The 280,505-nt window shown below is 50.1% G+C and overlaps 11 protein-coding genes, 2 long non-coding RNA genes, 1 other non-coding gene and 1 pseudogene across 21 annotated transcripts; 9 read left to right on the forward strand and 6 right to left on the reverse strand.

Moving 5' to 3' along the window:
* The first annotated feature begins 20,926 nt into the window (after window positions 1-20,926).
* ZFTA (zinc finger translocation associated) lies at window positions 20,927-29,886 on the forward strand. The gene is made up of 5 exons (XM_045854727.1): window positions 20,927-21,627; window positions 23,751-24,248; window positions 24,737-25,123; window positions 25,376-25,903; window positions 26,139-29,886. Exons 1-5 carry the CDS (start codon window positions 21,495-21,497, stop codon window positions 26,600-26,602), a joined length of 2,010 nt encoding a protein of 669 aa, XP_045710683.1. The 5' UTR covers window positions 20,927-21,494; the 3' UTR covers window positions 26,603-29,886.
* Window positions 29,887-29,892: 6 nt separating this feature from the next.
* Window positions 29,893-76,540, reverse strand: RTN3 (reticulon 3). Of its 2 annotated transcripts, XM_045854725.1 has the most exons (9): window positions 76,221-76,507; window positions 61,401-61,457; window positions 50,312-52,642; window positions 37,710-37,917; window positions 35,540-35,678; window positions 35,044-35,113; window positions 34,531-34,577; window positions 33,629-33,687; window positions 29,893-32,227 (listed from the first exon to the last, which is right to left on the reverse strand). In XM_045854725.1, the coding sequence occupies exons 1-9, from the start codon at window positions 76,360-76,362 to the stop codon at window positions 32,182-32,184; spliced, it is 3,099 nt and encodes a 1,032-aa protein (XP_045710681.1). In that variant the 5' UTR covers window positions 76,363-76,507; the 3' UTR covers window positions 29,893-32,181. The 2 variants fall into 2 exon arrangements, with proteins under 2 accessions (XP_045710681.1, XP_045710682.1); XM_045854726.1 differs by lacking the exons at window positions 50,312-52,642; window positions 61,401-61,457 and having other exon boundaries at window positions 76,221-76,540.
* Window positions 66,831-66,963, reverse strand: LOC123829627. The gene has a single exon (XR_006787630.1). It is a non-coding gene; the product is annotated as a small nucleolar RNA SNORA66 (small nucleolar RNA).
* A 3,287-nt stretch (window positions 76,541-79,827) lies between the features above and the next one.
* On the forward strand, window positions 79,828-80,138 carry LOC123829596 (annotated as a pseudogene).
* Window positions 80,139-83,246: 3,108 nt separating this feature from the next.
* ATL3 (atlastin GTPase 3) lies at window positions 83,247-116,522 on the forward strand. Its single transcript, XM_045855056.1, has 13 exons — window positions 83,247-83,532; window positions 96,729-96,943; window positions 97,083-97,226; window positions 99,558-99,662; window positions 100,153-100,203; window positions 105,354-105,410; window positions 106,096-106,188; window positions 106,893-107,031; window positions 109,489-109,616; window positions 110,225-110,281; window positions 111,337-111,408; window positions 112,037-112,468; window positions 113,241-116,522. Exons 1-13 carry the CDS (start codon window positions 83,487-83,489, stop codon window positions 113,325-113,327), a joined length of 1,626 nt encoding a protein of 541 aa, XP_045711012.1. The 5' UTR covers window positions 83,247-83,486; the 3' UTR covers window positions 113,328-116,522.
* A 3,104-nt stretch (window positions 116,523-119,626) lies between these two features.
* LOC123829566 lies at window positions 119,627-121,291 on the forward strand. The gene is made up of 3 exons (XR_006787618.1): window positions 119,627-119,798; window positions 119,930-120,072; window positions 120,518-121,291. It is a non-coding gene; the product is annotated as an uncharacterized LOC123829566 (long non-coding RNA).
* Window positions 121,292-123,088: 1,797 nt separating this feature from the next.
* LOC123829356 (phospholipase A and acyltransferase 3) lies at window positions 123,089-153,836 on the forward strand. 3 transcript variants are annotated; one of them, XM_045854969.1, is made up of 5 exons: window positions 123,089-123,239; window positions 123,683-123,760; window positions 137,230-137,332; window positions 142,433-142,701; window positions 153,576-153,836. In XM_045854969.1, the coding sequence occupies exons 2-5, from the start codon at window positions 123,746-123,748 to the stop codon at window positions 153,675-153,677; spliced, it is 489 nt and encodes a 162-aa protein (XP_045710925.1). In that variant the 5' UTR covers window positions 123,089-123,239; window positions 123,683-123,745; the 3' UTR covers window positions 153,678-153,836. The 3 variants fall into 3 exon arrangements, with proteins under 3 accessions (XP_045710925.1, XP_045710924.1, XP_045710927.1); XM_045854968.1 differs by having other exon boundaries at window positions 123,131-123,275; XM_045854971.1 differs by having other exon boundaries at window positions 123,166-123,287.
* Window positions 153,837-169,819: 15,983 nt separating this feature from the next.
* LOC123829488 (phospholipase A and acyltransferase 2-like) lies at window positions 169,820-176,828 on the forward strand. The gene is made up of 4 exons (XM_045855263.1): window positions 169,820-169,910; window positions 171,449-171,551; window positions 175,463-175,731; window positions 176,554-176,828. Exons 1-4 carry the CDS (start codon window positions 169,902-169,904, stop codon window positions 176,671-176,673), a joined length of 501 nt encoding a protein of 166 aa, XP_045711219.1. The 5' UTR covers window positions 169,820-169,901; the 3' UTR covers window positions 176,674-176,828.
* A 4,208-nt stretch (window positions 176,829-181,036) lies between these two features.
* LOC123829441 (phospholipase A and acyltransferase 4-like) lies at window positions 181,037-187,056 on the reverse strand. 3 transcript variants are annotated; one of them, XM_045855149.1, is made up of 4 exons: window positions 186,947-187,056; window positions 184,827-184,935; window positions 182,568-182,980; window positions 181,037-181,337 (listed from the first exon to the last, which is right to left on the reverse strand). In XM_045855149.1, exons 1-4 carry the CDS (start codon window positions 186,956-186,958, stop codon window positions 181,062-181,064), a joined length of 810 nt encoding a protein of 269 aa, XP_045711105.1. In that variant the 5' UTR covers window positions 186,959-187,056; the 3' UTR covers window positions 181,037-181,061. The 3 variants fall into 3 exon arrangements, with proteins under 3 accessions (XP_045711105.1, XP_045711106.1, XP_045711107.1); XM_045855150.1 differs by lacking the exon at window positions 186,947-187,056 and adding an exon at window positions 185,579-185,664; XM_045855151.1 differs by having other exon boundaries at window positions 181,149-181,315.
* Window positions 187,057-198,770: 11,714 nt separating this feature from the next.
* LOC123829578 lies at window positions 198,771-200,743 on the reverse strand. Its single transcript, XR_006787619.1, has 3 exons — window positions 200,674-200,743; window positions 200,383-200,564; window positions 198,771-199,049 (listed from the first exon to the last, which is right to left on the reverse strand). It is a non-coding gene; the product is annotated as an uncharacterized LOC123829578 (long non-coding RNA).
* A 7,506-nt stretch (window positions 200,744-208,249) lies between these two features.
* LOC123829490 (phospholipase A and acyltransferase 4-like) lies at window positions 208,250-219,977 on the forward strand. Of its 3 annotated transcripts, XM_045855265.1 has the most exons (6): window positions 208,250-208,346; window positions 211,007-211,115; window positions 212,724-212,992; window positions 215,660-215,772; window positions 216,654-216,907; window positions 218,765-219,977. In XM_045855265.1, the coding sequence occupies exons 4-6, from the start codon at window positions 215,712-215,714 to the stop codon at window positions 219,233-219,235; spliced, it is 786 nt and encodes a 261-aa protein (XP_045711221.1). In that variant the 5' UTR covers window positions 208,250-208,346; window positions 211,007-211,115; window positions 212,724-212,992; window positions 215,660-215,711; the 3' UTR covers window positions 219,236-219,977. The 3 variants fall into 3 exon arrangements, with proteins under 3 accessions (XP_045711221.1, XP_045711223.1, XP_045711222.1); XM_045855267.1 differs by lacking the exon at window positions 216,654-216,907; XM_045855266.1 differs by lacking the exon at window positions 218,765-219,977 and having other exon boundaries at window positions 216,654-217,226.
* A 1,955-nt stretch (window positions 219,978-221,932) lies between these two features.
* On the forward strand, window positions 221,933-232,520 carry LOC123829226 (phospholipase A and acyltransferase 4-like). Its single transcript, XM_045854745.1, is given in 6 exon segments — window positions 221,933-222,077; window positions 224,081-224,189; window positions 225,993-226,183; window positions 226,185-226,262; window positions 231,289-231,346; window positions 232,399-232,520. Coding segments are annotated over 6 exon segments (570 nt in total). The 5' UTR covers window positions 221,933-222,065.
* Window positions 232,521-233,134: 614 nt separating this feature from the next.
* Window positions 233,135-237,107, reverse strand: LOC123829227 (phospholipase A and acyltransferase 3-like). Its single transcript, XM_045854746.1, has 3 exons — window positions 237,086-237,107; window positions 236,684-236,952; window positions 233,135-233,245 (listed from the first exon to the last, which is right to left on the reverse strand). Exons 1-3 carry the CDS (start codon window positions 237,105-237,107, stop codon window positions 233,135-233,137), a joined length of 402 nt encoding a protein of 133 aa, XP_045710702.1.
* Window positions 237,108-251,094: 13,987 nt separating this feature from the next.
* LOC123829474 (phospholipase A and acyltransferase 4-like) lies at window positions 251,095-257,157 on the forward strand. The gene is made up of 5 exons (XM_045855230.1): window positions 251,095-251,111; window positions 251,480-251,538; window positions 254,019-254,121; window positions 255,359-255,639; window positions 256,856-257,157. The coding sequence occupies exons 2-5, from the start codon at window positions 251,530-251,532 to the stop codon at window positions 256,949-256,951; spliced, it is 489 nt and encodes a 162-aa protein (XP_045711186.1). The 5' UTR covers window positions 251,095-251,111; window positions 251,480-251,529; the 3' UTR covers window positions 256,952-257,157.
* An 11,926-nt stretch (window positions 257,158-269,083) lies between these two features.
* On the reverse strand, window positions 269,084-274,978 carry LOC123829545 (phospholipase A and acyltransferase 4-like). The gene is made up of 4 exons (XM_045855372.1): window positions 274,899-274,978; window positions 272,792-272,900; window positions 270,682-270,947; window positions 269,084-269,382 (listed from the first exon to the last, which is right to left on the reverse strand). Exons 1-4 carry the CDS (start codon window positions 274,908-274,910, stop codon window positions 269,197-269,199), a joined length of 573 nt encoding a protein of 190 aa, XP_045711328.1. The 5' UTR covers window positions 274,911-274,978; the 3' UTR covers window positions 269,084-269,196.
* Between the last annotated feature and the right edge of the window lie 5,527 nt (window positions 274,979-280,505).

Here is a 280,505-nt window from a genome sequence, read left to right on the forward strand (position 1 = left end):
TGGTTGTTTCCACCTTTTGGCTACTGTGAGTAGTGCTGCCATGAACATTTAAGTACAAGCCTTTTTGGGGCATCTGTTTTCCATTATTTTGGGCATACGCCTCAGGGTAGAATTGCTGAGTGATATTGTAATTGTAGATTTAATCGATTGAGGAACAGCCAAGCTGTTTTCCACAGCTGACGCACTGTGCATTCCCACCAGCAGTGGAAAAGGGATCCAGCTTCTCCCCATCCTTGCCAACACTTGTTATTGTCCGTCTTTTCCATTACAGCCATCCAGATACCACTGTGCACCATCCACCCAGTGGGTGCACAGTGCTATCTCATAGTGGTTTTGATTTGTATTTTCCTAACGACTAATGACATTGAACATCTTTTGATGTGCTTTTCCACCATTTGTAGGTCTTTTTAGGAAAAACATCTATTCAATCTTTACTCATTTTTATTTCTTTTTATTCTTATTTATTGATTTTACAGAGAGAGAGAGGAAGAGAGAGACACAGAGAGAGAAAGAGTGGGGGGGGACATAAATGTGTTGTTATTCAACCTATTTGTGCATTCATTGGTTGATTCTTGGAAGTGTCTCTCCAGGGATCGAACCCACAGCCTTGGTGTACTGGGACGATGTTCTAACCAGCTGAGCTATCTGGCCAGGTGCTTATAACGTAATTTTTAAATTAGCTTATTAGTCTTCATATTGTTGAATTGTAAGAGTTCATTATATATTCTAGATACTAGACTCTTATCCCATACATAATTTATAAATATTTTCTCCTATTCTGTGGGTTGTCTCTTTACTCTCTTAATGACATCATTTGCAGCACAAAAGTCATATATTTTGAAGAGTCCAAGTTGTCTATTTTTCTTTGGTCGCTTGTGCATTGGGTGGGTAGTGACTCCATTTGCCTCCCTGTTCATGGCAGACATCTGTAAGTGGCTGTGGCGTTCTTTCTCACTGAACCTGGATGCCGCCTTTGTTGAAATTTTCCTCGGCTCCATGCTTTTGGCACAGTAGCTGTTAAAAAGCCCAAGCTCTGGCGACACACTGTAGGGGTCCAAATCCCCACTAGTGCTAGCACTTCGTGGTGGTGTTTTCTTTACCTCAAGGTCACTTAGCAGATCAGCAAAATGTTGGATATAGGTGAGAGAAATCATGAACGGGGGCAGAGGAGGAAGATAATGAATGTAGCTTATTCCATGGATCATCTTGGACTTCACGGAGGGCCTGAGCAGATCTGAGAGTTCGAGCAGGAGACGGAAATCTCTCGGGCATGACTTCAAACCCTCTCAGCCAGGCCGCCTTTCAGGCCGCTGCCGCCACAGCCAGCTCTGCGCGGGCTCTGTCAACTTTGCAGACGTGCAACTGGGCGGCCCTGTACCCACACCTTGTACCTCTTGCTTCTTGCTTTGGGGCTTCTTCGACACCTCAGCATGGGACACCTGTGGGAACCTGCTCGGCATTAATGCAGGTGCCTCCTAGAAGTGGGTGGGACTGGTGTCTATGGGGCCACCGCAGGGCGATGGGGACAGGAGCTAATGAAGAAATGCTTGCGGACTTACGTCCCCCACTTTGTTTCCCTGAAGGACCCCAAAGGAAGGGCTGAAGGATGCCGAACAGGTACAAACAATGGCTGTCCACTGGATGAGGAAACACAAGGGTTAAACGTTTTTAGCTTTAGCTTATGGTTAATGGGCTTAGTGATTAACGCAGGTAGAAAGCTGTTGTTCCAGGAACTGGAATGCATGACCGGACCTACCCTGACTCCGGGAGCCTGCGAGCGACCGAGATGCTATCTGGGCCACTATGCTCCCGGGAGAAAATGTCCCGATGCAGGTAAGGAATCGGTGGTCAGCAGATGAAGGGAGGCTAGGACAATCCCTGGACAGCAGCTTTTACCTGAGTTAACCTTTCCGCCTCATTCCAAACCCTTTACCTGCTTTTCTCCTGAATTGCAAACCCCCTACCTATCCTGTTCGTCCCCTTATAGAAAAGGTCTGCTGGAGAGGAGATGTTTGAGAAGACAGTTTTTAGGGTGTATAACCTCTCGGACGGCCGGCCACCTGAATGGAGCTCCCATAAAGACTCGATCCTTGTCTCTACTCATTGGTTCTGGTAGTGACAGGCAGCACGAACGCTGAAGTTTTTGGTTTCACACTTTTTCTGCTAAATCAGGACCTATACAAGGATTCCAAGAGTCTAAGTTCCTATAAGTTACAAATCCTATAGGCTATTTCTATGCACACGTAAAAGTTTACAAAGTGCTGGACGAGGGCATTTCCAGAAGGCATTTCCATTGAAAGAGGAGCCGAGATTACCATGCTGGCTCCCCCCTCAACCACAGAGAAACACGGCGTGACTCGCACCTTCTCCCCGTCCTCGTGCCTGTTCTTCCTCTTCTGATGGTTCTCTGGTCCTCAGGTTCACCCTGCCTGTGCGCACGGACTTCCTCCTTCGTCTCTAAGTGAGACAACTTCTCTCTTAATGAAGAGTCCACCCTTCTGCACAAGAAGAGGTTTTGTTTCTGGGTTCCTTCCTGCATCCTGTTCTGTGAAGCCAGGTCCTGGGCTGCGGCCGGAAGCACACCGCCGTTCCCTTCCTGCCAGCCTGGCAGGCTCCGGGTGATGAATGGCCTCGGGGAGGAGTGTGGTGGGCCCACCGGTCTTGACTCCTGTCAGCAGAGTGAAAGCCGTGGGACCTGCTGGTCCCCTTATTAGGTTTCTTTTGAAGTGAGCACATCTTTCAGAAACCACAAAAAGTTTTCTGGAAGCAATAAGTATAATGTATGTCTGAAGAGACATTTCCCTCCCTGGTCTGTGTGGTTCTCAGTTCCTTGGGCGTCGTCCTGCAAACCAAAAGGCCGCTGGTTCGATCTGCGGTCAGGGCACATGCCTGGGTTGCCGACTCGGTCCCCAGTTGGGGTGCATACGAGAGGCAGCAGATCGGTGGTTATCTCTCTCTCTTTCTCCCTCCCTTCCCCTTTCATAAATAAATAAAATCCTTAAAAAGATAAAAAGGCATCCCCACCCCCTTGGCGTGGCTTTCCACTCATCTTTTCAGACAGTATCACTCCTTCCCGCATTGCCTGGGTCTGGGGGGCATCACAGATGCCCACCTACTTTCAACAGCCGCTTCGTTGATTACTCAGAACGCAGTACTAGTTTTTAAGATTCTTTGGATTTAGCATCTCCCTCTGACCAAGCTGACAGTGGTAGGGTTGAGGGGTTTGGTAATTCTTCTTGCCTTAAGCAGTGTAACATGTGGTGGATCCGGGGTGTAACAGGGGTAGGCTCCCAGTTTCTACAAGGGGGGCCACGTCTCACGTATCTGGGCATGTCTTTCCCTTGCTTAAAACCCCTCCGAGTCACCCAGTTATGCCAGAATGAAGTCCAAACTTGTTAGTCTCACACGGAAGCCTTTCGTGATTGGGTCCTGCTTGTTTCTTGTATTATCTGGGACTCTTCAATTGCAGACGACAGGAACCAAATGCAAAGTAAGTCAAGCAAAAAAAAAAAAAGCAATTGTTGACCTATGTGTCTGAAAAGTTCTGGCTTCAGGCACAGCTGCATCCAGGAGCACACGTGGTATTTCCAGAAATGCCATTTCTGCCCATCTGCAGGCTCTGGCTCCCACCTGGGCTTCTTTTTCAGGCACAATCCACAGAATGGTGGTGAAGATGAACACCACAGCGACCTCAGGTTTGTCATTTGATAGTTCAGCAAGTTTGACAGAGAGTGACTGCAACTCGCCCAGTGAACTCCAGAGAGCTTCAGAGGATGCTTCTTGTTAGTGAGGCCAGGTCAGGTGTCTGTCCTTGAGACATCACTGTGACTCTTGCGGTGGGGTGTGGGGGTCACCCCATTTGAACTACTATTTTTCAAAGATTTATTTATTTTATTTATTTTTTGAAGGGCAGGGAAGGAAATAGGGAGAGAAACATCAATGCGTAGTTGCCTCATGCACGCCCGCTCTTGGGACCTGACCTGACCTGCAACCCAGGCATGTGCCCTGGACCGGGAATTGAACCGGTGACCCTCTGGTTCACAGGCCCACACTCAATCCACTGAGCTACACCAGCCAGGGCTTGATTCGCTAATATTTTTGAGGAGTTTTGCATCTGTGCTTGTGGGAGCTATGGATCTGCAGTTTGCTTCACTTGCGATGCCTTCGCCTGGTTTTCTGTTGTGGTAATGCTGGCCTCACAGAACGAGTGAACTGTTCTCTCTGTTTCTTGTCATTGAAAGAGATTGTGCGGAATTGGTATTGTTTCTTCCTTAAAGGTTTTTTTTAGAATTCACCAGTGAACTCATCTGAGCCTGGTACTTTCTGTTTTGGAAGGTTATTAACTATTCAGTTTCTTTAATGGATAAGGCTTATTCAGGTTGTCTGCTTCTTCTTGGGTGAGTTTTGGCAAATTGTGTCTTTAAGGGAATTGGTTCGTTTTATCTAGGTCATCAAATGCGTACGCCTAGAAGTGGTCCTCGTGTTCCTTGATCGTCCTTCTAATGTCTGTGGGGTCTGGAGTGAGGTTTTCTTGCGCTTCTGATGGCAGTGCCCTTTTTCCTGTTAGTCAGCCTGGCAAGAGGCTTATCCATTTTATTGACCTTTACAAAGAATCAACTTTTGGTTTCGTCGATTTTCTCCATTGATTTCCTGCTTTCAGCTGCATTGATTTCTGTTTTAATTCTTGATATTTCATTTCTTCTGCTTACTTTGGATTTAATTTGATCTTCTCTTTCTAGCTTCCAAAGGCGGAAGCTTAGATTACTGACGGTAGATGTTCTCCTTTTCTAATGCGGGTATTCAAGGCTCCAGATTTCCCTGCGGGCAATCCTCTTCCCGCATCCCGCAACTTTTGATCAGTCGTGCTTTATTTCTCATTTAGTTCGAAGTATTTTTAAATTTCTCTTGAGGTTTCTTCTGTGAGGCGTGTGTTATTTAGACGTGCGTTGTTTAATCTCCCTGTACTTTGTGATTTTTTTTCAGTTACTTTCTGTTATTGATTTCCAGTTTAATTTCATTGTGGTCTGAGAGTAGATGTTGTATGATTTCTATTCTTCTAAATGTGTTGAGCCCTGGCTGGTGTGGCTCAGTGGACTGAGCACGGGCTGTGAACCAAAGGGTTGCCAGTTCGACTCCCACTCCGGGCACGTGCCAGGTCCCCAGTAGGGGGCACGTGAGAGGCAACCACACATTGATGTTTCTCTCCCTCTCTTTCTCCTTCTCTTCCCCTCTCTCTAACAATGAATAAATAAACTCTCTAAAACACTTTGTTGAGGTGTCTTTTATGAACCGGGGTGTGGTCTATCTTGGTGAATGTCTCACGGAGCGTGAGAAGAAGGTGAACTCTGCTCCTGGATGAAGTCGTTTCTATACATGTCAATTATATCCGTTTGGCTGCTGTTAACACTTCAGAAATTCATCTGAGCAAAGTTAACCCGGCTCAGGCAGTGCCGCACTGGGTGTGTTCAGTCAGTGCCCCGCTGAAGGGAGCTGGGGAAAACCTGTATGTAGAGAGAAGGCAAAACAAAGTAAGGACATGGTCACCATCCTCATCATTTGAGTTTATTTCTATTTAAAACTGCTCAAGAGTCTTTTTCTTGAAAGATTTTGTTTATTTACTTTTAGAGAGAGGGGAAAGGAGGGAGGGAAACATCAGTGTGTGAGGGATACGTGGGTTGGTTGCCTCTCCGTGCTCCCAGCTGGGGACCTGGCCTGCAGCCCAGGCATGTGCCCTGCCTGGGAGTCACACTGGCGACCTCTCAGTTCACAGGCCGGCACTCAGTCCACTGAGCCACGCCAGCCAGGGCCAACACTGCTCAAGGGTCTTGAAAATGCCCAAAGCCCCAGGGATATCTGAGTTCAGGACAGTATGACAGTCAGGTGGGGACCACTGGTTCTCCCACTGCCGAAGCTGCAGAAGGACCCGGGCAGTTCCGCACCTCGGCAACTGACGTCTGACGTCCAGTCTGTGACAGCTGACGTCTGTTTGCATCATACAGGGTCATCAGTCCAGTGAAGGAGAAAACGCAGCGCTGGTAACAATCGCTGTCTCCACCGGGAAGAAAGATGTCTGATCAGAGAGCAAGTTCACGGACACAGTGTTGCTGCAGCGCAGGCAACGCAGAAGCACGTGCAGAGTCCGCACGACCACGCTTCTCACGTGGTTCGTTAGAACCAGGTCCTCTGACTACCAGCTCGAGAAGCCGGGGTCTTGGTGAGTCTGAGCTGGTATCCAACGCAGCTCTTCACAACAGCAACCAGCAAACACCCCTCAAGATGAAAAACAGTCGACATGTTTCATTGGCTGTAGCTTAAATCCTAGTTGGCTGTGAGTGGTGGCCCTTCGGTTTCGCCTTGGTAACCTTACGGCACGGGTGGCAGACACAAGGCCCGCGGGCCAAATCCGGGCCTGCACCTCGTTTCTACCCTGCAGCAGCGCCGAGCTCTTGCTTAACTGTCAGGGAGTAGTTACATTTACACGGTCCTGAAATTACACTCAGCCCTTTGAAGGCAACGGAGAGGCTGATGTGGCCCCCGGTGACAATGAGTCTGGCACCCCTGCCTTCACGTATCTGCAGGCTTAGGTCCTGGTTTGCTCACATAGGTGCTGTGGCATTAGAACCACCTCTGTCGAATGACTTCCTTAATTAATTAATCAAACAATCCCCACCTCCCTTTGGGTGATCCTCACATACATGAGAGAGCAACTGAAAATCTGGCATGAGCGCCCCTCACAGACACCGTCGGAGTTAAACGTCTCTGGTCCCATCGGGAAATGCAGAGGTTTCAGATCTGTGGGAGACTTGCTTTCCGTGTTTATCCTGTGGTTCATCTTGTTTCCGTTTCTCCAAGTGCACCGAGACCATCTGTTGTGCTTCCGCCGGCGGCTGCGCGCGGGCGTTTAAGGCCTTCAGGAGAACGCGGCACACCAGGGAGGCTATGGTGATGACCGTTGGGAGCATCACACCGGGAGACTGACGACGCCTACTGCTTCGCCAGGGCCCCCATGAACCAGTCCAGCTGGCATCAAATAAACCAAAGGAAGTACCGCATGAGGTATCAACCTATTTTATTTTTTAAGGATTTTATTTATTGCCCTGGCTGGCGTAGCTCAGTAGATTGAGCGCGGGCTGTGAACCAAAGTGTCGCAGGTTTGATTCCCAGTCAGGGCACATGCCTGGGTTGCAGGCCACGGCCCCCAGCAAACGCACATTGATGTTTCTCTCTCTCTCTCTCTTTCTCCCTCCCTTACTGTCTTTAAAAATAAATAAATGAAATATTTTTTTAAAAATATTTTATTTATTTTTAGAGAGGGGGGAAGGTGGGAGGATAAGAGGGAGAGAAACATCTATGTGTGGTTGCCTCTCACATAGCCCCCACTGGGGACCCAGCCTGCAACCCAGGCATGTGCCCTGACTAGGAATCGAACTGGTGACACCTTGGTTCACAGCCCACATTCAATCCACGGAGCCACACCAGCCAGGACTCAACCTATTTCAGCCAGGCAGTCTGTTTGTTAAGTTCTTGTACTGGAATTTCTGCGATACCAGAGCTGTCGATCCAGGTACAGCAGGGAGTCTTTCTCTGGGGCGCAGACCCCAAGCAACCTGCAGCAATTCTGTTACCTGAGACCACCCCAAGCCTGGGGACCACTGCTGTACGGCCATGGCCTTAGCGGTCGACCCAGAGATGGTCGTCAGAGTTCAGGGTAACTTTCCAGTCGTGCATTTGTCTGTATTAACTCCAAGCCAAGGCGAGAAGGGGCTGCCCAAATGACGCCCATCCAGAAGGATTAACACGCGCTGGCCCAGTGTCGAGGTGGATTATGAAGATCTTGATCTGGGAATCTGGGAGAAGGGTCCACCTTAACATGCGACCTCCTCCTGGGGAGGAATCTCCGTGGTCAGTTTTAACTTTAGATCCCCTGCTCCAATGCAGTTCCAAGAGTCTGGAAGAGCCCTTTCCGACTGGGAGATGTGGAGCCAGGGTTCAAGTTCCTGAAGTCTGACTGCCATCTGGGGAGTGAAGAGAACCTGCTATGGTCCGTTCAAGGTCAGTCTTCCTTAGGTGTCATTTCCAGAAGACCCACACTCCAGGTTTTGAGTTGTGGGAGGTTCAATCATCAGCAGGAGGCTCACGGACAGCCTCCAGGTAAACCCGGTGGGAATACACTGAGGCACGACATATTCAACCTTTACAGCCGCGAGTCAGACCAGGGCGCATGCGTACCGGCCGGCACACGAGGCTCTATCGCCCAATGCGCTGGTCTTCCTGGTACCACTTTGTAGGGCACTCACTGACACTTCCCCGTCGGTGTTGATCTGATCGCTGTCACGACCAGTGGCACAACTCTTGGCCAGGCCCCCCGGTCCATCCCGCTCATTTAGCTAGCTTTAGTTTGAAGTTACCATTTGCCTGTTTGACGTTACCAGCTGGCTGAGGATGGTGAGGACAGTGGTAATGCCATTGTGGTCAGCAGCGCCTTATTTAAATGTCTAATTATTTGTTCCATGAAATGAGGTCCCTATCACTAGAAACTTACATCTGGGGATACCCCATAAAGGAAATTTATTTTCTTTAAAAAAAAAGTTTTATTTATTTATTTTTAGAGAGAGGGGAAGGGAAGGAGAAAGAGAGGGAAGGAAACATCCATGTGTGGTTGCCTCTCGCGCGCCCCCTACTGGGGGCACAACTTGGCCCACCACCCAGGCATGTGCCTGGACTGGGAATCCAACCAGCGACCCGTTGGTTTGCAGTCTGGTGCTCAATCCACTGAGCCACACCAGCCAGGGCAGGAAATACATTTTCTGAAAGCTTCTTAGCCACGGCTGTGGCACTGGCCTCTCTACATGGGAGGACTTCAGTCCATCCTGAGAACATACAATGACAAGAACACGCTGAAAGCCCATCGCAGGGGGCAAAGGGATGGAGTCCAACTGAACATTCCTGGGGCGCAGCAGGCAGGCGATGAGGAGGCTCCCTCTATTCCTCACGGTCTTTCCAGGGTTACGGGTTTGACAAACCAGACATTGGTGGTGAACTAATTTTGTGACCTTGGAGTTGTCACTCCCCCCACCCAATACTTTTTCATAATTTGGATCTTTTTATCCGCGCCAGGGCGAATTGCAGAATGTAGAGCTTTCAGTAGTGGCATTTGTAAGGACTCGGGAAGAACCAGGAGGCTGTAGAGACCCTCCGTGTGTCCTCATTGAATAGGAATTTGCGCCCTCGTTGGTCCCGACAGCGTTGCTCCTGCTCAGGTGCCCGATTTTGTCTCGTCTGTAAATTATCATAAATCATTGGGTTAGAATCAACCTTGCAGAATTCCTTCACATTGCATATTGGAACAATTTTAGCGCCGGCTGATGTTGCTGGGACGTCTGCCGTTTCCTTGATACTCAGGGTCTGCTTTTCTAGCATGAGCTCCAGTGTTGACGGTAGTAATTCGGTGAGGCAGTGGAACGGCAGAGAGCAGTCCACCTACTTGGGGCCCAGTGCTGACTGGGGTTCCCCTGGAAAGGAGGAACGCTCTCGGTTTCGACAACACACCAAAGTCATGGACCTTCCAAAGACATAGCCGCTATTGGCATGAAGGGTAACTCCTTTTCTTTTTTTTTTAGACAATTCTTTTTTTTTTTTTAGTTTTTTTTTTAAGTCATCTGTTAGCAGTCATTTTTTAAAAGATTTTATTTATTTATTTTTTAGAGAGGGAAGGGGGAGAGAGAGAGAGAGAGAGAGAGAGAGAGAGAGAGAGAGAGAGAGAAACATTAATATGCGGTTGCTGGGGGCCGTGGCCTGCAACTCAGGCATGTGCCCTGACTGGGAGTCGAACCTGAGATGCTTTGGTTTGCAGCCCACGCTCAATCCACTGAGCTACGGCAGCCAGGGCGGTGACTCCTTTTCCTTTGGCTGACGGATGAGCCCAGGCGAGGGCCCAGAGTGCTGCTGGCTGAGCAGACAAACTGGGGGAGGGTCCTCGCTTTGTTGTTCGCATTGCGTTGTTGTGACTGCATACCTGGTTTTGATATTTCTCTCCTGTGTTCTTAGCATCGGACCCATCGATGAAGATGAGTAAGTCTGGTTTTCTAGCGGCGAGTCCTGTACGTCAGCGATAGGGTCAACAGCCATGACACCGCAGCTACACAGTCATGTGGTCTATGCCAAGGTCAGGCGACGGCAAGGGCGGTGGGGTCGAGCAATTACAGCACTTAGGACAGAGGTTATCAGTAAGGGGAGCCCTGGCTGGTGTGGCCCAGTGGATTGAGCGTCGGGCCTGCAAATCAAAAGGTCACAAAAGGTCTCTGGTTCAATTCCTGGTCAGGGCACATGCCTGGGTTGTGGGCCAGGTCCCCAGTTGGGGGCGTGCAAGAGGCAACCAGTTGATGTTTCTTTTGCATACTGAATGTTTCTCTCCCCTTCTTTCTCCTTCCCTTCTCCTCTCTCTCAAAAATAAATATATAAATACAATCTTTAAAAAAAGAAGGGGAAAGAAGGACCTTGTAAGATGTTAGTCTGCTTGCTGAAAAATACCAATTAGTAATAGGCTCTCTGCAGCATGAGGTGGTGGCAAGCGCACGTCACACCCTAGTAACAATTCAGCGGACGCTTCCACCAGTCGGGCCGCTGCAGCCGCACCTCTCAGAGTCTGGACTTGCTCTGGCTCCTGGGTCTGCATGTGAGCTGTAGCAACGGGTCTCCGTTTTCCTCCACGCGCTTGTGTTAGAAGCCTGGTTATCACGCTCAGGGACAACGAAGATGAAAGGTTTAGTAGAATTTGGGAGCCCTAGGGCTGGAGTTTGTTGCAGGGTTAATTTTAGTTGGTGGAAGGCTGGCTCATGACCATTTTCCCAGGGTGAGTGCTCTGGAATTGAGTTCCCCGTAAGCTCGTGCGTGGGAGTTGCCATCAGAGAAAAATTTGGAATCCAAGATCTACAATGTCCTGCAAGTCCAAGGAAAGTTCTTACTTGTCGTTTAGCTGTACATCTGGAGAAGTTTTGGATGGTCTTAAAAAAATATACATATGATTTATTTTAGACAGAGGGGAAGGGAGGGAGAAAGAGAAGGAGAGAAACATCAATGTGTGGTTGCCTCTTGAGCGTCCCCTACTGGGGACCTGGCCTGCAACACAGACATGTGCCCTGACTGGGAGTCGAACTGGCGACCCTTTGGTTCATAGGCCAGCACTCCGTCCACTGAGCCAACGCCAGCCAGGGCTTGGATGGCCTTTACCCTTTCAGGTGAGAGGGAAACACCTTCCACAGTCACATCATGTGCTAGGAAGGGGCCCTTCCAGTCTGAGAGCGGACTTTTTCCTCGGAGGCCTTATGGCCCTTGCAAACTAATTGCTGTCACGGATACGAAAGTCTGTTTCTGAGTCTTCCCTTGCAGGGGAACACACCAGTAAGTCAGCTACACATTGGATGAGTGTAGCGTTCTTGGGGAACTGTGAAGTTGCCAACTCTGGATGTAAAAGCTGTGAAAAAATAGGATATGGCTTCAGTGCACCCTTGTGGCATTTCAGTCCAGGTATGTTGTTGGTTTTTCCAGGTGACAGCGAATGAATGTTGATCTCTTTGTCACCTGGGATACTAAAGAAAGCGGAGCCATGACCCACTGCGACCAAACGCGCTGAGCCTGTCGGTGCATTTGGTAACAAGGCGTTGAGATTTGAAACCACGGGGGCCTCGGCATCACACATTTATGAACGGCATACGCGTCCGGGACAAAATCGCCAACCTTGTCCACTTGGCTTTTTAATGGGTAACACTGGAATGCTATGGGGATTAGTGCTTGGGATTACAAGTCCTGGTTTAATAGCTCCTGGTCTGGTGGATACTGAGGCGCTGTAGGCAGGGGTTTGGAATAATCTGTACGGGTTTTTATGGGTTCAGTGCTCTTCATTTTGCATCTGTTGGGTGAGGAAGGAGCCCATAGGCATGCAGGCCCTTCTGGGAGGTCGGAGCTTTCATACTCTTGAGTTCAATTTCATCAGTTCCTGCGTGCAGAGAGCAGAGCAGCTCAGTTTCAGGAGGGTCTGGAAACTCTAAGACCATTTATTTCTCCTTCTGAGTTCAATTTCATACAACTTCTCAATTCAGAAAGCATCATCGGGTAGCGTCACACGGAAGGAAAGCATGGTGTCCCGAAAGTGGCCCCAGTGTCCTCTGGACTAGAAACCCCCACTGCGGAAGTATTCTCTTTACTCTCAGGGATTTGCTGTTTTACCAAAGTGGGGTTTTATGCCGAGAAAGTGACTCCGGTACCCACCAACACTGCTCGGGATTCTCCGCTAATTTTTATCTTCGTTTCCCCTTGCCCAGGGATGGGTCTCGTGGGGAGCAACTCACCGGAGGGAAGCAATTTACCTGGAGCTCTGTCGAAGCTTATTATTTATTTGGGAATCAGCTGTTTTTGTTTTTTTAAGATTTCATTTATTTATTTTTAGAGAGGGAAGGGAGAGAGAGAGAGAGAGACATCAATGTGCGGTTGCTGGGGGCCGTGGCCTGCAACCTAGGTATGTACCCTGACTGGGAATCAAACCTGCGACACTTTGGTTCGCAGCCCGCACTCAATCCACAGAGCTACGCCAGCCAGGGCTCTGGAATGAGCTGTTTTAAGACCTCCCTGGATGCAAACCCAGTCTGGATGCATGGCGGGGGGGTCTATGAGAGAGTGGGCTCGCCAGGGGGGCGATCCTTCTTCCGGTGTCCCTGTTGTTCATAGCGAAGGCCCGAACTTGGGGCACAATAGCCCTGAGGGGAGGACCCCCAGGTTCTGTTGTGGAGGAGGAGGTCCCCTTGGCCCTGGGAGGTGTTGTAACTGCGGGCTCATAAGTTCACTGGCTGATTGAACTCTATCTTGATCCAAGATTTTTCCAGAACGCTCAGCGAGGGCTGTTCATTCAGCAAGGTGGGGCGGCTTCCCTGCCCCGCTTGTATCTCTTTGCTGGGCTACTGGGCTCCGGCTGGAGTCCTAACGAATGAAAAAGTCGGGGCGGCTTCTGCGCTTGTGTTCAATCCGGAGAGCCAGAATGTTTCACAAAAAGGGTTTCCAATTTTGTCTCACAACCTGAGACTGGTTTATCTCTTCCTTTTTTTGTTTGCAAGATTGAATGATAGACCTGTTTAGTCTTTTGAGGAAATACCTTATCAATGCCTTCAGGGAGGTCTTGGGTTATTTTCCTAGTGCGTCTTGGGCCGTCCCTGGCAGAGCCATGAGGACGCGGGTCTTCAATACCCGTCTCCGACATTCCACCACCCATTTCCAGGAGTGGCCAGGCCGGCCCCAATGTCACATAAACGAGTGGGTAGAGATGAGGTGTCCTGACTCATAAATTCCAATTAGCATTAGAAATGCCTCATAAATTGTTTATAAAGATTTTGCTTATTTATTTTTAGAGAGAGGAGAAGGGAGGGAGAAAGAGGGAGAGAAACATCAATGTGTGGTTGCCTCTCACACACCCCCATCTGGGGACCTGGCCTGCAACCCAGCTGTGTGCCCTGACTGGTTCTCAGGCTGGCGCTCAGTCCACTGAGCCACACCAGTCAGGGCTAAGTTCCTCCTCAAATTTTTGAGAATCCCCTTTAGCTTTTAGGAAAATCTTTGAGGATGGCCCTAAGCTTGGCCTTTGACTAAGAAGAAAAGATGGTTACATGTGGTATTCCAGGAGGATCTCATTTTAAAAGGCATTTGTTTAGCCTCTGGTTTAATCTTCAGAGCAGAAAGGCAATCAAGGGAAGGGACTGGCAGGTCCAGAACATGTAGGGGAGGAGGGGGAAGGAGAGCGGACCCCGGAGCGGTCAGGGTCAAGTTAGTCCGCGTGCACTTCCTAGCTTCGCCCTCCGCGTGCCGCTGAAGCTTTTCATCGGTCTTTTGCAAAGAATCTTTTAAAGAATCAAAATTTTGATTCACTTAGTTTTTCAGAAGCTTCTGCATATCAGTAAAGATGCACCCCATAGTTCTGGGGGAAATTCAGGACCTTTTTTCCTCATAAATGGGTAGATTTCTCTAGGTTAAAATTTCCTCACTTTGGCCACTGCAATTTTTTTAATCCTTACCTGATGATATATTTGATGATTTTAGAGGGTGGGGGGAGACAGAGAGAAGCATCGGTGTGAGAGAGAAACATCAGTCATCGGTTGCCCTCCCCATGCGCCCTCACTGGTCATCAGACCTCTAACTAGGTCCGTGCCCTGACCCAGGAACTGAACCCGCAAACCTTCTGGTGTATGAGGACGACGCTTCAATCAACTGAGCCACCCGGCCAGGGTGCCGCTGTAATCTAAAATGATCTTCGATAAGGTTAACTCACTGGTTCAGAAAAACACAGGCTCTGGGTCCATAGTTTTTGTACATGTCGTCCCCTGGGGTCCCAGCTGGGGGAGTCCCACACTGTTCAGACTGAGAGGAGACCGTTCCTCTCTCCCCCTCCCTTATCCCCTGAGGGGTTACGCAGTCCAGTTTCTTGTACGCTAGCGGACCCCAAACCCAGTCCAGAGAGAGAAATGCTCAAGTAAATTTGGAGAGCTCTTTTTTTAATGATATATTTTTTAAAGATTTTATTGATTTATTTTTAGAGAGGAAAGGGAGGGAGAAAGAGAGAGAGAGAGAGAAACATCAATGTGCGGTTGCTGGGGGTCATGGCCTGCAACCCAGGCACATGCCCTGCCTGGGAATTGAACCTGCGACACTTTGGTTTGCAGTCCGCACTCAATCCACTGAGCTATGCCAGCCAGGGCTTGGAGAGCTCTTTTAAATGCCAGAACTGCCGAACTTAAGATTCGAGAGGGTCTCACCTGGGACTTCCAGATGCGGGGAGAAAGCAGCGAGCCGGAGGGGCTCAGCGACTCCTCTGGTCGCTCGCTGCTCCTCGGGGCTTTTTCCGGGGAGACGTGTCCTCCTCGGGGTCCCACTCCTGACAGCAGAACTGTTCAGAGGTAAGTTGGGGCATATAAACATGTCAGGAGTTTATTTGAGCAAAAGTCTATCGGTCTCTGTGCCAAACCAGAGGTGGTTAGAAGGGCTCCACCGGTGGGAGCTGGGGCAAGCTTTTTCCTTACTTATTTTAGAGAGGGGGGGAGAAAGGGAGAAAGACGGGGCGAGACACATCAATTGGTTGCCTCTCACAGGTGCCCTGACCTGGGACCGAGTCCCCAGCCCAGGAATCAGACTGACGATGCCCGACCGACGGAGCCACGCTGGTCGGGGCTGGAGAGAACTTTGTACCACGGAAAGGCAGGAATAAAGTACAGCCCCCCCCCCCGGCCCTTATCCACGGTTCCACTCGCATGGTTTCTGTTTTCTGCGGTCAACTGTGGTCCAAAAATATTACATGGAAAACTTCAGAAATAAATAAGTTCTGAGTTTTAAACTGCATGTTTTTCTGAGTCGTGTGATGAAGGCTTGCGCTGTCCAACTTCACCCAGCCTGGGATTCGCACCGTCCTTCTCACCCAGGGTGTTGGTGCTGCGAGCACAGTTCAATAAGAGAGTTTGAGAGACAGAGAGAGCCTGCACTACCGTAGCATTTATTACAACAGATTCTTATTATCGTTCTATTTTATTATTGGTTAGTGTTGTTCATCTCTTAACATGTCTAATTTATAAGTTAGACTTTATCATAGGTGCGTGTGTATAGGAAAAACATGGCATCTATTGGATGCGTTACTATCTGAGGTTTCAGGCATCCGCTTGGCGTCTCCGAAACACCTCCCCTGTGGATAAGAGGGAGGGACTACTACAAGAAAAGGATTGAGACCTGGCTGGCGTAGCTCAGTGGATTGAGCGCGGACTGTGAACCAAAGCGTCGCAGGTTCGATTCCCAGTCAGGGCACATGCCTGGGTTGCAGGCCATGGCCCCCAGCAACCACACATTGATGTTTCTCTGTCTCTCTCTTTCTTCCTCCCTTCCCTCTCTACTAAATAAATAAAAAGAAAAAAGAAAAGGATTGGTTGGGCATAGCTGACACCCTCGCTGGCTGATTGTGATGGACTGTCCTTCCGTTTCACTGCTGCAGCTTGAGGTACCCACGAGCTGGGACTTTGGTTTGCTGGGTAGGGGCAAACAGCCCGCTCAGTCCCTAGTTAATTTAACAGGCAATACCAGTTATTTAAAACGGAAACACATGAAAGTCATTGAATTATTTTTAAAAGTCATCGGTTTCTATTGTTGGTCGATTTGTGAGCCGTGCAAGCGTCAGAACTTGGTAGGATGGATGAGCACAGGCCCCAGGAGAGACTCCCTTTGAGGGGGGTGGCATGAAGGAGGAGAATGGAGCGAAAAGCCTTGCGTAGGAGCCTCCGCTGTCTCTGTGAGACTTTATTTCTTAAAAACCATTATGTAGCAAATATGTCAAAATGTTTAGATGTGTTAAAACAGAGAGATACGAGTATATACGTGTACATATATAATAGGCTTCTTTCTGTATGTTGGAGCTACTTTACAGTTTGACAGTGTTTTTAAGTGTCAAGGATTTGGAGACTGGTAGGCTGGGGGTTAAGGCTTCGTTTCCCGGATAACTAGCTGTGTTTCTGGACAAAGCACTTTTCCCACCTGCGGCTGGGCCCCTTGGGGTGCCACACCCTCTTCGCCCGCTCTGCACACTCGTTGACAGGGACCCCAGGAAACGGCTTGCCCCTTTTCCCTTTTCTAACAACAACTATGATACTGGCTGCTTGACTTTTGAATTTAAGTGGCTGGGGTTGAAATTGCTTCCCGCCCTTTCCCCCCAGACACACACCCATCTAAAGTTTGGAGTTCTGGTTTACGCCTGGAGATAACTAATCTAGGTTCGGAATTCCTTTGGAATGTTACAGTGGGGTGGTTTGATTTGTAATCTACATACTCAGTCCCTTTGAGGTTGGGGGAGGGTGGGGCAGGGTCTGTGGCTCATTGACTTCTGTTCTTTGAAAGGGTTTAGGTCCGCCCTCTGGAGAACGCCCAAAGGCTACTTTTCAGAGCCAGTTTTATAGTTCTGAGACACAGTGAAAAGTAGAATCCAGAATTTGTGGCACATTTGGGTCTGGTGAGGTTTATGTATACAATTCCCTAACAACTTCCTTCAGAAACACTATTCGCACTGCTTCCATTCTAGGCATCAGCCCTTCCTTCAGGGGGACTGAGGAGGAGCCACCCAAGTGGTGGACCACAGCTCTGATTCAGCCCCCAGAGCCTCCGGCCCCCGCAGGGAGAAACCCGCCACCCTCAGTAAGGCCCGCGGTCCTGGAGGCACCAGGGGGCTGGCTAAGAATCTGAGTCAGAGAATGGAGGGGAAGGGGCAAGTACAAAAATGGGAAGTTGTGGGTTTGAAACAGGCTCCCAAATATCCTCATTTTGTCTCCACCCCCCCTCCCCAATGTAGCTTTCTTTTTATATCCCTGGCCCTCTAATTCAGATACGTGGGGGCTAGCCTCGCCTTTCTCTGATCACCGTCTTCAATCAGGCACCACATCCTGTCGATTCTCCCCTCTTAGCATGGCTCGATCTAGGACCATGACAAGCTCCCAGGGGTCTTTGCTAGAAATTAGTAAAAAAAGGTCCCTTCTGGGCTTGAGAATTATGAAAAGATGCTTCTTCTGGGCAGAAGCAGCTTTCAGGCACATGTTTGGCTAACAAACAACTCCTTCGTGAGGTTGTCCTTTCCTCCTGGCACGCGCCAGAGTGCGGGGCTCACCTCGGGGCACAAGCGGCATTTCACCCCCCTCGGCCTCTCTAGCGCCCCTTGTGGGCAGCGAAGGCTGCACCACGCCGTGCGGTGGCTGCGCTCAAATCTTTGGCTTCCTCTCCACTGGCCCTGCCGCTGCTGGCTCGAAGTCGTTCTTGACGGTGCGGTCTGCTCCGGCCGTGTCCAGCCTTCTCTCCCTTCCTCCCTGGTGTTCTCGGGGCTGCCCCCTGAGTTCTGCGCACCGGCTCCAGGCACTCCCCACGCCTCCAGGACAGACTCTCAGCATTGCACCCGAGGTCTGGCCCCTGATCCTTTCTATTTCCTCTTCTGCCTCTCCCACCCCAGACCTCCCTTCGCCCCAGATCCCTAGCCTCCGCCTGAAAAGCGCCGGCTGCTTCCTCCTCCTGGCAACACCTCCTGGCCTTTCAAGACTTGGCTCAAGCAATACCTTTCCTAGGAAGTCTTCCCAGTTGGGTGGCCTCTCCCTTAGCACTTATCACCCTGCATTGTGATCAAGGCCAGCTAACCGCTGGGCCCCCAGGTCACAGTGCCTAGAAGCCAGGGTACTTTTAGGGGCTCCTGAAAATGTTTTAACTCCGGTTGGATAGCTCAGTTGTTTATAGTGTCAGTCCTGCTATGCTGAGGTTGCAGGTTCGATTCCTGGTCAGGGCACAAACAAGAATCAACCAATGACTGCATAAATAAGTGGAACAACAAACTGATGTTTCTCTCTCTTTAAAATAAGTAAATAAATCAACTAAAAACGTTTTAATTTATTTTCAAATAAGAAGACAAAAATGAACTTTAAGGGTCAAAGAAAATGTGTTATTTTTCTCACATTAGAAAAAATAAAGAGCACTGGCTGGCGTAGCTCAGTGGATTGCTCACTGGCCTGTGAACCACAGGATCCTCGGTTCGATTCCCAGTCAGGGCACATGTCTGGGTTGTGGGCCAGGTCCCCAGTAGGGGGCACGTGAGTGGCAACCACACATGGATGTTTCCCTCCCTCTATTTCTCCTTCCCTTCCTCTCCCTCTAAAAATAAATAAAATCAATTTTAAAAGAAAAAGAAAAAATAAATTAGTAGGGTCCTCAAAAACTTATTAAATCACATTTCTCTCTTTTTAAAAAAGATTTTATTCACTTACTTATTTTTAGACAGAGGGGAAGGGAGGAAGAAAGAGAGAGAGAAACATCACTGTGTGGTCGCCTCTCCCCCACCCCCTACTGGAGACTTGGCCTGTAACCCAGGTGTGTGCCCTGATTAGGAATTGAACCCGTGACCCTTTGGTTCGCAGCCCACGCTCAATCCACTGAGCCACACCAGCCAGAGCACATTTCTTTTTACAGAGGAAGATGCCCATGGAGGCAAAAGTACTCAGGGTCCATGAAAACCATGACGTGGCCCTGGTCGCCACTGTTTCCCCCCTTTCCCCACAGTAGACCCGGAAGATGGAGCGCTCCCATGAAGAGGGGCAGCGAGTCAGGGGTGTGTGATTTTTTTTTAAACCTTTCTATCTCCAGCCGGGTGCTCAGCACTCAGGGCTGGCTCAGTTAATGCCTTCTGAAGAAGTGGACGAGAAAAGGAACAAATGCCTTTGGCTGAGACTCTTGACTCTCTAAGTCTCCCTTTCCTTATCTGCACATCGCAGCTTCATCGTCAGAGGGTGTCTGCAAGGACAAGGGGCTGAGCGGGAAGTGCTCTGGAACGTGGAGCCTGGAGTCCGTCCCGAAGCTCTCTGCAGGATGTGGGCAAAGAGAGGAGTGCCCGAGCTTGTGAAAAATGGCTCCAGGTGGCTTTGATAGCTTTCTTTTGGTAACGAATAAAATTATCCTATGTATACACACGGAAACTGGAAGGACATGGGCCAAAGGGGTTCACCCTGGCCAGCCTTGAGGGTGTTACCTTTGTAACTAAAAAAAAAAAAAAAAAAGTAATAAATCGATAAAAATAATATGAAATAAAATACTTAGTAGCCCCTGAAAGCCAGGTCTGTGTCTCACTTTCACTTTGTGTCCCTGGGCCTGACACGAAGGGACAGGGAAGGGCATAATGAGGGAAGGAATCTCCTGTCTCAGGGCCTCCTCTGACACCCCATCAGTCCCCGGGCCTCTGCTCCCAAGTGGCCGAGAGGAAGTGCGGCTCCACCCTGAGAGAGCAAGGCCAGCAGCAGAGCATGCACAGCAGTTTACCCAAGGGGATGTCTCTTGTAAATCATCACGGGGTTGAGGAAGAGAGGGGACATTTTCAATGGTGACAGACACCTTTAGGCACTTAAGAAATTTTAAGCTCATCCTCTCTTTATAAACACTTGGGCGAGGGACTTCCTGTGTTCCTCGTCATTTAGTATTTCCCATGGCTCCCGGAAGGCTGGGATTGCTGCCTTTTTATAAGCCGTGCATGCTGTTAAATCTTAAACGATGTCAGACTGGTCCATCTTGCTCACTGCTGTATTCCCAGTGCCTAAAAGCAGGCTGACACACAGTAGGTGTTGAGTGAGCAAACCAGCCTGTCAAGGGTGAACTTAACGGATTGCTGGGACCTCCCCAGCGGGGAGAATAACCCACCTCTGGATAATAAGACCCTGCGTGGGCTCCCGCACCCTGTCATTTGGACCTCTAGGAATCGCCTTTGTTGTGGGCGACTAACCACAGGCAAACCAAGCACCTGCTCCGTCAGCCGGTCCTCGAGGAAGGACCCGAGGTAGCCGCGCCCCCGGCTGCCTCTCCAAGCCCCTTCTCTCTGTTTCCCGGGAGCTGGGGGCTCCAGGCACACCGGGGCTCGCAGCCAGAGTTCGCCCCAGTACTTCCCAACCTCGGTGGCGTGCCGTCCCCAGGTGCCCGACACACCGCCCAGGGTCAGCGTTCGTCGCCTCCTCCGGCCAGGCGAGGGGTCTAAGACTGCGTCGAGGGTCTCATCTGGCCCCCCCAGGCCTGCGGGGGCAGGAGCCCGAGTCAGGGCGGCGCACGCCCTCTTCTCCCGGCTTCCATCCTAGGGCCCCCTCCACCCCGCAGAGTAGGGCCCCGGCGCAGCCGGCCATTCCCGGGTCTCCGGCACGCCCCTGTCCCCGCCCGAGGCTCCGCGGCCGCAGCCCCGGCGGGCTCCGTAGCAGCTTCGCCCGTCAGCCCCTCCAGTGGAGAAGCCAGGACTCCCGGCGCTCCCGGGCGGCTCCCGCGGGAGGGGGCGCGGCCGCCCCCGCGGCTCCACCCTCTCTGCCCGGCCGCAGCCTTCTGGGGCCCCTGCCAGTCGCGTCCGCCCCGGGGCCCGCGCGGAGCTCGCGCCGGAGGAGGCAGTCTCACCGGGCGACCCCCTGCCGGCGCGGATGCGCTGAGATGCCCGGCGGGTGTAGCTGCTGCGAGCCGAGCTTGGGTAGAGGCGCGTCGCAGCGGACGCGGCGCCCCTCGCCAACTCGGTGACTCTTCAGGAGCTGGGACCGGAGCCCCGGAGGCGACAGTGGGGCCCGCGCGGGTGGCAAGGTTCATTCTTCTAACGTCCCGGGCGGGCACCGGCTGCGGAGCCTCGACCCGGCTCGTCGTCTCCCGCCTCTCCCCCACCCCCTCAGCCCCCAGCGAGCTGGCAGAAGGAAATAGCGCGCGGCCCCTTTAAATTTACCCAGGAGCCCTTAAAGGAGCCCCAGGGGCCCCCAGACAGGAATCCCCACCCCGGTCCAGCCCGCGCCGCCGAGCGAGCAGCCAGCCGTCCGTGCGGCCGGCTGCCTGGTGCATGCGCCCCGCGCCCCGGGACCCCGCGAACCGAGCGCCCCGCGCGGGCCGTCACCGGCTCCGCGGCCCCGTGCCCCGCCGCCCCGGGGCCCCGCTCCACAGCACAGCGCATGGAGCCCAGCGGGGACCACCGGAGCCGGAGCGGCAGGGGCGGCCCCGGGCCAGCAGCGGCCTCGGCACGGGGCCGACGGCTGCCGCCCTCCGGATCGAGCGGCAGCGCGGAGCCCGAGGAGGACGACGGTGGTAAGGACTGGGGCCGACAGGGCGGGTGGGGGCCCCGGCATGGGGGAGGGGAGGGCTGCGGCTCCGGGCTCCGGGCCCCTCTCCGCCACCGAACAAAGGGGGGGACGCGGGCAGGGCGGCCGGGGGCGCCACCTGGCGGGCACGGATCGCGGCTGCAGGGCCAGCGGGGGAGCCCCCCGCCCAGATCCCGGGGTCGGCCTGCAGGGCTCGGGCGGATCCCCTCCCCCTTAAAGGGCCCCGCGGGCCCCGCCTTGGAGGCCCAGCGGAGGGGCCCCAAAGGGCCTGGCTTGGCGCCGCTGGGCGCGCGCTCTAGGCTGTTGGACGGCGCCCCCCTCCCTCCCCTTTCTCTTTCAGACACCCAGGTGGTCTCCCTTATCGGGCTGTCTCTTAAAAGTCTGCCCAGACTGTGGATCCCTTTCGGGGGCTCCCCGCCACCCTCAGATGAGCGGAGCTGGTAACTCTGCTGTGTTAAGTCTGGCTGGCCCGATCCTCTTGCTTAGAGACTGGAACTCTTTTTCTCCACCCCCCGCCCCCCACCGCGTTCTCCCGTGGAAAGAGCGTAGCTCGCACCGACGGGGGCCTGCCCCTACCTTCCCCACTGCAGGCAGTTCTAAAGGGTTGGGCTCGCCCACAAAGGCTGACAACCCCTCCTGTCCGCGTGTTATCTCCTCCCGTATTTTCAGAAAAATTTGCCACAATTAGCCAGCTCTAGTGGGATCATCCAGTCCTCCCTATTCGCTCTCAAAGGAGGCAGTTTCTTCATTCTCCTGCTGCAGAGTAAACGCTGTAAGACCCTTGAAGGTTCTGTCAGGGCTAGGAAGACTGCCCTAACCTTGGAGCTCCCCTCCCAGAAACTCTCCCCATCCCCTTTTGTTTTTAAAGAATTTCAGCTCCTCCCCTTTTTTTCGGCTCTTAAAGGGCCAGTCCACCTTAGACTAGCACAGATCCAGCGCTGGAAGGATGCTTAGAGACCAGCTAGCTGTCCAGTGCTTTGGCAGACAAAGAGCTTAGGCCCAGAGAGCGACGAGACCTGTCAAAGGTCAAAGAGCAAGTTCCCAGTGAAGGCAGGACTCGAATCCAGATCTCTGACTCTGAAGACCGTGTTTGTTCTTTGGAGCTATTTGAACAAAAACCACAATGGTGACAGGAGCCGTCTCTATTCCTGTCTTTGTTTCCCAGACCCTGAGATTCTCGGCTTGGATAATGATCACACCTGGCTATTCAGCTGAAATAAAATTGGGTCCAAACCGTAGGGAGGGCGGGGACTGTTCAGGATCTGTCTCTTTGGCAAAAGGGAGCACTGCTGGGTTTGTGGGTTCTGCCCCGACCACTCTGGTTGCTGCCCTGTGATTGCTGGGCAGTGGCTGGCTCCCTGCCAGAGCAAAAATCAAATCCCCAGAAAGACTTAATGGTCTCCCAGGGGTGGGGGCCACTCCCTGCTGCAGAATTTTCAGTAGCCACTCTGGTGGCCCTTCTGCTGTCCCCTAGGAAAGTCAGGGTCCTAAAAAACGCCTTTCCCTGGAGGTGTTGACAGCTTTGTCATAGGGATCCCTCCTGTGGCTGCCTATAATTTGGGAAACTGACCAAGCCTAGTGCCCATAAAATGGGACTCTGAGGAGCCTGTACTGGAAAGAGGGAGAAGCTCCTTGGGTGGGGCCCTCCTGGCCAGGGCCTCGGGCGGGTGGGTCCTCTGTGCGGCCCTGGATGCAGACAGGCGCCCCCTTTGTTCTCGCCCCGCTGCCCGCTCTGCTCCAGCTGTAACCGCCCCGGCTTGCTGCTCTCCTGGCTTTACCCCTAAGGCTCTTGTCCAAAAAGGGTACCTACAGAGCTGGCTGCCTCCTGGGTCTTCACCTTATTTTTTTAAAAGTCCGAGCTAGTCCCTCACAGGGTCCTGCATCCTTTTGTTCTTGATCCTCTCTTAAAGGGCCCTCGCTGTCCGTAAAGGGCCAATGTTTTGACTCCCTGCTCTCCCATGTCCCTTTTATTGCTGTTGCCATCCCATCCCTTTCCTGCCCCTGAACGACCCCTCCCTCCCCCGTTCCTTGGGCTGCAAAAATCGAAGCCCTGGGTTCTTTCCTTGGAAATTGGAGATTGAGAAACTGTCTCCCTTTCCCCCTCTTCAGGGCAAGATCTTCATCTGGAAGGGGGTGCCTTGGGGTCCTGGGGGAGTGCCCCACCTCCTTCTTCCAGGGCCAGGGGACCAGCATCCGCAGGCAGGAAGTACTCAGACCACTGTGAGGCCTGGGCCTCGAGGCCTGGAAAGAGCCGCATCCCGGGCCGTGACCACCGGCGATACTACCATGACCACTGGCGGCTAGAGTACTTGATGGACTTCAACCCTGCCCGGCACGGCATGGTGTGCATGGTGTGCGGCAGCTCCCTGGCCACGCTCAAGCTCAGCACCATCAAGCGGCACATCCGCCAAAAGCACCCCTACTCCCTGCATTGGAGTCCCCGGGAGAAGGAAGTCATCAGCAACAGCTGGGATGCCCACTTGGGGCTGGGGTCCTGTGGAGAGGCCGACGGCCTCGGGGCCCAGGGGGCAGAGGAGGAAGAGGAGGAGGAAGAGGAAGAGGAGGAGGAGGGGGCTAACCTCCAAGCTTGCCCACCCAAGGGCCCAGGTAACGTCGCCCTTGGAGAGGCAGGGGCCTGGGTGGCAGGTGGGGCCAAGTGGGCCCAACCCTGCCTTCTCAGCCAACTAGCTGACTTCCTTTGGGTGGGGTCTGCTTATTGCCCTTGTTGTACAATAGTGCGGGAGGGACAGTGGGACAAGGGAGTCTCTAGTATCCCAGACGGCTCTGACATTCTGTTGTTTTAGAAGGATTGAGGGGAGGCCGCAGGGGCAGGGCTGGGCACAGAGGGTGCAGGAGAGATGCGGCCGGCAGTGCCGTCCAGAGAAGGGTCTGTGGGAGGAGGGGGCGGGCCTTGGGGTTTGCATACAGGAGGGTTAGGGGATGGAGGGTTTAAGACTTGAGGGGAGAGGAAGAGGACAATGGCTAGGCCAGGGGCGCACAGTGAGGGAGAGGCTTGTGGAGGACCTGGCTGTGGTGGGGGGGGCTCCCCCAGAGGGCCAGCATCTCAGTTCCTTCCCTCCCTCCAACCCTTTCAGGCAAAGCCCCAGCTGGCAGGGGTGGCAGGCGCCAGCGACGCGGGGGCCCAGTGGCACCCCGGGCTCGGCGTCAGCGCCTCTCGGCCTCCCGGAGGGCCGGGGGCAGCAGGGGGCTGGGGGCTCGGCGCTTGGAACGGAGGCTGAAGGAGTCCCTGCAGAACTGGTTCCGGGCCGAGTGTCTCATGGACTATGACCCGCGGGGGAACCGGCTGGTGTGCATGGCCTGTGGCCGGGCACTGCCCAGCCTGCACCTGGACGACATCCGTGCCCACGTGCTGGAGGTGCACCCCAGCTCCCTGGGGCTCAGCGGCCCGCAGCGCAGCGCCCTGCTACAGGCCTGGGGTGGCCAGGCTGGGACACTGTCTGAGCTCTCTCAGTCCCCACCAGGTGCGAGGCCTATCCCAGGGCCAAGACCTCCTCATAAGGTCTGAAAAGTGGGGTCTGGCTAAACCCGGGAGGGACTCACTATCCCCCATCCCCCCAACACACACACACACACACACACACACACACACACACACACATTGGCTTGGGCCTCAGGCTTGGGGCTGGGGTGAGGAACAAGGGACCTCCCTCTGCGTGGGTAAGGGCAACCCAGCCAGCAGGCTGAGCCCTTCTCCCTCACCCCTTCCCCAACAGACGATGACCTCGTCCCCCAGGACCTGACCAGAAAAAGCCGGGACTCGGCCCCCGCTGCTGGAGCCCCCTCCTCTCAGGATCTCAGCCCCCCAGACGTAAAGGAAGAGGCTGGCTGGGTCCCTAAGAGGCCCGGGCCGGCAGGCGAGGGGGTGGGGGTCCCAGGCCGGTGGCCACGAGGCCGAGACCACCGCCGCCACTACCAGGAACGCTGGCGACTGGAGTACCTCATGGAGCTGGACGGCGGCCGGCGCGGCCTGGTGTGCATGGTGTGCGGGGGCTCGCTGGCCTCGCTCAAGATGAGCACCATCAAGCGGCACATCCGCCAGCGCCACCCGGGCTCCACGCGCCTCAGCGGGCCTGTCAAAGCCCTCATCGCCCAGGAGTGGAGCGAGAAGGCCACCCACCTGCTGGCCCTGGGGCTGCCCTGCCCCGAGTCCCCCAAGGACCCTGCCGCCCCCAGCACAGCCGCAGCCTCCGAGGAGGGGGGAGGGGACGAGGAGGAGGAGCCAGAGGAGGAGGAGTGGTGGGGTGAGCTGGTGGAGAGCCAGAGCAGGTGGAGGGAGAGGGGCCGGGGCCCAGCCAGGCAGGGAGAACGGGCTGGGGAGTGCTGGGGTAGAGAAGCGGTCAGGGAATGTGGAAGGCTGGAGAGCAGACTGGGGAGGGTGGGGCGGGGGGGCAGAGGTGGGGGGTTGTGGAGCTGAGACGCAGGACCCGGGCTGCTTTCTGCCCACCTGCTCCAGTGCGGCCCTTTGTCCCTTCCTAGGCGATGCCCCGCTTTCCCCTGGGGAGACATCGGAGCGGCCTACCGAGGAAGAGGAAGACGACGAGGATGGCCAAGAGCCCGGGGGACTTGCCTTCCCGCCCCTGCCTCCTCCTCCGCCACCGCCTCCCCCTCCGCCGCCGCCCCGCAGCCGAGAGCAGCGGCGAAACTACCAGCCGCGCTGGCGGGGCGAGTACCTGATGGACTACGACGGCAGCCGGCGCGGCCTGGTGTGCATGGTGTGCGGCGGCGCGCTGGCCACACTCAAGGTCAGCACCATCAAGCGCCACATCCTGCAGGTGCACCCCTTTTCCATGGACTTCACCCCCGAGGAGCGCCAGACCATCCTGGAGGCCTATGAGGAGGCGGCGCTGCGGTGCTACGGCCACGAGGGCTTTGGGCCGCCGGCCCCGGCGCCGCGCGACGGCGGCACGGACCTCAAGGCGGGCGCTGTGTGTCGGGCGTAACCGGCGTAGCCGACTCGCGGGCCGGGCGGGGGCGGCCCTTGGCTTGGGAGAGCGCCGCCGCCGCCCCCCGCTGGCCGGGCCGGGCGGAGATTGAGGATCGGCGGGGTGCCATGGCACGAACTCCCGAGTTGGCCGGACTTCCGGCCCTGGCCCTCCACGCGCAGGGCCCCGTTTCCCGAGGAGCCACAGCGGTCTCCAGGCGTCTGCACCGAGCGCTTGCAGCCTCGGCCAGGCGACCTTGTGCGGGACCAGGATGGGGGCGCCTACAGTCAGTATTAGGACCCCAAGGGGGGCTGGCGGGAAGGCCCCTTCCCTGGCCTGGGTCCCAGCTTGGCGGTGTTGCACGCCGGCAGGCTAGGTGCCCGGGTCCGGCCGGCTGCCTTGGCCCTTGGTGTTCTCAGCCGCCCCAAGCCTGTACTGCCGACGCAGGCCTGCACCGGAGGCGGGGCCCGAGAGCCTGTCCGGGCTGGAAGGCGCGTGGGACCGCGGGGCGGGGCGGGGGCGGGGGCGGGGGCGGGGCGGAGCTGGGCCGGGGTCCGCTGGCTGCGCCCTGCTCGCTGGGCAAGCTCTGCGGGGATAGCACGCTGGCGGCCGCAGCCGCCTCCCTGCGCCCGCCTTACCGCGATCTTGTAAAGGGATTAGTACTTTCTCCTTTGCTCCTCTTCTGCTACGGAGGCCTCTGTTCACCCCTCCGCTCAGACGCTGCTGCTTCATTGAAGCGCCTCCATGGGTCCAAACCCGGGACACTGGAGGTCCCGGCAGTTGGCAGTATATTCCCGTTCCTTCCCTGTCCCCCCTTTGTACGCGGTGGGCGCGCCACCCGTTCTCAGTCCCCAGGGCCTGGGGCCGAGCCTCGGCCTTCCTTTCTCTTCCCCGCGGCAGTGCCAGGCCCTGTGGGGCCGGGAAGGGGCCCCGCGATCTCCCAGGCAGGTCCGAGAGGGATGTGTAGATTCATTCTCCTGTGGAGAACAGGTGGCCCCGAGATCAGGCCCTTTTTGCTCTTTGTATTTTATTTTGAAACTGTATTTAATGCTTTTATATGAGAGGGGAGGGGCGGGGAGAGAGCTGTCCCAGTCACCCTTATGTGCAAATGTCTTATTTATTATGCGTGTATCAGAGATAAGCTGTGAGGTGGTGGAGGAAGTACTTCAAGGAGCAAGGACAGAGGGGATGAGAGGGTCCCAAACATCCCAGGCCGTGACTCTCCGGGCCCCGGTGTCTGCTCCTCATAGAGCCAGGCCAGTTCTTTGGGCCTCAAGGCCTGAGAATGGGGAGGTCAGCCGGTGGGACTGGACAGCCGGGCCCGGAGGTGGAGGGGCCCTGGGGCCTGGGGTCGCCTCTGTGGGTGAGAAAGCAGATAGCAACGAGGAAGCCCTTTCTCATCCCAGCCCCCCACAGACCAGAGCCCAAGGTTCAAGTGCCTCAGGCCCAGCCCCCTGGACTCTTCCTGATTTGGGAATTGGATTTTATATCACAGATTTTATAGCATTTTTATATAATTCAAGATTGTCAGAGTTGGAAAGACCTTGGAGACCAAGTAGCATCTGCCCCCACCCCCTTCACGGATTGGTAAAACAAAGCCCAGAAACGGAAATGATCACGCAGCCAGCTGGGAGCAGTACAGAAACTAGAATAAAAACCAACTTCCAGTTCAGTTTCTTTGCACTACATGACACTGCCTCCCGAAGTCTGGTCAACTATAGAGAGTTCCTGCCAGGCCCGCCCTAGGGCGGCGCGGGCCGGGTGCTGCAGGCTACCACAGTGCAGTCCGTTGTGATCTGGGGATGGCAGAAAACCGCACCCTTCCCTGACCGAGTCCTCTTCCCGGCAGGTCTTGCTGCCGCCATAGGCTTCAGCTGGGGGCGTGGGCAGCGGCCTTCTGCAGCGAACCTAGGGTTTGCCGCCTGGGCCAAGGCCTCCGAGGTCCTCCCTGTAAGGCAAGGGCTCAGGAATTGTGTCCCCAGTTGCCGCCTCCAGGGAGCCTGCAGATCCTGCACGGGCCCTCAGTCGACGGGAAAGGGAATCACCAGTGTGAACCTCCAGGGCTTTTGAAACAGTATTACAAGCTTGAGACCAAGGATTATGGATGGCACCAGGCTGGGTACTGCCATTCTTTTATTTTCCTTTACACATTGTTTTCAGATCCAGAATGAGTATTCTAACACGTCTGCTACTCTGTTCAAAAACAGTAGGCATATGGGGGCAAACCTGTCGTAGTCACCCACGCCCACTGCTGAAGGTCAGGTAAGCCAGGACAGGGAGCTGGTTAGGAGTGGTATTTCTTTCCTCTGGATAGGCAGGGACAGGCCTTAGGCCCACAGGAGGGGATGGCTTTCCTGACACTCCAGTGGTTCTGAGTGGCCACCAGACCAGCAGTGTTGTATCAGAAAACTCACAGAAATGGAAATTACCGGGCCCTGCCTGACTGAGGCAGAATCTGGGGCGGGGCCCAGCCATCTCTGGGAAGCCCTTCGACCAGACCAGCCTCGCTGCAGTGCCGAGCCCCGGTGACCCAGACGTGCCCCTGGAGCAATGGCCTCACTGCTGAGGGGTCAGGGGGTCCTCCTCTCTAGGTGACCCTCCTTGTCCCCAGAGTCGGACATGAACAGGTGAAGTCTCTTCATGAATTTTTTGTTAATGGTATGCTTGCTATTATGGCCAATATGTAAATGTTACTCTGAATACATATTTATATACCATGTTAGTGACATTATTTGGACATTTGTGTGCGTATTCGTGAAGTTTGCATCAGCTATTTTTTAAATTTCAGCCTAAGTTTCCTAAGAGGTATGTTGAGTAAATTTCTAAATTCCAGCGTAAGGTCACGGCAGCCTTAGTGTTGGAGAAGGGCAAGTCCCAGGTGACCAGTTGTTTCAGCGAAGACCGACGTGTTTAGTTTCCATTCTCCATGGCGACTGACTCGCAGATTTTTAAGTGCTTTGTAGCCATGTGTGGTCAGAGGCTGCTTCCTGTGTTGCAGGCGGGGAGCCCTCCTAGGTTGGGGTGAGGCTGAACCGGGAGAGCAAGCCCCGCCGCCGCCTTCCACTCCTCATGTTCCTCCTGAGCTCACTTCTTGGTGGGGCTCTTACTTTCTTTCAGAAACCAAATGCACATCTTTGCTCTACTATGGAAATTCTGCAATTGTGGGCATCAATGCCGGTTACCAGCTGTTAGTTGCTTTTTAACGCCTCAGAAGTGGAGCGGGGATGGGGGGCCCGTGGAAGCCTTGCCTGGCTCTTCTTTTACCCAAACTGTGTATAGAGAATAAAGTTAGCAGAACGACACCGCCGTCTTTTTTTATTTTTTATTAATACCACATCAATTTGCAGTTTTACAGGAACCAAGATTCAAGCTCCTTAGGTGCTACTGTATTTTTATGTTGCACGCACATACACGTACACAGCTTCATTAGTGATTTTTCATCTATAAGTTTTTCTTAAAAAAAAAAAAAAATCCTGTGTGGCACAAAGTTCTGTCCAATCACCTAAACACGGCATAACAAAACCGAAGAGCTGGGTGCGGAGGCTTCCAGGGCAGAACACGGTCCGGCGGACGGGAGGCCCGGATGGTGATCCGCGCGTGCGGCCGCCTTCCGGGCGGGGGAGGGCGGGGACGGCGGAGGTGATTTCGGGTCTGTGACACACCACCAGTGAGCACGTTCAAAAGGAAAGCGGGCCGAGAAAATGAGAATGGAGTAAGGCAAGGGTACCTTTTACCCATCTAAATTCCTAGGTAATTCCCCCCAAAGCAGAAAGACTCCTCCTGCTGCCTTCTACAGAGTCGCGCGCTCTGGGACTGTTGAGGGTGCAGGCCTTACTTGCAAGTCCCCAGCGCGCATCCCCTCCGGGTTCTCAGCACAAGCTACTGCCCCAAGGAGGAACTCATAGATGGCTTTCGAGTTCACCGAATGTTCACACTCTGAGGGGAGGAAGACACTTCGCGATCTCACACGGGAACCTTGGATTCCCGGTCCCCTCCGTCTGCCGGCAACGTGAGCTGTTCGGCTGTCTTAGTTGTGCACAGAGCCCACCAGCAGCGCCTGACCCTGCCTGGCCGCCCTCACCTAGTGCTTCCTGGGAAACCTTCTCAAAGGGAGCGCCCCGGGCCACGGCAAAGGCGCTCTCCCACATTTCCTGTGCCCGGAAAGGAAAGGAACCTTCAAAACTAACACACAGCCCAGAAGCTGGCCTCCAAGTTAGAACTCCACGTGAACCACAAAATGTACTTCCCTACACTACGCTGTGGTCTCAACTACAGACACACATCATGTCCTCGCAAGCCAGCTCAGCGGGGGCCCTCGGGGTTAGAGGAGGAATGGAGGTTAACGAAGTAGCCCGCGGCCCCGGCTGGGTGGCTCAGTCAGTTGGGGCATCCTCCTGTACACCAGAAGGTTGCGGGTTCACTCCCTGGCTGGGGCGCGTATGGGAGGCAACTGATTGATGTCTCTCACATTGATGTTTCTCTCTCTCTCTCTAAAATCAGAAAACATCCTTGGGTGAGGATTAAAAAAAGACGTAGGCTGTGAAGGAGGAAGCTGCGGGGGAAAAGATAAAGGAGAAAACGCCCGTGTTTCCGTAGCTCACCTCCTGAGAACGCCCCCCTCACCACACACGGACTGAGACGGGATCACGGTGACTCGACGACCGAGGAGCCCACATGCAGGTTTTTCTCTGACAAGTTTACAGCAGCGTACAGCAGTTACAGACATTTATTTCATAAGAAGAAAAGTACGACCATATTTATTAAAGTTGAGGTGAGGTGGACGGGGGCGAGGGAGGAAAGCACGTTCAGGAATGCGTTCTCAAACTGAAGCTCAGAACTGCCGTCCGGAGCGGCCCCGACACCGGGCCCAGTGGTGGAGCCTTTCCTTCCCCGGCTGAGAGCGGGAGGGGCGGCGCCCCCGACCCCCCCCCCAGGCCCACGGTCTGTGCCCACGCCCGGCTACCAGGGGGCATTCTGGGAACCAGGGTATCACTGCCGCCTATACGTTATTCACAGAGTTGGAAGTCACATCGATAAGTGAAGGGGGGTCACGAGGGGTAGCCGCTCCCGTGGTGGGGCAGGAAGAAGGGGGTGAGGCTGCAAAAGACGCACACCTGTGGGAAGGACCCCGCTCTTGTCCTCAGATAATTTCTTCTGAGGTTAACCATTATTTCTTAACTTAAAAACTGGGCGGAATTATGATGGGAAGCTATGTAAGAAAATTACATAGCTTTGAAAATTAAATAGAAGAACCCAAAAGATGTGTTTTATCTTCCTTTTTTTTCTTCTACCCACCAATCTTTCCCCTTTCAAGCTCCACCACCACCATTAAGGTATTGATTTATCCATTCAACTGGTTCTGTCTTGACTCTTTTGGGTTCTAAGATATCAGTTCACTTTTTAGTCCAATAATTCTTGTGCTTGATACTGCGGGGAAAGGGAGAGGAGGAGGAAACACTAAATTGGGGAGGGGGGAGGGGAGAGCTTGGAATGCAGGCTCAAGCTGACACCGAGCACTTCCCTTCAAAGTACAAGTAACGACATTATAACTATTAAATGGTGTTTTAGTAACAGTGGCATTTCTGGTTTCCATGTACTTATTCTGCCTTCTTCTTTGCAATTCCAGGTAGTTTCGCTTGGATCCTATTGAGGAGGAAGAGAAAAGGTGAAAGCAGCCATTAGTTCTAGGTGGTTACTCCAGCAGTGATGCTGGAGGACAGGCCCGGGCACGCCGGGGGAGGGGTGGGAGCGGCAGGCTCCCATCCCCGGGGGCTCACTCTGGACGATGCGGGTCTGGCATGGGCTGCACCGAGATCCATTCCCCGTCCCTACCACTGAGCCTGCTGCCTGCCCCCTTTTGCTGCCAGAACCTCACGGGTCCTTCACTGGGGGTCCCAGAGAAGAGTAATGTCTGCTGACTGTGCTCTCCACACTGGCAGCAGAAGAGCCCAGTGCTCTGTAAATGCCAGATCACCCGCTGGTACCAAAAAAGAATCAGAAGTCAAGGGTCCCAGGAGTCAAGGTCAAGGAGACATATCTGAAAAACTATAGGAGCTGCCAATAGTTCCCAGCTCCCTGCCCTTTATTTTGTTTATGAAGGGTCATCATTACCAAGGTCATTCACACCCCTCAGCTAATGTGGAAGCTAGTCCCGCAAGTGTGACACCCCACGGCAGGGGGCCGAGGGAAGCTAATCAAGACGGCAGGTGTAAAGCTAGGCTTTGACCAACCACGTTCCACAAAATCAGGAGTGAACAGCACCTAGGTACACATTTTGTGCCAACTGCCCTTGCCTGGTTTCAGCTCCAGTGTGCACCTGAAAGAACAGGTAAAGGCCCTGGATCACGCCAGAGCTGTGTGGGCACAACCAGCCTCCTGTTATCAAAGCCGGAAAGAGCACTAAAATCTGGGGTATGAAAGGTACGGAAGCAAATGGTGGATTTCACTCTGATGTTTTGTTTCTTTGTAAAGAATATCTGAAAAAATAGAAAACTGCTCACAGTTTTGAAGTGTTCGGCTCATAGTGTTTGCTGTAAATAATGCAAAGTTAAAAACGTCTGCTAATGTTTCATTATTTGATTTAAATTAAATTGGTTTTAGAAAGGAAAACGGATCCGATCATCTCAGGAGAGGAGCAGCGTTGGCCCTGAAGGCACTTACTGCAACGCCTACTTCTAGAGAAAGCAGAGACGGGCGAGTCTGGCTCTCGGTGGACCCGGATTAAAGGGAAGGAGAGGGAGGCGGCCGCCAACACTCAGAGCCGGTTCCCAGGGCAGAGTGGTCCTGACCCCACTGATCCCCTCTGTTCTTTTGTAACTTACAACAGAAGCATTTTACTTCAAGCAACTCTCTACGTATCTACTAGCAATTTTTCCCATTGACGCTTTTTAATCTAAGATACAAAGAATGTGCTTTTAAAGAAGCAGATGAGACAATTTCTTGTAAAACCAAACTATTAACCAAGGGCCCCCCACCCCCCGAGGGCACGCACAGCACGGCAGTGACAGGGAACCCGGCAGTGACAGGGAACCCGAGCACACTTACTTCTCCACGATCGACTTGGTCTGGTCGCGGGCGATGCCCACATAGTGGTCGATCTGGGTCTGCAAGGGAGGAAAGTGACTCAGCTGTGGCCCCACACAGACCGACAGCTTCCCTGGAGGTAACGCTCTTTTGTCTGGAGTAACTTTTTAAAAAACACTATTGAATATTCTGGAAAATGAAAATAATGCCCAGCTTTTCAAAGCAATCTTTAAACTCCAGGACTTCAGACTTCAAATTAAGCCACAGAACACCCCATACTCAGCTGCAGTGAAACCACTGATTTCTTCTGCAGAGTGAAGTCTTACTTCCTTGCTGGGTGTTTCCTTTGCAGACCCTGGGCACTTTCTCAGTACTGGGTAATGTGTGTCCTGATCTACTTGCTGTGATCATAAATGTGTTCTGGCTACTGGGCAAGGCTAATCTAACACCAAAAAACCGCGAAGTCCGTGGATGGATGCCTTAACCCGTAGAGAGGAACCCACAGAACCTAGTACACACCCCGCATACGCCATTCCACAGTGCAGACATCTGTCCGTGCTGACAGACCACCCGAGCAGCCTTAACAGTCCCTTCATAGTTTCTTTTTAGACATGAGCTTTTACTTAAACTTTCTCAAGTTATTATTTTTTTTGAACAAATGGCGTGGCCACGTGATGAGAACACAGAAGGCACGCGACGGAGTGCAACAGGCGGCCTCCAGGCCCCCCTCTCCCTCCTCTCCCCCTGCCAGCGTCCTGCTCGGAGGAAACCCGCCCCCCAGTCTCGCAGGCACCTGACTGGGCAAACTCAGGCTGCGGGGAGAGTCTGGAGGGACTGCTCTGAACTCTCCGTGCCCAAAAACGGACTGAAACACCAGTCACACGTCAACAGGCACGCCCGAGGCGGAACAGGCCGGCGCTCACCTTGTACTTCTCGTAGACGATGGGAACGCTGAAGACGAGCAGCTCGGCTGGAAGACAGAACCGTGGGACACGGCAAGTGTAAACGTGGGACAGTCGCAAGGTGTCAGGACTCAAGTAACACACTTTTCTTCATGACACACAGGAGAACACAGATCTTCAATATGAAAAATTCTGGCTAGCTCCCTCAATGAAGGACAGTCAGACGCAGGCACAAAGGCTACCACAGAGAATTTCCAAATAATGAAGGTGATTTCTACAAGTGAGACCCCTATATTTAAATCAAATCTGGATGACTCTCCTTTCTGTCTAGCTGTTTTCATATTTCTTTAAAACCAGGACCATTTAATGAACCCATAGCCACAAACACAGGCTCCTTCAATATCTAGTTCAAGGTTTCTAAGCACGTTCAAGGCTGGGCCACGCGCAAGGAGGGGGGCCATGCTGGGCATTCGGTTGGCTCCGCTCTTACCCATCACTGCACAGAGCATGCAGGCGCTTCCCCTGCCACCTTACCCAGGATCAGAAGGGTGATTCCATTGAAAACGGCGCCCACATAGGTCATCAGCCACATGAAGACAGCCAGCTGTGAAGGCCAACATCACAGGGTTAAGCAGGAATAATTTTAACACAAAATTCAGGTTAATGGACGCCGTTTTCCTCCAGCTAATTAAGTCTACGTGAGTTTAGTGATGTATGCCGTAATTGCAAAATAAGGTTACCCCACTTGCGTGGTACATTTGAGGGTGCCCGAGAGGAGCCTGCAGCCCCCTTGGCCCCAAAGACAGACTGTAACTGCGTTTCTGTCAGTTACACTGTCCCCCTTCCGACGTCCGTTCTCCAGGCACGAGACACCTTCTCCGACGACTCCCATCCCCGTTTTTACAGGCTGATGGAGATGAGCACATAAATCATTTCTGTCGGATAAACCCTGTTTACTGTTTTCCCCCTGAATTACAACTGCGCCCCCGGTTTTCCTCGGCCCACCACCGAGAACTGCAGCGGCACTGACCTTCAAGGAGTCGACCAGGTCCTCCACCAGGAAGAGGCGGACGATGAGCTTCAGGGCCTTGTTGACGTGTGCCAGGGCGGCGTTCAGGTAGCTGTGGAACGCCTCGGAGGACAGCGTGATGTCCACATCCAGGTAGGCCCTGCCGGGAGAAGCAGCAACAGCCGCATGTTGGACGCGGATGGACAAGATGGCTTTTGCCAGCACGACAGTTCTTGCGAGTGTGAAAGGCCCCCACGGTTGCATTTAGAGACAGGGACATTTTTTGTCGTCATGGGTGGGTGGAGGGATCAGTGTCATTTAGTGACAGAGGCAAAGACGTCAGATGTCTGCAAAGCGTGGGACAGTCACAAGATGCCCCCTCCCCCAGTTTTAACAGATCCTGAATTTTCTAAAACTGTATTTTGTTTATGTTAAACTTTACTAAAGTTTTTTCCCACCATTCTGAAAACTCACATCTGCACTGGAAATTAGACATGTAGGTATAAGTGATATTTTTATTTTCATCATTATTATTGTTGTTATTTTTAGTGTAGTCGTTTCTAAGCAATTATATATTTACTGGAATAAAGGTTACTTTATTATACATGGCTATTTTATCATTCCTTTATATTACAATTATGACCTATTTTTAAAAAATTTTGTTTATAGATTTTATAAATTTCTTTGTAAAATGGTAAAAGGAGATATAAAGTATTTGTTTAAAAAACAAAAACAAAAACAAAAAGGAGCGGAGCTACTGAGTTTAAGCAAACCAAACCCCACAGCAGACGACGGACCTGGGTTCTGTTCCCAGAGGTGCTGCGGAACTGAGATGGAGCCTCCTACTCGTAACCCGTTCCTTGGCTCGGTGCTGACCGAGCGCCGCGGGAGCACCAGGGGGTGCGGTGCTGGGGCTCTCGGCAAAGGGGAGCTTGCTTTGCCTTAGAGAGCCTACAGTCTTGTGGGAAAAACAGAGTGAGCAGGCATGTTTGCCCCTATTGATTAAGAAAATATTTACTAGCAAACAAAAGTTATAAAAAGTAGTTGTAATTAAAAGAACTTTGCAAAACACATTTTACAAGTTCACAACAGGGTCATGCAAGAGGGAAAAAACCCTAAGACATCTGAACCTGTGGCAAAACAGTAAAATCTATTCACTCATTTATTTAACAACTATGGATTTGTTAAAGCTAATTTGCAATAACTTTCCAAATGCCACATACACTTTAAATGATTCCTTCCACTTTCACCAAGAGAAAATACAAGGCCCAGAGCCACGGCCAGACACCTATTCTGCCAGTCCTCAGAGGCCGCAGCAGGGTTTCTCTGTGAGAAAAAGGTTTTTAAAAAATCGTCACTTCACTCTGGCCGGTGTGCCTCAGTGGACCGAGCGCAGCCCGAGGACTGACTGCAAGGCTGCCAGTTCGAATCCGGGTCAGGGCGCCTGCCTGGGTTGTGGGCTGGGCCCTCAGCTGGGAGTGTGTGGGAGGCAACTGACTGACGTTTCTCTCACACACTGATGCTTCTCTCCCTCCTTTCCCTTCTCTAAAAATTAATAAATAAAATCTTAAAATATTAAAAAACAAAAACAGTCACTTGCTAATGTTAAAAAAAGTTCTTATGGCCTAAAATTTTCAACAGGAAGTGTGAGGAACATAGTTATTTTAAGTTACAGCACCGTCTGAAAAGCTAGCAACTGGATCCCAGAAATGCATGACCTACATTCATCAAGACGTGCCCCCGGTATTAAGAAAAATTAGGAAGAGATCAGAAGGAAATCAGTAATAAAACGGAGGCAGACACAGTGAGTTCTGATTACCACCCAGAGCACAGCCTCGACACCAGGATCTCGCAGTCGTTTTGAGACCGCACGACGTGGAGGCCACACCTGCGCTCGGCCCCATCTAACCAAGGGCCGCCCTAGGCGCCCTGTCCCCTAACGTGCTCAGGAATTTACCCAGTCCTCTTGGGTCTTACAGGGTGAGACTCTGGCTTGTCGAAAGTTCTTGGCTCCTGAAAGGTCCCTTCTTAAGGCGATCCCATGGTATGCAGCTGACGTTTCACGCTACCGTTCAGTCGCGTTAGGCCCTGTAATTCTTAATTTCTCGTCAGGTCTGATTTTTACACCTTCCCAGTCTCAGCAAACTCCTCCACCAAATTGCGGAGTGTCACTTGTGATCCTTCAACTCACTTGAATGGATGGCCTTCTTCTGACTTCTGTACAGCCTGGATGACAGACTTGTAGACCCTGAAGCTGATGGTGACCACGAGCAGGGCCAGGATGAGGTAAGAAACCACACTGATGACACTGAAAGCGGCCAGGGAGAGCAGCACGACCAGCGTGGTGCCGAAGACAAACCCGGTCTTCTTCACGTCCCGCCAGAAAATCAGGTCGTGCACTGCCAGGAGGAAAGGGGACACAGGTTACCGGACCCCCGGGCGCCGCAGGCTGGGACTGCCCTAGGCGGTGTCCTGCACGCCTGGGAAACACCAGCCTAGCACGCAGTTGCAGGGGCCCCTCCTTCACAGAACCTGGTGCGGGAAAACCACCTGTCAGGGATGGTGGTGCCCAGCGCAGAAGGCTCCTCTGGTTTCTGGACAGGGTTATAAAAACTTGGGAACTTACTTTTTAGAGGTGACTCCTACTTAAGCACAGTGGGGTAAAGTACCATTTGCTTTGAATGTTTCAGCAGAAAGGATGGTAGAGCAAGTGTGGTAAAATCTTGGTAACTGCTGACTAAATTAAGCAGACTACGCCTATAGGTCAGTTAGGGTAACACGCCATTAAACCAAAGCTAAACTGAAATGTATAAATTGGGCTGAGGGGCAGAGAGAGTCATGAATAAAAATAAATCAAGCTCCTAAATATGGTTGGCTTGGAAGACTGTGACTGAGGGTAAAATGAACTTGAATCTGATTCCAATCAACCCCCTGGCACCTAGTTCCTCCCCATATTCAACTCTAACACTGCTTTGAAGCCTAGCCTTGCTATCAGTGTGACGTACAATGAAACACCGGTCCCCATGTTATCTGGACGAGTACTCAGGACGGATTATGGGTAAGGGACCATATCACTGGCTAAACCATGATACTTCTGAAAGTAAGTGGGGGTGCTATGAATAATTGTTAGGAAACGGGAACTAACTGAGCCTGTCCCAGGCAAGTGGGTGTTATGGCTGCGGACATCCAAACTGGAAAAATCTAAGTTCTTCTACCTGAAGAGACCTCAAAAACCCTGGGTATCAACTGCTAGCGATTACCTCCAATCTAGCAATGACACCACGTTTGAATTTCAACCTGTGAAGGCTACGTTCGACAGTAACAGCTCTATTATTGCAAGTTTCTTCTCTGCTACTCTTTGCTTATATTAAAAAAGAGCAAGGGTTTTGGAGTTGGAGAAACATGAGTTTGAGTCCTGGTAATGTTATTACGTTAATTAACCTTTCTAAATCTTTGTTTTGTCATCTATAAAATGAAGAAAGTGACATCTATTTCCTAGATTTGTTTTAAGGAATATATAATATATAAGGCAAAAGCATGTAGAAAACTTAGCATTGTAAATGACACAGTAACCACGCAAACTTGAACTATAAGAAAAACATGGTTAGCTTGGAAGACTGTGATTGAGGGTAAAATGAACTTGAATCTGATTCCAACGGACACCCTGGCACCTAGTTCCTCCCCATAGTCAACTCTAACACTGCTCTGAAGCCTAGCCTTGCCAGAGCCAAGGACACCTAACTTGAAACTAAGAAAACACTGAAGACACACTCATTGTATAGAATGAACAAATGGTCAGAGGTTCCAGGAGTCCGGCCAGGGGATATAACTACTAGGAGAAAGCGGAGGTGTCAGGGTCACTGCAGGGAGGTCGCGAGTCCCAGACCGTGATGTTGCAAAGGAAGGAGAGACGTGGGAGGTAACTCAGGCGCACCCGGCTGGACGGAAAGCTGAAGAGGACACTGTCTGCTTTCGAGAGCAATCCCTGTACTCAGAGTCCAAGTGCGCGCATGTCACTGTTCACGTAACTACGGGAGCAGTTTCAACACAGAGTGCTTAGTATGGGACGGCTGACGCCACGTGCCTCCTGATGTGAGGCCCTGAGAAGGACACAGGATCGCTTCTGCGGTATTCTAGGGAAAACAGCCAGGATCCGATGGGAAACACCAGACAGATGCAGGCTGAGAAACAGTCTACAAAGCGACTGGCCTGTATTCTTCGAAAACGTCAGTGGTGTGATCAACAGGCAACTCGACAACACATAAACTCCAAGCGTGCCCACAGACTGGACGGCGGGGGTAAGGAGAGCCATAAAGAACACCACAGGGACAACTGAGAGGATCTGAATGTGGGCTATATAACTGATAAAGGCACTATCAGCATTGTTTCCTAAATTTGATAAAAATTTAAGTGTACTATCAAACAAAAAAAATTCTTGTTCAAAAGAAACACACTCCAAAGTATTTAGGGGTACAGGGCAGGAAGCCTGCAACCAGCTCTTAAATGGGTCAGGAGAAAGCATGTATCTATCATATATGCCCTGGCCTGCGTGGCTCAGTTGGTTGGAACATCATCCCACACACCAAAGGTCTCGGGTTCAATTCCTGGTCAGGGCACATGCCTTGGTGGTGGGTTTGGTCCCTGGTGGAGCACACACGAGAGGCAACCACTCGATGTCTCTTTCACACCGACGTTTTCCTCCCTCCTTGCCCCTCTCTAAGCATGTCCTTGGATGAGGATTTAAAACACACACACACACACACACACATCTACAGATACAGGGATGGAGTGATAAAGCAAAAGTAACTGAACTTAAGAACTGGTATGCTCGAACAAGGGTTACATGGGAATTTTTTTGTACTATGCTTGCTATTCTTTAAGTTTGAAATGTTGGAAAGGAAGAACAAGAAAGAAATGCTTAGAGGATAAGGCTGGCGCCCAGAGTGAAAGGAAACGGGATGAAGACACTAAATGCAAATCCACCTTCGTGCAAATCAGAAAAACCACCCCGTCCTCATGAACTTTTACTGCCATCTGCTGGAAACTGGTCATAAAGAATACTCAAGCCCAGGCTGGTGTGGCTCAGTGGCCTGAGAACCAAGGGGTGACCAGTTTGATTCCCAGTCAGGGCACACGCCTGGGTTGCAGGCCAGGTCCCCAGTAGGGGGTGTGCAAGAGGCAACCACACATTGATACTTCTCTCACTCTCTTTATTCTTCCCTTCACTTCTGTCTAAAAATAAATAAATAATCTTAAAAAGAATTAAAAAAAGAAAAGAAAGTAGATCTTTAGTTCTTTAGGGCTGTGGTGAGGGTGGAAAATGGGGAGGGGCTGCTGATGAGCATGTGGTTTCTTTTTGGTGGGGGGACTAAAATGTTCAAAAATTGGACAGTGGTAATGACAAAAACAAATTTAGTTGTATACTTAAATGGATGAATTGCATAGACATGTGAACTGTGTCTCAAAGTTTAAAAAAACCCAAATAGATCTACAATTATAGCCAGGGATTTCAATACGCCCCTCCCAATACTTGGTACAAAGTGCAGGCAGACAGCCCTGGCTGGTACGGCTCTGTGGACTGAGTGCCGGCCCGTGAACCGAAAGGTCGCTGGTTGATTCCTGGTCCAGGCACATGCCTGGGTTGCACGCCAGGTCCCCAGTTGGTGGCACGTGAGAAACAACTGATTGATGTAACTCCTGCACATCGATATTTCTCTCCCTCTCTAGATCTATCTCCCTCCCTTCCCTTCCCACTAAAGACAAATAGATACAGTATTTTTAAAAAAGTAGACCAACTGTCGACATCGAGATACGGACACAGAAGACTTGAACACTGTTATCCAATCTGACGTGTATGGAACACTCTGCACAACAGTAAAATATATGCTCTTTTCAGGTGCAGGTGGAACACTTATTTTCCAAGATAAACAAACCCTGGGCCATGAAGTAGTCCCAATAAACTTGAAAGGATTCAAGTTGCTTTTTATGTTTTCTGATTACATTAGGAACAGTAACAGAAAGATCTTGGGAAAATGCTCAATATTTGTAAACTAAACAACATATTTCTAAACAACCCATGAATCAAAAAAGAAAAATCAACAGAAAATCAGAGAGTATTTTGAACCGAGTGGAAATCAGAACTTGTGACTGTGGGAGGGAGGGGGGTACAAGGGGACTGAAGGGAAATAGACAAAAAATACAATAGAAACACCCGGGCGGCTCCAGCCACAACAGCACGTAGTATGAAAGTGCTTATATTAGAAAAGAAGAAAGATGACAAATCAGCACCTGAATTTCAACCTCAAAAGCTAGAAAAAGAACAACTTAAACCAAGGAAACAAAAGAAAGGAAATAATAAAAATCAGAGCAAAAATCAACAAAACAGATAACTGAAAAACAACATAGAAATGTCAATAAAACCAAAGTTGGTTGAGAAGCAATAAAATAGATAAAACTCTAGTGAGACTGATCAAGAAGTGAAACACACAAATTGCCAATCTCAAGAACGAAATAAATGACACCAGTATAGATTTTATAGGTGCTACAAAGATAAGGGAATATTATCAACACTGTTACGCCAATAAATTGGACACTTTAGATTAAGTGAACAAATTCCTCCAAAGGTACAAACTACCAAAGCTCACTCAAGAAACAGATAAACTGCCAAAGCATCGTAGGTTTGATTCCCAGTCAGGGCACATGCCTCGGTTGCAGGCCATGGCCCCCAGCAACCGCACATTGATGTTTCTCTCTCTCTTTCTCCCTCCCTTCCCTCTCTAAAAAGAAATAAATAAAATCTTAAAAAAAAGAAACAGATAAACTGGAAGCATCTGATATCTGGCTCCTTGGCATGTATCATTAGTTTGGCTCAAATAAACTCTTCATAAAAATTAGAAAAAGAAAAAAATAAAAGGAAAGCAACTGAATAGTCCTATATCTATCAGAAATAAAACTTATAGATAAAATGCTTCCCATACAGAAAACTCCAGGCCCAGACGGTCTTATTGGGGAATTCTGCCAAACATTAAACAAGAAATGATACTATTTTATATAAATTCTTACAGAAAAAGAAAGAGACGGTAGTATTTCCCAATACATTTTATAAGTCCAGTATTACCCTGATTCGAAAACTAGGCAAAAACATTACAGGAAAAGAAAACTACAGACTAATACTGCTCATGAAAAGGTACAAAAATTCTGAAGAAAAATTTAGCAAATTACCTAATAATATGTAGAAAGAATATAACATGACCAAGTTTTTTTTTTATAAAAATGCAAGATTGGTTTAACATTCATAAATCATTTGATAAAATTCATCGTATCAACAAGAAAAGAATAACCACATGATTATCTTAAAAGATACGGAAAAGGCATTTAAGAAAAACCCACTACTGCTTCAGACAAATCCTCTCAGCAAGCTAGGTTATAGAAAGAAATGTCAACTTGATAAAGGGAATCTACGAGGAACCTAGAGCTACCATATTTAATATAAAAAGACAAAGATGTCCTCTCTCAGCACTTCTGTTAAACACTATTTTATTAGATAGAGGTTCTAGTCAGCACAGTAAGTCAAGAAAAAGAAAAGGCATTCAGACTAGAAAGGAAGAAGCAAAACCGTCGTTATTCATGATGGCACGATTGCCTATGCAGAAATCCTGATGGAATCTACAGAACAGCTACTAGAACCAATAAGTTAGTTTAGCAAGTTTGCAGAATACACAAAATTAATTATATTTCCATGTATTAGTATTAACCACTCGGAAACTGAGTTTAAAACATCATGTTATATAGCATGAAAATATAAAAAGGTTTAGGCATAAATCCAGCCCAAGGTGTGTAAGACCCACACACTGAAATCTATAAAATACTGCTAAGAAACTAATGAAGTCCTAAATTAGTAGAATGCTATATTATTTTCATGAGTTAAGACTAAAAATTGATAAGATGTTAATTGTCCAACAAGTTTATCTATAATTCTATGTAATTCCAATCAGAATTTTTGTAGGTTTTTTCTTTTTTGGTAGAAATGGACAAACATTCTAAAACTCCTATTGAAATGTAAAAGACCTACTGTTGTGTAACAATACATGATTAAAGTCTTGTGCTGTACTAATTATGCCTTTTATTTCCTAGAATCCATTTCAGTACATAACACAGACTCTTTTTATAACTTTAATTACCGTATTTTTTGGACTATAATACACATTCCCCATTTGGGAGGAATAATGGTTGTTAATACTGCTGTTGAGTTCTGTTTACATTTACATTGGTGAAATATTATATTATTTATGTTATGAAATATTTTACATTTTTTGCTTCACAATTTCCCCCCCTATTTTCCTCTTCCAAAACCTAGGTGAGTCTTATGGTCCGAAAAATACGGTGTTTTGCTAATGGCAGATAAAGCATCAAAGAATGTAGTCACCAAGAGTATTTATACTGCTGGTAAAATTATAAGTGATTCCTTCCTTTTATTTTTCAAACCTTCTATAATGTGATGTTATCACTTATTTTAAAGAGTTAAAAGGATGTCTACCTCTGGCCCATAATAAAAGATGCCAGCTGCACCCCGTAGTACTCTTCTTACACCAAAAGAGGGCACTAACACCTCCAATGGTAACCTCAAGGTTAAGGAAAAAAGATACTGGCCCCTGCCATTTCAAGAGAGAGCAAGCACAGCAAACCTTGCTAACTTTCTACCCCCTGATTTTTATTACTGAATTTTGGGAAAGCTCTTAATTTGCCTCCAACTTCAGCCATTCCCAAAGGTCAACTGTTCTCCCCTCCCCCTTTTTTAAGAGAAGGAGAAGGAGGGAGAATGAGGGAGAGAAACATTTATCAGCTGCCTTCCGTACAGGCCCCAAACACAACCAAATCTGCAACCTCGGTATCAAACCAGTGACCTTTCACTTTGTGGATCAATGACCAACCAACTGAGCCACACCAGTCAGGGCCAAAGGTCAACTGTCTTGAATCTGCTCTTCCAAGTATAAACCCAATCTACTTGAGCTTGCATGTCATTAAAGTCCAATACTTACTGTTTTTCCTTTGATGTAAAATTTACATACAATGAAACACACAATACATTCACCGAGTTTGAACACATGAGTATATGAAGTTGGTCTAGAAGGTATCCAGATATGCAACATGAAAAATAGAGACATTTATTAAAGAAGGTCCAAGAAACACTGTACATCTGACAATGACACCTCAGTCCCCTTCAGAGTAGGCACCTTGGGACCACAATTCTCCCAATTGCTATCAGCTGCTCTATAGAATCTCATCAGTACTTTTGAAATCTCTGCCCTTTCAAAGGTGATTTTAGTTTTGGGAAAAAACAGAAATTGCAGGGCACCAAATCTGGGCTATAGGGAGGCTGAGTTACCTGGGTGATTTGATGTTTTGCTAAAAAACTGCCCAAGACATGATGCATGAGTTGTGATGAAGCTGACAACCACCAGTTGTCCATAGCAACTGCAGCCTTCTGAGCCATCCAGTTTTCACAGAGGACTGTTGAAGCTCAACACCAAATCTGATGCAGATTCGTTGCTCTACTGGCTCAGTCATTTTGAATGCAATGGCCACACAGTACGCATGCTCACTGAATGGCATCTACCACTCCCACTGACTAGTAGAATGAAGTCATTGTTCATGCATGCGCATCCCAGCCACTCTCCTTGACTGCCAGGTTACATCGGTGTCATGCAAACTGTTCTTGTTATATTAACAATAGCTGGATTTTTCCAGACAGACCTTGTACCTATGTAACCCTACCAAGCTAGAGAACATATAACCATTGCCACCAAAAGTTTCGTATTCCTCCCCAGTCGATACCCCAAGAAATAACCACTGCTCTGATTCCTTTCTCTGCACCAAAGTTTGCTTGTTCTAGAGTTTCACTTAAATGGAATCATGCAGTATGAATTATTTTTGTATTGTTTCGTTAACTTGGCATAGTTCCTGAGCCACCCATACTTCTGCAAGATAGCTGCTATACCACAGGTTATCTATTCCCTCATGGTAGACAACTGGCTGTTTCCAGCTTCGAGCTACTGATGAACAAAACGGCTATGAACATATGTATGTCTCTGTATGAACACGTTTTTATTTCTCAACAGAATTGCTTGGTCATGGTGTCAATTCTCCTAAAAAAAAAACACACACAACCTTTTTCCAAAGTATTTGTACTGTTTTATTTTATATTCTTACCAACAGCTAATAAATTTTAGCTGTTCCACAACCTCGCCAGCATTAGTGGTTATTAGTCTTTAGTTTTAGCCACTCAGGTGGATGTGTAGGGTCATATTGTTTTGATTTTAATTATGTGAAGATTCATGGTGGTGAACACATTTTCATTGAATTCTTGGTCATTTGTATGTCTTCTTTGGAGAAGTGTCAGAATCTTTTCTGCCCACTTTCTTTTATTGTGTTATTTGTCCTTTTACTGTTAGAATGTAGTTTTTATTATTTTCTAGATATTAATCCTTTATCAGATAATGTTTTGTAAATATTGTACTTCTTCCCAGGCAATGGCTTGCCTGTTAGTGGTATCTTTTAATGAGGAAGTTTCAATTCTGATTAAGTCTAATTTATTGATTTATTTCATCCCTAGTGCATTCTGTGACCTAAGAAATCTTTGCCTACCCTTAACATGAAAGTATTTTCCTATACTTTCTTCTAAAAGTTTTATGGTTTTATCCCGGCTGGTGTAGCTCAGTGGATTGAGTGTTAGCCTGGTTTGATCCCTGGTCAGGGTACATGCCTAGGTTGTGGGCCAGATCCCCAGTAGGGGGCGCGTGAGAGGCAACATACATTGATGTTTTTTTCTCTCTTTCTACCTCCTTTCTCTTCTAATGAATAAGTAAATAAAATCTTTAAAACACACACAAAATAAGTTTGTATTCCTGGAACAAACTCCACTTAACCATGACACAATAACCTTTTGCTATATTGTTGATTTGCTAATATTTTGTTAAGAATTTTTCATCTTAGCCCTGGCTGGCGTAGCTCAGGATTGAGCGCTGGCTGGGAACCAGAGTGTTGCAGGTTCAATTCCCAGTAAGGGCAGATGCCTGGGTTGCAGGCCACGGCCCCCCAGCAACCATACATTGATGTTTCTCTCTCTCTCTTTCTCCCTCCCTTCCCTCTCTAAAAAATAAATAAAATCTTAATAAGAAAAAAAAAGAATTTTTCATCTTATTATGTTCATGAGGGATATTAGTCTATAATTTTTGGGGGGTAATGTCTTTGTCCAGTTTTGGTGTTACTATCTACTAGTCATTAGTTAGCAAATTTTCTCTCCTTTTTCCTTAAATGCTTGGAAGATTCTCCTAGTAAAACTTCCGGGCCAGGCCATTTTTTAGTAAGATTTTTGATAACAAATTTAATAGCAATTGTGTTAGCTTTGCTAAGTTGTATTCTTTTCAAGAAATTTGTCCATTTCATCTAAATGGATAAATTTGTTGGCATAAACCTGTTCATAATTTTCTATTATCCTTTTAATATCTGTAGGATCTTAAGTGATAACCCCTTTTTTGAGCTTGGACCTTCGTAATTTCCTTCTACTTACTTTGCTCTTCTTTTTTTAGCTTTTTAAGTTGCAACCTTAGATCTTTGGATTATTTTTCTTTTCTAACCTACGTATTTAGAGCTGTAAGTTTCCCTTTCAGCACTGCGTTCCTCAAGTTTGACGTATTGTATTTTCATTGTCATTCAGTTTAAAACATTACAATTTTTTTCTTGTGATTTTGTTCAACTATAGATTATGTAAAAGTATCTTTGCATAAGTTTCAAATATTTGGAAATTTTCCTAGGCATCTTATTTTCCTTGTTTTAAAATTTAATTTCATTGTGATCTTAGAACACATTTTATATTATCTTAATCCTTTAAAATTTACTGATTTAAATTTAAATTTGTTTTATGGCCTGGCACGTTGTCTGTATTGGTGAATATATAGCTTGTACACTTGGAAAACACAAAGGAAGACCTGTCAGGTTCTTGGTCTAATTATGCTCGTCTCCCTTAATTATCATCTAAAAGTATGTATTAATCATAGAATTTGGTCAGTGACAAATATTCTAAACTTCCACAGCCCTTTCTACCTCTCTCCTAGGTTAAATAACTCAGCTGAGAATTACTAATTAGTATTTACATAGAGCTTTATTTACTACAACACTATAAAGCAGGACAAAACAATTATCACCATATTAACAAAGGAATCTGTTGAACCAGTCAGGCTAGCTGTCTGAGGTCACACTAAAGCAGGAACTTGCCAGAATTAGACACTGGAGTTCTTGTAGCCTAATTCCCATCCGCCTCATCACTCAAAAGAGCTGCTTGTAAGAACTACAGCAACTGATGATGAAACCGAAGATATACCAGAGTCAGAGAATCGTATTATTGAAATGATATTAAAGATCATCTAACTCAACATCCTCACTTTCCAGATAAGGAAATCGAATCCTCAAAAGGTGATGTGACTTAACCGTTCAATGTCACACGTCTAGACACAGTAAAGCAACAATGAGAAATTAGCACTCCTAAATCCATGCTCAATAATCTTCAATTATTAAGGAATAACAAGTATCCTTTACTACCATTTTAAATCTTTGAGTTTATATAAAAAAAAGCCTTGATGTTGCCGCTGATAATTATTAACAATTCATCCACTTAGTTAACAATTAATTAACAAATGATTACCCAGTCAGGTCCTATACTTGGTGCTAAATGAGTATTTACTAGGTCCAAGACACTGCATTACCTGCATTTTCATATTTAATTCTCACAATACTATCATAAATCTATTTTAAGAATTAAAATCTAGGAAGATCAACTTATCTGCCCATGGTCTGTAGTCAGGAAATGCCTTTATAAGTGATAAATGGTGCCCTTCTGCCACGGCAGCCACTGAAGAGGAGCAGCCACGGCTCTGTGGTGCCCTATGGCCATGGGCCTCAACAAGGGCCACAGGTGATCAAGAGTGTCAGGACGCTGAGGCACAGCTGGGGACAGAGGCGTCTCACCAAGCACGCCAAGTCGGCGCACCTCGGTGAGGGACAAGGCCTGAAAGGTGTCGCATTGGCAGCCCCGCCGGAGGAGCGCAGCAGTGCGCCGGCTGCGAGGAGGAGAGGGGGCCAGCTGCCGAGGACGAGCCCCCTCCGTGCGTAATGACACCTCACAGGAAAAGAGGTACACGGTCTAATCACACTTGTAAGTTTGTAATAACAAACATATCATTTGTGTTTTAAATATTTAACTCCCCGCGTTTCAAATAATATTTGAAAGTATTTTTCGAATAATTTCATTGGAAAAAGAGATCCATTGCCAAAAAAGTCTGGAAAGCCACAGATCCCCAGAGCACCTGCAATGACCATGATGTCAGTACAGAACCTGGCGTCAAGAACAGAGGCTGACAACCCCTTCTGGAGGGCCTCAAGCATCCCTGTTCTCTTGCCCTTTCCGAGGCCCCAGCACAGACAGCATTTGAGGGAATATAACTGAAGGCCAACTGCTAGAAAAGGAATCATTCAAATAAACAGAAGGTAAGAAAAGGGCTTCCAGTACTGCAGAATGAGTTCGGCCTGAAGAATATTAAATAAGGTCTAAAGAAGAACACACGAGGTCTCCTAAGTATTCCTCACAAAATAGTGTTGCAATACAGGTTACCTCCTTTCAGAGCATAGTATCTCTACGGTATAAGACCAAATTAATTAAAAGTTTCATTTACTGTCTACCCCAGCAGGAATTCCTTTATCTTTGATTGCCAAATAGATTTCACAAGGCCCACAGCAAAAAACCCAAGTGTGAAGTAAGTAACGTACTATTCTGGAGATTTAAAAACAAGCTTTGTAAATAAGAGCCTAATGATACTGTTAAAAGTAGCATTCATCCTAGGGTCAACCTATAAGGAAAAAACAACACAGAAAAAACTGGAGTATAAATTTTTTTTAGGAGAATATTAATTTTAACCAGTGGCCTACTGCTTTGGGAAATATCTGTGTAAGAAAACTAAACCTCTTCACACCAGTCCGAATAGCCATCATAAACAAAGCAACAAACAACAAGTGTTGGAGAGGTTGTGGGGAAAAGGGGACCCTAGTGCACTGTTGGTGGGACTGCAGACTGGTACAACCACTATGGAAAGCAGTATGGAACTTCCTCAGAAAACTAAAAATGGATCTGCCTTTTGACCCAGCAATTCCACTGCTGGGGCTCTATCCTAAGAACCCTGAAACACCAATCCAAAAGAACCTTTGCACCCCGATGTTCATAGCAGCACAATTTACAATAGCTAGGTGCTGGAAGCAACCTAGATGCCCATCAGTAAATGAACGGATCAAAAAACTATGGTACATTTACACAATGGAATTCTATGCAGCAGAAAGAAAGAAGGAGCTCCTACCCTTTGCGACAGCATGGATGGAGCTGGAAAACATTATGCTAAGCGAAACAAGCTAGGCAGTGAAAGACAAATACCATATGATCTCACCTTTAACAGGAACCTAAACAACAAAACAAAGAAACAAGCAAAATATAACCAAAGACACTGAAATAAGGGACAGACTGACAGTGAGCAGAGGGGAGAGAAGAGGGAATTTCAGGGGAGAATGGGAAGGGTTTACAGGAACAAATTTAAAGGACACATGGACAAAAACTAGGGGGAGGGTGGTAATGGGAGGGAAGTGGGGAAGGGTGGGTGGGTGGGCTGGAATGGGAGTAAAAGGGAGAAAACTGTACTTGAACAACCACTAGCAAAAATCTACCTCCCCCCAGTGGGCCGTGTGAACGGTTACCTGTGGAGTCCGCCAGAAGTCTTGCTAGCACATGCGTGTTTACCAGGTCAGTCTTGCTACAGCTGGAGGCAACATCTACGCTAGTGGTTTCTGTGATAACAGTGGGCTTTCTGACATCTGTGTGTTCTTGGACATCCTGTGACCTCTGTGGCTGAGAAGATTCTGGAGCAGATGTGGGAGTCTGCCTGAGTGTTTCCTCAGAAGGAGAGCCTACCTCACCCCGTGCGGGAGCGGACTTCTCAGCCTGCCTCGCGCTCAGTTCTTTAAGGGCTCTGATCGTGAGCTGCTCCTGCTCTAAGTCGAGAGACGCTGCTGAAGCACCTCGGGTGGGAAAAGCATCCAGAAGCTCGCTTCCACTCATTTCTTTGTTTTGTTGAGAGTATCTGCTTTTTATGTCTTTAATTTCAGAACCACCTGACTCACATTCATACAAGACTTCTACAGGAAGAGTTGTTTTGGAGTCCGCAGCCTTCTCTGATGTTGCTTCCAATGCATTTCCTTCGCTTTTATCTGCTATTCCTTTCTCTGTGGTTTCTGTAAAGGCTGTTACCAGGTCCTCTGAGGAAGGATCCTCTGTATCTTTAATACTTCTTTCATGTACTGACTCCAAATGGGCAGAGGCTGTCACGTTTGGTGAGAATTCTGTCTCAATGACCTCCGAAGGTGCTGCTGAAGGAAGTGTGGGCGCCTCAGTTGTAACGGCCTTTTCAGGAATAACGCCACCCCTTCCAGCCGACTGCTTCACATCTCCTGACGTGACATTCGCATCAGGTACCTGGGAACCTGCCGCCATACCGGCTGGGCTCCCTGCAAGAATAGCGGGCTGAATTTGTGGCTCAGAGTCACTGACCGACCCTTCCAAGTTTTCGGATGTTTTGGTTTCCCTGTTATAATTGAGAATCTCTTTGATTTCTTTTTCATCTGCTTTAACGACAGCACTCGCAGTGGAAACAGGTTTTTTAGCCTGAATTTTGTTACTTTCAAATGAAATATTGGCTGTGATGTCTTCTATTACTGTGTCATCAGACTCCCCAGAGCTATCAGCCTCTGTCACTTCTCCCAACACAGAGCTCTGCCAGTTCACTTCACCTTTCAAGTGGCCATCAGGTAAAACCACTTTTACTGGAGCCACACCAGAACCCGGAGAGACACATTTCTCAAACGGAGATCCAGGCACCTCTGAAAGTGTGTCACCTTGTTTCTGCACGTTGCCTTGCACACCTTTGACACCGCTGTCTGTTGTGGAGTCAAGACAGTCCGGTGTAGGTTTCTCAACGGCAGCATTTTCTTGTGGGAAAGATGCTTCTGCCCAGTTACCTGTCAATTTAGCAACGGGCGTGCTCCCATTGATAGGACATACCGGAATTTTCTGGTGAGTATTAGTTTTAAGATTTACAACGGGAATTTCTGAATTAAATTTGCTCATGTCAAGTCCTGCAGTTTTTGTGATGTAGTCGGCTTCATCGTCCTGCTGCTTCTTCACATGGGGAACGAAATCCCAAGTCAGTATTTCATTAGTAAAGTTGTGCATATCACTGACACACCTAGACACCTCTTCCAGTGCTGCAGTTGTGTGTGAAAACTGCCTAGTGAGCAAGGCAGAGGTTGGGAAACGCCCTGCCTCTTTATTTCTTAGTGGAAACACTTTGTCATTAGACTCGGAAAGGTCTGCAGATGATTCTCGATCAGTGTGCGTTGCCCAGCTACCAAAATCATTGGCACTCTCCTTGTAGGAATCTTTATATTCCTTGTCAAATGCTGCTCTGTCGATAATTACTTCGAATGGTGATTCGGGGGAATCCTTCTCAATGCCACCACCTCCCGACACTTTGGGTGGGGATAAGGAGTGTGTACCGATGCCTTCTGCCCTGGACTGCTCAGTGGGTAGTTTTTGGGCTGTCGGCAAAGTAAGCTTGTCATTGGCATCCAAGACTGTTTTGTCTTTCCTACTTGGCATCTCACTGGGGTTCTTGGATCCTTGGTCTTTATTGCTCTGTTCCTCCCCTTGAACAGCTTCCTCTGAGAGGAAAGCAGGGTGGCCTGGGAAGCTGGCTGGAATGGAAGGGCGGTGACAGCGACCTTCTTCCCCAACAGGAACCGCGGAGCTGGCTCCATCTTTACTGGTCCCCTGAGGCTTCTCCGTCGTTTTCACGTCTAGAAGAGCCAAGCAGTCTTCTCCTTCTTTGGCTAAAACAGGCTGGCTGCCTAACACTTGGCTTTGTTCTCCACGTAGTACTGCAAGGTCAGTTTTACGTATTTCAGAAGATGTAAGAAAGAAGGAAGTCAAAATTTCTGAAGGTGGCTCACCAGAGCAAAGAGAGCTCATTCCCTCTATGGTCAGAATTTGAAAGAAAAAAATTGTTTACCAGGTACAATTGCACATTAGCTGGTCAGGCCAAGCGGCATGCTTTTTATGTTTAAAATTACATATATACACACAGGATGTGTATATACACACACGCAAACATGGAACTGCTCAGCGCCAACAGTTATCCTACAGACATGCACAAAACCGCTGAAGGTGGACAGAAAAGCCACATCATGCTACAAATTGCAAATAATGAAAAAGTTTTTTTTTCATGGCACTTTTCAGTTGACTTTTCCATTGTAAAGGTAAAACAAAGGAGAGATGATACTGGGAAATCTGGGGAAGTGTTTCCCCTTCGTTTTGGTGCAGGTATCTAACAGAAACAACGCGATCCATACGAAACAAGGACGTCGATATTATGAAGTACTGATGAGCTCTCATCTGAAATCAGCTCTCACCAACTCAGAACACACCGCTTCTACAAATCTGCTGTTACAGTCTGAGAGCCTGAGAAGACAAACTAGTGACCAGAATTCCTTTTGATTTTCAGGAGATACAACAGATCCCCCTAAGCCTAAAAATCAGACAAGCATTATCCCATTCTAACTACCGGTAAGACTGATCCTAGGTACAGATGGCCAAGAGTTAAACTAATGGCACCAAAAAAGCTAGCCCGCTCCAAACTCCCTTGTACCAACTTGCCAATTTAACCAAACTGAACCACGCAAATTGGTTTCTTAGATTAAGAAGAGTTAACTCCAGAAATTCTTTTAAAACAGAAAATAGCCCTGGCTGGTGTAGCTGAGTGGATTGAGCGCAGGCTGAAAACCAAAGGGTCATCTGTCAGGGCACATGCTTGGGTTTCGGGCCATGTCCCCAAAGGGGGCCATGTGAGAGGCAACCACACACTGATGTTTCTGTCCCTCTCTTTCTCCCTCCTCCCCCCTCTCTAAAAATAAATAAATAAAATTAAGAAAATAAAAAAAAGCCCAGAAAATATCTTTTAAAAAAAGTATACATTAATTAAGGCTTATCAGTTATTTATACCACAGTACCCACTGATTTACACAATGTTTTCTAACTTCCCAATCGAGCAAGTTTTTACTGGGAAAAAGGTCAGAACAACTGTTCCAAGGGCAGTCGCTGTTTTGGCACTGTCCTCCTTACATACTGCTGTGTCTCTGCAGTTGGAACAAGGTCGGTCTTAATCGTTCCATATGAATGATTCAGGTCTGACGGGTGAGACCTAAGTAGATTCTGGACAACAATGCCTTGACTGGGAATGAGTAATTGGGAAGATGCAAAAGAGAAAAACTTCTGGGGTTATCCTTATTCAGTTTATGTCCTTACATGAGAAGCTAAGTGATAATTAGGCAAAAGAAAAATTATTACTTTATTCAAAGTCATTTTATAAACATGACTAGCGAGACAGAAAATGTTTGAAGCAAGCTGTAATTCATGTGTAGTTCCAATGTAGGAAACACTGTCACATCTATCATTGTATAGTATGATTATTCAGCAAGACTGGATTAAGGATACAAATGAAGCTCAGCATTGTAGGTTAGAAGTTCAAAAACCTGAAATGTAAAGAACTGTATAGGCTACGTGTAAATCAGAAATATTCCACAATCTGAGCTATGTGCTGTTATTGATTTACTAGTCACTGTTTCTACCAGGACACACTCAGTGGACTAACTCTGGATGAAAGTAACACTGTTTGGGACCCCTCCCTTCAACAGGGATGGAACTCTGAGGTGTGCAAAACCGACCCCATTTTCCAGAGCAGGATCAGCTTATGTGTTTTATAGAGACTAAGATTTCAGATGATTCAGATCTGTCATCTTACAGGCCAAAGTGGGCAAAATGAATTAGTAACAATTCAACAAATATTTATTAAGTGCCTATCATGTGCCAGACACCGTTTCAGAACCTAGGTTAAAAGCAGTTGAACAAAATAGAAAATATCCTTGCCTTTGTGGAGCTTACAATACAAAGCAGGAGACAGGCAATGAGCAAAACCAGCAAGTACGATGGGGGTGATTCGGTGGTGGGCTTGATGAAATGAAAAAAGAAAGCAACCGACACTGACTGCTAATCAGAGAATACCCACTGTGTGTGTGTGGGGGGGCGGGGGTGGGTAATGGGAAGCATGGTAGAAACAGTCTATGCTTTGTCAGTTTCCCCAGTCTTGCTTCTGTCCTGTCTTTGAACTCTCAATACTCCAAATGTTTTGAGTGAAATGTATAATAATCTGAGCTGAAGCTAGAAGATTAGGTCAGAAATCTTATTCTCACAGTACCAACAAGCCTTATACTGAATATGATGACTGCTTTGCAGACTACTAAAGGTTCTGTAATGTGATATAATTATTATATACCGTATTTTTCGGACCATAAGATGCACTTAGGTTTCAGAGGAAAATAGGAAAAAAAATTGGAAGCAAAAAACGTGGTAAAATATTCAATAACATAAGTAACATAATATTTCACCAATGTAAATGTAAACAGAACTCAACAGCAGCATTAACCATTATTTCTCCCAAATTGGGGGAGGGGGAAGAAAAGAAAAGGAGGAAAAAAAGTGTGTCTTATAGTTTGAAAGATACGTATACAAAATAACTTTATCATGTTTCCTAACAACTTTGTGACTTAATATCTGGGGTGGTAGTGTTTTCTGGGGGGCAAGCTTAGGGGTAAATAGAGCGCGTGGCTGCAATAACTTCTCAGTGATTGTGAGCTGCAGGTGCTAGCTCTCGTGACTGTCAGTCAGACTTTCCCACATGAAGCAAATTAAGTCATCTGTGCTTTAACTTTAATTATCTTGTTTAGAATTTTAGCAAATGAAAAGATGTTTCCTTGGCTAGTTAAAACTCTGTAATAAACTTGGACAGACCTGACTTGTACCAAGACAATGGAAAAATTGGGCTGGAAGCAGTTTATAAAGGGATGAAAACATTAAACAGAACAAACATCAGAATCTAGTAGATCTTTTAGAACAGTTCCCATGAGCAAGGACTCTCCCAGTCAGTCAGTATGGCACTTAGTAAGTCATTGGTGTTGTCCAAGTGGCCTGGTAAAACAGCAGAAAACTCCAAGGAGTTTGAAGATTGCTAGTGTTTAAAATACCTCACACTGGCCCTGGCTGGTGTGGCTCATTGGATTGGGCGCTGGCCTGTGAACCAAAGGTCCCCGATTTGATTCCCAGTCACGGCACATGCTTGGGTTGGGGACCAGGTTGGGTTCCCAGTAGGGGGCGCGCGAGGCAACCACACACTGATGTTTCTCTCCCTCTCTTTCTCCTTCCCCTATCTCTAAAAATAAATAGGTAAAATCTTAAAAAGAAAAAAATGTACACTGTAAAACTGGCCAATGAAATAATTATGGATTATCTTACATCTCAGAAAATGTCTACTACTCTTTTCTCTTTCCTCAGCCTTTTATACGCAATGCAAGAGACTTTCGATACTACTCAAAACAAATGTCTGTCAGAAAACTCCCCCATCATGAACATCAGCTAGTTGTTTGCTACACTGGATTTCATGTACACATTCACTCTCAAGAATCCAAATCACTTAAAAATATGGCACTCCTCTATTAACAAACAAGGGTTACACACCTACTAGAAGGGAATCAATACATGGTAAGAAGGAAAAATGTCAAAACCCTACAATGATCACAGAATGTCCCCAAATTTATCCAGTGCCAACCCTTATCTTTTTAAACTCTAAATTCTTTTAAGTCTCCATTGAAGTTTATTTTCTGAAATAAGACTGGGAAATTAAGTTGTCGGTCATATTCTAAGTTTCTAGATAATTCCCAAACGAAAATTTCTAATTAAAGGACGCAAAATCTTTCCATAACGCTTACTAATCGTGTGGCCCTGGCAAGCTGCTCAGCCTCATCTACAAAAGGGGGACACCGAAGCACCTAGCCTGAGAACTGCTGGGAGTCAGTGCATGCAAAGTGCTCAGAACAGTAGCTGGCACTTAGCAAATTCTCAGTAAATGTCCCCAAACACCACACTTGAAATGCATATGTGTATATACATTTCCGAATATAGAGACTCCAGACCGTCTGCCTTTTTATTAGGGGAGAGAAGAAAAGACATTATCAAATCATAACCACTTTCACCTGGTATATAACAGAGAAAATCTTCATTCAGAATTTTAGACGATGTCCCCCCTATCGTTCACAAATAAAAGGAAGGAGTTAAAGAGTTTTTATCTATTTCAAAATTTTGGGTGATACGACGTCTAAATCAGTACAAACCAAATGCCTATGATAACCCAAGAACTGTGCTAGGTTCTGGCGGATAAAGACATTGAAGGCAGCCCATATGAAAAAACTGTAAGCCAATGTTGGAAAGATAAAAGTTTCCTGAACAAAATGTTTCAGCAAACGATCTGGATCACCATCAAGGCCCAAGTGCATTTTAGTTCAGTGTCTGACTAGCTGAACGATTTCCGAACCTAGCACAAACACAGTCCTCAGCACCATTTTTCACAGTCCCTCTCAAACTCGAGAGCAACGCCTGGCACTTCACAGGCTTTATCTCTGACTCACTGACTCAGAATTTCCAGAGGATAAAGCTCAGGAGACTCCGCTCGGCAAGGTTCCCAGGCAATGAACCTGGTTCGGGAACCACACCTTGACTCATTTGGTCAGCTCTGGGAGAGCAGCCGAGCGAGCGGCACTGTCACACCCCTCAGGTGTCACGGCCACTGCGCCCTCACTCTTCACTAGACCCCTCTGTGCCGGGGCACACCCGGGGGTCAGCAGGGACGCGGCAGGAGCGGCCCTCTGCGCCTGCTTCAGATACATCTGTGTGCTGACTCTGAAGCACACAGTAACGTGACATTTCGATTGGAATAAGGAGAAGCTGCATTTGGCTAGATCACACGGTGTGGAATGGAAGAAGAATTTTTCCTCTTCCACGCCCTTAGTATTTTATCTCACAGAACAAGGTGGGGAGTTAAAAATGACAACGTGAAAAAACAACTTCCCAAGTGAATGCTCTGTACACATCAAGTAAATATATTCAAACTGAAGAAAAAAAAATACATGTCTATGCTTCAAAATTATCTTCTCTTTATTGCTTCTTATTCCCCAGACTGTCCTTCAGTTCTTCCTAAGAAGAGTGGAGAGCTTAGGAATCTGTTACCATTCGGTTGCTGGCTGCTCGCCCCGCCCCCACCTCTCTCAGGCATTCATTACTTTTAATTGAAAGGATATCTGCGACACGGAAAAACCATACACATCGGTGAGCGAAGACTGCCAGCCTGAAAGCAGCCACCGACTTACTTTTTTTCACGTACATGCTATGCGTCTTCATACCAGGGAGGCTTGAAATATTCAGGTATAGGTTTTCCTACACTTGAATTTTCCCATGTTCACAAAACAATAAAGACAAATTTTCGTGCAGAACAACATCAGCAACTTTCAGCCACAGCATCCAAATAGGAAGTTAGCCAGCAGACACTTTGCAGCCAAGCTAGACCTTAAACAAAAAGTCTCTTTTGTACAAAGAAAAATGTTTTGCTTTTGTTTTTTTTTTTTAAAAAGGCTGTAACTGGCAAGATTTTTTTCCTCAATTGCTTGCCCCAAAGTTCAGTGTTTAACTTCCTATTCCAGATGCCTACTGCGTGACTCAAATTTAACGCAAATGTTGATTACTGAAAACGCGCTTCCAATTCTGCATGGTTTATAGATCCTCTCCGATTTTATTTTTATCTACTTTTCTTTCCAATATTTTCAGTTTGATTTTGTGTTTGATGGAAGAAATACATCCTTCAAATGATACTAAATTGCAAAACTAATAGTGAAGATATAGTTAAAATAGTAACTTCTTCTCTTTTCAGCTCTCGTGATTTTAACATGCGATGTAAACATTAACCTCAAAATGACGTCTCTAAAAAGATCTGTAAACCCTAAAATGCAACTAATATACTTTATCATCTTTATAGTAGGTAGTGGTCATGGGCACGGGCTTTGAAGTCCCAGGTGTATCACATACAGCGTGACCTTAAGCAAGTTATTTCACCTTTGAAACCCTGGTTTCCTCAATCGCTAAAAGAGCCAGAAGCTTTCCTCCATAAAAACTGGCTACAGAGATTAGATGAGATGGTTCATATAAGGTAGTGAACACCGCATAAGCTCCATAAAGTTAGCCACATACTACATCTACACCTCTGTTAATACCTTTATTTTACAGTATAGGACCACATTACTAAAATTTATTCCATTTGGAAATGCTCAGGGATTAGGCTGAAATTTAACTCTTTAATGAGAAAAAAGGGATCAATAAGCAAAAGATCTACTCCAGAGTAAAACTGATTATTCCACTGACATTCTCATCACAAATCTGTGTATTAGCTTTCAAAAAGCTTAAATGGCTAGCTTAAGTAGCCATATACCTCAAAGTAGTACAATTTAGTATTATATAATTTATTTTTTAAGTATTTAACTGCCTTTGTTGACTCAGTCTAAATGACAGTTTTTGGTACACGCATCTCACTGAAGCTCCATGATAAGTATGTATTTCAGGATTAAAAATGTCATTCTTAAACATGAAAATGTCCCATTTAATTATGGCCACATATTGTTTAACATGGTTTAGATATATATAAAAACGAGGCACAATTCTCCAAGGTATGACGCCAAGGGATACGCAAGCCAGAGACAGGTCGGTCGGGGTGGTGCCGGTGACGGACTGACTCAGGGTGCCTGTTGGTGACGGCAGCCACTCTGAAAGGCCTGCGTGGGGCAGGCCTGGTCTCAGCTGTTCTCCCCGGAGTTCTAGTTCAGTTGACGGAGCACACCAGCAACTTCCTCGTCTCTTATTTTTATTAAGGCCGAGTAGAAGCACCAGTCTTGGCTACCTTAGAACACACCTAATCGCTTGCCAAGGTGTTAGGGCAAACAACTGAGCAGGCAGATCTTTAGAATTGCCCATGAGGCAGAGCACCAACTGGGTTACTTCTCCACTGTGTGTGTGTGTGTGTGTGTGTGTGTGTTTTACAAAAGAGGATGCCATAATAGAGGCTAGACTGAAACACCTTCAGATATATGACATCTTTAACCACCTCTTTACCATACCGTTTTAGCAGTAACACTATCCTGGTCAAAATAACTCTTCCCACATGAGCTAAAAGAAAGAATGACAAATTTATCTTCCTTTACAAACTCCCATACTCACTGTAAACTTAAGCCTATTCAAACATTAGTTTTTAATTAAAAAAATCCTTTTTATTGACTTCCATTCTGTGTGTGTGTAGGTGCAATTTTTCCTAACAAGGATTGAAACAATTTTTAAAGCTATGGTGGTTATTTTCTCGACAAGGGATGTGCTAGGCTGCGCTGTTACACTTGTTAGGGTATCAATTACCCTTTTATAATAATAAAGTGACTGAAAATTGTTAACTATGAAGGACGTATTTTAAAGTATCTAAAATATTTACAGTAGAGAAGTATAATAATTATTTGTTCTACTTACATTGTGTTTTTACTAGTTTATTTTCCAGAGTGGAATCAATGTAATACCTATTTACCTGAATTATTAAAATTTCTAATGAGGGGGAAAAACCCATTAAAAATATCATTCTGGTTGGGTGCCAGATGTCAAGAATCACTTTGTAGGTTTGAGTTACTTGCTAACATTCACAAAATAATTATCTTTTAATGCAAACACATTAATTTCAAAGGTCACCATTTGACCCACAAGATGCCAAACTCACAGTGAGGCACCTTATACAGGGCTTGGGGGCTCTCACGTTAGCAACCTGAATTAAAAGCAACAACAAATTATCTATCATGCTTCCTAAGAAGCAGATTAAAACTAGAAAAAAATTTACTAAATTAATTTTATCCCATTATGTTTTTATTCTTAAAAGGTCAAAGTCTTCCTAACAAACAGGTGTCCAGATTTTGTATCTCAAGAGTTTAGCGAGGACAATTAACTGTTTGCACAGGGTTTCTTGGGCCTGTCTAGTGAGTTTAATTACCTTTTTTACAATAAGGGTTTTCCACTGACCTGTATTTGATGTCGCCTACAACAGCACAAGCAAACAGCACTTTATCATCAGTGCAAACCTACGAAGCACAAACCACTTTCTCTTCTAGCTTCTTGGCGGTGCTACTACCTTCACGAACCTATAGGTAACAGATTCCCTCCCTCACTAGTTGACAGATCTTAAAAAAAAAACACAACAACAAACCCAAAACAACAAAGCCACAACATAATGTGTAGGCAAATAAGCCTCAATTGCCAAAACATCCATTGCCTTGTTCAATGTTCCTTGGCAATTTAGAACTAGCCTAGCTCTTGGGATAAATCTCAGAGAAGTTCACGCTAAAAAACTCTCGCTAACATAGTGATTTGGTGCAGTGGAAGCACACTTTTATAATTTTTCAAATCCAGCACCTCCCCAAAGCAGTTACATTAAGTTAAATGGATTCTGGGAGTGGGTTGTTTTCTGAGCCACAATTCTATCTGTTCCAAATTCTGTGGGAGAGTTTTTTATGTTCAAGAAATACTCAAAACCACATCTCAATTCACGCCTATGCTATGTTAAAGGGCCCACCTAGCCTCATTCTACTTTATTAACCTTTACAGGAAATCCACTGGAAACTGCTGAATAACATAAGGGACCAACTGGCTTTCGTTGGTTTTTACTGAAAGGGATTTGGGGGCAATAGAGAACTTGTGCCTCGTATCCCCAGTTACAGCCTCTTTCTCAACATTTTTCTTTTATTAATGCACACACACACAAAATGACAGACTTGCCTTGTGAGGTCGAAAAGAGAGATACAGGCTGAGAGGAAGAGGAAGAAACAAAGGAATCTGAAAGAAAATATACAGCGTGAGAATTTGACAACCTCACAAAGGAATTTTAACTTTTATTTATTTTGGCCAAGCATCATCATTTCACTGGGTTTAAGCATGTGGGGAAACCCAAGACTTTATTTCCAGTTACTGTTTTCACTCACCTGACAGCAAAACCGTATTTCATTCTGAGATGCATTTCTAAAAGTTAATCCATTTTTTGGGGGATGGAGCCAAAGAGTCTCACCTTCAAAGGAAGAAAAGAGGGACTCCTAACATTGTTCAACAATCAAGAAAGACGATGCTCTCCTGCACTCTTTGTGGGGAAGGAAAAATAGGTATCTGATTATTCATTGATATTTGCTTTTAACCATTTTAAACTGCATGTAGTGGAGTTAGTCACTAAAATATAAGCATTTAAACATATAAAGCTGACAAATAGGCAAAGTTGACCCTGAATACTTAAAAAATAACACAGTTCACAGGGAAAATAAGTTTACATGAGAATACTCATCTTTTAAACTGTACTCCTCACTTTAGAAACAGTAAAATTTTAAAGACATATACCTTCCCCACAACCCTGTGCATGTATTCTTTAACTCGGCAGTTACACTTCTGGGAATTTAACCTACAGATATATTTGCATATATGCACAAACCCACGTGTATGAGGAAATTCATAAGAGCAATAGTTGTAAGTACTAGAAATAATCTAAATGACCACCAACAGAAGACTAATTTAATACTTGCTGTTATGAAAGAGAATGAGAGTCAGGTATAGATGCTGAAATATGTATGTTGACACATTAAACTAAAAAGCAAAGGGCAAAGTGCCTACAGTGTGCCCTCATCTGTTAACTGGCAACAAAAAGGGACTAGCAAAAGGGACTTTGAGGTCTGGCATGGGAAGGAGATTTGTTTTTCACTACAAGGTTTGGCCCTTAAAAGAAGGGGAGGAGGGCAGCTCTGCATGGTGTAGCTCAGTGGATTGAGCACTGGCTGTGAACCAAAGGATTGCCGGTTTGATTCCCAGTCAGGGTACATGCCTGGGTTGTGGGCCAGGTCCCCAGTGGGGGCCATATGAGAGGCAACCACACACTGATGTTCCTCTCCCTCTCTTTCTTCCTCCGTTCTCCTCTGTCTAAAAATAAGTAAAATCTTAAAACATGTTTTCAGAGTATTAGAAATATTAATATGAGGAGATTGCTTTAAAGAAATGGGCCACAGCTCTACTGGCAAGTACTAATTTAAGAAAACTATTTAGTGAACAAATACGGAGCATATTAGCTCCAAGGCAGAATTTAGTGGACAACAGGCAGTAATTCAGTAACTCAAGACCAGAATTTAGAAAAGAAATGTTTTAAACTATCTTAAAATGTAATATTACATTTCCTCCTACAAATGAAAAACTGTTCTTTCCTTTTTTAAGCAAGCATTTCTATCTATTTCTTTAATGTCTCCAGATGGGTTTGTTCCTATATGCATTTCACCTTCAACATCATTATCTGTGAACTGCTGAGTTTAAATCAGAATAAACTCGAAAAGCCAAGTGCTGAGCCCAATGCCAAAAAAAAGATCCTATGAACATGCCTTTTCGCCTCCACCTAACACCTCCTCCTGATGGAAAATTTCAACACACACATTTTTATGCATAGCATCTGTTCTGATACAGAACACAGATAACCAGTTAATAATTTGCAATGATACTGCATGACGTCTTCTAACTTACAAAACCCCAATGTACTCATACTCCACATTTATGCTACACGGAACTAAACCCAAGGAGAGTGACCTTAATTCTCAAATGCTATTAATCAGACCAAACATCATCTTCCAGTAGCCAGGCCCAGCAACAGTCACTGGGGTAAAACACAGGAGAGACGGCAAACCCGGTGGTAAAGGGGAACAAGGACGGGGAAGGTACTCTGGAGAGAAGGAACCGCCAGCCAGATTCCAAATGGCTTTAAAAGCCATATAATGAAATCTGCATTACAGCCCATGTGAAATGAGGAATCACTGAAAGTTTTAAGGGAGCTACAACAGGACATGTATTTTAAAAAGAACTCGGGAAGCAGTGTAGAGCGCAGACCTAATTGAAAAGCTACTGCATAACCCTGGCAAGACACGAGGGCGTGAGGTAAGGCGGCGTGGATGGGGGTGAGGGGACAGATCTGATGAGACAGAACACAGAACCTGGAGTCGTCTGGATGCTGGAGACTGGGTAAGTTAAAGTCAAAGGACTGAACGGTGAAATGAAGTGCCACTGACTGGGGCACAGAACAAAGAAGGAATTCCTCCGATTAGCTTTCACTGAAAAACAAGTTGTCTAAGGCACTTCTAAGTGGAAACTGTGCCACTATGACAGGCTGGGGAGAGTGGAAAGGGCTAGAGATTAATTCCTGCGAGTTAACATTTAGCATAAATTGATACCACTGGAGTGAATGAACGTGTCCAGGGAGAACAGGAGGTTTTACAATGGAATCTTGAGATATACCGGTATTTCAAGAGGCACAAGAAAGAAGAACCGGTCAATTCAGGGGAAAATGGTATAACTTGGAGAGAGAACACTTTAGAGAATGATTAACAGAGTCAAAAGCTGCCTTGGCTGGTGTGGTTCAGTGGACTGAGTGCCAGCCTGCAAACTCAAGGGTCGCAGGATCAGTTCCCAGCCAGGACACACGCCTGGGTTCTGGGCCAGGTCCCCAGTAGGTGGGCGTGCGAGATGCAGCCCCACATTGATGTTTCTCTCCCTCTCTGTCTCTTTTCCTTCCCCTCTCTCTAAAATTAAATAAATAAAATCTTAAAAAAAAAAAAAGGTAAAAAACCAATGGTCAAGACTTTGAAATGGGTCCATGACATTAAGTCAGCCAGTGATTTAGCACCGACAACTCTGCAGTTAGGGTGGTGGAGGGGGTCGGGCCAGACACTGAAGACTGAGGTGTGAATAAAATCGATAAAAGCCCGACAGCAGGATGGGTGGCAAAGGAAGGGACTAATACAGCGCAGCGGTTAGCGGGAGAGGCAGAGTGGAAGGGAAGATTTTTAGGAATGAAAATGTCTTAAACATATCTTTAAAAAGATTTTATTTATTTATTTATTTATTTATTTATTTATTTATTTATTTTTAGAGAGAGGGGAGGAAGGGAAGAAAGAGAGGGAGAGACACATCAGTGTGTGACTGCCTTTCACGTGCCCCCCACTGGGGACCTGGCCCGCAACCCAGGCGTGTGCCCTGACTGGGAACGGAACCTGCGACCCTTTGGTTTGCACTCAATTCAGAGCCACACCAGCCAGGGCTATTACTATTTTTTTTAATTTTACTTTTTTGGCTTTAATGGAAGCAAACTCACTAGTATTTTTTTTTCCATTCTCTTTTTATTTTCACCCATTGCTCCTGGTGGCCACTTTTAAAATTTCTACTGAATTTATTGGGGTGATGTTGGTTAATAAAATTCTATAGGTTTCAGCAGGCTATATATTTTAGACAGAGATGCAAGACACTTTCAGGAACAACTCTGTAGAATGACTTGTACATCTGAGCCTAAAGCTTTTTTGTGTCTGTTAGTTTCTACAGAGTATTGAAGCATCTTCCAAGACATAAGGAAAAGTGTTTAAAACTTTACCTAAAATTAACATGAATAATTAGAAATTCAACAGCTCTTTTAGACATATTAATATTCTAATATTTAAACAAATTATTTTTACCATTTACAGTTTCCCTTTCTGCTTTATAGCTGGACCATAACAACGGGCAGTCTCTCCAGTCTTTCTCAGGATCGCAACTCTTGGGGACAACAACTCACGTCATCTCAGAAGCTGCTACACTGAGCCAGTTAGTGCCTCCTCCTCCAACAGATCTCCAGGGATAGGCAGACTGATTCCCCCCTAAACTTTATGCCATCTCTTACCTTTCTGCGCTAACTAGGACCTCCATCGAATTAGTAAACAGAAGTAGTGAAAGTAGACCTCTCTTTGCCTCTCCCAACATTTTATCTATTTCATGATTAAGGCTTTCTTTCTTTCTAAAAAACTTTTAGATTTACAGAAAAGGCCCAAAGAAAGTACAATCTTGCTTTATGTCCAGCACCCAGTTTCTCCCAGTGTTTCTTAGTATGATGGTACATTTGTCACAACTAATACGGATACATCATTAATAACTAAGCCCCATACTTCACTCAGATTTCATTGTTTTTTCCCTAGTGCCCTTGTCTGTTCCTGAGTCCCATCCAGGATACCAGTGAACTTTTTTTTTTATCCTCACCTGAGGACATTTTTTTCGTTGCTCTCAAGAGAGAGAAACATGATGTGAGAGAGAAGCATCCATTGGCCGCCTCCTGTATGCGCACGACCGTGGATCGCCTGGTGCCAGGACCGAGCCCACAACTCAGGTACTGCCCGGACTGAGGATCCCACCCACAACCCTTCCGTCACAGGACACACTCCAACCGACTGAGCCACACCGGCCAGGGCCCATATCCCATTTTGCAGTCTTGTTTCCTTAGCCTTCTTTGGGCTATGACAGATTTCTTGTGTTTTTGACGATCTTGGCAGTTTTAAGAAATACTTTTAAAGATATTTCACAGAATGTTCCTCAATTTGTGTTTGTCTTAAGGTTCTCTCATAGTTAGACCGGTGATGGTTGCGGGGGAGGAACACTACTTAGGTGAAGGGCCATTCTTGTCGTATCACATCCAAGTACATGCCATCGCCCGACCCCTGCAGCTCAGCTGGCTGGGCACTGTCCGGCGCTGTTGGATTACCCACAGGGCCCATGCCTGGGGTGCGGGTAGGTCCTGGCCAGGGCACGTATAGAAGAAAGCAGCCAACCCACGTTTCTCTCTCACATGGACGTTTCTCTCCCTCTTTTTCTCCCTCCCTTCCCTTCTGTCTTAAAAATAAATAAATACATTCATAAATAAAGTACATGCTAGTGATATGACTCATCACTGATGATGTTAACCTTGATCCCCTGGCTGAGAAATTCTGCCACGTTTCTCCATGGTGCCACTGCTTCCTGCCTTTCCATACTGTACTCATTGGAAGCAAGTCACTAAGCACTTCCCCACACTACATAAACTGGCAGGTTACTACTTATTTATTTACTTCTAACATAACTATTATAAAAAGAGACCAGTTATGGCCTTAGTTGGGTAGCTTGGTTGGTTAGAGCATTCTTCAGATACACCAAGGTTGCAGGTTCAATCCCTAGTCAGGGCCCATATATGAATCAACGAATGAATGGGTAAATAAGTGGAATAACAAGTTAATACTTCTCTGGCAAATCAATCAACCAATCAATCCATCTTAAAAACAGATCGATTGCAATAATGTTTTGGTCCTCTGGAACCAATAAACTAGATAAAATCTAGTATCTAGTTTTGTTTTTTTTTTACACTGTCCTAGGATAGAATGGACCACCTCAGTAGCTTCTGAGGCCAATACATTTCTATCACCACAATTACTTTAGCAAACCTGGTTCCCTTCACTTCTGCAACATCATGCAGAGTTAGTGATCGAGTTTGCATTAGTATCTAGTTTTTAAAAATTCAATTTATTTGGAAATAAACTTCAGCTGGAAATAAACGCCAAGCTGACCTAAGCTGACCCTAGGGTTAGGACCATCTTACACAAGGCGCAGAGTATTACGGCGGGCACACAGCACTCACAGAAGGCCCAGAGTACGGGGGCCCGAACATCACAGAGGCTTAACGGATGTCCGCTGAAACCAAACTGCGGGAGATTTTTAGTTAGCAGTTCCCTTTAGTGCAAACCAAAACAGTGCTCATTATGAAGATGCTCACTCGTCTGCTGCAGCACTAGTTGGAGAGCTGTCTTTTGTACGTTTACAGAGTAAATGTATGTGCAGTCTAAGAGGAAGAACAAGCAGAATTCTTGTTGCAAAAGAAACAAAATGAGAAAGTCTAACAGAAACAAAATGGAATGTGTACATAGGACATTGCTTATAAATATTTTAATAACCCCACTTTCAGAGAGCACTATGGTTACTTTTAGAAATGTCTTACCCATTTCCAAAAATTGTACAAAATCTCAGATTTTGTTAGGTGTAAGATGGAAATTAATGGCATTATCATTTAGTCCCCGCATACCCCGCTCCCCTCAGCAGTCACCACACTGGTGCCCATGTCCATGAGTCCTTTTCCTTTTTACTCCACCCCTCCACCCCTCACCCCTCCAGCCCTGCTGTCACCCTGCTCTCCATCTGTGAGTCTGGCCCCATTTTCCTTGTCAATTCGGTTTGTTCATTAGATTCCACATGTGAGTGAAATCATACGGTATTAGTCTTTCTCTGAGTGGCTTATTTCACTTAGCATAATGTTCTTCAGGTCCCTCCACACTGTCGCAAAGGGTAAAATTTTCTTTTTTGTGGTTGAGTAGTATTCCACTGTGTAAATGCCCCATAGCTGTTTTATCCACTCATCCTTGTGTTCCAAATTATTGATTTGATTCTCAGCTTCATCCATGACATTACTGACTCCCTGTAAAATTTCCTTTATTTCACTTAGTTTAACCTTTCTTTCTGCCTGGGTCTTTTTTATGCTGTTGAAGTGCCCAGTGAGTTCCTTGAGCATCTTAATAACCAGTGTTTTGAACTCTGATTGCTTCTCTCCATTGTGGGGTTTGTTTGTTTTTTTTTGAGTTTTGTTCTATTCTTTCATTTGAACCATTTTTTTTTGTCTCCTCATTTTGGCGGCCTCCCTGTGTTTGTTTCTACATATCAGGTAGAGCTGCTTTGGCTCTGTCTTAGCAGCATGGTCTAATGTGGAAAAGTGCACCTGTAAGTTGGACAGGGCAGAGCCTTAGGCAATAGCGCCTGGGTGCTGCAACCCCTGTGAGCCAGGTTGATGGAGCCTCAGATATGGCGCTCACGCTCTGTGGCTGTGTGTGGGGGAGAGCTCAGAGAAAGGACAATGGCCGCTGCTCGGCCACTGGAGTTTTGTCTGGGAGGAGGCTGCTCCCAGTACTTGTCCTGATGCCAGACACTTCAGTGTCTCCCCGTATGCCAATAGTGCCCTTCAAGCTGCTGCCCGGGTACTGGAGCCCAGAGGGAGTGAGCCTGCATAAATCCTGAGTCTACTGCTGACCCTTTGAGAGGAGACGCCTGAGAATCCTGCGGTTTCTTCTGCTGCTCCAACACCCACTGGTTGTTACAGCCAGAAGTTATGGGGGCTTATCTTCCTGGCACTGGAACCCTGGGTTGGGTGATCTGGTGTGGGGCTGGGATCCCTCACTTCCAATTTTTATCCACCACACGTAGGCATGGGACTCCTGTTCCAGGTCTTTGCCCCTCCTACCCATCTGAATGAGTGTGACTTCTTTAATTCCTTGGTTGCTGGAATTCCATACAGCTCAATTTTCTGACAGTTCTTGGTGACAGTTGTTTTGTAGTTCGGTTGTGATTTTTGCTGTGGTTGTGCAAGGAGGCCAGCTGTGTCTACTTCCACCTCCATCTTGACTGGAAGTACCTGGAAGTGAGTCTTTCTAATGGACCAAAATTTGGCATTCAAGTGGTTATGAAAAGGTACTTTACTGGGGTAATGCCGTTACTGGAAAATAGGTTATTTAAGAGTTCACAAGTAATGATAATAGTGAAAGAAGCCAAACTTAAACATAAGTTATACTTATTATAGACATAGTTTTAAGGACTTACATAACAACTCTCTTCTCAGCACCTAAATGGAGATACCAGTTTCCACAGGGGTAAGTTTTTGTAAAGCTTATAATACAACTGCTCTGGACCTGAGGTGTCTGAATGACAGGAGTTTATAGTAGTTCATGAACCTGTGAAAGTTTATGCAATCCCAGAAAGTTTCTGTGTCCATTCATTTATTCCATAAACATTTACTGAACACCTATTATGAAACAAGGACTAGTTTTAGTTGCAGAACAAAAATGGTAAGGTTCCTGCTCTCATTCAAAAATATCCAAGGGCCTGCTTTGTGCCAGGTTCTGTTCAGGCATTAGGGATACAACAGTGAGGAAAACAGCAATAATCTCCACTCTGATGGGACTTATATTCTGGTATAGAAGACAATAGTAAGTGAAATATAGGAAGATAGATTATGACAAGTGGTTAAGAAAAATAATGCAAGAGAGGGCTATAAGGAGTTTTTTTCCCCTTATACAACTTAAATAAGCTGGCCAGGCAAAGAGCTAAAGAAGATGCGGGAGAAGAGCCTTCTAGGCAACAGCAAGTCAGTCTCGGGGCGAGGGGTATTCTTGGTGTGAAGAACAGCAAGGAGGTCAGCGTGACTGAAGCTGGGTGACCAAGGAGGTGGCTGGGGCCAGACACCGCGGGGTTTCATTTGCCCTCTAAGCACTCTGGCACGCACTCCGTGATGGACAGCCGCTGGAGCACGTGCCCGGGAGCTACATGATCCTACTGAAATTTTTCGCAGATTTGCACCAGCTGCTGTGCAGAGAACAGACTGGAGGGAGGCAAGGGAGGAAGTGCAGAGGTGTGAGGAGGCAAGTGCAATCTTCAGAGGAGCTGCAACAGCCTGGCTGTCTAGGTGGCAGCAACGGAGGTGAGAAAATTGGTCAGACACTGGATATACTTTGAAGGTAGAATCAGTAGGATTTGCTGCTAGTTGTATGGAGGAAAGAAAGTTCAGGATGACTCCAAACTTTTTGATTTGGATGGAATGGCCTTTTATGGAGATGGAAAAGACCGTGAGAGCAAGAGATTTATAAGAAAGATCAGACACAGTAAGGTTCAGTTCAGACACAGTAAGCTTGAGATGGCTATTAAGATGTGGAGGCCTAAGATGAAGATCTAGAAGTCATCAACGGTACTTCAAACCATGAGACGGATGTCATGAGACCAATGAAAACAGACAGAGAAAAGTTCTGAGAAGTGAGTACTGGAGCACTGAGTGAAGATAAAAAATTAGCAATATAAAATCCCAATAACAGAAAATCTATAGACTCAGAAAGTAGATTAGTGTTTGTGCCCAGGGATGGAGAGTGACAGGTACAGGGCTTTTTGGGGGGTGATAACGTTTTCTGGAATTAGATAGTGATGATGGCTGCACAACCTTGCACAGATACTAAAAACCACTTTTAAATGGTGCTTTTTATGTTATCTGAATTACGACTCGATGACAAAGGTGTGTCAAAGAGGAGGGACTGATCAGTGTTACCAAAAGCCGCTGAAAGAGCATTTAAGATGAGAACTGAGAAATGACCACTGGGTTTAGCAACAAGGAGAACAACTGGGGAACCTGACAAGAGGAGTTTCTGCAGAGCAGTGGAGCAAAAAGCCGCCTGGCTTACAAACCATGGAACCGGAAATTAACTCAAAGTTAAAACTGGTAACTTAAGGGGTGCTCGAACCATTTCAATCACATTTCAAACCTTATAGAGAGACAGTGTGTCTAACTAAAAGACAACTGAGCCAGGCCCTCAACCCCTTAGGTCCATCCTACCCTCAGCATCACAGCCACAGAACTCTGGGTGGGTCGCTCAGTCTCTGCACCTGATTGCCTGTCTGTAAATGAGGTCTGTATCGCTACCTGGCTACCTCACAGATAAGGACAATGCATGACTTTCTGCTACTGAGTATTGCCTTTGGAGGGATGATATGATCTGTGTTTTATTTACCTTCCTCTCTCCCACAGCACCTAACAAAGAGATTTAATGTATGCTTGAATATTTGTTAAATTAAGTTAATGTATGGGCACAACTTAAACCATAAGCAATGCACAAATCTAAAGCTATAAAAGTTAAATATTTCTACTTTCTGTGTAAAATAAAGACAATGCTCACTGTTGAAATGCTTTCAAGTAACAGGACAAGAAAAGCTCTGTATTAGTTTACCCTTCAATATGCCCTCAAGAGCAAGCTGCCTATGAGAAACATGTCAAAAAGCTCACATGTCCTCTGTTGCTTAGGTTATGATAACGTGCTTACAGGGAGAAAAAAAGAATGAGTTAATTTTTACAGGGAGAAAACAGATTAAGAATATTTCTTTGGGTCCTGGCTGATGTGGTTCAGTAGACTGAGCACTGGCCTGTGAACTGAAAGGTCATTGGTTCAACTCCCAGCCAGGGCACATGCCTGGGTTGCAGGCCAGGTCCCCAGTTGGGGGCATCTGACAGACAACAGATTGATGTTTCTCTCCCTCTCTTTTTCCTTCTCTTCCCCTCTCTCTAAAAATAAATACATTAAAAAAAAATTTTAAGGGTATTTCTTTGAAATTTACAAAGGCCACCAGAGTGGGTTACCTGCTGACAAGCTCCCCTCCCAATAATGTAAAATACAAATGCAAATCCCACACAGTATTTAAAGGGATTCTCTCTGAAACTGCAGTAACACAGAATAACATGTCTCACATAAGTCACAGATGTGTAGTAAAAGACTCCAATGATGCAATCACAAGCAATACTGATGATGGCTAAGCTTATTTAGCATACACACTTTCTAAAACATCTATAACATACCCAATGATTAAAATAATTCTAGAATAGCTATTATCTACAAACAGAAGAACAGGTAAATCTGTTTCCTGGGCAACTTCTGAATGAGTTAATTATCTAAACGTAACATCAACTTGGCAATTTTTATTTAAAAAGTTACACTATGAAATTTATATATTGGTCACAAGTCTGTACAGTTTAGGTAATTATAAATTCATCATTAACAATAAACTGTAAGCTACGTTTGCTCACAAAATGTAAGCTAAATACACATGACGAATATGCAAAGTCAGTCAACCCTAGGACAACGGGCTGTCTGAAGAGAAGTACCTTTGTGCAGAACACACCACCCCTGGGGCTCACACGGAACTGGAAACCTCACCTTCCCTTTTCCCTTCAATGACATGCCACCAGGTCCTCCACTACCGAACTTAAATTACAAGTGCTTGAAACACACGGGATTAAACAGGAAGAATATATAATTTCCTCACCAAAAAATACAATAAAAGCAATTATATTAGTTTTCTTTTGTTCTTAGACCATCTCTAAAATAATGAAAAATAAAAACACGGATGCTCTTATCACAACTTAAACAGTCCCCTAGAGATTTCAATTTCTGGTTAATGTATGCCTGTCAAATATACATAGACCAGTTTGTCTGGTCAAAGTGGTTAAATTATGTGTGAATTCGACCCTAAGAGAAAGCAGCATTATAAGAAACCCTTTATTCCTGGGGAATAAAAATCATCCAAAGCAACAGGCATTTATAAACTACGTTGACGTAACCATTTCTGCTGTCTCCTGTGCTCTTGCCTTCAGTGATGCGAGTTGCACAACGTATCCTCACTACACTTACTATGGTCGGAATGCTGCAGATGACATTTAAGCATACAAATGTCATGCCAAGACTTTCCCTGCCCTCAACCACCACTTCTTTAACAGACCAGCTGGGTGAAAGAGGCAGCAGCTTTAAGACGTGAAAGGTCAAAAGCTGAAACAACGAACTCAAGAAAGAAAAAAGGTATTAAGATCTTCCTTTATTACAAAGATGGTTAGGATTTCTCACTTGTAATTTATTTTGTACCTATGTGCAGAAGTTTATAATCTGCAAACAGATGCACCAAATATTAGGTACTGTAATTCAATAAAGACTAGGATTTGAGGGTGCAAGGTGCATTTGGCTAGGTCCCACTGCTGAGGCTCAGAGTGCGCACTAGGTCGTACGATTAGTAAGAGTCAGAACTCGAATCTAAATGTGCCCGCAGCTCAAGCCTGTGTTTACCACCCTGTTCCAGTGCCCCTGGTGATCTGACATGGGTATGTACACATGAGGTCAGTGCGGAACAGGTGGTCAGATTCCTTCTTAGTTAAGACTAAAAATACAAATTACATACGTTTGATTTTGTTAGAACAAAGGGTGAAAGTATGCCATAAAAAGAATACAGAACAATGCCCTGGCTGGTGTGGCTCAGTTGGTTGGAGCATCACCCAGTACATCAAAAGGTTGCGGGTTTGATTCCTGGTCAGGGTACACACCTAGGAGGCAGGTTCAGTTCTGGTCCGGGCAGGAATGAGAGGCAATCAATCAATGTTTCTCTCTCACATCATGTTTCTCTCCCTCTCTTCCTCCCTCCCTTCCCCTCTGTAAAATCAATAAACATGTCCTTGGGTGAGGATTAAAAATAAAGTATACATAACAACTAAACTTCATGAGTGATGAAAGAACTATTTAAAACATAAACCTAAAAAAAATTGTCCAAGTTGCTTTTGCTTTGAGCTAATTTCCAAGAACAGATACAAGAAATGCAACTTTGTAGCAACGATACAGAAGTCTCCAGCAAGTTACACAGAGTAAACTACAACACGTTTAAAATTTAGACAACAGCCATGTATCTATACCTGAGGGTCTGATAAAGGCAACTTGCACCCCAAAAAGAACAAACACTAAACATTTCCGTCTCTTTTACCTTAACCTCAAATTTCTGCCTGGAGTCTTCAGTTTCCTTTAGAGACAGAAATCTGGGAAGCCAACCCTGGCCCCTGCCCGCCTTCTCCAAGCACGCCAGCTGCACTGCTATCTGAGGCACTGGGCCAAAGAGTACTGTCACGCATTCGCTCTACCTTTGGTAGAAATGATTTTTAAAAAAGACTTTATTTATTTATTTTTAGAGAGAGGGGAAGGCAGGGAGAAAGAAAGGGAGAGAAACATCAATGTGTGGTTGCCTCTTGAGCGCTCCCCACTGGGGACCTGGCCTGCAACCCAGGTATGAGCTGCCCCGAATATTTCTAAAATTGTTACCCGCTTGGAGAAACAGGTGAAGCTGAAGGCTGACCTCAACGCACGGAGAGATTTTTAAACAAGCCAGGGGGGTTTTCTTAGCATCCATTTGAAATGCGTTAAATTTTGGAATAACAAAGCCCATCTTATTTTCCTGGTGCAGAAGAAACCTGTGACGTTTCCTTTGAGGGACTGAGAAAACATTTTTCAAGGGATAAAAGCTTCTGCAGCGAAATGACGACTCTGCATGACAATGACTTAAGCTAAATTGAAGTAATAAACCGACAAATGAGGATCTTACATTGGGCCCACCAAAATGTACTAATAATTTTTACGCAACATTAATACATACTTTCAGTGGATAAGAGTTTAAGGCAGGGAATCTATCTAGTTTATTTTTCTGGTGGATGAGAAATTTTAAATCGAGAAAAATCCAAAGATATGCACAAAAGGGCCAACAACTGAACAGTAAGCAATGACAAGTGATTAAAGCCAAAACACCAAGGTGCCGAGCTATAAGGAAGCTGCTGTTCACCTGGACCTTTGCCCAGAGCACAAAAATTGGAAGGAGAAACACTGGTGGTTTAAAGAGAACAAGGGTTCTAAATTTGCTGCCTCATGCCTTTATCTGGACAGGTAATCTTGACCTTGCAGAAGCTTCCTCTGCTTCTGTTTCTACCGAAATGGCCATAACCACATTGGAAAATCCATCTGGGTAAGAACCAAAGTTCTTACGTGGGAATCCACCGTTCAAAAACCACGCAGAGAATATATTTAAAGCTAAGATCAGAAATTTTAAGTTCCTCATAATAATCAACCCAAGATTCTGGCAAAGGAGACAACGAAACATTTAAAAAAATCTCTCAAAATCTTTTAAGGTAACTGAACAGACAGCGACATTATCTATACTCTCCCAAGATTATGGCCCTTCCTTTGACAAAAAATCAACCCCCCCCCCGCTTTTTTTCTTCGGAGACTGAGTTCCTTTAAAAACCACCACCTGCTCAGGGTGCTTTTTTTTTTTTTTCTCTCTCCTCGAGAAGGCATCTGCACTGCAGATCTCGGCCCGGGGGAGCTTGCCAGCCAGCTCCCACCAACAGGCAGACACTTATACAATGGAAACTAAAAGCGGCCTGCAGTTTCCCTCCTCGTCTTTCACAGAGAGGGAAGAAGGGGGTTCCCCCAGCCCCTGCTTTGTCTGAATATCTCCCCCTGCCCGCTATCTGCGGTAAACACCTCCTTTTGTTATACTGCGATCAATAGCAGCCCCTCACAGAGAGCATGAAATCAAAATATGGTGATGGCTGGGCCTGACTCTTGTTTATTATCTTCTAGAATATATGCGACTGATTGCCCGTCCCCACCCCCACGCCGCGCCAGGGAAGAGCAGGCTGTGTTGCAGATGCAGCCACGGATCCATCTTGGACCATCAGCAGCTCCCCCCCCCCCCCCAAATCTTCCCTGAGCTATTCTCATCACGCCTCCTTCCACCTCGCAGCCTCAGGAAAACTGGGCATTTCGGGAGTCGAGCTACAGAGAACTAAAGGCAGATAAAAAACGGTATAGAGAACGGCTGCAATGTTTCCAGTAAACGTTTTCGTCCTCCCCACCGACAACCCCCCCAAATTTTTGGACGATTACCACGAATGTCTGATTATGTCAACACCTGTGCGCAAACCTGCAATGCAACCCTTTCGCCACCATCCCCTTAAAATCGTAACTAATCATTTCCCCTACGACCAACCTGCCCAATCCTCTCAATCTCTCTAATCCTCCTCCTAAGTCACCCCGGTTCGGTGGACGGCTCCCCCGATCTGGTGGCGTTTTTCCCCAACTGGTCCTAGCGTTAACGCCCACTCTCTAGACTATCTCCCCGCCCCTAACCTGTTTTCTTCACACCCCGTTATTTCCACACCGCCTGAACGACCTTATGCTCCCCTCCCCCTTTAGCCCGTTGCCAGACGTCCGTCCCCGGGGCCGCAGCCTCCAGGAGGGAGGGTGATCGGCCGTCCCCTCGCCCCCCACCCCTCGCCCCTACTAGAGGGCGGGCTCCCCCGGCGCGCCTCACCCGCACAGGAGGAGCCGCAGCTCTTCGCCCCCTGGGCGGGGCAGGATCCTGGGCTCCCGCCGCCGCCGGGCGCGGAGGGCTCGGCTCCGGAGGACGAAGAGGAGACGGACGGGGACTGAGTGGCCGCCGACAGCTCCGCCATGGCTGCGCAAGGGCGAAAGAGGGGTGAAGAGAGATGTGGGGCGGGAGAGAGGGAGGGGAAAGAAAGTAATAGGACAGGGGTCTCTTCGAAATCGCTTCGCTCCTCCTGTTCCGAGGACAGACTCCGACAGACTGACTGACTGACTCAGCCGAGGACAGCGAGAGGGCGGGAGCGCGAGCGCGCAGGCGCACAAAAGGCCCTGGTGGGGGGGCGGCGGGGGCGGGCGGCGGCCGCGTGCAAGCGACCGGCGACGCAGGACGCAGGCGCAGGAACGGTCCCTCAGTGTTTCCGCAGGGAAGGAGGGGCAAAACTGGCTTCCCGCCGCGCCCCTCCAGAAGCCGACGCAAGGGGCGTGACCAAACATCAAGCCCCGCCCACCACTGCAACCGAAGTGGGAGGGGGTCCTGCGAATTAGGGTTCCTTCATAATTATGAATGTTTTTAGGTTGGGTAGATTACGTGTTTTAACAATAGACGTTTCCTTTTGCTTCCAGTTAGGTGGAGAATATCGTTCCCATCAATTCCAGAGGGGCTGTCTTTGTTCGATGGGTTCCCACCTGTGACTCCAATGAAAAGTGAAAACCACAGTGTGGAGTAGGCCCACTCCACCAGGTACTTTATGAATTTTTCAGGATATGTCATAATATCTTACAACCATGAGGCAGAGATGGCACGGTCTCCCATTTGGTAGGTGGAAAAGGCTGCTGTGCAGACTGAAAAACTATTACTCATTCCAATCACATTGCATTGCAGCCGCAAAACCTGCTTCAAATTCGTATCTTGTTACTGCTCTTCCCAAAGAGGTGTCTGGTCCACTTTGGGTCTTAAGGTCGACGTTTCCTACGAATAGGTGATCAAGTAGAGAAGACCAGTTTCGAAGAATAAAAACATGAGCTACTGAAAAAAGGAGAGCCTAGAGATAGCATCCTGGCTATGCTTAAGGGTGATGGTAAATGAGGTACTAAAAATTGAGAGTAAGGCACAGAATTCATGACTGAATTTTATCATAGCCTAAAAGGGGTCCTTATCAGAAAATGTATTTGAAACCAGATATCTAGCTTTTTTTTTTTTGGCTTCTCTTCATTTGGTTTGCAACATTCAAAGCCTTCTCTCTACATTTGGTCAAAATATTTGAAATGGGCATAATTCTTTTACAAAGGGGAACACAGACTGGAAATAATAAAAATCAAGGCTGTAGGCTTTGTTATTGCCGAAGCCACAATCGATGACCCAAAGGGCAACTGCAGCATCAGCAGATCCTGTAAAGATGCTGCATCATGAAGGATGAGGTATTCAGCCAGGCAGCCACCGTAAGGAAAAACAATCTGACCAGTGGAAATCTCCTAGAACAGACAGTGGTCTACACCTGCCCTTGACAGTTTTTAAGGTCAGGTAAAGCCCACGCAGGACAAAAACTCTTGGCTATTGCAACACTCTGAAAAGAGGCACAGAAGGATATTGCCTGAAATAACTTTGTGGCAAATATCTTACTCTGGCACTTACAGCATCAGTTGGTAATGCAGCAATCTGTCCTTTAGATGGCAAGGGGAAATGCAAGCCGAATGGATGACTAAGCCCATTCTGATACATGCACAAATTTAAAAAAATTATGTCAGTAGATGCTGGATAAGGAAGTGAATGATGCTAGTCCTTAACCCTGACAGCAACTGCTGGGATCTGGAGACCCTGGCTGGAAAGGAAACCCATTTCTATGACATCTAGAAGGAGCTAAAAGTCAAGACACAGATGTGGTCTGGGTGGTCTTTTCAGGCCCTTCAGATTTTTATATGAGACCTTTGTGCTAGGTCCACATCTTGAAGCTACCTTTCCTTCCTGCTCTCTCTTGTTTTACCGGGAAACTTCCCAGTGAGCGAGACCGACTCTTGTTTGGGATGTTATTTGTAAATGTGATTTAGTCTCCAGATGTTTACTGATCACCTGCTGTGTGTGTGTGTGTGTGTGTGAGACACTCTCCTGGAAAATCTGGAGGTATTCGAAAAATGTTTATCCTGTCTTCAATGAGCTTACAAGCTAGTTGAGACTTAGGTCATATAATTCACATGATGTTAAAAAACACAAATTAAATAGCAACCAAAAACAATCCCAAACAACACAAACCTCTAGTGCTATAATTAGATGGCAAATGAATTGTATAAATTTATGAGGGTAGGGTATCACTGTGAAGTTATAGTGCCTTTAGAAGGTTTTATGAAGATGCCCAAAGATAGGAATTTGGAGTGGTAAAGAGGTCATCGAAGGCAGGGGAAGAATGGAGTGAAACAGATACACAGTAAGACCTTCTGAGCAGACCAATCGTAAAAATGCACCCCTTCCTCCCAGCCCAGACTATGGTGCACTGCAGTGCTGGTTTATCTAGCAGAAGGAGCCAGATTTGATCACTTTTTGCTCCTTCCCTCCACAGGCTGCCTTAGTGTATGAATACCTAGGCCATCTGTGGTGGCTGGAGGCTCAGAAATGTGTCTGTGTATAAGGTGTCTTGGGTGTGGTTAACCAAGGTTGGCTAGAACCAAGGGCTTCAACTGGGACAAAGGGAAGATAAAATGAGGAAGTGTGTTGGGGCCAGAGTTTGGAGAAGCAGAATTATAGGACCAAAGTATTGAGGCTTTGTCTTAAGGCTAATGAGGATTCAGTGGTAGTTTTCAGGCAGGGAAAGGCCCCTATGAGATTTGTAAAGCGCTCCCAGGAGTGTAGCCACTGCTCAGGGCTTCTACTGAGCAATTTTTTAAAAAGTATTTATTTATTTATTTTTAGAGAGAGTAAAGGAAGGAAAAAGAGAAGGAGAGAAACATCAATATGTAAGAGAAACCATGGATTGCTTCTTCTTGCGTGTCCCCAACCGGATACCTGGCCTGACCGGGAATCAAACTAGCAACCTTTTGGTTCACAGGCCAACACTCAATCTGCTGAGCCACACCCACCAAGCATATTGAGTCGTTTTTAATGCTGAGGCACTGGGCGGGGCCTGTTCTTCCTTGGTCCTGTCCTTATGGGATTGGTATTTACATAGCTAATTTCCCACCTCATTTTAGCTTTTAGGCCATCTCATTACCCCAGTGTGACTTTTACAAAATATTGTGTATTTTAATTAAACATTTTAAAATATAGCACTGGTTGGTGTGGCTCAGTGGATTGATTGTCGGCCTGTGAACCAAAAGGTCGAAGGTTCAATTCCCAGTCAGGGCACATGCCCGGGTTGTGGGCCAGGCCTCCCAGCTCGGGGCGGTTCGAGAGGCAACTGATTCATGTATCTGTCGCACATCAATGTTTCTCTCCCTCTCTTTCTCCCTCCTTTCCCCTCTCTAAATAGAAATAAGTAAAATCTAAAAAGATAAAAGAAACCTCAGCCATCCAGTGTGGGTCCAACCTCAGGCTGTTTGAACAGCCAAACCCCATCTGTCTGACATTCAGCTGGCCAATAGAGCCACAGAATTTCCATCCAGCACCCATGGCCCAGTTTGTCTGTAGCCTCACAGAGAAGGCCCCAGTGCTGGCGAATGCTGCTGTGACTGACTCAAAACCTTGATGGGCCACATTCTGGCACTGTGCCAGGCTTGAGCTGATTCCTCCGGCCCCTGCTGAGATCCCAACAGCTATTTAGAGCTTGAAAAAATAGTCAGTAGTGCTCAAACTGGTAGCTTCAAACAGCTTGCAGTTAAGAAAGCTCTGCTGAATGGTTTGGCGGCCACTGAGGTGTGGCTGTGGTTCTATGTCGGCGAGATCATAGGCAAGCGTGGCATCGTTGGCTATAATGTCTGAAGACCAATCTTGAAGTGGTCAAAATGATATTTGAATAAAAACAGATATTGCAAAATAGATATATGCATATTCACATCGTATATATGTTCATGCACACATATTTTTCAAAAGCATATACGGTGTACTATAAAGTTTCTTCTATGCTGACTCCTCTCACGCACCAGTCTCTCCCTCCATATACACATGGTAACAACTGTTTGGAGCTTTTTTGTGGTAAATGCAAGGGGCGTAAAGCAAATCTATGTCTTCATCTACCCGTTTTAATACAAACGATAGTGTGCTATACACATCATTAGTTAATCTTGCTTCTTTAAGAGTAAATTCTAGGGATCTCTCCTGGCATCTTTCTGAAATGTTAGACAGCTGTTCTGTTGGCTGAAATAACAGTAATGAAGCAGCGGAAAGGTCTTGAGCTTTTACTGTGTCACCATGTTGAGGGACTGACATTCAGCTTTGTAACACTCTGTGAGTTGGGGTTGACTATTTTCTTTTTATAAACTAGGACACCAAGTCATTACCTCATTTTTCACATGATGAAGTAAGAATTTGTATTTAGATAACATTTCGGGATGCCAGTAGTCCAGTCTGTCCCTTCTGAGTGCCCATACTATTGCTCAAACGTGGGTTTTGCAAGGGAGTGGTAGGAGAGAAGGCGGAACTGTGCTGGGACACAGTCACAGCGGGTGACTTACTTGGCTATTTACCCCACAAGACCGTGAGTGTCTGTGGGACAGGAATGTACTTTATGCATTGCTGCAGCATTACTGTCTAGCACTGTGCTTGGTACATCACAAATGCCCTATTTCTGAAAGCTTTGTAACCTGAGTCACAGCAGATATAATTGCAGAAAACAATTTTGCTATTTTTGTGCTTCATAATAATACCTGAGTATCCCAAATATGAAGAATGGCTTTGTTTGGCTTTCTCGGAATGAATGAGGATAACCAATTTTTGAGCACTAACCATGCATCAGTCGTAATTACCAAACATATCTCATTTAATTGACAACTCTGTGAGTAGTCAAAATCATTTGACAGATGATGAAATGAGTTGAAAAAAGTTAAGTATCTCACTCAAGCTTGGGCAGCTGCTGAGCATCAGGGTCAGAATTTAAAGCCACTGGCCTTAACCATCCAAACATGTCGACATGTCACCTACTTATGGAAAGCCACAAGCGAAGCTCAGCCTCTGGTCACACCATGACTCAATTCAGGGGGAGAGGGTGGAAGGCAGGCTATAATCAGTGTTACCATATTTACCATTTGGAGTGGCCACTGTTTTGATGGTCCTGGCAAGTTGAGAAGGAAACGGCAACAACAAAACATGTTCCTCGTTCAAGTCTGCCTATAATTTGTACCGTGTTATTTCAAATGCCCAAAACTTCCACAACGTATGGAAAAGGCTGATACTGGCTAACACTCTCCTTGATTAAGTTATATTGGGATGGGTGTCACATTAGTATTTGGTGGTCACTTCCGGACAGGATGGCTTTCCACGGGTATCTGATGGTGGTCCTTAAAATAGAATGGGGTATTTGTTCCAATGCAAAAGCGGATATTTAATATTTGAGGAACAAGAAAGTGCGTGAGCAGTGTTAGTTGTAACATATTCCTTCTTTATTCATCCATTTAAAAATATTTGAGCTTTTACTATCTAACTGGCACTGCTGAGGCACTGGGGGTGTAGTAGTAAACAAAAACAGACAATTCCTGTCTGTTTGGAACTTACATTCTAGGGGGAAGAGATGAACAAAAATAGAACAAGTCAGATAATCGGTCTTTTGGACAAGGCCAGGGAAAGGGAATAGAAAATGCTGGGGTGTGTCCAATTTTAAATCCTTACACTGTGTGTTACAATTCTGACTAGTCATTGGCCTTTAGTCCTTCTCTCTGAGTCTAACAAATAATGTCCTAGATTTGTGTCACGTCATGTAGGTCCTGTCTTCTGCACCTGGTGTGAAACTTGAGTAACCACTTGCCCTGATGTTCATGTCTCGTTCGTTGCTGCCCCAGCTGGTCTACATCAGGTCTAGATTCTTCAATCTAAGGCCTGAATGAGGGTATTCAAATAATCTTCAGAGTTTGGGGAGAATCAGAAGGGGCAGGGGAAAAATAACACAGGACTTCTTTAGGTAAGATTTCACTTCTGACCTAACCACTAGCTGTTAAAAATAGCTTAAGGGCTTGGCAGGGCCTGGAGGTAGGTGGAAGGAGGTTCTAGGTAGGGCATAATAGTTCAGGGAGAGGCAGAAGAAAGTGAATAATTTGTCAAATGAAGGAGGCAATGGTGATGCCAGAGGTGGTGGTGGTGGTGTATGATAGATGCTTCCCGCTCCACCAGATACTTACCCCTACCTCAATAAACCCAAAATAGCACCACTATCCAATGGTGGCAACTGACATTTTCTCAGTCACACGTGAAGTGTGAATAAAAGCAATTCCGGAAATTCTTGTATTGATCTACCATTCCGTTTAAGAATGGGCCTGCAAAAGCAGCTTCAAAAAAGCTTCTGCAAACCTGAGGCTAACCAATGATGGCTATGGCTTAGGGTGGACAAAGCCGGTGGTGGTGGTGGTGGTGGTGGGGCGGGGGGGGAGTTCGCTGGAAGTCCTTACGTTAGCTGTTAAGAGTGGTGAGAGTGCACCACCAGGTTTGGCCGGGGATGGAAATAAGGGGTGATGAAATCACAGCCTCCTCTCCTTGTGAAGTCAAACTCGCTAAGAAACCGGTGCCGCCCACCTGTGGACCTGGCCAGCGTTAAGCACCAAATCCGTCTCAAACGCGGCCGGTGGGGGTTCGACGGCTGTTCGAAGCCGATTATCCCGAGGTCTAGGTGCGGCGGCAGAGACTCGCTGTAGGGCTCCGGCCCAGTAAGGCTCCAGCCCGGTCGGCCCTCACCTCCCGGCAAGGCCTGCTGGGAATTGTAGTTCAGTTGTCGAAGAGCCGCGAGAAGCCCCATCCTTCTCTTCTGCTTCCTGCCCCCCGGGATGAGTCCGCAGAACAGGGGGAGCTGGAAGGGACCCAGAGCGCACGGGGCTCCCATTCCTAACGGACCGTCGTCCTCAGGGCGCAGTCCCAGGTAGACGGCGGCGCGCCTCGCGCTCCCGCGCACGCGCACTCACGTCGGCGGTGGCGGGATTCGGCCGCGTGCGCCTTCCCGCTCCGGCCTCGCGTCGGGCCTCGCCCAGCCGCCCTGCGCTCGCTCCCCCGCGGTTCCGCGCGCCCCTCCTCCCCAGTTTCTGCCACTGCCCAGGCCCCGCCCGTTTCTCGCCTCCAGGGCCTGGTTCGTTCCCGCCCAAGCCCTCCCCTGTCTGAGCCCCTGCTGCTTCTGCTGAAAGCTGAGGCTCCATGTTTTCTCCCCAGCGAGCGGTAGCGGCAGTCTCGGGAGGAGCAGGTGAGGCGCCTAATTCCCCCCGAGCTCGCTCTATGGCCAACCCCGCTGCCCTCCCTGCTAGAGCTTGGAGGAGGCCGCCCGTTCGCATCGCTGTCTCTCCTTGTCCCGGGGCTGGAACCGCACGCCCCACACTGGGGTCCCTCGGCCCGCGGATGCGGGGCTGGGGGCTGCTCGCAGGCCCGGGTCGATCGGCCGCGGGCGGCGCCCTGCTGGGCCCCCTGTTCGGAGCGGCCGCCTTCGGGGGTCGGGCTCTGCGCCCGGGAAAGGCCGCCAGTGCTCCTCTGGGCTGTTGCTGCGAGTCTGGCGCCCCCGCACTCTCTGGGGCGGCCCCGGGGGCCGGTGGTCACGGGGCGCCGTCCAGGGGCTCCTGCCGCGCTCGGGCAGAGCCCGGCGCTCCGGGGCTGCGGTCCTCTTTTTGCGTGGGCGCCTCGCACGCTTGGGGACCGCGACCCTTGGGCGGGTAGCTCTAGCCTGGTTAACGGGCGGAGGGAGCGGGAAGGCAGATGCTTTATCATTGTTCAGCCTTTTAGGAAGGGCTTGGAGGGCTGCGAGGCGTTTGAGAATTGGATACTTTTGTTTTTCATCCTAACGACCTTGAGACACGGACAAGAAGTGTTAAGAAAGTTGATTTCCAACGCACACTTTATCTCCGCAGAGGTGATGAAAAGAATGTGGCCTACATTATTTTTTAGGAAGTTCTTTTAGTACGTTTGGCACCGTACGCTGTTCTTTGGCCTTCCTGGAGAGAAAAAAAAACAGTAAACGTGTTGAATAAAAACCAAACACAGAGTCACCATGAATTTCACGGGTACGACTTTTGTCGTTTACCTGGTTTTATCCTCGGGTAGCGTGCGTGCTGTTGAAATTGTCATTAGTTTTACTTGCGAAATCCAAAGGCAAGAAAAGAAAGAGCGTCATTTGAAGAATCTTTTAGTAAATAAACCCCGGCCCTCAAATTTAATTACGGAGTTGGGTGTGATGTTTTGTGAAAGGGAGAAGAGTACTGACGGACCAAAAACGTGATTTCACATTTTGGCCCGTTTTTGGAGAAGTAAAACCTACATAGTTTTAATCCGCGGCAATCACTGAGCATTGCAATGTACTGAAACTCTGAAATTAGAGCTGGTTTTCAACCCTGTAGAAACTAGTTTGTACTGTGGTCTAGAAATCCCTGATGTTGCCGCTTTATCCAAAGCAAACGCTTGGATGAAAAGTTCTCTATGCAATGAAGCCATTCCACTGGGACAGCACGCTGTTTTATTAGCTATGGTTTATCTCATTGGAGTAAACGTGAAATTAAGAAAAATAACAATAAATATGACGAGGTGTACTAACATTTTTGTAGTTTTACTAAATAGGGTTTGTTTAGACTAGACTTAAAATATTGGTGCAGCACATGCATTTTTCATTTTTATGATTTCTAAACCATAGAATAAAGAATGTAGTCACACAAATTACCTAAAATTAAGTAATAGAGAATTGTAAGAAGAAATCTAAAGTGGATTCTACCTCCTCAGTTCCCCAGTGGTCGTTATGAACAGTTCGGTCACATACAATATTATGTATTTGTTTTGGGGGTCACATACTCTTATAAGATTCCTATGAAGTAACTTACGTAACCCTAGCTTGTGTGAACTTGCTTAAGAACTGGTTTAGAATTTACCTATAATGCTAGGTGTGCCTGTTGAAGTTTCTACAGCCTTGTATTTCATATTCAATTCAAATAACACAACTATGCTTTAAAGTTAGTCTCAATTTTAAAACATTTTCCTAAGTTGTCCTTGACATTTCAGGAGCATATTCTGAAAAAAAAAAAAAAATCAAGGGGAAAAGAGAGAGGATAATTTTTATTTAAAAGAAAAATCATTTAGTTCTTATAGTGTTGCAGTTCTCAGCACTGCTGTGCGTTAAAATAACTTGGGGTTTTTAAAACCTGCCAGTACTTGAGACCCACCCACAGATTCTGATTTAAATCACTGAGTAGTCAGACAACAGTTAAAAAAAATCCAAGTCTACTTTTCCTACTAATTTATAACCTAATTTCCCTATAGGTGGTTGCTTAAATTTGAATCGGTTTATTATCAGTACAGCAAGTTATAACTTGTAATATCAATATTTGTATTAAAAGTCGATGTTCTTCATTGCAAATATCTAAAAAATTGTTTTTATTGTCATGTATTTTGATTATTAGAACATGTGAGATATATTTCATCACCAAAGAATATTACAAATCGAAACAGGCTCTACTGGTCTAGTAGGCAGGTAAGCAAAGGGTTAGATTAACTCTTTTGTGTCTTGAAATAACAAGGAATCTAAGGCAAATAAATATTGCCAATTAAAAAAGCCTGGTTAAACTGGAACACATAATTAAAACCTTCAGGTAATGAGAATGATTTTGGTGGTAGTCTTATTTTTAGGGATGAGTCAAATAACATGAATATTGAACGCATTCTATGAAAAAGATATTTTTCCTCTAGTACATATAACCTGGCATCATTTTTAGCATTTTTAGCATTTCTGAATCTTTAATACTGTTTAGTCATAATTGATCTTCATAAATTATGAAGCTCTGCAAAAATCTTCATTAAAATTTTTATTGTATTTCAATATTCTTTTTGTAAAGAAGATATTATTTATTTATTTTTAGAGAGAGGAAGGGAGGGAGAAAGAGAGGGAGAGACACATTAATGTGTGGTTGCCTCTTGTGCATCCCCTACTGGGGACCTGGCCTGCAACCCAGTCATCAGTCCTAGACTGGGAATTGAACCAGCGACCCTTTGGTTTGCGGGCCGGCACCCAATCTTCTGAACCACACACCAGCTAGGGCTTTCAACATTCTTAATTGACAAAAAAAAAAAAAAAATGTGGTTTTGTTCAGCATTCTGTGCTAAAGTATGAAGATCTGCAACAGATGAATTGGGAAGAAGCTTCCTCTAAAACCCTTTAATTAAGTAGGGTGTAAATTTCCACCAGTATTCTGTTTGGTTGGGTTTAAAAGTAGTATTTCCACTGAAAGAGCCTTAAAAATCTGTGTATCTACCATCGTATGCCTACCTTAAGACAAAAGAGAGCACAGAAGAGTACTTCCTCACCATCCCCAAAGAGGAACCACACCCTGTAGTTCGAGAGTTGGCCGACGGCCAAGTGTACGTACTTTCTCATATGGTGATGTTTTCTCTGGCCGGGTCTGTGAATTAGGAACTTTAAAGACTGCCAGCAAGAACAAGGCATGAAAATGGTATGCTTCTGTTTGGGGTGTGTTGCTTTCTCCCCTTTAGATACTAATATTTCAAAAGATGAGTGGAAAAACTCGGTTCATAACTTTCCCCTGAGTCATGCAGTCTAGTTGGTGAAACGTTTCTAACAGGAGTCCATTTGCTGTTTGGAACTCTCTGGCTAGTACGGGTGAGCGCTGAGGCTCGCTCTACCCAGTTGGTTCGTATCTCGACTAATTTTGCTCCTTGGGACATTGGGCAAAGTCTGGAGACATTTGAGGGTCTCACAGTCAAGGGGGAGCACTGCTGCTATCTAGTGGGTAGAGGCCAGAAATGCTGTGAAATATCTTGCATTCAGCAGGATAGTTCCCGGCAAGGAAGAGTCACCCAGCCCACATGTCGGTAGTGCTGAGACTGAGAGACCCTGTCCTACTCTGTTGCCTTGGTCGACTAAATCCTGTGTGAATTTTCTGAAAGAGCAATTGTAACTGCTTCTAATCCACTAGTTTCATTGAATTTATCACAGTTCAGGTGGTCTTCTCAAATATTTGAGGGGTGTTTACATTTCTCGCTGTAATGTTTTTCTTTTTTTTTTGGTTCAAGTTTGAATCTCCATGCTTTTCTTTTTTAAATTACATTTTATTGATTATGCTATTATAGTTGTCCCATTTTTTCCCTTTTTGGCCCCTTCCACCCAGCACCCCCTACACCCTCAGAAATCCCCACACCTTTGTTCACGTCCATTGGTCATGTTATAAGTTCTTTGGCTACTCCATTTCCTACTGTACTTTACATCCCCATGGCTACTCTGTAACTATTTGTACTTCTTAATCCCCTCACCTCTTCACCCCTTCTCCCACACTCGCCTTCCATTGGGCAACCATCAAAATGCTCTCTGTATCCATGATTCTGTCTCTGTTCTTGTTCACTTAGCTTGTTTTTTAGATTCAGTTGTTGATATGTATTTATTGCCATTTTATTGTTCATAGTTTTGATCTTTTTCTTAAATAGATCCCTTTAACATTTCATATAATAATAGTTTGGTGATGATGAACTTGAGTGTTTTTTTTTGCCTGGAAAGTTCTTTATCTGCTCTTTGATTCTAAACGATAGCTTTGCTGGGTAGAGCAATCTTGGCTGTAGGTCCTTGTATTTCATGACTTTGAATATTTCTTGCCAATTCCTTCTAGCCTACGAAAAATTTTTTGAGCGATCAGCTGATAGTCTTATGGGAACTCCCCTGTGGGTAACTAACTGCTTTTTTCTTGCTGCTTTTAAGAGTCTCTCTTTGTCTTTAACCTTTGGCTTTTTTTTCTTTAAGATTTTATTTATTTTCAGAGAGATGGGAAGGGAGGGGGAGAAAGACAGGGAGAGAAACATTGATCAGTTGCCTATCACATGCCCCCAACTGGGGACCTGGCCTGCAACCCAGGCATGTGCTCTGACAGGGAATCAAACCAGGGACCTTCTGGTTCACAGACTGGCACTCAGTCCACTGAGCCACACCAGCCAGGGCACCTTTGGTATTTTAACTACGATGTGTCGTGGAGTGGGGCTCCTCACGTCCATCTGGTTTGGGACTCTGCTGCCTGGACTCGCATGTCTTTTCCTTTATCAAATTAGGGAGGTTTTCTTTCATTATTTTTTCAGATAGATTTCCAATTTCTCACTCTTTCTATTCTCCTTTTGGCACCCCCATGATGTGAATGTTGGACCTCTTGTAGTTGTCCCATGAGGCTGCTTACATTATCTTCATTTTTTAAAAATTCTTTTTTCTTCTTGTTCTGATTGGTTGTTTTTTGTTCCTTATGTTTCAAATCATTGATATGAATCTTGGCTTCATCTACTCTATTGTTGATTCCCTGTAAATTTTTCTTAATTTCAATGAGTGTGTCCTTCATTTCTGACTGGATCTGTTTTATGCTGTTAAGGTCCTCACTAAGTTCCTTGAGCATGCTGATAACCAGTGTTTTGAACTCTGCATCTGAGAGATTGCTTATTTCCATTTTGTTTAGCTCTTTTTCTGGAGTTTTAATCTGTTCTTTCATTTGGGCCATGCGTCTTTGTCTCCTCATTTTGGCAGCCTCCCTGTGTTTGTTCCTATGCATTAGGTAGGGCTGCTGTGACTCCCTGTCTTGGTAGCATGGCCTAATGTAGTAGATGTCCTGTAGGGCCCAGTGGCACAGCCTCTCCTATCACCCAAGCTGCATACTCAAGGTGCGCTCCTCTTGTAGTTGAACCTTGATTGCTGTTTGCAGGTCAATGGGAGGGATTCCTCCAGGCCAATCAGCTGGAAAGATTGGCTATGACCACTGACCATGTGCCCTCCATGGAGGATCAGCTGTGCAGGGGCAGGATGGTGGTGCTCTGATATGGTCTGTAGTTGTCCACTGGGTATGCAGGCCCTGGCGTTTCTTAGGTGGTGCAGGCCAAGGTCAGCCCCACCTGTCTTCCTGGCCAGGGGCCACCCTGCATGAGCTACAAAGCAGACTGCAGATGGCTGCTATTTGTGCTGGGCTTGGAGTTCCAAGGTGAAGCCAAGCTGTGAACCTAGTCTGGCTGCTGCTGGGCCTGTACCTTCTAGCAAGAGGTACTATGTGGCTGGGGGCTTTGCTGAGGCTGGCTGTTGCTTGTTTGAGAGAATTTAGGAAGTTAGGAAGCAGAAGCCAAGATGAGCCATTCGTATGGAAAAGCCACTGTGAACAGCTTGGGTGACTCCATACGTTGGGTGGGGCAGAGCCTCAGGGAAACTCCCAGGTGGGATGGTGGTAGCCAAGTTGATGGAGTCTCAGATATGGCACCTGGCAGCTCTGTGGCTCTGTTGGGGGAGGGTTTAGAAAAGGAACAGTGGCCCCTGCCTGCCTTTCTGTCTGGGAGGAAGCTGTCCCCCAGGTCTTGCCTTGATGCCAGGCACTTCTGTTCCTCCCTGTGTGCCACTGGTGTCTTTCAAGCTGCCACCCGGTGCTGGAGCTCAGAGAGAGTGAGTCTGAGTAAGTCCGTGTGCTGGTTCTTTAAGAGGAACAGCTTGGGACTCCACAAGTTTCTTTCACTGACTGAGCCCCTGCTGGGTTTTGCAGCCAGAAGTTATGGGGACTGATCTTCCTGGCACCGGAACCCTGGGCTGGGGGGCCCGGCGTGGGCGTGGAACCTTCTCATTCCTGAGACGTCCCTCCCAAATGTTTGTCCGCCACATGTGGGTGTGGGACCGGCCTGTTCTGCGTCTCTGGGTCTCCTCCCAGTGTGCATGGATGTCGTTTCTTTAATTCCATGGTTGCTGGACTTCCGTTCAACTTGATTCCTGGTGGTTCTGAGCGGTGGTTGTCCTGTGGTTTGTAGAGGTGGCTGTGCGAGGAGGTGAGCTGTGATTACCCCCACGTCCATCCTTACTGGAGGTGGCCGTGATGCTTTTCTGACAGAACCTGCTTCTTGGAATTGGTATTTTCCATGGTACTGAAAAGGCCAATTATGATTTACCTACTTTTATTTAACCCGTACGGCTACTTTTTAAAGTTCTTTAAAAATTCAGAGCTAGAGAATTCTAGGAAGAGTCGGTGCTGTAATTCGCACGTATCCCTACACATTTTTCCCTATAATAATCAATCTCACCTGTTAATCTCTCACCTTCGTTCTGCTTGGCTTGTCTTTGTCATTTAAGTGCAGAGGTAGTCCGTTGAATTTAATATCGTAGTGATTATTTGAATAGGCATATTTAAACCTACTGGTAGTCTAGATTAATGTGTGTTCTGCCAAAAGTAAGGGATAAATCAGTACTTTAAAAGTAATTAGGAATAAGGTTGTAGCTTATACGTAGATTTAGAGAGTATTTTGATTTTCCAAGTATTTTGAACATTTTCTACTTATTCGAAATGATGGGTGATATAGAATTACCCTGATTGCGCTGTATTTACAGCGATAATCAGAACTGGCAGTATGATACAGTATTTCTACTGCTCACTGAAAAAAAAAAGAAACTTAGGTTTTAAGCTCATTGACATGTATATGGATGACACATGTGACTATCATCAGGCTGTGTATATGTACAAAAGTGTCACATCTGTTATTCATGCAAGTGAATGCAGTACAGCATTGACTCTTCCTGTAGGCGAACACTAACTGTTCATCTCACTGGGCATCACCGTTGTTTCAGAGTACACGTCTTGCTTCTGGGAAATAATTGCTTCGCTATAGGGAGGAGGCACATAATGCTGCCACTTGAAGGTTTTTCTGGTACCAGCCCTGGATGTCAGATCTCCAGAGTTGAAGGTTCCGGGAAGTAGAGGTGATTTCACTGAAGTTAGGAAGAACACCCCCCTACCTCACCGCCAAGGGAAAACCCTAAACCTTAGAATCTTTTGTGTGGGTCCCAAGCAAGTTGCCTTAATGGGTTTTTTAAAAGATTTTATTTATTTATTTATTTATTTATTTTAGAGAGGGAAGGGAGGGAGATGGAGAGAGAGAGAGAAACATCAATGTGCGGTCGCTGGGGGTCATGGGCTGCAACCCAGGCATGTACCCTGACTGGGAATCGAACCTGTGACACTTTGGTTTGCAGCCCACGCTCAATCCACTGAGCTACGCCAGCCAGGGCTGCCTTAATGGTTTTAATCATAGATTTTGGTTTGTTATTTAGCCAACCCTGTACAATTTAAATTAAGCCAAGGGATGAATGGGTCACCTAGCAAGTTTGGCCAACTTAAATATCCAGGAAATTTTCAATTGTTTAAGAGTCTCTGAATTTTAAGAGCTAGAAAATAGCTTCACCTAAACTGCCTGATTTAAAAAAAAACGATTTTATTTACTTTTAGAGAGAGGGGAAGGGAGGGAGAAAGGAAGGGAGAGAAACATTGATTGGTTGCCTCTTGCAGGCCCTTAACTGAAGACCTGGCCCGCAAACCAGGCATGGGCCCTGGTCAGGAACTGAGCCGGCGGCCTCTCCGTTTGGGCGCTGACACCCAGCCCGCTGAGCCACATCAGTCAGGGCTAACCTCCTGATTTTCTAGAGGGACCAAGACACAGAGAATAAAGTGATTTACTCGGGCTGTCACGTTCAGTGTAAAAGTGGGCCCCGAACTCTGGCCTTCCCTGGCCGTTGGGAGGGCCTTTCTCCTGTACGTACTGCCTCACTGGAGTCACCCACCGCCTGTGCCAAAGCAGCAGCTTAAACCGTGGAAGGAGGAAATGGTAGGGTTTGATGGTGTATTGTGTATAGGAAGATAGGGAAGATGTGGAGCCTGAGTGACGGAGATTCTGAGAAAAGTGGAGTGACTTGAGGATTCACGTGGATGATACTAAATGTAGATTTCTACAGTGTTAGCACTGGAAGGGTCGCTCGAGGTTGGACTTTGACTCATCTTTCTGTGGAGAGGGAGGCAGCAGAGCCTAGACATGCCCAGAACCGTACAGACCGTGGGAGAGCCAGGACAGGACTCTCTCCTGACTCTTACACCCATATATTTCCACATATTAACTCCCGAGAGCAGGAGGTGGTGCGGAATATCCAGGTGAACCTGTCCCTTAGGCGGCTGCCCGTGTGCACCTGAATGGAGGTGAGAAGTTAATGGAGTTGCATCCCCAGCATAGAGGGTGTAGCGAAATAAGGACAAGCAGTTCTTGGAGGGAGCGAACGAGAACCGCAGAAGGCTGCAGCGGAGCCCCGGTGTGTATCACGGGGAGCTGAGGGGGAGAGGAAGAAGCGAAGGGAGGTGATGCAGAGCTTGGAGGGGAACGAGGAGTGTGCGCTGTCCCCGAGCCCACAGGTGTTAAGAAGTCTCAGAAGTGGCCGTTGTGTTTTGTCACACAGAGAGAGGGCTGAATGGAAATCAAGAGAGGTCACAGACAGATTGAGAGGAAAGTCAGCCAGGTGCAAAGAGGGGGAGGGGTCCGTAGGTGGATGCAGACACACCTTCAAGGAACTAGACAATGAAAGACTGGGGGTGGGGAAGGGGAAGGGCAGAAGCTGGTGTTTGCTGAGCTGTGCTGTTGGGCTCAGGGTTCGCAGTACTAGGGGGCGACTGTTCGTCTTGCGTTTGGTACTGAGGCCGAATGCCTCCTAGTTTCTCTGTTCCTTGGGAGCACCCGGTCTGCGCGGTGAATCATAATTGCCTACTGTAATGAAGGAGTTCAGCCCCGAGGGATTGAGGTGACGTGATGAAAGAAACACTTGGGGACGGTGACTGAGGAATCCGCCTAATAGGCAAGAAGGGTTGGGAGATGCCCTAGCCTAAGGGAAGGGCCGTCAGATCTGATTCGAGTGTCTAAGGAGGGGCGTGTCCAACCTTTCGGCTTCTCTGGGCCACCCTGGAAGCAGAAGAGTTGTCTTGGGCCACACATTAGATAGATACATTGTGACACGTAATCACACACACAAAAATATATTGTTTTAAGTAAATTTACGACTTTGCGTTGGGCCTCATTCATAGCCATGCGTGACTGCGTGCGGCTGCTGGCCGTGGGCTGTGGGCTGTGGGCTGGACTCCCTGGCAGGCACTGGGGAGCCTGAGTTGTGAGGATAAACCGGCAAAGGATGTTGACGCGACATCTGGGGAGGGGCGAGCAGAAGTGAAGGTTTCATTCACGTGGAAAGATCAGCAGTGGCGTCCGGCCGTCCTAGGAAGCGAGAGGTAGTGGTGGTGTGGTGAGGAGTGGGCAGCTCTGTTCGTCTAAACCGAATCTTGGCGTGCGGCTCCAGCCAAACGAACAGGACCTGTCTGAACCCAGTAGGTATGCCCACTGCACTGCTGCGGAGGCGAGGGCAGGACCAGCCAGCTCCCGCCGCCTGCTCCTCTTGCTTTCCCCCTGCTGTTGGCAGAAAGAGAGGAAGACTCGAGTGAAGGCTTTGTCACTTTTTTTCTTCACTGCCCTTCTCGGTGGTCTCAGCTTCTGTCAGGTGTGCACCTCGCTGTGCACAGCTGCCCACGCCATGGTCACTGGAGGATTCCGTCTTGTCTAGGGTTGAAGCCTTCAGCTGCGTCTCAGAGCCTCACAGGTGGCACGTGCAAGGCCGTGGGCCGAATCCGGCCCTCTACCTAATTTTATCCAGCCTGGTGCCTTGTTTCTGCCTGGTGGCAGTGCTGAACCTACTTAACTGCCAGGGAGTAGTTACATTTACACGGTCCTGAAATTACATTCAGCCCTTTGAAGGCAACCGCGAGGCTGATGTGGCCCCCGGTGACAATGAGTTTGACACCCCTGCTAGGTACATATTCTTTTTGCAGTTGTTCATTGTGTGTCTGCTATGTATCAGGGCATTCACGTTGCTTGGTGAACCTTACTGGTGAAATAGATGAAATTCAAAGAGCCGGTTTCATGAACTCAGTTGCGAAGTCCTGGGGGACTGCTGTCTTGGTTTCTAGGTTTGGCGACTTCTGATTGCGCCGCTAGATAAGTGATTTACACGAGGCAGATTTTTATTTTTCTTCACGTGGCAGTGGACCAGTTGGCAGTTCTGTTACTCGAAGCCCTGGGTCCTCCCGCCCCTGTGGCTCCAGTACTCCTCGGGTGGTGCCCTCCTGCGCCGGGCCCGGGGTGACTCACTTCCACTTCTGCATTCAGCCAGCGGGAAGGGGGAAAATAAATGCATGACCTGGCAGTTGCTGTATCGTTTCCAGTCAGAATTTAGTCACATGGTGACACCCTCGCTGCAAGGTGGGGTTGGAAATGCGCTGGGCAGTTAATATGCCCAGCTCAAAACCTCTCGCTGTAGCAGAGGGGACAATGGATACTGGGGGAGCAACCAGCTATCTCAGGGACTTTGTTTGGTACTGCTCTGAGTGGTGTACCCCCAAGGTCCGAATGAACGGTTCTCCTTAGTGCTCTTACAGGGAAGACCGAGGGTCTTTGACTTCTGGGTTCACCTGCTCTTGTGGCAGTAAGCAGAACCCTAAAAGATGATTCACAAACATTCCCGTTCTTCTCTGCCGGTAATGGTAAAGTATTAGTATGCATTTATTGCGATGATAGCATGACATTTAACCTATGTTTGTAACCTGTTTTCCAGTCGTCTGTAACAGATTAAAAAGAGGCACGAACCCCTTTGTTGCTCTCTGATGAATGATAAAAAGTGAGCAGGAACTCAGCAGCTTGAAGGGTAGACAGACTGGCAGTTAGGCTTCGTCGGCTGGCCGCCGTGATCGTGCGGCCTTTTGTGCGTCCCAGCCCCATGCGGTTCGGGACCATGTTTATGGTTTTTGGCCACATCGCCTGCTTGTGCATGCGTTACTTAGTGTTCGTCCTTCAGTTTGCTTTAAATGGATCCATTCTTTAAACTTAGCCTCCTTCTAAGCCACGGTCCGTTCAAATGTGATTTTTGTTTCCTAATAGACATTAAAATGCATAATTTTGAAAATAAAATACCCTTTAAATGACCTAAAACACCTCCCTCAGTACCAGTGGTATGTACTCACACTGAGAGAGCTAGCACTGGGCCTCAGCCCCTTGGCCTCACCGGTAGTTTTTTGTGAACTTTCCAGATGCACGTAGATAGAAAGTGGCTCAGAATTTGAAAGAATTATCTTTTTCTTTCAACTCTGGTAGGGAAATTACTAGTTAGTGCTTAATTTTGAGCCAAGGAGTCAGTTGCTCCTAAAACTTTGACAGGATTATTAAGAATGGTCTGTAAAACATAGCCACTTGAAGATCTTTCTAAGCCTTGGCCAGTGTGGCTCAGTTGGTTGGACCATTGTCTCTTAGACCAAAGGGTCATGGGTTCGATTCTCAGTCAGGGCATGTATCCAGGTTGTAGGTTTGATCCTTGGTGAGGGTACGTAGGAGAAGGCAATTAGCCGATGTTTCTCTCTCAGATCAATGTTCTCCTGCCCACCGGCCCCCACCCCCACAAAGCAATGAAAAAATATCCTCGGGTGAGAATTAAAAAAAACAAACGTCTTTTCAAGATCTTCTCCAGAACCTGTTGTGCAAGTTCCTTAACTTGTGTAGGTCTCAGTTTCCTTATGATTAATGGGACAGAGTTATTTACCCCATAGGGCTGTTCTGAGGGTTAAATGATATATGCAAAAGGCATAGCCGTGGCAGACACCCTTTCTGTTGATGGATACTTGGGTTATTTTCGGTTTTGGACCATTTCACATCACACTGATGTGAGGAGTCTCTTATACATGTTTTTCTGTGGACCTAAGCATTGATTTCTCTCAGGTGTATACCTAGGAGTGGAATTCCTGGGTCATGGGTTTGTTTAGTTTTCTTTCTTTCTTTTTTTTTTTAGATTTTATTTATATATTTTTAGAGAGAGGGGAAGGGGAAGAGAAAGAGGGAGAGAAACATTAATGTGCAGCTGCCTCTCCTGTGCTCCCCTCCTGGGACCTGGCCCTCAACCCAGGCATGTGCCCCGGCTCGAACCACGGACCCCTTGGTCCGCAGGCCCTCAGGCCCGCGCTCGATCCCCTGAGCCACACCAGCCAGGGAGGCTCGTTTAGTTTTCCTGGGCACTGCCAAACAGTGTTCCAAAGTGGTATGTTCCCATCAGAGTGGACGAGAATTCCCCTCGCACCGCATCTCCTGCCACAGTTGCTGTCGCTCTTTGACCTTTTAGCCGTTCTGATAGGCAGGGAATGGGTCTCATGGTTGTAATTTGCATTTCCTTGATAAGCAATTGTGTGGATGCACTTTTTCATGTGATTATTGACCATTCGGATATCCTTTTTTTATGAAGCACCTGTTTATAATCTTGCCCATCGCTATTTAAAAAATTGGTATATTTGTCCTTTCCTGACAGATCTATATTGACTCTGGATATGAGTCTTTTGGATATAGATATGGTGATGTTTTCTCCCGTCCCGTGGTTTGCATTTTAACTCTCATAATGGTATCTATTAATGAACAAAAATTCTTAATTTAATAAAGTCTAATTTGTCATTTTTTAATGGTTAGTGCTTTTGTACCATAAGAAATGTTTACTTTTCCCATGTTCAAAAATACGTATTTAAAAAATATGCAGAACTAATGTTTTTCTCTGTGACAACACAGGTGATGCCATGGAGAGGGCAAAGCCTGGTCCAGTGCAGGTGGTCTTGGTTCAGAAGGACCAGCATTCCTTTGAGCTAGACGAGAAAGCCTTGGCCAGCATCCTCTTGCAGGACCACATTCGAGACCTCGATGTGGTGGTGCTGTCAGTGGCCGGGGCCTTCCGGAAGGGCAAGTCCTTCTTCCTGGACTTTATGCTCCGATACTTGTATTTCCAGGTAAGGTAGAGTTATTTCATGTCAAATTAGAAAATGAGACTTTATGTTCTTAAGAGCAAAATAAGCACGGAGGTTATTCTTGATGTGCAAAATTACTTAACATTTAAGATTGAATGGAAATGGCTTATTCTTCCTGTAGAAAGAAGGTGGCCATTCGAACTGGCTAGGCGATCCAGAAGAACCGTTAACAGGATTTTCATGGAGAGGGGGCTCTGACCCGGAGACCACTGGGATTCAGATCTGGAATGAAGTTTTCACGGTGGAGAAGCCGGGCGGCAAGAAGGTAAGGAAGAAAAAGGCTTACAAATGAACAGAAACAACGACAACATAAGAACTTGAATGTGCGCTTTGATAATCCAATCAAAAAATAATTTTTGTCAAAACAATATGTTTATGGTTTAAAAGTAGTACATGAATATAGTTTAAAAGGTCAAATAGTAATGTAAGGCTTCTAACAAAAAGTAGTGAGCTACGGCTATAGAGCCTGTCCCCAAAGGGGGCAAGTCACATGTCACCTAAACTGGAAGAGGGGATTTGGGGGTGCCGCTGTTTCCTAAACAAACTGTAACCTATTCCTTCCTAAAGCATGCCTTCACAGCTGCTTGTTCCTCTCATTTTTGAATCTTTCTAGGACTTAAGGTTCCAAACTCCCACTTCAGGTTGTTTAGTTTTAGCCTTTTCCTAAATGCTAAGTCATTCAGTATTTTGTGGGCTGGAGTTGATGCACATGATATGAGAATACCACTTTAAGTATGCATGACTCCCATTCTTCAAAAGCTTTTCTTCAGTATTTCCTCTATTTAGCCTCATATTTTTGTTTTTATTTATTTATTTTTAGGGAGAGAGGAAGGGAGGGAAAAAGAGGGAGATAAACATCCATGTGTGGTTGCCTCTCGTGTACCCCCAACTGGGGACCTGGCCCACAACCCAGGCATGTGCCCTGACTGGGGATCCAACCAGTGACCCTTCGGTTCGCAGCCTGCACTCAATCCACTGAGCCACACCAGCCAGGCCTATTTTAGCCTCATTTTTTAAGTTAGCAAATAGATGCCATAATTGGCTCTTTTTTGTTGAGATAAATTTACATGCCATACAATTTGTTCTTTAAAAGGGTATGATTCAGCAGTTTTTAGTACACTTGCAAAGCTGCTTAGGCATCACCACCATCTAATTCCAGAACGTTTTCATCTCCCCCTTAAGAACCTCAGCTCCCATTAGCAGTCACTCCTCGTTTCCCTCTTCTCCCACCCCCTGGCCTCTGCTGATCTTTCAGATTACAGCTAAGAGACCATGGTTTTATATGTGTATTTTTGTTTTGTTTGTATGTATTTTATATGTATCTGGTACTTGCTTTTCTTAAGCAACATTTTGTTTTTAACAAAGTAATATGTATATGCATAGTTTAAATAGTTAAATAATATTGCAATATTGATAATAAAAAGGAGCAGCCCTTGTACCGTCTAGTTACTCTTTCCAGAGGCAGCCACTTGTGCTTGTGGCTGTGTCTCCTGCTGTTGACTTCTAAATTTTTAAAAAAGATTTTATTTATTTACTTTTTTAGAGAGAGGGGAAGGGAAGGAGAAAGAGGGAGAGAAACATCAATGTGAGAGAAACATCCACTGTTTTCCTCTTGCATGCCCCCCTGCTGGGAACCCAGCCCACAACCCTGTTACTCGCTCTGACTGGGAATTGAACTGGTGCCCCTTTGGTTCGCAGGCTGGCTGGCACTCAATCCACTGAGCCACACCAGCCAGGGCTGCTTCTGAACTTTTAAGTCTCACTTTCTGGGTGGGAATGGGTCATTAGGTCCTTTTTGAAGCTTAGCTAGATTCCGCGGAGTGCAGTGATAGCCTAGATCCTCCTGCTTTCCTCTGGCCTCTTTGGTGTGGTCTGTCTTTTGTAAAGATTAAAATAAACGTTAGGCCCTGGCTGGTGTGGCTCAGTTGATTGAGCACCAGCCTGTGAACTGAAGGGTCATTGGTTCGATTCGCAGTCAGGGCGCATGCCTGGGTTGTGGGCCAGGTCCCTAGTAGGGGGCATGTGAAAGGCAACCACACATTGATGTTTCTTTCCCTCTCTTTCTCCCTCCCCCTCTCTCTAAAAAATAAAACCTTAAAAAAAATAAACATTAGTTTTCTTTTATCAATCTATCAGAAAACCCTAGAAATTTGAGGGTTGAATACAACCTTGCAGGTAAATGTCAAAAATATTCCAGCCCATATGTTTTATTAAATTTAGGATTATACCTAAATTTAAAATCATCGCTTTTTAAAAAAGTGAGTTGGTATTGTAAATTTCTTTTTAACGACAAAAGACATCCAAATTACTGGCTTGGTGAGTGAGTTAATTTGGCTGTTTCAGTTGGTGGGGCAATTTTTCCCTCTTTCCCTCCGGCTCCACAGGCCTCCGTTTTGTGTCATTGTATTCGGTCAGAGCAGATCATCTCCAGTAAAGGTCTCCGCTCGGAACTGGGCACCTAAATAAATAATCATACTTTTCTGACAGAACCTATACGCAGGTGCTTAAGCCTCGTTTAAATGTCACCTGTACTTTCCAATTTCCCCTTTACATTTTCCCCTTAGCACTTTAACCTATTTTCCCCCTTGTTTTCAAGGTTGCAGTTGTCCTGATGGATACCCAGGGGGCGTTCGACAGCCAGTCCACCGTGAAGGACTGCGCTACCATCTTCGCGCTGAGCACCATGACCAGTTCTGTGCAGGTAAAACCTCCCGACTAGGGAAAAGGTGTGTGGGGGAAGTACGATAAAGAGATTGCATGTAGTTTCAGTTACTTTTCTGTTATCAGAATTCCTGTGGTGATATGTAAATGTTCTTTTTAGACCACAGATACAAGTTAACTCTTGCAGGCTCAGGAAGGAGCCTATGCTATTTTTCCAATTGGGTTATACATTTATATAAAATACTCTAAGAAAAGTTGAAAAGTGGAAATTGCAATTGCATCAGATCAGAAAAGCAGATTTGGTAAGAATTTAAGAAAACTATATTTTAAACTGTAAAGGAAGAATTAGGTTATTTTAATCATGTTTGCATAGTTTCCCAAAGGACAGATAATATTTCTGTTTGAATAGACTTCATATTTTTATATGCAAATTGTTAAATGCACAGAACTTCCTGTTCAATGCTTTAGGCTTATTTGGGCTTTGTTTGAAGTAAGGTAAAATAGTATCAATTTGGACTTTTGTTTTCTAGATTTATAATTTGTCCCAGAACATTCAGGAAGATGATCTTCAACAGTTACAGGTATATATCCCTCATTAAAACATCATAGTATATCATGTAAAAGTTTTAAGACAAAAATAAAAAGCTCACATCAGTTCAAGGTATGTTTTTCTTCAAATGAGTTTGCTGCTTAACTTGGGTTTTTAGAGTTTTTTGAACTTCAGAATTATAGATAGGAGATCATGGGTGTTATATAATTTTATGTGTGTTTTTGTTTTGTCTTTATATAGTATTTTATGTGTATTAGGTACTTTATTTTAAAGCAACAATTTGTTTTGAACAAAAGTTACACACATACATGTAGTTTAAAATAGTTAAACAGTATTGCAACCCTGGCAACCACCAGTCTGTTCTTTACCCGTGAACTTGTTTTATTTTGTTGTGTTTTATTTTATATTTTTTAAAGATTTTGTTTATTTATTTTTGGAGAGCGGGGAAGAGAGGAAGAAAGAGAGGGAGCGAAACATCAATGTGGGAGAGATACGTCGACAGCTGCTTTTTTCGAGTCCCCTGCTGGGGGCCTGGTGCACAGCCCTGACGGGGCAGGTGCCCCGACTGGGATCGGAACCAGCCACCGTTTGGTTCACAGGCTGGCACTCAATCCTCTGAGCCACAGCAGCTGGGGCTTATTTTATTATTTTATTTTTTATTTTTTAAGATTTTATTTATTTATTTTTAGAGAGGGAGGGGAAGGAGAGAGGGAGAGAGAAAGAGAGAGAAACATCAATGTGCGGTTGCTGGGGGTCATGGCCTGCAACCGAGGTATGTACCCTGACTGGGAATCGAACCTGCGACACTTATTTTTTTAAGAAGGATTTTATTTATTTATTTTTAGAGAGGGGGGGGAGAAACATGAATGTGAGAGAGAAACATCGATCGGCTCCCTTGGTGTGCGCCCCAACCAGGGACCGGGCGTGCCACCCACAGGCGTGCCCTGACCAGGAATCGCACTGGAGCCCTTTCACTTTGACACCCAGCCAACTGAGCCGTGTGGTCAGGGCGAGCTTGTTTTGTTTTAAATTTGGTTTCTATCATTATTTTTTATCCTCACTGAGGATGTGCTTATTGATTTTAGAGAGGGGAAGGAAGGGGGAGAGAGGGAGAGAAACATTAGTGTGAGAAGCATTCATCGGTTGCTTCTTGCACATGCCCTGACTGGGGACCAAACCTGTAGCCCAGGCACGTGCCCCGACCTGGAATTGAACCCATGACCCTTCGGTTTACTGGACAGTGCCCTAACCAACTGGGCCATGCAGGCTGGGGCCTTTTTTTTTTAAGATTCCCCATATAAGTAAGATCATATGGTATTTGTCTTTCTTTATCTGACTTAGTTCACTTCACATAATGCCCTCAAGGTCTATTTGTATTGCAAATGGCAAAATTTGCTTCTTTTATGGCAGAGGGGTATTCCATTGCATACATATGCCACATCTTTATCTATTCATTCACCGGTGGACACTTAGGGTGCTGCCGTGTCTTGGTTTTCGTAAATAATGCAGCAATGAATATGGGGTGCATGTGTCTTTTTTGAGTCAAGTTTTCATTTTCTTTGGGTTAATTTCCAGAAGGGGAATTGGTGGATCGACATAGTAGTTCTGTTTTTAATTTTTTGAGGAACCTCTAAACTGTTTAAAGTGCACACCAATCTACAGCAGTGTGCAAGAGGGCCCGTTTCTCCACATCCTCTCCAACACTTTGTCTTTCTGATGCTCCATTTCAACAGGTGTGCGGTGCTATCTCGTTGTGGCTTTGATTGGCGTTTCCCTCACGATTCGGGACGTTCAGTGCCGTTTTATGTGTTTGTTGGCCATGTATATGTCTTCTGTGGGGCAATATTCTGATTCTCTGCCCAATTTTAATTGGCTTTAAAGAAGTTTTTTTTTGCTATTGAGTTGCATGAGTTCCTTGTGTATTTTGGATACTAACCCTTCGCTGATGCATGGTTTGCAGATCTTTTCTCCCGTTCAGTGGGTTCTTTTCACACTGTCAGTGGTGTCCTCTGCTGCATAGAAGCTTTTTAGTGTGACGCAGCCTCATTTATTTGTGCCTGGTTTTGTTCCCTTTGTGTTTGCTGTCAGATCCAAAAAGCATCCCCAAGTCCCGTGTCAAGGAGGTCAGCCTCCCGGTTTTCTCCGAGGGGCTCTGTGGTCGGGTCTCACAATCAGGCTTTTAATCCGTCCGAGTTCATGTCCGTGCTTGGAACAAAACCCAGTTTTGTTCCCCGGCGCGCGCCCCCCAGTTTTCCCGGTGTGTTTGGGGTCGAGGAGACCGTCCTTTCCCCGTTGTACGTTCTCGTCGTCTTTGTCGTAAACCGACCGTAAAGCGGCGCGGGCTGTCCTGGGCTCCGTGTTCTGTTCCACTCTCTGCCGTTCGTGCCAGTACCAGACTCTTTTTTTTTTTTTTAAGTTTTATAATATAGGTTGAAATCAGGGCCTGGCAACTTCTTCTCAGTTCCTTTCTCATTTGGATCCCATTTAATCTTTTATTTGTTTATTCTGCCTTTAATCCTGTGCCTTCTCCAGTAGCTTCCTGAGGAAGGATGGGAAGGATGCGGAGGAGATAACTTTTTTGAGGTCTCGTTAAGTCTGAGAATGTTTTAGTTTTATCCTAGAATTATAGGAGGGAGATATTTCTCTTTTAGAGTTGAAGCCGTTGCTCCATCGCCTTCCAGCTCCCAGCGGTGAAGTCCCACACCATCTGATTCCTGACCTTTTGTCCGTGACCTCCGTTTCTCTTTAAAGCTTGCAAGATCTTATTCTTGGCTTGAATTTTCATGATAATGTACCTTCGTGTGGGCTTTTTCTTCATTCTGTGTAAATTCATATCCTCAGATAAGATGTTCAAATTGTTGCACCCAAGAAAGAACAATAGGGTGATGCTATTAAAAGGCAACACTCAGAACACAAAAGAGAGCTGCTGGAAACGAAAACTATGATAGCAGAAATGGAAAATTCAGTAGAGGAGGAGTTAGAAGATAAATTGGAGAAAATCTCCCTGGCAGGTTGAATAAAAGATGAAGAGTAGAAATGGGGGGTGGGGGGGAGAAGAGAAGCAAAGAGAGAGGAGGAGAGAAATCAGAGGGAGCTGGTGGGGGGAGTGGGAGGGGGTGGGGGGGGAACAGCGGGCACGGAAAGAAGGGAGAAGCTGGTGATCAATTCAGGTCAGAGTAACACGTTGATAATATTTTTTTTAAATTATTTTTTAAAGATTTTATTTATTTATTTTTAGAGAGGGAAGGGAAGGAGAAAGAGAGAAACATCAATGTGTGGTTGCTGGGGGTCATGGCCCTGCAACCCAGGCATGTACCCTGACTGGGAATTGAACCTGCGATGCTTTGGTTCACAGCTCACACTCAATCCACTGAGCTACGCCAGCCAAGGCTAATAATAGGTATTTTAACAAAAGAAAGAAAATGGAGGGAAAGAAATTACAAAAGGGATGATATAAGATGATATTCTAGAATTGAAGGGCATGAGTTTTTATCTTTTCTGCTAGAAGCTTTTTTCAAAGGTCTGGTGGTTCTCAACTGTCTATATTTAACGGCAAGCCGCTGAAAAGATATGACAGGGAGCTTTGGTAGGAGTCGAGCTTTATGTGTTGTTTTGGATCACAGGTGATGGGGGAAGATGATTTAGCTATTTCGTTTCAACCTCTAAATGTCTGTGTTTGCAGACTGCTCTTCCTGGGCTCTCCAGCTCCCCAGAGAAGAATTCTTTAAACTCCTGCCTGGGTTGGTGGGGCGTAGAAGCTTGCTGAGGCCCCAGCTGGGTGTGAGGGCCTACGGGGTTTCTCTGCTTGGTATGTGTGTAGACTTTGATTTAAGAACTCATTTCCAATAAGGAAGGGGACTGCTTACTCAGTTGAGTTTGGAGTCAGTGTCCACACATGCCCTCTCTGGGTTACACTCTCCCGAATGCGTGTCTTCCACGTCAGTGGGGGCAGGAGGAGGGCGCTGGAGCTGGGGGGGGGAGCAGGGCCTGGGCGTGTGGGGTGCTTTCTCCAGAGACTTCCAGCCTTTTCTTTGGTGACCTTCCTCACCGCTTCCTTCAAGGTAACTGTGCTGCTAATTTCTGAGCCTCTCAGGGATTCCGCTGAGAAAAATGTGCTTATTTCTGGAAAGCCCCTGTCTCTTGCAGATGTCTTATGGCAGAGAAAGCCAAAACTTGAGACAGTTCTCGTTTGTCTGTTTTCCTTCCAATATTTTTGACAACTCTTGTCTGCTGTCATATTATTTCTCATCATCTTTGTCCTGAAGTTTATAACTTTTGAACTTCTTTTTGCTGTACTTTTAGTGAAGCTTCACAGAGAAATAGAGGTAAATGTATGTGTAAACACTAACCTCCAAGAATGTGTCCGTTCTGTCATTTGAATGGCATACACACTGTGGTCCCGGGGCTCTTGCTGGAGGCAGTGCATGATGCAGAGACCTTCCTGCCCCCTGGAGTGTCAGGGCTCGTAGTGAAGACAGACAGGAACCAGGGTGAGTGCGGGTGCAGGATCTCAGGTAGTGGGGCATGGTAAGGAGAGAAATTAAAGAGGCAGGCACAGGGTAGGAAATACTGTGCGGAGAATTGTAATCTTATTAAGGAGATGGCTGTGGAAGGCTTCATTGAGGGGCCCTCTGAGTAACGGCCTTAAGGAAAGAGGGACCTAGGTGCACAGATGTCATGGGAAAGAACAGTACAGGCAGGGAGGGGGTCAGACAGGGGCCCCTGCCGCAGCAGCGCACCCAGCAGGTCTGGGGAACAGCCAGGTGGGGCCGCGTGGAGAGATCCCACTGTCAGGGCTGGCTTTAGATTGACTGGGGTTGGAGCGTTTGAGCAGAGGCAGGATGTGATCTAACTAACCTTATTGATAACAGAGTCGTGGTGGCTGCCATGTTGCGAATGGGGATGGGGAGGGGCGGGGAGGCCAGCTAGGAAGCTGCTGCAGTATTCCAGGCCGCGTGGCGTGTGAGTGGTTGGACTCTGGGGTTGTTACTGGATTGGGATGTGGGATATGAAGCAGATTCAAGGTTATGTTAAGGTTCATGGCTCCTGTGGGCTTCTGAAACTAGAACTTTGGTTTCGTGTAGGTAGTAGTGAAGTCTGTTAGATGCATACTTTGATAAAGAATAGCTACAGAAATACTTTAAGTAATTTTGGCTAATAAACTATAACTTTTTTTTAAAGCTCTTCACGGAATATGGTCGTTTGGCAATGGATGAAAGTTTCCAAAAACCCTTTCAGGTACGATGTTAATTATAAATGTCATTTATATCTTTATATTAGTTCAGAGATCAGCAAGCTACAGCTCACAGGCCAGATCTGACCAGCTGCCTATTTTTATATGACCCATGAATCAGGAATGGTTTTTACGTTTTTAAACAGTTGAAAGAAATCAAAAGCAGAATAATATCTTATGACGTGTAAGTTATCTGAAATGTAAATGTCAGTGTCGGGAGCTGGGGTTTCCTTAGAACACAGAGTGAGCGCGCTTAGAACACGTGTTGTCCGTGGCTGCTTCGTGCGCAGCAGCCTAAAGCGTGTCCTCCCTGTCCGAGTGCGGAAGAGGCTCGCTGGCCTCTGTGTTGGCCCGTCGTTTCACGGGGGCGGGATGCATGGTGACTGCCGTAAGTTGAGAGGAGCTTTAAGGGTTACTGGTTTCCTTTTCTGCTGTCGAAAAGTGCCGCGGGTCCGGCGTGTGACCAGCCAGTGCCGCGTTTCTCCTCTGCCGTGCTCCCCTACGTGCCCCGGACGTGCCTCAGGTGGACGTGTGTGCAGGGCTCCTGAGACGCACGGGCTCGGCTGGCCCTTCAGCAGGTTTTCTCTTCTCTTTTGAAGGAGCCGGCCTTGTGCAGAGAAGTGCGTCGACTGTCGTTTTGACAGTGGATTTGTGCAGCCTTATAATATGTCCTGCTCTTTTCCTAATTAGACGCTGATGTTTTTGGTTCGAGACTGGAGCTTCCCTTATGAGTACGGCTATGGACTACAGGGAGGAATGGCATTTTTGGAAAAGCGCCTACAGGTAGGTAGAAGTATAGTATGAGGAATCACCTAAAAGCAGTGATGACGTTCTCACTTGCCTTATCGATGGTATTGCAAGCAGACTGTGGGAAATTATATTAAGTGTGTTACATACTTAGGCATATTAGCACACACTCAGACTCGTGTTTTAGATGCGAGAACCCGGGTACACGGGGCATGGGGATTGTGGAGAAGAGCTCTGAGCAGAAGCCCAGGCTTTGGTGGCGATTTCCACTTCACATTTGACACCAGATTCTGTGTGTGCCTTTAGAATGTCACATTCAGAACTTTAGTCTGTTGTTCTTATTCAGAATTCTTATTTGGTTTAGGATGAATATAAACAGGCCTAGTTTGCATTTTTTCCAAAAGGAAAACACAGGAGCCCTTTGTCGATGATTACCACCTGGTTAGATCCTACCTCCTGCCCACAAACCTGTTATTCTTCCTAAGTATTGTGCAATGCTCTTTTTAAAAGAAACTCTTTATTACCTGTTCTTTGGTGGTAGCTGTAGGAGCTAAGCCATAGTTAATCAAATTCATGCATTCATTGCTTCTTAGGACTCTGCGTGTGCTCACTGGAAAAAATATAGGCCACTGCGACCCGCCAGAGTTGGGAAGTCTCTCCTTTGTCCTAGTTCCCTTCACTAGCGGCTCCTAGTGGAGAAGAACAAACGGGCTTTTGTGAACTGTCGGTCTCGTCGGCAGGTGAAGGAGCAGCAGCACGAGGAGATCCAGAACGTCCGCAACCACATCCACTCGTGCTTCTCCAGCGTGTCCTGCTTCCTGCTGCCGCACCCAGGGCTCCAGGTGGCCACAAGCCCCGAGTTCGATGGGAAATTGAAAGGTGTGTCACAGGTGGCGGTGTTTCAAATACGGGATTTGATCTCTGGAATTAAATAGTGACCAGAATATACCACTTAAGAATCTAGTGAATGCTCAGGAGAAATAGTGTGTTCTCTTAGGAGGAGCAGTCGAGTCTGGTCGTCCGGTTCAGTTGCCCTCTGCCTGCCCATGAGCGGCAGATCGGCGCGCCTCCGTGTCTCTGTGTGACGCGGCGGGGGTGATCCCCGTTCGTGCTCTTTCTCAGAGGCGCGTTGTGATTATTGGTTTATCAGAGACACCAGTGCTCAGTGAAGGGAGACTAAGCACCAGTCAGCTGATATTTATCAGGTAAAATTAACTCCCTGAAGAAAGACAGCCTGCTGCGCGGCACGGCTGTCCTCCCCGCCTCACCTGTGGTGCCGAGCCACGTGTTGCTCTCGGGGCGTGCTGGCCAGATGGCGGCTCACAGGGACCAGAGTTGGGGCTCTCGGGTTCCGCTGTCTTATTTTTGTTCCTTATCCACGAGACCTTCAGTCACTGAGTGGCCAGCCCTCAGTGTGCCCCTGCGTTAGACTTGGCACTTTTTAAACAAAAATATTTTCTTTCTTTATTTTTAGACAGAGGGGAAGGGAAGGAGTAAGAAGAGAGAGAAACATCAACGTGTGGTTGCCTATTGCGCCCCCCTACTGGGGACCTGGCCTGCAACCCAGGCATGTGCCTTAGATTGGGAATTGAACTGTCAACCCTTTGGGTCGCAGGCCCAAGCTCAGTCCACTGAGCCACACCAGCCAGGGCTAGACTAAGCACTTTTCTTTATAAACTTATCTGAGCTTCTGAGGTTCCCAGTAAAAATGATAATAGTTGCCATTTTTAGATGCCCAGTGGTGCTCCCAACTGTCTTAGTCTGTTCGGGCTGCTGTAACAAAATACTGTAGCTTATAAACAACAGAAATTTATTCTTGTCTGTCTGGAGACTGGAAGTCCAAGATCAGTGTGCCAGCATGCTGGGGTCCAACTTGGGGTAGGAAGGAGTTGAGTTTGCCAGAAATTGAGTCGCCCGTCGCGACTGTGGGTATTCCCGAAGGAGCCGAGAGCCACAGCTTCACACGCACTGAGCTCGCTGCTCTGGTTTGGCTCACGCCTCCTGCACTGGCTCAGCCCCTCGCAGCCGCTCCCCGGCTCCGCAGGGCCTCGGCAGGAGGGAGGCCCCTTCCGAGTCTCCAGTCTCTGGCGCTGCCAGACACAGAAGGGCCGGGGCCCTGGTTGTCACCAGTAGGTTTTACAAACAGTAAAAATCTCTGGGGTGTTGAGAGTAGTACACATGCCTTCTCACTACATTGGTGGGTATAAATCGATACAGTCTGTTACAAAAACAATTTAGCAATATGTAAGAGCCAAAAAGGGAAGGGGGGTATTTTAAGTGTTAATTGTGATTATCCGGTGGGCAGCTTTAGAGATTTTTAAACATAGTTTTGAATGTTTTCCGGGAGTCTACATTGTCATTTTAATACCGAGTCATCCCTCTTAGAGGGTCATATAATCTAAGGAAATAAAGTAATCTGAAGTGTTTCAACTGAGATTTCTGTGGTGATATTTGTCACTGGAACCACTGAGAAACCACTGTCGTCATAGTCATTGCTGTCCACCCAACTGGCGCGGTGGCCTGCCACAAAAAGGCGCCCCAGACTGCCGAATGAATAAGTGAGAGCCGAGCGTCTCGGTGTCACGAGCTGGAGTGGTGGAGTGTTGACGGGCTCCCGCCTCGCTGCGGGTTCCTGCCGCTCTCTTTTCAGCTGATGGCTGGAGTTGGTGGGAAACCTTGGGAGGCGCTGGATGACGTAGGGCGGGTTCCTGTGACTTCGTCGTTGACCTGCTGCTAGTTCTCACCTTGACGAAGCGCTCTTGTTTCCGGGCTCTCCCGAGCCCTCTGTGGGAACCGTGTGGACCCTGCGGAGAAGCGGCCACCTCTCCGAGCCGGCGGGCTTCTCCCTTCCCCAGGCTTCTCCCTGTGGGGTGGTTTCCAGGGGGCCTCTCTGAGGAGGTGAAAGGGAGTAGTATCATGAAATACTGGGGGTTCTTCTGCTTCTAAGGTTAACAAATGACCAAAAAAAGAAAGAAATGGATGAGTAGTGGTTTCTAATACATTTTAGGGGAGCATGAGGGTGCGGCAAGGGCCTGCCCTGAGAAAGTTAAGTTTCTCGAGAGGCTAGGGAGTAGGCGTGCCCCTCCCAGCAGGAAAACCAGGGCGAGGATGTCCTGCACGGTCTCTTCTGGAGCGGGGAGGGTGCGGTGCCGGGTGCCGCAGACGGAAGGCGGCAACAGAGGTGCCGGAGAGCAGGGGTCCGTCTGCTGCGGGCATGGCCCCACTTCAGACCAGAGCGTGCAGAAACAGCGGGACGGACCTGCGAGTGTGTGGTGCTCACCTTGGCCGGAGGGTCTGTTTGGCTTATTGTTTCCTTCTTCGTGGTCCTGTGAACAGATATCGCCAGCGAGTTCAAAGAGCAGTTGCAGGTGCTGATTCCATACATACTAAACCCCTCGAATTTAATGGAGAAGGAGATCAATGGCTCAAAAGTCACCTGCCGAGGGCTGTTGGAGTATTTTAAGGTAATTATGGGTTTTAATATTAAAATGTTTGACTTTTGGTAAAACTGGTCTAGGTCGTAAACCGACTTGTATTGTAATTACAGCTTAGGGGAAAGTTCCCTGGGGCAAACGGTGGGAGGCATTTTCAGACTCCCGTGTCCTTCCCCGAGCAGACCACAGGGTGGCAGTGTTGGCCTGAGAAGCAAATGGGTGTTCTTCGCACTCTCAGAGGAGCGATTACTGTGGCTAAAGGAAGATTGTTCCCCAGGCACGATGGTGTGCGCAGGAGGTGGTTAGGAGGCTGCCGTGAGTAGGAGGAGACGGCACCTAGATGTGACACGGCCACCTCGAGGCGGACGGTCACTCTGCCCACAGGTAGTGGAGAGGCCAGCGCGCATGGGGAGCCTGGTGGGCATCTGAGCCGTGGAAGGCTTGTGCTGCTTGAGAACATCGCAGTTAACTAAAAACGCTAACCTGCACGCAGAGGTGTGTCGTGGTTTTTGCTAATTCCTGGGTGTTGATCTAGGTCTGGAGGCAAATACAGTTGTTTGGTCGCTCCTACAAATTAAGAGTATGATAAATCATGACAATGACATTTTTGGTGACTGTTTTTGTGTTTACATTTTAAGGCATACATTAAAATTTACCAAGGAGAGGATCTGCCTCACCCCAAGTCCATGCTTCAGGTATGCAGTCCTGGGACTCCCCGGTGATGCCGTCGGTCGCGCGGGGCGATCTGGGTCCCGAAGCAGCGTCCTTCAAGAAGGCGGCGCTGTGGCCCTGCTTCCCCGTCGTGCCAGCGAGCCCCGCTCCTTGTCAGCGCGTTTTCCAGCAGCGGCTGCCTTCCGGCTTTCCCGTCTGTGTTCTCGGTGCTTTGGTGCACAGAGAACGGCCTCTCCCTGGGCTGGTCTTCCCACCAAACACACCGTGAGAGCCATTTCGTCTCTCCCAGGTCACATGAGACAGGTCGCTTTTCTGTTCTCTGACGTCTGCTGCGGGAGGATGTGCCCTGATGTGTCAATTAGGCATCTGTTTACTGCTGACTCATCGGGTCTTGTATTTTCAATTAGTTTCACCATCAGCGTTTGGTGTTTTCACAGTGTCGTGTGGTTAAAACATGGTTTCTGGCTTTCGTGTGCTGACCACGAAGTCCCTGACTGCCGCACATGTATTCCTTTTGTAGGAAAAACATGTTCACTCAGGAAGCTGGAGGTCGGGATTGATGCTGTAAAGACAGTTTGTTTCCCTTTTTTGACTTGCAGCTTTTTTAACATTTAAAATTGAAGCAATTTTAAATGTGTGGCTGGTGTGGCTCAGTGGATTGAGCGCCAGCCTGCAGACCAAAGGGTCGCTGGTTCAATTCCCAGTCAGGGCACATGCCTGGGTTGCGGGCCAGGTCCCCAGTGAGGGGCATGTGAGAGGCAACCACACATTGATTTTTGCCTCTGTTTCTCCCTCCCTTTCCTCTCTACAAATAAATAAATAAAATCTTTAAAAATTTTTGAAGCAAAGGAATTTTCAGATATATAGTTTACGATAAAGATTCTTATGTGTGGGAACATTTTTGGCAGAAAAGGTATATTTTATTTCATAAATTGGGCTATATGGAAACCTAGAAAAATAGCAGGATAATAAAAAAGGAAAAACGGTGAATAAGGGGAGAGAAAAATTTTTCACGGTTATTTGTAGAAGAACGTTAAAAGCGGAAGGATTTATAGCTCATGCTTTCCTTTCTTAAAAGGCCACTGCCGAAGCCAACAATTTAGCAGCCGCAGCCTCTGCCAAGGACATTTATTACAACAACATGGAAGAGGTATGTTGGGTGTGCATCTTATCCTGAAATATCTGTAACCTGAATTCGAAAGCCCGAACTTGATCCCGTTCACTGTATCTGAAGATGGTGAGGCAACAGGCTGGATGGACTCAGGTCACCCTGGTCATTGGGGCCTCGTGACTGGCAGTGTTTCCAGCCGAAGCTCTGTTGCCCGCCATGGGTCTCATGCAGCAACGCGCCGCTGGAATTCAGATGTCCCTTCAGAGGCAGTGAACCTAGACCGTATTGGTCTTGGTTATCATTGTTAGTTAATTTCTAATATCTTAATATATTCTAGCCCTGGCTGGTGTGGCTCAGTGGATTGAGCACTGGCCTGTGAACCAAAGGGTCGCCAGTTCAACTCCCAGTCAGGGCACATGCCTGGGTTGCGGGCCAGGTCCCCAGTAGGGGACGTGTGAGGCAGCCACACATTGTTGCTTCTCTCCCTCTCTTCCTCCCTTCTCCTCTTTCTAAAAGTAAATAATTAATCTCTTACAAAAAAAGAAAAGAAAGTGGTTCAACTTCTTTAAAAAATATTCTAAAATTTTCAGTGTTTTACTTCTTAAATTGTATTTGGCACTTGCGTTTGAAGGGATCTTCAACACACTGTGTCTTTATCTTTCTTTAGGTGTGTGGGGGAGAGAAACCGTATTTGTCTCCAGACATTCTAGAGGAGAAGCACGGTGAATTCAGACAACTTGCTCTGGACCACTTTAAGAAGACCAAGAAGATGGGCGGGAAGGATTTTAGCCTTCGTTACCAGCAGGAGCTGGAGGAGGAGATCAAGGAACTGTACGAGAACTTCTGCAAGCACAACGGCAGCAAGAACATCTTCAGCACCTTCCGGACGCCCGCCGTGCTCTTCACGGGCATCGTAGCGCTGTACATCGCGTCGGGCCTCACTGGCTTCGTCGGGCTGGAGGTGGTGGCCCAGCTGTTCAACTGTATGGTTGGGCTGCTGCTAATCGCACTTCTCACCTGGGGCTACATCAGGTACTCCGGTCAGTACCGTGAGCTGGGCGGAGCCATTGATTCCGGAGCAGCGTTTGTGTTAGAGCAGGTAAGTGGTGCCAGCTGCGGCCTGAGGACAGGTATTTGTGTTTCTAATATCTGTGTTTGTAAAACATTCCATTTGGAAGAGCTTCCTAGGGAAAGAAGGCATGAGAAGCTTTCCCTGGCTATTTTTTTTTTCTGATAAGCATGTTTTACTATCCTCCTTAGGATTTTAATACTTAATTTTGATGTTTTCATGCCTAACGATTACCTTTCAATGCAAAAAACGCCCCAGCTCAGACACGCTGCGTTCCTCACGGGAAGCTTCTGACCACGCTCGTCAGACGCAATCCCTGTGTGGCTCATCCTCCCGTCCCGGCTTACTCTGTTTTACTGAAAACCAGGAGCTTTGAAACACGTGAACTTAACAGTACTTTTTGTTTTGAGTCCTGTTAATGAATGGCGTTTCTTTCACTTAAAACCCTCCAAAAAGCCAGTGGCTTTTGACATTCGCATGGTATCTAGGTTTGCAGATCCTTGCGACTCGGACGGTTTCTGTTTCTGAGTAGCATGAACAGACCGGATAAGTTGAAAGCTCGTGGTGAACGAAGCCCAGAGAGGTGCCTGCTCCACCCCAGCAACAGGGCAGGGGCTCGGCTAACTCTCTTGGGAGGTAGCTTCTGCCACGGGGTCCCCTCCCCCACATCTTCATTTCCGTATTTGCTGTAACATCGTGATGATACAGACAGAAATTTTTCCAAGTTTATCTCCAAGGACTTATTCTCTTGATGCTGGGCTGTCCTTTCTCAGCTTACATGTTGGACCATGGACTTTTGCAGGCTGCTTCTCATATGGGCAATTCCACTCAGGCTGCTTTGAGGGATGCGGTTGCTGGAAGACACCCCACGGATAAAAAAGCCCAGTAGCGTCTCAGCGGGAGGATTCGACACGACGCTGACCAGTGCCTGCTGATTTCTGGGTTTCCGCCGCAGCCACAGGTCCAGGCCCAGAGGGGGCGTGGGTCCGGGACCAGCCGGGACGAGCCAGAACTTGGCGCCAATAAATGAACAGACTTCTCCTGTGGTTTCAAATTCTTAAACACGCTTCTGTTGCTGATGGAAGCCTTTCTTTTCCTTGCTGGTGGTACAGATCCAAGCCCGTGCCTGATTTCTTACTGCTCTCTGCTTTGTGCACTTTATGGGGGAAAAGCTAAAGGAAAAAATGGAAATGCTGTTCCAAGCCCTTTCTGTGCCACGTAGTGCCTTTGCAAATGGGACCCGTGCTTCTGCGGGCTCGACGGGGAGGGGCCGGGACGGCCTCGGGGACGCCCGGCTGGGGGTGAAACTTGTCCGTTCTTTTGTACCCAATCTATTGAGAAGGATTCCTTTTTGAAAAGTTTACAAAATTTGCAAAACCTTCCAAACTAAAGACTGAAAATGATGTTGTTACACCTTTAAAGTCTTATAATATCAGAGGCTCCTGTCTGCCACATGGCGTGGGAAAACCATCCCGTGTGTGAATCTGCCATTCATTGAAGTTTCCCGACAGGCTTTCCGTTTTGTTGGAACATTTTTTTTTTGCCTTTATTTCTGTCGCTTCTAGAGCAAACATGCCTTGAAAAGCCAGAGAAGCTCATAACAAAAGGCATGAGCTTGATGATTTAAGAAAAAAGCTAGTGTTTAAATGAACCACGTGACCTCGTGTAAGTCACTGGAACTTGTGCCTTGGGCAGACTCACTGCAGATCTGTATTCCTGTGTGCGTTATGCACACTCGCACACAGCTGTCTTTGGGAGGTTTTTTGAGAGTTCTGCATAAGATCGAAACCTGATTGCAAATTTGAGGAAAGATATTTCCAAACGTCACGTCCCGTTTCACGTGACTTCCCATTAAATCAGGTCTTTATCCAAAATGTCCATTTGCATTCTCCTGTGCACTGATGTTTTTAATAATGGAGCTAAAACCGTCAATTTTATCTTTAGTGAGTCTTCCTTTATTTAACTTTACTTGACCTGTCTGCCAGCTTTAAAGTAGCTTTGGCTTAGTAAGGACCAAAGCCCCATCCAAATAAAGACACTATCTAGAAGTATCTAAGAATTCTTTCGTTTACCTTGATTGTATGATAAAAATTTGTCTGTTAGTTGCCTTTTCCTTTGATTTATAATGGTGAATTATTGCTGGTTTTAAAACTCCTAAAAATTGCCTGCAAGTATTTATATAAACATTCAGGTGTGTGAGCCTTAATTCTGAAGATAATTTAATTTTTGTGGGAGGGAGGGAGGAAGACCTAGGCCAAGTCCGAGTGAATTCTGTATATATGAAGTATGAATGGAAGGTGGAAAAAAGAAAGCTTCTTCTAGCATACAATCTATTAAAGAATTTTTTTGACTACTTTAACACTTTACCATTCAAGTATTTTTATAAGTCCTGAATTAATTCCAAGCATTTTATATTTTTTCATATTTGCATACCGCCTTGCCCCGAAGTTCTTGCTATTTTAGTCACTTGTTGTTAAATTTTAGAAAAATTCCTATTCTAAAAACTGTCTACTTGCACATCAGTGATGCTTAGCTTTGACTGTTCATCGAAAGCTTACTTTTGAAAATTTAGTGGATTTTCAGGTGGCCTCTCATATTCCCAAACGTTCACGTTTAGTAGCCAAAGGCTTACGGATGTGAATTGAAAACAAACCCACCAAGTCTCTAGGGTGCAGATGGAAAACGTCAGTGTGATGGGTGGTGTTCCGCTAGAGCCGGAGTGCCGGCACTGGGTTTAATAAACCTGTGTTTCCATGTTTTACTTTTTGCTTAAAAAAACCTTACAGATGCTGAGATACTTCACTTGTAATGCATTTTATAAGAATATTTATAGATTTCAGAATAATTGTCTATAGATTGCTCCTACTTTTAATGGTGAGAAAAGGATGATGTGTCTAAAACTTATTTTAATACTAAAATATTAGATTTTTTAAAGTAAAAAATAATGTATGGTTCAGTGATATCTTAGGATTTATTTACTCTTTAAATTCACCATTCCTGTTTGATCTTAAAGGAGTAATTTGATTTAATTATGCCAGGAAGCCTTAATTTTTTTGGTCTTAATTAACGTTCTTCTGTCTCTGAAAAGTGTTTATAAGGTTTTCTCAGTGAGGATTCTTCTGAGTTTTTTTGTGGTTTTTTTTTTTTTTTTTGCCTCTTTTCTAACAGTGAACCCATAATCTTACATTGTCTTTTTCAGTGTGAGATGCATTCTCATTGTTGGCCTAAAATAGTCCTGGGGAGGTTTATAACCTGGTTGAAAAGAATGTCTTTCCCCTCTTACCTTCCCTCAGCCTTTAATTTGTGGGTCAGGGACGTCACTTGGGGGTTCGGACTCCGCTTCTGTGTCGCGCTCCGGCTGGGCTGCCGGCTGGCCTCTCTGCACAGCGTTTCTCAGTCGCACGTTCCTAACAGCGTGTGCACGCACTCCTGTTAGCATGCGAGAGGAGGCTTTCAACATTTCCTAATAAAAACTCATTTCAGGAGAGGTTAAATTTTTTTTAATACTTACAATTTGCTTAGAGTAAAAATAATAGAATGAACATGTTGATTCTTTCACTGAGAGATCTTTCCAGATCAGTGTGTAGACAAAGGAGGGCGGACTGCCCCCCCGTGGTCACGCGTGGCGGTGCACCCGCAGACGCAGCCCTGGTTTCCGTGGCACTCGGGGAAATTGTCGGCTCCGGGCACGTTTCTGTCCTGACATGTGCTGCACGTTTGGTGACACTGCCTGTGAATATGGTTTTTGCCTTACCTGTTACCACTCCTTTTTTCTTTTACACAAAGTGAAATGCTTTGGGCAGACAGCTGAGCTGCCTGGCGCTGGCAGCGCGTTTCTTTGGCGGTCACGCCCAGTGGCGGTCGGCCGGCAGCGGTGGTGCCGCGTGCGAGGGGTTTAGGTGTGTGCACAGGTATGTAAGAATTGTGGCGAAATTGAGTGACAGATTTAAGTTCAGGCAGAAGCGATAAAAAGGTTTTATATATTTCTTAGGGGGCTTTTTTTTTTTTTTTTTCAAATAACTTACATGGGCCCTGGCTGGTATGTCTCAGTGGATTGAGCGCTGGCCTGCGAACCAAAGGGTCACTGGTTCGATTCCTACTCAGGGCACATACCTGGGTTGTGGGCCAGGTCCCCAGCTGGAGGCACGCGAGGGGCAACCACACATTGTTCTTTCTCTCCCTCTCTTCCTCCCTTCCACTCTCTACAAATAAATAAGTAAATAGTAAAATATTTAACAAATATATATATGTAATTTACAGGAAGTCTTCATGGTATTTTTTTTTTTAATCCCATAGAACTATTGAAATTCAAATGGGTCTGCATCATTCCGGCTTACATTTAGATCCAACAAAATTTTAGTCAAGGGAAAAAGGCATCATGAAGACAAACTTCAGTTATGAAAATACAATCTATTTGTGTATGTGATTTTTTTTTTAAAGTTCAGATTCCCAGCTTCATACTGAGGGGTTGCCCCAGTTGGTCCGGGCTGCGGCCCCGGAGTGCCCACTTTAATACACAGAATAGCAGGTAGTTCAGAGACTGCACCGTGTGGCGGGAAAGCGCAGCTCAGCGTGGACGGGAGGCCCGTGGAGGCTCCTGCTTGTGGTTCAGGTGAGGTGTCTGCCGGGTACAACTCCCGAGGGCTCGCACCGTTCAGGGAGGTAAGGGTGCCTGCAGTCGAGAGCATTGGCTGAGCTCCTTGCAGCTGTTGTTCAAAGGTGGGATGTCCTAGTGCCTTCTCTGAAAAATGAATGTACAGGTGTTCTGTTTACTAGCAGGTATGATTAAGATTAAACAAAACTATTTTGAAAATTGTGTTTCTTTTTTTAAAAAACGAAATTCAGCACTGTGACTTGAACCACGAAGTCACGCACAGAAAACCTCAAGCCATAAGTAAGAGTGATGAACAGAAAGGAAGGAGAGGATCATAACCTGGAAAATTAGCGACAAAGGTAACAACACACATTAAGAACTTTCAGAACAGGTCTAGGGGCAGAAGCATTTGAAAAAAAATTTATGTGCCAGAACTAAGATTTAAAAATAGTGTTCTTACGACCAAGGGGAGGTTGACTTTGATTCCCAAAGCTTTCTGATTGAGATGAATAAATGCTGTAATGGGCTAAAACCCTAAGGAAGTTAATGATGATCTTGAACATAAACAATTTTTCTTCTCAGATTTTTAAAAAAGTAACTTGTCCTGGCCAGGTGGCTGAGTTGGTTAGAGCATTGTTCTGATATGCCAAGGTTGCAGGTTCGATCCCTGGTCAGGGCACGTACAAGAATCAACCAGTGAATGCAAAAATAAGTGGAACAACAAATCGATGTCTCTCTGTCTTCCTCTCTCTAGAATCAATAAATTTTAAAAAATGATGTGTGAAAAATACTTTGTCCTATACCCTTTAAAATGGCTTTAAAATTTGATATACTTTTAAAAAGTGCAATAGGATGCAATTATGCTATTAGTATATTAAAAGCATGTTTCTGTTTCTTAGTTATAAGGTCATTTAATGGAATAAAGATCACAGCATCATGTCTGTGTGTGTGTGTGTTTAATTTTTTTTCCTTTTCTGTGGGAAGATCTGTGAAACAGGTTTGGGCCGGGCAAAGCAAATAGGGCATCCGGGAAGCGGATAACTGGTCAAATGTAGCGGCAGTGTGGCCTGGGTCCGCTTCCTCGTACTAGCACAGTGCTGGGGGAGGCTGTGCTGCTGCTGGTGGCTCTGACCGTCACATACAAATTGCATGTATAGTACATAACATGCAACTCCCGAGGGCCTTTGAATTTGCCGCACTGTCATGTGGTTGTCCCACCTGAATCCTGCTGGGTAAGTGGTTTCTCTTGGGGGTGGGGTGAGGTGCAGCTCCTGAAAACTTCCCCTTTCGTTGGCGACCTTGGAGGCCGTGGGGAGGTTGCATTGAGCACCTCATACATTGACTCATCACTGGATAGGCCCTACTCGGCCCTACAGTAAAAAAGACTTCCCAGTTTGAAACACCCTGGCCAGTAGCTTTCATCCATCCATCGTCCCAGGTGGTCCTAGGTCAGGCGCCATGCTGGCGTTATCCTGAGCACGGTTTAGCGGGGAAGGGACAGACCGGTAAGCTGGTGCGGTTTGAAGAGGGGTGAGAACCGGGCGCTCCCGTCAGAGTGCTGATGCAGCACTCGCCGTGGGCCAAGGAGAAGGAGAGAAGCAGTGGGGAGAGTGGCCTTGCGTGGATGGGGAGAGGTCAAGCAGACTGGCTTGTTTTTGCCACATTGACATTCTTGCCTTTCATTACCATGTATCAGTTTGCTGAAAAGAAATCCCAACTCAATTTAAAAAATTTTTTAAAGATTTTATTTATTTTCAGAGAGGGAAGGAAAGGAGAAAGAGAAACATCAATGTGTGGTTGCTGGGGGCCATGGCCTGCAACCCAGGCATGTGCCCTGACTGGGAATCGAACCTGCGATGCTTTGGTTCGCAGCCTGAGCTCAATCCACTGAGCTACATACACCAACCAGGTCATCAATTTAAATTTTTAAGATTCTGGTTATTTTTAGAGAGAGGGAAGGGGAGGAGAAAGGGAGGGAGAGAAACATTGATGTGTGAGAGAGACAGCAATTGGTTGCATTTTACGTGCTCCCAATGGCGGACCTGGCCCACAACCCAGGCACGCGCCCTGACTGGGAATCGAACCATCCACCTTTCGGTTCACAGGCCGGCGCTCAATATCCACTGAGCCACACCAGCCAGAGCCGTCCTATATTTTTAAAGAAGAAATGGTAACTGGGAAAATGTTTCCTGTAACTGGATGTGTAGGAGTAAAACCTACAAAAGGCACGGGAAGGAATCAAATGTCAGCAGGCCGTTTTCTGAGGTGGCGGAATTATCTGTTCTGATAGATGTCCTTGGTGCGGCAGGGCAGGGCAGGGCAGGGCAGGCGCGAATGGCTCCAGGCTTACATCATCCCACTCTTATGTCCCCAGAGGAAAGATACTTGTTTATCGACCCACCGCCTATTTAAAAACGTGTGTGTGTGTGTGTGTGTGTGTGTGTGTGTACAGAGCTTCATCCTGGAGAAAGCTTCGGACTGCACGCTGGCCTTGGGGCACGTGGTCCTTCCAGGGCCAATCACTGGCCTGGGGGCTGGGGCACCATACCCAGCCAGACCTAGGTCCCCTGTGTCTCTAGTCAGGGTGCCAGGGTACTGTGATGGGCAGCCCCACCAGAGCCCCACAGTCACCAAATGGAAGACTGCCGGACAGGTGACAAGCTGTTTCTACAGCAGCTGCCAGTCCCCTGGCCTGGCCGTTTAACACGCGGCCGAGTGAGAGGCCGGGACACTGCAGGAGCGGTCCCTGAAGGGGAAGCAGTGGAGGTGCTTGTGCTGAACACTCGCGCCGTGGAAGCTCTTCGGGGTCTCAACAAGGATTCGTTCTGGCCTCTCAGGAGGACGTGAGGGGTGGGCGGTTCGGGAGGGCGTTGTATTTCATCTTCCCTTTCTTTCAGAAACGTCCGATTTTGTCTGTTCAGCGAGAACTGTTGAAAGTGGTGTGTTCCAAAGCCTCGCCGGAGTGGCCTGGGCCCTTGGAAGAAGCCGGTGCGGGGGGGCTGATGGAGCGCCGTTCCCGGGGCAGCTCCTGTCTTGAGAGGTGCAGATCAGCAACAGAAACTCGCATGTTATTACAAAAAACTCCTGTGATTCTGCTCCTTGGGTGTAAAGCAGCATTGCAAACAGCCTCCCCCTTAAAAAAAAAAAATTTACTTATTTATTTTAGAGAGACGGGAAGGGAGGGGAAAAGAGGGAGAGAAAGATGGATGTGAGGCGGTCGGTTGCCTCTCGCTGGCACCCCAACCCGGGTGGGGGTTGGCCGAAGCCTCAACCCAGGCATGAGCCTTGACCAGGAATTGGGGTGACGCTCACCCCACTGAGCCACGCCGGCCAGCGCCACAGCTGCCTGCCCACTCTCCCCAAGCCCCCTTTCTTCTGCCCTGGCCTCGCTTCCTCCACCCCCAGCGTCCTGCTCAGAATCCCCACACGGCATTTAGCTTTGTGCCATTTTCTCCCACTTTCTCAGTTACTCCTTCCTTCCTCAGAGACTTGGCAAAACCGTGGTTTCTCCGGGAGGAACCGCCCTCTTCCTCCGAAGGCGGAGAATGGAGAGATTACAAATCATTAAAAGTCCATCCGTCCCTCTGTCACCGGGTTCCATGGCTACGGCTGCAGAAAAGACTGGAGATTTCAGAGGCGGGTGACAGTTTGGCCCTGGCACCATTGTCTACCTGCACGGCGGTGACAATGCAGGATGGGGCTGAGGATGGTCCTGCTGATGGTGCTGGCATCCTGGGGTGGTTTCTCGGGCCTGGGGCCTCCCTTGACGGAGCTCCTCTTCTGAGAGCTGCCAGGAAGGTGACAACGCATTGGGTTGGCCAAGAAGTTCATTAGTTGTTTTTGTACGATGGCTCCAGGAGCGCCTCGTTGTCTTTAACTTCATTCGAAACAGTTTTGTTAGATAGTGTGGTAACAGCTGTCACGTCAGCGTGCATTTAAACAAACTTCTCAAAATTGGTAAATTTTTGTGCAGCCGTTTGAATATTGAAAATGGAAGGAAATATGCAATGTTAGGCTTTATTATTTCAAGAAAGGTCAAAACACAATTGAAATGCAAAAACAAAGACCTGTACGGTGTATGGAGAAGCTGCTGTGACCGATTGAACATATCAAAGGTGGGTTGTGAAGTTTCCTGGTACCGTTGACATTGTGGCCAAATAACTCTCTGCTGTGAGGCCGTCTGATGCACTGGAAGACGGTTAGCAGCGCCCCCGGCCTCTGCCCATCAGACGCCAATAGCAGGAGACAGCCGACGTATTCAAAATACCCAAATCAATAAAGTTGTTGGTGAGAATGAAAAACGTGTCTTTTATGTTATGGAAAAACCCGAAATGGACTTCTTGGCCAACCCTGCCATCCCTGCCCCTCTCCATGCTTTTTGTTTTGTTTTTCTTGGCGCAGAAAGTGAAACAAGCCAGGCGGTGAAAGACAAATACCATATGATCTCACCTTTAACAGGAACCTAAACAACAAAACAAAGAAACAAGCAAATTATAACCAAAGACACTGAAATAGAGGACAGACTGACAGTGACCAGAGGGGAGAGAAGAGGGAATTTCAGGGGAGAATGGGAAGGGTTTACAGGAACAAATTTAAAGGACACATGGACAAAAACTGGGGGTGGGGGGTGGTAATGGGAGGGAAGTGGGGAGGGTTGGGAGGGGGGCTGGACTGGGAGTAAAAGGGAGAAAACTGTACTTGAACAATGATTAAAATAAAATAAAAAAAAGAGACAGAGGACATGAGAAAAAAGGAGGGCATGTGACATCCGAGCCAAACCGAAGCGCCCCAGCCTGGGTTTGGATCGCCTTGCGGCTGGTCGCTCGCTGCACGTGCACAGCGCTCTGCTGGGCGTGGGGTCACGCACGGAAGGCTCCAGCACGTGCTTATGTCGCCTCTGACTGGCCTTGTCGGGAAGCTGGTGAATAGCGTGTGATGTGCGTGAGCATATGCCTTCCCTCGTGTTGGTAACACGGTTACCACAGTCCTCACTCGGGGCTCCGCACTTTAGAAGATCATTCCATTTTTTTCCTCTCCTTAGGGGAGTTTTTATTTTTAAAAGATTTTATTTATGTATTTTCAGGGAGAGGAGAAGGCAGGGAGAAAGAGAGGGAGAGAAACATCCATCGGTTGTCTCTTGCACGCCTCCACCTGGGGACCTGGCCCACAACCCAGGCATGTGCCGTGATAGGGAACTGAACCCGAGACCTTTCAGTTCCCAGCCAGTGCTCCATCCACTGAGCCACACCAGCCAGGGCTCCCTTTGGGGAATGTAGTTTTACATATCGTCTTACACGTTGTATGGTATCACCAACGCACCATTTTACAGATGAACAAACTGAGGCTCAGAGAGGGAAGGGGGCCTGGATCCTATAACCAGCAAGTGGCAGGGCCAGCGTTTGGCCCAAGCACTCTGATTCTAAGGCTCATTGCTGCCTGGGAGCAGTGGGGGCGGGGGGACAGGGAGATGGACAGGAGCTGGTTCTACTCTTGTGGAGTCACAGAGGGATGCAGAGGGAGGGCCTGTGTTTGGTCATTTAATTAATTCATTCATGAGATGGCTTCTGTGTTCCGGCTTTGGGGCTATCTAATGGCTTAAGACCCCATAGTTAAGGCGGTGGCCTGGCAGCTCAGTTGGTTAGAGCATCATCCAGATATGCCTAAGGTTTTGGGTTCCATCCCCACTTAGGGCACATACAGGAAAGAACCAGTAAGTAGCATAAATAAGTAGAATAACAAATTGACGTTTCTGTCTCTAAAAACAAACAAGATCCGATAGTTAAAGGTACTTTCACTCTGCAAAACCTTTGTCTTCTAAGGCCTTTAAAATTTAATATAGTCTTAAACTATAAGCCCCCTCTAGTGGAGAAGATAAATTATTTACACTTCAGTGTGATGTGTGCGCAGGGACCCAGGATAAAACCCGTTCTTGAACGTGGGTGGGGTGGCCCGCAGATCGCCTGTAGAGGAGGCGGTGGCCTTGGAGCGCTTCCACGCAGGGGCCGGCGCAGGGAGAGAGGCCCGGGGTGAGTGGCACGCCCGAGCGGAGCAGGCAGTCCCAGCGGCCAGGGCCGGGCGGAAGCTCAGCGGAGCTCTCATTAGCCAGCGAGTCGGGGAGGGGCCGGGTGACCTCACTCGGGTCGGGACTCGGCGCCCTTAAAGTCCGGTCTCTTTGCCGCTGCGGCCGTGCTGCCTCCCAAATCCGAGGTGGGTGGAGCGGTTCTTTCCAGGACCCAAGGAAGGGTGAGAGGCCGGGTAATCTTCCCCACCCCAGGGCGCTGTGGGAGACGGAGAAGTCGAGTGAGGCAGGAGCAAACAAGTTAGAGAGCAGCTGTCGCCTCCTAGCACCGTGGGCCGGGTGGCGCCGCTGCCGACTGTGGGCGGCCCTCCCGGCTGGGGACGCTTACAGCCCTCGCCCCCGCCCCGCCTCTCGGGTATCTGGTGAACCTCCCCTGCCCCCATCAGGGGGTTCATCCCGTCACAGCCCCCGGCAGGACACGGCGGGGGCAAGCGAGGGACTCCAAGGGAGTGAGCCGGCTCTTTCTGGAGGGATCGGAGACCAGCCTCACGGTCTCCCTGCCAGGAACTGGGGTCTTGGGGGCGCTACTACCTGTTAATGACTTAACGAACCCCTGCTCCCCCTGCCTCAGGCATTTACGCAGCGGATAAAGCGAGCTCCAGCCTGAAATTGAGGGTCCACAGCAGGGAAGAAGATGCGGGCGCCTATCGTAAGTGTGGGGCGGGCTTGGACTGGGGCCGGGGGCGTGTTTTAGTGGTGGCTCGTCCTGGAGCCGGAGTTACACTGCATAGTGGGGGCTACTTGAGGATGTGGGGCCACACCTCTGTCCGCCCTGGGGGTCACCTGGCAAATGTGGGGCAGCAGGCACCTGCTGGAGTGGTCTCAGTACTTGAACTTCCCTGGGCAGGTTTAAAAACAGCCCTCACCCCGGCAGATAGAAGGTGGCCACCAGGTACGCCTTGCTCTACGGAGGTCCTGGGCTGCCCTGCGGAGTCAGACCACAGCCCTGGACTGGCTGCTGCTGCCCCCAGCCCCCACACTGGGGTCTGATCACAGTGGCTTTTTCTGGTCTCAGCTGACGCGTCTCCAGACCCACCCTGTCAGCAATTTCCCTGCTTTCACTTTCCGTTTTTCTAGCCTGTGATGTGGTTCAGAAACCATAAAGGGGCCCAGCCGATGGTTTGTTTCAGTTTAGCACTTCTGGCCGCCGAGAGGTTCAGAGGGTGGGCTGTTGCAGTGGGCCCGCCTGGGCTCTGTCCCCCTCACCCCCAGCACCGAGCCGTGGGACTTTAGTCAAGTCTCAAATCCATTCTCTTTCCCTGAGTGAAGGTTTTATGACTTAATACTTACGAAGTGTTCAGAACAGTGCTTTGCACACGCATGAAGTGCTCAATCATGATTCACTATTACTATTACTACTATTATTACTGTTATTATTGTAACCCGTGTAAACGGCTTTGCAAGTACCTGGCATCAGGGTGCACCTGGTATATCTGATGCCTGGAGTGGTCACTTTTAAATACCCCCCTCTGTCATCTGACAGCATAGTTTGCAGTAATAATAATGAAATGAAGAATAATAATGTCCAGCAAAGAAACAATACACATTTTATTTTATTGAGCGTTGTCTAGGAACTCATGCCAATGAAAAAGTAAAATATGAAAAATAAAGTAAATGTCATAGAGAAAAACAGAAAAAAGTAGTAGATTGATAGTTTTTAATGGCTTTCATGTATTTTTGGAAAAAAACCCCCACAAAACTTATTCTTACATATAGGTTGGTCCTGGGAATAAATTAACATTACAGTTTCTGTTTGGGAACTTGAACTTCTGAAATGTTGTCCATGACTTTGTCACAGTTGATCTTCTCTGCATATTAATGCTCACAGTTCGGGAGAGCGAGGTTTGGCAGTCGGTCCTCAGCGCTTACAGCTGATTGAAGAACGCTTTATTCATTTTCATTTCAAGAGCTGCTCTCATGTGAAACAAGATATACAATTAGGGAAATCCCTAAACATGAGGATAAGTTTGTCAGGGATTCATAAAAACCCCAATTTCATAATATATCCCAGAGATGGCAATACTGCCTATAGTCTTATTTTTTTTTTTTAAATCAATTCTGGTGGCTTTTACATATCTCCCCATTTCAAACACTTTCACTAAAACGTCTTCACCAGAAAATTCGTCGTAAGCTTTTTATCTTATTTGGCAAAATTCTCCCACGTTTTTGTTCTTCTGCAAAGCTCAGGGGACACGGCTGACTGAAGCGGACACTTTGCAGTCCGTTGCTTTTGAACCAGAGTCTAGTGTTGGTGCTGGTGAGAATGGCCCCGGCTTGCAGACACTTCTGTTTCGCTTTCTTCTGGCACTGGGAGAGCAGACACTTTTATCTGCTCTGTCCACACAGGAAAGTGCAGGTAGGGCCACAGGGGCTGGGGACACGGATCCTGCTGACAGTGAGCTTGACCCGTGCTGAGCGATTTGGGCAACAGCCCTCGGAACAGGCACGCGTGGGTGCGTGTCGGGGGCTGGCTAGCTAAGTGGGTGCTCTCTGATGGCATGTCCACTAGAAGACAGAGGTTTTCAAAGCATGAGAAATAAACACAGGCTAATCGGACGCTCACATACATAGGATTAAAGCTCAGAAATAGAGCTTAAACCTGCAGACATAGAACTGAGAGCAGTAAAACAGCTTTGGGGAGAGCGGTGTTTTATCACTGGCGTTCTTTGAAAGTGTCGCCACCTGGAGATAATAAACAGGAGACTCGAGTGTTGGTATGTGTTGTTATTGTTTTGAAGTTCTCTATGGACAACTCCCAGTGGTTTGCACCCGGGGGGGGGGACGTGGCTGCCACCGCCCCCTCCGGGTGTCCCGCTGCCCACGAGTAGGGCCGGACAAGCGAGTTGTTTGCACAGCAGCTCCCCGACCGCCCTGGGCTGGAGGGGCTGTGTGCCTGCCACGTGGCCCACATTTCTCTGAGCCCTTTAACCAGCCCGTGACGCCTCCCGGTCAGTGCCGGGGCTGGTGTGTCCACGTTCCTCTCCTGTCCGTGTCCCACGTGTGCTTCGAGTGAGTGTGCCAGGAGCCTCTGCCCTCCCTCCTCCGCCGGCCCGTCCTGAACGCTGTGCCGTGTCTTGTTGGGCAGCTGCTGCTGGCGAGGCGAAGATCCCACTGAAGTGCAGACCCGAGGAAACGGATGGGCGTGCTCCGATCTCTGACTTTCTAGACGCCTTTCTGGGCTTCTCCCCGCCCCTCTGTTGGCCTGATGTCCTGACAGAGCAGGGAGCAGAGGCACCTCCTCCGGGAGCAGTGGGGCTCTTGGTCCCGCAGGTCTCCCTCCTCACCCTGGAGGCGCCGCTGGCTGGGAGGGCCTCAGGCCCCTGCTGAGAACTTTGTATGTGCCAGGCCGGCTGCTCAGTCTCGCTGGGGAGCTGGGCGGGCGTGGAAACGGGCCACTCCTTCCCCTGGGCTCAGCCCGGCAGTTACGGTCGCTGGACCACAGGGCGGCAGCGCGCTGGGCCGGGTATCTGGGAGGCAGCAAGCAGGTGGAGGCGTTGAACCTGTCTTGAGGGATGAGTAGAAGTTTGCCAGTGAACAGCCAAGAGGATTTCAGGCCTGGAGTGCGGTGACGCACAGGCAGAGTGGGCCTTGGGGATGTCATCGGAGGTCAGAACCTTCGTGTGCGTCACCTGGTGTTGTAGAGAAGAACTTGGCCTTGGATTCAGGCAGATGTGTGTGTGTGTGTGTGGGGGGGCGGGTCCTGGCACTGCGTCCTGGCAAGTGACTTCCCACTTCTGAGCCGTTTCTCAGTCTGTGAAGTGTGGCTGCTGTCAGGGCCCCAGAGATGTGCGAGAAACCCCAGTGGGGTCTGCTGGGGGGTGGCAGCGGTGTCCGGAGGAGTCCGAGGGGGAACCCCAATTCACGTGGGGTGGGGCTGGACGCATAGAATGGGCCTGGAGGGCCAGACCCTGGGAGGGCAAAGGAGTTTTGATTCTTTTTTTCCTGGACACCCAGGACCTCTGGGCTGCTGGGCCTGGTGCCTGCTGGCACGGATACGGCCCCCTCCCTCGCAGCTGGCCCCTCCCCAACAGCTGGCCCCTCCCCCACAGCTGGCGGGGGAGGAGGTCACGTGTCATACTGCCTCCATCTTCTCTCTGGGCCTGAGGCTGGGGAGTCTGGGGGGCAGTCAGGCCCCCGCCCTGCGCCGTCCAGCCCCGGGCACAGTCTCAGCCCTCCTGTAGGCCTGATTGGTTTTACAGCTTCCCCCCTGTTATCTCACTTATTTCTCACACCGACCCTTCCTGTTGGGTCTTCATAGCCCCGTTTTACCAGAGAAGCTCAGAGAGGTTAAGTGATTCCTAAAGGCCACACAGCAATGTTGCAGAGGGCTCAGCCTCGGTTGGACTGGCCTCTGCTTCTGGGAAGGCAGCCTCAGACACACCGGGTTGCCACCCAAGTCCTCACGGGTCCTTGTCTTCCTAAGACATCAGCTCGGAAACCACCCCCCCCCCCGTTTCCCCTCCGGCAAGTCCCTTCTCAGCACCCACCTGGGACGTCGGTCTTTTATTTTTCTAAATCACCAGTTTCTAAACATTTTCCCCAGAGTGTCCAGAAACGAAGGGGGTAACGCTAGGGACTTCCACACTTGCCAGAGCCGGGAGAGGAAGCTGCTCCCAGCCTGGGTTTCACAACCTTCCCCTGCGTCTCCAGCTAGTCCCAGAGCTGGCCTCGGCCACCTTCCCAGACCGAAAATAGCACCGTGGTGTCGGCAGAATGCAGCCTGGTGCAGCCACTGCATTCTGGACTTACCTCCAAAAATGAAAAACCGCTTGTGACCCAGCGATTCCACTTCTGGGAATTTATTAGAAGAAATTCAAAAGAATGTATGTTCACCTCTGTGTTCAACGTAGCGTCATTGACAGTAGCCAAGACGCGGAGGCAGCCTGAGTGCCCTTCAGTAGACGGTTGGGTGAAAGCGCCGTGGTGCAGGCCCGCACTGCCGCGCCGCTGGGCCGGCCTGGCGCCTGCCGGCACGGACGCTGGCCCTTCACCGGCAGCTGGAAAGGGAAGAGGCTGTTAGGTCAGAGTCGCTCAAGAAACCAGACGGACCCAGTGAGCTAAGGAGCAGGGTTTATGAGTGGGAAAGAGAGAGAAAGTGGGGCCAACCTAGGGAGGTCGGGGAGTCAACCTAGGGAGGTCAGGACTCGCTCGGTGGCTCTTAGGGCAGGGGTTTTAAGCACAAAACCCCGCGAAGGGTAGCTGGTCGGGGTGTCAGAGTCTGATTGGCTAGAGCTGGCTGCTGGGTGCCGTTCCTGCTGACCATTGTTCTTGATGCGTCCTGTCTGGCTCAAGGTGAAGCCGCATCCTGTGATGCCGGATGGGCCGACCCCAGACCCCAGTCTCAGCCGGGCCTCTGGTTGTCCTGGGCGGGGTCGGCAGGCAGGCATTCTTCCAGGCTACAGTTTCCCACAGCACAGTTTTTCGCCTGGTGATTTTCTATTCCTTCTAGGCCTGCCTAGGTCTGTCACAGGTCATGTGTCATACCTTCTTAAAAAAGGAGGAGATTTTCCCTTGGCGACAGCATGGGTGGACGTGGAGAGCATTATGGTAAGCGGAGTAAGCCAGCCAGAGGAAGACAAGTACCCTGTGGTTCCACTCACATGTGGAATCTCGTGAACAAAATAAACTAACAACAACAACAAAATAGTCTCATGGATACAGACAAGGGACTGACAGCTGTCAGAGGGGAGGGGCTGGGGGCCAGGTGAGAGAAGTGAAGAGATTAAGTAAAAAAAAAAACAAAAACAAAAACCCCCAACAAACCCTCATATTCCAGAGGGAAAAGGCGGGGAGGGAGAAGAGGATAAAGGGGGGTCAGTGGTGATGGAAGGAGACTTGGGGTGGTGAACACACAGCACAGTGCACAGATGACGTGTTTACAGAGCTGTACCCTGAAACCTACATAATTGTATTAACCAGTGTCACCCCTATGACATCAATAAAAAACCACAACAGTGGCAGCAAAAACTGCCATCGATAGAATGCGTCCTGTGCGCAGGTGGTTCTGCTGAGCATTCCCCAGGTGTGAGCGTATCTGACCCTCAGGGGCCCTGCACCAGTCAGGTGCTATCATCATTCCTGTTTACAGCTGGGGGGACTTGGGCTGGGAGAAGGTGAGGAACTCGCCCCAGGCGCTCCAGTGAGTAAGCAGCAGGGCTGGGATCGGAACCCAGCTGATGACTGGCTCTGGAGCCCCAGGCCTGTGATCCGTCCTGGCTTAACTGCGAGCAGTCCAGTCCTGCCCATTGGCTTGCTTTCTGCACTTTTGATCCGCCCCAGGTATTTCATTTAAGAAAACAAAGTAGCAGATGCCTGATGCTTGGGCTAAATGGAGCCCAGCGTGGGTGGAGTGGAATACTTCCTTCCAGCCCTCAAATTCAAAACATTCTTTTTGTTGTGTTTCAACCCTGAGGTGGAAGCATCTCCTTAAAGGGCCCTCACCTTCCGCTCCGGTCCTGTGCAGTGCCCGCTGTGCAGTGTCCAGGGTAGGCTGAGGGCTCTCCCTGAGTCAGAGTTGCAGGGTGGATGCAGATCACCAGGCAGGGACCAGGACTGGAGGCAGTGGAACCTGCTAGAAGGCCGTTTCCTTTCTCTTGTGGTGGGGGAGGGGCAGTGTGGCAAGCTCCTGTTTTTCCCCTTCTAGGTTGACCCTGGGTAGGTGACTTCATCGCTCTCTGCCTCAGTTTCCCTCCTGCAAATGAGGTGTGACTGCCCACCTCCGACTGACCTTCCGGTCTTCCCCCCTCTCCCCTTCAGACTCCCTGTCCCTCCTGGCTGCACAGTAGAATCACCTAGAAGCTTTAAAAACATGTCAGCCTCCGGCTCCACCTCAGGGATCCTGCTTCCGGCCAAACCCCAGAGCACCCTGAGTGCTGTGCTTCTGCTCCTTAGGACCCTCTGTCCCCACCGTGCTTACCTATCTCCCTCTGTCCCCTTCGGGGCCACGTCCTCCGCACAGCCTGTCTCATGGCAGGAGAGGGTGAGGGTGGAGAGGGTAGCATTCGGGTTTGAATTCTGTCTCTGCCTCATACCCATCCCTACTCATCTTGGCCAAAATCTCAGGTGCCGCCTTTTCCAGCATTATCTCCAATCCCTCTCCTCTCCGTTCTCTCTTAAACCCACTCAGCCAGGCTTTTGCTCCCCATCGGAGCTGTCCTCCTGAAGGTCGCCAGGGACCCTCATCCCAGACCACTGTCCTGGCTCAGACTCATGCATTCAGCTGCGTCCCGGGCCTCCCCATGTGGCTACCTGGTGGGCATTTCAAGCCAGCCGGCCCATCAGCCTTCTGTCGTCGCTCTGGGCAGAAACCCTGGGGTCGTTGTTGACTTCTCTTTCCTTCCTGCGGCTCCTCATTCTGCCAGCTGTTTCCACTTTCAAAGAAATCTGGGACCCGACACAGCCCCTCCGCCACTGCCCGGCCTCCATGCTCCCCTTCTTCCACCTTGCCCCCTCTGCTCCCTGCCCCCCCCCCCCAAGCCCTGGCCTCTGGGCTGCTCCTCAAACACTTCCCTACCCCGGGGTCTTTGTTCAGGCCGTTTCCTGTGCCCAGATGTTCTGGACATCTGCCGGCCCCACTCTCTGTCCTCCCGGACCCTTTTAGTACTGCAGCCCCCTGCCTCCACCCCACCACCGCCCTCCAGCCCCCGTGACACGGCTCTGCCTCTTTCCCTTCTTCCTTCCTCCCTTCCTTCCTCCCTTCCCTCCTCCCTTCCTCCCTTCCCTCCTTCCTCCCTTTCTTCCCTCTTTCCTCCCTTCCCTCCCTCCCTCCCTTCCCTCCTTCCTCCCTTTCTTCCCTCTCCTCCCTTCCCTCCCTCCCTCCCTCCCTTCCGTCCTTCCTTCCTTCCATTTTTATTTGGTATCTCTTCTGAAATTCCGGGTGATTGACTTATTTACTAAAGTATTTAAGGGCTTTTTTTGCGTCTCCCCCCCCACCCCCGGAGTGAACAAAGCCTCCCCGTGGGGTAGGAGTTTTTTGCATTGTTCATAGGCACAGCCCAGGTGCCCAGGGTGGGGCCAGCCGCCTAGCCCCACTCTGTGGGTGTCTGTTGAGTGAGTGAGTGTATGAGGTGGGGCTCCCCAAGGTGAAGGGGCTCTCAAGGGGCGTGGCTGGCCACTCACACCGTTTCCGGAGGTAGGCGGAGTGTGTCTGCGGTTCTGCGTGCACGCCAGGCGCCCCCAGTCCGTTGATTTGCGTTCAGGCTCCAGTATTGGAACCACAGCCGGGGATCTCGGCTGCGGGATCGGAGGCGAGAATGAGGGCGTTGCGGAGCGTAGGGATATAGCACTGGACTGCGCTGGCTCTGTTGCTCTTATTGCGGTTGTCAGTGTCCTGGGCTCCTTCGGTGCTTTTCCTCCGCGTCTCAGAACACCCGTCCCTGTAAGTTTAAAGGAAGAGTCTCCAGTGGCTGGATAGTCAGGAGGAGCGAACAGGCGGACCTCCTTGTGATAAAGCAAATACATCAACTTGACAGCGGCAGCTAGGGGGCGGGTATTCAGGTGTTCACTAAAAAGTGCTTTCAACTTTGAACATCTGAAAAATCAAACTGTATGCTTAAAAAGTTTTCATAATAAAATGTTGGGGAACACGCGATGAACTTAAAAATGTACCTTGCAGAAAAGCTGGGTATTACAGAAAAATAGAAGGAAGCAAAATACTCACGATACCACCTTCGCCCCCGCACCTGGAGGGAATCTCTGTCAGGAGTTGGTGCGCGCCCTTCTAGTCCTTTTGCTCTGCATTCACTTTGCTACGTAATAGTCATTGTATGAATCACCGCAACACTGAACATGCTGATGCCTGTCAAGTCTTAAGGGTTTTTTTTCTGATTCTAAAACAAATAAATGTGTATTTAAACATTTTGGAAAGCTAGAAAAGAATTCAAGACAAAATACCCCAAATTCTACCACCTGATAATAAACACTTTATGTCTTGGCGTATGTCCATAGTGTTTCTTTTATGTATTTGTTTCCCTTTTTAAACAAAAATAAAAAAAATCATATATATATATATTTTTTTTTAGAGAGGGAAGGGAGGGAGAAAGAGAGAGAGAGAAACATCAATGTGCGGTTGCTGGGGGCTGTGGCCTGCAACCCAGGCATGTGCCCTGACTGGGAATCAAACCTGCGATGCTTTGGTTCGCAGCCTGTGCTCAATCCACTGAGCTACGCCAGCCAGGGCACATATTGTTGTTTTATATAGAAGCTTTTTTATTAACCATTATGTTATGGACATTTCTTGTCATTAAGTGTTCTTTTAAAATATAACTTTTAAACTTACCTATGTGTTATCCTGATATTAAGGGTGACAAGGTTTAATGAATCTCTGTATGTAGAATATTTATGTATCCAGTATTTTGCCCTGAGATGTGACTTTGTGGGGGACATCTTTTGTGGGCATTTCGGATGATTTCCGTAAGATCTGGCCTAGGAACAGAAACTGGGTCAAAGGGCATGAATATGTCTAAGGTGAGTGAGACAAATTGCCAAATTGTCCTTCAGAGAAGTTGTGCTTTGATTTACATTTTCATTGGTGGTGAACAAGAGTGCCCATTTACCTGTACGTTTTCCTATATTTAGTGTTTTCATTCCCCCCAACTGGTTTTTATTTTCCTTTATTTTTTAAAAGATTTTATTTATTTACTTTTAGAGAGGGAGGAAGTGAAGGAGAAAAAGAGGGAGAGAAACATCAGTGTGTGGTTGCCTCTTGCATACCCTGCACTGGGGACCGGGCCCACAACCCAGGCATGTGCCCCGACTGGGAATCAAACCAGCAACCCCTTAGTCCACAGACCCATGCTCAATCCACTGAGCCACACCAGCCAGGGCTCAAACTGTTTTTTAATTTGCATTTATATCATTACTAGTGAGGTAGAATACGTTGTCTTGTGTTAATGGTAATTTATATTCCTCCTTTTAAAATTATTTATCATGCCATTTGTCTAATTTTTTTTCCTGTTGTGGTGTTGAAACCCCTTTTTATTGATTTATAAGAACTCTTTATATGTTGAACGTGTTCACCGTTTTCTGTCATTTTCTTCCAGCTGGTCACGACAGTTTGTTTGTGGTATTTTTTCTATGCATAGGGAGTTCTGCTTGGGCTCTTTTAGTTGCATTCCATGAGAAACAAACAACCTACTTAAGCCAGTTCAAGCAAATAAGGTTTAGTTTAAGGACATGTGTGGAGAGGTAAGCGGATTCTGCGAAAACCTAGGAACAGGAGCTATGCTAGGGCTGGGCCTGCCCGGCCTCGAACTGGGAGGCAGCTCAGGCCCTGGAGTGAGTGCACCTCTGCTCCAGTCCTCCGCCTGCACCAGCGACCACGTGACTCCGCAAGGTCCTCCAGGTGCCTGCTCCCTCCCCTCCACTGTCCACAGGCCCTTCTGTTCGTCAGCGTAGGTGTTTTCCCTCCCACCCTGGCTAGTCCACGGGGGTCTTTCTTGCCTCCCGTACATCAGGACTTTGCAGTTTTAGCCCCTTCTGCCAAAAAGCTTTTTTTTTCCTTCATTTTTTTGGTTCAGATTTTTGAGAGAGAAAGAGGGAATTTGATTAGTCCAGCTCCACCTCTCACGGTGGGTCGGAGGGCGTGGCCCTGCGAGGGGCTCTGCCTTCTTTGAGTGCAACGGGCATAAAATACAGCTGCCTGGGCCCCTTCCTGGGGTTGTGGGGGATCCTTTTCCCTTAAAAGGGGAACACGAACATACTGTGTTTGCCGTGTATAATGCGCACCCACGTTTTTGGCCCAAACTTTCAAGGAAAAAATCTTTAAATTTTTTAATTCAATTATTGATCTATTTACATTTAGAAACAGAACTGACCATCGTGTCCCAGGGTATCATTTTGCATACAGGTATCGTTATTGCTTTCTAGAGTTACACTTTTAATGCAGGAGCATAAAGACAAGAACTAAAAATATTTTTGTAGACACATATATAAGGCGCACCCTTATTTTTCCCTCAGAAATTTGGGCAAAAAAATGTGCATTATACATGGCATATACGGTAATAGGCAACAATGGAACCTTTTAATAAGAAGAAATTTAACATATAAAAAATGGTAAAACCTTTTAATCTTTTACTTTATGCCTCTTTCTTTGGCCTTTATCCTTAGAGTGTCGTGCCGTATTCTAAGATCCGGTGTTCATCCGTCTGTGTTAGTTTAAAAATTAGTTTGTGACTTTATGTCCCATTTCAGTATTTCCTATTTCTAAGCATCAGGCACCTGGTCCTAGTTACAGTGTGCAGATGGGAGATGGTGTCACGGTGACAGACGATGCCCGCCTTTCCAGTGAAGTAGTCCAAGTTCATCACCTTGAGGGATTTTTGCTCATTTAAATATCCTAAAAACTTTTTTTTATTGTGGAAGTAATTTGTATTGGTAAAAACCAATTAAATCATATAACACAAAATGTACAAGTCCCTGAGTCAAAGCTCCTGCAGTGTATAATATACAATAGTTTGGTGCATTTTCCCCAAACATAGAGTGTGTAACATATTTTGCTTTATAATTGGGTAAAAATGTATTTTAAGCAAAAATGGGGATAATAATGTTTTTCAACTTGTTTTGATTATTTCGTGTAAACCCACCCTGTTTTCCCTAGTGGCTGTATCTACCTATGGATGTAGAATAACCTATTTAATTGGTTTTTACTAATGGCGGTTCAGGCCGTTTTTCTGCTACGAATTTCAGAGGCCAGCAATTGTTCCTTAACTTGCTTACTATGGGGAATGGCTGTGACGTTGCAGCTCTTTGTGACTCTGCTTTTGTGAGGAAGAGAAAGACTTTTTGTTCCCAAATCCCACGGGCACACAGCCTCGGCTTTGCCATTGTTGTCGCCTGTGTCCTGTAGGAGGGCCCTGGTCCCTGTGCTGCCCGGGGACCTCCTGGAGAGGCAGCTCTCTCTCTCATGGCCCTTCCTGCTGGTCCCCATGGTTCCTGGGGGAAGAGCCACCAGGAGAAGTCCCGATTCCTGGGGACTGGGGACAAGCTGAGTGAGGGAGGCATCACCGAGGGGTCGAAAGCATTTTTGCAAAGGGCCAGGTGCTGAAGGCTTTCGGCCTTGCCGGCCACAGGGTCTCTGCTGCAGCGACTCAACTCTGCCCGTGCAAACGGCAGCCACGGGCAAACATGTAGGTGTCTCATCGTGGCTGCATGCCTGTGACACTTGGTGGACACTGAGGTTGGAATTGCATGTGTCACCAGATAGTATCCTTCTGACTTTTCCTCCAACCATCGACGAAGTGTCAAAGCCATTCCTGGCTTGCATACGAAACTAAGCGGAGGCACAAACCGGCCTGTGCCTTATGGGGCCTGTACTCGTGATTTTACAGCAGGACTGCTTGAGTTCTCAGTGTTGGTGCCGCCGAGCTGGCTTGTGGGTGCATCTCACTAAGTTGTTCCCCTAGTCAGGTTTTAGTGCTGGGGTGAAGCACACCCTTTGTTCGCGGCCCCTGCCCGCCCTGCAAGGTTGTTTTTCCCCCTTCGGTTCCCTGTTATCATCCCCCCTCGCTCCGCCTTCCCTCCTGGTAGCCGGCACCCTAGTGTGTTGGTCGGCACCCTAGTGTGTTTCGTGGGCAGTGCTTCAGTCTGGGCGATTCTCTTCTGGTTGCTGTTGCTTTTTAAAACTTATTCGTTCAGGGATGGTTCTCCTAAGACGTGCGTGAGCGGGTTCTGTGTGGACATCTTTAATTCATGCGAGCGTATTGTGTTGCAGCGCTCATTCTAGCGTTTCCACCCACCCTGCGTCCGGAGCTCCTCTGTGCTGCTGCCTGTGGACAGCGAGCCCTTGCTTCTAACCCACAGAGGCTGGGGCGGGGTGTGGGCGGGCCCCTGGCTCCTCTGGACTGCACTGTAGGCGTTCTGCTGTGCACCTGCGCTGTAGGTGTTCTGCAGCAATGGTCTCCTTGTTTGTGGAAGAGACTTAAGGGTATTTTGGACCAGAGAGGTGCTCACCCCTGACTCTGGCCCAGGTCGGAATGTCCCCATCCCCAGCACTCAGCACACTGTCTGTTAGTAACACCTCAGTAATGTTGAATGAAAGTGACTTTGAACCTCTCCGAACTTCTCCAGCTCTGCCCTTTGCTTCCCTGCAGGGCGGGGCTCGGAGTGGGGTTTCCTCACCTTCCCGCCTTCCCCTGCGCAGGCAGGCCCTCCCTCTCACCCACTTCAGCGTGATGCAATCAGAAGCAGGTGTTTGGCCTTTGCCCCCAGTTCCTGGCACAGAGCCTCTAAACCCTTGTCATTTCCTAAGCGATTGGGTGAGAGTAAGGTTTGGTTTTGTTTTCCATAATAAGTCCTTTTCAACTGTACCTGAGTGGATGCTAATGAGGCAAAGCAGGGCTTGCTGGGAGCCAGACGCGCCAACCCATGTCTGGAGTCCTGGAGGTTGCGCCAACAGCTAACGCCGATGATTTAATCAACTGTGTGTGTGTGTGTGTGTGTGTGTTGTGGCTTCCCTGAAAACCCCTGATCTAAGGCACTGGTGAACACGCGGAGGTGCTGGGAGGGGCCTGGAGCCCCGTGCCCCCTCCCACATCCCTTGCCCCTGTGTCCCTTCCACCCGTCTGTTCCCGAGTTGTATCCTTTTGCTATGAACTGGTGATCTAGTGAGTGAGTGAACTCTTTTCCAGAGTTCTGTGAGCCACCCTAGGAAGGTACTGACCCCGAGGAGGGGCTGTGGGAACTCCCAATTTATGGCTGGTTGGTCAGAAGCACAGGTGGCCACGTGGACCTGGGGTGAGCACCTGAATGGCTGCAGCAGTCTCGTGGACTGAGCCTTTAACCTCTGTGTCTGCATTAGCTCTGGGTGGTTAGTGTTCACCGAAGACTGAATTGCTTGGTGTGGAAAGTCCACCCGTGTTGGTGTGTTGGTGTGGGTACAGTAGGGAGGAGGAGGAGATTTCCTGCACCTCTGCCCCCCACACCCTTATCATCGGGATGGGCAGCCAGGAGTACATCACTGCCGACACCAACACCATCTCTCCAGCCGGCCCTAAGCCAGGTTGGGAAGTATCCATGGGACACACTTCTGCTTTGACAATTTCTGGCAGGTCCCCAGCCTTCGCCCAGGGTTCCAAGGTCACGCTTGCATGGCCTCTGACAGCCCTGTTTCTGGTTTTGCAGCCCGAGCCCAACCCTGGAGACCTGATTGAGATTTTCCGCCCCCTCTACAGACACTGGGCCATCTATGTCGGCGACGGGTTCGTGGTGCACCTGGCCCCTCCAAGTAAGGATGCGGGGCCTCTGCTGTGCGGGGCAGGGCCTCTGCTGTGTGGGGCGGGGCCGGGGGGGTCGCTGTGGGCAAGGGGACCCTAATACACTCTTTGCTGTCTGACTAGCGGTTGGTTCCCGAGTTCTATGAGAAGGCAGGTTGGTGTGGGGCCATGGTTTTCAAACTGTGCTCCTTGGAACCCTAGGGGTTCTGTAGATGGGCCGAGGCAGGCTTCCTAGGGGGCAGCTCGGCCTTGCTGGTGTTATATACTGTGGCTTTGACTAAAACATGTTCGACGTTTAAGTGTAAAACTCCCTGAGAGAGCACGGGTTTGGGGCAGCAGACTTGGCCATGAACCCAGTTTCTGCTCCCCGGCCTTGGTTTCTTTATCTGTAAATGAGGCTAAGAACACTGAGCTTGGAGAATCGTGAGAACTCCCCACCGCTTTTCTTAAACTTTTTACTTAAACGGAAGTATAACATAATAGGTAAGTGCCCAAACACAGTAAGACGTGTGGCCCGTGAGTTTTAAGAAACTGTATCCATCCATGTGACAGTGACCCAGATGAGGATGCGGGACATTTCCACTCCCGGGTGCTACCCTCTCGAGGGGCTGCACTAGTCCAGCTCCTCTTGCCGTAGGTCAGTCCTGCCTGTTCCGGAACGTCACGGAAGAGCAATTGCTTCTCCCAGGATGCCTGGGAGAGGTGTCGTGTTGTGAGGAGCAGCAGTTCTTACGTTTCTGTTGCTGTGTAGTTTCCGTTATGTGACTGCACCGCAGTTTGCTGCTTGTTCTGCTGATGCACATGGGGTCGGTCTCGGGGGTGGGCTGCTCTGAGTGCCGCTGCCGTGGACCTTCGTGGACGTGCGTTTTGCCCTGTCCTCACGGAGAAATCAGGAGTCACCAGAGGAGGTGGCATCTTCCCCACCCCTGATCGACTAACCACCAATAGCTGCACCCACTAGCTGCCTTTTCTGTCGAAAGGCAACAAGTGTCCCGGCCCTTATGTAAAAAGTCAGCCTCTACGTGTGGGTCCTGGACCTCCTCCTCTTACTGTCATAAGCTCTTTGCTCCTCTAATTTCCCACCTTCTCTGTATTGTTGTCCTTCCCCTCCCTCCTAGGCTATTCCTATTGGCGTAGAAGCCAGTCTGAGATCTCCCGTTGATAACACAAAACCCCTGGACGTCACCGCCCCCCTCTGACTCCCCACAGAGCACATCTCTGTGTGCTGTGGCCTTTGCTGCTTCCTCACTGCCCACTCTCCCTGCCACGCCCCCGCCACCCCCAGGCTCTCGTTCACCCCCTCCTGGAACAGCACTTAGCGAAGCCACGGAACACCTTTGGCATCTTGACCGAGCTCGGTATTCTGGTCCCAGCTTACTCGGCCTCTCTGCTCTCCTCACCAGTCACTGGCCTTTCTCCCTCCCCACCTTCCTTCTCGGTCTCTTGTGTGGGCTCCTCCTCGCCAGCACCCCGAATCCTGACTGTCCCCAGGTGACCCCACTGAGTCCTCTGACTTCGTGTACCTTCTATTTGTTGAGGCGTCCTAACCCCACCCCCTCAGTGTAGGCGACCCCACCCGGCTTCAGACCTCTATGGCCCCTTGGCTCCTGGGCCTGTCCGCGTGGGCGTCCACGACACGGCCCGAAGGGAAGGCTCCCGAGGGGGTCCCCATCTGGCTGTGCAGGCCCCAAGTCTAACAGGCGTCTGTGGTCCTTTTCACCCTGTATCTAACCCACGGCTGCGCCCTGGGGTCCGCTGCTGCCCCCTCCCTCCTGCAGCTTCCGGCTGGTGTGTCTGCCTCTTGCCCATTGGGACCAGTCCCTCCTTCGCTGGGTGGCCAACGGGATCGATTGCCCTAAGCAGGGGGGTCCAACCTTTTGGTGTCTCGGGGCCACACTGGAAGAAGAAGAGTTATCTTGGGCCACACATTAAATACACAAACACTAACAAAAACTGATGAGCAGAAAGAAGGTTTTAAGTAAATTTATGATTTTGTGTTGGGCCGCATTCACAGCCATCCTGGGCCACGTGTAGCCACATGGGCCGCGGGTTGGACACCCTGCTTACAAATCTGATCACATCACTCTTTTCCTTAAACTTCTTACTTGGCTTTTGTGTCCCGCGCAGAATAAGATTCTGAGTGTGCGCGGTGGCCTGTGGGGCCTGGCGTGGTCGGGCCTCTGCCTGCGTCCGTGACCCTCGTGTCCGGCGTCCCTCCTCTCGGGCCTCTAGACTTCAGCCGCCTTGGCCTCCTGCAAATGCCACACCCCTTCCTTCTGGAGCCTTTGCTCTTGCTGGTCCTTCTGCTGGTGGCGCTCTGCCCGGGACCTCGGCTCGGCTGCCTCCTCTTTGTCCTTAGGTCTCTACTCAAGTGCCCGTTCCCGGGACGGCCCTCCCCGGGCCACTCACCTGTGGCACTGTCGGAGCTGCAAGCGCCTTACCTCGCCTGCGTGTCGCAGCCAGCGTCCCCTCACTCCACTGTGAGCTGCTGAGGGCAGGAGGGCTGTCTAGGTCCCGCCGCTGTCTCCAGCACCTGCTGGGCAGGGCCTGGCACAGTGCAGGGCCTCAGGGTGGGTTTGTGGCTGCTCCGAGTGGGTGATGCCAGTGGATGAGCCAGGGGGAGGCACGGCAGGGATCTGGGGGAATGGGGGTGCCATGGATCACGGGGCGAGTGATGCCCCTGGAACGGAAAAGGTACCTCTACCTGCATCTGCTCATTCAACTTCATAGTCTTGCCAGGTAGGTCAGGACGGACCTCAGGCTACTGAGAAAGTGGTAGAAATTAGGTCTGGACGGAAGCTTGGGGAACAGCCCCCAAGGATAGTGCTGGCAAACGCTTGCTGGGCCCTCCCCTGGGGCCTGGCGCTGCGGAAGGCGCCTCACGTGGCCAGCTGCTTCAGGCCTTGCGGTCCCCTGCAGTACGGTAGGGACGGGAGGGACTGTTACTGTCCCTAGTCTTCAAGGAATCTGGGGCTCAGAGAAGGGAAACAAGTCGCCCAAGGTCGTAGCAGGTAAGTGGTGAAGGTGGGACTTGAACCCTGGCTGTCTGATTCTTGATTCTGTGCCTGTAACCACGGTGTGTCTTCACCACTGCCCAGTCTGGTGTCCCCCAGAGTTCCGCCATCAGTCGTTAGCCCTTTCTGCAATTGTTCAGTGTTGTCTTTCATAGACTAATTTTAAGAACTGAAATATTTTTTTAATTTTAATCATTGTTCAAGTATAGTTTTCTGCTTTTTACTCCCAATCCAGCCCACCCACCCAGCCCTCCCCACTTCCCTCCCATTACCACCCTCCTCCTAGCTTTTGTCCATGTGTCCTTTATATTTGTTCCTGTAAACCCTTCCCATTGTCCCCTGAAATTCCCTCTTCTCTCCCCTCTGGTCACTGTCAGCCTGTCCCCTATTTCTGTGTCTTTGGTTATATTTTGCTTGTTTCTTTCTTTTGTTCTTTAGGTTCCTGTTAAAGGTGAGATCATATGGTATTTGTCTTTCACTGCCTGGCTTATTTCACTTTGCATAATGCTTTCCAGCCCCATCCAAGCTGTTGCAAAGGGTAGGAGCTCCTTCTTTCTCTCTGCTGCATAGAATTCCATTGTGTAAATGTACCATAGTTTTTTGATCCACTCATTTACTGATGGGCACCTAGGTTGCTTCCAGCACTTGGCTATTGTAAATTGTGCTGTGAACTGAAATAATATTGTCAAAGAAACTTGAGATTAGTATACTGATGTGTGTTCGTATACATCAATATTAGTGTGTGTGTTTGGGGATTCCCACAGCGCTGGTAAGGTTAAGTGACATGTCAGGGCCACCCGATGACGGAGTCAGAATCAGAACCCAGAGCCTCTGACTGGCAGCCCTGCACCATTGTACCCCAGGTGGCGCCCAGGGCTTGACCTCCCCTGCGCCTGGCCCTGAGGGCTGGTGCCTCCTGAAATGTTGTGCTCTGCGCATCTTGCTCGCCCCCGCCCAGTCCCGGCCCTGCCACCCACCCCACCAGAAGGCTGAAGCTCTCCCGGTCCACTTCCCACGCCCAGCCTCTTCATGCGCTCCTGGCGTACACAGAGTGCCATCTCTTCTATTTACTGCAGGAAACCCCTTGAGCATCTGCTGCCCTGTTGGGAGCAAGTCAGGAGCCCCCTGATTTTTGAAAATCTCAGGACTGTACTCAGGGCGAGGGGGTGTCGTCCTTTCTGGGAGCCAAGTAGAGGGGACCAGGGATCTGACCAGCCCCTCCTGCCATTGCTTGGGGCTGTCAACCATGTCACAGTGGGAGACTCCTGCCCAGCGTAAGATGGGGTGTCTCCCCTGCCGGGGGGGAACCTGGGGGTCTCTACCAAGTGGGGCCGCAGTGGCTCTCTGAGGGAGAGAGAGCCTCCTCTCTGGGGTCCGCCTTTTTGTTCGCACCGTGTTCGTAGTCATCATACTCACTGTGTGCCCTGTCCACACAGGGCGGGTTGGGGCCCTTGGGAAGGGGGCCCAGGCTCTGTGCTGGGGTCAGCGCTGCTCCCCCATCCTGGTCGTCATACTGACCCCAGACTTCCTTCCTTTGAAGCAGTCTCACCACTGGGGCGATGTCGCCCCTTCCAGCCCCTCAGCCTTGGCTGGGGCTGCGCGTGTGCCCACGGCCTCCCTGGCGTCACGTCTCGGAGCAGCTGTGGGATTTTGGTCCCTTTGCTCCCTGAAGGGCGGCAACCACCTCTGCCAGTCCATCCACCTTTCCGGCAGCAGTTAGCTTCGTATGCGCTGAGGACGTGTAGCCAGGATAGAATTACAGAAGGTTCCCCCCTGTTCACCCAGGGAGCTGGGTGGGCTCACACATCTGTGTAACCAAGAGGGCCACTGAGGCATCACGGGGTACATACAGAAGGCCAGCTTCTCTAGGTTAAAAAAAGTCCTAATGAATCATGGAACCTCAGTATGCCTCATTGCAGACAAGGAAACCAGGGCCCAGAGACGGCAAGCGCCTTCTCCAAAGCCACCTAGCACGTGTCTGACCCTCCCCTCTTTCCCCTTCCACATCTGCTCATCCTCCTGTGGGTGGTGCCAAGGGTGTGGCGGGTGGGGGGCCCGCCCAGGACCAGCCCTCTGTTCCCTCTCTGTGGGCCGCAGGTGAGATCGCCGGAGCTGGTGCGGCCAGCCTCATGTCCGCCCTGGCCGACAAGGCCATCGTGAAGAAGGAGCTGCTGTACCACGTGGCCGGGAGAGACAAGTACCACGTCAACAACAAACACGACGACAAGTACTCCCCGCTGCCTGCTAGCAAGATCGTCCAGCAGGCGGAGGAGCGGGTGGGGCAGGAGGTGCTGTACAAGCTGACCAGCGACAACTGCGAGCACTTCGTGAACGAGCTGCGCTACGGAGTCCCCCGCAGCGACCAGGTGCGTCCTCAGCCTGTCGGTGGCCGTGTCAGACATTGTCAGACAAACCTGCGGGGAATCTGCAGACCCGGCGCTCGGCTTTTCCTGGGAGTCTGCAGCTCCTCGGATAAGCAGCAGAGCGGGGATTAGGAGCCCAGGTCTGCCTGACACGGCTGCTCATTTTTCCGAAAAGCACCGTCCTCAGCTGGCTGCACCCCCAGGGTCGATCTGGGAGGCCCCAGGGGGCGCTGTTTTGTTCATTTACTAAAGTTTGATTTTGGTTGTGACCCCTCATTTTTGAACCTCTCTTTTTCTGGGTACTCAACTTCCTGTACTCTCTCACTCCCTCCTCTCCTTTTCTGCAACTTCTGTACCATTTTGTGTGTGTGTGTGTGTGTGTGTGTGTGTGTGTGTGTGTGTGAACAATGGCAAAAGTCCTTAGATGCTTGTTAAAACAAAAGAGTACATATTTTCTTTCAAAAATTTGAAGGCATTACTTCACTGTCATCTAGTTAATGCTGCTGTTCTTGAGAAGTGTGAAATAGTTCAGATTTTTGGTCCTTTGTATATGATCTATTTTTTCTTCCAGAAGCTTATAGAGTCTTCTTTGTATCTTCAGCGCTCTGGAAGTTCACGGTGCCACACCTGTGTGGGTGGATCTGTGTTAGTGTACTGTGCCGGGCGCTGGTGACTCCTTTAAGTCTGGGAACCCCATTCCTTCAGCAGTGAGATGTTGTCTATCTTCTCTTCTCTCGTCCTGGAGCTCCAGTTATTCGGATGTTGGGCCCTACACTTCTCCGATGTTCTCATCTTCCCCGTCCTGCTTCCCATTTATTTACTTATTTATTTTTAATTAGAAAACTAACATTGATTGATAGATTTGATTATGATAGCAGTTTTTTTAAAAAAAGTAGCAGTGATAATATCAGCATAAAAAGGAGAAACTTAGGATAAATAAATCTATTTTCATTATTGGAGATACCGCATAATAAATCGAAGTCCTCATTCACACATGGCTTCTATCTCAGGTAAATTTCCACACTCATGTGCAGCAGTAAACTTCAAGTAAAACTAACTGTAGGTACTTTAAAGCAATAAGGTACTCTATGAAATTCAGGGTGCTACTTTAGGAAGATTTGGTAGATTTATAAAATATCTTTTAGCCATCTCTCTTTTAATGGTTCTTTAATGACTATTAGTAGACTCAAGAACAGAGTGATAGGTTTATATAAATAATTACATGTCCATACAAAATGGTTACATAATTTAGTAAAACACATACTGTATTTTGCTGTGTATCATGCACACCCACGTTTTGGTGCAAACTTGCAGAGAAAAATCTTTCATTTTAATTTTTAATTCAATTTTTATTATTTGTATTTAGGAATTATAAAGGAATTTTAGCATTTATTTTTGATCAGATAATGGTACAAAAGATTTTATGTAACAAATAATTACAAAACACAAGAACAGATACAAGGTATTCCAGGTACTGCCCATGTATCATGCCCATTCTTATATTTCCCTCAGAAATTTGGGCAAAAAAAGTGCTCATTATACATGGCAAAATATGGTATGTCACTAGGCACGAATAATATTTAGAGCAATTAAATACAATTCCAACTGTGATATAGTGAAATAAATAAGAAACAGTTTCTATCATTTACTCTTTGTGTATGAACAACAATTCATACACAAAGAGTAAATGATATTCTTGCAAAAGGAAACAAGACATATTGGACACGTTGCACTTTTCTTCCTGTGGCTTTAGCCCTACGCACTGCCCATTTCTCTGAGAGGGTAGAAACAGTGATGACACAGCAGTGAAACAGCACAAACAATTCCGTTGGACCCCTCACAGAAAATGTAACCAGATGTATTATAAAACAGAGAGGTGCTGTCTACACTGTATCCAAAGTTCCCTTTTTTCTTTTAATTTTTTTCTTTTATTGATTCTAGAGAGGGGAAGGGAGGGAGGAAGAGAGGGAGAGAAACATCAATGTGAGAGAGAAACATTGATTGGTTGCCTCTTGCACACGCCCTGACTGGGAATCAAACCCACGACCTTTCGGTCTGCGGGATGATGCCCAACCAACTGAGTCAGGGCCGAAGATTCCTTTCCTTTTTCCTTTCTTGGCCTAGGATGGGGGTTTCTCAACCTCAGCTCTACCAACATTTTGGTCTTGGGCAATGGAGGTAATTCTTCATTCGTTGTCATGACTTGCCCTGTGCGTTGCAAAATGGTTAGCAGCATCTGCGGCCTCTGCCCACTAGGTGGCAGTAGCGCTCCCCAGCCCCAGGTATAAGAACCAAAATATCGGTAGATATGGTCAAATTCTTCCAGAGGGCAACACTGTTCCTGGTTGAGAACCACTGGCCTGGGAGAGTAACGGTCAGAATCCATGGCGCGGACAAACTGAAATGTAACCTCACACGTCTCCCATGGCATGGTCGGCTTGGTAGCAGCTGGAAACACCCAGCAGTGATTTTCCCCGTAAATGCGGTCCAAGGGCCACCTGTCTTTGTCATTCGGCTCCTGAGGACGCGTTCGCCTGTCTTTAATAATCTGATGGGTCACTACGCTTATGTGGGCTGTGCTCTTTGAAGCAGCTGAGGTTTTTCTCCAACAGAATATTTGTGACTGTTTAGTTTGCCAGTTAGAAAGGGAAGCAATGGGTGTAGATTCAATGTCGTTTGTGCTTTGCATGCCTAAGAGTTTCTAAAAAACAGATCCCCTGGCTTTCCACCTACCTGAACATATTCGGGCTTCACACAAGGTGTATTTAGCAGGCTTGTGTAAATAAGCCTTCATACTGAATGGTGCCTTTTATTGATTGAGTGATCAGTCAGTTGATTGATTTTTGTTTCTTAAATGTTAGATCATTTTTTATTTTTCAGTTACTGTTGACATATAATATATTAGTTTCGTGTGTGCCCCTCGGTGATTAGACATTATGTAACTCACTAAGTAAGCATCCCAGTAAACCTAGTACCCACCTGACACCACACAGGATTACTAGAATATGACTGACAGTATTCCCTACGCTGTACTTTCCACTCCCCTGGCTGTTCCGCAACAACCAACTCGTCCTTCTTAACCCCTCACCTTTTTCTCCCACCTCTGCAACCCCCCTCTCATCTAGCAACTGTTAAGATATTCTCTGTAAATAGGGGTCTGTTCCTGTTCTGCCTCTTTGTTTAGTTTGTTTTTAAGATTCATTTGTCGGTACATATGTATTTATAACCATTTATTGTTCATACTTCTGATTTTCTTCTTCTTCTTTGTGTTTTTAAAGAAGACCCTTTAACATTTCCTGTAATACTGGTTTGCTGGTGATGAACTCGGCCAGCTTATCCATGTCAGAGAAGCTCTTCGTGTGTCCTTCGATTCTAAACGAGAGCTTTGCTGGGGAGAGGAGTCTTGGTTGTGTGTCTTTGCTTTGCATCACTTGGAGATTTTCTTGCCAATCCCTTCTGGTGTGTTGACTAGTACTTTTCTAAAAAGCAACCAGGAGTCACACTCATAGTGAAATCTACTCTGTGTCAGATAAAATATTAAGATAAATGAAAATTGAACCTCTGGCTGGTGCGGCTCAGTGGATTGAGCACAGAGCTGCGAACTAGAAGGTTGCAGGTTCGATTCCCGGTCAGGGCACATGCTGCGTTGTGGGGCCAGGTCCCCGGTGGGGGGTGTGGGAGAGACAAACCATCGATGCAGTGCTTACAGATGTTTCTCTCCCTCTCTTTCCCCCTCCCCCTCTGTCTAAAAAATAAATGAAGTCCTTAAAAAGTACAAACTGAAGATGTGGCCAATGGTAATGCATATATTACATAAATCAGGATAATTTTTATATTGCTGTCAATATTAAAGCCAAATCACCATACAACTACTTTATACCCATTTTTATTTTGTAACTTCTCATAGTCAAAATTAAATTGCTTTTAGAGTAATGCTTTTCTTTTATCCACTCAGAACATTACGGAATTTGAAGAAAGCACATTAGAACTTCTTTTTCCCAGGAACAATTTGGGGGCTGAGCTCAGAGACGCTGTGTAGCATAAACAGCTAATTTTCTGTAGTCTGATCATATTTCAGTTTGTCCACACACACACAAAAAAAAGAGAGAGAGAAATCTTAGCAGTGCCAGCGAGGGACAGTTTTCTCTTCCACGGCACTCCGATGTAAGGCCTGTGCCGCACACCGCGGAGCCAGCGTGCACTATCAGAGCTCCAGGGGTTTCAGCGCAGGGGCAGGGCCGCACCCGCCAGCCTCGCGCACGAGAACCACCAGTGGCGTCTGCAGAAGCACTGACTCCCGGGGCTATCGTTTTCCCCGTAAAGTTTGCACTGCCGGGGCTAACCACGTGCCACTCCCTTGTGCTTCATTACACTCGCCGACTCTGCACAAGCGTGGCCACAAACAATGGGGTCGCTGTGGTTTTCCTCGACAAAGGATTTCTGTGCGCAGCGGCTGCGTCAGCATTCCTCCTCACACTGGGAGGTTCTGTAAAGAACTGGGGGCGTATTGTGCCTTGTCCATCATCCACAGTCCACGTCTCCCGCCCCGTGACGCAGCTGAGCCAGGAAAGCGTTGGGTACCGGTGGCTGTATGCAGGTTTCCTAGCAAGTCAACCCAGCAGAACCGTGGTTGCCACAAAGCCGGGCCTCATTGTGTCTCAGGGGGCAGGTTTGAAAACTGGAGAGCGGTCAGACTTCAGATCGGTAGCTTCATCCCATTTTGCCATCGTGTGTTCTGGCTGCTGAGAACGCCAGTGGGGGGTGGCTTGTGACGTTAGTTACACCGACGTCTCACATGGCCACGCTGAGCACACTTTTCGGAGGCCTGCAGATTCTTCTCCGCCTTGGTCACGGAGGGGTTGTGGCGGCCACAGCATAAACGGTCTAGGCGAGCTCCACGGGTACAGTGGCCGGGGCAGTGCGCACTCTGTCATGTAAGGATGTGGGGTTTGGGTATCGAGTCCACGTTTTCATCCCTTTTATTCCTGGGGTTTTTGGTGTCCCACCTTCGTTGGACATCTTGGCATAAAATGAGGAAGAATCTTTTTCGTTGCTGTGCTTGATTCTGCCGAAATGCCCGGCTTGGTCCTGGGGTGAGGTTTCTTGGGCTGAGTTCATGACGCTCATCCCCGCCCTCGGCGGGAACAAGCACGGTTCTGCTGACTCCGGCTCTGTGCCTTCGCTGGGAACGCTTGCCGTGAGCTGAGGAGAGGGTTGGCTCTCCCGTTGCACCGCCACAGGAGCTGGTGGCCTCCCGAGCGGGGCCCTGGATAGTGCTGGACACAGGGAGAGGCCCAGCTTTCTTGCTGCTGCTTGCTGGTCTGCATCGTTCCCACTCGGTGTTGTTGTCTCCAGTCTTGCTGCTGCTGCTGCACCGATAGAACTCGAAGCTCTGGAACGTGGGTGTGAGGACATCATGGCTGAGATGAGACACTGGGAAGGAAGCGGGGCAAAGGGCCATGGGAGACTGGCCTTCCAGCTGGACAGCAGTTTGGGCAACAGACCTCCGTAATGGGAATGGTTTCTAAGCTCCAGAGTGCATCCCCAGCCCTCACCGACAGAGGCTCTTTATTTGCACAGAATCTGAAGCTCTCGATGCCTTTGGGGGTCAAGTCCATGGCCACCGTGTTTCAGTTCAGTGGCCGGCTGTCAGGTCCTTGAGCCGTAGGCGAACAGTGGTGTGCATCCGATGCACTTGAACGGGGAGGCGAAAGGAGAGTTGGGTCCACCAAGTCCAACTCCTTAAAGCTTACTAAAAGCAGACAGATCCCTGGAATCTGAAACGTCAACAGCAATGCTCAGTGTACTCTTAGGCACTTGAGACAAACCAGATTGAAGGTCGAAGGTCAAAGGTAAAGGGGAATGTTTCACACGAAGTGAAGGATGGATCTGACTTGCATGTGTGTGTCCTCTCAACGCAGTGACCCTTCCCTGGACGAAACCAGCGTGTCAGAAATCAGTGGCCTCTGTCATCTCGGTGGCAGCATCGTTGTCTGCGGAATAGATTAGGAACATTTTCCGGTGGCTGTTTCCTGGGATGCTTAATTGTTTGTCTTCCTAAAACTGCCGGTGGTCCTTGCCCCGACTCTGGGACGATTTCATCACCGGCTTGCCTTTCGCAGTTGTGGTCCTGGCGTTGCCGTTTGGAGTTAGCAGGCGCCACGAGGTTTGGGATCAGCTTATGGTACATGCCTCTGTTACTTTAGCTTTTGTTCTTTTCTTCTGGAAAAGTCTTTAAAACTTAACTTTTAGTTTTTCCCAAGTAACACAGTTTGAAAAGCCAACCAGCCCTCAAAGACACGACAAAACGTGGGGTTCCCTGCCGCACCCCTCTTGGCTGCTCTCGGTCCCCGTTCCGAAAGGCAGACACTTCTCTCCTTTTCAGTTATGAGTTTTGGCATTTACCTATTTCCGAATTTCTAAGCAAGGCGTGCATATGACTGTCTTTTTATTCAAAACGTTTAGATAATGCTCTTTTGACTTCTTTCTATGGGAAGTGAAGACTAAGCTGTTGAATCCCTGCATCCCTTCTCCCTCCCCCGTTCTCTCAGCATAATTTCACATCACACGCTTTTCTTCAGTCACTGTTCAGGGTTGGTTTGTGCCTGTGCAGACTTTACTCACAGATGAGTGTTGTGGTGTATTATGATAGTTCCCTTCCTTTCTTTGGAGGAGGAGGTTTTTCTTTCTTTTTTTTTTTTTTAAGATAATTATTACCTCCTTTCATTGCTTAGTTTTCCTTGTACCTAAAGCCAGTTCTTCCGCCACCATCCAATTAGATCTCAGTCATTTTCCACAGGGAAAGCACGTCCAGTTACCTGCCAGTTCTGTGTCTTCCTTGGACACCTCCGTCCTGGAGGTGGCCGCTGTGCCGTCCGTGCTGGTCGCCCCCTGGCTGAATGCACGCTGCACCCTGGACTTTCCTTTCCTGTCAGCCTCGGGAAGTTCCTTCGCCTTTTTCTTGCACTGGAGTCCCTGGTTCCATGACCTCTTAGTTTCTTATTTCTTTGCTCTTTCTCTTCTTTAGGCAGGCCACATCCCCCAGGAGTTGCTTTAAGTTAGAAAGACAGTACATGGGGGAATGGTGACAATGGTCAACTTGACAAACTGGCTCTTGAGTCACACCGCTCGGATCTGGATTGCTCACGGCATGAGTTTCCTGCGGCTGCTGGAACAAATGACCGCAAATGTAGGGGTTTAAAGGTAACACAAATAAATGTATTGCCTTTTAGTTCTAGAGGACAGAAGTCAAGTTGGTTTCACTGGGCTGAAACCAGCGGGCCAGTGAGGCTGTGTGCTTCCCTGGAGGTTCAAGGGGAGATTCTGTTTGCTTGCCTTTTCCAGCTGCCCGAGGCGGCTGCAGTCCTTGGCTTCTGGCCCTTCCATCTTCAAAGCCAGCAATGGCTGGTTGAGGTTTTTGGTTTTCTTTTTTTTTTTTTTTTTTACATTGAATCGCTATGACACTGACTCCTCTGCCTCACTCTCTCTCTTTTATCCTTTAAAGAACTTTGTGATTACATTGGTCCCGTCTGGATAACCCAGGATAATCTCCCTATTTTAAGATGAATGGATTAGCGACCTTAATTCATCTGCAACTTTAATTCCTCCTCGCCAAGTAGCACGATATACTCACAGGTCCCTGGAATGAGGACACAGACCGCTTTAGGGGCCTGTTACTCTGCATACCAGCTGCTCTCTATGCCCCGTACAAAGCTGCTGTCCTGGGGCCTCCCCTCACCGTCATTGTAGAGAAACTTGCTTCTGTTCTCTCCCGTACTGGAGATGCAGCCCATCTTCTGTACGGCGCAGCTTCTTTTTAATCTTATCGCCTCGTTTTGGTGGAATCTCCTTCAGCTACTTCTTGGAAAAGGATCACGAAAGGTAAATTCTTGGAGACCCTGTAGGTTTCAATAATTTTTATTTTACACTCCCGCTTGATTTGATAGTTTGCCGGGCTCTAGAATTCTGGGTTAGAAAGTTTTCACTTTAGAATTTCGGAGGCATCGTTCCGTTGTCTTCTGGCTTCTGGCTTCCAAGCCTGACTCTTTTTTCTTTTTTTTTAAAGATTTTATTTATTTACTTTTAGAGAGGGACTGGAGGGAGAAAGAGAGAGAGAGAGAGAAACATCAATGTGTGGTTGCTGAGGGTCATGGCCTGCAACCCAGGCATGTACCCTGACTGGGAATCGAACCTGCGACACTTTGGTTCGCAGCCCGCGCTCAATCCACTGAGCTACTCCAGCCAGGGCCTCAAGCCCGACTCTTGACCCTTCCTCTGACCCCGTTTTCCTCCCCTGCTCCTGCAGCTGTAACGTCTCGCCTTTACCCCGTGTTCCGAATGACACAGCAGTGCGCCTGGTGCGGGTCTGCTTTCAGCCACGGAGGTGGGCCTTGGGGCGCCATTTCCATCTGAAGACGTACGTCCTTTGGCCCTGATACATTTTCATGACTTACTTCATTTGCTTTCCCTCCCTTGTATTTCCTCTATTATGTCTTTCCGAAATGGCCATTATTCAGACACTAGACTGCCTGGATTATTCCCTATTTTCTGTCTTTGGCTTCTCTTTTCCATACCTCCATTTTTTGCTCTTTAGTCTGACAGATGTCCTCAACTTTATCTTTAACATTTTTTTTAAGATTTGTTTATTTATTTTTAGAGAGAGGAAAGGAGGGAGAAAGAGAGAGAGAGAAACATCAGTGTGTGGTTGCCTCTCACGCAGCCCCCACTGGGGACTTGGCCTGCAACCCAGGCATGTGCCCTGACTGGGAATCGAACCTGTGATGCTTTGGTTCGCAGCCTGCGCTCAATCCACTGAGCTATGCCAGCCAGGGCTTTATCTTTAACATTTTTTATTGAGTTTGTCATTTTGGCTCTACTTTTATTTCTTAAGGACTGTCTTCATTCTCTTAATATTTAATAGCACTATAATATTTTTTATAGCACTGTATTTTTATTTATAGGATACAATGTTGTCTTATTCGTCAATGGCAGTTTTGCAGAAGATGCTTGTTTTTTTCTGCACATGGTGTCCGTTTCTCCAGATTACTTTCGTTCTGTTTGTTTCGCTCTCTTCTGTGTGAGAGGTCTCCTTCAGGCGTCGGGTGTCTTGGTCGTGTGCTTGAGACCAAGGGTCGTGGGTTCGCTGCAGGTCGAAGCTCTGGGGGGTGGGGGGGGCTGGTGGGGGGGGCGGCAGCTCGTTGGCTCCGAGTTTCCCTTTCGGGTGGTCTGGGTGGGCTCTTTTGGGGACCCTCAGTGCTCACATCTTTTGTTTCCACGTGGGCTGCTGGGATTCTGCAGAGAAGTTTGCCTGACTCCCGTAAAGAGAGTCAAGTTCTGGGAGCAGAGAGGGTTGGGAGAGCCCAGAGTCCCCCTCTAAGTGAGCATGCTTATGGTCTCTCGGCCCCTAGTTTTCGGCATGATACCCCCATCCTCACATGTGCTTCTAGGTTTCCAGACCCCAAGTCTTCTGTGTTACCTGCTCCAGAGAATGAACTTCAGATTCCGTTGTGGCTTAGGGAGAACACCCAGGGACCTGGCTAAGGTCTCTCTCCCTGGCATTTCTTAGGTGCTCGGTGTTGTTGATAAGTGATCTTTTTCAAGGATTCTGTTGTTTGAGTGCAGGGTGGGGCAAAGGTAGATTACAGCTGCTTATATAGAAAAATAATACAGTAACTAGTTGATAATAATACAAGAATAAACTCTGGGTTCCGTGTACTCACACCTATACTCATAGACCTACGCTTGGCATGCGCCGTATCGCTGGTCCTCAGCGTTTCCCGCCGCTGCCTTGGAATGGAGTGAGCTGTGCACCCTTGTGGAACTACACCTCCAACAGTGGCTCCCTTTACCTTTAACCGGGTTCCAGGAAGGAGTGAAATTCGACACATGTCCAGTTTTTTTCAATATATTTTATTGATTATGCTATTATAGTTGTCCCATTTCCCCCCTTCACTCCTCTCCACCCTGTACACCCTCTCCCACCCACATTCCCTCCCTTTATTTCATGTCCATGTGTCATAAGTTCTTTAGCTTCTACATTTCCCATACTACTCTTGCCCTCCCCCTGTCTATTTTCTACCTACCACCTATGCTACTTATTCTCTGTACCTTTTCCCCTTCTCTCCTCCTCCCACTCCCCTGTTGCCAACCCTCCATGTGATCTCCATTTCTGTGGTTCTCTTCCTGTTCTAGTTGTTTGCTTAGTTTCTTTTGGTTTTGTTTTAGGTGAGGTTGTTAATAATTGTGAGTTTGCTGTCATTTTTTAGTATACAGACACATGTCCAGTTTTTACCTTGAGCCGTACTCTTACATTTGCAACTTTTTTTTGCTAGTGCAAGCAATGCAAGTTTTATACAGCCTAATCTTTTAAAGTATAGCATCACTATTATTTACAGTTGAATCCTTATTTAAGAACACCTACCGAGAACCTCTGTGCCTGGCTGGGTGCTGGGGACGCAGAGAGGAACAAGGCTCTCACAAGGTCATGGTTCATCGAGCACTCAATAGCAATTCCTCTGGGACTTCATACTAGCTTCACGGGCTCCCCATTGGCCAGCCAGGACCTTGGCCCTGCTGGCTTCGTCTCCCTGTCCTTTCCGCAGTCACCCTCTGGGGGTTTATGTGCTTTGCATGCCCACGGGGTGAAGTGAGCTTCCCTCTTCAAGCCCAGACACATTCCTGGCCAGCTGGCCCCGTCTGTCAGTTCTTTCCCCGCCCAGCCCTCTTGTCCCCATCTCCTTGCCAATGTTTGTTGGCTTGTGAGTTCGTTAAGGAGACCAAGGGGCACGGGAGGCTCTCGGAGCCGAATGTCCTCATTGAGTGTACGGCCTGTCCTCTGTTCCTGACGCGGAGTCTGACCACCGTCCTCTCTCTTGCAGGTCAGAGATGTCGTCATGGCGGCTGGCATCGCGGGAGTGGGCATGGCCGCCTTGGGCCTCATCGGAGTCATGCTGTCAAGAAACAGGCAGCAGAAGCAATGAGTCGAAGGGCCTGTCCTGCCAGCGATGACGCTGCACGTTAAGGGTCTTGTTTGGCTAGAGGTTCTGAGGTGTGGCTTATGGGTTTCACTCTGTTTTTATAATAAGGCCTATTTTCACAGAACTAAATAAAGCCCAATAAAGGAGGTTGCTATTGGGGAACATGTAGCAAGAACTGCTTGGTGTGGAGTCCATGGAGGGCACAGCCAGGCTCTGTTCCTGGCGATGCCGATTCGTGACCTGGCCCTTGGGTGCCCTTTCTCTCCCTTTCCCTTTGTGGGCTGCTTTCTCCACCTCGCAGGAAACGGAGGCCAACTCCTGTTATCTCAGGGAATGGGCATTTCCGGTTGGGATAGGATAGGCACGGGCTACAGGGCACATAGACCTGCCTGATATCCCAGAACAGGAACCCGGGGCCAGCCAGGACTTTGGCCCGGGACTGGACTCTGGGTGGCTTCTAGATTCAGCAGCTGAAGCCTGCAGATGTTTATTGGAGTTAAAAACAAACCAAAACCAAACCTTTCCCGCAAGGGAACTCAGTATTTCAGTAAGGAGACTCTTGCCAATCTTAAAACCCAGCCTTTAGTACCATTCTGCCCTTCCCATCTTTCCTCGGCCTTATAGTTTCCACACTCACCACCCCCGGCCCAGGGACTGCTGCTCCTCACCACTGGGGCTGGCGACCACCCCCGCATCTCTGATCCCACATTCCCTCCCGTGTCCCCTTCTTCCCGCATCAGCTCAGCTCCATCCGGTCCACTGCCTACCAGGTGCTCCCAGTTCAGGTTCCCGAGAGAGAATCTGGTTAGCCCAGCTCACCACATCCTACCTAGCTCAGCCTCCCGATTGGCTGCCACTGGGTCAGATGACCCCACCAGGCCAGTCAGCTCCGCCCTGATGGGGCCGGGTCACATGGTGCAAGGTGGCCTCACCCCTTCTGAGGTGGGAGTGTGGAAGGCCAGATGGCCAGGCCTGACGTCTTTGCTGCCCAGCCCTCTAGGGGGCGTTGTGGGGAAGGAATGACCTTTTGTGGCTTGTCCTTTGAGGTCTTCTACTGCTTTCTGAGCTTGGCAGATGTTCAAAGCAGCAGTTTTTCAGAAAGAGTCTTTCATGCATTCCCTATAATCCTCTGCTGGGACTGCGAATGTTTCCTTCGTCAGCCCCTGGGGGTCAGGGGGTCATCCGTCTGTTGGACTCTCCGACAGGACTGTCAAGGAAAAGAAAACTGATTCTCTGCAAATTTAAGAGGAGAGTTTTATTTAGGACTTGCTGAGGGCTAGCCTTGACACAGTGCTCGGACCAGGGGAAGTGAGAGGGACTCAGGGGGACGGAAGGGTGAGTGAGGGTGCACTTGGCACTAGAAGTCACGGTCAGGGTGCACGTCCCTCAGTGGGGGTCTCATGGCAACAGCAGATCAAAAGGATGCCCGGGAGAGAGAAAGTCAAGTTGCCGCCGAACCTCCTGGCATGAAAACGGTCAAATCGCTGTGAGACGGTTGAGATGAGCCTTTGACCGGGTTACAGGAAGAACCGGTGGTCATTGTCTTCAGTGTCAAACGGGGTCAGCCTGTCACTGGCCCCCACGGCCACCGAAGTGCAGAGCTGCGTGTAGTTAGTGAGGCTCATTGTCCTTTCTTGGTGGCTGATGACATCAGAGGGGTTTAGGCTGCTCGGGACTCGAGGTGGCTCCGTGCCAGCTCCCTGCTCCGGCCCGCATCTGGCTTTGGGCAGACGTGCGCGCAAACCCATGGCCCCGTGTGACATCAGAAGAGTTCTCTCCCGGCGCCGTGTCCCTGGTTGTCTGGACTCTGTTTCTCCAGCTGCCCAAACCCGAGGGACACGGGCCAGCCTCAGAGGGCAGGTCTCCTGAAGCCCCTCTCTCACCTGGCATGAAGGTGCTGGGGACACATGGAGCGACACCGCCAAATGAATTACAGAGAAAAAAGGAACGAGGAAAGATAAACTCTGAACAAACCAAAGAGAAGTTCAGACTGTGATAAAGAATAAAAAAACGTTGATTTAAGCAAAGGAGGGATGGATGATCTGGCGCACAGATCCCAGTAACGACCTACATTGGGCTCCAAAGGGAGCAGAGAGAGGCAGAGTTCTTGCGACGGGCGGGACCATCAGAGCAGTTCTCACTAAGGTCCTCCGTGAAAGTAAAGGGCGTGGCCGCGTCACGCGGGGTTGGTTGGGCAGGAGGTAGGTGAGGGATGCCGGTTGTGGAAATGGATTGGTTCCGTCCTAGGTGAATGCAGCTGTCCCAGTCACCGTGAAGAGGAAGTCAAGTCCGTGTGTGTCTACATGGCAGTCGTGGGTCCAGCTAGTTTGTGGTTTGGCCCTGAGCTGAACTTAGCGACAGGTCAGCACCTTCCCTGTCATTCCTGGAGCTGAGACCTGAGCTGCATCTCCTCACGGGCCCCTGGACTCCCTCTGTAAGGACTCACTCAGCAAGGCTTATTCCACATTACTTTCTCCATTCTCAAAACACAAGAAAGCAAAACAAAACCCCCCAGTTCGATTAAAATACAAACTAACCAATTACATACAAAAAGTGGAGTGTGTAGAAATAACCAGATAAGATGGAAGGAGTAAGTCCAAATATATTGCTCATCACTGTGGATACAAATGAGCTGCACTTCCAAGTGAGAGACAGACGTCACACGGGATCCGCTTAACATCGAAAGGCACGAAGGTTGAAATGAAAAGATGGGCATTTACTGTAACTGATGGGTTTTTAAAAGTTAATGTTCTCAAGGCGAAAAAGGAGGGTGTGTGAAAACTGCCATAGATCAAAAGACATGTTGCAGATGGGATGGCTAAATGTAAAAAACAACAACTATAAAAGCAGTTTGGGATAACTGGGGAAATTCGAATGCAGACTGGGTGTGGGCGAAAAAAGGGGGCGCATGGGAAACCCGACTGGCTCCGGGGAGGCCTGCGTGGCAGCCTCACAGACGCAGAGACCTCAGGTAACCGTGGGGGACGGTCTGGAATCAGAAGCTTCTGACTAAAAGCAGGTCGTGGCGGCGTCCTGTCCCAGGCCCGCATTTTCCCCAACAAAGGTCAGTCTTCGCCTGAAGGGAGCCTGTCTGTGGCCTGTTGCCTTTCTTCTGCTTGTACGACAACCGACCTGATAACACAGGTTTGGAACATCCAAGCGCAGGCCTGCACTGGGGTGGGGTTGGGGGTGGGGGAGGGTCCACAAACCCCCTGGTTGTTACTGTGATCCTGTGAACTGTCGACCTTAATGCCCTGTACTCGCCCACTTGTGCAAGCAAAGTACGTCTCTCTGACTTCTTCTCCAACCCCAGAGACATGGCCCCTCCTCCACTTTGCTCTCTCCTGCCTCCCTGATCTGTCACCAATGAATTTCCTGTCACCCTCTCACAGCTTCCCCTGGGATTCCGACGTATGAAACGAGTGGTAAAACTGCCGTTTTCCGGAGCGTTTTCTCAATCTGTTGAGATTTTGCTTCCTGGCGATCGTTTTCAGTTTGGCTCCAATAAACTCATAAAAATTCTTACAGGTTTGGACTGTTTTTATGTTGACAGGTTATTAAATAATATTAAGGAATTATTCATTCTATTAAATGTGGTAATGGTAGGAGGCTTACGTAGACACATGACCTAATGTAAAAAAGGGATGCAGATAAAGCAAATGTAACAAAACTATACGGTTTTAATCTAGTTGCAGGTAAATGGGTGGTCATTGTACTTAGTCTTTCTAGCACTTTCTGGATGTTAAAAAATTTGCATAGTAAGTAATAAGACAAAAGTCCCTTTCTCGGGCCCTCTTTCCTGGAGCGGGCTGGGCCCCGTGAAGCATGACCGACCCGAACCGGTTCATGAGCCTTTACCCTCCGGACCAGAAAGTTACTGGAAGCGCCTGAAGGCGCCGAGGCTCCTGGGACTGGCGAAACAGACCTGCCAGGCCACACGAGGACGCAGGACCCCACACCCAGAGACAACATCCAGACAAGCTGCAGCCCAGCTGAAACACCCGGCTCTCCAACCACCCATCATCATCCCCCGATGATGAAGACTCACAGCCGACCCCGCAGCGAGGTGCAGGTGCCTTTCTCCACACCCAGCCCTGTCCCTCCCTTGGGAAAGCAAAATCAAACCTTTCCTCTCTGCACTTTCTTCCCTTTGTGAATTCACCGACCACCCTGATAGTAATCGCCTTAAAGTTTTATCTGAATTTTGAACTTGAAAGTTTAAATAAAGTAAGACTTTTGAATCTCGTTCAATGAATGATATAACAACTTAAAAATTAAAAGAGTGAACAGATCTACTAAGCAAATACTAACCAAAAACTAGTCATAAAAGCAGGTATAGCTTCAGAAAATAGAGGCTTTAAGGCAGAAATGCTTACGAGACAGAAGATGAGGAGCGTGGCACAGTATGAAATGTTTTTGGACTTTGCCCTGGGTTCCTGGCCAGGGCTCCTAAAACCCTGGGAATCTCCTGAGTGACAGGAGTATCTGTTGTTATTCATAGCAAACCCCTTTTGAGTTTGTGCTAACAGCTGACTTAGGATAGAGACCCGAGTTGCCTGGGGGTGAGGTTGTTCATCAGAAAGACCAAGGGGCTAGGGGCCGGGCCCACCTTCTGATCTCTGGAAAGGGGTGAGGGGAGGGTGCCAAAGAGCAAGCGCTACAGAAACCCCGGAAGCAGGAGACCTGGTGAACCTCTGGGTTGGCGAGCACGTGAAGGGGCTGGGGACCCGCACCCCTCTGCCCCCTGTTAGGGGGAAAACGCAGGCCCCGGATGGCGTCCTCAGTCCTGCTAAGAGCCCATGATACCAAACCTAGATTTAATACCTGATCTCATTGCAGCTTCAGCTTTTCCCAGAAATGCAATCAACTAATCTCTAGGGGCTTTCTGGTCAAATACCAGTAAGGTACTTGTCCTGTGGGCCCTCTCCATCCATCAGGGTGCCCCCACCCCCATAGAAAGAAGAGGCAATTAGCATGTTCCCTTTCTCTCCTAAACCAGAGGTCCTGGTCTAACAATAATTCTTTCCTTTCTCTTGTTAATAGCTCCCTTGCCCTATCCTTCTACCTGTAAAAGACCTTCCATTCTGTATCACCCCTCAGAGTACCTTGTACTCGCTGGATGAGATTTTGCCAGATCCATAAATTGCTTCATGAAGCCAAGCAGATCTTCGAATCTACTTGGTTGGGTTGAGTTTTGTTTTTTAACAAATGCAAAAGGCAAGGTATTCATCAGCGTTCTCCAGACAAAAAGAACCAATGGGTTGTAGGGCTACATACAGATGCCGATACACGAGATTTGTTGTAGAACCGGGCTCGCATGCTTCTGGAGGCCGCCCAGCCCGGCCCTGCAGTCTGTCCTCTGCGAGCACCGGACCAGGGGAGCCACTGCTGTAATGGGGTCGGAGGCTAATGGACTGAACATACGGTGGTGGGGCCGCTGGATAAGCCTGGAGTTCAAAGGCGTGAGATACAGGACCCACGCCGTCCAAGGGCAGGAGAAGACACACAGCCTGGCTCAAGAAGACAGAGTTTGTCTTTTCTCCACCTTTTTGTTCTCCTTGGGCCCTCAGTGCCCTGGATGACGCCTGCCCACGTGAGTGAGGGCACCCTCTTTACTTAGTCTGCTAATTCAAATGCTGATCTCTTCTGTAACCAGCCCCCACGCTGCCCCCGCCCCCCTGCCACACACACACACACACACACACACACACACACACACACACAGAGGCACTCCCAGAAATAATTTATCAGCTACTGGAGCATCCCTTAGCCCAGACTCAAGTTGACCCTAAAATTAACCATCCCCAGCAAATATACAAAAGCATTAGAAGGAAACAGAGGAGAACTTCGTGACCTTGCTGTAATTTATAAACACACAGAGGATACAAAAAAGTAAAACAAAAGGATAAATCGGATTATATCAGGTAAGAACATCTATTTACCTGTTTATCAAAACACACCAGGGTGTAAGTGAGCAGACAGACCAGCCCTGGGAGAGAGATCTGTAGACAAGAACTGATCCAGGGTTACTATTCAGAACGCCCATAACTGCACAAATCAATAGGAAAAAGGCAAGTAGCGCAAGAGAAAAGCGGACAACTACATCAATGGGCCATCACAGAAGTGAATACGAGCGTCCAATAAACGTAGAAACTCAAAATAAGACCTCACGCTGCCACCACCGTGCTGACAAATGTTTTAAAAGGTGTTGAGCGGCCGTGACTCCACACCTGTGCTGCCTGTGGGAGCCTCATTTTCCATTGTTTCTCTCCTAAAGCTGAAGAAGACCACGGCACACACCCAACAATGGCTTTGCCGCCCTTCCGGGAGGGACAGCCTCCGTTCAGTGGGTCACAGTCAAGGTGCTGGAAAAAGGAAATGAAACACAACCACTGGGAAGAGAATGTATCTGAGTGCGTCTCACCTGGACTTTGGTGAGACTTCCGGTGATATGCCTCAAGTCTGTACGTATGCTGATACATTAGAAAGTGCATGTTTTCCTGTGGGTCTTGGTTAAAAAAAGCTTAAAGGGCTCTGCTTACCGAGGACTCCTGGTGCTCCTGGAGATGTGGGGGAGGATGCTCACGGCAGCTCTGTCCCCTGGCGACAGCCTGGGAACACCCCGGTGTCCCCTGGCAGGAGGCAGGATAATTAAGCCGTGCCACAGTCCCCGTGAGTGTGAATGGACACGAATCGACATGGAACCTAATGCTAGGGAAATAAAAAACAAGTTCCATAATGTGAGATGCTGGATTTTGATTTTACCAAATCCAAAAGCATGCAAACTAAACGCATATTGTTAAGGGATACACTTATATGTGGAAAATGTTTTTAAAAAGCAAGACAATCAGCCCTGGCTGGTGCGACTCAGTGGAATGAGCGCCAGCCTGCAAACTGGGGAGTCGCCGGTTTGATTCCCCATTGGGGCGCGTGCCTGGGTTGTAGGCCGGGTCCCCAGTGGGGGGCGCACAAGAGGTGGCCACACATTGATGTTTCTCTCCCTCTCTCCTTCCCCTCTCTCTAAAAATAAATAAATAAAATATTTTTTAAAAGGCAAGACAATCACAGACACAAAATTCAGGAAATTAGTTATGACTCCATTAGGAGGGAGAGGCACACGAGGCTAATTTTTTAAAATAACAGCTTCATTAAGATATAATTCACACACCCTACAGTGCACCCAGTTAAAGTGAACAATTCAGTGGTTTCTTAGTATATTCAAAGGGCTGTGAAACCATCACTGATGCGGACCCCGGGTCATGGGGTCTGTCACATTGTGGATGAGACACGAGACATTCACACGGACTACCGAGTCCTGTGGAGGGGAAGGGCGAGCATGGCTTCTCTCTCAAGGGGAGCAAGAGCCACGGCCCTTGCAGTGACCGGCCTTTATTGGGTTTCTCGGCACATTACAAGAAGGTCCTCATTTACTATGCACAGGTGGGCTTTAGTGGTTACCTTTTACAGAAAACAAAGGAGAGGATGTCACTAATCACATCACAGAAGAGGGATATTTGCAATGCCCTCTGGTATTTGCAAATGAAAAGGGAAAAGTGGTTGAACCAGTCATACTCATTCTTGGAAGGTTTAGCATGGATTTTAGGAAGTTACAGTAAGCACTTGATATCTCAATTCAGGGTGAGGGAGTTTTAGCAAAAGCAAGTCTCAAAGCGGACTAGGTACATTGTAGGCCTGATTCCCCACAGGAGAACCTATTCGTGGGCATGGATCCTGTGCATCTCCGAGTGGGAGCTGGGCCCGTGCCACGCAGAATGGTCTCCTACATCTCCCCCCTTGTTTTTAGTTAGGACCACTATAGATCCCACAAAGCTTGCTACTTGCTGGTCTCTCACAGGACCCTGGGAAATAATTCACAAATACATCACAGTACACAGAGCATTATTAGAATCAGTAACCAACCAGTGGTTCCAAAGACCCACATTCTCAGATTAAGCCCATCAGTCATAGGCAGTGATGACCAAATAGATAACATCCCAAGAGTTCTGAGGGCTTATTTCAAGTCAGGGTCAAATAGCTAAAGTGCCACAAAACTTTGGGGAAACAAACTCATTTCAGGCTTGGACCCTTATCATTTGAATTGAGCATATTGACAAAGCAGGTTTCACAGGATTTTATGCATTTTCTCTTAGGCCCGATTGCCCCGGGGAACCCATGCTTTCCAGCACAGGGCCGCACCCATCTCCAGCATTATTTCAGGCTTACGTAGAGCAGGGGAAGTAAGGCAGCCAAGAAATTAGGAGACTTCTCGCAGACAGAATGAGGACTCAAGCTATGTCAAAGCCGAAAGGCGAAGGTCCATCACCCTCTTTTTCTATAGCCCCCGCAAGTCCTTCCCTGAGGGTCTGCTCATGATCATGCCTGTCTTAGGTCATCCCTCCCTTGAGGACTATTACCCATCATTGGCTAACTGACCAAGCATTGGGGCTAGGCAGGGTGAAGTAAAGTGAGCAGAGGTGGTGATCCTGCCAGGGAGATAAACTTTGTCTTCTTAGTGGCTTATGGTCTAAAGGTCGCTCACTCAGCCTTAGCCATGGGGGGTTACAGCTTCTGAAGGCAGGTAGGGCGGTTCCTGACATCTAATCTCCCCACTTTTTCGTTTGTAAATGCTATTGTAGCTGTTAAGCCTGTGAAACCTGCTATTTGTTATTCCCCAATGCAGTCTTAAGAAAACAACCTCTATACACATCATAACTCACAAATAAGCATTGAGACAAGGAGGCATCCAAGGGCTGCCAGGACCCAAACTTGTAAATTCAGTCCATTGAACCAGTTTTTAGGGTTCACCCATTGTAAGATTATTGTCAAGGGTCTGGAACACTTTTTGTTCCGTAAGGCCTTTGCTTGAGCATTAAGAGCCTTGGTGTCCCCCCATGTGGAGGGCACACCTGAAGGGAACATTATGGGTCACTGAGGTGTTGTTGCCCTCTGCAGGAGGCACTTGCACCTCGGGTCCTGTCATTGGGGCAGGCCCCAACCTCCTCCTTTCACAGACCCGGGCCAGTGAGTGATGGTGTGAGTGTCTGTTTCCTTCTGGTTGTTCAGGGTCAGCTCGGCCATCTGGTCTGCCAGTCGATTGGTTCTCGGCTCCAGGTGGCAGAGCTTGGGATCTGTCCCACTCATGATAAGGCTTTACTCTTGGCTGGCAGGTAGACAGGACCTGTAGGGATGGAAACACACATAAACCCTCTTCCCCAAGTTAAGAGGTCTACAGGGCCCCACCAAGAGCCATCTCCCACCGAATCTCTACATAAAACCTGAGGATAAGATGACTTTGGCTGCTTCTTCTGAAAACGGTTCTCCATTGGAGTACAGAGTGATTCATCACAATTTAGAAAATTATATGTAAACATGGCTAACATAATCAAATTTTGGGGGGAAGGACTCATGACTCCCCCCCTTTTTTTAAAGATTTTTAGAAGTATGATGAGTCAGTTCTACAATTGCCTGACCTGTTGGATTGTAAGGTATTCCTGTTTTACGTTGTATATTCCAAAGCTGGAGAAAAATCTGAGTAGAATGGGCAAGGTATCCAGGGCTATTATCAGTTTTAATTTGCTGAGGCCGTCCTAAATGACTAAAGGCCTCAAGCCAGTGGGCTTGTATATTTTTAGTAGATTCTCCTATTAAGACAGATGCATGTAGGGCACCAGAGTAAGTGTCAATAGAAATAGGAACATATTTGAATTTTCCAAAGGGAGGGTAATGAGTGACATCTGTTTGTCTAATTATTTGAGAACCTAGTCCTTGACGATTCACTCCTGTAGATGGGGGTGCCTTGCTAAGGGCTTGGCGATCAGGACATTCTTTAATAATTTGCTTAGCTGGGAAAGACAGGCCCCCTGCTGTTTCTGCACACTGCAGTGAGTTTAAGCAGCAAGCTAATTGCTCTGTTTTTCTCAGGACCTGGTAGCAACCTAGGTTCAGAGTTTTCAAGGAAAGTGGGAAAGATGGTGGGAGGGGGTGCTCTGAAAAGTATGGTTTAGACAAAATTGGTTACATGCCAGGGGCCTTTTGTGACTAGTTTGACTAACCATTCCCTCTGGGAGAATAGCCAGTTCTTCCCCAAGGAAGCAATTAGTATTTACAGGTGCTGAGTTAAAAAGTGGTACTTTGTCTTCCATGGAGAAGGGCTCATTCTCCCTGGGAGACAATACACCTATATTTCAGTTTTACAATAAAGGTCACAGCTCTGGCATAAACAAGGACAACTCTTTTTTTTTAAGGTTTTATTTATTTATCTTTAGAGAGATGGGAAGGGATGGAGAGAGAGAGAGAGAAACATCAATGTGTGGTTGCTTCTCATGTGGCCCCCGCTGGGGACCTGGCCTGCAATCCAGACATGTGCCCTGACTGGGAATTGAACCAGTGATTCTTTGGTTCACAGCCTGTGCTCAATCCACTGAGCTATACCAGCCAGGGCACAAGGAGGACTCTCAATATATTTTTTTAACACATCACACCCCCCATCCCACTTATAGCATGCTTTAGATTGACAAATTTATGAACACTGTCATAACTTTCAGAAACAGATTTTTTTATCTACTGGCAAATACATTTACTTTTTTTTAAAATTCTTATTGATTATTGCATTCCTGGAATGTGCTCAGAAGTGAGCTGTCTCATTTCCTAGTGCCCTTGACAACTTTGGGGAGGCTGGAGAAGAGGGAGGGAGGACACTAATCTTGGCACAGCTTGTCCCCAGGACCAAAGCAGTCCCTGGGCCTCCGGAAGGAGGACTCAGAGTGGTTAAAAAGACCCATTTTCTTGTTATTTTTCTTCCTACACTTTTCACTGTCTGAGGGAAGTGAGATCTTTTTCCTTCTTTAAACAATCATTTTAAATCCTTTCTGAGTAGCATCCTGATGATGTAACAACATTAGACATCTTACTCTATTTACTGGAGTTTTAGCAAAACATTTTGAGACTGAGCCATTCCTTTCAAATTGAAAATGAAAACAAAATTCAAGCAAACCAGTATTTTCAAATTAAATCCTCTAAAGAAGGGAGTGAGATACTAACCTAGAATCTTATCTCACACCACCTCCTGCTATTTAAATTTCTGCCCAACTTTTTCCTAAATAACTAAGCCTAAAGATCCCTTATCAGGGAGACATTCAGCAGCCCCATAACTGCTGAACTAGCTTCAAACATTGCTCTTGTTCCCCGGAGAGCCCGTTCCCCGTGGTTGAGGATTTGAAGAAAACTTTAGAGAAATTTTTTAAGAAATAAAAGAACCTAGCTCTGGCTGGCATAGCTCAATGGATTGAATGCGGGCTGTGAACCAAAGTGTCGCAGGTTTGATTCCCAGCCAGGGTACATGCCTGGGTTGCAGGCCATGACCCCCAGCAACCCCACATTGATGTCTCTCTCTCTCTCTCTCTCTCCCTCCCTTCCCTCTCTAAAAAGAAATAAGTAAAATCTTAAAAAAAAAAGAAATAAAAGAACCTTTTTCTGAAATTCCTCCTGCCTGGAGCACAGCGATTACAAAACCATTCTCAATTTTGCTTTTTCTCCATTTGCACCTTTAAATCCTCATGCCGGCGGACAGAGGGAAAAGGCAAAACTGAAGGGACCGCAAGAGGCAGCTTAAAAGAAAGAATTTGTTGAGATGCTTGTAAATTGTCCTGAAACTAGTTGATATTTTTAAAGCTGATTAAAGGGAAAATCTTTGCTCTTTCTCCCAAGCCTAGACCTAGTTGGGGTTGTGCCATGGGGGTCGGCTTGTGGGTGTTTTTACGGTGTTGCGGCGAGCACCCTTGTGGCTCTTAACTGCTCAACCCGAGCCTGAGAGGTTGCAGCAAATGCTTGGGAGAGAGGGCAAGGCTCCTGCTTACTTAAGAAGGTCCAGTTGCAAAGCGGTCACAGGAGAAGGTGACCAAGGTAGAAAACCCTTTTCCTCTGAAATCCATCACACCCTATGACCTAACCGAAAAGTGATTGGTGTCCTCTGCCCTTACCTGAGCTAATGCACGAGTACTCCAACCAAGTTGGTGCGTTGTCCATAACAACGATGGCTCATAGCCCTGGGTCCCTGTTCATGGGTGCCAGCTCGCGGACCTCGGCTCGTGGGGTCTGCCACATTGTGGGTGAGACACGAGACATTCACACGGACTACCAAGTCCTGTGGAGGGGAAGGGCGAGCGTGGCTTCTCTCTCAAGGGGAGCAAAAGCCACGGCCCTTGCCGTGACCGGCCTTTATTGGGTTTCTCGGCACATTACATGATGGTCCTCATGTACTATGCCCTAAAGGTTCGCTTTAGGTGGTTACCTTTTACAGAAAACAAAGGAGCCAATGCCACTAATCACAGAAGAAGGATATTAGCAAATGAAAAGGGAAACGTGGTTGAACTGGTTACATTCCATACTGGGGAGATTTAGCATGGATTTTAGGAAGTTACAGTAAGCACTTGCTGTCTCAATTCAGGGTGAGGGAGTTTTAGCAAAAGCAAGTCTCAAAGTGGCCTAGGTATATTGTAGGCCTGATTCCCCATGGGAGAACCCATCTGTGAGCATAGATTCTGTGCATCTCTGAGTGGGAGCTGGGCCCATGCCACACAGAACGGTCTCCTACACATCACCACAATCTACTTTAAAAATTTCTTCACCTCACAAAGAAACTCCATAACCCCTTAGCTACCATCCCCACCCCAGCCTAGCCGTGAATAATCACTAACCTACTTTTTGTCTCTCTCTGTTTTCCCATTCCAGACATTACCTAGAAATAGAACCCTATAACATGTGGCTTTGGGGCTGGTTTCTCAAACCACCGTGCATCAAGATTCCTCCCGGCTAAAGCCCATATCAGTTCTTCTTTCTTTTTCATGGCCAAGTAATATTCCCTGCTATGGACCCGCCCCATTTTGTTGGCCCATTCATCAGCTAGTAGCTGTCTGGGTCATGTACGCCTTTGGGCATTATGAATAATGCTGATGTAAACATGTACACAGGCTTTTTGTCTCATGAAACTTATTGAAGATATTGATAATTCTTATTATTTTTTTTATGTTGGGAACCGCCCTGCCTGGTTTCAGAAGCTGTAACTCCCCCCATGGCTAAGGCTGAGTGAGCGACCTTTGGACCATAAGCCACTAAGGAGACAAAGCTTATCTCCCTGGCAGGAGCACTGCTTCTGTTCACTTTATTTCACCCTGCCTAGCTCCCAAATGCTTGGTTGGTTAGCCAATGATGGGTAAGATTCTCCAAGGGGGGAATGGCCTAAGACAGACATGATCATGGAGAGGCCCCAGGGAAGGACTTGGGAAGCTATAGCAAAAGGGGTGATGGACCCTCGCCCATTGGCTTTGACATAGCCTGAGTCCTCATTCTGTCTGCAAGAAGTCTTCTAATCTCTTGGCCGCCTTACTTCCCCTGCCTGACTTAAGCCTGAAGCAATGCCAGAGGTGGGTGCGGCCCTGTGCTGGAAAGGGTGGTTCCCCGGGTGACCAGGCCTAAGAAAGAATGCACAAAATCCTGTGAAACCAGCTTTGCTAAGATGCTCTCAATTAAATGCTAAGGGTCTGAGCAGGGAATGAGTTTGTTTCCTCAAAGTTTTGTAGCCCTTTAGCTAACAGACCCTGACTCAGAATGAGCCCTCGTAGTTCTTTGTATGCTATCTATTGTTTGATCCTTACTGCCTGACAATGATTAATGAGATTTCTCTGTATTCCTGTGCAAAATGAAACCCAATAAAAACCTGTCAAGGCAAGGGTCAGTGTGCTCTCCTCTTGAGAGAGTGGCTAGGCTGCTCCAAGGCGCTCTCCCCTTTTGAGAGTAGCCGTGCCGTCCCTTTTCCTCCACAGGACTCGGTAGTCCGTGTGAATGTAAGTTATCGCATCCATAACACCTCGGACACTGTGGGTCAGTGTCCGCGCCATTTTAACCCTCACTTGAGCATATTTACTGATTTTAGAGAGAGACAGAAACATTAATGTGAGAGGCAAACATCAATCCATTGCCTCCTATGTGTGCATCCCAACTGGGGATTGAACCTGAGACCTAAGTATGTGTCCTAACTGGGAATCGAACCTGTAACCTTTCGGTGTACTGGATGATGCTCCAACCAGCCGAGCCACCTAGCCAGGGCAGGCTTGGTGATTTCTCCAACTAGGTTGTTCGTGCATGGATGCTTTATTGTTATTCTTTTTACCCCCCAGGAAATAGATATTTTCATTTTCATTAAAGTATTATTCCATTTATGTGCTCATTCAGGAAGTAGTTTCTGAGCCTTTCCTATGTGTTAGCCACTGCCCTGGCTGCTATGAATAAATTTACACATCTTAATTTCTCCTTTTTAAAAGAATTTCACATTTTGTCTTTCAATCACAGTTTACATTGACAGCTGATATTATTTTGTATTAGTTTCAGGTGTATAGCATAGCAGTTCGATACTCACGCACTTTACAAAGGGTTCCCTCGATGTTTCCAGTACACAGATGGCACTATTATTGTTAGTTCCCACACCTCACACTTATGAATATTCTCCTCTATAGATACAAGGTTTAATACAAGCCATTATAAAGTATATGCAGTCTACGATATTGCTGGAAGGGTACCAAGAGACTGATGAGGCCGCCTCGGTAGAGGGAACGGCGGGGCTGGGGACTGGGGGTGGGGAGTATGGAGGCTTAGCTTGCCCTTTATAGCCTTTTATGTGATGAAAAAGCATGTGCAAGCCCAGGGGTGTGTGTGTCCCAGGCGGTGGCCCTGGGCGGCCAGCAGGCTGGGCGTGCGGCCTGCCCCTGCACGCCCTCTGTCCAGCTGCGAGCACTTTGACCTTTCCCGCCCAGCAGCTACTGGGACAAACAGATAACTTTTCTCACGTGGCTCTTGGGCCCGATGTTCCAACTCCCTGAACGGATTGGATTAGGTGAAAAGGGACAAGTCCCAGAAAGGAGACAGTGCCCCTTCTTCCCGCCCTGCCCAGCGCAGCTCAATCAGTTGCTGCCCCCCTCCCCACCTGAGGTCTCCGCTGGCGCCCCCCTGCTCAGTCGGGGAGACGGGGCTGCGATGGTGCGAGGGGATGGTACTGACTGTGCGAACTGAGGTCACCTGACTCCAGGCCAGCCACTCAAAAGGTGTCCAGCATCAGGTGGCGGCTGGCCCAAAGGGCTCTGGCCCCCAGGGCAGAGGGGCATTAGCTAACCGACCCCACTGTCCCCCTCCAGAATGGAGGGCAGGAGTTTCTTCCAGGACGGTCCTGCTGACTCCAGAGGAGAATGGAGTGGAGATGCTGAGGGAGGCCCAGGCCCGGAGGGAGCAAGACCACGAGGGCTGTGTAGCCACTGGTGGGCAGAGATGCTGCGGTGCGTCCTCAATCAGCTCCAGTCGAGTCTTAGCTCCAGTCCCCCCGTCTCCGACAAGGAAGCTCTTTGTGTGCCCCACAGCAGGATGCTAAGGGCCCTCCCCACTCCCCCGACCCGCCCTGCCTGTCCAGTTGGCCCGGGATGCTACCGCCCACAGGGGGCGTCCTATGAGAGACTCTGATTTGGGGCTTCGGGTCGGGGAGCGCGCTGGTGCCTTAAAAACGGCCTGTCCGCACCCAGATAGTCATGGGCTTGGGCTTCCATTTGGTCTAGAACCCGTGCTCCCGGACTGCGGTCCAGAGGCCAAGAGGGGTTGGTCTCCGCCACACCTCCGGCCCCGGGGGCTCACAGTTTCCAGTTGGGGGATGGGGGAGCGTGCCTCTGAGGACAGGTTTGTCCAGTTCCATCTGCGTTGACGTTGGTGGGAATGCTGGTGCGTGCTGGCCGGCCCCTGTTTTTGGGGTCTCCTTGGAGCTCCTCCCTCCTCGGGAGGCTTCCGCTTTGGGGTCTGCCCCTCCATCCTGCCTGTCCTGACCCCAGCCCCACCCGAGGCTGACGGTTCCTCTCTTCTCCTCTTCCTCCTGGCGTGTACCCTGGCCCTGCTTGAAGAAGGAGCAGAGTTTATGTGAACTTTGATTTTATTTCACTTTAAAAAAGTGATCCATTATCATTATTAGTTTGTAATACATGCTAAATCTAAATATTAGAACCATGAATCTCCTCTGACCGGATCCTAACCCCTCAGGTCACCTGGACACAGGTCTTACAGAGGAGCATGTCATGTGACCCGTGGACTTAAATACAGGTGTCTGTTCCTGGGCAGGGTCAGAGGGAAAACGAAACTCCAGGCTGTAGAAGGCTGGACTCGCTGGCAGCAGCACAGAGATAGCATCTCCACGGAAGGATGGCTTTGGTAAGTCCCCAAGCAGCTCTTACTCTAAATGCTGTGACTCCGTTGTGGTGACTGCGTGGGGTTCCTTGTCGGTCTGCAGTGCAGGCACAGGATTCCTGGGGTGGGAGGTGGGGCACGGGTAGGGGGTGAGGAGGGCTCCCCAGGGCCTTCCTGAGGGGGCGAGAATAGTGGGCTCAGGCAGGGCAGGCCCTGCCCCCTGCCCAGGCCCACCTCCTCGGTCACACTGTCCCGGGTGGGTGGGGCGAGCTGGGACAGGGGGACCAGGGAGATGGAGCAGAGCGGCGTGGGGCCGAGTAGGGGCTGCCAGGAAGGCGCCCCTGTCCACCCCCATCTCCGAAGACCTTCTCTCTTTTCCCCTTGCCTTTTCCATCCGCCCTTCCCTTCCCCTTCCACATGCGGCTCCTACCCTCTGGCTCCCCAACGGTCCCACTTCCTGAGTGCTCGGTGCAGGCAGGGCAGGAGGGGTGCTGGCTGACCTCAGAGCCACCTTTAAATAGAACTTTCGTGATAAGAGTGTATCTCAACATCCAAGTGTGCCCAGGGCAACGTACCTCCTGCTCACACAGACTCCGGAAGGGCGCTGCCAACTCCAGTCTCGCCCTGTGATCCCGGCCCAGGACTCGGCCTGGAGCTCAGCACCCACGCCACTACCAACCCCCCCCCGCGCCCCGCCCCAGATGCTCAGGACTGTGAAGGGCGTATCGTTGGAAACACAGACCTAGGTGTCAGTCTCGCTCTTCTCCTCAGTAGGTGAGGGTCTTTCCGGCAACTTCCCCAACATTCCCGAGACTCAGTGTTCTGGTCTGTCAACCGGGTAATGCGAGCCCTGGGTCACAGGAGTGATGGATGTCAAATGCGGGTCATGTTGAGCGCTGTGCCTGGGCTTTACCAGTCGGAGCTCCGTAACTCACAGAATCACTCAGGCCTGGCACAAGGAGGGTGGTCTTGACGAGGCTTTATTTATTTATTTATTTATTTATTTATTTAATTCTAGAAGGGGGTTGGGGAGAGCCGGCGGGGAGGCGGAGAGATAGAGATAGAGAGAGAGAGAGAGAGAGAGAGAGAGAGAGAGGAAGAGGAGCATCCGTTGGTTGCCTCTCACACACGCCCTGACCGGGGACTGAACCTGCAACCCCTTGGTCTATGGGGCAACACTCCAAACAACAGAGTCACACCAGCCAGGGCCCTTTAGGAGGCATTTAGACACCCTGAGAATCATGCACTCACTCGCTGACACAAACATGCTCTGGCATGAGAGGTGCACACCTCTCAGCCACACCCCCGTGCTGCACACCTGCCCACACAGCCCCTCTGCACACCCTCCCCATCTCTTCCTTGTGCCCTGAAGAGCTCATTTCCAGCCCCGCAGCCCCAGTGAGGGAGGGACGTTCCACCTGTGCGAGGAGAGCGCCCTCCTCCGGTTCCTGCAGGAGATGGTCAGAGGGAGTCTGCAGGCTGGGCTGGCGCTCCGGACAGGTCAAGTTCTAGAGCGCTCCCTGCTAGGGCTGACCTCAGCCTGTCTGGATTTTCTGTCGCAGGTCAAACCAAGACCTGGAGACCTGATTGAAATTTTTCGTCTTGGCTACCAGCACTGGGTCGTCTACGTGGGAGACGGCTACGTGGTCCACCTGGCTCCTCCAAGTAAGGATGGGTTCTTGGCTGGAGCACAAGGGAGGAGGTAGTGAGTGTGAGCAGTTGCACACTTGGGTGCTTGTTCTCACCTCAGTGCCCGGCATTGGCGGCATTCAGGGACCACTTGGCTGAACGATATTCCCTGGTAGGGATACCCAGTGCTGCTGTTCCTTAGCAGCGAGTTCGTGGAGAGACGGTTGACCTTTATTCCCAAAGAGGTTGGGGCTCAGTTCCACCCAACCCGCCGTCCTAGGGAAGACCCCATCACGTGTACTTGGTGTCGGGAGGGGCGAAGGAGGAGGAAATAGTTTCCAGCTGGCTGCACAGTGTCAGGGAAGGAGCGCGGGCCTCCAACGAGGCGGAGCCCGTCTGCGATCCTGGCGCCTCCGCCTACCGACTTGTGACTTGACTCCGCCCCTAAGTTCAGCTGCACCCTCCGTAGAGCAGATGAGCGTCCTCCGTTCCCGGTGGTGCGGGGATGAGACGCAGGACTGCGTGGGGGGCACTGGTGCAGGGCTGGCGGGTGCCGAGCCCGCCCCCTCCCCTTCCAGGGGGCCCTGGCATTCAAGAAAATGCCCAAACCTTGGGAACCACTCCGCAGCGGGGAATTGGCCCAGTGAAGTAGACACCTGCGTGTCACGGCATTCTGTAGCCCCGGTGACGGCGGCCGTCCCGCAGGTGTTCGCGCACACGCGTACGTCTGCATGTGCATGTCCTCCAAATTCAGGCTTTAAAACAATGGGACTTCACTGAGGGATAGTGAACTAATACTAAGATTTACCCTATTTCGTACACACAGTTCTCTGTCTTTTGACAAATGCTTGCGGTCATGTGCCATCAGCACGGTACATAGAAGAGTTCCTTCGCTCCCCAAAGTTCCCCTCTGCCCCCCTGTTGTCAACCCCGGCACCCCAGCACCCACACCCCCAGCTCCTGGCAACCTGTGACCTTTTGTCTATAGCGCTGCCTCTTTCAGCACGTGATCTGAACGGGATGCCGTGGAATGCTGCTCTGGGTCTGGTTTCCTTAACTCGGCGGAACGTACGTGACGTCATCCCGCACGTGACCGCCCTTGGCTCCTCTCTGTGGCTGCGTGTCCCGCTGTGTGGACGGACCATCTCCGTTTCTCTGTTCACAAGCTGAAGGACATCTGGGTGGTTTTAAATTTTTTTGTGCGTTTTATTTTTTAGTTTATTTTTTGATTTTGCTGTTACAATTGTTGCATTATTTCTCCCCTTTATGCACCTCCTCTTGGTACTCTTTCCCTCTAGCATTCCTCCCCCTTAGTTCATGTCCGTGGGTCGGACGTGTAAGTTCTTTGGCTTCTTTTTCTGTTGTATTCTTAACCCCCACCCCATCTACTGTGTGCCTACCGGTTACACTTCTTATTCCCTGTACCTTCCATCCCCATTCTCCCCTCCCCCACTGACAACCCTCCCCATGATCTCCATTTCTGTGATTCTCTCCCTGTTCTCGTTGTTTTCTTAGACTATTTATTTTTTAAGTTCAGTCGTTGATAGTTGTGAGGTTACTGTCATTTTACTGTTCATAGTTTTGATCCTCTTTTTCTTAATAAAGATACATCCATTTATCATTTCACCTAATAAGGGCTTGGTGATAAAGAACTCCTTTAACTTGACTTTATCTGGGGAGGACTTTACCTGCCCTTCCATTCTAAATGATAGCTTTGCTGGATAGGTGTAGGAGGTAGGTCCTTGCCTTTCATGACTTGGAATACTTCTTTCCAACCCCTTCTTGCCTTCAAGGTTTCTTTTGAGAAATCAGCTGATAGTCTAATGGGCACTTCTTGGTAGGTAACTGTCTCCTTTCTTCTTGTTGCTTTTAAGATTCTCTCCTTACCTTTCATCTTGGCTAATGTAATTATGATGTGTCTTGGTGTGTTCCCCTTTGGGACCAACTTCTTTGGGACCCTTTGAGCTTCCTGGACTTGCACATCTAGTTCCGTTGTCAGATTAGGGAAGTTTTCCTTTATTCTTTTTTCAAATAAATTTTCAATTTGTTGCTCTTCCTCTTCTCCTTCCGGCACCCCTATGATTCAGATGTTGGAACATTGAAAGTTGTCCCAGAGGTTCCTAAGCCTCTCCTCATTTTTTGGATTCTTGTTTCTTCATTCTGTTCTGAATGAATCTTTATTTCTTCCTTTTGTTCCAAATCTTTGATTCGAGTACTGGTTTCTTTCCTTTCACTGTTGGTTCCCTTTATTTCACTGTGTGTAGCCTTCACTCTTTCCTCTGTTTTGGGACCCTATTCAACCATTTCTGTGAGCATCCTGATTACCAGTATTTTGAACTCTGCATCTGATAGGTTGTCTATCTCTTCATCAGTTAGTTGTTTTTCTGGAGTTTTGATCTATTCTTTTGTTTGGGCCATATTTCTTTGTCTCGGCTTGCCTGTTATGTAGTAAGGGGCTGAACCTTAGGTATTCACCAGGGCAGGGCAACCAAGTCCCTGCTTTGTGGCGCTGTGTGCAGGGGAGGGGTAAGAGAAGGAACAATGTCCCTTGCTTGGCTCTCTCCCCTATTTCAGTCACCTCCCTCACCTCCCACAAGTGGCTGTACCCTTTCTGGTGCTGATTCCCAGGTTTGTGTGTGTTCTAGGACCCTGTGGGTCTCTCAACAAACTCTCCTGTGAGGCCGGGAGTTTCTCCAGCTTCCTCAACCCTCACAGGTGTTTTCAGTCAGAGGTTTTGAGGCTTTATTTCCCTGTGCTGGGACCCTGGGTTGCTCAGCCTGTCTCGATCCCCACTTGTTCCTCCCGGTTTATCCACATGGGAATGTGGGACTGCCCAGCCCACAGCTGCCGCCTTGCTTGGCATCCTCTCTGCCCCAGCTCCAGTCCCTGCCCCTCCCACCAGTCTGGGCCAATGTTTCTTCATCAGCTCCTTGGCTGTCGGACTTCCCTGCAGTTCGATTTTCTGGCAGTTCTGGTTGTTTTTGTTTCTAAATTGGTTGTTGTTCTTCTTTTGGCTGAGCAAGGAAGTGAAGCGTATTTATCTACGCCTCCATCCTGGCTGGAACTCCAATTTTTTAATTTTTGACAGCCACTATTAGAGCCATAGTAAGTATTCCCATACAGGTCTGTTTTATACGTGTGAACATACATTTTCATCTCTGTGGGGTAAATAGGCATCCTAGGTCAATTGCTGACATTTGCAAGTAGCTCCTAGTAGTTGAGGAGAGCACGCCCTCTACTGGGGAGAGGACGAAACTCATCTGTCTCCCCTAGGGTTCCAGGGCCCACGGAGTTGCCTTCTCATTCCAGCTTCCCTGGAAGCCTGGGTGAGCAGGAGGCCGAGATCTCCTTTAGAGGCAAATCAGAGAGCTTAGAGCTGGGGGAGTGTGGACGTTACCTGATCCAGTGCCTTCAATCTGTAACTGATAAAAGAACCGTGACAAGAGAGGGACTTGTCTGAGGCCACGTAGTGAGTGGGGCGCTGGGTTTGCAGGTCAGGCCTCATCTTGCTCACTGGCCGCCTTTCCTAGTTTTTAAGAAATGTCACTGTAGCGTGCTGAGGTCCCCCCGGCTCTGGCTCAGAGGGGACCGGTGACAGTTTCTAGACCACAAGCCAGTGCGGGAAGCTGGGACTAGGACCTGGATGTCTGCCCTGTACCGGTCCGCCCCATCCTGAGTCTTGCAGGGACATCTGGACGCCCATGGTCCATTAGAAGAGCTCACGTCCTCTGGTTTAGGAAGGAGGAAGCCAGCGCCCAGGGATGCTCCATAGCCACTCAAGCTCGGGTCTGCCCTGTCCTTGAGGTTGAAGCCAGGCGGGGTGGCCAGACCCTTCCACAGCTCATCCTACCCGATGATGCCAAGGGCAGTGGGGCAGCCTGCTTGCCTGCTCCGAGCCCCGGGGCCCGCCCAGGACCAGCCCTCTGTTCCCTCTCTGTGGGCCACAGGTGAGATCGCCGGAGCCGGTGCGGCCAGCCTCCTGTCTGCCCTGGCCGACAAGGCCATAGTGAAGAAGGAGCTGCTGTCTGTGGTGGCGGGGACAGACGGGTACCGTGTCAATAACAAACATGACGACAAGTACTCTCCGCTGCCTGCCAGCAAGATCGTCCAGCGGGCGGAGGAGCGGGTGGGGCAGGAGGTGCTGTACAAGCTGACCAGCGACAACTGCGAGCACTTCGTGAACGAGCTGCGCTACGGAGTCTCCCGAAGTGACCAGGTGCGTCCTCGGCCTGAGCTCCGTCCCCAGGAGCCAGACCAGACTGTCCCCTCAGCTGGGAGTCAGTCCGGCAGGCATGAGGGCCGGCAGCCCTGCCAGTGTCGGCTCTGCAGACCAGTGTGGTTAGGGGTGATGTCACGGCCATGGCCTCTGTGGCTGCCTGGCCCTGAGATGGCCCCTTCCCATAGCACCTCGAGCGGGTTGTATTAAGCCCACTTTGCAGGTGTGGAAACCGAGGCTCACGGTGCTTCAGTGGCTTACCCAAAGTCATTCAGCAGTTAGCTATTGCACCTCTCGTCCCTGACGGCCACTGTGCAGAGGTGGGAGTGCACCTAGGCGCCTGCTCAAGGGAGGCATCTCAGAGGAGGTGGCTTCTGAGCCGAGTGTGATTGAATTCCTTGGACTAATCTGACAGTGGAAAGTGAGCTGGCGATTACCAGGGATCGGACACAGTGTGCACTGCAGGTGGAGGGCACTGTGTGAGCTGGCAGGAGGGGAAGCCTAGGTCATGTCAGACGGGCGTTTTCTGTGGAGGGCAGGGAGTGGGAAGCGTGGCCCTGTGGCCTTCGCCTCTCCACTCCACTCTGTCGTGGAAGCTCTGTAGCACAAAAGCAGTCGTGCACGATACGTAATGGAATGGGTAAGGCTGAGGGACCTGCCCTCTTGGGGCCTGCCCCCCACTCTGCCAACAGGAGTCCCTTCTGTGGTTTCGTTGAACAGCACAAGGGCCAGATGGGTCTTTGCTGAGCTGAGGGGCTGTGGTGGGAGTCTCCGTGGTCAGGCCCCCGGTGTTGAGTGTGATGCCCTCCTCTTCTGCTGCAGGTCACCGATGCGCTCGTGGCAGTAGGTGTGACCGCGGGCGTCCTGGGCGTGGGCCTGGCCGCCGCGGGCCTCATCGGGTTCCTGCTGGACAGAAGCAAGCGGGAGGAGCACGAGCAGTGACTGCAAGGAAACGTCCCAACGGCAGCCAGTCGACAGGGAGAATTCTTGCTGAGCCAGCAGGGGTCGGGTTTGCTTTGTTGCTTTCACTCTCTTTTATAATCATTTCAGCTGATTTGAATGGAGCAAAATAAAAGCACAGGAAGATCTCATCTGGGCACAGGCAGCCTAGCGCCAATTCTGTTAAAGACACACAGGGCTGCGTCATGGACTGAACGTTTGTGTCCCCCCACACCCCCAGTTCGTGCTGGAGCCCTAACCCCCAGTGGGATGGCGTTTGGAGGTGGGCCTGGAAGGTGATTAGGTTACAGGAGCTCCTGGAGGGGACGGTCAGCGGTGGGCCTGATGGGGTCAGCGCCCTTCTAAGACACAGAGAGACCAGACTCTCTGGCCCACGGGAGGACACAGGGAGAGGCGCCATCTGCGAGACAGGAAGAGGGTTTCTCCAGGATCCGAACCTGCGGGTATCCTCGTGTGGAACTTCTCAGCCTCTGGACCAGTGAGAATAAATGTCTGAATTGTAGAAGCCGCTCTCAAACCCTCAGGCGGTGGAATGTGCAGCGGCCTCATGCAGGCCCCTTCCCAGCTGCACTGAGGTGCATCCTGGCCATTCATTGCACTTCTCCAGTTTCCTCTGGGGGGTGGGGGGGAGCAGTGTTCTTTTTATGGCCTGAGGATGCAGGAGGGGCCGGGCAGACACACCTGGGGTGGACAAGACCAGGAAGCACTGGCCTGCCAGGGCCGGGACCTCAGTGGCTGGAACTGAGAGGAAGAGTCTTGGCCATGCACGTGACCCAGACCCTGTGACTGAGGCTCCCTGTTCCTCCTGTTACTCTGTGTCTCTCGGTTCCAGAAACAATTAGTACCATTATCGCCCCCACCATGCTGGGCCTTCTCCTCCTACATCAGCTCAGCTGCATGTCCCGCAAGGCCTGCAGCTCCTGGTCCGGGTTCAAGTTCCTGAGAGAGACTCTGACTGGCTCAGCTCACTGCAGCCTGGCTCAGGGTGGTAATTGATAGCTGATGGGTCAGGTGACCTCACTAGGCCAATCAGCTCTGCCGATGCAGCTTAGGCTTGACCTCAGAGGCAGGTTCACTTGGAGGGGGTAATGGGTGAACGACCTCCACCATTCAGCACCCCTGCTACTGGGGCACTTGGGGGTGGGGTGGAGCTGGCACTGACCTTTGGTCCCTCCAGAGCTGCTGACGGCCTGGGTCTTGTCCCAGGGGAGATTTGCTGCCTGGAATTAGAGGCTGGAAGTCACCACACTCACAGGATCTGAACCCCAAGCTCTCTCTCCTGTTGGGGGGAGCCTTAGACTGCACCAGGTGGGAAGCCTCCTCCTGCGTCTCAGCCTCCTGCTTGTTGGGCCTCACAGAGCTGGGCCCCTGACCCAGAGGGAGCCTGGCAGCAACCAGGCAAGCACGGCCCCTTCTGGAACCCCCACACGGAGGCTGACATCTCAGCCTGGGAGTGGGCACATGGCCCCCTTTGGTAGCAGCGTGGACGAGTTCCTCGCTTGTCCCTCAGCCTCTGAGAGCATGAGCCTCCAGGGGAGCCCTGTGCGAGGGTCCAGCCTGGTCTCTCCTGCAGGGAGGGGGTCAAGGGCCCGCCAGCTTTCTCCTGTGTGGGCAGGTACAGCCAGGGGAGGTGACACCCCAAATTCTCAAGTCAGAGTGGTGGTGGCTGTGGTGATGGCGATAGAGAATGGCCAGATGGAGTGGCCGCTCAGTAGGGTCACTGGTGGCAGAAGCTAGGGAGGAAGTGTGAGAAGTTGGGGACCCGGCCCTTCTGAGTCCCTGCCCAGGGCATGCTAGGAAGTAGCAGAGGGTAAGTCTGTGGATGTGAATTTTTTTCTTAATCCTTGTACGAGCATATATTTATTGATTTTGTTTTTAAGAGAGAGGAAGGGAGGGAGGGATGGGGAGAGAGAGACAGAGAGACAGACAGATATTGACATGAGAGAGAAACATCAATTGGTTGCCTTTCACATGGCCCCAACCAGGGATCAGACCCACAAGCTAAGTATGGGCTTTGACCAAGAATCAAACGGGAGACCTTTGGTGTATGAGATGATGCTACAACCCACTGAGCCACCCTGCCTAGCCTGAGAAGGTTAAATTGTTTTAAAATTCATTTTTTTGCACCTTTATGTTCATTGCAGTGTTATTTATGATAGCTGAGTTTTGGAAGCGGCCCAAATACCCGTCAGTACAAGAGCAGAGAAAAACGCTGTGGTACGGTTACCCAGTGGAATACTGCTCGGCTGTAAAAGAGAAATCTGAGCTTGCGGGACAGCATGGATGGACCTGGAGAGCATTATGCTCAGTGATATAAAGCAGTCAGGGGAAGACAAATACCGTGGTTTCACTTATATATGGAATCTGATGAACAAAGTTAACAAAATGGAAACAACCTCATAGACAGAACTGTCAGATGTGAGAGGGGTTGGGGGCTGGAAAAAAGTGGGAAGGGAGTGGAAGACATTCTCTTAGACGCAGACAACAGTGTGGTGATGACCAGAGGGAAGGGGGCGGGGGAGGGGAAGAGGGTGAAGGGGATAAACGGAGATGGAAGGAGACCTGACTCAGTGTGGGGAACGCACAGTACAACACACAGATCATGTCCTGTAGCCCTGTACACCAGAAACTTCCACAGTTTTATGAAGTAATATCACCCCTATAAGTTCAATACAAATTATTTGAAACAGATAAAAAAAGTATTTTTGTGTAAAATGATAGTGCTGCCCTGGCCAGTGTGGCTCAGTTGGTGAAAGCGTTGTTCCGTAACTGATAGGTTGAGTGTTCGATCCCTGGTCAGGTCACAACCGAAGTTCTGGGTTTGAGCTCCAGTTGGGGTGACCATGATCCCTGACCGGGACCAGTACGATCCCGGCTGAGACATGTACTAGCCCTGGTGTGGTCGCCTGTGGGAGGCAGCCCATAGATGCTTCTCACTCGTGTCAATGTTTCTTTCTCTCCCCTTCTCTCTCTCTAGAGGCAATGAAAAAAAAATGTTCTTGGGTGAGTATATAAAAAAAGAAGAAGAAAATGCCAGGGCCCCTTAGCAGCTGCTGAAGGGAATGCAAGTCTTCTCTGAAGGAGAATTTCCTCAGAAAAGTTCAGGGATTATGATATATCAGCCCAAAATTTTGAAGCTAACCAGCAAAACAAAACCAAAACAAGAAATAGTCCACTATTATTAAGACAGAGTAGGAGAAAAACAGAGCTGAATAACTCACAAAGCCTTTCCATATTGGGATTATTAGATACAGATTATAAAATAGGTATATTTAATATATATTTATATGAAAGAAGGGATTGGACACGTGAATCATTTCAATGAGGAGAAAGGGAATAGATGTAAATGATCAAGTAGGTCAGAAAAAAAGACTAAGTAAGTATTTGGGAATGCAAAATAGAATAAGTGGAATATTTTGCCATAAGGAAAATCAAAATTTTGTAAAGTCAAATACATCATTTCTGTTACCTTATTAAACAGACTTACTTTTTAGAGCACTTCTAGGCTCACAGAAAAACCGAGGGAAGGTACAGAGATGTCCCGACACCCCGACCCCACTCATGCACAGCCTCCCCCGCTGTCCACAGCCCCCGGAGGGGACACTGTTGTCACAATCGCTGAACCTGCAGTGAGACAGCATCATAAGCCAGGTCCTTAGTCTACCTCAGGGGCCGCTCTCGCTGTTGCGCATTCTACGAGTCTGGGCCAATTGTGACCCCAGGCACCCCCATCCCAGTGTCCCACAGAGAGGTGTCCTGCCCTCAGTGTGGGGGTGGGGGTCTTCAGCATCCCCCCCGGGGGCAGCTGGAGCCTGAGCAAGGGGGGTGCCCAGAGATGAGAGCATTCCCTCTGCTAGTCACAGGTGGTGAGGAGGAGGCCCCAGAGTTCAAAGAGAAAAGCAGCACTTTTTACCAGGGGGCTGCCTGAGGGAGGTCACTGGGGGAGGGTCATGCCTTCTGAGGGGCCCCAGGTACCAGAGGGTGGGACTCCACGGGGGGATGGTCGTGGGGGGAGAATCTCGTGTTCGTGTTCTGTCCCCTGGGAGTGAAAGGAGTGATGTCCAGTGGGAACAAGGGTCGGTCTGCACAGAACCACGGGACGGTCCTCTGAGCTCCTGCCACAGACCACACAGGGGCAGGGGTCTCCCGCCGGCCATCTCACCCGACCCTCACGCTGTCACCGGGACCCGGACCCCTGCCCATCTGGGAGACAAGGACCTGAGGCCTGGGAGTCAGGAGCATCACCCAGGGCCACATGGCCAGAGCTTGCTGGTGTCCCCAACAGGCACTGAACCTTCTCCCGTCTGGGTTAGAAGTCTACACAACACACAGTGGAATTCCTCTGTGAAGGGAAAGGCAGATACATTTATTCATTGTAGGTCTTGGTACAATTTTTCCATCCTTCGGTCAGAGAGAAGGAGAGCGAGGGACCGAACTGCGGGCTGCCCGAGAGCTGGGGTCAGCGAGACAGGGGAGGTGGGGGCGGTCCGCTGCTCAGCGGCTTCGAGGGCAGGATCCTGTGGCTTCTTCAGGCTGTCACTGGGGTGGGACCAGTTCCTCATTACAAATTGAGCAAGGTTGTCTGCTGCGAGAGCAAATACACCTAAGGCTCCAGCCTGCGCTCCTGCAATCACAGCGTTTTCAACCTGAAAGTGGGCAGCCTGTGTCAGAGTCCAGGCCCAGTCAGGCAGGTCCTCCCTCCCTCCCAAGGTGAACCCAGGGCCCTCTCCCACACAGGATGCTGGCCCCATTCCCTGGGAAATAGAAGTGGTGACCACTTCTCAGTGGTGGGCTTGTCTGGATTTGTCCCGCCAACCGGCAGGAGGGGCTGATGGAGTCCTCTGTGTGCACTCCCTGGGGGAGGCCATGTGTTCCCGGCCTGGGTGGGTGGGGAGGAGGCTTTGTGCCTGGGGTCCTGGGCCCAGAGCTCTGGGGGTCAAGGTGGGAATGACTGTGTGGTCTGGGCTCTCCCTGGGGCCGCCCCTGCAGGGGGACGCTTGTGGCAGAGGCTGAGGGGAGACCCTGGGACACCACAGCCACACTGTGGACTGTTCACAAGTGCAGCCTGCAAACTTCGCCCTCCAGCCCCCTCCTCAGCCTTGGCCTCCAGACTCACATGTCCATCTGCTGTTCAACATGCTCGCCTGGACGTCTGACTGGCCACACGCACCCCACCTCAGCATCGAACCCTTACCCCCTGCACACCTGCCCCTCCTGCCCCCACTCTCTCTCACCCAGGTCCCACCCACCCACTGACAGGGGCCCCCAGCCCTGGGGGTGCTGTGGTCAGCAGTGAAGAGCAGGGCCACTGGGCTTTGAATCCTGCTCCTGCCCCTCACTAGCTGGGTGTGTTGGGACAACACACTGGGAAGAGAGGGAGGGGCAGGGGTTAAAGCTGTGCCCAGGTGGGACACAAAGGTGTCCTTGAGCAGGAACCTGGGCCCACTGACCGGGCACCCCCTGCCCCAGTGCTCTCTGGGGCCCTAGGAGAGCTGGCCTGCCATGGTGCTGGGTGGGCCCAGATGCTCCCTGACCACACACAGGGGCCCCAGGGGCTGCCTTTATAGGGGTCCTGCAGGTGAAGGACCCTGAAGAGACAGAGCTGGCCAGAGCCCCAGTGATCCTCCAACCAGCTCTTCTTCTACACATGGGGAAACTGAGGCCCAGAGAGGAGGTGACCTGTGCCAAGACCCCGAGAGGATTAGAAGCAGATCTGAGAAGGGCTCTCAGATGTCCTGCCTCCCTGCCACAGGGGATCCCCCAGAGCCCGCTTTTGCATCGTTCAGGGTAACTATTCCCTCTGGGTGCACCGCCTGGTTGCCCCCACCTGAAGCAGACCTCCAGGAGCAAAAGGGACCACCCAGAGAGGGTCTTACCTGCAGGGATCTGGGCTCACCATATCTCAGTTTGGTGACAAAGTGCTCACAATTACTTTTGATAATATCATACGGCAACGTCTTGCCAACCATCCTCTTGGCAGAACTGAGAATCTGCTCCACAGGCAGTGGTTTTAGCTCCTTGTCCAACTGGTTGTTAACCCGATACATGCAGTCCCCCGCCACATGAGTCAGCCGCTCCATTTTCACCACACCCTTCTCGCACAGAAGAGAGCCGACGCTGGAGCCGAGGATAGAGCCGATGCTGGAGCCGATGCTGGAGCCGACGCTGGAGCCGAGGATAGAGCCGATGCTGGAGCCGACGCTGGAGCCAACGCTGGAGCCGATGCTGGAGCCGACGCTGGAGCCGACGCTGGAGCCGATGCTGGAGGAGCCCGCTCCTGGATAATCACCTGGAATCGGAGACACTGGAATCAGGCGCTACAGGAAAGGCGGGGGTGGCAGGGGTGGGGAAAGAGAGGGTAAGACCAGAAGAAAGGGAGTAGCGAGCCTGGTACTGAGCTTCCAATGTCCGTCCCTTCCCAGACGTGACTGGGGGAGTCACAGATTTTGCTCCTTTGACTGAACAAGCTGTGATGTGCTTTCATGGTGTTAGTGCTGGGGTGGCCAGTGGCTGCCTTGTGTTGCATTATGTGAATGGTCCCCGTCCAGCTGACCAGCCCCTTCCGTTAATGAGCATGTTGGCTGTGCCCCAGCTCAGCCGCCGTGAACGATGACTGGAAACCGTGTTTGTTCTCCGTTCCTCTCGGGGCCCTTGTGCATTTCCCGAAGAGGTCAGAGCTGTTTGAGTGCCCACCGTGTCTGACCAAAATGCGCATGAGCCCCGTGCCTCACCCTTCCTGTTTACCCGATCTCTCCCCAAGCAACTTTTTTGTTTCCCTGGGTGGAAAAGGTCCTAAAAGGGACGTGTTTTGTTGATGTGGGAGAAGTGACAAAAATGGCAGCAGCACTAAAAGGCATCAGAATCAACGAGTCAAAAGCAGGTCTGAGCAGTGGAGAGAAGGTCTCGATGGTTGTGCTGCATCCAGCAGAGAGTTCTTTCAAGATGACTGAAGTTTACACATGTAAGAATAAATACATCTCTTTCATAAATAAATTCCGATGTTTTGGATCCCCCCTATATAATCAATATTGGACCCGGGACATATTCTCGGGCGTTCCTGACAGCGCTGTGGCCAGTGGAGAGGCCCATACTGGAGCCGTCAGCTCCTGGGGCCTCTAGTCCATCCCACTGGGTCCGGGTGTCATGTGCTAGGTGGGGTGGGTGGGCAACAGTGCGCACAGCAACTGAGCATGCTCAGTTTATGGTTCCGTCAGAGGTTCCCACTGAGCGCCCCTCCCTTAAGAAAGTCCTCCCCAACATGCAGGCACAGCCCAGACCCTGGACCCTGGACCCTGGACCCTGGGGGCTGCAGCCCTGCTCTCTGCTCCAAGCCTCCCGAAGTGTCGCCCTGATTAGGGGGGTTGCATTCACTAGTTTCCATCCATTCAGACATTGTTATGATCTGTCAGGGTCGCTGAGAGCTTACAGAAAATGGACAAGATGCAATGATTATTCTGCCAACAGACTCCTTCTGGGGACAGTGCAAACCCTCGTGTCCAAGGTGAGGGTGACAGGCTCTGGGGGACACGCAGCCCTGGCCCTCAGTCAGCAGTCCCACCCCAGCATCCCTCCGTCCTGGACGGCACGCACACCTGCGTCCGGCATTCCCCTCGGACCTGGCGGGCCGTCCTGCCTCCCCTGCTCTCCAGGAGTTGAAGACAGCGCTCAGGGCACTCAGGTGCGGCTGTGACAGCATGTTCTTAGTGACATGTCACCACGAGAGCTGCCTCTGTTGAGGGCAACTAAGTCCACACTCAGGACTCCTTTTCTGTGAAACCAAGTGAGTGTCCAGGACAGAGGACTAAGTAACCTTGTCCTTTATGTGACCACAGACACTCAGAGCCTTTGCTGGTTTGAGTGACATCAGCCCCCACCTGCCCAGGTAACCGGGCACCGAGCGGTAGAGCCCCCAGTGCTGAACCACCTGGCTGCACTGGGGCATCCACAAACCTCTTTCCCTGCCCTGTCAGGTACTGGGTGACACACTGGGGTGACTCAGAGGGACATGGATGGAGGGTGAGCCCTGGCACTGCTCAGGGAGAAACGAACTCCAGTTTCCCATGGTGGCATTTGGCTTTGAGTTATTCTCATTATGTTAACAAAACATTTGAAGACTATACTTTCACAGTCCTTACTTGTAGAAGTCAGATGGACCACGTAGCCATCTCCCATGTAGATTGCCCAGTGCTGGTAGATAGGACGGGAAATCTCAATCAGGTCTCCTGGATTGCATACGCTGCTGACCTGCAGGAGAAAATGCCAGAAGGGTGTACACAGATGTCCAGGCCCCAGCAAAGGCCCTGCCTGCAGACCCTGCTTGGCCTGGGGACCCCTGGCTGGTGCTCGTCACCTGGTGAGGGTGTGCGGAGCACCGGTTTGCGCTGGTTTACAGACTGAGGCTCAGAGAGGGGGCAGGGAGTGCAGGGAGCACCTGGCGGGAAAGCGGCTGCACTGGGTCTTCTCTGCCCTGGGCCTCCCAGTCCCTGCGTCCCTGCCCCCTCCCCTCCCGCAGCTCCTTCCTGGGCCCCAGTGCACTGCCCAGGGAGTGGCTGTTTCATGACTGTAGAATATTTCCGTTTTACTCTCCTTTTCTGCCTGACCTCAGCAAATAGCAGCCCCCCCACAGCCCTCACCCCAGGACGCCCGATCTGAGGCCAGGGGTCAGCTTCCCTTTGCCCTCCTTCCTGCCAACACCCAACACCAGTGTTGACCCTGGAAGTTTCTCCTGATTCCCGTCCTTGTTCATCTCCTCACAGATGACTTGGTTCAGGGCCTCCCGGTTCCCCATTATGTGACCCTCATGGTGTCCTGAGCAGCCCCCTGCCTCCTGTGCCTCCCCCCTTCCTCCAGTCTCCCCAAGACCCACTGTGGCTTCCACAGGGCCCACCTGGAAATGACCTTCGTCTGGCCTCAGAACTCAGGCTGGCCCGGGGGCAGCTCTCAGGCCCCTCATGCCCACCCGTCCTGGCCCCCGGCCCTCCCAGCACACTGCCCCCCGGGGCCACTGCAGGCCTTGCCTTCCCACCAGGCAGCTCACTCCCACCTCTGCCCCTCTGCACACACATGTGCTTCTCTGTCCTCCTCTCCCCCTGCCCCACCCCCACGCCTCCTCTCCCCCCATCAGATAGACACCCCTCCTCTGAGATGCTGCCCTGAGGGCCACAGCCTGGCTCAGCTGACACTGTCTGGGTCCCCAGGCCCTGGGGACCTGCACCTCTCCCCACAAGGACCACGTGGCACTGCAGGTCCCTGTGCCTGTCTGCACCCCTCTGGGCTTTTAGCTCCACTCAGGGAGGTCCCTGTGTGCTGGGCCCTCCCTCCCTGCATCTCCAGGATCCAACCCATAGGGGGCAGGTCTGCAGTAGGAGGGAAGGCAGTGTGTGAGGAGGAGGAAAGTCAGGTGGTCAGTGGGGCTGGGATTCCCCAGTTTCTCCTCTCTGTGCCCAGGGCAGGGCGGGCCTAGGACCGGCTCCATCTGGACCAGGGGGGATGGGGTTTGGGTCATTTTTCACTCTGGATCTAATGTCTAACTAAGGCCAGGCCAGGGCACTGTCCACAGTAGCAGGAGACAGACGGAGGTGGGCTTGGGCCCCGTCTGGGTCAGAAACAGTTCCCCAGGGACTTGCCCGGTTTTGTGTTTCCCCCAACACAGCTCTGGCCCTGGACCCAGGATGCAGATGGACGGGCGCTGGAGTGTGCAGTGCGCCTTCCCAGAACCCCCTCATTTTCAGAGGTAGCCCGAGACCAGCTGCTCCTTGTCAGTTAAACACACACGGAGCTCGGCCTGCCCCCCTGGGGGTGTGTGTGAGTCTGGACCCCAGGGTGACAGGAGGGGAGCTCTGGGCTCAGCATGCTAAAATTCTACGGCTCAGTGCCAGGCGGGGCCAACTGTGTTGGAGCAAAGAGGGGAGAGAACAGACTGGGGCTGAGAAGGCCTCGACCTTGGGTGGCAGCTGAGGGAGACAGGCCAGGGATTCGATCACTTCTCAGGTCCCCCCATCAGCCTGGACACCCAAATACTCTCCCAACTGGGAGCCCCAGGTGCACCCACGGTGCCAGATTAGGAGACAAGGCTCATTTGCCTGAAGACCTCACCGTCCTGCCCATAAAAAGAGACTTTGAAACAGCATAGTTTTCTCTAAAAGTCTCCAAAGACGAGCTCTGGGGGTCCCAGGGCCAGAGCACAGGCAGGGCCCTCGCAGGAGGGGAGCTGCCCTCTGCCCAGAGCCACCGACAGGAAGGTGCAGGGACTTACCTGGGAGTCCATGGAGCTGTGTGGTGGGTGCTGCTGGTGGGACAGGCTTTATATGGAAGCTGAGAATTCCACTTTCAGTTTCCTTATGATACTAACAACAACTAATTACTAAACAGGTTTAATGCTTTTTAAATTTGTGGATTCCAGCACAAGAGGAAGGAAGGGAGAGAGACAGAGAGAGAGAGGGAGAAGCATTGTTTCGTTCCCCCACTCATCCATGCACTTCAGTTGCTCCCTGTGTGTGTCCTGACCGGGGGTCAGACTGGCCACCTCGGTGCCTCAGGTTGACGCTCCAACAACTGAGCCACTAGCCAGGGCTGAACATGCTTTATAGGGAGACTCAGGATTTCTCTGAGGAGACAGGCCCATAATTACATACATGAAACCATGGGGTCACTGGGGCTTGAAGCCACGTGACAACGTGCCCAGGCCCCGCACAAATGTCCTGACACCAGGAAGGGGAGGCAGGAGCGCACAGAGCTGTCCACCCCCAGGTGCCACACAGGCCCTTGCCTTGTAGCAACTCCAGGAAGTACAGGAGCCGTGGGGCAGGACTGTCGGGGTGCTGTACTCCATGGGGAAGCTTCTAGAAAGTGGGTGCCTTGGCATCAGGGGGCCCAGGAACTCATGGCCGTTAGGAGGCACGTGGCTGCGGGAGGCAGACGTCATCGAACAGGGGCTTCAGCAGCTTGGCCCAGGGGGACAGAGGCAGGTGACTCAGGGTCAGCTCAGCAGGGCACCAAGGCCACCAGTGACCCAGGCCCTCCCGTCGACTCTCTCGCTGGTTTGAAGGCCTGCAGCAGCCTCCAGCAGCACCAGCCACAGAGAGTGAGGCCACCCCATGCACCCCCTGCATCTGCAGGAGAGGCGCTTTGTGCTGAACAACACCAGGAACCTTGTTGACTGGGAGAAGGTGGTGATGGGAGACTGACTGGTCAGGCAACCAGTGAGGACCAGTCTGTTTCCTAACCTATCGAGACAGAATTCGTTCTTTGAGAGGACTGGACTAGTGTGATGGCTTGCAATTAATCCATAGACCAGGTGGGTTAGACAATGGAAATGTGTTTTCTCACAGTTCCAAAGGCCGGAAGTCTGAGTTCAAGGTGCTGCCAAGGTCAGAGTCCCTGTGTACGTGCAGACAGCCATGCCTCACGAAGCCCCGCATGGCCTTCTGTCAGTGCGCCCAGAAGGAGCGAGTGCATGGTCTCTGGTGTCTTCTCACCTGAGGGCACAAGTGCCCCTGTGGGTGACGCTGAAGGTGGGCTGATGGGGTTGGCGGGACCCAGGGCCTGGGAAGTGAGGGAACCCCCGGCCTGTCTGCCTGGGCTGCTGCTGCAGGTTGGCGCCTTCTCAGCCCCAGTCTGTTCTCTCTCCACTTTCCTCCAAGACATCTGTCCTGCTTGATCACACACACTTGAACTTTAGCACACTGACTGGGCAGCTCCCCTCTGTAGCCCCGGGGTCTGGGCTCACACACGTCCCCAGGAGGGGCAGGCCGAGCTCTGTGTGGGCAGCGGAAAAGGAGCCGCCGGACTCGGGCTATTCCTGGAAATGGGGGGACTCTGGGAAGGCGCAGTGCACGTTCCACACCACACCCACCCCCAACCCTGCCTCTGGGGAAGCATTCATTGCAGCCAACAGTAATGTGGGCTGTTCCCTGGGTACCGATTTCTTCTCCAGACACTGTCCCAGCTCACCTGCGTCTGCCCCCTGATACTGTGGTCAGTGTGCAGGCCTGGTCTTAGTTAGACATCCAGTTTCAGAGTCAAAAATCCCCTCAGTTTTGCCCAGATGGAGTGGGCACTGAGCCAGCGTCCTGCCCTGGGCACAGAGAGGAGGGGCTGGGATATCCTGCCCCACTTTGCTGACCATCCGGCTTTTGTCCTCTTCACATACTTCCTTCCCTCCTACTGCAGACCAGGCCCCAGGGGGAGGGGGATCCTGGAGATGCAGGAGGGAGGGCCAAGCACACAGGGACCTCCCTGACTGGAGCTCAAAGCCCAGAGGGGTGCAGACAGGCACAGGGACCTGCAGGCCACATGGTCCTTGTGGGGAGAGGTGCAGGGCCCCGGGGCCTGGGGACCCAGACAGCGTCAGCTGAGCCAGGCTGTGGCCCTCAGGGCTGCTTTCAGAGGAGGGGTGTCTGTCTGATGGGGGTGGGGAGGTGGAGTTGAGATGGCACAGGTGGTGGGACAGAGAGAAATGGATGTGTGTGCAGAGGGGCAGAGGCCTGAGGGAGCTGTGTTGTGGGAAAGGAAGTCCTTCAGTCAGTGTGATGGGCAGTGTGCTGGGGGGTCCAGGGGGGTCAGGAAGTGTGGGCAAGAGGGGCCTGAGAGCTGCCCAAGGGTCAGCCTGAGGCCTGAGGCCAGAGGAAGGTCATGTCCAGATGGGCCCTTTGGGAAGCCACAGTGATTCTTGGGGCGACTAGAGGTACAGGGGTAGGGACAGGAGGCGGGGACTTCTCAGGAAACTGTGGGGGTCTTAAAATCTGCAACTGGGAGGACCTGAACCAAGTAATTTGTGAGCAGAAGGACAAGGAAGTGAATTCAGGAGGAAGTTCTAGCGTCAACAGTGGTTGTTGGGTATTACTATGGCCCCAACCAGGGATCAAACCCACAACCTAAGTATGGGCCTTGACCTCGAATTGAATGGGAGACCTTTGGTGTACGAGATGATGCTTCAACCCATTGAGCCACTCTGCCTGGCCTAAGGTGGTTAAATTATTTAGAATGTAATTTTTTTGTACCTTTATGTTCATTGCATTGTTGTTTACAGTAGCTGAGTTTTGGAAGCAGCCCAAATACCCGTCAGTACGGGAGCGGATAAAAACGCTGTGGTACGGTTACCCAGTGGAATACTGCTCAGCTGTAAAAGAGAAATCTCAGCTTGCGTGACAGCATGGATGGACCTGGAGAGCATTATGCTCAGTGATATAAAGCAGTCACGGGGAAGACAAATACCATGGTTTCACTAATACGTGGAATCTGATGAACAAAGTTAACAAAATGGAAACAACCTCATAGATAGAGCTGTCAGATGTGAGAGGAGTTGGGGGCTGGAAAAAAGTGGGAAGGGAGTGGAAAAAATTCTCTTAGACACAGACAACGGTGTGGTGATGACCAGAGGGAGAGGGGGTGGGGGAGGGGAAGAGGGTAAAGGGGATAAACGGTGACGGATGGAGAGTTGACTCAGTGCGGGGAACGCACAGTACAACACACAGATCACGCCCTATAGCCCTGTACACCAGAAACTTGCACAATTTTATTAAGTAATATCACTCCCATAAGTTCAATACAAATTGTTTGAAACAGATAAAAAAGTATTTTTGTGTAAAATGATAGTGCTGCCCTGGCCAGTGTGGCTCAATTGGTGGGAGCGTTGTTCTGTAACTGATAGGTTGAGTGTTCCATCCCCAGTCAGGTCACAACCGAAGTTGTGGGTTTGAGCTCCAGTTGGGGTGACCATGATCCCTGACCGGGACCAGTACGATCCCCGCTGAGACATGTACTAGCCCCGGTGTGGTCGCCTGTGGGAGGCAGCCCATGGATGCTTCTCACTCATGTCAATGTTTCTTTCTCTTTCTCCCCTTCTCTCTCTCTAGAGGCAATGAAAAAAAATGTTCTTGGGTGAGTGTATAAAAAAAGAAGAATAAAATGCCTGGGTCCATTGGCAGCTGCTGAAGGGAATGCAAGTCTTCTCTGAAGGAGAATTTCCTCCGAAAAGTTCAGGGATTATGATATATCAGCCAAAAATTTTGAAGCTAACCAGCAAACAAAACCAAAACAAGAAATAGTCCACTATTATTAAGACAGAGTAGGAGAAAAACAGAGCTGAATAACTCACAAACCTTTCCATATTGGAATTATTAGACAGATTATAAAATAAGTATACCTAATACATATTTAATGAAAGAAGGGACTGTACACATGAATCATTTGAAAGAGGAGAAAGAAAATAGATTTAAATGATCCAGTAGGTGGGAAAAAAGAGTAAGTGAGTATTTGGGAATGCAAAATAGAGTAAGTGGCATATTTTGCCACAAAGAAAATCAAATTTTTGTATTGGTGCTAAGGTGGCATCAGAGTAGGAAGGAGCAGATTCGGCTTCCCTCTGCTCAGGGGAGAAAATCCTGGCTGATCTATGGAGTAGAGAAGCAAGCAACCAACATAGTTCAGCATATGTGAAAATAGGGGACCAAAGATTGTGGTGGAACTGAAAAATCAGACCCTAAGAAGAGTGCTGCAACAAGTGAGACAAAATCCTGGATCTGTGAAAAGACCAAAGTTGAACCCAAAGAAGGGGCATCACCACAGCTGGGACAGTGAGACAAATTTCACTTTGCTACTATAGAGAACCTGCAAGTTATTGCATATTTGTATTATTATTATTTTTCCAATATTCTGACATCTTTTTAAAATAGTATTTTTGTATCCCTCTTCTTTTTGTATAGTCTGCTTTGCTAGGCTGGTTATATTGGATGACCTGACAGCTTTCCCCTGATATCTCTTTCAGAGTGTATTGCTAACCTACTGTCCTTTAACTCACCTGTGTCCCATTAGCACACTACTGGAGGTTCTGTACTCCCTATTCTTGTTACCTAGATCTCATAGATTCTGTCATATGATTGTTGCCCTAATATTATTGTAAATAATTGCTGTTCCATGCAGTTGTGATAACTTCACAACAACCCTCCCAGATCTTAGCCCATTTCAAAGTTTCCTGAACTCTATTACTGTAGTGGTTAACTCTATTCTCTCACACACTACACCCATTTACTATCCTTTACTCTCACCTTACCTCAGAATCTGACCTCCCACAACCTCCCTGCTTTATAGATCCAACTCACAATCTTCCTTCCCCAACAAGAGTCTTATCTTATTTCCATCCTTTCTAAAAGTCAGCTAGCTGGGTGGATGATCACGGTTAACACTATACATAGTCAAAGGATCTCCTATCTCTTCTCTACTTGCTGCTACTGTAAATATCATGGAATACTCTCTTGCTGTCTTAAACCATTTTGCTTTCCCCCTCCAACTGATCAGAAAAAAGAATAGGTGGAGGCGGTGAACACCAGGATACCCACTGGAAGAGGAAACTCAACAACAAAGGAAACACTAACAGATAACAACAGAAGAAGGTGAAGGAGGGAGTGGTAACCACACAAACCTCAATCCAGGACCTATCTGGAAATACATCTAAACAGTACAGACAGTACCCAACACAAACAACTGAACAAGAGCAAGAGAGAATTCTTAAAACCTTATACATATGGAAGAACCAGCTTCAACACAACCTGCCCTCACCAGCACAACAAAATACAAGAGGCAGTGGACAGAGTGACCCTCATTTAACCAGCTGGTGGGAAGGAACCACCAAAGAAAGACCCAACAACAATTGAAACCCAAAGGCAAACACAAAACCAACTTAAATGACAGCCCAAGACCAGTGAGCTTGGGAGATCAAGGAAACTGCACCACTAAAACTCACTGCTATTCTACTACAGAAGTTTACACCACAAACCTAGGGAGCCAGAACAGATCAATTTAAGAAGCTGAGGCCAACAAGAAGAGTCTCACAAACAATGGGAAGACAGAGAAACAATCCCCAAATGAAAGGAAAGGAGGAAGCCTCAGAAAGAATGCTAAATGAAATAGAGGCAATTCAACTATCAGATATTGAGTTCAAAGCAATGATCTTCAGGAAGCTCAATGAGCTCACAATGAGCTACCAGAAACTACAGGGAAGCTACAATGAACTCACTGAAAACTACATCAATATGAAAAAGGAAATAGAAACTATCAACAAGGGCCAAGAGGAAATGAAGAATAGTTTCTGAACTGAAGAACACAGTAGAAGAAATGAAAAGCAGGATCGATGAAGCAGAAGATTGGATCAGCGAGCTAGAGGACAAGGTAGAAAAAAACACCCAGAAAGAGCAAGAAAAGGAAGAGGCTCAGAAAGAATGAAGAGGGATTAAGAGAAATGCAAGACAATATGAAACGTAATAAAATCCATATAATAGGGATACCAGAAGGAGAAGAAGAAGAGCAAGGGATAGAACACCTATTTGAAAAAGTAATGATGGAAAACTTTCCTAATTTGATGAGAGAAAAAGTCACACAAATCCAGGAAACACAGGGAGTTCCAATCAAGAGGAACCCAAAGAGGGTCACATCAAGACATATCATAATTAAAGTGGCAAAATACCAAGACAAAGAGAGAATCTTAAAAGCAGCAAGGGAGAAACAGGAAATAACATACAAGAGAGCCCCAATAAGGTTAGTAGCTGACTTCTCAATGGAAACATCCCAAGCCAGAAGAGATTGGCAAGAAATATTCCAAGTAATGAGAACCAGAGGTCTGCAACCAAGGCTACTTTACCCAGCAAGGTTCTCAATCAAGATAGAAGGTCAAATAAAAAGCTTCCCAGACAAAAGAAGTCTAAAAGAATACACCTCCACCAAACAAGTGCTGCAAGAGATGCTAAAGGGACTGCTTTAAGGAAAAGAAGGAAGAGAGAGAGAGAGAGAGAGAGAGAGAGAGAGAGAAACACAGGTACAAAAATGGCAATGAATAAGTACCTATCAGTAATAACCTTAAATGTAAATGGATTAAATGCTCCAATCAAAAGACATAGAATAGCTGAATGGATAAGAAAGCATGACCCACACATATGTTGCCTACAAGAGACCCACCTCAGAACAAAAGATCTACACAGACTAAAAGTGAAGGGCTGGAAACAAATTTGCCAAGCAAATGGACAGGAAAAAAAGTCGGGGTAGAAATACTCATATCAGACAAAATAGACTCCAAAAGACGGCCATAAAAAAGAGACCCAGAAGGTCACTTCATAATACTCAAGGAAAGAATTCACCAAGAAGACATAAATATTATAAATATATATGCACCCAACATAGGAGCACCCAAATACATAAAGAAAATCTTAGAGGACTTTAAGAAGGATATTGACAGCAACACAAGTATAGTAGGGGATTATAACACCCCACTATCAAAAACAGACAGATGTTCCAAACAAAATATCAATAAAGATATTGTGGCATTGAACAATGCCCTAGAGGAAATGGACTTAATGGATTTATATAGAGCCCTGCATCCCAAAGAAGCAAAATACACATCCTTTTCCAATGCACATGGAACATTTCCAAAGATAGACCACATGATAGGACACAAAGCAAGCCTCAACAATTTTAAGAAAATTGAAATTATACCAAGCATTGTCTCTGACCACAAGGGACTGAAACTAGAAACCAACCCCAAGGGAAGAAACCCAAAACACTCAAAATCATGGAGATTGAATAGCATGCTATTAAACCATGAATGGGTCAAGAATGAAATAAGGGAAGAAATCAAAAAAGTTTCTGGAAACAAATGAAAATGAACTCACAACAACCCAAAATTTATGGGACACAGCCAAGGCAGTCCTGAGAGGGAAGTTCATAGCGATACAGGCCTACCTAAGAAAGATAGAAACATTTCAAACAAACTATCTAACCCTACGTCTACAAGAACTCGAGGAAAAACAACAAAGACAGCCCAGAGCAAGCAGAAGGAAGGAAATAACCAAGATCAGAGCAGAATGAAATGACATAGAGACTGAAAAAGCACAATTCTAAGGATCAATGAATCCAGGAGCTGGTTCTTTGAAAAGGTAAACAAAATCGACAAGCCTTTAAGCAGGCTCATCAACAAAAAAAGAGAAAGGACCCAAATAAACACAATCAGAAATGAAAGACGAGAGATTACAACTGACACCACAGAAATGCAAAGCATTGTAAGAAATTACTATGAAGAATGGTATGCCAAGAAATTTGAAAACCTAGGTGAAATGGACAAATTTCTAGAAAAATATAATCTCCCAAAACTCAATAAAAAAGAAGCAGAAAGCCTGAACAGATCAATAACAGCACATGAAATTGAAGCAGTAATCAAAAAAACTCCCGACACACAAAAGTCCGGGTCCAGATGGTTTCACCAGTGAATTCTACAAAGCATTTAAGGAAGAGCTAATTCCTATCCTTCACAGACTATTCCAAAAAATCCAGAAAGATGGAAGACTCCCAAACTCTTTTTATGAAGCCAGCATCATCCTAATCCCAAAACCAGATAAAGACACAAGAAAGAAAGAAAACTTCAGGCCAATATCACTGATGAACATAGACGCTAAAATCCTCAACAAAATATTGGCAAACTGCATCCAACAATACATTAAAAAGATCAAGCCCTGGCTGGCACAGCTCAGTGGATCGAGCACGGGCTGCGAACCAAAGTGTCTCAGGTTCAATTCCCAATCAGGGTACATGCCTGGGTTGTAGGCATGACCCCCCAGCAACCACACATTGATGTTTCTCTCTCTTTCTCCGTCCCTTCCTTCTCTAAAAATATATAAATAAAATCTTAAAAAAAAAAGATCATACACCATGACCAAGTGGGATTCATCCCAGGGATGCAAGGATGGTTCAATATTCGGAAATCAGTAGATGTAATACATCACATAAATAAAAGCAAAGACAGAAATCACATGATCATATCAAAGATGCAGAAAAAGCATTTGATAAGGTACAGCACCCATTCATGATAAAAACACTCAGCAAAGTGGCAATAGAGGGAACATTCCTCAACATAATAAAGGCCATATATGAAAGACATACAGCCAACGTCATACTCAATGGGCAAAAACTAAAATCTTTTCCACTAAGATCAGGAACAAGACAAGACACTTTCACCACTTCTATTCAATATAGTATTGGAAGTTTTAGCCACAGTGATCAGACAAGAAAAGGAAACAAAAGGCATCCAAGTTGGAAAGGAGGAAACAAAACTGTCACTGTTTGCAGATGACATGATAGTGTACCTAGAAAATCCTATAAACTCTGCTAAAAAACTGCTTCACGTAATAAACCAATTTGGCAAAACTGCAGGATACAAAGTCAATATCCAGAAATCAAAGGCATTTTTGTATACCAACAATGAAACAGCAGAAACAGAAATCAGGAAAAAAATCCTATTTGACATAGCAAAAAGAAAAATAAAATACCTAGGAATAAATCTAACCAAGGAAGTAGAAGACCTGTATAAAGAAAACTACACAACACTGAAGAAAGAAATTAAGAAGACACAAACAAATGGAAACATATATCATGTTCATGAATTGGAAGAAATAACATCATCAAACAGTCCATACTACCCAAAGCAATTTACAGATTCAATGCAATACCTATTAAAGTACCAATGGCATATTTCACAGACATAGAACAAACACTTCAAAAATTTATATGGAACCATAAATGACCCCTGAAATAGCTGCTGCAATTTTTGAGAAAGAAGAGTAAAGTAGGAGGGATCACAATACCCGACACTAAACTATACTACAAGACCACTGTAATCAAAACAGCCTGGTACTGGCATAAAAACAGGCACATGGACCAATGGAACAGAACAGAGAGCCCAGAAATGAGCCCAAGTCTGTACGGTCAATTAATATTTGACAAAGGGGACAGCAACATAAAATGGAGTAAAAACAGTCTCTTCAACAAATGGTGTTGGGAAAACTGGACAGCTACATGCAAAAAAAAATGAAACTTGAACACCAACTTACACCATACACAAAAATAAATTCAAGGTGGATAACAGACTTAAATATAAGCCATGTCACCATTAAAGTCCTAGAGGAAAACATAGGCAGGAAAATCTCAGATATTTCACGCAGCAACATTTTTACTGATATGTCCCCCAGAGCAAGGGACATAAAGGAAAAGAATAAACAAATGGGATCTCATCAAAATAAAAAGCTTCTGCACAGCTAAAGAAAAACAGTATTAAAATAAAAAGAGAACCAACTGCATGGGAAAACATATTTGCCAATGATACCTCAGACAAGGGTTTAATCTCCAGAATATATAAAGAACTTACATGACTCCACTCTAAGAAGACAAGCAACTCAATTAAAAAATGGGCAAAGGACTTGAACAGACTCTTCTCCAAGGAGGACATACAGAGGGTCCAGAGACACATGAAAAAAAAAATGCTCAGTATTGCTAGCCATCAGAGAGATGCAAATTAAAACCACAATGAGATACCACTTTACACCAGTCAGAAAGACCATCATCAACAAAGCAACAAACAACAAGTGTTGAACAGGTTGTGGTGAAAAGGGGACCCTTGTGCACTGTTGGTGGGACTGCAGACTGGTACAACCACTATGGAAAGCAGTATGGAACTTCCTCAGAAAGCTAAAAATGGATCTGCCTTTTGACCCAGCAATTCCACTGCTAGGTTTATATCCTAAGAACACTGAAACACCAATCCAAAAGAACCTATGCACCCCAATATTCATAGCAGCACAATTTACAATAGCCAAGTGTTGGAAGCAACCTAGATGCCCATCAGTAAATGAATGGATCAAAAAACTATGGTACATTTACATAATGGAATTCTATGCAGCAGAAAGAAAGAAGGAGTTCCTATCCTTTGCAACAGCGTGGATGGAGCTGGAGAGCATTATGCTAAGCGAAATAAGCCAGGCAGTGAAAGACAAATACCATATGATCTCACCTTTTGCAGGAACTTAAACAACAAAACAAAGAAACAAGCAAAATATAACCAAAGACAATGAAATAAAGAACAGACTGACAGAGTTCAGAGGGGAGAAGAGGGAATTTTAGGGGAAAAGGGGAAGGGTTTACAGGAACGAATATAAGGACACATGGATAAAAACTAGGGGCTGGTGGAAATGGGAGGGAGGAGGGGAGGGTTGGGTGGGTGGGTTGGGATGGGAGTAAAAGATAGAAAATTGAATTGCAACAACAATTTAAATGAAAAAAATTTCAAAGGAAAAAATAAAATACTTTCAAACATTGAAAAAAATCAAATTTTTGTAAAGTCAAATATATCATGTCTGATACCTTATTAAAAAGACTTACTCTTTAGAACAGTTTTAGGCTCACAGGAAAACCGAAGGAAGGTACAGAGATGTCCCGACACCCCTCACCCCACTCATGCACAGCCTTCCGCACTGTCCACAGACCCTGGAGGGGAAATTGTCACAGTCGCTGAACCTGCAGTGACACAGCATCATAACCCAGGTCCTTAGTCTACCTCAGGGGCCATTCTCGCTGCTGCCCATTCTACGAGTTTGGGCCAATGGCGACCCCAGGCACCCCCATCCCAGTGTCCCACAGAGAGGTGTCCTGTCCTCATTGTGGGGGTGGGGGTCTTCAGCATTCCCCCCCAGGGGCAGCTGGAGCCTCGGCAAGGGGGGCACCCAGAAATGAGAGCATTCCCTCTGCTAGTCACAGGTGGTGAGGAGGAGGCCCCTGAGTTCAAAGAGAAAAGCAGCACTTTCTACCAAGGGGGCTGCCTGAGGGAGGTCACTGGGAGAGGGCCATGCCTTGTGAGGGGCCCCAGGTACCAGAGGGCGGGACTCCACGGGAGGATGGTGGTGGGGGGAGCATCTCGTGTTTGTGTTCTGCCCTCTGAGAGTGAAAGCAGTGATGTCCAGTGGGAACAAGGGTCAGTCTGCACAGAACCATGGGGACGGTCCTCTGAGCTCCTGCCACAGACCAGACAGGGACAGGGGTCTCCCGCCTGCCGTCTCACCCGGCCCTCACGCTGTCACTGGGACATGGACCCCGGCCCACCTGGGAGAGAAGGACCTGAGGCCTGGGAGTCTGGAGTGTCACCCAGGGCCACATGGCCAGAGCTTGCTGGTGTCCCCAACAGATGCTGAACCTCCTCCCGTCTGGGTTAGAAGTCTACACAACACACAGTGGAATTCCTCTGTGAAGGGAAAGGCAGATACATTTATTCATTCTAGGTCTTGGTGCAATTATTCCATCCCTTTCGGTCAGCGAGAGGTAGAGCGAGGGACAGAACTGCGGGCTGCCCGGGAGCTGGGGTCAGGGAGGCAGCAGAGGTGGGGGTGGTCGGCTGCTCAGCGGTTTCGAAGGCAGGATCCTGTGGCTTCTTCAGGCTGTCACTGGGGTCGGAGCAGTTCCTCACTGCAGAATTAGCAAGGGTGGCTGCTGGGAGAGCAGCGGCACCTAAGGCTCCAGCCAGCCCTACTCCCAGTCACAGCGTTTTCAACCTGAAAGTGGGCAGCCAGTGTCAGAGTCCAAGGCCCATCCAGGCAGGTCCCTCCCTCCCTCCCAAGGCGAGCCCAGGGTCCTCTCCCACACAGGATGCTGGCCCCATTCCCTGGGAACCAGAAGTGGTGACCACTTCTCAGTGGTGGGCTTGTCTGGATTTGTCCCACCAACCGGCAGGAGGGGCTGAGGGAGTCCTCTGTGTGCACTCCCTGGGGGCAGGGCGATGTGTTCCCAGCCTGGGTGGGTGGGGGAGGAGGCTTTGTGCCTGGGGTCCTGGGCCCAGAGCTCTGGGGGTCAAGGTGGGAATGGCTGTGTGGTCTGGGCTCTCCCTTGGGGCCGCCCCTGCAGGGGGGGACGCTTGTGGCAGAGGCTGAGGGGAGACCCTGGGACACCACAGCCACACTGTGGACTGTCACACGTGCAGCCTGCAAACTTTCGCCCTTCCAGTGCCCCTCCTCAGCCTTGAACTCCAGACTCACATGTCCATCTGCTGCTGAACATGCTCACCTAGTACGTCTGGCTGGCCACACGCACCCCACCTCAGCATCGAACCCTTACCCCCTGCACACCTGCCCCTCCTGCCCCTACTCTCTCTCACCCAGGCCCCCACCCACCCACTGACAGGAGCCCCCAGCCCTGGGGGTGCTGTAGTTCAGCAGTGAAGAGCAGGGAAACTGGGCTTTGAATCCTGCTCCTGCCCCTCACTAGGTGGGTGTGTTGGGACAACACACTGGGAAGAGAGGGAGGAGGAGAGGGTTTAAAGCTGTGACCAGGTGGGACACAAAGGTGTCCTTGAGCTGGAACCTGGGCCCACTGACCGGGCACCTCCTCCCCCAGTGCTCTCTGGGCCCTTAGGAGAGCTGGCCTGCCATGGTGCTGGGTGGGCCCAGATGTTCCCTGACCACACACAGGGACCCCCCAGGGGCTGTCCTTTAGGGGAGTCTTACAGGTGAAGGACCCTGAAGAGACAGAGCTGGCCAGAGTCCCAGAGGTCCTCCAACCAGCTCTTCTTCTACACATGGGGAAACTGAGGCCCACGAAGGAGGTGACCTGTGCAAAGGTGCCGAGAGGATTAGACGCAGATCTGAGAAGGGCTCTCAGATGTCCTGCCTCCCTGCCACAGGGGATCCCCCAGAGCCTGCTTTTGCATCGTTCAGGGTAACTATTCCCTCTGGGTGCACCGCCTGGTCGCTCCACGTGAAGCAGACCTCCAGGAGGGAAAGGGACCACCCAGAGCGGGTATTAGCTGCAGGGATCTGGGCTCACCATATCTCAGTTCTGTGACAAAGTGCTCACAATTACTATCAGTAATATCATACGGCAACGTCTCACCAACCATCCCGCTGGCACAACTGAGAATCTGCGCCTCAGGCCATGGTTCCAGCTCCTTGTCCAGCTCATTGTTGACCTTATATATGCAGCTCCCCGCCTCATCAGTCAGCAGCCCCCTTTTCACCTCCGCCGACTCAGACCAAAAGGAGCCGACACTGGAGGAGCCTTCCCTGGGGAATCACCTGGAATTGGAGACACTGGGGTCAGGCACTGGGGGAAAGGCGGTGGGGAGGGGGGCGGTTACTGGGTGGGGAAAGAGAGAGTGAGACCCGAAGGGAGGGAGGTTGGAACCTGCTCCTGAGCTTCCAATGTCCGTCCCTTCCCAGACGGGACTGGGGGAGTCACAGAGTTTTGTTCCTTTGACTGAACAAGCTGTGATGTGTTAATGGTGTTAGTGCTGGGGTGGCCAGTGGCTGCCTTGTGTTCCGTTACGTGAATGGTCCCCGTCTAGCTGACCAGCCCCCTCCCAATAATGAGAATATCGGCTGTGCCCCGGCTCAGCCGCCGTAAACAATGACTGGAAACCGTGTTTGTTCTCTGTTCCTCTCGGGGACCTTGTGCATTTCCCAAAGAGGTCAGAGCCGTTTGAGCGCCCACCGTGTTTGACCAAAAACAGCATGAGCCCCGTGCCCCACCCTTCCTATTCACCCGATCTCTCCTCAAGCAACTTTTTTGTTTCCCTGGGTGGAAAAGGTCCTAAAAGTGATGTGTTTTGCTGATGTGGGAGAAGTGACACAAAACCCAGCAGCAGCACTGAAAGGCATCAGAATCAACGAGTCAAAAGCAGGTCTGAGCAGTGGAGAGAAGGTCTCGGTGGTTGTGCCGCATCCAGCAGAGAGTACTTTCAAGATGACTGAAGTTTACACATGTAAGAGTAAATACATCTCTTTCATAAATAAATTCCGATGTTTTGGACCCCCCCCCCCCTCAGATAATCAATATTGGACCCGGGACACATTCTTGGGCGTGCCTGACAGCGCTGTGGCCAGTGGAGAGGCCCACACTGGAGCTGCCAGCTTCTGGGGCCCCCAGTCCATCTGACTGGGTCCGGGTGTCATGTTCTGCGGGGGGTGGGGGGATCAGGGGCAACAGTGCACACAGCAACTGAGCACGCTCAGTTGATGGTTCCCGTCTGAAGGCCGAGGTTCCCACTGAGCACCGCTCCCTTAAGAAAGTCCTCCCAACATGCAGACACAGCCCGGACCCTGGACCCTGGACCCTGGACCCTGGGGGCTGCAGCCCTGCCCTCTGCTCCAAGCCTCCTGAAGTGTGGCGCTGATTAGGGGGGTTGCATTCACTAGTTTCCATCCGTTCAGACATTGATACGACTCTGTCAGGGTCGCTGAGAGCTTACAGAAAATGGACAAGATGCAAAGATTTTCTGACAACAGACTCCTTCTGGGGACAGTGCAAACCCTCGTGTCCAAGGTCAGGGTGACGGGCTCTGCGGGACACGCAGCCCTGGCCCTCAGTCAGCAGTCCCACCCCAGCATCCCTCCGTCCTGGACGGCACGCACACCTGCGTCCCGCACTCCCCCTGGACCTGGCGGGCCGTCCTGCCTCCCCTGCTCTCCAGGAGTTGAAGAGAGCGCTCGGGGCACTGCAGGTGTGTCTGTGAGAGGATGCTCTTTGTGATGTCTCACCGTGAGAACTGCCTCTGTTGAGGACAATTAAGTCCACACTCAGGACTCCTTTTCTGTGAAACCAAGTGAGTGTCCAGGACAGAGGACTAAGTAACCTTGTCCTTTATGTGACCACAGACACTCAGAACCTTTGCTGGTTTGAGTGACATTAGCCCCTACCTGCCCAGGTAACTGGGCACCGAGCTGCAGAGCCCTCAGTGCCCAGGCACCTGGCTGCACTGGGGCGCCCATGAACCTCTTTCCCTGACCTGTCAGGCCCTGTGGGACCTGCTGGGGTGACTCAGTGGGAAATGGATGGAGGGTGAGCCTTCACACTGCTCAGGGAGAAACCTGGCATGTGGCTTTGAGTTATTCTCATTATGTTAGCGAAACTTTTGAAAATTATACTTTCATAGTCCTTACTGGGAGGAGCCACATGGCCCATGTAGCCATCTCCCACGTACAGTGCTCAGTGCTGGTAGCCAACTCGGAAAATCTGAACCAGGTCTCCAGGATTGCATTCGCTACTGACCTGCAAGAGAAAATGCAGGAAGGGTGTGGACAGATTTCCAGGCCCCAGCAAAACCCCTGCCTGGAGAGTTGCTGCTTGGCCTGGGGACCCCTGGCTGGTGCTCATCACCTGCTGAGGGTGTGTGTGGGGGAGCCCCTGGCCCCTGTGTGGCCCTCAGCCTGCTGTGGATTGAAGGGGTGGCCCTGTGGGGAACTGGGAGGCTGGGATCTGGTTGTGCCAAAGGCTGGAAGCCTTGAAAAACAACCTTGTGTCTTGGGAGAGTGAAGATCTGTCCACGTGTGTATGTCATGCATGTGAGTGTGCCTATCGAGCTCATGTGTGCTGTGTGTGTGCTGGGTGCTTGAGCACACACTGGAGCACAGACGTGCACATGCAGGTGTACTGTGCATGTGTGCCAAGCGTGTTGACACAACAGCTCGCAGGTGAGACCCCTTCCCTGAGGCCGGGGCCCCTGGTGTGGGCACAGAGCTGAGCCTGGAGCTTCTCTGCCCTTCACACACGGACCCTCACGGCTCCATCCCGCCTTGGCCCTGGCCGTCCATGGCCCCAACAGGCCCCGCCTCACACTCTGTTACCTCGTGGCTCCCGGGACACCCACCCTTGGAGCTGCTGACCTGAGAGTCAGGAACTGACAGCATCCTCAGGGAGCTGAGCCTTCCAGGGGCCCTGGTGGGGCTGCCCAGCCTCCCGCACTGGGAGGGGGCTGATACTGTCACACAGCAGGCTCTGCTGGCACTTTTCCTACGGTCACTGCCACCCTCCCAGTGTCCAGGGGAGGAGGCAGCACCCATTTGTGCAGGAGGGGCAACTGAGGCTCAGAGTGGTGGAAGGAAATCCCCCTAAGCAGTCAGCTGGAAGGCGGCCCGCTGGGTCTCCGCTGCCAGGGTGCCCCCTGGTCCTGTGCGTGCAGCTCTGTGATGGGAGCAGTTTTCATTTTTTTCTCCCTTTTAGTTGCCTGACCTCAGCAAATGACAAACCCCCACAGCCCTCACCCCAGGCTTCCAATCTCAGGTCAGGGGTCAGCTTGCCTTTGCCCTCCTCCCACGCCAATAGCGAACAACCAGTGTTGATCCTGGAACTTTCTCCTCAATTCACCTCGTTGTTCTTCTCCTCACAAATGACTTGGTTCAGCCCCTCCCAGTTGCAGATTATGAGACCTCCATGGTCTCCTGAGCAGCCCCTGCCTCCTGTCCCTCCCCCTCCCTCTCCTGTCTCCCCAAGAATCACTGTGGCTCCCCACAGGGCCCATCTGGACATGACCTTGCTCTGGCCTCAGGCTGACCCTTGGGCAGCTCTCAGGCCCCTCTTGCCCACACTTCCTGAACCCCCTGAACCCCCCAGCACACTGCCCATCACACTGACTGAAGGACTTCCTTTCCCACAACACAGCTCCCTCAGGCCCCTGCCCCTCTGCACACACATCGACTTCTCTCTGTCCCACCACCTGTCCCATCTCGACTCCTCCTCCCCACCCCCATCAGACAGACACCCCTCCTCTGACAGCAGCCCTGAGGGCCACAGCCTGGCTCAGCTGACACTGTCTGGGTCCCCAGGTACCTGGGACCTGCACCTCTCCCCACAAGGACCATGTGGCCTGCAGGTCCCTGTGCCTGTCGCACCCCTCTGGGCTTTGAGCTCCAGTCAGGGAGGTCCCTGTGTGCTGGGCCCTCCCTCCTGCATCTCCAGGATCCCCCCCATAGGGGCCTGGTCTGCAGTAGGAGGGAAGGAAGTGTGTGAGGAGAACAAAAGCTGGACGGTCCGCAGGGCCAGGATTTCCCAGCCCCTCCTCTCTGTGCCCAGGGCAGGGCGCTGGCTCAGTGCCCACTCCATCTGGGCAAAACTGGGGGATTTTTGACTCTGAAACTGAACGTCTAACTAAGACCAGGCCTGCACACTGACCACAGTATCAGGGCCCAGACGCAGGTGAGCTGGGACAGTGTCTGGAGAAGAAAGGGGGTACCCAGGGAACAGCCCACATTACTGTTGGCTGCAATGAATGCTTCCCCAGAGGCAGGGATGGGGGTGGGTGTGGTGTGGAACGTGCACTGCGCCTTCCCAGAATCCACCCATTTCCAGGAATAGCCCGAGTCCGGCGGCTCCTTTCCCGCTGCACACACAGAGCTCGGCCTGCCCCTCCTGGGGACGTGTGTGAGTCCGGACCCCGGGGCTGACAGAGGGGAGCTGCCCAGTCAGTGTGCTAAAGTTCAAGTGTGTGTGGTCAAGCAGGACAGATGTCTTGGAGGAAAGCGGAGAGAGAACAGACTGGGGCTGAGAAGGCGCCGACCTGCAGCAGCAGCCGAGGGAGACAGGCTGGGGTTCCCTCACTTCCCAGGTCCTGAGTCCCCCAACCCCATCAGCCCACCTTCAGCTTATTCCCCAGCTCAGACAGGCATCCCCAGACACCCACATGTCCCCCCACATAGGGGGCCCCAGGTCCCCCCATGGTGCCAGATGAAGAGACAAGGCTCATTTGCCTGACGACCTCACAATCCTGCCAAAAGAGAGACTTTGAAACAGCATAGTTTTCTCTAAAAGCCCCCAAAGACGAGCTCTGGAGGTCACAGGACCGGGTGCACAGGTGGGGCCCTCGGAGGAGGGGAGCTGCCCACCCCCCAGGACCCCCGACAAAGGTGCAGGGACTGACAGAGGCCACGGTGGTGTGTGGTGTTCTCTTCCTGTTGGAACAGGTTTTATCCCAAAGTTGAAAATTTCATTCTCAGATTTCTCCTGACTTTGCTCAAAAATACCATTATTTAAAAACAAGACACTCTTCTAAATGGAAATGCTAATTTTACCAGCATCAAAACATGGAATCACTGGTGCTTGAAATCCACCTGGATAGCAGCCAGAGTAGCAGGGGAGCCCCGCACTCCTGCCAGGGAAACCCAAGACGCCTTCCAGCTAGAGCCCTGGGCCACCGTTTCTGTCTCAAAGAGAAAAGGTGTCTCCAGGCACAGAGCGGTCACCCCCAATCCACCCCGGATGACACTGTCTCAACACACCTTCAGAAGCATGGGACACGGAATGTGGTGCACACCAGGGCCAGTCCTGCTGCTTTCCGGGAAAGACCTCCAGAAAGTGGGTGCCTTGGCCTCGGGGGGACCAAGAGCTCATGGCCCTTGGGAAGCATGTGGCTGGGAGAGGCAGACATCATCAAAAAGGGGCTTCAGCAGCCTGGACGCTCCCTGTCCCTGGAGCAGGAGGACGGAGGCAGGTGACTTGGGGTCAGCTCAGCAGGCACCAAGGCCACCGAAGACCCAGGCTTCTCCACCACGCTGACCCTGTGTCTGCTGTGATGGTCGCTCTGGGCCCAGCAGCCACGAGGGACACATTTTCACCTGGCAATGGTTAGAAGCAGTAAAGGCAGGTGTGGTCCAGCATTTGTCTCTTTTTCTGAAGGGAGAATACCTTTCCCATAACTCTCTGCTCCCTGGCTCTCCTTCTTCCTGGGTCCCATATGACATTGGGACCCGGGCCAGAACTGAGTCCTATTTCTATTGCAAGCCATTGGTGGGCAAAGGGGAAAGGCTCAGACCACTCTTGGTGCCTCAGCTGGGTCTGTGGAGGGGCTGGTGCTGCCCAAAGAAAATCAGGGCTCTGCGGCCTGGGTGGAGGTGAGTGACAGGCTGCGCAGGTGTGGCGGCAGGGTGGGGCCAGGGGAGACGGCTACCAGCTAAGCAACCAGCCCGTAAGACGCCCTCCCCTACTTCCGTCTATGGCACATCCACACAACCTCCCTGGAAAGCTGTGACAGGCTGGAGCCCGCTCTCAGCCGACATGAACCCTTGGTTCCCTGTTCCTTGGACCAGACAGAGCCCCAGAGACAGTGGTGTGACACCCATCCGCTCCTCTGGCCAATTCCTGGTGAACTTGCTCATTCCTCCTTTCTCTTCTATTGTTTTTTTACTCTCTGTGCTTCATGTCTGAATAATAGATCTGGTCACCCTACATGTTAACACTTCCGTGTAACACTACCTGCAAGTTTTAATATGTCCTGTACAAGGGGACATGGCCCTTTGTTCTCAGTTTTCTGAGTTTTCATTGCAAATGCCTGTTAGAGTTTTTCCAATTGCATTTTCCAGTCAATCGAAACGTTCATATATATTTTTTTCTTTAGTATTCCATAAATATGGTGAATTACACTGATTACTTTTAAATGTGACACCAGGCTGGTATTCCTGAGATCCACCATTCCTGGGCAATGACCCAAAGTGACACTATTGGTAAGGGGCAACATCTTGGACCTTGCTCTTTTCTTCTGCCTCTTTTTTCCATTTCCAGCCTAGGCAGTGGCCACTCACTGATTGTCACATCACTTTACAAAGAGGAAAATGCAGGTCTATGGAAATGGAGGCGTCACTGCCACCTACAAACAGAATAGCCAGTGCCAGGCCTGGATCCAGGCCCAGAGGCGCCCGTGGACATCAGACAATGCTGCGTCAGGGGCGGCGTGCGCTGGAGGAGACCTGCGGCCAGGACATGCCGTTGGGAGGAGCGAGCCCGTCCAGAGTGTCCTGGACATGGAATCGTTCTGATGGGTTGGGCTACCTCCGCAGGCCTGCTGCTTTCCCCGCAGTCCCTAGTTAGCCACTCCCCTCATTTTCCTCGGCCTGTAGGGAATCAGTATGATGGCCTGTGAACTGGTGTAGCCTCACTGTAGCCCGGCTGATGAACATTAGTGTCCCCCCAGTGAATATGCTAGAGCTCTAACCCCAGTGTGATAGCATGTGGAGTTGGGGCCTGTGGCAGGTAATGAGCATCGATGAGACCGTGAGAGTGGGCCCTGCCTTCATGGGTCCCATGCCCTCATATGAGAAGACGCCAGAGACCATGCACTCTCTCCTTGTGGTGCACTGACAGAAGGCCATGTGGGGCTTCGTGAGGCATGGCTGTCTGCACGTACACAGGGCCTCTGACCTTGGCAGCCCCTTGAACTCAGACTTCCGGCCTTTGGAACTGTGAGAAAACACATTTGCATTGTTTAACCCACCTGGTCTGTGGATTTATTGCAAGCCATCAGACTAGTCCAATCCTCACAAAGAATGGATTCTGTCATGGTAGGTCAGGAGACAGACTGGTCCTCACTGGTTTCCTGACCAGTCAGTCTCCCGTCACCACCTTCTCCCAGTCAACAAGGTTCCTGGTGTTGTTCAGCACAAAGCGCCTTTCCTGCAGATGCAGGGGGTGCGCGGGGCGGCCTCACTCTCTGTGGCCGGTGCTGCTGGAGGCTGCTGCAGGCCTTCGGACCCTGCAGAGCGTCGGTGAAGACTCAGGAGCAGCGAGAGAGAAGACAGGAGGGCCTGGGTCACTGGAGGCCTTGGTACCCTGTTGAGCTGACCCCGAGCCACCTGCCAGTTGGTGACAAATGGGCCTCCCTTCTACTGATCAGGGTTCCCCTCCTATTCTGGCTACTTCCAAGGTGGATATTAAGCACCAAAGATTCTGTGTTTTGATGTAGTTAATTATTAACATTTGAAGAATATAATTTATGTATTTATTTCCTAGCCCAATGACTTTTTCATCACTTTTAGAGAGAGAAGAGAAGGTGGAGAGAGGGAGAGAGAGAGAGAAGATTGGCCAGTTGCCTTCTTGTATGCGCCCCAGGTGGGTAGGGAACCCGTGACCCTTCGGTCTATGGGATGACACTCCGACCAGCCCAGCGCCCCCCCGCCCCCCCAGAAGTGTGTCTGGGTTTGCAGCAGTCAGTGGTCTTCCTGAGCAATGTCAGAAGGAAAGTGAAAGTGAAATGCTCATCTGTGGTATAAAACTGGTCCTACTGGAAGCACAGCACCAACATTGCCATGGCTTCGGTAAGTCTCCTGGAACTTCCTACTGATCACTGTACTGCAGGCGGGCAGCTCCCCTCCTGTAAGGGTGTCTGTCCATGTTCATGGCTTTGGGCACAGTTCATGTCAGAGGTTGGTTTTGGAAGAATTTCATGGAAAAACGTATTTTTTCATTTAAATCCCTTCTCCAGCGGGACTCAGGTATTTGTGCAGTGCGAGCCTCCTCTCTGTGTCTGGCACATGGGGGTCAGGGGTGGTGTCTGGGGCCCCCGATGTGGGGGGACATGTGGGTGTCTGGGCTGTGCCTGCCTGAGCTGGGGAAGACACTGAGGGTGTTCTGATGGGCGATCCAGGACCTGGGAAGTGAGGGCATCCCTGGCCTGTCAGCCTCAGCGGCTATTGCAGTTCGGTGCCTTCTCAGCCCCCATCTGTTCTTTCTGTGCTTTGCTCCAAGACAATTATTCTGCCTGATTTCTGCGTGCTGACTCGGACAGCTCCCTGACCAGCAGCCCAGTCATGCTGAGTTAGCGAGGTGCGGTCAGGGGCAAGCGCATGTCTGTGGTCGCAGCCAGAGGGACACAGGCTGGACTCCTGCCATTACTGATGATGGAACAATTTCTGGGAGGCATGATTCCCATATTGCTATAAGGGAGGGCCTCTGTTCTCGACCCCAAGAACCATAGCTCTGTTTACATCCTACCCCTTTCTTTTTCTAGGTAGGGACTCAAGCTGATATACTGCTTCCCACTGGCTACTCTTGACAGTGCTGTGGCTGTGACCTTAGACTTTTGGGGATGGAATCACTAGTCCCCTGGTGCTCCCCAGACAGAGCTGGCTCAGGGCCCGCCCTGCCCTGGGGCACAGAGAGGAGGAGCTGGGAAATGCTGGCCCCGTTGACCGTCCAGCTTTCCCCCTCCTCCCACAGTTCCGTCCCTCCTACTGCAGACCAGGCCCCTGGGGGGATCCTGGAGATGCAGGGATGAAGGGCCCAGCACACAGGGTCCAGCTCTGACTGGAGCTCAGAGCCCAGAGCAGACGCTGGCAGTGCCACACGGTCCATGTGGGGAGACGTGCAGGTCCCGGGGGCCTGGGGACCCAGAAGTGTCAGCTGAGGCAGGCTGGGGCCCTCAGGGCGGCTTCTCAGAGGAGGGGTGTCTGTCTGATGGGGGTGGGGAAGCTGGTGGAGGCAGGGAAGCCGATGGGCTGATGAGGATGTGCGTGCAGAGGGGCAGAAGTGTGAGTGAGCTGCGTGGTGGGAAGGGAAGTCCTGCAGTCAGCCTGGGGGTGGGGGGGGGCAGAGCGCTGGGGGGGCCGGGGTGTCAGGAGCTGCACAAGGGCGAACCTTGCCTTGAGGCCTGAGGAAGGTCATGGCCAAATGGTCCCTGTGGGAAGGCCCCAGGGGATCTTGGGGAGAATGGAGGTGGAGGGGTAGGGACAGGAGGCACAGGGCTGCTCAGGAGACCACAGAATTCAGGAAGGCAGGGACTGAGCTTCACTGAACCAAATGGTGATGGGCAGGGCGTGGACAAGGACGTCAATTCAGGGAAAAATTTGTAGGGTCAACTGCAGTTGCTGGGTGTTGGCAAGGAGTGAGGGCAAAGGGAAGCTGACCCCTGACCTCAGATCAGGAGGCCTGGCGTGAGGGCTGCAGGGGGTTGCCATTTGCTAGGTCATTCACAAAGTGAGAGAAAAACTGAAAAATCCCCAAATCGTGCTCTGTGGTGACCTAAGCAGGGACATGGAAGAGCATGGACAAGTTGTTGCAGAAGGGAGGGAGGCAGGGACACACAGGGCCAGGGACAGATGTGGCAGAAAAGACTCAGCCCAGACACCTCCCACTGACTGTTCTTGAGGATTTCCTTCCACCACTCTGAGCCTCAGTTTCCCCTCCTGCACAAATGGGTGCTGCCTCCTCCCCTGGCCAGTGGGAGGCTGGCAGTGATGGTAGGAAAAGTGCCGGCAGAGCCTGCTGTGTGACAGCATCAGCCCCCTCCCAGTGCAGGAGGCTGGGCAGCCCCACCAGGGCCCCTGGAAGGCTCAGCTCCCTGAGGATGCTGTCAGTTCCTGACTCTCAGGTCAGCAGCTCCAAGGGTGGGTGTCCCGGAGCCACGGGTAACAGAGTGTGAGGTGGGGCCTGTTGGGGCCACAGATGGCCAGGGCTACGGTGGGATGGAGCCGTGAGGGTCCGTGTGCGAAGGGCAGAGGAGCTCGAGGCTCAGCTGTGGGACTGCCGGGCGTGGGCCTGGGGCCCCAAGCTCAGGGAAGGGGTTTCATGTGGGGGTTGTGTGTCAACACCCTCTGCACACGAGCACAGTGCACCTGGGTGTGCACGGCTGTGCTCTGGTGTGTGTGCACAAGCACACAACACACATGTGCACAGCTGCCCTGTAGTGTGTGTACACGTACATGCAGCACACACACACACACCTTATACTCATCCAGACAGTCCTCGTTTCTCCCTGTCCAGACGATTATTTTTCAGAGTCCTTTCTCCTGGTTCTTCCTCAGAGGGGACTGTTTGAAAGCAAGATGGGCTTGCTCGGGCCTCAGGTGTCCTCCGCCCCCACTCTCACCAGGTGGTGACCAGCAGGAAGGCGGTCCCCAGGCCACACTGCAGCTCCCCGGCCAGCACCTCTGCTCTGGCCAGAAGTCTGTCCGTCACATCTCTGGTTTTTGTCTCGCAGTTTTCAGAAGAACCGAGGCCTGGAGACATTATTGATATTTTTCACATTGGCTACAAGGACTGGGCCATCTACGTGGGAGACGGTAATGTGATCCATCTGACGCCTCCAAGTAAGGACTGTTGAAGATATCATTTTCAAAAGATTTGTCAAAGAGACAATGAGAGCAATTGCAATGAGACCTGGCCGAGGGGAGCCTGAGTCGGGAGACACATTCTCCCTGGGCAGAGCTTGTGCAGAGGGTAGTCCCAGCCCACACACTGGGCTCCCAGGGGTCCAACAGGTCCTGACGTAGCAGACGGAGGCTCACTGCCTTCCTCTGGGGCAGCTGGGCTGCTTCGGTGCTTAGATTCCTCCAGCTGCAGGCTGATGTAGCTTGTTCTTTGCAGACTCTGATGGTATGATTTAAAGCAGCAAAGTTCATCAGAAGCTCACAGTCTAAGTCTTATGTAAGAAGGGCTCCCCGTGTTGTGTTTTTCAAAAGTATACAACTTCACAAACCAGGTGTATGTCATAGGTGCTCCTTAGCACAAGCAGCTTTCACTGGTGCCCCTCCAAAAGGAAAACTCTTATGAACATCACATAGCAAGCACCTGTGAATAATTTATTTAACTCATAAATATGCAAGGGGGAGAATGACCAAGTCAGTTAAACGGGAGATGAATGAAACTGAAGTCCGCACCGTCAGTGGAAGAGAACCGAGGGGGCCAGAGCGAGCCTGCTAAATCAGATGCACCTTGGTTCCCCCCCGACAGAGCAGTGGCCACATCACCTCTGACGCTCTGTTCTCATCGAGGGAAAGATGCTTGTCATCAGTACCAGAATACTGCTTTTGCCCCTTATGTGTTTCCCATTAGTTATCATTTATCCTGAGGGTGTTGTGAGAACATAGGAATTGATTACTTATAGTCAATCAGGCTCATTGAATCCAGATGGCACTTAGGGGCCTTGTAAGGGGAAGCATTACTGTGAGGACCTGTAGTCCTTTTTATAGCCAATTTCCTGGGTGTGGACAGCTTTTCTGAAGAATATGGATTTCAAGTGCTTTCATCATACTTGAGATCAGAAACAAAAACTCGCGTGCTTAGAAAATAAAACCTGGACTCACCATGACAATGGGATGGGCACCGCATAGGCTGATAGCTCTTCTGCGGACCCCTCCCTATGCCCTGCATGTGCCAGGTCATGGGAGAGGAGACACTGTGTGAAGGGTTCTCTAAGCCTTTGCTCACTGCGTTAGTAGGAGCCTGGCCTTTGTGCCATGCAAGAGGCCGTTTCACAGTCCAGTTCTAGGAGTTTCACAGCACAGAAGTGCCTGTTCACGTCTCTCTGGGCCCAATACAGGGAGAACAGTCCACAGAGGGCCTAAGCAGAGTGGGTACTAATAAAAATAAGTCTGTTTCTGAAGTTTAAAGCTGAACAAGGATATCAGTGTATTGCTAACATAACTTTTTTCACGGCTAAGCTTTGGATGAACCCCAGTGCTCAGTAGAAGGGGATCGGTCAAATTTACTATGTAAATGTTGATAACACAGCACTAAGATATTGTCCTGTGACTCAGCCACTCACAACTGTGACACTTACAACATGTAAAAATAATTCATGATGCCTTGTCAACCAGGAGTTACATCCATAACCGGTAGCATTTTCCCTTTTCTCTTTTCTCCTGCCTTCTGTCTCCCTGCCTCATCTTCCCGTGACCCCTCTATGTGATTCCCAGGGGGGTTTCCCAGGATCGGCTCCTCCAATATGTTCATATTTCTGACTGGCAGAGCACAGGTGACGGAAGAGCCCCTGGGGTCGGCGGCTTGGGGCTGCTTATATCGGGTCAACAACTACTTGGATGATAAGTGCAGACCCCGGCCTGTGGATGACATCATCAGTTCTGCCAGGGAGATGATTCATAGCGAGAAGACATATACAGTTCTTTCTGATAACAGCAAAACTTTTGTCACTGATCTCAGATATGGCCGGCCCCGCCGTGAGTTGGTAAGGCCCTCTGCAGGGTGATCCTTCTCCCTCTGCAGTTCTTCTTGGAGTGGGATGGGAAGTGGGGCTTTGGGAAACCACCACTTGAGCCTGCTTGGTATTTGTTATGTTAATACTATAGCATTACGTCTCATATTAATGCTACAGTATTTCTACTGTACTTCTTCCCATTACCATTTCTCCCCTTTCTGACCCTCTCCCCTCTGCAATCACCACACTTGTTGTCAACGTCCGTGGGAATATTAATTCTCATAGCGATGATGCAACGGCAGGCACTTGAAAGCTCTTAGCTAATTAAGTCCTGACAACAAGCCAGTCTGCACATGGGGGCCTGGGCACACAGGGTTTAGGCGACTCCTCCATCATGTCCAGCATCAGATGAGCAGTGACCCAGGTGTAGCACATCCTTGAAGGGCACCTTTCAGTCTGGAAAAACATTCCAAATGATTGTCAGCATGCAGCACCGGATGTCGGGAACCATTGCTCTGAAAGTGCTGAGTAGCCAGTCCCCGGTCTCACACCGCCACTGACTGGCTGGGAGACCTTCCCAAGTCACCTCGCCCTACCATGTCTTGGTTGATGGTCTGGTCCTAAAGTCGGAGGGTGATGGGCAGGCTGGTCCTCATGCTGCTGCTCTTACCATCCCTCAGTCGATGCCAAACCCAGGGGGATGAGCCAGATAGGTACAGAAAATTGCATCAAAAGCAATCTCTGCATAGAGAGGAGGGGCAGCTGGTCCAGCTTGTGGCACTGAGGTGCCCAGGGGAGAGGGTGTCTGCTGGGAGAATAGTATTGTTAAAGGCAGAGGGTCTGGGAGGGTGTTTGGAGGACAGAAAACATGCTATCAGAGGAGCAGAGGCAAGAGAAAGCATGAGACGAAGGGGGGAAAGTTGCCCAGTAAGTGCAGAGCAGAGGGATGAGGATGAGGAGGGATGAGCGTGAAGATGGATGGGGGGTGAGGAGCCAGATCAGGAGCTGTCTGTGGGTATGGACAGCATTCTGAGGCTCCACATGGGTCATTGCCAGATGTTCCCTTTGAAGGACCCACCGGATGACGTGAAGTGGACAAGGAGTGGTGGAAGAGTTGAGGGACAGCATTCTCTGACCCCAGTTAGAGGGAAGGAGGTGGGCAAAGATGTTATTGAAGGCACTTGGTAACTGGATGCGGGGCTGAGGGAAAAGGAGGCGTGAAGGGTGACTCTGGGCCTCTGACTGAGCAATCTGGGCTGAGTGGCACCAGAAGGAGAGGCACAGAGAGAGGAGAGAGACAGAAAACAGGCCTCATTCCATGGGGATTGAATGCAATGTGGGGGAACGCCCACCCAGTCTCTGGAAGGGAGGGTGAATGTGCAGAAAAGCAGCCAGTAGAGGGGGAGTGCTGGTGGGGTGGGAAGAGCAAACTGCTTTCTGGCTGAGTGATCTCGGGACGTCCCTAACCTCTGCAGTCCCAGCGCCACAGCCGTGCGTGCGTGGGGATTCGTCCCCGCTCTGTAAGGCCAAGGTGCTCCTGGGTGCGTGTGATGAAACGCTCCCACTGATAGCTGTGTGGTCACCACCAGGCTGGATGCTCGGCCCAGCTGCCCACCGTGTCGCCCTAAGGAGCTTCCGTTTGTGTTTCACGTGAATGAGTGCCCAGAGGCTTGGGAGAGACCCTGAGGAGGAGGCTATTCAATGAAACTGTGGACAACCTGCTTTGAAACATGTTCTGTCCAAAAAAAAGTTTGTAGGTTCAATCCCTGGTCAGGGGCACGTGTGGGAGGCAACCAACTGATGGTTCTCTCTCACATCAGTCTCCCTCTCTCTCTCTCCCTTCTTCTCTCTCTCAAATCAATAACCATGTCCTCAGGAGACGATTAAGAAAAAAATACCTAGAAAACATGTTTCATTAGTAGGCTATTTGAGACTCAGTAAGGACAACAGATCAGGAGACAATTTCAATGGGAAAGACAGCTTGTCACAGTTCCCAGGAGGAGGGGACACGCCACACCACACGGGCCTCATGAGAAAGTGCCGGGTTGGTGGGAGGCAGAGAAAGTGGGCGAGAGCCTTTCCTGTGGTTTCTGTGGGAAGAATGACTGAGGCAGGACAGGCAGGTTTAGGACTAGCTAGTTAGAATAATTTCTGCTGGCTCTGGGGCAGAGGGGCTGGCCCTGGGCAGATTAGGGCACCTGAATAGGTGGCCTGGAGTATGAGAACCTCTTAGAGGAGGTCTCTGGGGCTGTGGGCTCTTTGCATTTGGTCCATTTGCATTTGAAAAGCACCTTTAGGGCCCAGTCCTTTGCTGTCATTAGGGGTTGGCTAGCCCTGGTGGGGTGGGGGGCAGTCTCTCCTGGTTCCTTAAGACTGAGGATGTCAAAGTGTCAGAACAGATCAAAGACAAGGTTAATGCCCAACAATGGGGCAGGACAAATGTGCTAGGGCCCATCCAAGGAGAAGGAAAGACAACTTTTCCCGCTAGACAACCTTTGTCTAGGCTTCCTGTCCCTCCTGCCCCCCAAAGGGGGGCTCTGGGAGAGTGACATCAAAGCTGCTGGTCCCAGCAGTCCCCAGGGTGTCTCGTCCCTGGGTCACCCTAGGGGTTGTGTGGCAGTGAACACAGCTCTCCCATCCAGGCCTCTGCTGTTTCCTAGAGGCCTGTCTGCACTCTCTCTGCTTCTTCTGTTGTAGTCACGCGAAGACCCGATGCCTGGAGACCTGATGGAAATATGTCGAGGCCTTTATGAACGAACACTGGGCCATCTACGTGGGAGGCGGTCATGTGGTCCACTTGGTCTGTGAAGGTAAAGATACATTATTTGTTTAAATAGCAGCTTTATGTTGAGAAGAGGGAAGAAAAAGACAGCTCACTGCTGTGGGGATTAGCCTGCTTCCTTTTGAATTGTGACCTGTTTGATCTTCATTCACTGAGTCAGGGAAAGCGATGGAATGCGGACTCCATTAGTTGACAATTCTGTTGTGACTCTTAGGTGTCCGGAACTATGCCAGGTGATAGGAAGTAAGAAAATGATGGAAAGTTCTGTCTTGCCATGGAGCCACACAGTTTTTACACCATGGGGCAGAAATGGCCAGGGCTTTGGAGTTGTTTCAAATCCTTCCTCCACGACTTTTGTCTCTTGGGTGTGTTACTTAAGTTCTCTGGCGCAAAGTTGCTTTATGAAATGGAGACAGACATTTTCACCTGGGAGGCATTGTAACAGGATCAAATGACACCTGTTCCTTCCTGGGAGGCACTCAAAAAACTCAAAAACTGGTCTGAGTCAGACCCATGCCCAAAATGCATAATCTGCAAGGATTGTTACCATGTCTTTATCTTAAGTCAGGAACAAGTTGAAACAACTGAAATGCCTGGTAACTGGGGATGTGTCTGTAAATTAAAGTCACAACATCAATGGAATGCCATGGCTGCCATTCCAAGTTATGAAGTGGTTCCCCATTTGTTGCTATGGGAACATGTTTCCAATATTGTTAAGTATGTAAGTTATACAAGTTATGGATCAAGCAATTGCACTCCTGCTGAATTTAACGTCTAACAACAGGAGAGTAGGAGGAAGGGACCCCCAGAGGTCAGTAGTGGGACTTTTCGGTTTTCCTTCTCCTCCTCCTTCTCCCGCCTGCACTGCTAAGCATGGCAGCACCTTACAGTGACTGTCTGTGATCTCAGGTCAGTACTCCAGGCCTCACTCTTCCAACAACAGTGAGCATGAAGTAAAAGCTGTGGTGAAATATGAACTTCTGAAGGATGTGGCTAACAACGACAGTTACAAGGTCAACAACTACTTGGACAGGAGATATAGGCCACATCCTGTCAAGCTGGCGAAGGAGAATATTGGTGAAATCAGGTGCTGCAGTGTTTTGCAGCCCAATTGTGAACATTTTGTCACCGAACTGAGAAATGGCCAGAGCTACAGCCAACAGGTGAGACCCTCGAGCGATTCCTTGTGGAGTTCAGTTCACAGAAGTTGTGAGGCGGCTGTGGGTAACTATCAGAGGTGTCCTCCTGACATCTCTCACCCAAACACCTAAGGACCAAGCACCTAACTCACCCAAGGTCGCCAAAGCTAAGACACACTTCAGAATGTGAACCAATAGCTTTGACTCCAATGTTAAAGGGACTTATCTAAGAAAAAGAAGAAGATCAAAACTATGAAGAGTAGTAAGATGACAATGAACTCATAGCTATCACCAACCAAACCTAAAACACAAAAACAAAAACAAACTAGGCAAACAACTAGAATCACAGAAATGGAGATCACATGGAGGGTCCTCAGCAGGGAGGGGGAAGGGGAGAGAGGGGGAAAAGGCACAGAGAATAAGAACCATAAGTTGTAGGTCCAAAATAGACAGGGGGAGGTTAAGAATAGCATTGGAAATGGAGAAGCCAGAGAACTTATATGTACGACCCATGGACATGAACTAAAGGTGGGCAGGAATGCTGGTGGGAGGGGCATGCAGCGTGGAAGGGGATAAAGAGGAGAAAAGAAATGGGACAACTGTAATAGCATAATCAATAAAATATACTTAAAAACCAGTACTTTGTCCACTGAGTCCCACTGGTTCTCCTCTGTGGAGAGCAGTTTCAGTGGGGGGATCTTTTCCAAAGGCTCCCAGTGCATCCTGGCAGGTGGTGGGGTTGGTTATTGCCCTGCATGTCAGGAGCAGCTGACTCAGGTGCCTGCACCACCACCCATCAGCCAGGAGACCTGCTCAAGGGCCACTTTACTGACTAGACTGGGATTTCTCATCCAGAAATGAGCAGGTGCCCCTGTCCCATCTACTTCACAGTCTGCTGTGACCATTAAGTGACTCAAAAGGTGCTGTGACAACTGGGAAGCTCGGCTCAAGTGTGAACTGCTGTTGCTCCTCCCACAAGCCTGTGGGTGATCAGGTCAAGTAGTTCCTGTTCTTTCTACAGAAAAGGAGTTCCGGGAAGTCACGTGGTTTACCTTAAGCTTATCAGCATCATTCCTGTGACCCCCAAGTTGCCAAGTTACAGTTCTCCTGCCACCACCAGGAAGCACTGGGGTCCTCTGGTCCCTAATTCTGCAGCAGCCCCTCACCTGGGCCTCTGTGCTCTCAGAGCTCTGGTTCCCTTCCAAACACTGAGCTGCCTGTAAACAGAGAACACCGGAGCTCAACTCCCTGCTCAGCTTCCACCCCCTGAGGGTTGTGGGCAGGTCAATCCCCCTCTTGGGCCTCTGTTTCCTCCTGTGCAGGATGAAGGGCTGGGTAGGGGACCTGGGAGGAGGGCCTGGCTGGTTCTGCCCATAGGCAATCCCTCACCTCTGGGCTCAGCTCTGAGGGTAGATCCTGGAAAGTCCTCTAGTTGTCCTGGAGAGATAGGGTCACCATATCCCCCCAAGCGTGGAGGACGGTGAAGGCTGACCTCAAAGCTCAGGTTAAGTGCCAGCAAGGCCACACTTGACCACTTGTGTCTGCAAAGCAGAGCAGGCCAGTAGCTGATGGCAGCCAGAACCCCTGGGGGTTGAGAAGGAAATACATAACCGAAAGCTTCAGCTGAATGTGACTACAGCTTTTGCAGAAGACGTATTTATCATTTAGATTCCCATGAGAACGAAACGATCTTTGCCCCCAGAGTCTCCCTAAGTCTGAAAAATGTCCTTGACCTTTATGTAACCAACCCCTACAAAATAATCGTGGATGCCATGTTCAGGGTCATTGTGTCTCCATCCAAGGACAATGCCCCACCTGGGCCTCACTTTTCCTTAACCTGTGTCCTGTTGTGTTTTCTTAATCTCCTGTCACCCCACTCAGGGACCTCCACCTCGCACTGGTCGCGGCACCCGAGGGTCCTCAGAGTCAGATCTCCTGGGACACAGCCCACTGCTTCCTGGGAGAAGGCTCTGTGAACGAGTCCATGCGGCCCTCAAGGCAGTGACTGCACCATACGATTCGGTCCCAGAGAATCAGGGAGTCACCCCGAGAAAGCTCCTTTGGAGCGCCACTCTGGACAGGAGGGTGGCAGTGCTCAGCCCCCGGGAGCGTATGTATCACTTGGGCTCAGAGCCTGAGAACACTGATGCTACTCCCTGCAACCAGGTCTGGGTTGCGTGTCCGCAGGCGCCTCAGAGAGCAAGACCTAACAAAGCTGCCGCCCCTTTACTGCTGGAGAGGAGCGTGGCTTTAGGGCGGGTGCACGTGAGGAAACGAGCGAGCTGTGGAAGACTGGGGCCCTTACTTGGCCTCCTGAATGACCTCGAGGAGGGGGACTCTGAAGCCTGGTGATGAGCAGGAGAGGGGGCTGGGGTGTCCAGACGATGGGGACTTCTGCTGGGGAGGGGGAGCTGCGGAGCTCTGAATCCCGTGCCTCGTGCCGGGGAGGACATGCAAAGCCAGCCCGGGGGAAACGCCCATCTCAGTGGCTGGCAGTGGAGAAAGGACCGGGGGTTCTGCCCGACGACGTCGTGCACATTTCTGACGAGGTCAGCCCCAGTGTGCATGCTCTGGCCCTGAGCGTACATCCCCTCGTGCGCCCCCTGAGCATGCCAACCTATTCTGCGAGACTTGGGTCCGTGCCACAGAAGGCCTTTGCCCTCACAACTGCAGGCCGTGGGACCGACCCCACATCCGGAAGACAGTTCAGTGCCTTTACTGACCGATGCTGCTGACCAGTGCACGGACAGACCGAGGAGCTCCCTCCCAGTGAACTGGAGTAGAGCGTTTCCGGGCTCATCTGTCCTCTCCTCTCTGCCTGGGTTCCTGCCACAGCCAGGCTCCCACGTCTGCTGGTGAAACGGTGCTGCAAGTCCCTCTGGATTGAGAGGGAAGTCTTGTCTACACTTAACAAGACACACTACTACCAAACATGGTTGCTTAAGCCAGACTGGTGATCATTTATAAAGCATATGGACGTGACGTTTTTTCTCTGCTGGACACAAACGATGACAGCATAGTTCGTGTTCATGAATCACCTCTCAGAGATTTGGGGGGGAGCCGCCTTGTTGCCTGTCACCAATCAAGTGTGTTGTTTCACTGTTCAAGATGTTGATGGTTTCAATAAAACACCACGTTGTCCGTGGTTATAAAAAGCAGAAACTCGTAAGTTAATAAGAAACGGGGACCGTCTCTGTCTCAGGGTTGTCAGTGTGGGGACCTGCCCGGTGCTGACCGAGCCCAGCAGCAGAGGCCTTGAAGAGGAGACGGGTCAGGAAGGTGCACAAGGGCCGTGTGTCGTGTGCCACGCCACTGGGTTTTCAGAAAGGGGACAGGAAAAGTCCTTGGCTGCCGAACCCGGCCGACACCCTTTCCCCCGAAGACGTGTCCCAGAAGCTGGAGCCCATGGCACGGGCAGCTGCAGCTGGGCCCGTGAGGGCCAGGGTCGCAGCCCTCCTGGAGTCCAGGCCTGCAGCTGCCCAGCCTCTCGCTGACAGGGATGCAGCCCTCACTCTTAACCAGATGGTCGCTGTGTTGAGAGGAGAGCAGGCAATGGCCCAAAGGGCCACTCCCTGAAGGGGACGACACCTTGCAGCTTACCATTTCCCTTCCATTCCGCACACGAGCTTAATGTGGGGAGAGGAAGGCTCAGTGACTCCTACTTGGAAACTGAATGGCTGGTCCGAAACTGCCATCCCACCACCCTGACCAGAGGAGCCAGGGAATGTGGACCACTGCAGGCAGCTCTGTCTGCCCAAGGGCCCCGGGAGCCAGGGGCTGCTGCTGGGAGAGGCGGTCCCCTTCCTGTGTCCCCCACAGCAGCGCTTTCTGATGGGGGAGCAGCGGGGGGGGGCTCTGCCACATCCTCAAGCTGGCGGCACCCTCTCCCGGTCTCCACACCCGTTTTCAAGCACCTCCTGCGGCGGCCACTGTGCTGTCTGAGAGCGGGCTCCAGCCTGTCTGCAGCCTCCAGGCGTTACCGTGGACTGAAGTAGGGGAGGGCGGCTCACGGGCTGGTTGCTTAGCTGGTAGCCGTCTCCCCTGGCCCCGGCCCCGGCCCCCACCGCCACACCTGGGCACCCCTGTCACTCACCTCCACCCAGGCCGCTGAGCCCTGCTCTTCGTTGGGCAGCATGAACCCCCCCTCCCCCCAGACCCAGCTGAGGCACCGAGAGTGGCATAAGCCTTTCACCTTTGCCCGCCACTGGTTTGCAATGGAAATGGAACCCAGTTCATGGCCCGGGAAGAAGGGGGCCAGGGAGGAGAGGATTATGGGAAAGGTATTCTCCCTTCAGAAAAAGAGACAAATGATGGACAACACCTGTCTTTACTGCTTCTAACCATTGCCAGGTGAAAATGTGTCCCTCGTGGCTGTTGGGCCCAGAGCAACCATCACAGCAGACACAGGATCAGCGTGGTGGAGAAGCCTGGGTCTTCGGTGGCCTTGGTGCACTGCTGTGCTGACCCTGAGTCACCTGCCTCCTGGTCCAGGGACAGGGAGCGTCCAGGCTGCTGAAGCCCCTTTTTCATGAGTTCTGCTTCTCCCAGCCCCATGCTTCCCAAGGGCCATGGGTTCCTGGGCCCCCCGAGGCCAAGGTATACACTTTCTAGAAGCTTCCCCATGGAGTACAGCACCCTGACGAGCCTGCCCCATGGCTCCTGTACTTCCTGGAGTTGCTACGAGTCAAGGGCCTGTGTGGCACCTGGGGGTGGACAGCTCTGGGCGCTCCTGCCTCCCCTTCCTGGTGTCGGGACACTTGTGCGGGGCCTGGGCACGTTGTAACGTGGCTTTCAAGCCCCAGTGACCCCATGATTTCATGTATGTAATTATGGGCCTGTCCCTTCAGAGAAATCCTGAGTCTCCCTATAAAGCATGTTCAGCCCTGGCTAGTGGCTGAGTTGTTGGAGCGTCAACCTGAGGCACCGCGGTGGCCAGCCTGACCCCCGGGCGGGACACACACAGGGAGCAACTGAAGTGCATGGATGAGTGGGGAAACGAAACAATGCTTCTCCCTCTCTCTCTCTTTCTCTCTCCCTTCCTTCCTCTCTTCCTGAAATCAATTTAAAAAATATTAAACCTATTTCATATTCAGTTGTTCTTAGTATCATAAGGAAAGTGAAAGTGGAACTCTCAGCTTCCATATAAAGCCTGTCCCACCAGCAGCACCCACCACACAGCGCCATGGGCTCCGAGGTAAGTCCCCGCACCTTCCTGTCGGTGGCTCTGGGCGGCGGGCAGCTCCCCTCCTGCGAGGGCCCTGCCTGTGACCCCAGCCCTGTGACCTCCAGAGCTTGTCTTTGGAGGCTTTTAGAGAAAACTATGCTGTTTCAAAGTCTCTTTTTTGGCAGGACTGTGAGGTCCTCAGGCAAATGAGCCTTGTCTCTTCATCTGGCACCATGAGGGGACCTGGGGTCCCCAAGAAGAGGGATATGTGGGTGTCCAGGCTGATGGGGGGAGCTGGGAAGCGAGCGAATCCCTGGCCTGTCTCCCTCAGCTGCCGCCCAAGGTCGGGGCCTTCTCAGCCCCAGTCTGTTCTCTCCCCTCTTTGCTCCAACACAGGCGGCCCCACCTGGTACTGAGCCCTGGAATTTTAGCGTGCTGAGTCCACAGATCCCCTCCTGTCACCCTGGGGTCCAGACTCACACACGTCCCCAGGGGGGCAGGCCGAGCTCCGTGTGTGTTTAACTGAGAAGGAGCCGCTGGTCTTGGGCTACTCCTGGAAATGAGGGGGTTCTGGGAAGGCGCACTGCACACTCCAGCGCCCGTCCATCTGCATCCTGGGTCCAGGGCAGTGCTGTGTTGGGGGAAAACAAAACCGGGCAATTCCCTGGGGAACGGTTTCGGACCCAGACAGGGCCCAAGCTCTCCTCTGTCTGTCCTCTGCTACTGTGGACAGTGCCCTGCCCTGGCCTTAGTTAGACATTAGATCCAGAGTGAGAAATCACCCAAACCTCATTCCCCCTCCCCAGGTGGAGCCAGCACTGGGCCCGCCCTGCCCTGGGCACAAAAAGGAGGAGCTAGGGAATCCCAGCCCCGCTGACTGCCCCACTTTCCTCCTCCTCACACACTTCCTTCCCTCCTACTGCAACCTGCCTCCTAGGGGGATCCTGGAGATGCAGGAGGGAGGGCCCAGCACACAGGGACCTCCCTGACTGGAGCTCAAAGCCCAGAGGGGTGCAGACAGGCACAGGGACCTGCAGGGCCACGTGGTCTTTGTGGGGAGAGGTACAGGTCCCCAGGGACTGGGGACCCAGACAGTGTCAGCTGAGCCAGGCTGGGGACTTCAGGGCAGCTTCTCAGAGGAGGGGTGTCTGTCTGATGGGGGGAAAGGAGACATGGGGGTGGGGCAGGGGGAGAGGAAGATAGAGAAGCAGATGTGTGTGCAGAGGGGCAGAGGTGGGAGTGAGCTGAGTGGTGAGAGGGTAAGTCCTGCAGTGGCCTGGGCTACAGTGTGCTGGGAGGGCCGGGGGGCCAGGAAGGGTCGGCCTGAGGGGCCTGAGAGCTGCCCACGGGCCAGCCTGAGTTCTGAGGCCAGAGGAAGGTCATTTCCAGGTGGGCCCTGTGGGAAGCCACAGTGGGTGTTGGGGAGACTGGAGGGGGAGGGGAGGCACAGGAGGAAGGGAGCTGCTCAGGACACCATGAGGGTCACATAATGGGGAACTGGGAGGCCCTGAACCAAGTCATCTGTGAGGAGATGAACAAGGATGTGAATCAGGAGAAAGTTCCAGGGTCAACACCGGTGTTGGGTGTTGGCAGGAAGGAGGGCAAAGGGAAGCTGACCCCTGGCCTCAGATCAGGCGTCCTGGGGTGAGGGCTGTGGGGGGGCTGCTATTTGCTGAGGTCAGGCAGAAAAGGAGAGTAAAACAGAAATATTCTCCAGTCACGAAATGGCCATTCCGTGGGCAGAACACTTGGGCCCAGGAAGGAGCTGTCAGAGGGGAGGGGGCAGGGACGCAGGGACTGGGAGACCCGGGGCAGAGAAGACCCAGTGCAGCTGCTTTCCCGCCAGGTGCTCCCTGCACTCCCTGCCCCCTCTCTGAGCCTCAGTCTGTGAACCAGCGCAAACGGGTGCTCCACACACCCTCACCAGGTGATGAGCACCAGCCAGGGGTCCCCAGGCCTAGCGGGGTCTGCAGGCAGGGCCTTTTCTGGGGCCTGGACATCTGTGTACACCCTTCTGGCATTTTCTCTTGCAGGTCAGTAGCGAATGCAATCCTGGAGACCTGATTGAGATTTTCCGTGATAGCTACCAGCACTGGGCGCTCTACATGGGAGATGGCTACGTGGTCCATCTGGCTCCTCTAGGTAAGGGCTCTTGGAAGTGTGAGTTTCAGAAGTTTCATTAACATAACGAGAATAACTCAAAGCCAAATGCCACCATGGGAAACGAGTTCGTTTCTCCCTGAGCAGTGAGTGGGCTCACCATACATCCATGTGGATCCCACAGGGCCTGCAACGGCAGGAAAAGAGGTTCGTGGGCACCCCAGTGCAGCCGGCTGCTTTGGCATTGGGGGCTCTCCAGCTGGGTGCCTGGTTACCTGGGCAGGTAAGGGTGATGTCACTTAAACCAGCAAAGGCTCTGAGTGTCTGTGGTCACGTAAAGGACAAGGTTCCTCTGTCCTGGGCATTCACGTGATTTCACAGAAAAGGTGTCCTGAGCGTGGACTTAGTTGCCCTCAACAGAAGCAGCTCTTGCGGTGACATGTCACTAAGAACATGCTCTCACAGACACACCTGCGGGCCCCGAGCGCTCTCTTTAGGTCCTAGAGAGCAGGGGAGGCAGGACGGCCCACCAGGTCTGAGGGGAGTGCGGGACGCAGGTGTGCATGCCGTCCAGGACGGAGGGATGCTGGGGTGGGACTGCTGACTGAGGGCCAGGGCTGCGTGTCCCGCAGAGCCTGTCACCCTCACCTTGGACACGTGGGTTTGCACTGTCCCCGGACGGAATCTGTTGTCAGAAAAATCTTTGCATCTTGTCCATTTTCTGTAAGCTCTCAGCGACCCTGACAGAGTTGTAACAATGTCTGAGCTGATGGAAACTAGTGAATGCAACCCCCCTAATCAGGGCCACACTTCGGGAGGCTTGGAGCAGAGGGCAGGGCTGCAGCCCCTGGGGTGTGGGCTGTGTCTGCACGTTCGAGGGGTGCTTCTTAAGGGAGGAGAGCATAGTACAAAACTTGGACTTCAGACTGGAACGGTAAACTGGGAACATTCAGTTGCTGTGCGCACTATTACCCCCCCACCCCACCTAGCACATGACACCTGGAACCAGTGGGATGGACTTGGGGCCCCAGCAGCTGGCAGCTCCAGTGTGGGCCTCTGCACTGGCCACAGCGCTGTCAGGAACACCTGAGAATGTGTCCCAGGTCCAATATTGATTATACGAGGGGGGTCTAAAACAACACAATGTATTTATGGAAAAGGTGTATTTATTCTTACATGTGTAAACTTCCGTCGTCTTGAAAGTACTCTCTGCTGGATGCAGCACAACCATCAAGACCTTCTTTCCACTGCTCAGACCTGCTTTTGACTTGTTGATTCTGATGCCTTTCAGTGCTGCTGGCTTTTGTGTTACTTCTCCCACATCAGCAAAACACTTCACTTTTAGGACCTTTTCCACCCAGGGAAACAAAAAAGTTGCTTGGGGACAGATGGGGTGAATAGGAAGTGTGGAGCACGGGGCTCATGCGGGTTTTGGTCAAACACGGTGGGCGCTCAAACGGCTCTGACCTCTTCAGGAAATGCACAAGGTCCCCGAGAGGAACGGAGAACAAACACGGTTTCCAGTCATCGTTCACGGCGGCTGAGCCGGGGCACAGCCAACATGCTCATTATCGGGGAGGGGGCTGGTCAGCTAGACGGGGACCATTCTCATAACGGAACACAAGGCAGCCACTGGGCACCCCAGCACTAACACCATGAAAGCACATCACAGCTTGTTGAGTCAAAGGAACAAAATCTGTGACTCCCCCAGTCCCGTCTGGGAAGGGACGGACAGTGAAAGCTCAGGAGCAGGTTCCAACCTCCCTTCCTTCTGGTCTCACCCTCTCTTCCCCCACCCAGTAGTCCCCCAACAGCAGTGCCTGATCCCAGTGTCTCCGATTCCAGGTAATTATCCGGGGGCGGGTTCCTGCAGCGCCGGCTCCGTTCTGTGGCAGACGGCGGAGGTGAAAAGGGAGCTGCTGACTGATGTGGCAGGGAGCTGCAGATATCGGGTGAACAACCGGTTGGACAAGGAGCTAAAACCACTGCCTGTGGAGCAGATTCTCAATTCTGCCAAGAGGATGATTGGCAAGAAGTTTGCCGTACGGTATTACCAGGAACAATTGTGAGCACTTTGTCACCAAACTGAGATATGGTGAGCCCAAATGCCAGCAGGTAAGACCCTCTCTGGGTGGTCCCTTTTGCTCCTGGAGGTCTGCTTCAGGTGGGGCGACCAGGCGGTGCACCCAGAGGGAATAGTTACCCTGAACGATGCAAAAGCGGGCTCTGGGGGATCCCCTGTGGCAGGGAGGCAGGACATCTGAGAGCCCTTCTCATCTGCTTCTAATCCTCTCGGCAACTTTGTACACGTCACCTCCTCCCTGGGCCTCAGTTTCCCCATGTGTAGAAGAAGAGGTAGTTGGAGGATCACTGGGGCTCTGGCCAGCTCTGTCTCTTCAGGGTCCTTGGCCTGTAAGACCCCCTAAAGGCAGCCCATGGGGCCCCTGTGTGTGGTCAGGGAACATCTGGGCCCACCCAGCACCATGGCAGGCCAGCTCTCCTAAGGCCCCAGAGAGCACTGGGGCAGGGGGTGCCCAGTCAGTGGGACCATGTGCCAGCTCAAGGACACCTTTGTTTCCCACCTGGGCACAGCTTTAACCCCTCCCCCTCCCTCTCTTCCCAGTGTGTTGTCCCAACACACCCAGCTAGTGAGGGGCAGGAGCAGGATTCCAAGCCCAGTTGCCCTGCTCTTCACTGCTGAACCACAGCGCCCCCAGATCTGGGGTCCCGAGACTGGGCAGGCAGGGGCCTGGGTGAGAGAGAGTGGGGGCAGGAGGGGCAGGTGTGCAGGGGGTAAGGGTTCGATGCTGAGGTGGGGTGTGTGTGGCCAGCCAGACGTCCAGGTGGGCATGTTGAGCAGCAGATGGACATGTGAGTCTGGAGTTCAAGGCTGAGGGGCACTGGAAGGCAAAGTTTCCAGGCTGTCCTTTTCAACAGTCCACAGTGTGGCCGTGGTTTCCCAAGGTCTCCCCTCAGCTTCTACCACAAGCGTCCCCTTATAGGGGTGGCTCCAGGTAGAGCCCAGACCACACAGCCATTCCCACCTTGACCCCAGAGCTCTGGGCCCAGGACCCCAGGCACAAAGCCTCCTCCCCACCCACCCAGGCCGGGAACACACGGCCTCCCCCAGGGAGTGCACACAGAGGACTCCATCAGCCCCTCCTGCCGGTTGGCGGGACAAATCCAGACAAGCCCACACTGAGAAGTGGTCCCCACTTCTGTTTCCCAGGGAATGGGGCCAGCATCCTGTGTGGGAGAGGACCCTGGGCTCGCCTTGGGAGGGAGGGAGGACTTGCCTGGACTGGCTGTGGACTCTGACACGGGCTGCCCACTTTCAGGTTGAAAATGCCGTGATGGGAGTTGGGCTGTTTGGAGCCTTAGGTGCAATTTTTACTATTGTATTGAATATAATGAAGACCTGATCCTGCGCCAGTGACAGCCTGAAGAAGCCACAGGATCCTGCCCTCGAAGCCGCTGAGCAGCGGACCGCCCCCACCTCCCCTGTCTCGCTGACCCCAGCTCTCAGGCAGCCTGCAGTTCTGTCCCTCGCTTTCCCTCTCGCTGACCAAGGATGGAATACTTCTACCCAGACCTAGAATGAATAAATGTATCTGCCTTTCCCTTCACAAAGGAATTCCACTGTGTGTTGTGTAGACTTCTAACCCAGACGGGAGGAGCTTCGGCGCCTGTTGGGGACACCAGCAAGCTCTGGCCATGTGGCCCTGGGTGATGCTCCTGACTCCCAGGCCTCAGGTCCTTCTCTCCCAGATGGGCCGGGGTCTGCGTCCCGGTGACAACATGAGGGCCGGGTGAGACAGTGGGTGGGAGACCCCTGCCCCTGTCTGGTCTGCAGCAGGAGCTCAGAGGACCGTCCCCGAGGTTCTGTGCAGACTGACCCTTGTTCCCACTGGACATCACTCCTTTCACTCTCAGGGGGCAGAACACGAACACGAGATTCTCCCCCCACCACCATCCCCCCATGGAGTCCCGCCCTCTGGTACCTGGGGCCCCTCACAAGGCATGGCCCTCCCCCAGTGACCTCTCTCAGGCAGTCCCCCTGGTAGAAAGTGCTGCTTTTCTCTTTGAACTCTGGGGCCTCCTCCTCACCACCTGTGACTAGCAGAGGGAATGCTCTCATCTCTGGGCGCCCCCCTTGCTCAGGCTCCAGCTGTCCCCAGGGTGAATGCTGAAGACCCCCACTCCCACACTGAGGACAGGACACCCCTCTGTGGGACACTGGGATGGGGGTGCCTGGTGTCACAATTGGCCCAAACTCGTAGAATGGGCAGCAGCGAGGGCGGCCCCTGAGGTAGACTAAGGACCTGGGTTATGATGCTGTGTCACTGCAGGTTCAGCGATTGTGACAAGAGTATCCCCTCTGGGGGCTGTGGACAGTGGGGAAGGTGCTCAGTGACCTGCTGCCTCCTTCCTGCACCTGGACTGGGACTGTGTGCATCCCAGCTGGGGAACCTCACACGCCCCAGCCAGGAATTGAACCCACAACCTAGGTGTGTGGCCAGACAGGGAATCAAACCCACTGTATTTTGGTTACAGAATGACACTCCAACCAACGAAGTTTACCAGTTGGGGCAGCACAATCATTTTAGATGACATATTTTTTTTCTTTTTAAAAATGTCTATGGAATTTATGGGGGTGACATGAGTTAATAAAATTATATCAGTTTCAGGTGTATCGTTCTACAACACATCATCTGTGTGTTGGATTGTGTGTTCACCACACAACATCATCTTCTACTGTTACAGGGTGCAGCCAAGAAGGGGCCCCAAATAGGGATTTGTAATGGGGCCCAGAACTCAGGGTGTCCAAGAAATATTTGAAAAAAATATATATGATGTCCTCACCCCCACAAGTCTGAGCTGGGGGATGGGACACATGGAGCAGGGCCATTCAGAGCTGTTTTGTACAGCAACAGCTTTGCAGCTAACCTCTGGCGTGGTCATTTACAATATCTGTAACCTTTAGCTGGTTTCACAGATATGTTAAACAGCTGTGGCCATGCTTTGAGCCAGGGGGATGGAAGTGACTTTCACCCAAGATGCAACTGGAAGGCAACTGCCCCTGGTTGCAGAGCCTGTGTGAGAGCTTGGAAATGATTGTCTCCACACCACAGGACCACTCCTGCCCGGACTTACTATGGCAGCCCAGTAAAGCTGGAGGAATGAGGGAATGCTGGCAGGTGTGACTGATTGTGGGAGCAGTCAGAAATGGAGCTGCAGAGGAAGATTAGGGTGGGCATTTAAACCCAGCATCAGCAGCCATACCAAGAGGGACCACACAGCTTTGGCAGAGTAGGTTGGGACCACAAGGCTTGGGCAAGAGTTAGGACCATGTGGCTTTGAGGTGCTCTCTTTTTCCACGTGGCTTAGGCAGCAGGAGACACTTTGCCTGGAAGGAAAGGGGAGAAAGGACTCTTGCTGGTGGGCCATGAGAAGGTGCCACATGGTTCTGGATTAACTGGAGATCATGGTGGTGACACAGTGGATGGTGCCAGAACAGAGGAGCTGCCTGAACCATAGACCTCTTCTCCTTTGCCTGAGATACCATACCCTGGACTGGGCAAAGGGGAGAAGAAAGAACTGTGTGCATTAGTGCGTATTCTAAAGAATTTTGGTACTTTAATGAAGACATTAGGTCATTACTTTAAGTCTGTATAACTTTTAAATAAATAATTCCTTTCCTCTTCAACCATCTCTGGCATTGAGAGACGTCTTTCCTCTGGCAGTAGGCAAAGCGAACCTAGTAGATGGGGGGAACCCTTGGAGAAAAGGGGGGATCCTTCTGGTAATAGTACATCGTTCACTCCCCCCAGGTCTGCTCTGTAACACTACCACCACCATTTATCCCCCTTTACCCTCTCCTACCTTCCCTCCCCTCCCTTCCCCTCTGGTCACCACCCTCTGCACCCAGCCCTGCCCAGCCTTTCCCCTCTGACAGCGGTCAGTCTGTTCTCTCTGTGCGTGTCAGATTCTACTTTGTTTGTGTTGCTCATTAGATTCCACATGTGAGTGAAATCGTGGTGCTTGTTTCCTCTGACCAGCTCATCTCACTTCACATAATGCTCTCAGGACCATCCATGCTGTCCCAAAAGGGAAGATTTTGTTCTTTTTTATTTCCAGTTGGTATTCCATTGTGCAAATATACCACAGCTTTTTATCTACTCATCGACTGATGGGCACTTGGGCTGTTTCTAAAACTCAGCTATTCTGAATAACATTGCGATGAATATAGAGGTGCAAAAACATAGATCTTTTAAAAAATTAACCACCTCAGGCCTCGCCAGGTGGCTCAGTGGGTTGGAGGGCCATCCCATCACCAAGACGTTTTGGGTTTGATTCCTGAACAAGGCATGTCCCTAGGTCGCGATTTTGATCCCTGGTCAGCACATGTACAAGGGGCAATTGATTGATGTTTCTGTCTCACATCAATGTTTCCCTTTTCCCCCCTCCCTTTCTCTCGTTGTTAAAAATAAAATCAATAAATATATCCTTGGACAAGGATTAAGAAAATATTTCACCATGCAGAAAGAACCTCTGCTACTCCCTAGTGTGCCCTGGGTGGGGTCTCAGAAGGGCCGGGTCCCCAAGTTCTCCCCCTTCCTCCCCAGCTTCTGCCACCAGTGGCCCTACTGAGTGGCCAGTCGATCTGGCCATTGTCTACAGGCACCACTGCAGCCAGCAACACACTCTGTCTTAAGAATTCGGGGTGTCACCTCCCCTGGCTGTACCTGCCCACACAGGAGGAAGCTGGCAGGCCCTTGACCCCCTCCATGCAGGAGAGACCAGGCTGGACCCTCACACAGGGCTCCCCTGGAGGCTCAGGCTCTCAGAGGCTGAGGGACAAGTGAGGAACCTGTCCACGCTGCTACCCAAGGGGGTCGTGTGCCGACTCCCAGGCTGAGATGTCAGCCTCCATGTGGGGGTTCCAGAAGGGGCCATGCTTGCCTGGTTGCTGCCAGGCTCCCTCCAGCTCAGGGGCCCAGCTCTGTGAGGCCCAACAAGCAGGAGGCTGACACGCAGGAGGAGGCTTCCCACCTGGTGCAGTCTAAGGCTCCCCGCAACAGGAGAGGGAGCTTGGGGATCAGATCCTGTGAGTGTGGTGAGCCCCGGCCTCTAATTCCAGGGAGCAAATCTCCCCTGGGACAAGACCCAGGGTGTCAGCAGCTCTGGAGGGACCAAAGGTCAGTGCCAGCTCCACCCCACACCACAAGTGCCCCAGTAGCAGGGGTGCTTAAAGATGGAGGTGGCTCACCCATTACCCCCTCCAAGTGGACCTACCTCTGCAGTCTAGCTTAAGCTGCATCAGAGCTGATTTGCCTAGTGAGGTCACCTGACCCATCAGCTATCAATTACCACCCTGAGCCAGGCTGCAGTGAGCTGAGCCAGTCAGAGTCTCTCTCAGGAACTTGAACAGGGACCAGGTGCTGCAGGCCTTGCGGGACATGTAGCTGAGCTGATGTAGGAGGAGAAGGCCCAGCATGGTGGGGGCCATAATGGTACTGATTGTTTCTGGAACCGAGAGACACAGAGTAACAGGAGGAACAGGGAGCCTCAGTCACAGGGTCTGGGTCACGTGCATGGCCAAGACTCTTCCTCTCAGTTCCAGCTGCTGAGGTCCTGGCCCTGGCAGTCCAGTGGTTCTTGGTCTTGTCCACCCCAGGTGTGTCTGCCCGGCCCCTCCTGCATCCTCAGGCCATGAAAAGAACACACCCCCCCACCCCCCAGAGGAAACCAGAGAAGAGCACTGAATGGCCAGGATGCACCTCAGTGCAGCTGGGAAGGGGCCTGCGTGAGTCCGCTGCACATTCCACCCCCTGAGGGTTTGAGAGCGGCTTCTACAATTCAGACATTTATTCTCACTGGTCCAGAGGCTGAGAAGTTCCACACGAGGATACCCGCAGGTTCGGATCCTGGAGAAACCCTCTTCCTGTCTCGCAGATGGCGCCTCTCCCTGTGTCCTCCCATGGAGGAGAGAGTCTGGTCTCTCTGCATCTTAGAAGGGTGCTGACCCCGTCAGGCCCACCCCTGACCGTCCCCTCCAGGAGCTCCTGTAACCTAATCACCCACCTCCAAACGCCATCCCACTGGGGGTTAGGGCTCCAGCATGAACTGGGGGTGGGGGGACACAAACGTTCAGTCCATGACACAGCCCAGTGTGTCTTTAATAGAAGTCATTTTATGATTTCCCCCAGTTAAATCTCCCTATGTTTTCATTTGCCTCCATTAAACTCAGGTGAAATCAGGGGGGTCAACCTCATTGCCACCAGGGACCACATCGGCCTCGAGGTTGCCTTCAAAGGGCCGAATGTCATTGCAGGATGGTATGAATGTCAGTCCTCGCTGACGGTTAAGTGAGAGCTCGGTGCTGCCTGTCAGGATGGGCGGGGTAGGACAAATGGGAACCTCATTACAAACAATTGCCGCGTTCTGGACTACAAATATGGCTGACAGGAAATATGGCCGCCGTTTGGACTACAAGGAATATGGCGACTGAACTCTGACCCGGAAGAGGTGGCTGCTGTCAGACCAGGAGCCACCAATGATATGTTGCTTCTTTGTTCATAAGGAAGCAATCCCCAGCTCCCATGGAGAGCCAACCCAAAAGGAAACCTCCACCCTTATCGTGTCCCACGCACGCTTTTCTCAGCCCTTTCTCTGTGTGGGCGGAGAAAACCTCACTCAGGAGCATAAACCTCCAAAATAAAGCTCATCTGCCTGTTTTCAAGGCCAATTGGCTGTTTATTCCTCGGCGGGGTCTAAGAAAACCTTCCACTGCCACCGGGTAGAAACAAGGTGCGGGGCCGGATTAAATGAGGTGGAAGGTGGATTCGGCCCTCGGCCCTTGTGTTTGCTGCTTGTGGGTTAAATGATTATAAAACAGGCCAAAGGCAACAAAGCAAACCCGACCCCTGCTGGCTCAGCAAGAATTCTCCCCGTCGACTGGCTGCCGGTGGGACGTTTCCTTGCAGTCACTGCTCCTGCTTCTCTCGCTTGCATCTGTTCAGCAGGAACCAGATGAGGCCCAGGCCCACTCCCAGGATGCCCGCGGTCACACATAGCGCCACGAGCGCATCGGTGACCTGCAGCAGAAGAGGAGGGCATCACACTCAACACTGGGGGCCTGACCACGGAGACTCCCACCACAGCCCTCAGCTCAGCAAAGACCCATCTGGCCCTTGTGCTGTTCAAGGAAACCACAGAAGGGACTCTTGTTGGCAGGGTTGGGGGGTGGGGGGTTGCAAAGGGCAGGTGCTCCAGGACGGCCGGGAAGAGGAGCTTGGTGGGGAAGGAATGAGTGGAAGAGGAGCTGCAGGTGTGAGGAAACAGCAGCCCTCAATAGGTCCTGAAAGTATAGTAAGGCTGCATGGGGAGGATGGAGGGGCAGTGCCCAGACGTGGTAGGTCAGGGCTGGCCAACTGGCAGCCTTGAAGCAAGTGTAGAGTTGGGGAACCCCCCCGCCCCGAGCTCTCGCCACCCAGAGCTGGAAGGCAGGCAGCTTGCTGGGATCGGTCCTGGGTCCCCAGAGCTCAGCCTGCCTCTGGGCACAGCCCAGGCACTCGTGACTGACCTGCTGGACACACTGGTGACTACGAACAGCACTTTGTGGAGTGAGACCAGCCCACTCCCGTGCTGCTAGGGAAAGGGCTCTGGGCAAGGAACCGGGTACTCCAAAAACGCGGACCTACACGGCAGGGATGCGAGGGTGATCCCTGAGGGTCGGGTCCTCAGTGGAGCTGGCCCCAGCCACTGCGGCCCATGCCACTGTGCGATGGCGGTGGACGAGGACTATGAGCATGGCTGCTGTCCAGGTGTCAGCCCTGGGTGGGGACGTCACGGGCCCTGTATTTGTCTTCCTCTGCCCAAAGCCTTATTCATACCCTGCGTTACTTATATTCTCACGTTACAGGGACAAAGCCATACCACCAGCAAGTGACAGGGCCCAGACTGCCTGACATCCCAGCAAGCATACTTGAGCCACCCACAGCCAGAAGGAAAAGTACCCAAAACAGAGACCAGATAGCAGATTTCTGTAGAATATCACAAATCAGACCCACGTGAGAGGTCGGGGAAAGAAAAAGAAACGCACTGTCCCTTTCATTCGGAGACACTCAGAAACGTTTGCAAGTGTAAAAGAGAAACAGGCAGGACAAGAGTTGAAGAGGTGAGCACACCTCACTCAGCTCAGTTCTGATCTGCAGAGTTGACTGGTGTGTCAAAGGATGAGGAAGGGGGCGGGGCAAGCTGGGGCTCAGCAGCCTATGAAATGCAGACTTGCAAAGGTGTTGGGCCAGGGGTCAGCCAGCAGGACAGAGATGGAGGTCAGGATTCCACCCTCCCCTGAGACTGGACCCTTAGGGCCTGACTTCCTGGAGATGGCCCTTCACAGGACGGCTCTTGGGTCCTTGAGGGGGACACTTCTGATGCAGGAGCTACACAGCCACCCCCTGGGGCCCAAGAAGGACCCACAATTGCAAGCCCTTTTCAGTAAATGCTCTGAGGAAGGGAGGTCAGGGCCCATGTCCCAGGCTTGCTGGGACAAAGTCGCTTCTCCTGGCAGTGCTCAGCTTTTTCAGGCAGGCGTCCCAGGGGACCTGGGTGTGTCCTAAGGACAGGGCCTTGGGACAAACGCTCTGCAAGAGTTTGGACAGATCCCTCCTGGGCCAAGGGCTCTGCCATCCCCTCACCATCCCCCCCCCTCAGCCCTCTGTGTTATGGAGAGAGAGACAGAGGGAAGGAAGGAGGGAGAGGGAGAGAGGCAGGCAAGGTAATGAGTTGCCTGCCCTGGAAGGAGTTCAGAAAGAGAGGTGCCAAGGACAAAACACCAGAGATGCACAGACCTCCTGCCCATCCCTCAGAAGCACAGCACGGGGCCAACCACTCCTGAAAAGTGGGAACCTCCCAGATTGGCCCTTGGGGTTCCAGAGCAGATGTGTGATCAGGCAGCATCCCCTGCCCCAGCCAGCCACCCCTCCCAACCAGAAACAGCTCAGAGGAGGGAGATGCTCCAGCAGGCTCACTGCCTGGACTCGGAGCAGGTCCCGGTGGGCCAGAGCAGCCTGCACTCCACCCAGAGGTCCCCATTCCTGGGAGCTCGGGGGGTTCCTTGCCCACCTCCCCTTTCACCACAGCCTTTGTCCTCCCTTCCAAGACAGAAGCTTAACCCTCACCTGTCCTGCATCTGCAGTGCCAGGACTAAAGTGGAAAACACAACAGGGAGCCAAGGAGGAGGGCTGCCTAGGGCCCTGCTCCTACCCAGATGGGGCTTCTGGGAGAAACATGGGACCACAAACCCTCATCTAGGGAGGCTCCCTCCAAGTCTACCTCCGACTTTGGATTACAGCGCTGAACTGAGACCGTTGCAGTGGAAACACGCTTTAATGTGTTTATTTGAGTTGAAAAAAAAAAAAAAGGCCAGGTTCTTCCTAAAGAGTGGTCTGCTTGGCTGACTGGTTGACAAGAACTCCTGGCCTATTTAAATTGCATGGTGAACCTTTTTCATTAACTGATGAGCTAAATGTGCGATTCCAAGGACGTGAAGAAAACAGGTACGTATGTATGCAACGTACCATGTACCGAAAATTCTATCCTTCGCAATTTTTTGTATGTATGATTTTTTATATTTAGTGTCACCTAAAAACGCAGGCAGGGCTATGTAGTTTTCTCAAATTATTTGAGACCAGGAGCCAGTTAACTACTGTATAGGGGTCAAATCCAGCCCAATGCTTCCTTTTATAAAGAAACTTTTTAAACACTCAGCCTTACCCATTCCATTACGTATTGTGCACGACTGCCTTTGTGCTACAGAGCTTCCACAACAGAGCGGAGTGGAGAGGCAGGGGCCACTCGGGCCACAGGGCCTCAGCGCACCACTCCCTGCCCTCCACAGAAAACGCACGCCCGTCCGATGTGACCTGGGCTTCCCCTCCTGCCAGCTCACACTGTGCCCTCCGCTGGCGGTGAGCACCATGCCCGCTCCCTGGCAATCGCCAGCTCACATTCCACTGTCAGATTAGTTCCAGGAATTCAATCACACTCGGCTCAGGAGCCACCTCCTCTGAGATGCCTCCCTTGAGCAGGTGCCTAGGTGCACTCCCACCTCTGCACAGTGGCCGTCAGGGACGAGAGGTGCAATAGCTAACTGTTGAATGACTTTGGGTAAGCCATTGAAGCACTGTTAGCCTCGGTTTCCACACCTGCAAAGTGGGCTTAATACAACCTGGTCGAGGTGCTGTGGAAAGGGGCCATCTCAGGGCCGGGCAGCCACAGAGGCCATGGGTGTGACATCACCCCTAACTGCACTGGTCTGCAGAGCCGACAGTGGCAGGGCTGCTGGCCCTCAACCCTGCCCAACTGTCGTCACACTCTCGAGGGTAGGGAGCCTGTCTCTGCCACTTTGTCTCCTCTGTGCCTCTGTCTCCACCCTGGGCCGGCCCACACTGACACCCCACCACGGACCACTGAGGGAATGGTCTGGTCTGGTCTGGTTCCTGGGGACGCAGCTCAGGCTGGGGACGCACCTGGTCACTGCGGGAGACTCCATAGCGCAGCTGGTTCGCGAAGTGCTCACAGTTCCATGTCCAGATGTCGTACGACATCTCCTGCCCCACAAGGTGCTCTGCCCGCTGGACAATCTTGCTGGGAGGCAGCGGTGGGTACTCGTCATCATGTTTGTTTTTGACAGTGAACTTGTCTGTCCCCGCCACCACAGACAGCAGCTCCTTCTTCACTATGGCTTTGTCAGCCGGCATACACAGGAGGCTGGCCACACTAGTGCTGGAGATCTTACCTGCCACCCACAAAGAGGGAAGAGAGGTATGTCATGGGCAGGCCATGGGGCTCAGAGCAGGCAAGCAGGCAGCCCCACTGCCCTTGGCAGCGTCGGGTATAGGATGAGCTGTGCGAGGGCCTGGCCACCCCACCTGGCTTCAACCTCAAAGACATGGCAGACCCGAGCTTGGGTGGCTATGGAGCATCCCTGGGTGCCAGTTTCCTCCTTTCTACACCAGAGGATGTGAGCTCTTCTAATGGACCACGGGCATCCAGATATCCCTGCAAGACTCAGGATGGGGCGGACTGGTGCAGGGCAGACATCCAGGTCCTAGTCCCAGCTTCCCCCACTGGCTTGTGGTCTAGAAACTATCACCAGTCCCCTCTGAGCCAGAGCCGGGGGGACCTCAGCAGGCTAGTGTGACATTTCTTAAAAAGTAGGAATGGCGGCCCTGGCTGGCGTAGCTCAGTGGATTGAGGGCAGGCTGCGAACCAAAGCATCGCAGGTTCGATTCCCAGTCAGGGCACATGTGTGGGTTGCAGGCCACGGCCCCCAGCAACCACACATTGATGTTTTTCTCTCTCTTTCTCTCTTTCACCCTCCCTTCCCTCTCTAAAAATAAATAAATAAAATCTTTAAAAAAAGAAAAGCAATCAGTTAACTTTTAAAAAATTAGGTAATATGCTCCCCTTTACTATACAAAAAACAGTAGGAAAGGCGGCTGTTGAGCAAGATGAGGCCTGACCTCCAAACCCAGCGCCCCACTCACCACATGTCCTCAGACATGTCCCTCTCTTCTCACTGGCCTTTTATCAGTTACAAATTGAAGGCACTGGGTGAGGTGACGTCCACACTCCCCCAGCTCTAACCTCTCTGATTTGCCTCTAAGGGAGACCTCGGCCTCCTGCTCACCCAGGCTTCCAGGGAAGCTGGAATGAGAAGGCAACTCCATGGGCCCTGGGACCATCCAGGAGACAGATGAGTTTCATCCTCTCCCCAGTAGAGGGCGACCTCTCCTCAACTACTGGGAGCTACTTGCACATGTCAGCAATTGACCTAGGATGCCTATTTACCCAAAAGAGATGAAAATGTATGTTCACACGTATAAAACAGACCTGTATGGGAATATTTACTATGGCTCTAATAATGGCTGTCAAAAATAAAAAATTGGAGTTCCAGCCAGGATGGAGGCGTAGGTAGGTACGCTTTTCATTTCCTTGCTCAGCCAAAAGAAGGACAACAACCAATTTAGAAACAAAAACAACCAGAACTGCCAGAAAATTGAACTGCAGGGAAGTCCGACAGCCAAGGAGCTGATGAAGAAACATTCACCCAGACTGGTAGGAGGGGTGGAGACTGGAGCTGGGGCAGAGAGGATGCCAAGCAAGGCGGCAGCTGTGGGCTGGGCAGTCCCACATTCCTGTGTGGATAAACCGGGAGGAACAAGTGGGGATCGAGACAGGCCGTGCAACCCAGGGTCCCAGCTCAGGGAAATAAACCCTCAAAACCTCTGACTGAAAACACCTGTGAGGGTTGAGGCAGCTAGAGTAACTCCTGGCCTTACAGGAGAGTTTGTTGAGAGACCCACAGGGTCCTAGAACACACACAAACCCTCCCACCAGGGAATCAGCACCAGACAGGGCACAGCCACTTGTGGGAGGTGAGGGAGGTGACTGAAATCGGGGAGAGAGCCAAGCAAGGGACATTGTTCCTTCCCCCCCCCACCCCACAGCACCACAAAGCAGGGACTTGGTTGCCCCGCCCTGGTGAATACCTAAGGCTCAGCCCCTTACTACATAACAAGCAAGCTGAGACAAAGAAATATGGCACAAATGAAAGAACAGATCAAAACTCCAGAAAAACAACTAAGTGATGAAGAGATAGACAACCTATCTGATGCAGAGTTCAAAACACTGGTAATCAGGATGCTCACAGAAATGGTTGAATAGGGTTCCAAAACAGAGGAAAGAGTGAAGGCTACACACAGTGTAATAAAGGGAACCAACAGTGAAGAGAAAGAAACCAGGACTCAAATGAAAGATTTGGAACAAAAGGAAGAAATAATCATTCATTCAGAACAGAATGAAGAAACAAGAATTCAAAAAATGAGGAGAGGCTTAGGAACCTCTGGGACAACTTTAAGTGTTCTAACATCTGAATCATAGGGGTGCCAGAAAGAGAAGAGGATGAGCAACAAATTGAAAATTTATTTGAACAAGAATAAAGGAAAACTTCCCAAATCTGACAAAGAAACTAGATATGCAAATCCAGGAACCTCAAAGTGCCCCCAAGGAATTTGGTTCCAAGGAGGAACACACCAAGACACATCATAATTACATTAGCCAAGATGAAAGATAAGGAGGGAATCTTAAAAGCAACAAGAGGAAAGGAGACAGTTACCTACAAAGAAGTACCCATTAGACTATCAGCTGATTTCTCAAAAGAAACCTTGCAGGCAAGAAGGGGCTGGAAAGAAGTATTCCAAGTCATGAAAGGCAAGGACCTACCTCCGACAGCTATCCAGCAAAGGTATCATTTAGAATGGAAGGGCAGGTAAAGTACTGCCCAGATAAGGTCAAGTTAAAGGAGTTCTTTATCACCAAGCCCTTATTAGGTAAACTGTAAAATGGATTTATCTTTATTAAGAAAAAAGAGGACCAAAACTATGAATAATAAAATGACAACAAACTCACAACTATCAATAACTGAACTTAAGAAAATAAATAGTCTAAGAAAACAACGAGAACAGGGAGAGAATCACAGAAATGGAGATCATGGGGAGGGTTATCAGTGAGGGAGGGGAGAATGGGGGTGGAAGGTACAGGGAATAAGAAGCATAACAGGTAGGCACACAGTTGATGGGGTGGGGGTTAAGAATAGAACAGAAAACGAAGCCAAAGAACTTTCACGTCCGACCCACGGACATGAACTAAGGGGGAGAAGTGCTAGAGGGAAAGAGAGTACCAAGAGGAGGGGCATAAAGGGGAGAAATAATGCAACAATTGTAACAGCAAAATCAAAAAATAAACTAAAAAATAAAATGCAAAAAAAAATTTAAAACCACCCAAGGTCCTTCAGCTTGTGAACAGAGAACAGGTGACCTCACTAGGCCAGTCAGCTCTGCCGATGCAGCTTAGGCTAGACTGCAGAGGCAGGTTCACTCGGAGGGGGTAATGGGTGAGCCACCTCCACCTTTAAGCACCCGTGCTACTGGGGCACTTGGGGGTGGGGTGGAGCTGGCACTGACCTTTGGTCCCTCCAGAGCTGCTGACAGCCTGGGTCTTGTCCCAGGGGAGATTTGCTCCCTGGAATTAGAGGCTGGAGGTCACCACACTCACAGGGTCTGACCCCCAAGCTCCCTCTCCTGTTGGGGGGTCTTAGACTGCACCAGGTGGGAACCCTCCTCCTGCGTGTCAGCCTCCTGCTTGTTGGGCCTCACAGAGCTGGGCCCCTGAACCGGAGGGAGCCTGGCAGCAACCAGGCAAGCACGGGCCCTTCTGGAACCCCCACATGGAGGCTGACATCTCAGCCTGGGAGTCGGCGCATGGCCCCCTTTGGTAGCAGTGTGGATGGGTTCCTCGCTTGTCCCTCAGCCTCTGAGAGCCTGAGCTTCCAGGGGAGCCCTGTGCGAGGGTCCAGCCTGGTCTCTCCTGCAGGGAGGGGGTCAAGGGCCTGCCAGCTTCCTCCTGTGTGGGCAGGTACAGCCAGGGGAGGTGACGCCCCGAATTCCCAAGTCAGAGTGGTGGTGGCTGTGGTGATGGTCATGGAGAATGGCCAGATGGAGTGGCTGCTCAGTAGGGTCGCTGGTGGCAGAGGATGGGGAGGAAGTGTGAGAAGTTGGGGACCTGGACCTTCTGAGACCTTGCCCAGGCCACACTAGGAAGTAGCGGAGGGTAATTCGGCATGGTGAATTTTTTTCTTAATCCTTGTCCGAGCATATATTTATTGATTTTGCTTTTAAGAGCCACAGTTTGGGAAGGAGAAAAAGAGTAACATCAATCAATTGCCTCCTGTACATGCCCGGACCGGGGATCAAAATTACAACCTAGGGACATGCCTTGCTCAGGAATCAAATCCAAAACCTCTTGGTGATGGGACGACCCTCCAACAAACTGAGCCACCTGGCGAGGCCTGAGGTGGTTAATTTTTTTAAAAGATTTATTTTTTTTGCACTTCTATGTTCATCACAAAGTTATTCATAATAGCTGAGATTTAGAAATAGCCCAAGTGCCCGTCAGTAGATGAGTAGATAAAAAAGCTGTGGTATATTTGCACAATGGAATACCAACTGGGAATAAAAAAGAAAGAAATCTTCCCTTTTGGGACAGCATGGATGGTCCTGAAGAGCATTAAGCCAAGTGAGATGAGCTGGTCAGAGGAAACAAATACCATGATTTCACTCACATGTGGAATGTAATGAGCAACACAAACAAAGTAGAATCTGACGCCCACAGAGAGAACAGACTGACCGCTGTCAGAGGGGAAAGGCTGGGCAGGGCTGGGTGCAGAGGGTGGTGACCAGAGGGGAAGGGAGGGGAGGGGAGGTAGGAGAGGGTAAAGGGGGATAAATGGTGGTGGTAGTGTTACAGAGCAGACCTGGGGGGCGTGAACGATCTACTATTACCAGAAGGATCCCCCCTTTTCAACAAGGGTTCCCCCCTATCTACTAGGTTCGCTTTGCCCACTGCCAGGGGAAAGACGTCTCTTAATACCAGAGACTGGTGAAAAGGGAAGGAATTCTTTATTTAAAAGTTATACAGACTTAGAGTAATGACTTAATGTCTTCATTAAATTACCAAAATTCTTTAGAATACCCACAAATGGACAAGGTTCTTTCTTCTTCCCTTTGCCCAGTCCAGGGTACAGTATCTCAGGGAAAGAAGCAAAAGTCTGTGGTTCAGGCAGCCCCTCGGTTCTGGCACCATCCGCTGTGTCGCCACCACAATTTCCAGTTAATCCAAAGCAATGTGGCACCTTCTCATGAGCCACCAGCAAGAGTCCTTTCACCCCTTTCCTTCCAGGCAAAGTGTCTCCTGATGCCTAAGCCACGTGGAAAACGGGAGCACCCTAAAGCCACATGGTCCTAACTCTCGCCCAAGCCTTGTGGTCACAACCTACTCTGCCAAAGCTGTGTGGTCCCTCTTGGTATGGCCGCTGACCCTGGGTTTAAATGCCCACCCTAATCTTCCTCTGCAGCCCCATTTCTGACTCCTCCCACAACCAGTCACACCTGCCAACATTCCCTCATTCCTCCAGCTTTACTGGGCTGCCATAGTAAGTCCGGGCAGGCATGGTCGTGTGGTGTGGAGACAATCATCTGCAAGCTGTCACACAGGCTCTGTACCCAGGGGCAGTTGCCTCCCAGTTACATCTTGGGTAGAACTCACTTCCATCTCCCTGGCTCAAAGCATGGCCACAGCTGTTTAACATATCTGTGAAACCAGCTAAAGGTTACAGATACTGTAAACGACGATGCCAGAGGTTCGCTGCAAAGCTGTTGCTGTACCAAACAGCTCTCCATGGCCCTGCTCCATGTGTCCCATCCCTCAGCTCAGACTGGTGGAGGGTGAGGACATCATATATATATTTTTCTAATATTTCTTGGACACCCTGAGTTCTGGGCCCCATTACAAATCCCTATTTGGGGCCCCCTCTTGGCTGCACCCTGTAACAGTAGACGATGTTGGGTGGTGAACACACAGTCCAACACACAGATGATGTGTTGTAGAACGATACACCTGAAACTGATATAATTTTATTAACCAGTGTCACCCCCATAAATTCCATAGACATTTTTAAAAAGAAAAAGAAAAAGAAAGAATATTTTGTGTAAAATGATTGTGCTGCCACAACTGATAAACTCGGTTGGTTGGAGTGTCATTCTGTAACCAAAATGCAGCGGGTTTGATTCCTTGTCTGGCCACACACCTAGGTTGCAGGTTCAATTCCTGGCTGGGGTGTGTGAGGTTCCCCAGCTGGGATGCACACAGTCCCAGTCCAGGTGCAGGAAGGAGGCAGCAGGTCACTGCTTTTCCCTCGCTTTGATTTTTCTCTCTCTCCTTCCCTCTCTCCCTTCCCCTCTCTCTAAAAGCAATGAAAAAAAAAAGTCCTTGTTTGGGCATAAATAGTAATAATTATAATAAAATGAGTGTGTCCCCTTGGGAGCTGCTGATGGGAATGTAAGTCTTCTCTAAAGGAGAACTTTCTCAGAAAAGTTCAAGAAATACATGATCACATCAAAAATGTAAAAGCTAACAGGCAAAAGGAAACCAAAACAAGAAACAAGCCACTGAGAAAGAGACGGTAGGAGAAAAACAGAACTGAATAACTCACAAAGCCTTTTCATATTGGGATTATTAGACACAGACTATAAAATAGGTATATTTAATATATATTTATATGAAAAAAAGGGATTGGACATGTGAATCATTTCAATGAGGGGAAAGGGAATATTTTTTAAATGATTGAGTAGATCTGATAAAAGAAACTGAGTATTTGGGAATACATAAGAGAATAATGAGAATATTTTGCCATAAAGAAAACCAAATCTTTTAAAGTCAAATATATCATTTCTGTTACCTTATTAAAAAGACTTACTTTTTAGAGCAGTTCTAGGCTCACAGAAAAACCAAGGGAAGGTACAGAGATGTCCCGTCCCCCCGACCCCCACTCATGCACAGCCTCCCCCGCTGTCCACAGCCCCCGGAGGGAACACTGTTGTCACAATCGCTGAACCTGCAGTGACACAGCATCATAAGCCAGGTCCTTAGTCTACCTCAGGGGCCGCTCTCGCTGCTGCACATTCTACGAGTTTGGGCCAATGGTGACATCACGCACCCCCATCCCAGTGTCCCACAGAGGGGTGTCCTGCCCTCAGTGTCGGGGTGGGGGTCTTCAGCGTCCCCCCCGGGGGCAGCTGGAGCCTCGGCAAGGGGGCGCCCAGAGATGAGAGCATTCCCTCTGCTATCACAGGTGGTGAGGAGGAGGCCCCTGAGTTCAAAGAGAAAAGCAGCACTTTCTACCAGGGGGGCTGCCTGAGGGAGGTCACTCGGGGAGGGCCATGCCTTGTGAGGGGCCCCAGGTACCAGAGGGCGGGACTCCACGGGCGGATGGTGATGGGGGGAGAATCTCGTGTTCGCGTTCTGCCCCCTGAGAGTGAAAGGAGTAATGTCCAGTGGGAACAAGGGTCGGTCTGCACAGAACCACGGGGACGGTCCTCTGAGCTCCTGCTGCAGACCAGACAGGGGTAGGGGTCTCTCACCCACTGTCTCACGCTGTCACTGGGACGTGGACCCCGGCCCATCTGGGAGAGAAGGACCTGAGGCCTGGGAGTCAGGAACGTCACCCAGGGCCACATGGCCAGAGATTGCTGGTGTCCCCATAGGCGCTGAAGCTCCTCCCATATGGTTTAGAAGTCTACACAACACACAGTGGAATTCCTCTGTGAAGGGAAAGGCAGATACATTTATTCATTCTAGGTCTTGGTACAATTATTCCATCCTTCGGTCAGCGAGCGGGAGAGGGAGGGACACAACTGCGGGCTGCACGGGAGCCGGGGTCAGGGAGACAGCGGAGGTGGGGGTGTTGGCTGGTCAGCGGCTTCGAGGGCAGGATCCTGTGGCTTCTTCAGGCTGTCACTGGTGTGGGGATCAGTTCCTCATTATAGAATTAGCAAGGGTGGCTGCTCCAATAGCAGCCGCACCTAAGGCTGACACCAGCCCTGCTCCCATTGCGGCGTTTTCAACCTGAAAGTGGGCAGCCCGTGTCAGAATCCACAGCCCAACCAGGAAGGTCCTCCCTCCCTCCCAAGGCGAGCCCAGGGTCCTCTCCTCAGAGGATGCTGGCCCCATTCCCTGGGAAACAGAAGTGGTGACCACTTCTCAGTGTGGGCTTGTCTGGATTTGTCCCGCCAACCGGCAGGAGGGGCTGATGGAGTCCTCTGTGTGCACTCCCTGGGGAGGCCGTGTGTTCCCGGCCTGGGTGGGTGGGGGAGGAGGCTTTGTGCCTGGGGGTCCTGGGCCCAGAGCTCTGGGGGTCAAGGTGGGAATGGCTGTGTGGTCTGGGCTCTCCCTGGGGCCGCCCCTGCAGGGGGGACGCTTGTGGCAGAGGCTGAGGGGAGACCCTGGGAAACCATGGCCACACTGTGGACTGTTCACAAGTGCAGCCTGGAAACTTCGCCTTCCAGTACCCCTCAGCCTTGACCTCCAGACTCACATGTCCATCTGCTGCTCAACATGCCCACCTGGACGTCTGGCTGGCCACACACACCCCACCTTTGCATCGAACCCTTACCCCCTGCACACCTGCACCTCTTGCCCCCACTCCCTCTCACCCAGGCCCCCACCCACCCAGTCTCGGGGGCCTCCAGCCCTGGGGGGCGCTGTGGTTCAACAGTGAAGAGCAGGGAAACTGGGCTTTGAATCCTGCTCCTGCCCTCACTAGCTGGGTGTGTTGGGACAACACACTGGGAAGAGAGGGAGGGGAAGGGGGAGGGGTTAAAACTGTGCCCAGGTGGGACACAAAGGTGTCCTTGAGCTGGCACGTGGGCCCACTGACCGAGCACCTCCTACCCCAGTGCTCTTTGGGGCCCTAGGAGAGCTGGCCTGCCATGGTGCTGGGTGGGCTCAGATGTTCCCTGACTACACACAGGGGCCCCAGGGACTGCCTTTAGGGTGTCTTACAGGTGAAGGGTCCTAAGGGGAGAGAGCTGGTGAGATCCCCGGAGTTCCTCCTACCGCCTGTCCTTCTGGGCATGGAGAATCTGAGGCTCAGAAAGGGAGTGACCTGTGTAATGGCCCTATACGGCTTGGAAGCAGACCTGAGAATTGCTCTAAGATACGCTGCCTCCTAGCCTGCATGGCCTCCAGAGCCTGCCTTTGCATATTCCGGGTAACTATTCCCTCTGGGCGCACAGCCCGGTCACCCCCACCCAAAGCACACCTGCAGGAGAGAAAAGGGACCACCCCAGAGAGGGTCTTACCTGCCGGCTTGTAGGCTCACCGTATCTCAGTTTGGTGACAAAGTGCTCACAGTTCTTCCTCAGAACATTGTACTCTGCCTTCTCACCAAGCCTCTTATGGGCGGCACGGACAATCTCCCTCATGGGCCGTGGTGGGTGATCCTCGTCCAACTTGTTGTTGACCCGATAGTGACAGTTCCTGGCCACATCGGTCAGGAGCTCCTTTTTCACCTCCCCCCTGACAGTCATACCGGAGGCGATCATGATGGAGTCAGCTGAGGGGAACCCATCTGGAATCCGAGACACTCGGATCAGCATGGAGGCAGGGGGCGGGGCAGCGTAAGAGGGAGAAGAGTGAGAAGAGAAGGCAGGGCGCAGGGAACCCCCTCGTGAGCTTTTGGTGTCTGTCCCTTCGCAGATGTGACTGGAGGATTCATGGGTTTTGCTCTTTTGGATTTAAAACTTGTGACTATGTTCATGTCATAAAGTTGGCTGCCTTGTGTTCCATTACATGAATGGTCACCATCTAGCTGACCAGCCCCCTCCTGCCACTGGGCACACAGGCTGTTCCACGGCTGAGCCACCATGAACAGTGGTCATGTGTCACACGTGTCCTGTGTCCATCCTGGTGACGTGTAGTTTCAGGGAGGGATGGACCTGGAGTCAGCACCCACAGTATGTCAGACTCTCTGCAGTGCGACTGTTCCCACAGCACCAACCTCATTGTCCTCTTCAGTTTCAGAGTAAAGATAATCACGGTCCCTTCATGACAGATATTGGACCTGGGACACATTCTCGGGCGTTCCTGACAGAGCTGTGGCCAGTGGAGAGGCCCACACCGGAGCCGCCAGCTCCTGGGGCCCCAAGTCCATCCCATTGGGTCCCGGGGATCATGTTCTTGGAGGGTGGGGGGCAACAGTGCGCACAGCAACTGAGCACGCTCAGTTTATGGTTCCCGTCTGAAGGCTGAGGTTCCCACTGAGCGCCCCTCCCTTAAGGACCCCCTGCCCCCACACGTGCAGACAGCCCACACCCTGGGGGCTACAGCCCTGCTCTCTGCTCCAAGCCTCCCGAAGTGTGGCCCTGATTAGGGGGGTTGCATTCACTGGTTTCCATCCGTTCAGACATTGTTACGACTGTCAGGGTAGCTGAGAGCTTACAGAAAATGGACAAGATGCAAAGATTATTCTGACAACAGACTCCTTCTGGGGACAGTGCAAACCCTCGTGTCCAAGGTTAGGGTGACGGGCTCTGCGGGACATGCAGCCCTGGCCCTCAGTTACCAGTCCCACCCCAGCATCCCTCCGTCCTGGACGGCACGCACACCTGCATCCTGTACTCCCCTCGGACCTGCCGGGCCGTCCTGCCTCCCCTGCTCTCCAGGAGTTGAAGAGAGCGCTGGGGGCACTCAGGTGCGGCTGTGAGAGGATGCTCTTAGTGACATGTCACCATGAGAGCTGCCTCTCTTGAGGGCAACTAAGTGCACACTGATGACACCTTTTCTGTGATATCACATGAGTGCCCAGGACAGAGCACTGAAGAACCTTGTCCTTTATGCGACCACAGACACTCAGAGCCTTTGCTGGTTTAAGTGACATCAGCCCCCCACCTGCCCAGGTAACCGGGCACCGAGCGGCAGAGCCCCCCAGTGCCGAACCACCTGGCTGCACTGGGGCATCCACGAACCTCTTTCCCTGCCTTGTCAGGCCCTGTGGGACCCACTGGGGGTGACTAGAGGGACATGGATGGAGGGTGACCCCACCCACTGCTCAGGGAGAAACCAACTCGGGTTTCCCATGGTGGCATTGGGCTTTGAGTTATTCTCATTATGTTAATGAAACTTCTGAAAATCAGACTTTCACAGTCCTTACTTAGAGGAGCCAGATGGATCACGTAGCCACCTCCCACGTAGAGCGCCCAGTGCTGGTAGCCAACACGGAAAATCTCAATCAGGTCTCCAGGATTGTATTCGCTACTGAACTGTAAGAGAAAATGCCAGAAGGGTGTACACAGATTTCTAGGCCCCAGCAAAGGCCCTGCCTGGTGAGTTGCTGCTTGGCCTGGAGACCCCTGGCTGGTGCTCATCACCTGGTGAGGGTGTGCGGAGCACCGGTTTGCGCTGGTTTACAGACTGAGGCTCAGAGAGGGGGCAGGGAGTGCAGGGAGCACCTGGAGGGAAAGCAGCTGCACTGGGTCTTCTCTGCCCCGGGCCTCCCAGTCCCTGCGTCCCCGCCCCCTCCCCTCCCACTGCTCCTTCCTGGGCCCCAGTGCACTGCCCAGGGAGTGGCCGTTTCGACACTGGAGAATATTTCAGATTTACTTTCCTTTTCTGCCTGACCTCAGCAAATAGCAGCCCCGCCACAGTCCTCACCCCAGGACGCCCGATCTGAGGCCAGGGGTCCGCTTCCCTTTGCCCTCCTTCCTGCCAACACCCAACACCGGTGTTGACCCTGGAAGTTTCTCCTGATTCACGTCCTTGCTCATCTCTTCACAGATGACTTGGTTCAGGGCCTCCCGGTTCCCCATTATGTGACCCTCATGGTGTCCTGAGCAGCCCCCTGCCTCCTGTGCCTCTCCCTCCCCCTCCAGTCTCCCCAAGACCCACTGTGGCTTCCCACAGGGCCCACCTGGAAATGACCTTTGTCTGGCCTCAGAACTCAGGCTGGCCCGTGGGCAGCTCTCAGGCCCCTCAGGCCGACCCCTCCTGGCCCCCCGGCCCTCCCAGCACACACACCCCCCGGGCCACTGCGGCCTTGCCTTCCCTCCAGGCAGCTCACTCCCACCTCTGCCCCTCTGCACACACATGTGCTTCTCTGTCCTCCTCTCCCCCCCCCCGCCCCCACCCCCACGCCTTCTCTCCCCCCATCAGACAGACACCCCTCCTCTGAGAAGCTGCCCTGAGGGCCCCAGCCTGGCTCAGCTGACACTGTCTGGGTCCCCAGGCCCCGGGGACCTGCACCTCTCCCCACAAGGACCACGTGGCACTGCAGGTCCCTGTGCCTGTCTGCACCCCTCTGGGCCTTGAGCTCCAGTCAGGGAGGCCCCTGTGTGCTGGACCCTCCCTCCCTGCATCTCCAGGATCCCCCCCCAACACCCCCTCTATAGGGGCTTGGTCTGCAGTAGGAGGGAAGGAAGTGTGTGAGGAGGAAGAAAGTGGGGCTGTCAGCAGGGCCATTATTCCCCAGCTCCTCCCTCTCTGTGCCCAGGGCAGGGCGGGCCCAGCGCCGGCTCCATCTGGGGGGGGCAGGAGCGGATTTCTCACTTGGAAATTAAATGTCTAACCAAGGCCAGGCCTGGGCACTGTCCACATAGTCCAGGGCAGATGAAAGGCTCTCTCTGCCAAGCCAGACCACTTTCCGAATTGTACTACTCAAAATAATCTTCCTTTAGAGAAGCAGAAGTCTGCAGCTCAGCATTCCCGGTCCCAGTTCAACTCCAAGCAACTGTCAGGAGTCTGTGTGCACCTGCCTGAGTCCTCGCAGGGCCTGCGTCTCTCCTCTGGACCTGCCTTTACTGAAGCTGTCAGTTCACTAGTGTGTCTGCATGCCTGTCCCGGCAGGGCCCCACCGTCCCGCCAGCTCTGCCAGGGTCTTCTGTGGGGGAGGGGCGCTGAGCACGTTTCCACCTGACCTTCAGGCCCAGAGACTTCCAGACCTGCAGACAGACCTCCAGGCAGACCTCATGTTCCTCGGTCCACGCCAATTTTAAAAGCTCTGCTCATTGGTTCCCAGGCGACTGCACGTCGGGCTCTTCCTTTGGTGCATTAGTGTCTGCCAGTTTGTCAGCCTCTCAGTGTCCTCGACCCTCTTTTGGCTGCCATCTTTAGTCAGGGCAAGAGTTTCCCTGCCACGCTCAAGCACACACGTATCTGTTTGTTCAGGGTGGAGCTTCGGGACCCGGCAGCTGAGGCAGGCGCTGTATGAGCTCTTGCCCTGCAGGCCGCTGTGTCATGAGTCAACCTACCAGGTGTCAAGAGTCACTGGCTTGTTCATCATCAGGTGCACAGTCTGCCCCACAGCAGCCTTCCTCTGCAGCTGCTCCTCCAGAGAGCACGGGCTGTTAATCTGCCTTTGTTGTGCAATGTGCCTTGAGTGCTGTGCTTTCTACTCTGGGCATGCTTCCCAGCCCTCCTGCCTTTCTGCAGAATTTGGGGGGATAGGGGAGGTTCCCCTGTTTTCAGGGACCTCTGTTTCGACCTACCTGGGTTCAGAAAGATGTCCAGCATCAGGTGGCGGCTGGCCCAAAGGGCTCTGGCCACCGGGGCAGAGGGGCATTAGCTAACTGACCCCACTGTCCTTCTCCAGAATGGAGGGCATATGCTGAGGGAGGCCCAGGCCCGGAGGGAGCAAGACCGCGAGGGCTGTGAGGCCGCTGGTGGGCAGAGATGCTGCAGTGCGTCCTGAGTCAGCTGTAGTCCAGTCTCAGCTCCAGTCCCCTGTCTCCTGACAAGGAAGCTCTTTGTGTGCCCCACAGCAGTATGCTAAGGGCCCTCCCCACTCCCCCCCCACCCTCCCTGCCTGTCCAGTTGGCCTGGGATGCTACCGCCCACAGGGGGCGTCAGATGAGGGACTCTGATTTGGGGCTTCGGGTCGGGGAGCGCACTGGTGCCTTAAAAAGGCCTGTCCGCACCCAGACAGTCGTGGGCTTGGGCTTCCATTTGGTCTAGAACCTGTGCTCCCGGACTGCGGTCCAGGGTGTTAGGTCAGAGTCGGAGTCGCTCAAGAAACCAGACGGGACGCAGTGAGCAGGGTTTATTAGCGGGGAATGAGAGAGAAAGTGGGGCCAACCTAGGGAGGTTGGGACTTGCTTGGCTGTTCTTGGGGCAGGAATTTTAAGCACAAACTCCCACAAAGGGTAAGTGGTTGGGTGCTGTTCCTGCTGATCACTGTTCTTGATCCGTCCTGTCTGGCTCAAGGTGAAGCTGCATCCTGTGATGCCGGATGGGCAGACCCCAGACCCCAGTCTCAGCCAGGCCTCTGGTTGTCCTGGGCGGGGTCGGCAGGCAGGCATTTTCTCACCATACGGTTTTCCTCCTGGTGATTTTCCATTCCTCCTAGGCCTGCCTAGGTGTGTCTCGGAGGCGGAGAGGGGTTGGTCTCTGCCACACCTCTGGCCCCGGGGGCTCACAGTTTCCAGCTGGGGTGGGGAGCGTGCCTCTGAGGACAGGTTCGTTGAGTTCCATCGGCTTTGACGTTGGTGGGAATGCTGGTATGTTCTGGTAAGTCCCTGTTTTCGGGGCTCCTTGGGGGTTCCTCCCTCCTCAGGGACGCTTCCGCTTTGGCGTCTGCCCCTCCATCCTGCCTGGCCTGACCCCAGCCTCACCCGATGCTGATGGTCCCTCCCTTCTCCTCTTCCTCCTGGCGTGTCCCCTGGCCCTGCTTGAAGAAGGAGCAGAGTTTATGTGAACTTTGATTTTATTTCATTTAGAAAAATTATCTATTATCATTATTAGTTTGCAATACATGCTAAATCTAAATATCACAAATATGAATTTCCTCTTACTCAAACATGAATCAATGAATGAATCATAACCCCTCAGGTACCCGGCAAATGTCTTACGTCAGCTGATCCATGCTTTAAATACAGGTGTCTGATCCTGGGCAGGGCACAAAGAAGACGAAATTCTCCGTGGACGGATGGCTTCAGTAAGTCCCCAGAAAGCTCTTACTTTAAATGCTGTGACTCCGTTCGTGGTGACTGCGTGGGGTTCCTTGTCAGTCTGCAGTGCAGGCACAGGGGCCTGGGGTGGGAGGTGGGGCACGGGTAGGGGGCTAGGAGGGCTCCCCAGGGCCTTCCTGAGGGGGTGAGAATGGTGGGCTCAGGCAGGGCAGCCCCTGCCCCCTGCCCAGGCCCACCTCCTCAGTCACACTGTCCCGGGTGGGTGGGTCAGCTAGGACGGAGGGACCAGGGAGATGGAGCAGAGCGGCGTGGGGCCGAGCGGGGGCTGCCAAGAAGGCGCCCTTGTCCACCCCCATCTCCGAAGACCTTCTCTCTTTTCCCCTTGCCTTTTCCGTCCGCCCCTCCCTTCCCCTTCCACTTTTGGCTCCTTCCCTCTGGCTCCCCAACGGTCCCACTTCCTGAGCGCTCACTACAACCCCACACCATGGGAAGGGCTTTGGTTTAATCTTCCCAACAGACCCTCCAGGCAGACCCTGTGTTTCTCGCTGGGCTCCAATTTTAAAAATTTGTTTCAGAATTTCCTGTGGGTCTGAGCATCTGGCTCTTCCTAGGGGGCATTCGTGTCTGCCCGTTTGGTCAGCTTCCCGGTGTCTTGGAACGGCTTCCGGTTGCCATCTTTAGTCAGGGCAAGAGTGTCCCAGCCCTGGGCTTCCCTCCACTTTACAGACAAGGGCACTGAACTCTGGTAAAGTGACTCCCTTTCTCAGAGATAGAGGGGTATTTGAACTTAGGTGAGTCTTACGCCGGAGCCTTTACTTAAAACATAATAATTCCTTTAATTCCATAAGAAACATGTGCATACATTTTCTTTATTAAACATACACACATACACACACCCCAAACCCAGAGGGAAACTGTTAACATGAAGGCTAAAGTCCCCTTGCACCACCACTGTGTCCCAGATGGCCCCTCCCTGTTCCCTAGGGCTTTGGCCCCGCCCCCTTCCCTAGGGCTTGGTGTTTCTCCTTCCAGATATTCCCTACTCATTTGCATATGCAGCATATAGCCTCCTTTTAAGTGTTGTTGTGTGGCTTTGGGTTTTACAGTTAGTTCATTTAGGAAATGCTTGAATCTTTTCTTTTATATATGAGTTTTCGAATTACTATGGTGATTCTTTTACATCCTCCAAAGGTGACTAATGAATTTTTTAAAATATCATTATGAACACACTGATATCACTTTCCTACGTTTGATGTGTTTCTTTTGGATGTGTTTCAAACTGTCACATCCCTGGACAGGTTGATGCTTGGCTCCTGTGGTCAGAAGCTTTCCTCTCAGCCCCGTCTCCCCAGCAGACTTCCAGCTGGCGCCATCCTCACCTCACCCAGCAGCAGCCCAATGCCCTGGTCGGGGTGGTCCGACCCATTTGACCAGGCTCAGCTTAAGCAGGGGGCTGGCTGATCTCTCAGCGACCCTAAAATAAATCTTTTGTGATATGGGCGTATCTCAAATTGGGAGTGTGGCCAGGGCAATGTGCTTCCTGCTCACACAGACTGTGGAAAGGTGCTACTAACTCCAGTCTCGCCCTGTGATCCCCGCCTGGGACTCGGCCCGGAGCTCAGCCCCCCGACTGCCTGGGATGCTCGGTACTGTGAAGGGCTACTGTGAAGGGCGTATCATTGGGAACACATAGACCTAGGTGTCAGTCTCGCTCTTCTCCTCAGTGGGTGAGGGTCTCTCTGGCAAGTTACCCAACGTTCCTGAGACTCACTGTTCTCGTCTGTCAACCGGGTTATGTGAGCCCTGAGTCACAGGAGTGTTGGATGTGGGCCATGTTGAGCGCTGTGCCTGGGCTTTGGCAGTCGGAGCTCCGTAACTCACAGAATCACTCAGGCCTGGCACAAGGAGGGCGGTCTTAATGAGGCATTTTTGTTTGTTTGTTTGTTTGTTTGATTGTTTGCTTAGTTAATTTGTTTATTTATTATTTATTTATTTGAGTCCCGAAGGTGGTTAGGGAGAGGAGGGGAGAGAGAGAGAGGAAGAGGAGCATCCGTTGGTTGCCTCTCACACACGCCCTGACCGGGGACCAAACCTGCAAACCCTTGGTCCACGGGACGACACTCCAACCAACACAGCCACACCGGCCAGGGCCCTTTAGGAGGCATTTAGACACCCTGAGAATCATGCACTCACTCGCTGACACAAACATGCTCTGGCATGAGATGTGCACACCTCTCAGCCACACCCCCGTGCTGCACACCTGCCCACACGGCCCCTCTGCACCCCCTCCCCCCATCTCTTCCTTGTGCCCTGAAGAGCTCATTTCCAGCCCCGCAGCCCCAGTGAGGGAGGGACGTTCCACCTGTGCGAGGAGAGCGCCCTCCTCCGGTTCCTGCAGGAGATGGTCAGAGGGAGTCTGCAGGGTGGGCTGGTGCTCCGAACAGGTCAAGTTCTAGGGCGCTCCCTGCTAGGGCTGACCTCAGCCTGTCTGGATTTTCTGTCGCAGGCCAAACCAAGACTTGGAGACCTGATTGAGATTTCCCGTGATGGTTTCCAGCACTGGGCCATCTATGTGGGAGATGGCTACGTGGTCCATGTGGTTCCTCTGGGTAAGGACTGTGAAAGCACAATTTTCAAAAGTTTTGTTAACACAATGAGAATAATTCTAAGCCGAATGCCACCATGGGAAACCCTAGTTGGTTTCTCTCTGAGCAGTGGGTGGGCTCACCCTCCATCCATGTCCCTCTGAGTCACCCCAGTGGGTCGGTCCCACAGGGCCTGACATGGCAGGGAAAGAGGTTTGTGGGTGCCCCAGTGGAGAAGAGAACACGGCTGCAGCCCCCGGGACCTGGGCTGTGTCTGCATGTGGAGGGAGGGGGGTTCTTAAGGGAGGGGGGCTCAGTTCAACCCTTGGCCTTCAGACTGGAACCAGAAACTGAGCGTGCTCACTTCCTTTGCCTCCTGGCTCACCACCCACCCCACCTAGAACGTGACACCCGGACCCAGTGGGATGGACTGGGGGCCCCAGCAGCTGGCGGCTCCTGTGTGGGCCTCTCCACTGGCCACAGCGCTGTCAGGAACACCCGAGAATGTGTCTCAGGTCCAATATTGATTATCTGAGGGTGGATCCAACAATTGGAATTTATTTATAAAAGAGATGTATTTATTCTTACATGTGCAAACTTCAGTCATCTTGAAAGTACTCTCTGCTGGATGCAGCACAACCACCAAGACCTTTCCACTGCTCAGACCTGCTTTTCACTCGTTGATTCTGATGCCTTTTAGTGCTGCTGTCGCTTTTTTTGTGTCACTTCTCCCACATCAGCAAAACACGACACTTTTAGGAACTTTTTCCACCCAGGGAAACAAAAAAGTTGCTTGGGGAGAGATCGGGTAAACAGGAAGGGTGGAGCACGGGGCTCATGCGGTTTTTGGTCAAACACGGTGGGCGCTCAAATGGCTCTGACCTCTTCCGGAAATACACAAGGGCCCCGAGAGGAACCGAGAACAAACGCGGTTTCCAGTCCTTGTTCACGGTGGCTGAGCTGGGGCACAGCCAACATGCTCATTAACGGGAGGGGGCTGGTCAGCTGGTTGGGGACCATTCACGTAACAGAACACAAGGCAGCCACTGGCCACCCCAGCACGAACACCATGAAAACACATCACAGCTTGTTACGTCAAAGGAGCAAAATCTGTGACTCCCCCAGTCACATCTGGGAAGGGACAGACACCAAGAGCTCAGTAGCCGGCTCCCTTCACTCTTCCTTCTGGTCTTACCCTCTCTTCAGTAACCCAGTACCCCCCCCCCACTGCAGTGCCTTATCCCAGTGTCTCCGATTCCAGGTGAGTCCCCGGGGGCAGGGACGGGCTCCTCCAGCGTCAGCTCTGGCTCCGTTATGAGCAACACCGCGGAGGTGAAAAGGGATCTGCTAACTGATGTGGCAGGGAGCTGCACACTTAAGGTCAACAACCAGTTGGACAAGGAGCTAAAACCACTGCCTGTGGAGCAGATTCTCAGGCGTGCACAGAGGATGGTTGGCAAGAAGATGCCGTATGATATTGCCACTAACAATTGTGAGCACTTTGTCACCAAACTGAGATATGGTGTGCCCAGATCCCTGCAGGTAAGACCCTCTCTGGGGTGGTCCCTTTCCCTCCTGGAGGTCTGCGTCAGGTGGGGGCGACCAGGCGGTGCACCCAGAGGGAATAGTTACCCTGAAAGATGCAAAAGCGGGCTCTGGGGGATCCCCTCTAGCAGGGAGGCAGGACATCTGAGAGCCCTTCTCAGATCTGCTTCTAATCTTCCCAGGGTCTTTGCACAGGCCACTCCTCTCTGGGCCTCGGTTTCCCCATTTGTAGAAGAAGAGGTGGTTGGAGGACATCTGGGGCACTGGCCAGCTCTGTCTCTTCAGGGTCCTTCACCTGCAAGACCCCATTAAAGGCAGCCCCTGGGGGGTCAGGGAACATCTGGGCCCACCCAGCTCCATGGCAGGTCACCTTTTCTAAGGCCCCAGAGAGCACTGGGGCAGGAGGTGCCCAGTCAGTGGGCCCACATGCCAGATCAAGGACACCTTTGTGTCCCACCTGGTCACAGCTTTAACCCTTCCCCCTCCCTCTCTTCCGTGTGTTGTCCCAACACACCCAGCTAGTGAGGGGGCAGGAGCAGGATTCAAACCCCCAGTTGCCCTGCTCTTCACTGCTGAACCACAGCACCCCCCAGGGAATGGGGGGCCCCAAGACTGGGTGGGTGGGGGCCTGGGAGAGAGTGGGGACAGGAAGGGCAGGTGTGCAGGGGGTAAGGGTTCCATGCTGAGGTAGGGTGTGTGTGGCCAGTCGGAGGTCCAGGCGAGCATGTTGAGCAGCAGATGGACATGTGAGTCTGGAGGTCAAGGCTGAGGGGGCCTGGAGGGCCAAGTTTGCAGGCTGCACTTGTGAACAGTCCACAGTGTGGCCATGGTTTCCCAGGGTCTCCCCTCAGCCTCTCCCACAAGCATCTCCCTGCAGGGGCGGCCCCAGGGAGAGCCCAGACCACACAGCCGTTCCCACCTTGACCCCAGAGCTCTGGGCCCAGGACCCCAGGCACAAAGCCTCCTCCCCACCCACCCAGGCCGGGAACACACGGCCTCCCCCAGGGAGTGCACACAGAGGACTCCATCAGCCCCTCCTGCCGGTGGGCAGGACAAATCCAGACAAGCCCACACTGAGAAGTGGTCACCACTTCTGTTTCCCAGGGAATGGGGCCAGCATCCTGTGTGGGAGAGGACCCTGGGTTCGCCTTGGGAGGGAGGGAGGACCTGCCTGGCTGGGCCTTGGGTTCTGACATGGGCTGCCCACTTTCAGGTTGAAAACGCCGCAATGGGAGCAGGGCTGGTGTCAGCCTTAGGTGCGGCTGCTATTGGAGCAGCCACCCTTGCTAATTCTATAATGAGGAACTGATCCCCACACCAGTGACAGCCTGAAGAAGCCACAGGATCCTGCCCTCGAAGTCACTGAGCAGTGGAGCGCGCCAACCTCCCTTGTCTCCCTGACCCCGGCTCCCGGGCAGCCCCCAGTTCTGTCCCTCGCTCTCCCTCTCACTGACTGAAGGATGGAATAATTGTACCAAGGCCTAGAATGAATAAATGTATCTGCCTTTCCCTTCACAGAGGAATTCCACTGTGTGTTGTGTAGACTTCTAAACCATATGGGAGGAGGTTCAGCGCCTGTTGGGGACACCAGCAAGGGCTGGCCATGTGGCCCTGGGTGACGCTCCTGACTCCCAGGCCTCAGGTCCTTCTCTCCCAGATGGGCCGGGGTCCCTGTCCCAGTGACAGCGTGAGGGTCGGGTGAGACTGTGGGTGGGAGACCCCTGTCCCTGTCTGGTCTGCAGCAGGAGCTCAGAGGACCGTCCCCGAGGGTCTGTACAGACCGACCCTTGTTCCCACTGGACATTACTCCTTTCACTCTCAGGGGGGCAGAACACGAACACGAGATTCTCCCCACACCACCATCCCCCCCGTGGAGTCCCGCCCTCTGGTACCTGGGGCCCCTCAGAAGGCATGACCCTCCCCCCAGTGACCTCCCTCAGGCAGCCCCCCTGGTAGAAAGTGCTGCTTTTCTCTTTGAACTCAGGGGCCTCCTCCTCACCACCTGTGATAGCAGAGGGAATGCTCTCATCTCTGGGCGCCCCCCTTGCCGAGGCTCCAGCTGCCCCCCGGGGGGAATGCTGAAGACCCCCACCCCCACACTGAGGGCAGGACACCTCTCTGTGGGACACTGGGATGGGGGTGCCTGGGGTCACAATTGGCCCAAACTCGTAGAATGCGCAACAGCGAGAGTGGCCCCTGAGGTAGACTAAGGACCTGGCTTATGATGCTGTGTCACTGCAGGCTCAGCGACTGTGACAACAGTGTCCCCTCCGGGGGGCTGTGGACAGCGGGGAGGCTGTGCATGAGTGGGGGTCGGGGGGGACAGGACATCTCTGTACCTTCCCTTGGTTTTTCTGTGAGCCTAGAACTGCTCTAAAAAGTAAGTCTTTTTTAATAAGGTAACAGAAATGATATATTTGACTTTACAAAAATTTGGTTTTCTTTATGGCAAAATATTCTCATTATTCTCTTGTGTATTCCCAAATACTCACTCAGTTTCTTTGATCAGATCTACTCAATCATTTAAAAATATTCCCTTTCTCCTCATAATATGATTCATATGTCCAATCGCTTCGTTCATATAAATATATATTAAATATACCTATTTTATAATCTGTGTCCAATAATGCCAATATGGAAAGGTTTTGTGAGTCCCATTCCACTCTGTTTTTCTCCTACCGTCTCTCTCAGTGGCTTGTTTCTTGTTTTGGTTTCCTTTTGCCTGTTAGCTTTTACATTTTTGATGTGATCATGTATTTCTTGAACTTTTCTGAGAAAGTTCTCCTGTAGAGAAGACTTACATTTGCATCAGCAGCTGTCAAAGGGACCACATTCATTTTATCATAATGATTATTATTTATCTCTAAAGAAGGACTTTTTTTCCATTGCTTTCAGCGAGAGGGGAAGGGAGAGAGGGAAGGAGAGAGAGAAAAATCAAAGCGAGGGAAAAGCAGTGACCTGCTGCCTCCTTCCTGCGCCTGGACCGGGACTGTGTGCATCCCAGCTGGGGAGCCTCACACGCCCCAGCCAGGAAGTGATCCCACAACCTGGGGTGTGGCCAGACAGGGAATGAAACCCACCACATTTTGGTTATAGAATGAGATTCCATCCAACTGAGCTTACCAGTTGGGGCAGCACAGTCATTTTAGACGACGTATTTTTTTTTCTTTTTAAAAATGTCTATGGAATTTATGGGGGTGACGCTGGTCAATAAAATTATATCGGTTTCAGGTGTACCGCTCTACAACACATCATCTGTGTGTTGCATTGTCTGTTCACCACCCAACATCATCTCCTACTGTTACAGGGTGCAGCCAAGAGGGGGCCCCAAATAGGGATTTGTAATGGGGTCCAGAACTCAGGGTGTCCAAGAAATATTAGAAAAATATATATATGATGTCCTCACCCTCCACCAGTCTGAGCTGAGGGATGGGACACATGGAGTAGGGCCATGGAGAGCTGTTTGGTACAGCAACAGCTTTGCAGCTAACCTCTGGCGTGGTCATTTACAATATCTGTAACCTTTAGCTGGTTTCACAGATATGTTAAACAGCTGTGGCCATGCTTTGAGCCAGGGAGATGGAAGTGAGTTCTACCCAAGATGTAACTGGGAGGCAACTGCCCCTGGTTATAGAGCCTGTGTGACAGCTTGCAGATGATTGTCTCCACACCACACGACCATGCCTGCCCGGACTTACTATGGCAGCCAGTAAAGCTGGAGGAATGAGGGAATGTTGGCAGGTGTGACTGGTTGTGGGAGGAGTCAGAAATGGGGCTGCAGAGGAAGATTAGGGTGGGCATTTAAACCCAGGGTCAGCAGCCATACAAGAGGGACCACACAGCTTTGGCAGAGTAGGTTAGGACCATGAACCATTGGGGTGCTCATTTTTCCACGTGGCTTAGGCAGCAGGAGAGACTTTGCCTGGAAGAAAGGGGAGAAAGGACTCTTGCTGGTGGGCCATGAGAAGGTGCCACATGGCTCTGGATTAACTGGAGATTGTGGTGGCGACACAGGGGGTGGTGCCGGAACTGAGGGGCTGCAGTAACCACAGACCTCTGCTTCTTTGCCTGAGATACTGTACCCTGGACTGGGCAAAGGGGAGAAGAAAGAACTGTGTGGATCTCTGGGTATTCTACAGAATTTTGGTAATTTAGTGAAGACATTAAGTCATTACTCTAAGTCTGTATAACTTTTAAATAAAGAATTCCTTCCCTTTTCACCAATCTCTGGCATTGAGAGATGTCTTTCCTCTGGCAGTGGTCAAAGCGAAGCTAGTAGATAGGGGGGAACCCTTGTTGAAAAGGGGGGATCCTTCTGGTAATAGTATATTGTTCACTCCACCCGGATCTCTTCTGTAACACTACCATCACCATTTATCCCCCTTTACCCTCTCTTTACCTTCCCCCCCTCCCTTCCCCTCTGGTCACCACCCTCTGCACTCCAGCCCTGCCCAGCCTTTCCCCTCTGACAGCGGTCAGTCTGTTCTCTCTGTGGGCGTCAGATTCTACTTTGTTTGTGTTGCTCATTACATTCCACATGTGAGTGAAATCGTGGTATTTGTTTCCTCTGACCAGCTCATCTCACTTGGCTTAATGCTCTGCAGGACCATCCATGCTGTCCCAAAAGGGAAGATTTCTTTCTTTTTTATTCCCAGTTGGTATTCCATTGTGCAAATATACCACAGCTTTTTATCTACTCATCTACTGATGGGCACTGGGGCTGTTTCTAAAACTCAGCTATTCTGAATAACATTGCGATGAACATAGAGGTGCAAAAACATAAATCTTTTAAAAATTAACCACCTCAGGCCTCGCCAGGTGGCTCAGTGGGTTGCAGGGTAGTCCCATCACCAAGAGGTCTTGGGTTTGATTCCTGAGCAAGGCATGTCCCTAGGTTGTGATTTTGATCCCCGGTCCAGGCATGTACAGGAGGCAATTGATTGATGTTTCTGTCTCACATCAATGTTTCTCTTTCTCCCCCTCCCTTTCTCTCACTCTTAAAAACAAAATCAATAAATATATGCTCGGACAAGGATTAAGAAAAAAATTCACCATGCAGAATTACCCTCTGCTACTTCCTAGCCCTGGGTGGGGTCTCAGAAGCGCCGGGTCCCCAAGTTCTCCCCCTTCCTCCCAATCCTCTGCCACCAGTGACCCTACTGAGTGGCCAGTCCATCTGGCTATTGTCTATAGCCACCACCACAGCCACCACCACTCTGACTTGGGAATTCGGGCGTCACCTCCCCTGGCTGTACCTGCCCACACAGGAGGAAGCTGGCGGGCCCTTGACCCCCTCCCTGCAAGAGAGACCAGGCTGGACCCTCGCACAGGGCTCCCCTGGAGGCTCAGGCTCTCAGAGGCTGAGGGACAAGCGAGGAACCCGTCCACGCTGCTACCAAAGGGGGCCCTGTGCCCACTCCCAGGCTGAGATGTCAGCCTCCATGTGGGGGTTCCAGAAGGGCCCGTGCTTGGCTGGTTGCTGCCAGGCTCCCTCCAGCTCAGGGGCCCAGCTCTGTGAGGCCCAACAAGCAGGAGGCTGAGTCGCAGGAGGAGGCTTCTCACCTGGTGCAGTCTAAGGCTCCCCCCAACAGGAGAGGGAGCTTGGGGGGTCAGATCCTGTGAGTGTGGTGACCTCCAGCCTCTAATTCCAGGGAGCAAATCTCCCTGGGACAAGACCCAGGCTGTCAGCAGCTCTGGAGGGACCAAAGGTCAGTGCCAGCTCCACCCCACCCCCAAGTGCCCCAGTAGCAGGGGTGCTGAATGGTGGAGGTCGTTCACCCATTACCCCCTCCAAGTGAACCTGCCTCTGAGGTCAAGCCTAAGATGCATCGGCAGAGCTGATTGGCCTAGTGAGGTCACCTGACCCATCAGCTATCAGTTACCACCCTGAGCCAGGCTGCAGTGAGCTGAGCCAGTCAGAGTCTCTCTCAGGAACTTGAACAGGGACCAGGCACTGCAGGCCTTGCGGGACATGCAGCTGAGCTGTTGTAGGAGGACAAGGCCCAGCATGGTGGGGGCCATAATGGTACTGATTGTTTCTGGAACCGAGAGACACAGAGTAACAGGAGGAACGGCGAGCCTCAGTCACAGGGTCTGGGTCACGTGCATGGCCAAGACTCTTCCTCTCAGTTCCAGCTGCTGAGGTCCTGGCCCCTGGCAGGGCAGTGCTTCCTGGTCTTGTCCACCCCAGGTGTGTCTGCCCGGCCCCTCCTGCATCCTCAGGCCATAAAAAGAGCATTCACCCCTCCCCCCGCCCACAGAGATACCTGAGAAAAGCACTGAATGGCCCCAGGGCTCGGAGCAGGCAAGCAGGCTGCCCCACTGCCCTTGGCATCATCGGGTATAGGATGAGCTGTGGAAGGGCCTGGCCACCCTGCCTGGCTTCAACCTCAAAGACAGGGCAGACCTGAGCTTGGGGGACTATGAAGCATCCCTGGGAGCTGGCTTTCTCCTTTCTAAACCAGAGGACATGAGTTCTTCTCATGGACCATGGGCGTTCAGATGTCCCTGCAAGACTCAGGATGGGGCGGACCGGTGCAGGGCAGACATCCAGGTCCTAGTCCCAGCTTCCCCCACTGGCTTATGGTCTAGAAACTGTCACCGGTCCCCTCTGAGCCAGAGCTAGGGGGACCTCAGCACACTAGGGTGACATTTCTTAAAAAGTAGGAAAGGCGGCCAGTGAGCAAGATGAGGCCTGACCTGCAAACCCAGTGCCCCACTCACTACGTGGCCTCAGACAAGTCCCTCTCTTGTCACGGTTCTTTTATCAGTTACAGATTGAAGGCACTGGATCAGGTAATGTCCACACTCCCCCAGCTCTAAGTTCTCTGATTGGCTTCTAAAGGAGACCTCAGCCTCCTGGTCACCCAGGCTTCCAGGGAAGCTGGAATGAGAAGTCTACTGGATGGGCCCTGGAGCGGTTGGGGAGACAGATGAGTTTCATCCTCTTGCCAGTAGAGGGCGTGCTCTCCTCAACTACTGGGAGCTACTTGCACATGTCAGCAATTTACCTTAGGATGCCTATTTACCCAAAAGAGATGAAAATGTATGTTCACACGTATAAAACAGACCTGTATGAGAATACTTACTATGGCTCTAATAATGGCTGTCAAAAATTAAAAATTGGATTTCTGGCCAAGATGGAGGCGTAGATAAATACGCTTCACTTCCTTGCTGAGCCAAAAGAAGAACAACAACCAATTTAGAAACAAAAACAACCAGAACTGCTAGACAATCGAACTGCAGGGAAGTCTGACAGCCAAGGAGCTGATGAAGAAACATTGGTCCAGAGTGGTGGGAGGGGCGGGGACTGGAGCTGGGGGCAGAGAGGATGCCAAGCAAGGCAGCAGCTGCGGGGTGGGCGGTCCCACATTCCCGTGTGGATAAACCGGGAGGAACAAGTGGGGATCGAGACAGGCCGAGCAACCCAGGGTCCCAGCACAGGGAAATAAAGCCTCAAAACCTCTGACTGAAAACACCTGTGAGGATTGAGGCAGCTGGAGAAACTCCCAGCCTCACAGGAGAGTTTGTTGAGAGACCCACAGGGTCCTAGAACACACACAAACCTGGGAATCAGCACCAGAAAGGGTACAGCCACTTGTGGGAGGTGAGGGAGGTGACTGAAATCGGGGAGAGAGCCAAGCAAGGGACATTGTTCCTTCTCTTACTCCTCCCCTGCACACAGCGCCACAAGCAGGGACTTGGTTGCCCCACCCTGGTAAATACCTAAGGCTCAGCCCCTTCCTACATAACAGGGAAGCCATGATAAAGAAATATGGCCCAAATGAAAGAACAGATCAAAACTCCAGAAAAACAACTAAGCAATGAAGAGATAGGCATCGTATTTGATGCAGAGTTAAAAACACTGGAAACAGGATGCTCACAGAAATGGTTGAATAGGGTTTCAAAACAGAGGAAAGAGTGAAGGCTACACACAGTGAAATAAAGGGAACCAACAGTGAAGGGAAAGAAACCAGGATTCGAATCAAAGATTTGGAACAAAAGGAAGAAATAATCATTCATTCAGAACAGAATGAAGAAATAAGAATTCAAAAAATGAGGAGAGGCTTAGGAACCTCTGGGACAACTTTAAATGTTCTAGCATCTGAATCATAGGGGTGCCAGAAAGAGGAGAGGAAGAGCAAGAAATTGAAAATTTATTTGAACAAAGAATAAAGGAAAACTTCCCTAATCTGACAAAGAAACTAGATATGCAAATCCAGGAACCTCAAGTGTCCCAAAGAATTTGGTTCCAAGGAGGAACACACCAAGACACATCATAATTACATTAGCCAAGATGAAAGATAATGAGAGAATCTTAGAAGCAACAAGAGGAAAGGAGACAGTTACCTACAAAGGAGTTCCCATTAGACTATCAGCTGATTTCTCAAAAGAAACCTTGCAGGCAAGAAGGGGCTGGAAAGAAGCATTCCAAGTCATGAAAGGCAAGGACCTACCTCCTACACCTATCCAGCAAAGGTATCACTTAGAATGGAAGGGCAGGTAAAGTACTGCCGAGATAAGGTCAAGTTAAAGGAGTTCTTTATCACCAAGCCCTTATTAGGTAAACTGTTAAATGGATTTATCGTTATTAAGAAAAAAGAGGATCAAAACTATGAACAGTAAAATGACAATAAACTCACAGCTATCAACAACTGAACTTAAAAAAAATAAATAGTCTAAGAAAACAAGTAGGACAGGGAGAGAATCACAGAAATGGAGATCATGGGGAGGGTTATCAGTGAGGGAAGGGAGAATGGGGATGGAAGGTACAGGGAATAAGAAGTGTAACTGGTAGGCACACAGTAGATGGGGTGGGGGTTAAGAATAGAACAGAAAAGGAAGAAGCTGAAGAACTTACACGTCCGACCCACGGACATGAACTAAGGGGGAGGAGTGCTAGAGGGAAAGAGAGTACCAAGAGGAGGGGCATAAAGGGGAGAAATAATGCAACAATTGTAACAGCAAAATCAAAAAATAAACTAAAAAATAAAAATTAAAAATAAAATGCAAAAGGAATTTAAAAACCACCCCAAGGTCCTTCAGCTTCTGAACAGAGAACAGGTGACCTCACTAGGCCAATCAGCTCTGCCGATGCAGCTTAGGCTAGACTGCAGAGGCAGGTTCACTCGGAGGGGGTAATGGGTGAGCCACCTCCACTGTTCAGCCCCCCCTTGCTACTGGGGCACTTGGGGGGTGGGGGTGGAGCTGGCACTGACCTTTGGTCCCTCCAGAGCTGCTGACAGCCTGGGTCTTGTCCCAGGGAGATTTGCTCCCTGGAATTAGAGGCTGGAGGTCACCACACTCACAGGATCTGACCCCCAAGCTCCCTCTCCTGTTGGGGGGAGCCTTAGACTGCACCAGGTGGGAAGCCTCCTCCTGCGTCTCAGCCTCCTGCTTGTTGGGCCTCACAGAGCTGGGCCCCTGAGCTGGAGGGAGCCTGGCAGCAACCAGGCAAGCATGGCCCCTTCTGGAACCCCCACATGGAGGCTGACATCTCAGCCTGGGAGTCGGCACACGGCCCCCCTTTGGTAGCAGCGTGGAGGAGTTCCTCGCTTGTCCCTCAGCCTCTGAGAGCCTGAGCTTCCAGGGGAGCCCCTGTGCGAGGGTCCAGCCTGGTCTCTCTTGCAGGGAGGGGGGGTCAAGGGCCCGCCAGCTTCTTCCTGTGTGGGCAGGTACAGCCAGGGAGGTGACGCCCCGAATTCCCAAGTCAGAGTGGTGGTGGCTGTGGTGATGGTCATGGAGAATGGCCAGATGGAGTGGCTGCTCAGTAGGGTCGCTGGTGGCAGAGGATGGGGAGGAAGTGTGAGAAGTTGGGGACCCGGCCCTTCTGAGACCCTACCCAGGCCACACTAGGAAGTAGCGGAGGGTAATACTGCAGTGGTGAATTTTTTTCTTAATCCTTGTACGAGCATATATTTATTGATTTTGTTTTTAAGAGCCAGAGTTTGGGAAGGAGAAAAAGAGTAACATCAATCAATTACCTCCTGTACATGCCCTGACCGGGGATCAAAATCACAACCTAGGGACATGCCTTGCTCAGTAATCAAACCCAAAACCTCTTGGTGATGGGACGACCCTCCAACAAACTGAGCCACCTGGCGAGGCCTGAGGTGGTTAATTTTTTAAAAGATTTATTTTTTTTGTACTTCTATGTTCATCACAAAGTTATTCATAATAGCTGAGTTTTAGAAACAGCCCAAGTGCCCATCAGTAGATGAGTAGATAAAAAAGCTGTGGTATATTTGCACAATGGAATACCAACTTGGAATAAAAAACGAACAAAATCTTCCCCTTTTGGGACAGCATGGATGGTCCTGCAGAGCATTAAACCCAGTGAGATGAGCTGGTCAGAGGAAACAAATACCACGATTTCACTCACATGTGGAATCTAATGACCAACATAAACAAAGTAGAATCTGACGCCCACAGAGAGAACAGACAGACCCCCTGTCAGAGGGGCGGGGCTGGGCAGGGCTGGGTGCAGAGGGTGGTGACCAGAGGGGAAGGTGGGGGATGGGAGGTAGGAGAAGGTAAAGGGGGATAAATGGTGGTGGTAGTGTTACAGAGCAGACCTGGGGGGAGTGAACGATCTACTATTACCAGAAGGATCCCCCCTTTTCTCCAAGGGTTCCCCCCATCTACTAGGTTCGCTTTGCCCACTGCCAGAGGAAACACATCTCTCAATGCCAGAGATTGGTGAAAAGGGAAGGAATTATTTATTTAAAAGTTATACAGACTTAGAGTAATGACTTAATGTCTTCATTAAAATACCAAAATTCTTTAGAATACCCACAAACGGACAAGGTTCTTTCTTCTCCCCTTTGCCCAGTCCAGGGCACAGTGTCTTGGGCAAAAAAAGCAAAAGTCTGTGGTTCAGGCAGCCCCTCGGTTCTGGCACCATCCGCTGTGTCGCCATCCCGATCTCCAGTTAATCCAAAGCCATGTGGCACCTTCTCATGACCCACCAGCAAGAGTCCTTTCACCCCTTTCCTTCCAGGCAAAGTGTCTCCTGATGCCTAAGCCACGTGGAAAACGGGAGCACCCTAAAGCCACATGGTCCTAACTCTCGCCCAAGCCTTGTGGTCACAACCTACTCTGCCAAAGCTGTGTGGTCCCTCTTGGTATGGCTGCTGACCCTGGGTTTAAATGCCCACCCTAATCTTCCTCTGCAGCCCCATTTCTGACTCCTCCCACAACCAGTCACACCTGCCAACATTCCCTCATTCCTCCAGCTTTACTGGGCTGCCATAGTAAGTCTGGGCAGGCATGGTCGTGTGGTGTGGAGACAATCATCTGCAAGCTGTCACACAGGCTCTGTACCCAGGGGCAGTTGCCTCCCAGTTACATCTTGGGTAGAACTCACTTCCATCTCCCTGGCCCAAAGCCTGGCCACAGCTGTTTAACATATCTGTGAAACCAGCTAAAGGTTACAGATATTGTAAACGACGACGCGAGAGGTTAGCTGCAAAGCTGTTGCTGTACAAAACAGCTCTCCATGGCCCTGCTCCATGTGTCCCATCCCCCAGCTCCGACTGGTGGAGGTGAGGACATCATATATATATTTTTCTAATATTTCTTGGACACCCTGAGTTCTGGACCCCATTACAAATCCCTATTTGGGGCCCCCTCTTGGCTGTACCCTGTAACAGTAGATGATGTTGGGTGGTGAACACACAATCCAACACACAGATGATGTGTTGTAGAACGATACATCTGAAACCGATATAATTTTATTAACCAGTGTCACCCCCATAAATTCCATAGACATTTTTTAAAAGAAAAAGAAAAAGAAAGAATATTTTGTGTAAAATGATTGTGCTGCCACAACTGGTAAACTCGGTTGGTTGGAGTGTCATTCTGTAACCAAAATGCAGCGGGTTTGATTCCCTGTCTGGCCACACACCTAGGTTGCAGGTTCAATTTCTGCCTGGGGTGTGTGAGGTTCCCCAGCTGGGATGCACACAGTCCCGGTCCAGGTGCAGGAAGGAGGCAGCAGGTCACTGCTTTTCCCTCGCTTTGATTTTTCTCTCTCTCCTTTCCTCTCTCCCTTCCCCTCTCTCTAAAAGCAATGAAAAAAAAAAGTCCTTGTTTGGGCATAAATACTAATAATTATAATAAAATGAGTGTGTCCCCTTGGCAGCTGCTGATGGGAATGTGAGTCTTCTCTAAAGGAGAACTTTCTCAGAAAAGTTCAAGAAATACATGATCACATCAAAAATATAAAAGCTAACAGGCAAAAGGAAACCAAAACAAGAAACAAGCCACTGAGAGAGAGACAGTAGGAGAAAAACAGAGTGGAATGGGACTCACAAAGCCTTTCTATACTGAAATTATTAGACACAGATTATAAAATAGGTATATTTAATCTATATTTATATGAAAGAAGGGATTGGACTCATGAATCATTTCAATGAGGCGAAAGGGAATATTTTTAAATGATTGAGTAGATGTGATCAAAGAAACTGAGTGAGTATTTGGGAATACACAAGAGAATAATGAGAACATTTTGCCATAAAGAAAACCAAATTTTTGTAAAGTCAAATATATCATATCTGTTACCTTATTAAACAGACTTACTTTTTAGAGCAGTTCTAGGCTCACAGAAAAATCGGGGGATGGTACAGAGATGTCCTGTCCCCCCGACCCCACTCATGCACAGCCTCCCCCGCTGTCCACAGTCCCCGGAGGGGACACTGTTGTCACAGTCGCTGAACCTGCAGTGACACAGCATCATAAGCCAGCTCCTTAGTCTACCTCAGGGGCCGCTCTCGCTGCTGCGCATTCTACGAGTTTGGGCCAATTGTGACCCCAGGCACCCCCATCCCAGTGTCCCACAGAGGGGTGTCCTGCCCTCAGTGTCGGGGTGGGGGTCTTCAGCATCGCCCCCCCGGGGGCAGCTGGAGCCTCGGCAAGGGGGGTGCCCAGAAATGAGAGCATTCCCTCTGCTGTCACAGGTGGTGAGGAGGAGGCCTCTGAGTTCAAAGAGAAAAGCGGCACTTTCTACCAGGTGGGCTGCGTGAGAGAGGTCACTGGGGGAGGGCCATGCCTTGTGAGGGGCCCCAGGGGCCAGAGGGCGGGACTCCACGGGGGGATGGTGGTGTGGGGAGAATCTCGTGTTCGTGTTCTGCCCCCTGGGAGTGAAAGGAGTGATGTCCAGTGGGAACAAGGGTCGGTCTGCACAGAACCACGGGGACGGTCCTCTGAACTCCTGCCGCAGACCAGACAGGGGCAGGGGTCTCCCGCCCACCGACTCACCCAACCCTCACGTTGTCACTGGGACGGGGACCCCGGCCCATCTGGGAGAGAAGGACCTGAGGCCTGGGAGTCAGGAGCATCACCCAGGGCCACATGGCCAGAGCTTGCTGGTGTCCCCAACAGGCGCTGAACCTCCTCCCGTCTGGTTTAGAAGTCTACGCAACACACAGTGGAATTCCTCTCAGAAGGGAAAGGCAGATACATTTATTCATTCTAGGTCTTGGTGCAATTATTCCATCCTTCGGTCAGCGAGAGGGAGAGCGAGGGACAGAACTGGGGGCTGCCCGAGAGCCGGGGTCAGGGAGGCAGGGGAGGTGGGGGTGTTGGCTGGTCAGCGGCTTCGAGGGCAGGATCCTGTGGCTTCTTCAGGCTGTCACTGGGGTGGGACGAGTTCGTCATTGCAGATTGAGCAAGAGGGGCTGCTGCAGCAGCAGCGTCAGCTAAGGCTTCAGCCAACTCTGGTGCCACCGTACCCTTTTCAATCTGAAAGTGGGCAGCCCATGTCAGAGTCCACAGCCAGTGCAGGCAGGTCCTCCCTCCCTCCCAAGGCAAGCCCAGGGTCCTCTCCCACACAGGATGCTGGCCCCATTCCCTGGGAAACAGAAGTTGTGAGTACTTCTCAGTGTGGGCTTGTCTGGATTTGTCCCGCCTACTGGCAGGAGGGGCTGAGGGAGTCCTCTGTGTGCACTCCCTGGGGGAGGCCGAGTGTTCCCGGCCTGGGTGGGTGGGGAGGAGGCTTTGTGCCTGGGGTCCTGGGCCCAGAGCTCTGGGGTCAAGGTGGGAATGGCTTTGTGGTCTGGGCTCTCCCTGGGGCTGCCCCTGCAGGGGGACGCTTGTGGCAGAGGCTGAGGGGAGACCTTGGGAAACCACAGCCACACTGTGGACTGTTCACAAGTGCAGCCTGGAAACTTCGCCTTCCAGTGCCCCTCAGTGTTGAACTCCAGACTCACATGTCCATCTGCTGCTCAACATGCCCACCTGGACGTCTGGCTGGCCTCACACCCCCCACCTCATCATCGAACCCTTACCCCCTGCACACCTGCCCCTTCTTCCTCCACTCTCTCTCAGCAGGCCCCCACCCACCCAGTCTTGGGGCCCCCAGTCCTGGGGGCGCTGTGGTTCAGCAGTGAAGAGCAGGGCAACTGGGGATGATTGGCAAGAAGGTGGAGTACGATATTAGCAGCAAAAATTGTGAGCACTTTGTGAGCACATCCCCTAACTTCTTGAATCCTGCTCCTGCCCCTCACTAGCTGGGTGTGTTGGGACAACACACTGGGAAGAGAGAGAGGGGGAGGGGTTAAAACTGTGACCAGGTGGGACACAAAGGTGTCCTTGAGCTGGCACATGGGCCCACTGACCGGGCACCTCCTGCCCCAGTGCTCTCTGGGGCCCTAGGAGAGCTGGCCTGCCATGGTGCTGGTTGGGCTCAGATGCTCCCTGACCACACACAGGGGCCCCAGGTGCTGCCTTTAGGAGGTCTTACAGGTGAAGGACCCTAAATGGATAGAGCTGGACATAGCCCGAGAGGTCCTCCAACCAGCTCTTCTTCTACACATGGAGAAACTGAGGCCGAGGGAGGAGGTGACTCGTGCAAAGACGCTGAGAGGATTAGAAGCAGATCTGAGAAGGGCTCTCAGATGTCTTGCCTCCCTGCCACAGGGGATCCCCCAGAGCCCGCTTTTGCATCGTTCAGGGTAACTATTCCCTCTGGGTGCACCGCCTGGTCGCCCCACCTGAAGCAGACCTCCAGGAGCAAAAGAGACCACCCAGAGAGGGTCTTACCTGCAGGCATCTGGGCACACCGTATCTCAGTTTGGTGACAAAATGCTCACAATTGTTGCTGCTAATATCGAACTCCATCTTCTCTCCAATCATCCTCTCGGCAGTACTGATAATCTGCTCCACAGGCAGTGGTTGTAGCTCCTTGTCCAACTGGTTGTTCACCCGATATGTGGATCTCTTCACATCAGCCAGCGGCACCTTTTTCACCACTGCTTTCTTGCTCAGAAATAAGTCCTCTCTGGAGGCGCTCGCTTCTGGTGAGTCACCTGGAACCGGAGACACTGGGGTCAGACACTCCAGTGGGGGGACTACTGGGTGGGGAAAGAGAGGGTGAGACCAGAAGGAAGGGCAAAGGGAGCCATCTATTGAGCTCTTGGTGTCTGTCCCTTCCCAGACGGGACTGGGGGAATCACAGATTTCGCTCCTTTGACTGAACAAGCTGTGATGTGCTTTCATGGTGTTAGTGCTGGGGTGGCCAGTGGCTGCCTTGTGTTCTGTTACCAGAATGGTCCCCGTCCAGCTGACCAGCCCCTCCCGTTAATGAGCATGTTGTCTGTGCCCCGGCTCAGCTGCCGTGAACGATGACTGGAAACCGTGTTTGTTTTCCGTTCCTCTCGGGGCCCTCGTGCATTTCCCGAAGAGGTCAGAGCCGTTTGAGGGCCCACCGTGTTTGACCAAAAACCGCATAAACCCCATGCCCCACCCTTCCTATTCACCCCATCTGTCCCCAAGCAACTTTTTTGTTTCCCTGGGTGGAAAAGGTCCTAAAAGGGACGTGTTTTGCTGATGTGGGAGAAGTGACCCAAAAAACGGCAGCAGCACTAAAAGGCATCAGAATCAACGAGTCAAAAGCAGGTCTGAGCAGTGGAGAGAAGGTCTCGGTGGTTGTGCGGCATCCAGCAGAGAGTTCTTTCAAGATGACTGAAGTTTACACATGTAAGAATAAGTACATCTCTTTTATAAATAAATTCCAATGTTTTGGACCCCCCCTTATATAATCAACATTGGACCCGAGACACATTCTTGGGCGTTCCTGACAGCGCTGTGGACAGTGCAGAGGCCCACACTGGAGCTGCCAGCTGCTGGGGCCCCCAGTCCATCCCACTGGGTCCGGGTGTCATGTTCTAGGTGGGGTGGGTGGGCAACAGTGCGCACAGCAACTGAGCACGCTCAGTTTATGGTTCTCATCTGAAGGCTGAGGTTCCCACTGAGCGCCCCTCCCTTAAGAAAGTCCTCCCAACATGCAGGCACAGCCCAGACCCTGGACCCTGGACCCTGGGGGCTGCAGCCCTGCTCTCTGCTCCAAGCCTCCTGAAGTGTGACCCTGTTTAGGGGGGTAGCGCTCACTAGTTTCCGTCCGTTCAGACATTGTTACGACTCTGTCAGGGTAGCTGAGAGCTTACAGAAAATGGACAAGACGCAAAGGTTATTCTGACTACAGATTCCGTCTGGGGGCAGTACAAACCCTCGGCCCAAGGTTAGGGTGACAGGCTCTGGGGGACACGCAGCACGGGCCCTCAGTCAGCAGTCCCACCCCAGCATCCCTCCATCCTGGACGGCACGCACACCTGCGTCCCGCACTCCCCTCGGACCTGCCGGGCCGTCCTGCCTCCCCTGCTCTCCAGGAGTTGAAGAGAGCGCTCGGGGCACTCAGGTGGGTCTGTGAGAGCATGTTCTTAGTGACATGTCACTGTGAGAGCCTCCTCTGTTGAGGGCAACTAAGTCCACACTCAGGACACCTTTTCTGTGAAATCACGTGAGTGTCCAGCACAGAGCACTGCGGAACCTTGTCTTTTATGTGACCACAGACACTCAGAGCCTTTGCTGGTTTAAGTGACATCAGCCCTCGCATGCCCCGGTAACCGGGCACTGAGCTGCAGAGCCCCCAGTGCCGAACCACCTGGCTGCACTGGGGCGCCCACGGACCTCTTTGCCTGCCCTGTCAGGTACTGGGTGACTCACTGGGGTGACTCAGAGGGACATGGATGTAGGGTGACGCACCCACTGCTCGGGGAGAAACCAACTCAGGTTTCCCATGATGACATTTGGCTTTGAGTTATTCTCATTATGTTAATGAAACTTTTGATAATTACACTTTCACAGTCCTTACGTAAAACAGCCAGATGGACCAGGTAGCCATCTCCCATGTAGAGTGCCCAGTGCTGGAAGCCATCACGGAACATCTCAATCAGGTCTCCTGGATTGCATTCGCTGCTTTCCTGCAAGAGAAAATGCCAGAAGGGTGTACACAGATTTCCAGGCACCAGAAAAGGCCCTGCTTGGCGACTTACTGCTGGCCTGAGGACCCCTGGCTGGTGCTCGTCACCTGGTGAGGGTGTGCGGAGCACCGGTTTGCGCTGGTTTACAGACTGAGGCTCAGAGAGGGGGCAGGGAGTGCAGGGAGCACCTGGCAGGAAAGCGGCTGCACTGGGTCTTCTCTGCCCCGGGTCTCCCAGTCCCTGCGTCCCTGCCCCCTCCCCTCTGACAGCTCCTTCCTTGGCCCCAGTGCACTGCCCAGGGAGTGGCTGTTTCGTGACTGGACAATATTTCAGTTTTACTCTCCTTTTCTGCCTGACCTCAGTAAATAGCAGCCCCTCCAGAGCCCTCACCCCAGGACGCCCGATCTGAGGCCAGGGGTCAGCTCCCCTTTGCCCTCCTTCCTGCCAACACCCAACAGCGGTGTTGATGCTGGAAGTTTCTCCTGATTCACGTCCTTGTTCATCTCCTCACAGATGACTTGGTTCAGGGCCTCCCGGTTTCCCATTATGTGACCCTCATGGTGTCCTGAGCAGCCCCCTGCCTCCTGTGCCTCTCCCTCCCCCTCCAGTCTCCCCAAGACCCACTGTGGCTTCCACAGGGCCCACCTGGAAATGACCTTCATCTGGCCTCAGAAATCAGGCTAGCCCGTGGGCAGCTCTCAGGCCCCTCAGGCCAACCCCTCCTGGCCCCCTGGCCCTCCCAGCACACTGCCCCCCCGGGGCCACTGCAGGCCTTGCCTTCCCTCCAGGCAGCTCACGCCCACCTCTGCCCCTCTGCACACACATGTGCTTCTCTGTCCTCCTCTCCCCCGCCCCACCCCTGCGCCTCCTCTGCCCCCATCAGACAGACACCCCTCCTCTGAGAAGCTGCCCTGAAGTCCCCAGCCTGGCTCAGCTGACACTCTCTGGGTCCCCAGGCCCTGGGAACCTGCACCTCTCCCCACAAGGACCACGTGGCACTGCAGGTCCCTGTGCCTGTTGCACCCCTCTGGGCCTTGAGCTCCAGTCAGGGAGGCCCCTGTGTGCCGGGCCCTCCCTCCCTGCACCTCCAGGATCCCCCCCATAGGGGGCAGGTCTGCAGTAGGAGGGAAGGCAGTGTGTGAGGAGGAGGAAAGTGGGGCGGTCAGTGGGCTCAGGATTCCCCAGCTCCTCCTCTCTGGGCCCAGCGCCAGCTCCATCTGGGGAGGGGGAATGGGGTGGGGGTGATTTTTCACTCTACATCTAATGTCTAACTAAGGCCAGGCCAGGGCACTGTCCACAGTAGCCGGGGACAGACGGAGGTGAGCTTCAGCCCTGTCTGGGTCAGAAACGGTTCCCCAAGCACTTGCCCGGTTTTGTGTTTCCCCCAACACGGCCCTGGCTCTGGACCCAGGATGCAGATGGACGGGCTCTGGAGTGTGCAGTGCGCCTTCCTAGAACCCCCTCATTTCCAGGAGTAGCCCAAGACCAGCGGCTCCTTCTCAGTTAAACACACACGGAGCTCCTCCTGCCCCTCCTGGGGGCGTGTGTGAGTCTGGACCCCAGGGTGACAGGAGGGGAGCTGTGGACTCAGCACGCTAAAATTCCAGGGCACAGTGCCAGGCGGGGCCAACTGTGTTCGAGCAAAGGGGGGAGAGAACAGACTGGGGCTGAGAAGGCTCAGATCTGGGGCGGCAGCTGAGGGAGACAGGCCAGGGATTCGCTGGCTTCCCAGCTCCCCCCATCAGCCTGGACACCCACACATCCCTCTTCTTGGGGACCCCAGGTCCCCTCATGGTGCCAGATGAAGAGACAAGGCTCATTTGCCTGAGGACCTCACCGTCCTACCCATTAAAAGAGACTTTGAAACAGCATAGTTTTCTCTAAAAGCCTCCAAAGACGAGCTCTGGGGATCACAAGGCCGGGAGCACAGGCAGGGCCCTCGCAGGAGGGGACCTGCCCGCCGCCCAGAGCCACCGACAGGAAGGTGCAGGGACTTACCTGGGAGTCCATGGCGCTGTGTGTTGGGCGTTGCTGGTGGGACAGGCTTTATATGGAAGCTGAGAGTTCCGCTTTCACTTTCCTTTATGATGCTAGGAACAACTGAATACGAAATAGGTTTGGTATTTTTTTAATTGATTTCAGGAAGAGAGGAAGGAAGGGAGAGAGATAGAGAGAGAGAGGGAGAAGCATCGCTTCGTTCCCCCACTCATCCATGCACTTCAGTTGCTCCCTGTGTGTGTCCCGCCCGGGGGTCAGACTGGCCACCGTGGTGCCTCAGGTTGACGCTCCAACAACTCAGCCACTAGCCAGGGCTGAACATGCTTTATAGGGAGACTCAGGATTTCTCTGAGGGGACAGGCCCATAATTACATACATGAAACCATGGGGTCACTGGGGCTTGAAAGTCTGAGTTCAAGGTGCTGCCAAGGTCAGAGTCTCTGTGTACGTACAGACAGCCACGGCCTCACGAAGCCCCACATGGCCTTCTGTCAGTGCACCCACAAGGAGCGAGTGCATGGTCTCTGGTGTCTTCTCATACAAGGGCACAAGTCCCCTGTGGGTGACGCTGAGGGTGGGCTGATGGGGGACCCAGGACCTGGGAAGTGAGGGAACCCCAGGACCTGGGAAGTGAGACAGCCCCAGTTAGTTCTCTCTCCACTTTCCTCCAAGACATCTGTCCTGCTTGATCACACGAACTTGAACTTTAGCACACTGACTGGGCAGCTCCCCTCTGTCAGCCCCGGGGTCCGGACTCACACACGTCCCCAGGAGAGGCAGGCTGAGCTCTGTGTGTGCAGCGGGAAAGGAGCCGCCGGACTTGGGCTATTCCTGGAAATGGGGGGACTCTGGGAAGGTGCAGTGCATGTTCCAGCGTGCTTCGTCTGCACCCCTGCTCCTGGGGAAGGGGTTTGTTGCAGCCAAAAAATTTTCAGGCTGTTCCCTAGGTAACCCTTTTCTTATCCAGACAGGACCCAAGCTCACCTCCCTCTGTCCACATAGGGACCTGCTGTTGCGCGTGGGTCACCGGCCAGCAGTGACCACGGAGTGCTGTGGATGGCTCGACGATAAACACGCGAGAAAAAACGACACATGCACAGAGACAGACTAGTTTCTGTGGGGAAGTAGGGACGAAATGGCCACCCCCCTAGTGGGGAGCGCGCTGATTTACCGTCCATACCTGCTTTTATTGGGCTCATTCTGCATAATAATTCAGGTAAAGTACAGTACTCATTAGAGGGAAGTAAGGAACCACAGAGAACAAAGAACTCTGCCGGTCTATTGAGTTGGGGGGTCAAAGAGCTGTAAGACTGAGGAACAAAATAACTTCCTCCTAAGACCCTTCTCATTCAACTGAGAGCATTCTAAACAAAGAAGGTTTCACAGTAATTTACATGTTTTTTCTTAGGCCTGATCACCCTGGGGAATCCGCCCTTTTCAGCACAGAGCTGCACCACCCTGTCATTATTTCAGGCTTAGGTGGAGCAAGGGAACTAAGGCAACCGAGAGACAAGGAGGTGTTTTCCCAGACACTGAGAACTCAGGCTATGTCAAAGCCGAGGAGCAGCATTCCTGCCAGGAAGATAAGCTTTTGTCTCCTTGCTGGCTCACGGTTCCAAGGGCGTTCCCTTAGCTTTAGCCTAGGTGGGGGTTTCAGCTTCTGATACCAGTCAGGGCGGTTCCCAACATCTTCCCCTTTTTTAGTTTTTAAAATCAATTGTGATTGTTAAGCCTGTGAAACCTACTTTGCTGTTTTCGAATGCAAATCAGAAGAAAAGCAACATCTACATACATCATACGGCAATAATAGAAATTAAAGCAGAAACTAAATTTTATGGCTTGTGAATACCTAAATTTCTAAATTCAGTGCAAGAAAACATATTAAGGGAAAAACAAAAGTAATAGGCCTGATTACATTTCAATCTTTGAGAGAAATTACATAGATATCAGGAAAGGCAAATCACATGGCAGTTTGAGCATAATGCAAGCCTGACTTTTTATGAGAGGATTTCTTAACAGGTGCAGTTCCGCGCACCGACTCATCACCTACTTTCTTACGTGGGTGTTGAGTTTTAATTTTACGCCTGCCAGAGTGGTTTTTCATACCTTCTCCCTTGTTTTCAGTTAGGACTGCTAAGGGTTCCATAAAGGTGGCTACCTGCTGGTCTCTGATACGACCCTGGGAAAACAATTTGCAAATACACTGAAGTACACAAATCAATATTACAATCAGTAAACAACCAGCAGCTCCAAAAACCCAAATTCTCAAATTAATTCCATCAAACCATGTTTTAGGATTCAGCCAATTAATATTTTCATTAAGGGTTCGAAAAATGTCCTGTTTGGTTAAACGTTGAATGTCCTGCAGCTGCTGATGTAACTCCAACTGCAATTTATCAATTTGTCCTTTTAAATTAGTGGAGAAAGCTCCCCTCAAGCGATGTTGTATATCAGTCCAAGTATGTTGGCTGGAATTCCATTGTAGCGGTGTGACACACAGTCTGGAGAAACCAGGGTCACAAGTTAGGTGCTGAGGAGTCACGAGAGCGTCCTGGCGTTCGCCAGTCCAGTCCAGTGCTGATTCAACTGCAGAAAGGCGGGTCAGGTTCTCCTGATCTATTTGAGCCCGTTGGACTAATTCTAAAGTAGTATTGATTAAACAATAAGTGCAACCAGGTGTTAACAAACTGTCGGACTCATAAGGAGGGCAGTGCATTGTTAAATGCTATAATGCCATTTGGACTCATTCATTTTCTGGTCATATTCTGGAGATAACAGATTTGGAAAGAGTTGGAAGGCACAATTAAATCATATCCACTATTAACAACTGATCTTGTTAGATTTATGCAAAGAAACCTTATGTCATTACTTACTCCTTTAGAATGCCAAATTCTGGAGGGATCAGGTAGGGAGAAAAATATAAAGTGTGAAGGAAAATCCTTTTCCTTCTGATATCTACCAGGCTTCTGAAAACTTTCACTTCCACAGACCTTCTGAAACATTCACAAACTCTCTATTCTTTCTTTCTGATATTCACCAAGATTGCATTTCCATGCCTTATACCTTCAATTATTAACTAACATCACATAACTTCTTTCCTAAAACTTTTACTTTTCCATTTATCTTTACAGTTTCCCCATTTACATTCCTAGAGTGTGAAGTTTCAACCTTCCCTGGAATCCTCAATTTCCTTTTCAGAGCAGATACAGAGCAAAATCCATCCTTCTCTGTGGGGGTGAAGGTGGGGCCTCCGTGATCTGCTCACTCAAATTGCACGCCATTTCACTGTCAGGATCAGATTCCTCCTCAATAGTCTAGCTCTGTTTTCTTTGCCCAAATGAACTCGAGAGAATGTCTGACCAGCCTTCAGGTTACATAGGTGTGTGCACCAATAGATATACCAGAGTTTTTCAAAGATTTCAACCTTGCACCCACTTTTTCCCATGCATCAATGTCTACCATCCATCTATCAGGAAATGAAGGACAATATTTTCTTATAGATTGCAAAAGCTGAACCAGATGCTTTTCTTTCACCTTATACTTTGCTTCTTTAAGAACTTGTTGTAATATACGCAGAAAAGCTTTCTGCCCTTTAGATAAATTACAACCCATGTTTACCCCTTTTTTTTAAAGAAAAAGCTTCCTTTTATTTATTTTTAATTGGCCAAAACAAATCACCTGATTACTTTTTTCAGGGCAAATCATTTGTTTTTCCAAACTTGAAAATTAAATTGCTATTTACCCAATTATAGGTAGTCGCGAAGAGAGAAATGACCTAGAAAAGAAAGACCTACTTCCCTGAAAATTCAACGCATCCTACGACATGCCCGAGAAAGAGAACGGGGTCGTCGGCCCTTACCTGGGCTGTTAGCGCGCAAATCCACCCGAAGTTGATGCGTTGCCCACAGCGACCGCTTGTAGCTGCTGGTTCCAAGTGGTCTCGATCGGGGTCCCACCTCTGTGGTCCCGAATCGCTGCCCCACGTTGGGCGCCAGCTGTTGCGCGTGGGTCACCGGCCAGCAGTGATCACGGAACACTGTGGATGGCTCAACAATAAACACGTGAGAAAAAACACATGCACAGAGACAAACTAGTTTCTGTGGGGAAGTAGGGACGAAATGGCCACCCCCCCTGGTGGGGAGCGCGCTGATTTACCGTCCATACCTGCTTTTGTTGGGCTCATTCTGCATAATAATTCAGGTAAAGTACAGTACTCATTAGAGGGAAGTAAGGAACCACAGAGAACAAAGAACTCTGCCGGTCTATTGAGTTGGGGGTCAAAGAGCTGTAAGACTGAGGAACAAAATAACTTCCTCCTAAGACCCTTCTCATTCAACTGAGAGCATTCTAAACAAAGAAGGTTTCACAGTAATTTACATGTTTTTTCTTAGGCCTGATCACCCTGGGGAATCCGCCCTTTTCAGCACAGAGCTGCACCACCCTGTCATTGTTTCAGGCTTAGGTGGAGCAAGGGAACTAAGGCAACCGAGAAACAAGGAGGTGTTTTCCCAGACACTGAGAACTCAGGCTATGTCAAAACCGAGGAGCGAGGGTCCATCACCCCCTTTTGCTGCAGCCCCCAAAGTCCTTCTTTTGGGGGGCCTCCCAAAGTGATCATGCCTGTCTTAGGTCGTTCCCCCCTTGGGGAATCTTACCAGTCTTTGGCTAACCAACCAAGCTTTTTGGGGTTCAGTTATGAATAAAACAGCAGAAGCAGCATTCCTGCCAGGAAGATAAGCTTTTGTCTCCTTGCTGGCTCACAGTTCCAAGGGCGTTCCCTTAGCCTTAGCCTAGGTGGGGGTTTCAGCTTCTGATACCAGTTACGGCAGTTCCCAACAACCTGCTACAGTGGACAGTGCCCTGGCCTGGCCTTAGCTGGACATTAGATTCAGAGTGGAAAATCCCTGCCTGTTCCCCAGACAGAGCTGGCACTGGGCCCGCCCTGCCCTGGAGCACAGAGAGGAGGAGCTGGGGAATCCCAGCCCCACTGACCGCCTGACTTTCCTCCTTCTCACACACTTCCTTCCCTCCTACTGCAGACCAGGCCCCTATGGGTTGGATCCTGGAGATGCAGGAGGGAGGGCCCAGCACACAGGGAACTCCCTGACTGGAGCTCAAAGCCCAGAGGGGTACAGACAGGCACAGGTACCTGCAGTGCCACGTGGTCCTTGTGGGGAGAGGTGGAGGTGCCTGGGGCCTGGGGACCTAGAGAGTGTCGGCTGAGCCAGGCTGGGGACTTCAGGGCAGCATCTCAGAGGAGGGGTGCCTATCTCATGGGGGGAGAGGAGGCACGGGGGTGGGGCGGGGGCGGGGAAGGAGAGAAGTGGCTGTGCAGATGAGCCAGCAAAGGAGTGGAAGTGTGAGGGCGCTGTGTGGTGGGACAGGAAGTCCTGCAGGGGCGGGGGGCGGGGGAGTGAGGGAGGGCCACAAGGGTCAGGAAGGTTAGGTGCAAGAGGACTAGGGGCTGCCGCAGGGCCGGCCGGTGCCCGAGTAAAACAGGGAGAAAACGTGTTGCCTAAAATCACTCCATGGAGTCAAGTCTTCCAGGACCATGGTGGTTGACAATAGGCAGCTATAAATCAATGGTGCAGGAACTACCCTGATTTC

This window comes from Phyllostomus hastatus, unplaced genomic scaffold, assembly GCF_019186645.2.
Source record: "Phyllostomus hastatus isolate PE091 unplaced genomic scaffold, TTU_PhHast_1.1 phas_scaffold_11, whole genome shotgun sequence".
Classification (NCBI taxonomy): domain Eukaryota; kingdom Metazoa; phylum Chordata; class Mammalia; order Chiroptera; family Phyllostomidae; genus Phyllostomus; species Phyllostomus hastatus.

Coding starts and splice junctions, on each gene's coding strand:
- LOC123829545 (XM_045855372.1), bottom strand. Junction 270,948..272,791: donor GGTCCATCTGGCTGTTTTAC/GTAAGGACTGTG, acceptor CTCCGGTTCCAG/GTGACTCACCAGAAGCGAGC. Junction 269,383..270,681: donor GTGTGCCCAGATGCCTGCAG/GTAAGACCCTCT, acceptor GCCCACTTTCAG/ATTGAAAAGGGTACGGTGGC.
- RTN3 (XM_045854725.1), bottom strand. CDS start 76,362: ATGGCGGAGCTGTCGGCGGCCACTCAGTCCCCGTCCGTCTCCTCTTCG. Junction 61,458..76,220: donor CTGCGGCTCCTCCTGTGCGG/GTGAGGCGCGCC, acceptor ATTTTCTTTCAG/ATTCCTTTGTTTCTTCCTCT. Junction 35,679..37,709: donor GAAGAAGGCCATCCATTCAA/GTGAGTTGAAGG, acceptor TTCTCCCGGCAG/GGCCTACCTGGATGTGGACA.
- LOC123829488 (XM_045855263.1), top strand. Junction 171,552..175,462: donor GGTCCACCTGGCTCCTCCAA/GTAAGGATGGGT, acceptor TGTGGGCCACAG/GTGAGATCGCCGGAGCCGGT. Junction 175,732..176,553: donor GAGTCTCCCGAAGTGACCAG/GTGCGTCCTCGG, acceptor CTTCTGCTGCAG/GTCACCGATGCGCTCGTGGC.
- LOC123829474 (XM_045855230.1), top strand. Junction 254,122..255,358: donor GGTCCATGTGGTTCCTCTGG/GTAAGGACTGTG, acceptor CTCCGATTCCAG/GTGAGTCCCCGGGGGCAGGG. Junction 255,640..256,855: donor GTGTGCCCAGATCCCTGCAG/GTAAGACCCTCT, acceptor GCCCACTTTCAG/GTTGAAAACGCCGCAATGGG.
- LOC123829441 (XM_045855149.1), bottom strand. Junction 182,981..184,826: donor GGTCCATCTGACTTCTACAA/GTAAGGACTGTG, acceptor CTCCGATTCCAG/GTGATTATCCAGGAGCGGGC. Junction 181,338..182,567: donor GTGAGCCCAGATCCCTGCAG/GTAAGACCCTCT, acceptor GCCCACTTTCAG/GTTGAAAACGCTGTGATTGC.
- LOC123829227 (XM_045854746.1), bottom strand. CDS start 237,107: ATGTCTTTGAGGTTGAAGCCAG. Junction 236,953..237,085: donor GTCTTTGAGGTTGAAGCCAG/GTGGGGTGGCCA, acceptor TGTGGGTGGCAG/GTAAGATCTCCAGCACTAGT. Junction 233,246..236,683: donor GAGTCTCCCGCAGTGACCAG/GTGCGTCCCCAG, acceptor CTTCTGCTGCAG/GTCACCGATGCGCTCGTGGC.
- ATL3 (XM_045855056.1), top strand. CDS start 83,487: ATGTTTTCTCCCCAGCGAGCGGTAGCGGCAGTCTCGGGAGGAGCAG. Junction 99,663..100,152: donor CCATGACCAGTTCTGTGCAG/GTAAAACCTCCC, acceptor TTTGTTTTCTAG/ATTTATAATTTGTCCCAGAA. Junction 107,032..109,488: donor GTTCGATGGGAAATTGAAAG/GTGTGTCACAGG, acceptor TCCTGTGAACAG/ATATCGCCAGCGAGTTCAAA.
- ZFTA (XM_045854727.1), top strand. CDS start 21,495: ATGGAGCCCAGCGGGGACCACCGGAGCCGGAGCGGCAGGGGCGGCCCC. Junction 25,124..25,375: donor GCTCTCTCAGTCCCCACCAG/GTGCGAGGCCTA, acceptor CTTCCCCAACAG/ACGATGACCTCGTCCCCCAG. Junction 25,904..26,138: donor AGAGGAGGAGGAGTGGTGGG/GTGAGCTGGTGG, acceptor GTCCCTTCCTAG/GCGATGCCCCGCTTTCCCCT.
- LOC123829356 (XM_045854969.1), top strand. Junction 137,333..142,432: donor GGTGCACCTGGCCCCTCCAA/GTAAGGATGCGG, acceptor TGTGGGCCGCAG/GTGAGATCGCCGGAGCTGGT. Junction 142,702..153,575: donor GAGTCCCCCGCAGCGACCAG/GTGCGTCCTCAG, acceptor TCTCTCTTGCAG/GTCAGAGATGTCGTCATGGC.
- LOC123829490 (XM_045855265.1), top strand. CDS start 215,712: ATGAACGAACACTGGGCCATCTACGTGGGAGGCGGTCATGTGGTCCAC. Junction 215,773..216,653: donor GGTCCACTTGGTCTGTGAAG/GTAAAGATACAT, acceptor CTGTGATCTCAG/GTCAGTACTCCAGGCCTCAC. Junction 216,908..218,764: donor GCCAGAGCTACAGCCAACAG/GTGAGACCCTCG, acceptor CACCCCACTCAG/GGACCTCCACCTCGCACTGG.